Consider the following 288,358-nt stretch of genomic DNA (forward strand, 5'->3'; position numbering starts at 1 on the left):
GTAGTTGAGACACTTTTTATTTATTTATTTACATATGTTCTCACTATCCCTTAATCCCTCCCTATTCTAGCTTGTACTATCCTGAACGATGGCTGACACTTTGTAGCACTTCTTGTGTTTATGGCCTGTTTATGCCTCTTTAGGTTAATCGCTTGTTGTATTCCTCAATTCTAAGTCGCTTTGAATAAAAGCATCTGCTAAATGAATACATTTAAACATAGATGATACAGTATGTTTTAATGGTGCATTCAAGTCATCCTGAGAAGTGCAGGGAATTAGCTTATTTTGTTGTAAATAAAAAAATCCTGACAATATCACTGCTAAATACCTATATTGTGGAATAGCCATGTTTCTCACTGACACGCCCCTAAACTCGTAAAGATCGGTGCTTAAAGAAAATTCCAAGCTTCCCACTCATATTTACAATCCCAAGCTTCCCACTCATATTTACGACTTTAGTGGTGTCCGTGTGTGTTTAACTTGTAAATACCATCGTTTTGTCATGACTTTAATGACATAATATTCAATATAAACTCAAAAAACAACCCCCCTCCCCCCCCCCCCCCCCCCCCCTCCTCTTGTTCAGTTTAAAGGTGGGGTATGTAATTCTGTTTTTTGGCCATTTTTTCAAAATCACTTAAAATCCTATTCCTAACCCACTTACAGCCACTGAGTTAGAAGCACTGAAATAAAAAATTAAGCAATTTAATCAGGACTCAAAAAACTCCAGCCAATCATTTCCAAGACCACCTAGAATCATTGGACAGTAAGTGCGTCAATCAATCGGTCGTACCATCACCCCCTCCCCCCATCCATGTCCATGTTCTTTGAATGGGTGGAGTCAAAGGAAAGAAGGTAGGACCATTTGAGTTGTGTATTTTCAAAATCTGCCAGCCGTTTTGCAAATCACATACCCCACCTTTAATTAATTAAAATAAGCTAAAGTAAAAATTTTTTTTTTACATTTTGTCCCAACTGAATTAAAATGTGTTCAATCAACCAAATATATTTAAGACTGAAGGTAACTTACCCTAACAACATTTTCTCTATTATGCATGGCAAAACTTTATCTAGTAGGAATGTAATTTTTTTTGAATGAATGACACAGAATTTAAGTTCATACAACAGGATTACAACAAATCATTTCAAACAAATTTGATTTTGTTGAAAAAATGTAATTCGATTTTGAGGAAAAGGTTTCCTTAATCTACTTAAAAAAAAATTTTGTAGTGTACTTTCAACAAAATATATCATTAACATCTACAAGACTCTCAAAAACATATTCATAAAGTTTATTGAGCTATACAATATGCTAAACTACATGGCTCTAAACTAAATTAAAGTGATCACACAAGCAACAGTCAAAACTACTTGCAGACAGTGTAAATATTATTGAGCACTCACTGTTCTACTTGCTTGTTCAGAATCCATTGTGAACAAAGGGATTCAAGACCACACATCCACTTAAACATCTCCTTCACCTTTATTCATACAGTGCTTTTTACAATACAGATTGTTTCAAAGCAGCTTTACAGTGATAAGAGGAAAATAATGCAACCGAGTTTGTTTCTGCTGTACAGCAGATCTAGAAGAAAAAAGTGTCATAGTCCAGCTTAAGTAAGTTCAGTGAGGGTTAATTTATGTTGTAAAAAAGTTATGAATTTAGTTAATTTATATAAATAGCCGCTCTGGAGAAAATAGTTATGTCATCGTCCAGGTCAGTTCAGTTCTCATATAATGGTGTCATTGCAGGTAGATCAATAATATTGTTGAATATTAAATGTCCTTGAGAGTAGTTGGTTAAAGGTAGGTTAAGGATTTTTTTTTTTTAAACAGTTTTTATTCTTGTTGAAACTCTCTTCAGACCCTGATAGCGATCAATAATATAAGTGGTCTAAATAAAATGTAATGAAACATTTTTTTTTTTGCATAATGCTGCCCAAATGCATATGCAAAGAAAGAAGGTGTGGCTTCCCAAAGGAAGAATATATTGCTAGAGTGGTTGCTTTTCCTAAGCTCATGAGACTTAGTTGTGATTCTCATATACCTCTCATTTTAGTATCAACAGCATTTCAGATGTTTCTCTGAAAATTCCTTAGAAGAAAAAAAATAGACACAAATGAGAAATATTTGATAGAAAAAAAGTCAAAACCGAGACTCTGTTGGAAGAAACATAGAACATCTATTTACTGTCTTGCTGCAATCTCTTTCAAGACTCCATTATAGGATTATTGTATTGCTCTTTTTAAGGTTAGGAGACTTAGTTGTGATTCTCAAATATCTCTAATTTTAGTATCAACAGTGTCTCAAATGTTTCTCAAATTAAGTTGTTGAGATCTTGTCTGAAACTTTGGACGAAACCATTATGAGACCACCGGGGTCTTTAGTTAAAGAGAGAAATCTTAGCACAGTGTGTTCTGTTTTTGCGATATCTTCTAAATTTTAAAAGAACCAAATATGAGAGCTACAGTTTCTCTAGCTGAGGAAAAAAATCTGAGCACAGTGTGTGATGTTGCTGAGTTCTTGTCTGAAACATTGGAGGAGACAATTGTTACCGATCACGAAAAGTAGGGACACAAGTCGGTTCTGGGGCATTTTGAGTTATTCACAGTTTCTGAAAGTGTAGTCTCCAAGCTTTCCAACGATGTGTAACACATTGATAATATTTGGAGAAGTTGTGGCCATTTGAAGGTAGGCACTCAAAAAAGCTCAGAGTGGAGAAAACGGCCTCTAAGATTGAGTTCTCACCTCTCTCTGCTGCTGATTTACATCTCATTTAGATAAGCCATACCCCCTGTAAATCTCCCCCCTGTAAAGCTGTAAAGCAGGGGGGAGCAAAAAGGTCAGGAAAATGTGCCATCAAAGAAAAAAAAAAAGTTTGCAAACAGGTAATATATAAAAAAAAAAATCTTAGCATACCGATAAAACCGTATAGGCAACTCTATTGTTATCAGATAGAGCCTGCTAGAGCGCTGCATAATAAGTAGCCACGCTGTTCCCTTAGAGGGCAGGGGCAATAACAAAAGAAACAAACGCCGGTGTCACAGTGTCTGGTGGTTCCCTGGGTTTAACACTAGAGGTCTCAGTTTCACGGTGTCTAGGCATTTTCACTACACTTCCCATAATCCTGTCTGTCACTGAGTGTTCATTGTGTTCAGCTGTTTCTCGTCACCTCGTTTAGCACTTGTGTATATATACCCTGTCAGTTTCAGTGTTTGTCACGGAGTCCTTGTTTAATGTCCCCACACTTCCTGTTGTTCGTGTGTTCTTGTGTTCTTTGGATTGTCTTTGTTGGATTTTAACCTTTGCCTGGACTGACTGTGAGTACGGATTACCCTTAATAAAGTATACTGCAATTGGATCATCTCTCTCCTGTGTGTGTTCCGTGACAGAAGGACTCCGTCACAATGCAAGGATCCAGCGGTATGTGTTCCAGCTTCTCTTCCCCAGCCATCGAGCGGGAGAGGAGGGATTGTTTTGAGGGGACCCGCCTGGTTGTTTTTCGTGGGACCCGGGGAGGTCGCAGAGGAGGAGGTGGTCGAGAACAAGGCCAACACCACCCTCCACCTTGGCCCCCCTTCGTCCCTGGACTGGTGAGGGACGGATTAGAGCCACCATCTCGCCATCACGGGCGGAGAAGGGGAAAACGTACGTCCGCCCATCCAGAGACTGTTCACGTCCCGTCTGCCCAGCCAGAGTTTGTTCACGTCCCGGCTGCCCAGTCAGAGACTGTTCACGTCACGTCTGCCCAGTCAGAGACTGTTCACGTCACGACTGCCCAGTCGGAGACTGTTCACGTCCCGTCTGCCCAGTCAGAGACTGTTCACGTCCCGTCTGCCCAGTCAGAGACTGTTCACGTCCCGTCTGCCCAGTCAGACACTGCTCACGTCCCATCTGCTCACGTCCCATCTGCTCAGTTTGAGTCTGGTCTAGAGATGCCCATTTGTGGGGCCGCCAAGGCTATGATGGACTATTTGGAGCGTCTGGCTCGGATCCTGGACATGCCAGTGTCTGCTGTTCCAGAGCCGGAGCCAGTGTCTGCTGTTCCAGAGCCGGAGCCAGTGTCTGCTGTTCCAGAGCCGGAGCCAGTGTCTGCTGTTCCAGAGCCGGAGCCAGTGTCTGCTGTTCCAGAGCCGGAGCCAGTGTCTGCTGTTCCAGAGCCGGAGCCAGTGTCTGCTGTTCCAGAGCCGGAGCCAGTGTCTGCTGTTCCAGAGCCGGAGCCAGTGTCTGCTGTTCCAGAGCCGGAGCCAGTGTCTGCTGTTCCAGAGCCGGAGCCAGTGTCGGCTGTTCCAGAGCCGGAGCCAGTGTCTGCTGTTCCAGAGCCGGAGCCAGTGTCTGCTGTTCCAGAGCCGGAGCCAGTGTCTGCTGTTCCAGAGCCGGAGCCAGTGTCTGCTGTTCCAGAGCCGGAGCCAGTGTCTGCTGTTCCAGAGCCGGAGCCAGTGTCTGCTGTTCCAGAGCCGGAGCCAGTGTCTGCTGTTCCAGAGCCGGAGCTAGTGTCTGCTGTTCCAGAGCCGGAGCCAGTGTCTGCTGTTCCAGAGCCGGAGCCAGTGTCTGCTGTTCCAGAGCCGGAGCCAGTGTCTGCTGTTCCAGAGCCGGAGCCAGTGTCTGCTGTTCCAGAGCCGGAGCCAGTGTCTGCTGTTCCAGAGCCGGAGCCAGTGTCTGCTGTTCCAGAGCCGGAGCCAGTGTCTGCTGTTCCAGAGCCGGAGCCAGTGTCTGCTGTTCCAGAGCCGGAGCCAGTGTCTGCTGTTCCAGAGCCGGAGCCAGTGTCTGCTGTTCCAGAGCCGGAGCCAGTGTCTGCTGTTCCAGAGCCGGAGCCAGTGTCTGCTGTTCCAGAGCCGGAGCCAGTGTCTGCTGTTCCAGAGCCGGAGCCAGTGTCTGCTGTTCCAGAGCCGGAGCCAGTGTCTGCTGTTCCAGAGCCGGAGCCAGTGTCTGCTGTTCCAGAGCCGGAGCCAGTGTCTGCTGTTCCAGAGCCGGAGCCAGTGTCTGCTGTTCCAGAGCCGGAGCCAGTGTCTGCTGTTCCAGAGCCGGAGCCAGTGTCTGCTGTTCCAGAGCCGGAGCCAGTGTCTGCTGTTCCAGAGCCGGAGCCAGTGTCTGCTGTTCCAGAGCCGGAGCCAGTGTCTGCTGTTCCAGAGCCGGAGCCAGTGTCTGCTGTTCCAGAGCCGGAGCCAGTGTCATCTGTTCCTGAGTCGGGTCTGGTGGTTCCGATTCCGGTGGTCCGGAGACGGAAGAGGAGAAGGAGAAGGGCCTCTTCAACGGACCGTCCAGTGGTTCCTAATCCAGAGACCATCCCAGAGGTGACTGCCATCCCTGATGTGCCGGTTAGGCATGCTGCTCTGCCAGCCCCGCCCGAGCTGCTCGCCCTGCCGGCCCCGCCCGAGCTGCTCGCCCTGCCGGCCCCGCCCGAGCTGCTCGCCCTGCCGGCCCCGCCCGAGCTGCTCGCCCTGCCGGCCCCGCCCGAGCTGCTCGCCCTGCCGGCCCCGCCCGAGCTGCTCGCCCTGCCGGCCCCGCCCGAGCTGCTCGCCCTGCCGGCCCCGCCCGAGCTGCTCGCCCTGCCGGCCCCGCCCGAGCTGCTCGCCCTGCCGGCCCCGCCCGAGCTGCTCGCCCTGCCGGCCCCGATCCAGCATCACGTCACGCCCGCCGAGCCTGAGCTTCACGTCACGCCCGCCGAGCCTGAGCCGGTGGTGTCTCTTGCAGCTCCTGAGCCGGTGGTGTCTGTTCCAGTTCCTGAGCCGGTGGTGTCTGTGACTGTTCCTGAGCCGGTGGTGTCTGTTGCAGTTCCTGAGCCGGTGGTGTCTGTTGCAGTTCCTGAGCCGGTGGTGTCTGTTGCAGTTCCTGAGCCGGTGGTGTCTGTTGCAGTTCCTGAGCCGGTGGTGTCTGTTGCAGTTCCTGAGCCGGTGGTGTCTGTTGCAGTTCCTGAGCCGGTGGTGTCTGTTGCAGTTCCTGAGCCGGTGGTGTCTGTTGCAGTTCCTGAGCCGGTGGTGTCTGTTGCAGTTCCTGAGCCGGTGGTGTCTGTTGCAGTTCCTGAGCCGGTGGTGTCTGTTGCAGTTCCTGAGCCGGTGGTGTCTGTTGCAGTTCCTGAGCCGGTGGTGTCTGTTGCAGTTCCTGAGCCGGTGGTGTCTGTTCCAGTTCCTGAGCCGGTGGTGTCTGTGACTGTTCCTGAGCCGGTGGTGTCTGCGACTGTTCCTGAGCCAGGGTCTGTCTCTGTTCCACCTTGGTCTTCACCGCCATGGCCGCCCGAGTGGTCGGCTTCACCCTGGTCGTCTCCGCCATGGCCGCCCGAGTGGTCGTCTTCACCCTGGTCGTCTCCGCCGTGGCCGCCCGAGGGGTCTTCTCCGCCGTGGCCGCCCGAGGGGTCTTCTCCGCCGTGGCCGCCCGAGGGGTCTTCACCGCCGTGGCCGCCCGAGGGGTCTTCACCGCCGTGGCCGCCCGAGGGGTCTTCACCGCCGTGGCCGCCCGAGGGGTCGTCTCCGCCCTGGCCACCCAATGGACTGTCTGCTTCGCCCTGGCCGCCCGATGGATTGTCTGTTTCGCCCTGGCCGCCGCTTAAGCCGTTCCCCCTTGTTCCTGTTCCCCTCCATGGACCTGACCCCCCATCCCACCCCCTGATCCTCCACCTTTCCTCCTCCCGCCTGGACTCTTGTTTTGTTTGTTTCTTGTGGTCTTGGAGCGTCTGGTAGCCGCTCCGTAGAGGGGAGGTTATGTCACAGTGTCTGGTGGTTCCCTGGGTTTAACACTAGAGGTCTCAGTTTCACGGTGTCTAGGCATTTTCACTACACTTCCCATAATCCTGTCTGTCACTGAGTGTTCATTGTGTTCAGCTGTTTCTCGTCACCTCGTTTAGCACTTGTGTATATATACCCTGTCAGTTTCAGTGTTTGTCACAGAGTCCTTGTTTAATGTCCCCACACTTCCTGTTGTTCGTGTGTTCTTGTGTTCTTTGGATTGTCTTTGTTGGATTTTGACCTTTGCCTGGACTGACTGTGAGTACGGATTACCCTTAATAAAGTATACTGCAATTGGATCCTCTCTCTCCTGTGTGTGTTCCGTGACAGCCGGCTTATCCAGTATGGAAATACACACAGACAATGACACACTCCTACTGCATGCTAGAATCTCCGAAAAACAAGCCAATTTCAACCTCAAAATGTACGCTTTTAAATATACCAATACTGCTATCTCAAACATGGAGAGGCTTCTTTGTGATCTCAACTAACAGATTCTGCAAAAAAGCGAAAATCACAAATTTTGAAAAAAACCCCTGCGTTTCGTTCTCATTTTGCTCGAAAATTGTGCTGCCAACTTGTGTCCCTACTTTCCGTGATCGGTCACAATTATGAGACCACCAGGATCTTTAGTTTAAGAGGAAAATCTGAGAAAAGTGTGTGATGTTGCTGAGATCTCTTCTGAGTCTTCAGAGGAGACAAATGTGAGCGATCCAGTGTCTAAGGAGAAAACCCTGAGCACAGTGTGTGATGTTGCGGACATCTCTTCTGAATCTTTAGAGGAGATAAATGTTAGTGATCCATTTTTTTTAGCTAAGGAGAACGATCTGAGCACAATGTGTGATGTTATTGAGATCTCTTGTACATTTTAGAGGAGACAAATGTGAGACCACCAATATATTTAGCTAAGGAGAAAAATATGATGTTGCTGATCTCTTCTAAACTTTAGAAAAGACCATTGTCTCAGGAGATAAGTGTGAGAAGCAGGAAACTTGAGCAAAAGATGTTAAAGTAACCTCATTTTTGTCTAGGAAAAACGTTTGAGATGTTGAAGAGATCTCATTTTTTCTTCTTCTTTCCTCTGGGTTCAGTTATCGTAGTAGTGTTGTCCCTGCCATGTTGTGAGAAGCTGTGTGTTTCTATTTTAAAGCAAGAGCAGCACTTTATTTCCGAAAGTGGATGCAATTAGGAATCAGTCACAAGATTTATTTACAACACTATTTACAACACTCAGTCGATTTTAGCGCGGTTCTTTGTTGCTAGGAAACTTTGTGTTGTTTACTGTGTTTTACTCTGGAAAAACGCACGCGCAACGTGGCATTTGTTTGTGTCGTGACTTTTGAGTTTCGCGTGGCTAAACAGTGGGCGTGGCCATAAGCCAGTTAAGCATTTAAAAACAGCTAGTCAATAGTAGTTGTCAGAAGAAGCAGTTGAACAGCAAGAGAAGACATCTGTGTGCGTGTTTACTTTTCTCAGTCGATTTTAGCGCGGTTCTTTGTTGCTAGGAAACTTTGTGTTGTTTACTGTGTTTTACTCTGGAAAAACGCACGCGCAACGTGGCATTTGTTTGTGTCGTGACTTTTGAGTTTCGCGTGGCTTAACAGTGGGCATGACCAGCTGTATTCAACAATCAGGTATTAGGCGTGTATAAATAGGTTTAGTGCTCCGCGGCAGCGGTCGCGGCGGCGTGAAGCCCTCATCGTGTGAAGACCGAAGAGTGTAAAGACCAACGACTCTACCTGTGCGACTCCACCGAGCAAGGACACCGACAAGGCACTTGAGTATTAATTTCTATCTCTGTTTTATCTTATTGTAATTTCCTCTCTTTTCTACTCACCTGTCAACGGATCTTTCTGTTCGTGAGCTCTTACACCATGTGTTTTATAATCCCTACTATTACTAACATTCGTAAATCCAATGTCACACGTCGGAGGCGGCACAATCCTAACAACCTGCGTACCCTTCCCATGTCTTCTAGTACTATCTTCTCTTTTCCTATTGGTCTCTGGAATTGCCAGTCCGCAGTTAACAAAGCTGATTTCATTACATCTATTTCTAGTCATTCAGGTCTCAGCCTTCTGGCCCTGACTGAGACCTGGATCAGACCTGAGGACACTGCCACAACAGCTGCGCTCTCCACTAACTTCACTTTCTCACACACCCCTCGTCTGACTGGAAGGGGGGGAGGTACCGGTCTGCTCATCTCAAACGATTGGAAATTTAATAATTTACCACCTCTGTGTAACAACAACTCATTTGAATCACATTCTATTACCATCACTAGTCCTATTAAAATTCATTGTGTAGTTGTATATCGTCCCCCAGGTCAGCTTGGTAGTTTCTTAGAGGAGCTTGATGTGCTACTCTCATCCTTCCCCGAGGATGGTACTCCTCTCATAGTTCTTGGAGACTTCAACATCCACCTTGAAAAACCTCAAGCTGCTTATTTCCACACTCTGTTTGCCTCATTCGATCTCAAACGAGTATCGACTCCGGCTACTCACAAATCGGGTAACAAACTTGACCTTATTTACACACGCTACTGCTCCACTGACCATACTCTTGTCACTCCACTGCACACCTCAGATCACTCCCTTCTCACTCTCAATCTCAACCTGCCTCAGAACACAACACACACTCCTCCACAGGTCACCTTTCGGCGTAACCTATGCTCACTCTCACCCTCTCGTCTATCCTTTTTGGTCTCGTCCACACTTCCTCCACCAGACCAGCTCTCAGCACTAGATACTAACAGTGCAACTGATACTCTTTTTTCCACTCTAACATCCTGCTTGGACAGCTTCTGCCCCCTTTCCTCCAGGCCAGCCCGCGCCACTCCCTCTGCCCCCTGGTTATCTGATGTCCTCCGTGAACATCGTGCTAAACTCAGGGGTGCAGAGAGGAAGTGGCGCAAATCCAAAGATCATACTGACCTTGGTCTTTATCAATCCCTCCTTTCTTCCTTCTCTGCTAACATATCTACTGCTAAAATGACTTACTATCACAACAAAATTAACAATTCTTCTGACTCTCGCATGCTTTTCAAAACCTTCTCCTCCCTTCTTAACCCTCCCCCTCCTCCTCCTCCTTCATCAACCCAAACAGCTGATGATTTTACCACATTCTTCATAAACAAAACTACCACCATCAGCGGCCAATTTACTAATCCACAAATTAACACACACATTTTACCAGCTAACACACACATTCTACCCTCTTTCTCCTTGCTTTCAGAGACCGAAGTCTCCAAACTCCTCCTTTCCAATCGCCCTACTACCTGTCCGCTTGATCCTATTCCCACTAACCTACTTCAAGCTATTTCTTCCTCTGTTATACCCACACTCACACACATCATAAACACATCTCTTCACACTGGTACATTTCCCACAGCATTCAAGCAGGCTCGGGTAACCCCACTGCTTAAGAAACCCACTCTAAATCCAGCACATCTGGAGAATTACAGACCGGTATCCCTTCTTCCATTCGTCGCAAAAACACTTTTTTTTTCTGGTTGAAAACGAGTCGTTTTCAACCAGATCTCCTCCTTTGTTACGCAGAACAACCTCTTGGACAACAATCAGTCTGGCTTCAAAAGCGGACACTCAACTGAGACTGCTCTGCTCTCAGTAATTGAAGGTCTGAGATTGGCAAGGGCAGCTTCCAAGTCCTCAGTTCTCATCCTGCTGGATCTGTCTGCTGCCTTTGACACAGTTAACCACCAGATCCTCCTGTCAATCCTAAAAATGAAGGGAATCTCGGGTACTGCACTCCAGTGGTTCAAGTCTTATCTCTCGGGTAGGTCCTTTTGGGTGTCGTGGAGGGGCGAGGTGTCTAAGACCCAACATCTAGCCACTGGTGTGCCTCAGGGCTCAGTTCTTGGACCACTTCTCTTCTCAATCTACATGACATCACTAGGATCTGTGATTCAGAAACATGGCTTTTCCTATCACTGCTACGCTGATGACACACAACTCTACCTCTCATTCCAGCCGGATGATCCGACGGTAGCCGCTCGAATCTCAGCCTGCCTGACAGACATTTCTGGCTGGATGAAGGACCACCACCTTCAACTAAACTTTGCGAAGACAGAGCTACTTGTAATCCCGGCTAACCCAGCACTTAATCACAACTTCACCATCCAGCTAGGCTTGTCATCCATAACTCCATCAAGATCAGCCAGGAACCTTGGAGTGGTAATTGATGACCAATTGAATTTCACAGACCACATCGCTAGCACTGCCCGGTCATGCAGATTTGCCTTGTACAACATCAGAAGGATCAGGCCCTTCCTATCAGAGCATGCTACACAACTCCTTGTTCAGGCGCTTGTTCTATCCAGACTGGACTATTGTAATGCTCTCCTGGCTGGTCTCCCAGCTTGCACTGTCAAACCTCTGCAACTGATCCAGAATGCTGCAGCTAGAGTGGTCTTCAACGAGCCGAAGAGAGCACACGTCACTCCTCTCCTCACGAAATTGCAATGGTTGCCGGTTGCCGCTCGCATCAAATGCAAGTCACTGACGTTTGCCTACAGAACAACCACTGGCACTGCTCCCCTGTACCTGAACTCATTACTTCAGACTTATGTGCCATCCAGAAACTTGCGCTCTGCAAGTGATCGGCGTCTTGTGGTGCCATCTCAAAGAGGCACGAAATCTCTCTCTCGGACCTTTACCATGACTGTTCCCTGCTGGTGGAATGATCTGCCTAACTCAGCCAGAGCTGCTGAGTCTGTAGCCATCTTTAAGAAACTGCTGAAGACGTATCTTTTTCGGCAGCACTTAAGCACTTGATTCAGCACTACTAACACTTTCTTTTCTTATCTATTCTAAAAAAAAAGAAAAAAGAATGCGTTGCATTGTACTGTGAAGGGTCATAGCACTTACATACTGTTGTCCTACTGCTAGTTTAATTGCTTCTATTGTTTCTCATTTGTAAGTCACTTTGGATAAAAGCGTCTGCTAAATGAATAAATGTAATGTAATGTAAATGTTCCAGAACAGTACAACCCAAATGTTCGTGTGTGTGCAGCGCATTTTACGGAGGATGTCCAGACGTGCAGCTGAACCGCGGCTTGTGTACTGCAAATACATATCAGGGTCAGGTTCCAATCGATTGGCTTGGTCATCTGCATTTTTAGAATCTGACTGATATGATAAAACTGATGACATTATAAACTGTCTTTAGAATTGCTTTGGTAGCTGAAGCTCACGATTATGGTGAGCTTCATTTCCGGCACATGCTTGAGGTGTTCGGTCAATCAGAATGCACTAGGTCAGCTGGCCAATCACAGCACACTACTGGGCTTTGTAGAAATTTGATGCATTTTAGACAGACTGGACAACAATAGGAGCTACAACAATTTACATTAGGTGAAAAAAATATGCATTTTTTGAACATTAAAGCATGTTAACATATTCTATTACACCCAATACACAAAATAATGATATTTGAAAAATAGTATCATATGACCCCTTTAATCCTTTGCATAATGTGCTCTGGCTGTGCACGTTCATGAGTTTTGAAAGAGGCTTGACTTTGGAGAGCGTACTGAACAATACTTGCTATTGTTAGAGAGATGACACTCCACTTTTGTTATCTAATGCACTGTTATTCATTATTAGACATTTTTAGTTGTCCAAATACTTTTTGAGCCAATGTAAATCAGATTCAGTCAAATCCATTTTTTCAGACAAATGTTATGTTCAAGAGAAGAACACTGCCCATGGTTAGGAACAAAGCTACTGCCAGCTCTTCTACAAACAAATGTGTCTAACTCCACTCCTGGAGGGCCACTGTCCTGCAGATTGTAGCTCCAACCAGCTCCAAAACACCTGCATGGAGGTTTCTAGTAATCCTGAAGACCTTGACTGGTTCAGGTGTGTTTGGTTGGAGCTAAACTCCCCTGATGATTTTGTAAGTTTGCCCACTTACAAAGAAATTAAGGATCTATAATTGTTTACGTTAGATTTATTTTAACGGATAGAGACAGAATATCAACCAAAAAATTCAGAAAAAAAACATTATTTAAAGGTTATAAATTGATTAGCATTTTATCGAGTGAAATAAGTATTTGATCCCCTAGCAACCAGCAAGAATTCTGCCTCCCACAGATTGGTTATGTGCCCATGTGGAATACAGATTAGTCCTGTCACTTTAAGAAAATACACAGCTTGTTATGTGTATAAAAGACCCCTGTCCACATAATCTGTATCTTCCATTCCAACCTCTCCACCACTATGGGCAAGATTGAAGACCTACACAAGGCTGGAATGGGCTACAAGACCATCAGCAAGAAGCTCGGTGAGAAGGAGACAACTGTTGGTGCCATGAGCAAAACCCCTCCTGAGATGTGTGCAAATCTGGTGACCAACTACAAGAAACGTCTTACCCATAGACAGTATATAAACTGGACACAGCGACCCCATAGGTTTCAACGGAGAGAAATGAAGTAAATTAGAAGCACTCACTTCCTGATCGCAAGGCGAACTGCGCAGGCTCAAACTGAGCTTGACGACGTAGATGTGACGTGAGCAACCTGTAGGTCTTCTAGTAGCTGTGCCGAGAGAAATCTGAATCATTCCCTTCCGAATCTCGCAGAGACGGAGAGCGTGGGTATTTGCTGTCCATGAGCTAGCAACGGGAGCAACTTTATCACTCTCTATGGGCTTCTCCCTTGACTTTATGCCTCCACGTCCTCCCGATTGCTTGCGAGCTTCTCTGCCTGTCCATACGGTAATTTTTCGACTTGTGTGACAGAGTCGCGCGGGTATGACGCAATCGTTAGCCTATTTTTACAAAAACTGCTTCTACGGGGCCATAACGTAAGATACAAGGTAATGGAGCCTTTTATACATTTTCGTGTTTCTTTAGAAATAAACAATGGACAAACGGTGTCTTTAAACGCCTCAGATGTAAAGTTATTCGCTGTCAAAGTGACGCCAAAATGAATGGGAGTCAATGGAATGCTAACAGCAGGTGGGGGTCCGCTAGCCAATGGCGGCGCCCAGGTCGGCTTCAATGTCTTTCGGAACACTGCCCCCCTGGTCTTACCTCTGTGCTTGCCAACAAGGGTTTCTCCACCAAGTACTAAATTATGTTTTGCGTGGGGATAAATACTTATTTCACTCACTGAAATGCAAATCAATTTTAGAACCTATATATAATGTGTTTGTTCTGGATTTTTTGGTTGATATTCTGTCTGGACAAAATATATAAATTATATTAATGGCTTTTAAAAATAATTGCTTTCTGTTGTGTAAATTAACTATGATAATGGTAAATAGCCTACATAAGGCTAATTGCAAGCAGTGAGTTAGGTCTTACTTTCTTTAAACGCACCAGGTTGAGAAAGGCCAGATTAAGAGGGATCCCACACAGGGCATAAAACACACAGAACACCTTCCCCAACATGGTACTGGGGGCCAGGTTTCCATAACCATGTATGATTTCACAAGACAGGATCAGTTTGCTTTTATTACTTTTATTTACCTTTGTTTTATAACAAATATTTGTTATAAAAATATGCATCATTTGAAAGCTAAAACACTCAAGAATCATGTCCTGAACTTGTTTTTGCAATCAGTACACCAGAGAGGAAAGGGTTAAATGAAATCCTGAAGGACTGATCATCGTCTTTCATTTACTATGGTTCAGATCAGTTCAGACGAATACAAGAAACACCAGCATATATTTCAATGTAAGGTTCTACTCTTCAATTTAATTTGTTACATTTATATAGCTCTTTTTCTGAGACCTCAAAGCGCTTCACATATGGAAGGGGGAATCTCCTCAACCACCACCAATGTGCAGCATCACCTGGATGATGCGACGGCAGCCATATTGCGCCAGAACGCCCACCACACACCAGCTTATTGGTGGAGAGGAGACGGTAATGAAGCCAATCAGTATATGGGGATGACTAGGAGGCCATTATGGACAGAGGCCAAGGGGCAATTTTGGCCAGGATGCCGGGGTTACACCCCTACTCTTTTTCGAAAGACATCCTGGGATTTTTAATGACCACAGAGAGTCAGGACCTCAGTTTAACGTCTCATCCGAAGGACGGTGCTCTTTGGCAGTATAGTGTTCCCGTCAAGTTAAGACCCACACAGACCACAGGGTGAGCGCCCCCTGCTGGCCTCACTAATACCTCTTCCAGCAGCAACCTGGATTTCCCAGAAGTCTCCCATCCAGGTACTAACCAGGCTCAGCCCTGCTTAGCTTCAGTGGGCAACCGGTTTTGGGCTACAGGGTGATATGGCTTCAAAATGCATCCCACTTTTTAATCCAAAACAATGAAAAAATAGGGAAAAAATTAAAAACATTTTCGAGATAGAGTTCACATCATGTTCATTTTGAATGAAATATCGATTCTAATCCGTATTCCAACACTCAAAAGCCATATCTCCCCCGTAGTCTTTCGGGTAAATTGAGCCCTCCCTTGTTTCTCTCGTTCAATCACAGGCTTTTTTATTGACTGAAACACAAAGGGAGCGCTTTACAGGCTGCGCAACCTGTCACTCGCGCTTCTCGGTTGGATAAAAGCCTGTATAAAGCCAGCCAATGTCTAGTCAGCAAAGTTTTGATTGATGGGAGTATTAACCAATTAAAATCGATTGCAGTGATAGATGTTTCATGCAAGCAGATTCGTCAAATACAAGTGCGCAAAGTTTTCATTCACATGTGCGCTTTCGCCATTTCACACGCAATAGCGCACACACGCACACACAGAGCGCATTGTTTCGCCCACGGAGCTCGAATAAACGCACGGATTTACTCAAAAGCTTATATCTGAACATCTCTATCTGAACATTGTCGACTGCAGAAGAGTTTGGTGGTGTTATGGAGAGGAGAAGCGACGAAGAGCAGCAGAAAGTTATTAGCCTGACGTGGTCATACTCAGATTCTAGTCAGAATGTGAGTCTGATACTACTCCATTGGGCTGTGATTATGGGCGTGTTTCAACCGAAACAGGAAATAAAAGGCCTCTGCACTCAATTGGATAGACCTAGAACCAATCAGAGCAAGGGAGTACTCAACTGGTGTTTGTTCCGGTTCTTTAATTACATGTTTGATAATAAAAAAATAAAAAATAAAATTGTGCCCCATCTTCTTAGCGACCATCGGGGCCAGCTGATAGATTACACTTTTGCCGAATCCCGTAGGAAGGACGGCAAAAACATCTTTCCCATCGACAAATGCCTTGATTGCGGTTCTCTGTTCCTCTTTTAAACTTAATGCACTGTCTATATCTTCTATAACAGACGCGATAGCAGAATCTACACATCTCAATTCTCCAGCGGCAGCCATGAATTCAACGTGGATGATTACGTTACCGTTGCTCATCTGTCCATCATCGTATAAAGCCCGCCCTGACCATTTGATTGGTCCGAACATTTTTTTGTTCGGGCATAATAGCTCCTCAACGGATCGAGTCCAGACCGAACTTCCCGATCTAAATATTTTGTGGGTGGGGCTAAGTTCGGCTGACATCCAGGCTAGGAAGTAATAGGATATCCATTATAATCAGTTTATTGTAATTTATTTGAGAAAAAAACACTGTTGTAATTGAACATGTTCTAAAACAATTTATATATATATATTTATTTTTCTCAAATAAATTACAATAAACTGATCATATATATATATATATATATATATATATATATATATATATATATATATATATATATATATATATATATATATATATATACATATATATATACATTAGTTGAAAAATTATCACTTCTGGAATGTCTATACATTTAGTGAGAAATGTTTTATTTGACTGTTTTTGCTATTAGAATTGTTCAAAATAAAGAGTATTTTGTTAAAATGTTTTGCTGAATTTTTCTTTTTTTCTTGTGTGGTTTGATTGGCAGAGCAGTTCTGAATTGATACATGTATGTAGTATGTAGTGTTTACTCCTTATGTCATTTGGAGTCTCCAAATGGCCGCTTGGAAAGGACTATACTTTTCAGGAATAAAAGCTTACAGAAACTACATTTTTGGGAGTATCATCCTCAAATTTTAATCAAAACATGGTCCAGACATTAAATTTTTTCTTTATGGTGTTTTCAGGCCTTTAACATAAAAGTCTGATCAATTTTTTCCTAAGTTAAGTTTATTAAAATAAATCGTAAGTCACTTTCATGTAAATTATACCTTGTTTTACTCTGTTCCTATGCTACTTTGTGTTAAAATGACTCTTGGGTAACAAAGTTACCAGAATGTGGACCATAGGGTTTAAGAGCTACATATATTTGTATTTGGGTATGTAATTTTTAGAAAATTCTCAAAAATAGGGGCGCTGGTTAAGGAAACTCCCACTGAAACTGTTTGTTCTCCATCTCTCTCTCCAGCCATTGTAATATGGTGGCTCCCAGCAGTAAGTAACCAAAATGAACAAATATGAAAAGAGCAGTCCACCTAAACCTCAGTCCTGTTAGCGGAGTCATCAGTGTCCACAGCTAGGGTAAGAAGAGGTGGCTGTACATCGGACTGCTCAAATAAACCAGTGTAATGTTCTGACCTTTCTGGCTTGACCCTTAGATGTTATCTTCTAAATATATATATATATATATATATATATATATATATAATTGATTCTGCACAAAATGGTTGTCCTTATTGAAGTAATGATAAATGAACAACTAGATAATTTGATTTACATCAGCAATTAAGTATTCCTAATTCAATTAAAGTCCTACAAGAAATGTGTCATTGAGAGCACTCCATACAGCAATGGATATTCCCCACAGTATAAAAGAAATGTAGAAAGATTCCCCATTGGTCTGAAGTAGATGTTTGCTACCTTGTGTTGTGTGAGTAAACCATTCCTGTTCTTATGACAATGATCTCTCATCTATAGAGTCTCTCCATCACACCTGTCATCAACACAGTGGTTAAAGTGTTTGACCTGTAAAGATCACTCAAGCACAAACATTAAGGCTTTAAAGATCAAAGATCAAACTCTATTAAAATAATAGAGAAGTTTTGAGAGTTAGGAGATATTTACCTGGCTGCTCACTGTTAATCTCAAATGTTACTGCTGACCATTAATGTCATTTGAAAGATATTTGAGACTTGTGTGACTTATTGTCTATATATCCTGAATTGTTATTATTTCTTACAATTAACATATCCTAATATACTAAATTTAAAGCTTATTAATACAATTCTGTTTGATTAATTTGTCTAAAACTTGGGAATTAGTCAGGGGGCCAATTCTGAAAAGGGCTTCCGTTAAGACTTTTGCTGACATGTTTTGGTACAAGCTGACACCCTATTTTTTTAGTTAGAAGACACCCATAGGTAAGATATTAGGGAGGTTGTCAAGCTGATTTTTTTTTTTGTGACTTGTACAAGCAATTTTAGGCCAAGTTTTTTGTTTCCTGCTCAACACGACATGCCAACAGTAAATGTTGAATATCTCCACAACCACAAGGACCATATTCATAAAAATTGTATCAAATAAAAGCTAACACTCATGTGATGTCTGCTGAAGTGTCAGAATGAACATTTATTGTACAATGTAAGAGACAACAGAACTAGAACATGAAAAAAACAATCTCCGCCTAAAGAGAACCAGTTTTCAAAGTGAGTATCAGCTTGGAAACATAACCTAGTATCCCAGAACCTCTATCAATCAGTACCCATATCTATGGGAATGAGTCAAGCCAAATTTAAAGCTTGTAGGGAGAGACAGTGCAATGCTGCACAAGTTATAATACTTTAATGTCAAGGCGGAAATTTAGAACTGTAGATGGTGGTCTATGGTGCTATTTGACTTAATTAGTGTACCAGGTTGTAACACAAATTATTTTTAATTGACATATCACTATAGTATTAATTCCATCCTAACAAAACTGCTCTCTCACTTCTTTGGGGTTAGGGGTTAGTAACTAGTTAGTAGTAATAACTCTGTAATAGTCGTATGGCAAAGGTTTGTTTTTCCCCATCAAAGCAGTGGCTCTCAGGTTGGCAGCCAACAGACCATGTCCATGTGCTCAGTCTGAGTCCTGGTCAGGGACACAAAAGAAGAATTTACTGTTTTGATAATGAATACCACAAAACATGCATGCATGCATTTAAGGGCATAATCTAAATCTAATCTACAAAACTGGAAAAACAATATCATGCCAGATAATCTAAAACAATATAGTTGCATATAATGTGTCAAAGCTCAATAATAATGATGCGAGTACTTGAGTATTCTTGCACCAAGCTGCACAGGCACACCCACATGCCCCACTGCAATATATTCCACTTTTTCGACATCGATACTGCCTGGTACTGCACTGACTTCCACTTTCCTTGCATCCACATATCGTCAGCTCCAAGCACCTGGCCTGTACAGGTTATTTGGTTAAAAGCTGGGGGACAAGCATTCCATCCTTCATGTGCCAACCACAACTGGTTGGTGAGGGCAACTGTGGATGGGTCACTAGTGACTGTTTCCAAACCTTTGTTTGATAGTGGGCCCTCATGAGGTGCAGAGACAAGGCATCCTGAGTTGGTGGTAAAGTATCCACATTGACTTTCACCTTCCGAAACAGGGCACAGCGAACATCATGGATTGAAGTGCTGGTCGTTTTTGGATCATACAGTTTACAGACAAACTGTTCTGCTGAGGATAGAACAGCTGGACTTGGTACTTCATCCTCACCAAAGTTGTGGAGAAGATGAGGGCACTGCTGGAGCACTTTCCACGTTGTCCTTTTTCCTATTCCAGTGAACTGACTGGTAGTGTAACATCCAGTGATGGCATGAAATGCCAACAGACCATCCAGAATCTCATTTGACATTTTAATATCATGCACTTTAATGTAGCGTGGTTTCTTGGTAGTTCCTGCTTTCATCCAAATTTCTGAGCTCAGCAGGTGTGCAAACACAAGAAGCAACAACAGTACATCTGTGTCTCTGCACTGAATGATGGGCCTATCATACCCTTTGGTTGTGGCATCAACAGCATGTAGCAATATGCGGGTATCTGCTTCTTCATGTGCAGCCCGTAGGTGGGAAACATCAATCCCAGCTGCCATTGCCACTTTTTCAGCATCATCAAATCCCCCACTAATTACAATTTCAAGACCATACTGAATGACATGCCTTTCAAGTTCAATTGAAATGAATTGTGTCAGGTTGGCTTTTTTTCGTCCATTTCAATGAAACTATTCCAGTTAGCTGGCATCTTTACATCATTACTTACAACGGTGCGAATTTTTCGCTGTGTGGTGCTGCGTTTTGCTCTTGTTCCACCCTTTATGGAGTTCTGAAGGTACTGATTAAAGACTAGATCCACTCTAGTAATGTTCCCATGTAGATTGCCAGTCACTTTCTGTATGAAAATGTCAGCATAATCCCCAAAGGTTGATGCATTTTGAGGTTTTCCTATTGCTCTTACTAAAGACATCCCATCAATGATAGTGCATGTTCTCACAAGAGATGGACTTAGCCCCGTCTCTTGTGCACCAGCTTGTATTATGGTGGCTAAGTCAGCTTTGCTAGTAGGTCTGAGCACTGACTCTGTTGTGGCAAGTGAAAGGGGACTGCGCACAGTTCTTCTTCAATGTTAACCTCTCTGCCACTGTCCATTGATACAATGATGCAACGGAAAATATCCCTGTCAGGCTTCACACACTTGGATTTGAGTTTTCCAAGTTTGCTGTCTGTTCTGTACAGATTTGAGAATGTTTTGAGTTTTCTCTTAGTGAGGCTGTTATGGAAGTTTGTGTTCATTGTGCTCATTATTTTTTTCACCAGCTCAGTTACCATTTGTTTCCCAGACTCTGCAGCATTTATTAGGTCATTCAGTATATCTTCTGAAGCAACATCACCGGTTGTCAAAGACACCAACTCATACATATTCTCCAGTTGGAAGACATGGTATCTCTGGAGTTGGTCTACAAGTTGAATGACATCATCATTATCCCTTCTGAGTCTTGATGGAAAGCAGTCTTTGTGGTTGTCTTCATCATCTTCTCCATCATGTGTCAGTCCAAACAGGGATCTAGTGTCCTGTGCTAAAGATGCACGTTCATTGTAGGTGATGGACCAACGGTTTCTAGCTGGCTCATTTCGAGTGATCCCTACCAATCCTCCAGCAACCTTTCCGGTTTTGTTGATGTGCTCAAGGCAAAGATCAAATGGCACCTTGTTGAAGCTGTGTTTGGCCTCTTTGGCTACAAAATCACCATCTAGGAAGCCCTGGTAGACCTGGGGTGCCGTCTGTGCCAGATGTTCCATGTCTGCTATGAATACAGCACCCCAGTTTAGCTTACCTGTTTCTGGCAACATTTGATGGTAGAATGGTAGAATCTTGAGGTAAATGTTTAACCAAGTTAATCTGTTGTGTGATTCACTCCTTTATAGAGTTTTGTTCAGACTGTACTGTTGACACCTGCTGTGATCATCTTCTCTGGATCTGCTGCCTTAATCTGCTGCCAAATCACAGTTGTTCTGACACAACAGTGCCCCTTGTGGTGTGATACTCTTGTGGTGTTTGTTGATTATTACTTTTTAATGATCATGCTTGCACATAAGTTGGATTATATTGCACATTTGCCCAAAATTACAGTAGGTAACATGGAAGAAAATGGAAGCACTTTGGAAAAAAATCCGCTTTTACCACTTTTAAGAATATAGTGTTAAAATAGACAAAAAAAACATTTTCTAAGCTGACAACCTGGCTAGAACACATGTTGAGGGGTTAAATATTAATACTGGATAGGTTGTATACTTGTACCAAAAAGTGTCCGACAAAGTTTTAATATCAGTTTTGGCCCCCTGACTAAATGACCTGGCCAGATTTTACATTATATATATATTTTTATCTAAACTATATATCTTGACATGATATCTGTATATTGCTGGCATATTTCAGATAACATAATGGAAGGAAGCAAAGAAAGGCCACATTATGTCTGTTCAATCTGATGAAAAAAAAGTGCTGCTCCCTTATGCAAATGACTGCTCAGAACCTTATTGCACAAACAAATCTATTCATAGTCATGCAAACTATTGCATCATAAAACAAAAGTGACCAGGGCTGCGTTTCCCAAAAGCATCATAAGCCTAAATTGATCATAGAACAATTACCACCAATGGTCTTTATGATCAATTTAGGCTTAATATGCTTTAGGGAAACGCAGCCCAGAATACGGTTGCCAGTAGAAATCAAAGAATACAATTAGGAGTATCTGTAAAACCGAATAGCACTCTTGGTATATTGCTTCTACGAAATATATCGTTTTATGTATTGGATGTGTGCAAAGAACAAGAATCAGCATTTATTTACTGTTAAATAAGAAAACCAGAATTATCTTCACTCCAGTTGCATCTACTGTCAGTAAAAGTAAAAAGGCCAGTTTACCATTGATTGAAAACTAAATCTTTTTACACCTCAAACACCTTTATATCTCAAAGTACAGATATTTCCTGTGAATGAATTAAGCAAAAGAGGTACATGTACAGTTCAACAGCAGAAAACATTTGTCAACAGCGAAATAACCAGAAATATCTGACAGACAGCTTTATTGTTTACAAACTTTACAGTTTATTGTTGCTATGCAACTACACCACCCTTATTTCTAGCTCCTAATTTGCAGTGTTTTCCACTAAAAGACAACAGATATATACAATAGGCAGCAAGGTTTTAAATGGAGATATAAAGTGATTTAGATAGTCAATGTGCACAGCACCTTCTGAGCCACATGAGAGTTTCGACATGTTTAAGAGTCATTAAAATGTCCTTTTATCTGGCCTAGAGGTATGTAAAAATGTGTGATTGGCCGAACATTGCTAGAGTCCTCCATGAAAAAGAACTGTTCTTATTTAGCCTCTCCTGAAACAAAAAAAAACACAAAGAGACATGATAGTTAACAGGTCATCCATATGTCTAATAGAAAAAGCAAACATCCCACAACCAATCATATGTATAAGAATAGACCGCTTGTTGCAATCCATTGACAGCTATTTAATTTACACTTTGAAGGCCCAGAAAGGTAGAAAAGACATTGTTAAAATAGTCCATGTGACTACAGTAGTTCAACCTTAATGTTATGAAGCGACGAGAATACTTTTTGTTCGCCAAAAAAACTAAATAACGACTTTATTCAACAATTTCTTCCCTTCCATATCAGTTTCTGACACGCGTTCACAAGAGCACACGACGCATGCGTGTGGTGAGGACGCAGGAGCTGGCGTTCTGACATATGACCCGGGAACGCAGGGCTGTGTTTACAAGCAGAGGATGCGTTGTGTTGCTCTCGTGAACGCGCGTCGGAGACTGATACGGAATAACTAATAATGCAATTAATTAATGACAGAATTAAAATTTTGGGGTGAACTATCCCTTTAAATATGCCATGGAGGGATATATTCAAGATTTTTTTAAATAAATATGGTGGATACAGACACTGCACAGCTGTTAATTTTTTTTGCGAGGTGTGGACAGTGATTTTTGTATTTCAGAAGAGCTCCTTGATATGAGGAGCCTTAAGGGTACAACAACGCGTGGAGTCAGAAATCAAGCGTTAATTCTGGCGCTAGTCAATTGCATCAGCTGACTCTCAGCTGATCCACGTCTACCATAGGAATACGACGCCTATCACTGTATACATATATAAGCTCCTTCAGTATTACCAGCAGCTATCGCGTTTCTCATGAGCGAATTAAATGGCGAAATTCGGCAGGCAAACCACATCATCTCACAAGGAATCGTGCAATCGGGAATTTAGCGAGAGGAATTTGTTCCCCACAAGGATTTTACCTCAGATTAATTCAAATTTGTGAACTTGAACATGAGAGTCGCTGCATTGATTATAAGCTGCCTGATTTGGAAGTGACCTCAGTCTGCATTGCTGCATTATTGACACAGGACTTGACGTGATTCATTCTCCATTCATCTCTGAAAGTCTTCACAAAGCTAAGTTCCTTTTTAATACTCATTACTGAAAGCTATCGGTGTATTTGGGAACATGCTTGTTGCTAAGGCTATCCGTGTGGCTTGGGCTTATCAAACTTAGTCGTTTTCATTAAAATGCTCTTGCTAGGCTTAAGGCAGGCGTACACGGTGCGAGTTCGGACACTCGTGAGACAGGTCGTGAGATATTGCACACGTTACGAGTCAGTTAAACTGATAATCGCGTCAAAGCAGCTGGTACACGGCACGACTGTCCTCCTGCACGAATTTTATCCCGAGCTGGCGGTTAAACAGCACAGTCTCTGTGAGAGCTTTCAATGTTTCAGGCAATAGCTTCAGATAGAAAAATGACAGAAATGTGTGTGCAAATGCAGATACTGTGACAGTAGCCATTCCGTTCAACAACATGAGAGAGAGAGAGAGAGTGTGTGTGTGTGTGTGTGTGTGTGTGTGTGTGTGTGTGTGACAGCCCAGATAGCAGACCGATGTCGATTCAACGTTGATTTTTAGTTGTAAAGGTTAGTATCAATCATCAATCAAATTTCAACGTTGAATCAACTTAAGAACGTTATTACACCGAAAATAAAACATCGATTCAACATTGAAATGCGGTTGAATGGTGTGTCTGACGTTGATTCAATGTTAAATCAATGAGCAAAACGATGTTGTTTCAATGTCACGAGAAACGTCGTTTCCACATTGATTCGATGTCAGTTTGCTATCTGGGAGTGTATGCGCACGCTGTGTGGTTGCTGCCACTGAGGTATAGCCCCATCGATCTAGCCTGTGAGGCGGTTGTGTATGATTTGGCAATAGGGGACAGATACGCTGGTGAAAATCGGGCCGACTCCCCGAATTTTTTAAACATGTTTAAAAATGATCGGGAGGTCGGGGAGGTGCTCATAACGTGCACGGCTCGTGCTCGGCTCGGCTCGTAATTCCTCTCACACGCTGCGAGCCGCGACCATGCGAGCATCACCGATTTGCACTCGATTTCTCCCGAGTGAAAAAATAATCTGCGAGCTCGTAAAACAGCAAAAAATCGCACCGTGTACGCCCGCCTTTATGCGATCATATTGGCTATGTGCGTTACTATCTGTTGTCATTGGCAACTGATCGCGTTGCACACGCTGGCTTTAGCACTATGCAGCTCAGATCCAAGCAGCTTGCGGTGATAGGAACTAACCATTTATGGTGCAAACTGCAAACAGAACAATTTCTGCTGTGGCACAGCTCTAAAAAAGACAGTAAACAGTCACTATTCAGTTGATTCCCTTCAGCGTAATCGGACCATAGACAGTATATAAGATGGACACAGCGACCCCATAGATTTCAACGGAGAAAAGTGAAGCCCATTTGAAGCACTCACTTCCTGATCGCCAGGCGTACTGCGCAGACTCAAACTGAGCTTGGTGACGTGAGCAACGTGTCTGACAGTTGTCAGTCTTCTAGTGGCTATGCCGAGAGAAATCTAAATCATTCCCTTCCGAATCTCGCAGAGACGGAGAGCGTGAGTATTAGCTGTCAATGAGCTAGCAGCAGGAGCAACTTTATCACTCTCTGTGGGCTACTCCTTTGACTTTATGCCCCAACGTCCCCCCGATTGCTTGCGAGCTTCTCCGCCGGTCTATACGGTAATTTCTCTACAGTGCGACAGAGAGTCGCGTGGTTATGACTCTCATTAGCCTATTAATCATTAGCCTATTTTTTACAAAAACGGCTTCTACGGGGCAATAACGTAAGGTACAAGGTAATGGAGCCTTTTATACATTGTCGAGTTTCTTTAGAAATAAATAATGGACAAATGGAGTCTTTGGACGCCTCAGATGTAAAGTTATTCGCTGTCAAAGTGACGCCAAAATGAATGGGAGTCAATGGAATGCTAACAGCAGGTGAAGTACTGCTACAATGGCGGCTCCCGGGGAGGCTTCAGTTTCCGGCGAATGGATTACCCCCTTGAATCGGACACGCTTGCTCTAACGTTAGTTATTGGAAACAGCGTTCTTAAAGCTATAGTGTATTGTATAACGTACTTGCATTTAAATGCATTGTTATTTAAGGACATGCATTTTTATAGGCTGACATTCAACATGATTGTATATTTAAGCTGTGTATATTTAAAAAGAAATACAATTGTTAAACTGGCTACAGCAACACGCTTTTTTGCAATGTGTCCTTGTTTGCTCCAGCTTGGGGTGATGCTTCCCCCATAAGATTGGATCTATAGTGCTCAACATATGAAGCTAACATCAGGACGTAACCATTCTATCAGTCTCAGTCGTGGTGGAGGTATTGTGTAAAAAATTTAATAAAAAAAAGAATAATATATTTTTTTCTTGGTTTCTACAGAAGAAAAACTACAACCAAGTATAACAAGGTTATGACGTCATTGACAGGTGACAGTGTACGCAGTACACGTCAACAAACCTACATATTTGTGACTAATTATATCCAAGAATTAGCTTCACGCTTGTTGCATTAAACCATCCAGCTGTATTAATGACATGTGTTGCTAATTCTGTATGAACCGGAAGTTTCCACCAGCATTAGTTCAGCATTGTGACTTATTTCCAATTAAAAAGATAATTGAAAAGGAAATCTCCAACTATCCTCTCTAGATCAGTCGTCACTCAAGAAACTGAAACTGGACTGCGGATACAACAAGCAAGCAGCTGATTAATTTTTGGTATCTCAATTTTCACTTCTTCATTTCAGGTGATATGTCATTCATTGCTATATGCATGTTTACTGCTAAGGATTTCGGGTATTGACAACATGCTTGTTGCTATGGCTTATGTGGGTATTGGTAACATACTCATTTAGGTCATCCAGGTAAGGGTATCATACTTGTTGCTTAAGGCTTTCCGATATTGTTGGTAACATGCTGTTGCTCAAGCTTTTCAGGTATTGGCAACATGCTTGTTGCCTTGGCTCACTCAGGTAACTACAAAAGCATCCAGTTTGTGCTGTCAGTTGGGTTTGAGGGACATTGGCATATGGTTTTGTTTTGGGGGGGTTATTGCTGCTCTTCCTGCTCTTCCTGCTCTTATCCATGCTATGCTGCGTGGATGCACCGGGAGTTCTCGTCCAGAACGGAACCATACCGCCAATCCAAAATATATGCTAATTGTCAACCGTATTTGACGATAGTGGTCCTGACAGAAATCAAGCGTAGCATTAGTTCTGGCAGGTCACGTTAGTCAAACTCGCATCAGCTGATCCAAGTCTACCTATAGGAATACGATGCCTATCACTGTATACATGTATAAGCTCCTTCAGTATTATCAGCAGCTATCGCGTTTCTCAGGAGCGAATTACCCTCCTCCATCCCCAGCTCCTCCTCTCGCCCAGTCAGGATTTGGCATTCTGATTCCCCTTGAATCAGAATAAATTCTCGAATTATGTTGTACTTTAAAATCTTGAATTAATGATATCAGCAATACATTCATGTTGGTTCTGTTCTGTTTACCCTAAGGGGGTTATTGCTGCTCTCCCTGCTCTTATCCATGCTAGGCTGCATGGATGCGCAGGGAGTTCTCGCCCAGAACGGAACCATACCGCCAATCCAAACTATATGCTAATTGTCAATCGTATTTGACGATAGTGGTCCTGACAGAAATGGAGAGAAAAAATAAAACTTGGGAGAAACCAGGCTCAGGCAAGGCACCAGTTCTCTGGCCAGACGAACAAACATTGTGTGGTTTAATTCCAGGCTGCATTACAAGTCAAATTGTGGATTGGATCATTCAGAATATTTCATCCTGTTCCTTCTGCTTGAAAATTAGGGTACATCATGCTAGCATTATGGTGGGAGGAGTTGAAGCCAGCCATTGGGTCTGTGCAGAGGACTCGTCTCGTTCTCGTGGTCTTCGCCGATGACTGTCAAGTCAACAAGGTCTTCACAGGGGGGTATGTGTCAGGTCTCATAGTTGTCATGTCCTCCACTATTATTCAGGGCTGTTGCGGTTGTCTTTAGATGCAAGCCAACATTCTGGTTTGGATATGGACCATATCTGTCTGACTACAGTGGATAAGTAAGAGAAAGACAGACTAATATTAGTGTAGATGCCATTTCTCTTACGATGTACTGTAACAAGTACATTGGATGTTATGGGAACTGTTCCCGGTTCCGGTTGACCAAATGTATCCATCCTAACAATCCTTTAGGGGATCTGAATTAATGAAGTGTGATAATGTGTTATGTGTATGCCAGGGTAAAGAGATACTTTTAGTCATTAATCTAGATTTAAACTGACTAGATTGTGTCTGCCTACCGAACAAGGCTAGGAAGACTGTTCCATAGTTTGGGCGCTACATAGGAAAAGGATCACAGTCCAATTTTTAGCAAATATGTGCTCAGAATTACAGTGGATACACAAAAAGATTAAGTAATGAAATAAAACGAGAACGCAGCTTAAATAGGCAAATACAAACAAGCTAATGAACTAATGGTGGGAGAAATCAAATCCTAAAGAGTCCAGGCAATGCATTATGGGTAATGTAGTTCATAATGGGAGAGCAAAGGAGTGGGGAGGAGTGCCCTCAGGTGGAGATCAAGGGCACTCCAACTGGTGGATGTAACAGGGGGTTAGATTAGGGCGGGCATCCTTGCAATTACATACAAACACACCGTAGCAACTGCCTAATGCTAAAGTTTACCCTTCAAAACCACTCACATTTTCTTCAGAAAATTTACATTTCTAGTTCTTGCATTTAAAGGGACACACAAAAACGGCGCCTTTTTGCTCACACCCGGAAAGGGGCAAATTTGACAAATGATCTGGGGGGTATTTTGAGCTGAAATTTCACAGACACATTCTGGGGACAACATAGATTTATATTACATCTTGTGAAAAGGGACATATATGTCACCTTTAAAACCTAAGCAACAAACAATGTTTTACACTAAATTATATATTGACCATAATACATTCATTTATGTCAAGATTGCACATTAGTCACACAGAAATAAAGTGGTATTTACCATTATTTCACAAAAGAAAGAGGATACACATACTTATTCAGTCGCGTCTGTTTCTGTTTATTTGTAGTCACAGGACATTATGTTTATATCACATTTAGAAAAAAAAAATAAAGTTTCTACAAATTTCCACCAAAATTGACCTGAGGAGCTTTAGCACTCTCTCCAGTGACAATCCCAATACATTATATTTTCAGTCAGAGAAACAGAGGAAGCTCCTGAAAAAACGTACTTAGTTAAATATGGATATCAGACAGTCAGGTATAAAGAGACGGGACATACTGACAAATACAATAAATACACTATTGTGATAGCCTATATGATTTGTCTGATTTTTTCAAACGGTCATATTTACCACGTTAACGTTAGCGCATAGCCTTAGCATTCTGCCTTATACAGTGAACAGAATCGATATTGGATCACAAACAGAAGTTATTTCAAACACTGGCTTCTGTCTGAAAGTGAGTTTTGAGCTAAAAGGATTTTAAAAGTATTTAATGCTGATGATAGCTGCTGTCTCCTGACTCAGGTAAACTCCTCTTCTGTTCACGACCAATCCTCAAGCCCGAGCTGGACCAAATATGGACCAAGGTATTCGGCTGGCCAAAAAACCCTGGCCGTTGACCCAAAGGAAGATCAAGCCCAGGGAGTGACAGTGGAAACGACTGGCCCTGGCACGCACTAGCACTGGAAACGTGGCTATTGACATAGAAGAACAGCAGGCAAACCAGATGGCAACACCTTTCCACTTTTTTTTTGCATTGGATCAGGTTTCTGTGGGCAACACAAACAGATGCCAAAAAACAGATGCTCAAGCTAGTTTCTTCCCAAAACAAAGTTACTGTGTTGTCACTTTCCACGTTTTTTTGGGTTGGTAGAAGCACCGGGGACCCGATTATAGCACTTAAACACGGAAAAGGTCAGATTTTCATGATATGTCCCCTGTAAATCTTTAGACAACCAACAAAAATGTTGGTTGTTTTATCTTTTTTCTGATTGGATTTTTGATAAAACTTCCATTTGTTGGTGAAATTATGGGTTTGTGTGACATTGTTCCAGAGAGGCGTGTTAAGGGCGGGTTTTAGTGTAGCGCTGCGGAGCTTCTGGCTCGACGGTGGAAACGCAACGTGGTTCTGGGTTTGGTGCTACAGGACCAAGGCTATTAGCCCAGCCCGGCCCATTGAAAGCCCTGGCCCGACAGTGGAAAAGTGGCTATTAATGCCCAAACCTTTTAAACTTAAAGTTAAGACTTACTTCATCCAATTTTTTTTCTCTTTAATATTTAAAATGTTTCCTTAGGTCTGTGTTTGTGTATGAATAAATGAATAATACCTGTGCAGTTGAGCAGGTTGTGTCTGGCTCTGATGAAAGCCTGTATCTCGGCATCAGTCTGTTTATCTCCAGTTAAAGGAATAGAGGTAAATGAGAGGTCAGCTGAGGGCAAGGCTCTGTAAACACAATAAACAAATTAAGACATGAGGTATTGTTAGGATCGGCTACATAGTTTCTCCATCATTTATCTCATTTAATGTATATGAGTACATTTAACTCGCGGTTATCACACCAGACATGCACATTCTCAGTTTCAGCAATATTGTTATTTTTAAGGACATAAAAATGAAATTAAGATAATGTCTGTACTTTAATGATTACAATTAAATACAATCGTTGCTAAGTCTGCAGTCTGAACACTTTACATTAACTGAATAATTGAGAATCTCACCTAAAAATCCGATAACATCAGCTGATTTCTGTAAATTAATGTAAAACTAAACGTATCTTGCAGCACAGGGTGAAGTCAGTGTGTACATTAACAACGATTTGAGACAAATAAATGTACATTTTGTATAAAACTATGTAAATGGCGCGGCAGGCAGGATTTTGAACAGCGTCCTAAGTCGTAGCTGGGTGCTGCGGACTAATGCCGAATTAAATAAAATCAATTTAAAAATACAAGCGTACAATTAAATATAATCGTTGCTAAGTCTGCAGTCTGAACCATAGTACCGAGGCAGCTCTCCTTTAAGTCACAAATGATTTGCTCTTATCATCCGATCGTGGTTGTATCTCTCTATTAGTATTACTTGATCTTAGTGCTGCATTTGACACCATTGACCACAACATCCTTTTAAATAGACTCGAACATTATGTTGGCATTAGTGGAATTGCACTAGCATGGTTTAAATCATACTTATCTGACCGTTATCAGTTTGTAGCAGTAAATGAAGAGATGTCTTATCGATCACAAGTTCAGTATGGCGTACCACAAGGCTCAGTACTAGGACCGCTGCTGTTCACTCGGTACATGCTACCATTAGGAGATATCATTAGGAAACATGGAATTAGCTTTCACTGTTATTAATTTGCTTTTCACTGACGTTACTCAGCTGTATATTTCTTCAAAACCTAACGAAACCTACCAATTCACAAAATTAACGGAATGCATAGCTGATATAAAAAATTGGATGACTAGTAATTTCCTACTACTAAATTCAGAAAAAACAGAGATTCTAATTATTGGACAAAAAACTTCCACACGTAATAACCTAGAATACTGTCTAACACTTGATGGCTGCTCTGTTAAGTCTTCGTCGTCGGTTAGGAACCTGGGTGTGCTCTCTGATACCAATCTTTCATTTGAAAGTCACGTGTCTAGTATCTGTAAAACCGCATTTTTCCATCTTAAAAATATATCTAAATTACGCCATATGCTCTCATTGACAAATGCGGAATAATTAGTTAATGCGTTCATGACCTCAAGGCTAGATTATTGTAATGCTCTACTGGGTGGTTGCCCTGTACGCTTAACAAACAAACTACAGCTAGTTCAAAACTCAGCAGCTCGAGTTCTTACCAGAACCAGGAAGTATGACCATATTAGCCCCGTTCTGTCAACACTGCATTGGCTGGCTGTTAAACATTGTATACATTTTAAAATATTGCTGATTACTTACAAAGCACTAAATGGTTTAGCTCCGCAGTACTTGAGCGAGTTCTTAACGCATTATAGTCCTTCACGTCTATTGCGATCTCAAAATTCCGGCCAGTTAATAATACCTACAATATCAAAATCGACTGCTGGCGGAAGATCCTTTTCATATTTAGCACCAAAACTTTGGAACAGTCTTCCTACCATTGTCCGGGAAGCAGACACACTCTGTCAGTTCAAAGCTAGAATAAAGACACATCTCTTTGACCTAGCATTCACATAATGCATTATAGACTTCTATAACTCAATGTCAGGCTGCATAGATTAGGTCAGCCGGAACTGGGAACACTTCCCTTAAATCCTGATGTACTCGTTACATCATAAGAAGAATGCCATCTCGCTAATTTTTGTTTTTTGTCTTTGTTTATCCCGAGGTTTTCCCGCAGCCTGCCGGATCCAGGCCGTATCCAGATCTGACGAAGGACCTTCGCTTGGACCCGATGTCAACGCAGTGCTGAAGTGCCAACTAGCCCTTTACCGCTCAACACATTGTGGAAAATTTGCGTATCTACCCCGTAGTGATAAAATAAAATAAAATTCTGTATCAAATATATAGGCAGGACAAGTAGTTTGTTTAGGCTTGGTTTGTAGAGAATTACAAACATGCGCACATATATTCAAACGCACATAACTATATAATTAATTCTTGATGCGCACTTGAGCGCCATCAGTGTTTATCACAGGTTCACGTTTAAAGTCTGTGTAGAGAGAACGGTGTCGTCTTAGCGGCCCCTAATTTAATAACAAATGATAATTGATGTTGATTGACGGAAGTGAATCAATCAAAACTAACTTTAGCTGGAAAATAACATTATTCCAGAACCGCTATAAAAGCCAAAACAATCTGTTACCTTAAATTATACGTTTATCTATGTAAAGCAGCTTTGAAACAATCTACATTGTTAAAAGCGCTATATAAATGAAGATGACTTGACTTGAACACTTTACATTAACTGAAGTAATTGAGAATCTCACCTGAAAATCCGATAACATCAGCTGATTTGTGTAAATTAATGTAAAACTAAATGTATCTTGCAGCACAGGGTGGAGTCAGTGTGTACATTAACGATGTAAAAAACGTTTTTTTTTTTTTTACATTTAGTATAAATGTTGTATAAATGTTGCCGGGGTTACACCCCTACTCTTTTTAAAAAGGACATCCTGGGACTTTTAATGACCACGGAGAGTCAAGACCTCGGTTTAACGTCTCATCTGAAGGACAGTGCTCTTTTGACAGTATAGTGTCCCCGTCACTGTACCCGGGCATTAAGACCCACAAAGACCACAAGGTGAGCACCCCCTGCTGGCCTCACTAATACCTCTTCCAGCAGCAACCTATATAATGTATATAATATATATAATGATGTCAATGCAGGCAGATCAATAAAACTGTTGAATATTAAATGTCCCCAACTAAGCAAGCCAAAGGCGACAGTGGCAAGGAACCAAAACTCCATCAGGTGACAGGTTCACCTTGGAAGAAACCAGGCTCAGTCGGGGGGCCAGTTCTTCTCTGGCCAACTAACGAACAGGGTATGATTTTAATTCAGGCAGCATTACAGGTCAGAAGTCAGGTTGGATCAGAACATTCAGAATATTTATCCAGTTCCATCTGGTTAAAAATCACGCTGGTATGGAGACGGGTTTATTGAGGATCAGTGCCGATGGCTGTCGTGACAATGAGGCCTTCACAGTGGAGCGTCTAGTTGACACAGTTTCTGCTGACACTTCAGGGATGCGTACTATATCTTTTGAGTGTTGATCTTACTCACCCAAACTTGTCATTAAGCAGAGATGGGCACAAATACATAAAAAAGTATTTAATTAAAAATTACAAAAACTTACTCATCAAATGTATTTAAATAAAATACAAAATACTGGAGTGAAAAAAGTATTTAATTCAAATAGGCCTACAAGTTATTTGTAATTTGAAAATACAAAAATACAGACAAAATGTAGTCTTTTGAAGTGGAAGAGTAACTGTGGAGTTAGATACACATAAGAGTATACAATATCGTCCGTTTAGTGCAGAAGATGCACTTTTAACGTACATGTTGCCACATACTGTCATAAAATACATACATTAATTGTAGAATATACAAATCATTTTAGAAATTACAAAATATTTACACATATTGTACAATTAATGTATGTATTTATTATTGGTGGTAATTGATGATGATTATTATTTTATTTTGTCTGTAATAATCATGGGGCCGGAATGTAGGACCATTAATTATTTGATATTTATTATTGGTTATTCACTGTCACTGTCACTGTCAAGAATATTTGTATAGCGCTTTTCACAATACAGATTGTATCAAAGCAGCTTCACAGTATTAAATTAAAATAATAATAAAACGTCCATGTTTGGTAATGCTAATCTATAGTATTATTGATTGATTCATTAAATTGAACATCCCCAACTGAGCAAGCCAAAGGCCACAGTGGCAAGGAAACGAAAAACTCCATCAGGTGACCTAATGGTGACCTAAAACTCCATCAGGTGACCTAATGAAGAAAAAAAAACCATGGGAGAACCCAGGCTCAGTCGGGGGCCAGTTCTCCTCTGGCGGTTATGAACTAGAGGCCGGATTTAACTGTAAGATTAAAAAATGTATATGAATGCCTGGCTGAAGAGATGCGTCTTTAATCTAGTTTTGAACTGGGAGAGCGAGTCTGAGCAACGAACAGTATCAGGAAGGCTATTCCAGAGTTTTGGAGCTAAATGTGAAAATGCTCTCCCACCTTTGGTGGCGATAGAAGATCCGTTAAATAGACTCGAGCTAAGCCGTTTAGGGCTTTATAAGTCAGTAACAATACCTTATAATTAATACGGAACTTTATAGGTAACCAATGTAGTGATGATAAGATCTGTGTTATATGATCATATTTTCTTGATCTAGTAAGAACTCTAGCGGCTGCATTTTGGACTAACTTTAGCTTGTTTATTGAGGATGCAGGACAACCAGCTAATAGAGCATTACAGTAATCTAGTCTCGAGGTCATGAATGCATGAACTAGCTTTTCTGCATCAGAAACTGATAGCATATTACGTAGCTTAGAAATGTTTCTAAGGTGGAAAAAGGCAGTTTTTGTAACATATGAAATATTATTTTTTTTATATGGCTTTTATATCTTTAACACACTCTGTCAATTTTGATAATTTAGCGTTTTCATCCGGCCGTGATGAAATATATATTTGAGTGTCATCAGGCATAACAATGGAAACTAATTCCATGTTTCCTTATAATATTTCCAAGTGGCAGCATATATATTGAGAATAATAGAGGGCCTAGCACAGATCCCTGCGGCACTCCATAATTTACAGAAGTTATGATCGATTTTTCTCCATTTAAATAGACAAAATGGTAGCGGTCAGATAAGTATGATCTAAACCAGCTTAATGCTTGTCCTTGAACGGCAATATAATTTTGTAGTCGATCTAAGAGTATTGTGTGATCTATTGTATAGAACGCAGCACTAAGATCAAGTAAAACTAGTATTGAGATACAGCCTTGGTCCAAAGCTAAAAATAAATCATTAGTGATTTTAACGAGCGCAGTTTCAGTGCTATGGTGTGGCCTGAATCCAGACTGAAACTTTTCAAAGATGTAATTTTCTTGCAAAAAAAAGAGCTCAGTTGAGCAGACAACTTTTTCTAATATTTTAGACATAAATGGAAGATTTGAAATGGGTCTATAATTTGCTAGATTATGTGGGTCTAATTGTGGTTTCTTAATGAGTGGTTTTATAACTGCCAGTTTAAATGTTTTTGGAACGTGACCTAAAGATAGAGACGAGTTAATGATATTGAGGAGAGGCTCTTCCACGTAGGTAACACTTCTTTCAGTAGTTTAGTTGGTATAGGATCTAATAAGCATGTTGTTGTTTTAGATGAAGTGATAAGTTTATTTAACTCTTTTTGTTCTATAGTTGTAAAGCACTGTAATTGTTCTTGCCGGGTGATAATTGAGGCTGAATTATAAGGCACGATTGAAGATTGAAAGTTTACAATTGTGGTTCTGATGCTTTCTATTTTCTCAGTGAAGAAGTTCATGAAATCATTACTGCTAAACTGTAACGGAATATTTTGGTCAGGTGACGTCTGTTTATTTATTAGTCTAGCCACGGTGTTAAATAAAAACCTTGGATTATTTTGGTTGTTTTCTACTAGTTTGCGGAGATGCTCAGCTCTTGCCGCTTTTAGGGCCTTTTTATAACGTGACATACTGTCTTTCCACGCGATTCTAAAGGCTTCTAAATTAGTTTGTTTCCATTTATGCTCTAATTTACGGGTTTCTCTCTTTAGAACATGCGTAGTATTGTTGTACCATGGTGCTTTACTTTTCTCTCTGACCTTTTTTAATCTAATGGGTGCAACAATATCCAATGTTCTAGAGAGAATGGTGCTCATAGTGCTAGTTACTTCCTCTAAATCATCTGTTTGTTTGGGTTCAGGCAGTAACTGAGACAAATCAGATAAGCAATTTGAGAAATTATCTATGGTGGATGGAAGGATTGTTCTGCCTGGTCGGTAACGCGGCGCAGCGTGACATAGTACTGTAGTCCGTAATATACAAGTTACCAGGAAGTGGTCACTGACACCATCACTTTGTGGAATGATATCTATATCGGTTGGATCGGTTCCGTATGATGTAATTAAATCGAGTGTATGATTAAGACGATGAGTTGGTCCGGTGACATTTTGCTTGACCCCAAAGGAGTTTAATAAATCTGTAAACGCAGCCCCTAACGCATCATTTGAATTATCTACGTGTATGTTGAAATCTCCAACAATTAATGCTTTATCGACGTTGACCAATAGATCTGAGAGAAAATCTGCAAACTCTTTTAGGAAATCAGCGTAAGGCCCTGGCGGTCTATATACGGTAGCCAGGGCTAGAGATAGTAGGGATATTTTTCTTACATCTAAGAGCGTAACATTTAATACAAGTACTTCAAACGAATTAAATTTGTCACCTGTTTTCTGAGTTACATTAAGAATATCTCTGTAAATTTTTGCAACACCACCGCCACGACCAATCAGACGGGGCTCATGCTTATAACAGTATCCTGATGGAGTAGACTCATTAAGACCGAAATAATTATTTGGTTTAAGCCAGGTTTCAGTAAGGCAAAGTACATCGATGCTATTATCTGTGAATATTTAATTTACAATAGCTGCTTTAGGCGTGAGTGATCTAATGTTCAGAAGACCTAGCTTTAGAAATGGTTTTTGTTCACTAATAGCGATATTTTCTGTTTTAATAACAATTCGATTTTTCCTAGATCCTACAGTAGATTTATTATTTGATCTCACTAAACGAGGAATAGACACAGTTTCTATTAAATGTTCTACACTAGTATTTATATCAATTAATTTGGTGCAGCAGAGACTGTGATTTGGATTTTTGGTAACTAGTCAAACGGTCTTTAACATCTTGGAGATGTTATCCGACAGAAGATCCGCTCCATTTCTACTTGGGTGTAGGCCATCAGCGCGGAAGAGCCTATGACACTTCCAAAACAGATTCCAATTATTTATAAAGAGCAGTTTCTGCTCATTGCACCATGACATTAACCATTAATTTAGCGCGAATAATCTACTGAACTTTTCATGCCCTTGCCGATACGTGGGAAGCGGCCCAGACACAATGATCGTTATTTCAGGCGATGCGGTGCGTACCGTCTCGATTAGGTTCCTATAATCCTTTTTCTAAACCTCCATTTGCCGCAGCCTGACGTCGTTCACTCCTGCGTGCAACACGACAGCTCCGACGCGCACGTCACCGTTCAAGATCTCGGGTACCCGCGCAGCGATATCAAAAACACGGTCATCTGGAAAGCAGTGGCTACGCACCTTACTTTTACCTGACGTAGCGTGGACGTGCCAAACAATTGAATCGCCGATGATCACAGCATCGCGTTCCGTTTCGTGAAGAGGGGAGAAGCGGTTGTGAGTGGAAATGTCGAAAACCGGGAGGGGCGGAGAGATTCTTCGCGTATTCCGCTGCGAAACCACCCAAGCTTCGTGACGGCGCGTCGGAGCCGGAGTGAATGAAACCATGGCTGATCGTGGCCTTGGCGCACGGGACCAATGCTGAGAGACGCACGGCCTGGACGAAATCGGAGTCTGCGGATTATTAACTGATTTGTGTGCATCGACGCGAGATGTTTCAAGAGCTAAACGCCAGTCTCTTAGCTCGGCTTGTCTCTCTAAAAGGTCGCGGATCTGCTTTTCTACAGCTTCCAGCTCAGACTGCACCGCGTGCAGCTCGAATGTGTCCTCACCTGCACCAAAAGGTAGACAACATACATTTGATATATTTGCCATTTAAACAGATGGACAGTAAGTTAGCAACGACGAAGCATGATTCGTTCTAAGACTAAGGGAAGTAGTTTTGCTACCACTGTTACTGTACCAGGTATGGAAGACGTTAGGAAAACTAATGAAGGAAGTGTATCCTGTCTTTGTTGTGGCAAAGAAAATTTCTTGAATTCCTGTACTGTGCTTTCTAAAAAAAATCCATAAAGAGAAGTTGGACTTTCTGAAGAAGAAATGAATGTCAATTCTTCCAATATGTGTTAAATCTAATAATGGAAACGAAATTGTGGAAACGTATGCCTTTTTAGATCCAGGCAGTTCAGCGAACTTTTGTACAGAAAGTCTTATGAATAAGCTTAATCTTTCTGGCAAAAAAATTATAATAATTCTGCTTAAAACCATGAATCAAGACAAATTGGTTTCCAGTTATGTTCTCAAGGATCTAGAAGTTGCTGGATTGGATCAGACACATTATTGTTCACTTCCTGGAGTGTATTCCCAGAAAAGTATGCCAGTTTCTAAATCCAATATTCCCATGCTGAGCGATATTGTTCGATGGCCTTATTTAAATAGCATACACTTGGCCACAATCGATGCAGGAGTTGAGCTCTTAATTGGAGCAAATGTACCAGAGACACTGGAGCCATGGCAGGTTGTTCGCAGTCAAATGAATGGACCATATGCGGTAAGAACCATACTTGGATGGACAGTGAATGGACCGCTTAAAGGAATGGAAAATAATGGAACTTTCTGTAATGACCAACCTCATGTGACTGTTAACAGGATCTGTGTCTCAAAATTGGATGAGCTTTGGGAACAACAGTTTAAAACCGATTTCCCTGAAAATGCTCTGGATGAACTGGTAGGGATGTCTAAAGAAGATAATCAGTTCATGGATCTCGTATCTCAGTCTGTAAAACTTATAGATGGTCATTACTGCATTGGTTTGCCCCTCAAGAATAAAGATGTGGTCCTACCAAACAATAAAATAGTTGCAGAACAGTGGGCTTTGAGTCTGTAAAGAAAATTCAGAAAAGACTCCGCATTTCAAGCAGATTATACTGCTTTCATGGAAGATGTGATTTCCAAAGGATATGCAGAAAGTGTACCTGTGGAGGAACTTGAGAGGCATGATGGTCGTGTGTGGTACATACCTCTTCATGGGGTTTACCATTCGAAAAAGAAAAAGATCAGGATTGTTTTTGACTGTAGTGCGTCATTTCAGGGAGTGTCATTGAATGGACAACTACTTCAGGGACCAGACCTAACAAGCACTTTAATAAGTGTTCTTACAGGATTCAGAATGGAGTCTGTCGCCTTAATGGCTGACATTAAATCCACGTTTTATCAAGTGAAGGTTCCTGTGGAGGATTCTGACCTTTTGAGATTTCTGTGGTGGTGAAATGGCGACTTGAGTAAAGACTTGGAGGAATTCAGAATGGTTGTACATCTGTTCGGAGCTTCTTCATCCCCAAATTGTTCTAATTATGGAAGTTTGTTTAATTGCAGGACGGCAGAGGTCATACGGAAACACTTCTATGTGGATGATTGTCTTACTTCAGTGCCCATAGAATCTGATGCTATCCAACTATATAAGGAGCTTCATGCAATGTGTGCTAAAGGTGGATTCCATCTGACCAAGTGGATGAGCAACAGTCGGGAGGTGCTGAATTCCATAACAGAAGACGACAGGGTGAAAGAGGTAAAGGACCTTGACTTGAACCATGTTGTGCGTCCAATGGAAAGGGTACTAGGTCTTCAGTGGTATGCTGAATCTGACACCTTCCTATTTTCTTGATGGGTAAAGCTCGAGTAGCACCAGCGAAATCTACCACCATTCAGATAGTGCCAGATTGTTAAAAATCATACACACAACTCAAACATTCTAAAACTCTACGAAACCAGTTGAAACAACTGGATTGAACACTTCAATTTAAATGTTGTGTCAAAAACCTTTAAATACAATAAATAAAACTACAATAGGCTATAGGGCCTACATTTGGACACATCGAAAGATTTATCCTGAAAGCCTTTGCCTGTTCTGTATCAACAGGCTGGCTATCCGACACTCTCCATATGAAAGAAAGGCGATTAACAATCCTGCACCCCCATGTCTATGGATCTGCAGCTTCTTTGATAAGTCATAGTCAGTCCGACCACTACATAACTACAGCCATGACAGCAAAACGCGCGGATACAGGAGCTGAACAAGCAGTAAAAGAAGCAAATTATCAGATGCTGCTAGAGGAAGAAAGGCAAAAGGAATCCATAAGAGAGTTAGAGGAACAACAACGCAAAGCTCTAGAGGCACAAAGGTGTGAGTTGGAGCGATTGCAGGCAGAGAAAGAGATACGGGCAGCTCAAGCCAAGTTGAAGATCTACGATATGGAGACAGAACACAAGGATGCTATCTATGTTAAAAAGGAAAGGAACATGGAAGCAAAGAATGTGCCTGTAACTACAATGCCCCTCACTCAAGTTGCATCGCCCCGTTATACAGACATTCCCTCTCTCGCTCAGATCCTTCAAGACAACATAGTCTTAAATAGGCTTCCTGTTCCTGAGCCATTTGTCTTTAATGGCGATCCCATACAATTCATTGAATGGAAGGCAGCATTCACCTCACTCATTGACCAAAGGGCAATCACACCAGCTGAAAAACTATACTACCTGAAAAAATACATTGGTGGCCCAGCACGTCAGGTTTTAGATGGCAACTTCTACCGAAATGACAATGAAGCCTACCAAGACGTTTGGGACAAACTAAATCGTCGCTTTGGCCAGCCATTCGCCTTTCAGAGAGCATTCAGAGAGAAGCTCACCAACTGGCCGAGAATTCCATCAAAGGATGCTGAAGGACTGGTACGCTTCTCAGATTTTCTGAATGCCTGTCAAGATGCCATGCCTCATGTCAAGGGTCTCGACATATTAAATGACTGTAAAGAAAATCAGAAGCTTGTTCACAAACTAACAGACTGGGCAGCTTTACGCTGGGACCGACAAGTGACTGCAAAGCCTAAATGAAAATAAAGAATTCCCAAGTTTCAAGGAGTTTGCTAGATTCACATCAACTGAAGTTGAGATAGCTTGCAATCCCATTACGTCATTCCATGCCCTTCGTTCATCATATTCTAGCACTGAGAAGAGAAATCTCAGAGAAGTGAAGGAAAAACAAGGCCAGTGTTCTTACCACTCAAACAGTCACTGACAAACAGCACACCCGGGCCCTTAAGAGAGCAGCCAGAAAAATGGAGCGCAACTGGAAGAAAACAAAACTAGAGGTATTTCGGTAGAGCTCGATTGCTTACAGAGAGGCTTTAAAAGAAGAGAATTCAAGCTTCATGCCTGTGTGACTGGGTATTCACTGAGTTACAGTTCATTTTTGGACACTTTTCAGAATGGACTTCACCGACAGAGAGAAGGCAGAACTCGCATCATGTTTGTTTTTCTTTATTTGGCAAAAAGCACAACACTTTGTTTTTATTGCGAGTATACACAACAAAAATAGACACTTATGATGATGTATAACAATTTGTAAGATCAAAATCAACAGAGTATTTTGAGTGTCTTTTTCGCTGATAAGAAAAAAAGCGAGCTGGTATCGCCAGCGCGAACTGCCGACCCCAGGGGGTTAAGTAATAAAGTACAATCACTCAAATACTTAAAGGTGCTGTATGGAGTTTTCAGCGGCATCTAGCGGTGATGTTTCAGATTGCAACCAATACATTTACTAGGGGTGGTTAATCTGTCTGATTTCCCGATTGCGATTATTGAAGTCCCGATTCGATTACAGTCGATTTTCGATTATTAACGATTCTCGATTATTGATTTTCCATTTCACAACAGTAAATTCACTACAGTAAAAATCACAACAATAACAAATTATAACAAACTTCAACATATTCTGAATCTCTATTAACATAAAATACGGATGTCCACGCATCACATGTTACAGCTATCCTACCCGCTTTCTTCAGTGATTCCATGACTTCGGTTTTGGTCTTGTTGTAGAGTGTGGGGATCGCTGTCTGTAAAATATCTCCGAGATGGGACGTTGTATCTCGGCTCCAAAGTGTGCAACATCTTGCAAATGGATGCAAATCCTTGGCAATAAAAGTTGCGATTGATTGTGTAATGCGCTTTGCCCTTTCCGGGCCGGGTGGAAGCTTTGACAATATTGTTTCCACGCTTCAGAGTTCCGTCTTTTGCGTTCCGTCAATATTACGTTATCGATTTTCTTTTTTGAAAATCGATTTTTGGCATTTGTGAATCGATTCAGAATCGTCCACGTCCGCATCGCGATGCATCTAAGAATCTATTTTTTTCCCCACCCCTAACGTTTACATGCGAGTGCTCGTGCGCGTGCTTTCTTTTGTTTTTTATTATTATGTGGAGTTTGTGTTGGAGTCTGTCTTGTGCTAGTCGTTTCCTAGTATTAGCAGACTCCATGTCATAAAGTTGCAGTGTCGTCGCTGTTGAGTGCAAAGTCAGTAGACGAGGCGAGAGGCGAGACGCTTGGGAGCGTGCATGCAGGTCTCAGTCACGTCACTGGATTTCGCGGCAAATCCGACCCGGAGCCTTCACATAAAAATAGGAATACTTGCTTTCAGAGGTAATAGAAAAACCTGCCAAGTGGATCATTTTATTGTGAGATTACAATCCCTTCACACACAGGTAATAAAAAATGGATTCATTTTAGTAGAAACACTCCATACAGCACCTTTAACATCCCTGAATCTTAACTTTTATTTGTTATGCAAAATTATATTTCTTACCTCTGTCTCATATCTCTTTCCCTTTGTCTTCTCTCCTGAGTATCAGTGTCATCACCTTTTGGATTATTGTTCCTGAATGAAAAGGACCCTTGGTAAATGCAAAAAATATTATTGATCACAATAATAATGAAAAAAACTAAAAAACAATATTGGTCAAGGTATGGTTGCAAAGAAACAAATCTTCTTGTTCAAATTGCTTTGCGAAAATAACTGAAGCAACATTATTTTTAAGCATTTTGTCACAAATTAAATTCATTGGTACAGTGGCTCAGTGGGTAGCATTGTCAACGTCCCCGGTTGGAGCCCCGACTGAGCCAGGAGTCCTCTCTGTGTGGATTTTGGATGTTCTCCCAGCATCAGCGTGGGTTTCCCTCACAATCCGAAAAAACTTGCAATATAGGTGAATTGGAAACGCTAAATTGTCCCAAACCATGTAATGGGGTGGGTTGAGGAAAGACCTGGTGACTTACCCTGGAAAAATCATTGCCAAGAAAATTCATGAACTATCTCTCTTGTATGGCAAGATATTATATGTAATATATATATATATATATATATATATATATATATATATATATATATATATATATATAATTATTATTATTTTTTTCTATAACTAATTCTCATTTGTTTGTTTTTTCACTTTCAGCAGCATGGGACCCCATACAAACATGTACATATTCACACGCACGCACACACACACGCACGCACGCACGCACGCACGCACGCACGCACGCACGCACGCACGCACGCACGCACGCACGCACAAAATATATACAACATTGTCACCTGGTTAACATGCAGCTGAGAGGGCTGACGTGACTTAGACTGCTTCCAGTGTTCTCTGCGCTGTGACCCTGATGAAGAATGATACAAATATATATGTTATGCCAATGTAAAAATTCTAGCTTCCCATACACTTTCATAGTCTTTTAAAAACAAATCATAAAGTAAATCAATGAATGGAACCGTACACTGACTGCATACAATTCAGAATTTTGAATATTATAGCACCACCTAGTGACAGCAGTTTTTTTTTACAGCCAAATAGTCTCAACTACTTGATTTACATGGTATCATCAGTTTGATGAGGCAATAATACAAAAATATTTAGCGTAATTTAAATCTTTTCCAAAATAATGACAGACTTCCTGTTTTGCATCTTCACAATCACATTTCTTTGTAACACAACAACAAAATTAAGTGTCTTTGGTGAGGCTTGTTCTGAAAATGGTCTGAGAAGCTAATTTTGGTTAGGAATGGACACACTTTATAGGAGGAGTAAAAAGTAAAAAAGGGTGTTCAGGCAAATATCAAACCTTGGAAAATGTATAATAATATTCTACAAGCTTTTTGAATATCAGAGGTTTGCTCCATGAAACAAGATTAGAATACAAGCCAGGCTTATTTTGGTTAGTCAGACTTATTGTCGGTGGATTCTGTTTCATAAAACAAACTTAAAATAGTTCAAACTCAGTTACCATGGTAACTAATGCTGGGAAACGTACTCGGTTACTAACGTAACCTCGGTTCTCTCTAGAGAGAGGAACGAGTACTGCGTTGTCATAGCAACGCATTGGGAAAAATCCTTTTCCACGAGAATACTGAAGCAAAAATTATCCTTAATTTTGTATCTATGTAAAACGCTTTGCCCCAGCATACAGACCTAGGCGAGACAGCTCGCGCGCCTATTGGCTGCTGTGCGGCAAAATCTTAAGCCAATCGAGCGAGCCCTAGAGTGACGTCACACCCAATGCGTCCCGCCGAAACGGGCGTGGCTTAGGGCTATATATTTCGCTCACAGGCTTATGAACTCTGATTTTTAAAGCGAAACAACCAGAGCGCATACACGGCAGGAAACGCAGTACTCGTTCCTCTCTCTAGAGAGAACCGAAGTTACGTTAGTAACCAAGTACGTTCTCTTACGAGAGATACTCTCGTACTGCGTTGTCGTAGCAACGCATTGGGGAACACCCTGTAAGACGCCGTGTGTGCAGTGATCCGACACCATAGACCCAGAGCACTGAGCTGGGGTTCATATAGTACATAATCACCTGTAGGACTCACAGAGAATCCTGAAAGAGGTGGGCTCTAACCACCATCTCTCACAAAAATGACTGCCTTAGCAGATCAGTATAGAATTGACTGCGCTTAGCAGATCAGTACAGAATAGACTGTGCTTAGCAGATCAGTACAGAGTAGACTGCGCTTAGCAGATCAGTACAGAATTAACTGCGCTTAGCAGTTCAGCATAATAATGCCATAATAGACGACTGAAAAGTCAGTCTAACAAATACGGTTATTTAAACCGACAATATCTTGGCCTGTAAGGCGGGTACCTCGAGGTTATAAAACCTGATAAATGTAGACGGTGAGGCCCAGCCTGCCGCCATACAAATATCCTGTAAGGCAATCCCACTCGACCAAGCCCACTCTAACACCCAAAGGGCACTGAATGCCTTTGGATGCGTACGCTAGAGCTATAGCGTCCACTATCTATCTGGATAGGCTCTGTTTCGAAGTGGCCAGTCCCTTGAGACGCCTACTGAATGAAACGAAAAGCTGCTCTGTCTGTCTGAAAGCGGACGAGCGCGACACATAAGCTCTCAATGCCCTCACTGGGCAGATGAAATTTTCGTCCATATTCTCCCCGATGACCGGAAGGGCAGACAGGGAAATAACCTGCGCCCTAAGCGGTGTGTTTAGGGATTTTGGAACGTAACCATGCTTAGGTTTGAGCACGACTCTGGAGTCATAAAGCCCAAATTCCATGCACGACGCGCTTCAGTGAGCGCGTGCAAGTCCCCAACACGCTTCACTGAAGCGAGAGCCAGGAGAAACACCGTCTTGAGCGACAAGTGTTTCATATCAATCTCCTGAAGAGGCTCGAAAGGAGGACCCTTCATGGCGTCCAGCACCGTGGAAAGGTCCCAAATGGGAACTGTGGGAGGTCTGGGTGGATTAAGTCTCCTAGCTCCTTTAAGGAACCGAATGACTAAATCGTTCCTTCCTATGGACTGGCCGTGTGCGGTTTCAGAAAAAGCCGCTATAGCCGCCACATATACCTTGAGTGTGGAAGGGGATCTCCCGCTATCCAACATCTCTTGTAAGAAGGACAAAACCTCTGTTACTCCGCAATCTGGGGGTGATACGCCACGAGACGTGCACCAGCCAGAAAAAACTGACCATTTGGACGCATAGAGCCGTCGCGTAGACGGAGCTCTAGCCTGTGTGATCGTGTTTATCACTCCCTGAGGGAGGTCAGCGGATACCCGTTGATGGCCCACACATGAAGGGACCATAGCTCCGGGTGAGGATGCCAAATCGAACCATTTGCTTGAGAGAGGAGATCTCTCCTCAGAGGCACTGGCCACGGGGCGGTGCTGGCTAACTGCATCACAGCTGGGAAACAGAGTTGATTCGACCAGAGCGGCGCTACTAGCAGCACTGAGCATCCTTCCTCCCTCTCCACCACTTGGGTCAGGAGGGAGACAGGGGGAAAAGCATAAAGGGGGCGGCATGGCCACTGATGAGCCAGCGCGTCCTTGCTTTTCGAGAAAAATTCTAGACAGTGAGCGTTCTCTGGAGACGCAAAGAGGTCCACTTCCGCTCTGCCGAATTTCTTCCACAACAGTTGTACTGTGTGTGGGTGTAATGACCATTCTCCTGCCGGAACGCGGTTCCTGGACAGTACGTCTGGTCCCACATTCAGGTGCCCCGGCACGTGCGCCGCCCTTAGTGAAAAGAGGTTGCAGCGCACCCATATCAGAAGGCGTTTGGTCAGCCTGTATAACGACAGGGACCTGAGGCCGCCCTGGCGATTTATGTATGACACCACTGACATGCTGTCTGAACGTATCAGTACATGGCAGCCCATAATCAGGGGACGAAAGCGAGTGAGCGCTTTGCACACTGCTAACATCGAGGCAGTTTATGTGGAGGAGCTTTTCCCACTCTGACCAAAGGCCAAACAGCGGTCTGCCCTCGAGCAGCGCTCCCCATCCTGCGTTGGATGCGTCCGTAGACACCACCCTCAGACTCGAGGAAGTCCCTAGGCTTACACCTGACAGGTACCAGTCTTTTGACCTCCATGGTATCAAAGCTGCAACGCAAGCTTGATTGACCTTGAGGCGAAGCCGACCGGTGGCCCATGCTTTGCAGGGCACCCTCCCTTTGAGCCATATCTGCAGCGGGCGCATGCACAGCAGACCCAGCTGCAGTACTGCAGATGCTGAGGCCATCAGACCTAGCATTTTCTGAAATCTCTTTAGAGGGAGAACAGCACCGCAGCGAAATGAGCTGACTGTGCGCTGGATGCGCAGCGCGCGCTGTTGTGACAGCTGCGCTGTCATCGACAGCGAGTTCAGTTCCAGTCCCAGAAAAGAAATATTCTGACTGGGGGAAAGCGAACTCTTTTCCCAGTTTACTGTGAGACCGAGATTCTCGAGGTGACTCAGCAGCAGGGCTCTGTGCGCCACTATCTCTGAATGAGATTGGGCTAGAATGAGCCAATCGTCCAAATAGTTCAGCACTCGAACACCCTGCAGTTTGAGGGGAGCGAGTGCTGCGTCCATGCACTTCGTAAATGTACGGGGTGCTAGAGACAAGCCGAACGGCAGGACTTTGTACTGGTATGCCTGGCCCTCGAAGGCGAATCTCAAAAATCGCCTGTGACGTGACGCAATCTGTATTTGAAAATACACGTCCTTTAGATATACTGACACGAACCAGTCTCCTTGGCGAACGTGCGCGAGGATTTTTCTGGTCGTTAGCATTCTGAACTGGCGTTTCACAAGCGCTCTGTTCAGTTGCCTCAGATCTAGTATGGGTCTGAGACCCCCGTCTTTCTTGGGTACCAGGAAGTATCTGCTGTAAAGCCCCCCTTCGCTCTGAGCCTGAGATAAAGGTTCGATAGCCCTTTTTCTCAGAAGTTTCTGAATTTCGGCTCGAAGTAGATGTGCTACATTCGAATCTACCGAAGTCTCGACGCGCGCCGTGTGGCGGCGAGGGTGTCTGCGAAACTGTAGCGAATAGCCTTCTTTTATGATGTTTATCACCCATTTTGAAACCCTGGGAAGCTTTTCCCATGCATCTGCACGTGTAGCTAGGGGCTGAGTGAAAAGCGCGTTCTGATCGACTCGCGATACAGCGGCTTTCGTGAGCTGCGACAGAAATGTCTCGCTCGCAACATCTGAGGCCGGGGCCGTGCTTATGAAAGCGGGCAGAATGTCCGCGCTCGACCCTTCAACAGCCTTCAGGCGGGAGAGGGAGGGCTGGACGGTCTCCGTAGGAACCGTAATGCTTGTGTGGGAACGCGGGCACTGGGGACCGGGCACGTTTACCACCTTTATAGCATCGCTCGCCGGAGCGGAGCGCCTGCACGCAGGTTTCGTTTTTACAGAAACCGTGCGATGAGCAGGAGGTAGCATTAGTGGGCACTGGGTAGTGGGCACGTGTGCTACTTTTAACGCGCAATCGAACTGAGTCGATTTTATGTGCGCTGGCCCTGTGTGTGGGGCCGTGTTTGTGTGTAGGGATGTGCACATTACAGCGGGCAGATTTACTACACAAGAAACACCATCGGCCGTGGCCGGGACACCAGAAAATACACCGGGTATCGAGGCTGAGGAAGCCGGAGACACAGTTCGCGGGCGCGCCGGCGAACTTTGGCGGCTTGATGGAGGTTCGGGGTTCCGCTGTGCACGGCGCTTTTTACGGCGCGGCACAACAGCGGAGAACACGGGCTCCTGGACGAAGGGCTCCTGGAACGAAGCCAGGCGAGTCCGCAGAGTCGCCAGAGGCAGCAGTTCACAGTGATGGCAGCCGCCATCCGCAAGAGCGATAGCCGCGTGTTCCTCGCCCAGGCAGGAAGCGCAAATCACGTGGCGGTCCCCGTCGCTGAGCGTGGTTTGTTTGCACGAACCGCAAAGAGGCATCTTGAGAAAGACGCCGCTCCCTCAGATACAACAGTTAGAAATAAGTGTGAGTCGCGCCGGCGACCTCACACACACTCAACACAGTGAAAGGATATAATAGGCGCCGGAACGCGCAGCTGGAAGGCGACGTAGGCGGCGGTGCCAGCAGCTTGTCGTGACTTCTCCCGCTGACGTGCTCTCTCGACGGCGCAGCTTCTTCACTCGGATCAGCGATGAGTTGTCTTCGCTGAAGGATAAAAAAACAGAGTTCATAAGCCTGTGAGCGAAATATATAGCCCTAAGCCACGCCCGTTTCGGCGGGACGTGACGCAGGAGGGCGCAAAGCGCCCTCATTGGGTGTGACGTCACTCTAGGGCTCGCTCGATTGGCTTAAGCTTTTGCCGCACAGCAGCCAATAGGCGCGCGAGCTGTCTCGCCTAGGTCTGTATGCTGGGGCAAAGCGTTTTACATAGATACACAATTAAGGATAATTTTTGCTTCAGTATTCTCGTGGAAAAGGATTTTCCCCAATGCGTTGCTACGACAACGCAGTACGAGAGTATCTCTCGTAAGAGAACTAACCTGGTCCAGGGCCGGCTAAGCCTCAGTTGTTACACCGTTCCTCTAACACTGGCCAACAGGAACCACTGACCCTCTCATACCATTATTGGACTTTATTAACCACTATTAGTCCAAAAAAAAAAAAACACCCACAGAAAATCAACTTAAACAGGGCTACAATGATAAATTAGACAATATAGACCTATATGTATATATATTGTGCAGCGATGGGTTTTAATGCGCAATATATAGCCTCTCAAAACCAACCGTCAACCTCACCTGCACGTGGTGCTGCTGCTTTAACTAAGAGGCTCTGGTGACAGCGATTATGGGTGCTGTATAATAAACCCACCAACAATCCAACATGGCCAACTTTTGGGATCATGAATTGTCAAAGACCTGATCATGCTGGATGAAATACAGAAGGGTCTGTGCAGTATCTGTCACCTCGCTGTACCTACACCTTGACGGCTCTACCTAATGCTACGGCGTACCCGGGAGGCGACGCAAATGCTCGTATAAATCTATTCAAAGAGGTACCATTGAATATTAGTGCTTTAAATGTGCAAACTTTATTACAAACTGGACAACAAGCTTTATTAGCTGCTACATCGCTAGGACACATTTCTCAATACTTAGGTCACTTTTTCAAAACTCTTCACACAGTGAGCACAACAGAAGTATATGTGGGCTAAACTGTGGATCATTTATCATTGCTTTGGCACAAAATGTATTCAATGACTACATCTTTCAAATTACATTACAACTCTTTTCTCACTTCGACACAACAACCTCCAAAACTGTTAAACTTAAGTTCAAAACAATAACATAATACAAAACTGTATACGACAGCATTTTGCCATATTTCTACAGTAATATTGTAATGAAATATATTTCGAATTTAAAAATTAAATGGTATTTTAATTTTGGACAACTGGACCAACCACAGCTGATTGTATCTGTATCGGTGGATGGTGTGTAGACACATTTTTGTACTTTGGAATTACTAATTTGAAAAAAAAAGGACATCAAATATAAAAAGTATTGAAGCATACTGCATCATGTCTGATTAATTCTAGTAACATATATTGCAGTGAATTCTAAACAGTAGAGAGGTAGAAGAAAGAAAGCATTTACAGAGGAAAACATTGTATAAAGTTACCTGTTGTTAGTGTTTTTTAGGTCATTGTTTTAAAATGTGGGTGATAAAATGTGTTCCTTTTCAAGGGAACTCGAGCTGCGTCGAAACGCGGTGGGAACACCCTGCGTGATTGCGTCATGAAGCACGTGTATGATCAGTCCAATGGAAAGACAAGACGTCATAGGCGGGTGACGTCATCGACCAGGAAACTATAAAGCACCCCTGAAAACAGACCGCGACAGCTTCTGTGCCTTCAGCAAGCAATCTGTGTATTCTGTCCTTGTCATATTTATTGTTGTCTGTCAAGTTGCAATATATTGCAATATACAGCATTGCGAGAAGCTGTCCATGCTCCGCTCCCGCCGGGCGTTCTTCAAGGAGGACAAGGCAGATGTTTATGAGTTTTCAATAAATAAATAAGTCAGCTCATAACTCTGTTGAATAAAGAGGAGCTTATAAAAGGAGGTTTTATCTAGTGCTGTTGCTAAGTTAAATATTTACTGGCCAGCCGAACATTATGAGAGTGAGAATATAAGGAAAACTCTATATCTCAGCCTCCTCGTCAGGGAATGCCGTTTTTTTCCCCTATCTCCACACCGAGGTGTCGAGATCGTGGAATAAACCGGTTTCTATTTTATGTGTTTAATCCCCAAACTTCTACTATAGTAATGTTATGGGTATTAAGTGTCATGGTATGACAGTGCCTCGGGTTAAAGAGTTTCCCAAACGATCCTCCGAGGAGGGTCATAGAGCAGACAGTTCAGCTTCCCTGCCGGTTCGCCGTTTTGGGGCGCCGAGGTGCCTGCTTTTTCCATTTCTCCGAGGAGGGTCGTAGGAACTAAGCTAGTTAGAGGTAGGCAAGATCTGAGGACTGTCGTAATCTCTAATAAAACTTAGACAAGAAGTCCTGACGCTGAGGCTATCAGGCTTCTGAAGGTTCCTCCGGGGCAGGGACAGTTTTGAGAAATTGTTTTTCCTCGGGACCCTCTGGGGTGCGACTCTGAAGAGGGTCGCAGAGCTGCCAGTTCGGTTGTTCCCTGCCAGTTCGCCGTTCAGGGCACCGAGGCTCTGGTTATGGAGCAGGAAGCTGACACTTCAGCAAAAGGAGCTTCCTCCTCCCAGCAGACAGTCAGGGTTTTACAGCCGTTACTTCATTGTTCCGAAAGAGGATGAAGGGTTGCGTCCTATTCTAGACCTGCGTCAATTAAACAGCAGGTTTCAGAATCTCAAGTTCAAAGTATGCTAAATACGCTAATATGATTGGGTCACAGATTCAGTCAGAGGACTGGTTTGTCACAATAGACTTGAAGGACGCTTATCTATCCATCCTCATCACAGGAGGTTCCTGAGGTTTGCTTTCGGGGGCGAAGCATACCAGTATCGGGTTCTTCCATTCAGCCTAGGTTTATCACCCCGCAACTTTACAATATAAGTGGATGGCAGCTCTGGCTCCTCTGAGACTCCAGGGCATTCCCGTATTATACTATATCAACGATTGATTGATCCTAGCTCAATCTGTGCAGATGGCAGTTCGGCATCAAGATGTTGTTCTGTCTCATTTAAAGATGTTGGGGTTGCAACTCAACGCCAAGAAGAGTGTGCTCCTCCCAGCTCAGAGGACTACTTTTCTAGGTGTATTATGGGATTCGACAACGATTCGCCGTAAATGGGTTAAACTAGGCCAGTCACTCACTGTGGAACAGTTTCAGACTGTTAGGTCTCATGGCAGCTGCGTCCAACGTAATTACTTTTGGCCTTCTGTACATGAGACCCCTCCTGCACTGCTGGCTCAGGACCAAGGGGTTTTCTCCGAGGGGAAATCCGTTTTTGCATGATCAAGGTCACGCGGCTATGCCTACGTACCTTGGTCATGTGGAAGAACCTTGGTTCCTCGCCCAGGCCCAGTGTTGGGGGCGTCTTGTTGACGCATAATGCTATTGGCGGATGCTTACCTCACAAGTGGGGGGTGATCATGAGTGGTCACTTGGCGAAGGGTCTTTGGCAGGACCATCTTCCTTTTGGCACATAATTGGCTAGAAGTGATGGCGGTATTCCAAGAATCTTAATACTTCCTGTCAAGTCAAGTCAAGTCATCTTCATTTATATAGTGCTTTTAACAATGTAGATTGTTTCAAAGCAGCTATACAGAGATAAACGTATAATTTAAGGTAACAGATTGTTTTGGCTTTATAGCGGTTCTTGAATAATGTTATTTTCCAGCTAAAGTTAGTTTTGATTGATTCACTTCCGGGGAAAGGATAATTTGTTATTATATTAGGGGCCACTAAGACGACACCGTTCTCTCTACACAGACTTTAAACGCGAACCTGTGATAAATACTGATGCCGCTCACGTGCACATCAAGGATTAATTCTATAGTTATGTGCGTTTGAATATATGTGCACATGTTTGTAATCCTCTACAAACCAAGCCTTAAACTACTTGTCCTGCCTATAAATTTGATACAGAATTTAATTTAATTTTATCACTACGGGGAGATACGCAAAATTGTCAGAGAGGTCACCATGTGAGGTCACCCGAGAGGTCACCATGTGCCTGTCCTTCCGGACAACACAGTGATGGTCTCGTATATTAGAGCAGATATCCTGTTGAGGCAGGGGCTGAGGCCCGGGGAATGGAGACTTCACCCTGAGGTGGTGGAGCTTCTTTGGGAAAACTTTGGTCAAAAATCAAGTCAACCTTTTGCATCGTTTTATACAATACCCTATGTGGTTCTCCCTGACGCATCCAGCTCCGCTTGGACTGGATGCGTTGTATTAGGTGTGGTTGAGGCTACACCTGTACGCATTTCCCGATATCTTTGCACCCGGGAGTTACCCTCATCCGGAGTTATGGATACTGTGGGCTCGGCCTCTGAGGGGGCCCAGCTCATAGATTCAGGTCTCTCGACTGAGGTCATGGAGACTATACTCCAGTCTAGAGCTCCCTCCGAGAGAAGACTGCATATGCATTGCAATGGAAACTGTTCTCTGCCTGGTGCGGAGAACGCCTTCTGAATCTTGCTATCTGCCCTATGGTACAGTACTTGATTTCAGCAATGAATGTTTTTTTGCTGGGTTATCTCTGAGGACAGATCCTTATTTCGTCTTCTCCGTGGTACGAGGCTGAGGCCTGCACGTACCTGGATTTGCACCTGGTATGGTGATAGTCTTTCTTAACCCCAGGCCGGGTTGTATTCCTAGGTCCCTACTAAATTTGTGGGTCTTTTGTGCTTGCAGGCCTTCTGTCCTCCACCTTAATACCCCATATCAGGAAAACTTAATCTGTTATGCCCTGTCCGGGCTTTGGATGCTCACGTCCACAGAGCTGCCCTGTGGCGTATATAAGAGCAATTATTTGTCTGCTTCGGGTTACCTAATACAGGTTGCCCTGCATCTAAACAGATAATGAGCAAGTGAGTAGTTGAGGCTATCTTATGAAGCGGCCGGATAGCCTTCACCTTTGGCTGTCCGGGCCCATCCTACCATGAGTATGGCTGCCTCTAAGGCTTTATTATCAATAAAGGTTTCCCTCCATGACATCTGTGATACGGCAGGCTGGTCCTCACCCCATACATTTGTTAGATTTAATGACTTGGATCTTGGCTTCACTCCAGGGTCTAGGGTGCTTGCTTCTTAGTGTGCGCATTGACTTCGTCGTTGGTATAGGGTTCCCACCACGTCTAGACGTAGCTCGAGTTCCCTTGAAAGGGAACGTCTCAGGTTACGTATGTAACCCTGGTTCCCTGTGAGGGAAAGAGACGCTGCGTCGCGTCGCCTTGCCATCCTCCCTGCATGCCTGTGATCGACTTGCTTGCTTTTCAGAAGCTGTCGCGGTCTGTTTTCAGGGGTGCTTTATAGCTTCCTGGTCGATGACGTCACCCACCTATGACATCTCGTCTTTCCATTGGAATGATTATACACGTGCTTCACGACGCAATCACGCAGGGCATTCCCACCACATCTCGACGCAGTGTCTCGTTCCCTGTCAGGGAACCAGGGTTACATACGTAACCTGAGACGTTTGTTGGCTGTCAACCTTTGCTAGTGTTCTGGAACAATATGTTGATTTGAGACATGTATGAAGTGATTTTGTAGTTTTAGTGCATTTTGAATGTGAAATTAACTGCTGTGCCGAGCTGAAAGTTGGTTAGGAGACTGTGTGAAGAGTTTTGAAAAAGTGACTTAAGTATTGAGAAATGTGTCCTGCGACTGTGTAGCCTGCTCCCTGAATCGTCACGCTTATTATTCATTTGTGGATGTTAACTGAATCTGTAAGTAACCTATGCCGTTTACTTCTGAATATTATATTTAATTTTGGTGCGCTTAACATTATCGCTACTGTGTAATAGTAGCCTATGCTATTCACCAACTAAACATATCCTATTCAATGCATTAACAGTCTCTTTCACAGCCGTCATTTATAGTAGCCTATTCACAAACTGTTTGCTCAAGCATAGCGTTTTCTCTGAGTTCACTGTGTGCTTTCTACCATGCACAAATAAAAATGTCACTGAACTTTTGCTGTGTAATTGTAACAATGAGCACTCAAACACACCAACAATTACTAAAATCACACACAAAACTGATTTTGCACGGGCACTGCAGTAGTAAGATGTATGAATGTACATTTAAATAGTTTATTAATCATTTACTTACACTTTCTAAGTGATCTTATGAACCACTGACAACTCCTAGATAACTGGTCTGTAAATAATATAATACTTCATTTAGAAATGATAAATTGATCATTAATAAAGTATGAAAATACAATTATTAAACACATTATAGATATGCTTTTAAATCAAGAATAAAGCATTTATAGCTGTATTTATAAACTGCTTATCAATGTCTATTAATGCTTTATAAATTAACAGTTTACTAATGATGAACTAATGATTAATAGCGTGCAGTTATTATAAAGTGTTACCAATTAGGTAATAATTCCCTTTGAGCTAAATTGACCTGTTTTCCTTACACTGACTTCTTCGTCATTTTATTGGAACTGTTTACACTAGAGCCCAAAAACCCACGACAAAGAATTCAGCACGCCACCATGCAGCCAGCTCAACCAACGCCAATTGCGGAGCTTGTCAAGTAAATCGCCGGTCTTCACCAGACTCAACAAGGGAATTTATAGTATTAATAATACTAATTAATACTAATTAGCAAGTTCATGAATGGCTTGAATCAGAGCACTCACAGCTTACGTGGACTACACGCCCCTGATGGTTTCTATTCTTTGGAAGTTTGTAAAAATATATATTGCTTGGACTTGACAGAGAGACAAAGCACATTCACACTAGTCAAGGGCTATACAGCTTAGACCACATGACAGTCAAAGTCAAGAATGACCACAAACTGTCACATGTAATCACCCAGCAATTGAGCTAGTGACATATTGTTAATCATTGCATTTCAGAGAAATCTGGACTGAACTGTAAAGTTACTAACTAGCAAAATATCAAGGAGTAACAGAGCATGCTGCTATATATGAACAATAAAACCTGTAGTCTAGCACCCTCCTGGATCCACCAGTTCTCAAAGTCCCTTTGGAGTTTCACTTTTGACTTTTCACGCAACAGCTGTAGATGCTCAATCTCTGTCCTCAACCCTTTTAAACATCCAGATGTGATCGTGTAACTATAAAGAAAAAAAAAACAATGTGAGTAATGCATAAAATACATATTTCATAAAGTTCATAACACTCAAAAAAATAAATAAAACACTTTTTAAACTGTTACTTATAGATTGTCAGATGAAATAAGGTTTGCAGAGTGAATTACAGATAATTTAGTAGTAAAATGAGACACACTTTTTCTTCTGCTCCTCTATCTGGTTAAGGATTCTCTCCTCAACAGAGTCTGACTCTGATTCTGTTTGGTTTCCTGTTAAGACTAAAGAGAAGAGAACAATACAATAAGACGTGACATAATCCAGAACTATTTGACAATGCTTGCTTGACAACAACAAGTTTGACAAATTTTCCAGTACTCAAAATACTCTGAAATTCTTATGGAAAGCATGGCTAGGTCCTCCAGAAATTCTGTAGTGGTAAATATTCACAGTAACACATATTAAAAAAAGGCATGTACTTATTGGGTTTGTTGTTTGTAGAGGCCAACTGATATTGGTTTTACTGATTTATTGAGACCGATAGTTTCTTTAAGTAACAAACAGTTCGGACTCCGAACAAACGGACTCCGGTTGGTACCCATCATTTTCATTTAGTTTATTCGTTTTAGAAACCATCAACTGATAAAGTGGTTATCAGCCAGATTTTTGTTAGCAGCAAAATCCAATATCTAATTGTTTGGTCAGATTCTGGTTGCAGGACGCCAGGCAAATTCATGTTCCTATCCATTTGCAGAGCTTTTATTAAACACACAGGGCCCTATCTTGCACCCAGTGCAAATGACTTTGTACGCGACGCATGCGTCTGTGGAGGGAAAAGTCCGCTGTGCGTCGGGTGCAAAATATGAATGCTCTTTCGGACTTTTCCCTCCACAGACGCACGTCTATAAATTAGGGAATGAACTTGCGCTCGGGCGGTTCAGTGAAAAGAGGAGGCGTATTCCGGCACAAACGTTCCCTGGTGCTATTTTGCAGTTTGAGAAAACAATTCTGCCACAGACCAGGAAAAACCTAGTCTAAAGTCAGTGTCGCGTTATTCAGATGCTATTTTAAGGGTGCATGCTTGGCCATAATGTAGCGTGTGCACGCGCAATGCCATTTGTTTCTCTCATCTACACAGACATAGCAGTTCATATTTTTGCAAACCATACATAATTACAAGAAAAAATATTTCCACACGAGGGAGATCATTGTGGTGTCCATGAAGTTGTGAAAAAATAGGCATAAATCTAGCTTACACATTTACCCAAATTTTTCAGGCTAATTGTAGTAATGACGGATCAAACCTGTTTGATTAATAGTGGCAAGCCACATGGGTAAGGGCATCTGACAAAGTGAGTTGTCCATCAAGAACCAGGAAACAAAATTCTGAAGACTGCTAAATCACCTTTACCATTAAGTAAGTTGCATGCGCCTGGCAAATCCGCCGTTATAATATCAATCCGCCATGGAACAAGCGCGCCTGGTCTTAAAGGGAATGTGAGATGACGTTCTGATTGGTTTATTGCACGTTACGCCCAAATCACACCTATGAGTAATGTAGCTACTTCAGACCAACCCCTTTTAGATTTGCGTCAGGCGCAAAAGTCATTTATCCCGCTGGTAAAATAGCAACAGCGCCCGAGATACGTCCACAAAGTTACTTGTGTTTCGCATTTGATACTTGCGTTTCAGATCATTAAAATAGGGCCCACAATGGTAAATGGCTGACTTAATCAGTCACAAAGAGTACATTCACATCTAGTTGAACAGGCAGGGTCAAAACAAGAATAATCAGTCCAAATAAACTATGAGGCAAAAATACCGAAGGGTAGACAAGCAAGATAAAAGGTAAATTGCACCAGGGGAGAACCGCTTAGAGTTGTTACCTATTGTAAGAGCCATAAGTCACATTTCTTTATATAGATGTGGAATAAATAATTGTCTGCATTAAAAAATCAGTAAATAATTAGGAGTAAATAATTGTATATGTGTAATATAATATTTTGTATTGACGATGAGGTAATTTCTGGCAATGACAGTTAGTTTTTTGTGATGCAATATTGGAGCGATACAGTTTTTTGACCATGTAACATTTTTCCAGTTAATTTTGTTATCAAACTTTGCTTAAAAGATGATTCGTACGTTATTCGAGTAAATCACGCTCACCCAAAGATGAAGAAGCAACAAAGATGAAAATTTTGACGGATTGCTATCACACCTATGGTAAACAAAACTTCACACTGAGCACCCGGCACTCCGTTGTTAAATAGTCTGACACCGTGTCCTAACCAGACACGATGCGATAAGATCACTGATCTATATAATGACTGGATAGCTCATGACGTTCTAAACTGCCAGCAGGCAGTGAAGCCACCGGAAGTGTTCGAGCGGCCATCTTACGATTCCCTACCAGCAGAGGGCTCCAATTGGTGTTATACAGAGATTGGTAGCTCCGACGGCACTTTTAAGATGACCCGCTGTGCAGCATACAAGTTTAAAACGACGTTCACAAAAGGATGTAGAAAATTGGCAACAGGTTGTAATACAAGCCCTATAAGTAGTAATTTATATGCACAATTGTCGCTATTCCAGTGTTGTTTTCTCAGAGGCAAGAGTAATGCTAAAAACAACAACGATAAAACAGTTAACAGTAGCCTATAAGAAACCTCAGAGCAGCAATAATCACAATTAAGTGTCCAATAGCAACACCATTTGACAGCTTCAAAAGAGATTTGTGCATAGTCCTTTACCGTTACTTACATTAACCCATACAATTTGTATTATACCTTTTACTATCGTATATTGATATGCGCAAGGGAGAGAGAGAGAGAGAGCATACAGTGCTCGTGGTGTTTGAAGATGGCGCGCGCGGCCGGGGCTCTCTCTCTGCTCGTTCTTATATGCGCCCAGTCCACTGATCTAAATAATTAGTTGTTACGACGACTTATTTGTTCCTTTTGCAAATAAATTGCCGTTTTAGTTAACGTTTTGGGGTTTTAAATAGCTATACCACTGATCTTAAGCTGGAAGTCCCATAAGTGAATAACGAACACTGGACACTTAACAATTAAATATTACATTTTAAACATGCATTTTAACGAAGAGGTAAGCTTCTTATTTTCCTTTCAAACAGCAAATCACAAAATAAAACACTTTATTACTGCCACCTGCTGTAGCCTACAGACACTCTCCAAGCTCATCTGCCCAGCTTTTAAAAGCAATTTTTAATAAGCAGGAAAATTTTCAGACTATAAACAAATACCCATTTAAATGCTTAGGATGTTTGTGTTATAAGAATGTACAGGAGACTTTAGATTTAAAAACGGTGTCTCCTTAGGCAATGTTTTCTCAGTCCAATCATAAAAAATCCTATTGATTCAATAGAACGCGTGAGCTCACTAGGGAATACCAATATGTCAGCGCGGTGGCTTCACTGTTTATGACGTCAGGAGCTATCCAGTCATTATATAGACCAGTGGATAAGATCCAGCACCAAATAATGTGTCTGTCTACACTAGACACGACTGCGAAATGCGTACAAATCAATCAAAACCTACAGCCAATCAGAACAGCGTGTAGGCGGGCTCTCGCTGCAAGTGCACACCACCAGAGAGTAGCCTAATCTTGACGGCAATCGCAAGAAAATGGATAAGTAGGCTGTAGGCTACATAATCAAATTCACAAATATTACACCATTTAAACCGTATTAAAATACATAGGCTACTGTTACTAAACAATATTTGTCAAATAATACATTTGTTTCTTTACAGTTTGAACATTCTTGTTTCCATTTGTTTCATTTCAAGATCTGAGGTGAATTACCCATTGTTGCTTTTACAGCTACAAAGCTGGGACACTCAAGGCTAGCAACCCTCAAGGCTAACCCTGTTTGCAGCACTCGTAAGAGGGCACCACTTTTGCTACGAATGAACAAAATGAGCAATACCCCCAGAGTCTCCCGAGGGGGGGTGGGGGGGGGGGGGGGAATGAGAGACTCAACAGGACGAATATTTTGATTACGGCCAGGACAGGAATAAAGACAACGAGAAAGCTAAAGCAAACAACGCTGACCGAAGAGGAATACGTGACAAAGTGCCATTGTGGGAAGGCATGCAAAGGCACCAGAGGGCTTAAGATACATCAGAGCAGGTCTTCTTGTGGAAGGTCGGTGACCCAAGTGCAGCGCACGGACGCAGTGTCCGGTGAGACGAAGGAGAGCTCCAGCCAGGTAGCACCCCACAGTGCTGAAGATCTCTACGCACTTGAGCCGCATAGAGCCAGAGGATAGATCGAGCGAGTTCCCCTTCGGTTACCCCAATCCAATCGTCAAGAAGAGAGAGGATCAAGTGGCCCACATCGTCTGACAGCATTGCATGGACGCAGTTTGATGATGACCTCAATGGTATCCTGGAAGCCACTCTGGGTGGTCCTGTGCACAAGAAGATCGATTCCCTCACAGCCATAACGTACAATCTGGCCGAGGAGAGATTTGGCCTCATAGAGCAGAGAAGTCAGCCCCAGGCACCACGGCATCCAAACAGGAGGGAAAGAGAGATTCGTCGCTTAAGAAGCGAAATAAAGATCCTTCAAATCGGGTCACCGGCGGAAAGAGAGGGTATTAAGGACATAACAACCAAGTTGCGGGATCAGATGTGCAAACTTCGGAGGGCAGAATATCTACGGCAACAGAGGAAAAAGAAAGCAAAGAGGTGAATGAAAGGAAAGAAACTCTCAAGGACCCGTTCAGCTTCACTAGGACTCTTCTTGGTCAACTAAAATCTGGCACACTATCCAGCTCAAAATCAGAGGTAGAGGAGTTTCTGAGAGAGGCACACAGTGACCCCTTCAGGGGCGGGGGTCTCGGACAAAACCATAGCATCAGGAAGCCTGAAGAACCATCAGTGGAGCTAAATACGAAGGAGCCAAACTGGCAGGAAATGCAGGATATTATCCAGAAAGCCAAGGCTTCAGCAGCCCCAGGTCCGAGTGGCATACCATACAAGGTATACAAGCAATGTCCACAACTTCTCAAAAGGTTGTGGAGGATCCTGAGGAAGATCTGGGCAAAAGGTTCAGTCCCACCAAGCTGGAAGTTAGCAGAGGGCTGTTTTGTTCCTAAGGAAGAGGGTTCCTCCTCAATCGCCCAATTTAGGACAATCTCTTTACTGAGTGTGGAATGCAAGATATTCTTCTTTGTGCTTGCAAAAAGACTGACCTCCTATATGATTCAGAATCATTACATCAATACTTCCATACAGAAAGGAGGTGTTCCAGGCTTTTCAGGGTGCCTGGAGCACACTTCAATGATCAGCCAACTGATCCGAGAGGCAAAGCAGAAGAAAAGTGACCTGACAGTCATCTGATTAGATCTTGCAAATGCCTACGGATCAGTTCCACATGACCTCATTCAAGAAGGACTGGACCACTATCATATCCCGATGGCTATCTGTGACATGATTTCCAGCTACCTTGGAGGGATTAAGCTTAGATTTACAGCAGGGCAGTTTACAACCAACTGGCAAGATCTTCAAAAGGGGATTCCTACTGGGTGCACCATCTCCCCTATCTTGTTTGTCATGGGCATGAACCTTCTGGTTGCAGCAGCAGAAGGAGTAACCCGCGGTCCCACGCTAGAGTCAGGCATCTTCCAGCCAGTGCTTTGTGCGTTCATGGACGATATCACAATAACAACTGGTACACACGTCCAAGCAAGATGGGTTTTGGAAACCCTTGGCGCGTAGCTACATGGGCAGGGATGTCTTTCAAGGCCAGTAAGTCCAGGAGTCTGGTAATCAGGAAGGGCAAGCCCACAGGGAGGTTCAGTCTTCATGTTCAGGGTGAGGCCATTCCATCAATTGAAGAGAATCCAGTGAAGTGTTTGGGAAAGTGGTTTGACGTGTCCCTCTCAGATCGGGCCAATGCAAAAAACACGGTGGAGCAGACCGAGGAATGGCTAAAGAAGATCGACAAGTCCAGACTCCCTGGTAAATTCAAGACCTGGCTGTACCAGCATGGTCTTCTGCCCAGGCTTCTTTGGCTCTTTACTATCTATGAGTTCCCCATGATGGCTGTGGAGGGGATAGAGAGGAAGACTAACAAGCACCTGCGAAGGTGGTTGGGGATTCCCCCAAGTTTTTCCTCAGTGGGCCTCTACATACGCTCAGGACAACTGCAACTCCCCTTGTCCTCCGTCGTAGAAGAGTTTAACCTGTTGGCCTGCAGCGCCACTTTTGAAAAATCCCCAGAAAAGGCATACCCAAACTAAAACAGATAGTGTTTATGGACCCTTTGTACTAAAAGCACAAGTATGGTCTCATTTGAAAGCTGACACCTGGCACTTTATTGGAAGTGTAGAATTAATTATTGTCATAATGAAAAAAAAAAAGTATGAATAGCTTCAAAGTTGTGTAAGTTATTAGAAATTTATTTTTATGAAACATCTTCATGAAAATTAAATTGAAGTTGGCACTGGAGCAATCTAGAATTGCACTCCAGCTAAAGCCACATGTCTGACCATGTTATATTTAAAATTTGAAGGTGATAAGTCTAAAACTCTGCATTTAGTTAAATGTTTTTCAAGATCATGTCATATGACTTTAATTTGATTAGAATTTAAAATGCAAACTTGTGTTTATTGTCATCTATAAGCATCTATTCAGTCTATTGTCTCTGTTGCTTTGTGGTGCAAACGAGCCCCATTCAGTGTCAGTCTCTCCTGCTCACATTCACACATCTCCAGCCTGGTTATGGCCCTGGTTATGGCCCTGGTAATATGCATTTCTTTTGTTTGCATTATAATGGCTAACGACTGGCTATTCACGCTGTTTCACCCCCTTATTTGTTGTATCAAAGTTCTCACTTCACATTGAAACTGTATCAAATGCCTTTCTTGAATAAAGAAACAGTTCAGTAAGCATTCCTATTTAGAAAAAATCATAAAAATAACAGCTAACGTTAGATGGCAGGTGCACATGAGCTAGCTAACGTTAGCATGTTAGCTTAGCACACCATCAATACACAACATTTATGAGATTAAAACCATGTTTGTGCTCCAAACTTACTTTATAGCTCAAGTCGAGTGTTTTAAATAACCTTCTGCGAGCTTATTTGGCTTCAGATAAAAAAATCAGACAGAAAATGTATTATTTTATTAGTATTATTAGTATTCTGCACGAAGATAAAGTCTATATCGATTAGCATTACATTATAAATATAATCTATTATTATAAAAATACCTGACATGGCTCGAAGAACACAGGTAAATCAAATATCATTGTCTGCATGTTACAGCGATCTCTGTTAGCTCTGTTTATGTGAGTGACGTCCTGGAATGTGCATCATTGGTTCTTCTTCGTGTGCTCCCATATTTGGACAAAAAACATGTGCATAGAGCGCCCTCCGGCTGCTGGTATGGATTGAAAACACAGTACATCAGAGAATCCAGCGCTCTTTATGTTTACATCGACGCATTTTGATATAAATTCAATAAATATTATTCCTGTCTATATAAATCTGATGTAAACCTATGAGAATCTATCAATATTTCTCCAAATCTGCACATTTTTGAGCCAAAAGCCCTGAGGGACGTTGTTTTGTCAAGCGTTCTCATGACAACAGCACGGGAGTTTTTTTATGAATGGACGCGGCTGACGCTCATAATTCATATTAAAGGTATCGACTAATTTTTTCATTACATAAATCCTGACACAAATTAAGACATAACTGTCACTATAAGTTTCTCAGAATACAATAGTGGTCAAATACTGAAACGTGAGACTTATATCTTTTTAATGATGTATAGTTTGTCAAGGTAATAACATTAAATCTGATTTGAACTTTTAAAAAAAAAAAAACGCTTCAGTGCGTCCTCGCTCTGGCAACGGTTACCAGGTTAAAGTGGCAAAGTGTAGAGTCCTTCTTAGCCCCAGAGACTCCAAAGACGAAGTGGTGAGGCAAGTAGGGGTCATGACCAGGTCTGGACGCAAATGGGCAGCCAGCACAGCTGTAGAGCAGGCGGAGAGTGCTCTGAGGATGCGAGATATCCTTGGAAGCCCTTGCGTCGGACGGAGAGGACTCGGCTCTGCACATTTCCAGCAATGGAGAAGCGCAGGTGTAAAGAGCAGGCAGGAGATGGTTCAGGCTGAGGTGCGGGCCCGTGAGGAGGAAAGGCGGATGGCAAGGGCAGTGGAACAAGGATCCCAGGGCGCATGGACAAAATGGGACCTTCCCAAGCGCAAGATCACCTGGCAAGAGTTGTGGCGACTGGAGCTCTACCGAATTTCCTTCTTACTGCGATCTGTCTTTGACACCTTTCCTACTCCAGCACACTTACATGTATGGGGGCTGAGGGAAGATCCTAACTGCAAGCTCTGTGGGCAAAAGGGAACACTGGCACATATACTATCAGGGTGCTCTCACCCAAGGTCGGTATTGATGGCGTCATGACAAAGTGTTACTGGCCCTTGCTGACATATTGGAGCAGGAGAGATGCAGAAAGAGGCCTGCCGGTATGAGCTTGAAGAGGGCGATCACCTTTATTAAGGAGGGAGAAAGGCCGTTTTCAACCAAATCATTAAAACCCAATCTCCTTCAAAACGCCAGGTCCTGGGAGATGAGGGTGGAAGTGGGATAAAGGCTGCAATTCCCAGAGGTGGTGCTCACAGCCCTCTGTCCAGACATTGTCTTGTTGTCAAAGGAGAGCAAGAAAATAATTCTAGTTGAGCTGACGGTGCCTTGGGAGGAGGGATGTGAGGTTGCCCACGAGAGGAAGGCCTTGAAGGACCAGTCCCTTCTTCAGGACTGCAAGGACAAGGGATGGCAGGTGTGGCTGTTCCCGGTGGAGGTCGGCTGCAGAGGTTTCCCTGCCAAATCAACCTGGCGGTTACTATCAGCTCTGGGGATGGACGAGAGGAGAAAGAAACAAGCAGCACGTCGGATGGGGGAGGAGGCAGAACGTGCCTCCTGCTGGATATGGAACAGGAGGGAGGAGGAAAGCTGGAAGCCAGGAGCAGATGGGCAGTGACTTGGCCATCACTGCCGGCCCACCAACTGGAGGGTGTTGTGGTTGAGGGCCGAAACACCCAGTGAAGGTTGTGTACCACCTGACGACATCTGCTCCTGGCAGAAGGCTACAGTTACCTTCAAGGTAACTGAAGAATGCACCCACAAAGTGTATGTCACAAGGAGCACTATATATTCAAAGTCACATGACACGCTTTTAATATTAAATAAAGCACATAAACAGTACCTGAGATTATCATTGCCATACTTTGTGTTTGTTGTTCCAGCGCGACGTAAATAGAAACCATTTTTAAAATAGAATCGTCGCTTGTCGCGGCTGGTTAGGACAAAAACTCTGATTAACATGGAAAAGATACCTTTTATCGGGGGCCGCGGCGTCGCGCTGCATGTAGTTAGGACACAGTGTGAGGTGATTGGGAGATAGTCAAGTCAAGTCACCTTTATTTATATAGCGCTTTTTACAATACAGATTGTATCAAAGCAGCTTCACAGTGATAACATGAAAATAATACAAAAAACAATTTCATCATTGTCCACCTTTAAGGCAGATCTATAATATTGTTGAATATTAAATGTCCCCAACTAAGCAAGCCAGAAGGTAAGGCAACAGCGGCAAAGAACCAAAACTCCATCAGGTGACAGAATGGAGAAAAAAACCTTGGGAGAACCCAGGCTCAGTCGGGGGCCAGTTCTCCTCTGGCCATTGAGATAGAAAACAGGTGCGACTATGAGAGAGAGAGAGTCCTCTCCATGATGGCGCTAGGGTATTATCCCGAGACGGGAGTGTAAAACGGGTGTACAATATAAAATATAAAATTGTTATTCATAGAGTCAAATGAGAATTATTACATAATGTACTTATATGAAACAAACAACGATTTTGTATTTAAATGATTCACTAACACAGAGTAGAGACAGAACCTCAATTTGCTTTATATTTTAATTCAAATAATGGGTGAATAGTTCCATTATTTTGTGCTGCTTTATTACGTTTTGTATTTCTTTCCTTTTTGTCTTTAGGAGACATTTCTCATTACTTGGGTCAATAAGTAATATTGATAAATGTGTAACTTAGGTCACTTTTTGAAAACTCAAATTTTGAAAAAAGTTTTCTTTACCAACTTTCAGCTTGGCACAGCAGTACATTACTTTATCAAAATGCACTAAAAATGACAAAACAGTTCATACACATACATTACTGTCATAAAGGAGGAGACAACACAGGTAAGTAGCGAAACACTGGTGTTTTTTTTTGTTGGCCAAATATTGTTGGAGAAATGTATGTCTACCTCTGATTTAACGTTTGATCTGTTCACGGTAGAGAAAGCTGCTACACAGGGAAAGTAACCGTGAGGACATTGAATTAAAGCAAGTCAAGTCAAGTCAAGTCAAGTCATCTTCATTTATATAGCGCTTTTAACAATGTAGATTGTTTCAAAGCAGCTTTACAGAGATAAATGTATAATTTAAGGTATAACAGAGATTGTCAATGTCAATTTTATTTATATAGCACCATTAATTCCAACCGATGGGATTTGAAATGCCTGGGTCTCAATATCAATGTAACCTAGAGCAAACTGAACCCCAGCCAGAGCGTGGTCTTTTTGGGAACAGTTATCGACTCTATAACAATGACAGCGCGGCTTACAAGAGAGCGCGCGCTCTCGGTGCGAACGATGGCAGCCTCATTCAAGGCTGGAGAGCGCGCACCTCTGAAATTTTTTTCAGAAACTTCTCAGTCTCCTGGCAGCAGCATCTTCAGTACTCCGTATGGGATTACTGCGCATGCACCCGCTCCAGCACTGGCTCAAACGCTGAGTGCCGACCCCTACATGGCAGTCAGGCAGCCTGCGCATCATGGTTAATCATGGCTGTCTACGGACCCTGATTCCCTGGCGGGCTAAGGACTGGTACCAAGAGGGTGTGACCATGGTTTCCAGGAGGGAAAGGTTGGGGTGCGCTGCACGAGGGCAAGCCTGCTTCCGGCCTTTGGATGAGCATGGAGCAGAGCTTACATATCAACTGTCTGGTAATAAAAGCAATTTGTTTGGCCCTCAAAGCTTTTCTGTCAAACTTCAGGGGGCACCACGTCTTAGTCCGCACGGAAAACACGTCAGTGGTGGCCTATATAAATCGACAGGGCGGCATCAGGTTGGGCAACCTGTACGCCATAGCGAGAGACCTCCTCTTGTGGGCACAGACCAATCTGAGTTCTCTGAGAGCGGTGCATATCCCCGCCATTCAGAATCTGGGTGCGGATATGATCTCACGGGGCAACACTCCCCTAGGCGAGTGGTCCCTGAACTCACAGACGATCAGTCTGATAAGCAGTGTGTTCGGCGAGGCCGAAGTCGACCTTTTCGCCACAAAAACCAACACTCACTGCACAGCGTTCTTCTCGAAGAGCAGGGATGTGTTGGCCCATCTCTGGCCCAGCCGTCCCCTTTGTGCATTTCCCCCCCGTTTCCATGATCCCCCAGGTCATAGAACGGGTCAGGGAGAGCGGATGGCCCAGTCCTTCTGGTGGCCCCACTCTGGGAATCCAGACCGTGGTTTCCAGAGCTGGTTCAGTTATCGGACAGAGTCCCCTGGCCTGTTCCGCTGAGGAAAGATCTCCTCACACAGGCAAAAGGGACGATATGGCATCCCCGACCCGACTTATTCATGACATTTAAACAAATATCAAAATCTAAACAAAAATGGGTCACTGAGCACAAAACCAAGATCTGCAATGGCCATCCCAGTCCCTGGCCTGAACCCTATAGAAAATGAGTGGGCTGAACTGAAGAGAAGAAGCACCAACATGGATCTGGGAATCTGCAGGTTCTGGAGAGATTCTGTACGGAGGAATGGTCTCTGATCTCTTGTCAGGTGTTCTCCAAACTCATCCGGCATTATAGGAGAAAACTCAGAGCTGATATCTTGACAAAAGGAGGTTGCAAAAAGTATTTAATAAAAGGGTGTCAATAATTATGGCCAACATGTTTTGGAGAAAAACATTTATTTCATAATGTGATTTAGCCCCACTTTCAATTCTCTTGCTTCAATGAAAGGTTAGAATTTTGGCAATTTTTTGAATGAAAGATCAAAAGGATAAACAATGCAGATTTATTTTTTACAGCCAGTTTTGATCATATTCACCAGGGGTGCCAACAATTTTGGCCATGACTGTATATATATTACTAGACCCGACGGTGTCTGGTCTGGTTATTATATGTTGTGGGTTCTGGCTTGTTCTGTGAGCTCAGGGGTCCTGAGCTGCAGCAGCCAACCATGCTACTTATAGTGCAGCATTTTACATGGCGTCCCCACTGCGTATAGCTACGCAATACGAAATGACCGTTTGAAAGGGAACTACCCGGTTACTATCGTAACCTCAGTTCCCTGAGAGTAGGGAACGAGTATTGTGTAGCCAGCCGCACTATAGTAACCTGGCAAGTTGTCGCTTCAGTCGTTTAAACCTGCTAAAATGGCGTTTTTCGGGGACTAATATAGGCTAAGGTCACGCCTGTGACGTGGTTTGGCGCGATGTTCGCTCATTGGCGCACACGCCATTGGATGTGCAGTTGCCGCAGCCAGTGTTGGGGAAAGTTACTTTTAAAAGTAATGCATTACAATATTGCGTTACTCCCTTAAAAAGTAACTAATTGCATTACTTAGTTACTTTTTTAGAAAAGTAATGAGTTACGTTACTTTTGCGTTACTTTTTCCCCCACCTGGGCTGGGCTTGTTTTTTTATAACACAAAGTTATATTTTTGGGCAAATGTAAAGACCCTTTCACACTAAAAGTGAAATAATAATCCTCAGGCTGAAGGAAATGTGCAAACAAGCAAACCTTTCTATCTATCTTAAGTCATTTTTGCTTATTTAACTGAATCATCGAAGGTCAGAAGCAAGTACGTTGGTCAATAAAGTGAGATTAAATGCATAAAAATTATGTTTTATTTAACATATTTAGTTATTTGGAGGTTTGCGTAGTATTCTGATTCTGCAATTCACTGCTTTTATTAATTTTGAGGAATATTGAATATTTTTTTTGTGCAAGTGAGATGAGTAAATGCTCACATTTAGTCTAGAACTACAATAAACATCATGTTCACACACACACACACACACACACACACACACACACACACACACACACACACACACACACACACCTCTGCACTTTGATTTGTCTCAACATGAGGACAGGAGAGCTGTCAGTCAATAAATGGGAAAACAAAGTAACTTGCGTTACTTATTTGAAAAAGTAACTCAGATATTTTGTTGTAAATTTTAAAAGTAATGCGTTACTTTACTAGTTACTTGAAAAAGTAATCCAATTACGTAACTCAAATTACTTGTAATGCATTTCCCCCAATACTGGCCGCAGCACAGCCAATGAGTGAGCCAGACACTCACTGTGATAGCTGTGCAGCTGCAAAATGCATTTTACATTTTTAGCTTCAGTAAATCGAGGAAAAGGAGTTTTCCCACTGTGTATAGCTACGCAATACTTGTTCCCTACTCTCAGGGAACTGAGGTTATGATAGTAATCGAGTAGTTTCCAAAATCGTTTTAGTGGTTCATTAAGTTGTAACAGGGTGAAATGCACTTATGCCTCCGCTTTGCGGTCCTTTATCTGCTATAACCCCACTATGTAAGATTGCCAGATCGGGTCGTGTTTCTGTAGTTATAATGAGACATAAGAAAAACTACAAATTTGACTTGCTTTACGTTAAGCGTTACAATAGTCATTATTTTGTTTTTCTTAGTTTCTGATATCGCAATACATCATACTTTCATAAAATCATGCATCATACTCTACCTTGTCTGTGAAACATCGTTCAGTCCAAAGCCGGTGCTAGATAAACAAATAGTGTGCGTGCGACAGTAGGCTGCGGTAGGCTAAATTATTTATGACACCGGTAATGGACAATTCCACTTCGAACCTGTAGGGCGACCCCAGAGGAAAAGTTCCTCCGTGTTGCTTTAAACATAAACTTAGCTTTTGTCTTTATCATCTTTTTCGCATATATATTGTCCCTGATAATCATCACATAGACTTACTGCTTTCTCCATTTCTGAAAATCCGTTTTAACATATGAATGTCTTTCTCTACCCGTTGCCCTGGACTTCGTCAACATACGCTTGCACCACTTGCTGGTGAGATCGACTAACAGCAGATAGAGATTATGCATCGGCAATCTACTGCTTTTCCTGCAGTTTCCGGATGTGAAACGTAGAATTTTCTGTCGAATTTGAACCACTTCATTTGTGGAAGCGAATTTGTAAAGCGGGATAAAATTGACTGAAAATTGCAGGTTGTATGTCTTTTGCAGGTCTATTATAGGTTGTATTTTTAAACATAATTAATATTTTGGAAGTGAAATCTGAAAGGTGAATATGGATTATTGATTTTTTAAATATTTTTTTATATAAAAATGTGTGTAAAATGTTTTAACCTGATCAAAAAGCCAAGACAGTTGCTGCAAAGACCCATGGCAAAAACTGACCCATCTTTGACTGAAGAGGATGAGGATGTGGTAAGAAAAAAGAATTTAATACTTAATGACTAGAGGACTTATTCTGAAAGTCACCAACCTTGGGCTGCCATTTGCTTTCGTCTAATTTTCAACTGGGTCTTCAGCTCATCTGGAAGTGAGGGAAATATGTGAAGGAGATAAAGAAAGATAAATTTGAAAATGATATGCACTGTTGATCTCTTCAATTTAAAGTTATTATGAAACATGTGAAATCCTTTGAATGGTCATCATGCACCAGTATGCCATCAACAGTATGTTGTATGCAGTATGCAGTATGCTTCCCTTTCTAGTCAGCAGACATTGATAGAGGCCACACATATTCAGGCAGCACAACCCTCTCTGACACGTGCCTCACTTCATTCCACAGTCCACATTAATGAACTTAAACTGTTTGTAAAAAGAAATCAGATGTGTTCCAATGTATTGGGTCCTTGCAGGTCTTAAAGGGCTTTTAGTGCTTTTAACAATATAGATTGTTTCATAGCAGCTTTACAGTGATAATAGGAAATTAAAGTAACAGCGATAGTTATGGCTTTACAGCAGCTCTAGATTAAATTAATTGTCCAGCTAAAGTTAGTTTTCGAACTAATGAACTAACGATCATTAGTTATTCAATTTCGGGGCCGCTAACACGACACTGTTCTAACCGAAAATCCTTAATGCGATCCGGCCGCTCATTTGCACAAAACAGTGCCTGGTGTCTCAAGAATGCAAACCATGAACTAAGTTCCAAGGTACTAGCCTTGAAAAAAGTATATTACAGATTTTTTTTATTGCTTCCGCATAGACACGTAAACCGGAATTATCCCGACAACGTTTTATCTGTACAGAGGTAAAGGGAAGGGAGGGAGGCTTTCACAGGGGAGAGACTAGTTCAGTTCAATTTTATTTATATAGCACATTTAAAAACAATCGTAATTGACCAAAGTGCTTAACAAGATCCATCAAAGACTTTAGAACAAATTATCATACAGACAATAACACACAAAGTACAAATAAAATAACCCACAGTTTAAGATGTCAAAGCTCAACTAGAATTGAAAGCCAAAACATAATAATGCGTCTTAAGCAAAGACTTGAATGTTTCGATAGTCTGAGCTTTCCTTACGTAAATGGGTAGACTATTCCAGATGTTCGGAGCAGCCACTGAAAACGCTCGGTCACCTTTATTTTTTAGCCTAGATCTGGGCACATCGAGGAACATCTGATCGGAAGACCTGAGTACTTTGGCAGGTGTGTGGACATGTATAAGCTCCGTTAAATATGGAGGTGATAACCCATTTAAGATTTTAAAAACAATTAATGCTATTTTAAATTTAATTCTAAAACAAACAGGAAGCCAGTGAAGTGAGGCCAATACCGGTGTAATGTGGTCACGTTTTTTAGTCTTGGTTAAAAGTCGAGACTAGTTGACACTTCAGGACTGCGGTTGTCGTCGGGTCCAGGCGCAGGTCCTTCATCAGATCTGGATACGGCCTATATCCGGTGGATTGTGGTATACCTCGGGATAAACAGAGAGACTAATATTAGCGTAGACAGCAACCTTCTTATGATGTACCAAGTACATCAGGATTTATGGGAAGTGTTCCCGGTTCCGGCTGATCTAAACTATGCAGCCTAACATTGAATTATAGAAGTCTATAATGTGTTGTGTACGATAGGCCAAAGAGATCTTTTTAGTCTATATTTGACCTGACAGAGTGTGTCTGCTTCCCGGACAATGTTAGTGTGGCAGAATTAGGTAAGTGACTGACAGTCCTGGTGTCCTATCAGGAAAGAGTACGGTCTATTTAACGCTGGTTGGCTGTACTCTGAGATGCGTCATGTCTTGTCCTCCCCCTCCTGCGTCATCCGCTTTCGCCTCAGGTATGTGCTGGTAGCGTGTGGTTTAAATCGAGTGTTTAGAAAGCCACTGATATGTTATCTTTTTAATTGTAGCGTTTCATTTAAGCGCTTGTCCGACGGTGCATTTTCATCAGCTCAGAATAGGTGTTTGCCCACCCTTCAGGTATGTAAACTGTCCCTGTATTGAGTGGTGATTATGATGGCATGTGGTATACTGAGTCGCTATGTCACTGTTAATGCGTTGCTTCCTGTACCCCAGTTAATCGGTGGTTGTGATGATCGCGGTAAACAGTAGCCTGTGGGGATTACATGTGGGGTAATGTCGTCTTTTGGTAAGTGTCATGTAAGATGTTTGGAAGGTTGTAGTGGAAAGAGGCACTAACATCCCGCTGCTTCTCTTTAAGGCGTTCATGAGGCGCAGGTCCTCCCTTTCGTCCTCAGGACCATTGTGCTGGTTCTCTGCACAGTCTCCCTCTCGTTCTTCCGTGTTCCTATGAACTTGAGTCCACCTGGATAACCACGGTGATTGCGCTGCCCTCCGTGTCGCGCTGATCGTGCCGGCGGGAATTCATAAGGGCACAGGATTTATACCGTCTACTTCCTTTTATTTTTAGTGTGCTAGAAAAGTTATGATTAATAATAATTGACCGTTATTTGTACGAGAACCAGTGCGTGTGTGTGCACACGCGCGTGTATGTGTGTGTGTGCTGCACCAGCTCTATCTGCTGTGATTCTTTTCTGTTTCTTTAGTTCAGCTGTGTTTATTTTGTTTAGATTTTGTTTCTGTAACTACTGTTGTGTGTTGTTGTGGACCTTGATTATTATATTTTATTTTTGGGTTTTACAAATTCAGCTGTTTATCTTGTTTTCTACCAGGAACTGAGGTGACCAGGCGGGAGGACCTTCGAGTGCATTTGTGCACGGTGACGTGTGTGTGTGTGAGTAGAATTATGCTTTTGGAAAAGCCATTAAGTGGTCCTTCCGCCGGTAAGCTCAGCCTGGTTGTTTTGTTTAATTTTTGTTTGACAAACTCCTCCTACCCTCGTGGGTAGAGGACTATGTCGGTGTGTGCCACTCATATTGCCCCCTTGTGAGCACCTGTTTTTGTGCCTTGACATTTGTGCATTGAGCGCTGTGCGCCTTTGTTTTAAAAGAAGATACTGTTTTTAACTATTTTTGTATGTCAATAAAAGACCTTTTTGTAATTATGTTGTACTCTTGTCTCTAACCTCCCTGACACACACGAACCTGTGTGACCTAATGCTAACTGCTGGGTTATTTAGATATTCCCTGATTTATTCAGGGTGGCGTAGTCGACAATTATCACAATAATTAAAGTAACTTATTGAAATCCTTTACCGCTCCGTCACATTAGGAAGATTGTTCCAAAGTTTTGGCGCTAAATAGGAAAAGGACCTACCGCCAGCAGTCGATTTTGATATTCTAGGTATTATCAACTGGCGGGAATTTTGAGATCGCAATAGACATGAAGGACTATAATGCGTTAAGAGCTCGCTCAAGTACTGGGGAGCTAAACCATTTAGTGCTTTGTAAGTAATCAGCTTTCAACGTTGAAAAACTGAAAGACTCAGAATTGAAAAACGCATTCAATGTTGAGGTTTGGAATCGATTTGAAGTACTCTTCGATGAAACAGCATGCCTAGATTCACCGGAATCCATAAAACAGCGAACCAACGCATTAGACTCTGCTCTTATCGGAGCCTGTGAGAAAATTCTGGGTTTAACCCTCTGGGGTCTAAGGTGTTTTTGGGTTTAACCCTCTGGGGTCTAAGGTGCCCATGTTGGTGGAAGGGTACAAGGTGAGAGGACGCTGGCGCGTTTTGGCTGCCGCTTCTGCCTTCGTGAAATTAAACCTCTAACGAACAGAAACTGCCTCAGCACTTACCTGGACATTCTGCCTGCACGTCTTTGACACTGAGGGACCCGAACCAGTTGGTTCGGCTGCGTTTTTGGATTACGGACTGTAAAGCTGGCAACGCTGCTGGATCGATCGGGCTAACACACCCGCACTTTCGAGCGGTTACGCTAACTTCTCCTGCCAAAGACGACTCAATCTTCCCACTCGGACGATGCAGTGCCTGGTCCAAGTTCTCTTTCTGCTCTCCATTCTGCACTCCTGGTTGCAAATCTCCACTAACAACTTCATGGCTCTCCGGTACTCAGCTGAACAGCTACTCCAGCTAAATCGCTATCCATCGGCTACTCCGGAGCTCACTGTTAAAATAAAAACTTTCGGACTACTTCAACGCCATCGCTACATCCACAGAAGCTCCCGAAGAAATTTAATACATATTACCACCGGGAATGACAGCCTTGGCACAACATCTCCTCATCGTTTCACCTCTGCGTTCCGGCATCAAAACAAAAATGCTCAGCGTCATCAGAGCCAACGTCACGTGAACTATTTCAACCTCCGGTCAGTATCCATTTCCGCTTCACCCCCTTCAAAACAAGAGTCCCTCAAGCTCGGACTATTAAACATAAGATCTTTAAATAATAAAAGCACCATCCTCAACGAATTCATCCTGGACTCAAAATTGGACCTAATCTGTTTAACTGAAACCTGGCAAACACCTCATGACTATTTTTCCCTCAACCTAGCCACCCCCACTGGATTTTCATATATTGACAAACCTCGCCCGGAAGGCAGGGGTGGTGGTATTGCTGCCATCCACAGAAAAAAACTCAAGATCTGCCCTCTCCACATCCCATCCGTTCCATCTTTTGAACACCTCTCATTCAAACTCCTAGGCCACACTCCGCTGACCATTTCAACAATTTATCGCCCTCCCAAACCAAATCCTTCCTTCCTGTCAGATTTTGCAGAATTTATAACTCAACTCTGCACAACTTCATCAACCATATTACTTGTAGGTGATTTCAATTTCCACATCGACTGTTTCACCTCCAAACCCACCATGGATTTTTTGGACATTATACACAGTTTTAATTTCATACAACATGTTGATTTCCCCACCCACACCCGTGGACACACTTTGGACCTTGTCTGCTCTACTGGACTCAATATTGATACTCTCTCACACACAGACCTGGCTATATCTGATCACCTCGCTATAACATTTCACATTAATTTCCCCAACCCCCATTTCAAACAGAGACGCACCATATCATACCGAAATCTAAAGTCCCTATGTCTCACTTCCTTTTCTTCTCATATCGCTAACAAAATATCCATACCGAGCATCCGTGAAAACCCAAGCACTGCCGATCTAGTAAATCATTACAATTCTATACTCACATCCAGCCTAAATACTCTTGCCCCGGAGAAAACTGCAACCGTTACATTCTCCCGCTCAGCTCCTTGGTTCACCCCTGAACTGCATAAACTCAAAAAAGAACGCAGACAACTGGAACGCCGTCATTTGAAAACTGGACTCACTGTACATCTACAAGCCTACAAGGACCACAGTCATCACTATAGATCAGCACTTACATCAGCTCGCACAGCTTATTATTCTAGAATCATTCACTCTGGGTCCTCCAACCCCCGGACACTGTTTACCACTGTAAATAAGCTACTCAAACCCATTGACAACATCACTCAGTCATTCACCATGGACAAATGTAATAATTTCATTAATTTCTTCAAAAGCAAAATTGACAGCATTCACCAAGAACTCTCTGTGAATATTTCTTCCAGCACAGACCCTCAACCTGACGCACCCCTTCCATTCCACATTACTCTCTCCTCCCTATCAGTAATTACAGAAGCTGATCTCACTAATCATCTCAACAAAATCCACCTTACAACCTGCCCACTGGACCCCATTCCATCTGCACTGGTCAAGCACTGCCTCCCCTGCATCAGTTCACTTATCATGGAAATCATAAACTCTTCTCTCACCTCTGGAACAGTTCCCTCTTCCCTCAAAGCTGCCACTATCACACCAATACTTAAAAAACCTGGCTTGGATCCTGATAATCCAAACAACACCTCGGCATCGCTGGTTCAGCTCTCTCATGGTTCACCTCCTACCTCACTAACAGATCTCAATTCATATCCATTAACAACTGTACATCTCACACCACACCGGTCAAACATGGAGTCCCTCAGGGCTCAGTGCTGGGCCCCCTTCTGTTTATCCTCTACATGCTTCCCCTCGGACTCATTATTCAAAATCATGGACTAAAATTTCACAGTTATGCTGATGACACTCAATTATACCTCAGCACCAGATCCATCACTCCTTCTACAGTTTTAACCATCACAAACTGCCTCTCTGCAATAAAAACTTGGATGAATGCAAACTTCCTTAAACTCAACGGCAATAAATCGGAAATCATCATCATTGGCCCCAAATCATTACTACCCGCCTCCCAAGACTTCACTCTTTCCGTTGATGGCCACACAGTTACCACTTCTCCTCAGATCCGAAACCTTGGTGTTATTCTTGATCCCTCACTCACCTTCAAGCCTCACATCCGTCATATTACCAAAACTGCCTTTTTCCACTTACGAAATATTGCCCGCCTACGCCCCGCCCTCACCTCATCTGCTGCTGAAACCCTCATCCATGCATTCATCACATCAAGACTTGATTACTGCAATAGCCTCTTATATGGTCTCCCTTCCTCTGTTTTACAAAAACTCCAATACGTTCAAAATTCAGCTGCTCGCCTCCTCACTCACACCCGTTCAAGACACCACATCACCCCTGTCCTTCAACAACTTCACTGGCTCCCCGTACAACAACGCATCCACTACAAAGTTCTGCTCATCACCTTCAAAGCCCTCAATAACTTGGCACCACCATACCTCACAGACCTCTTACAGCACCATCGACCCTCCCGACGCCTCCGCTCTGCTGACTTGAACCTTCTCAAACCCATCACCAAACCAACGCACCGAACTTTGGGGGATCGAGCATTCGCCATCGCTGCCCCCACCCTCTGGAACTCACTTCCCATCCATATCAGAAACTCTGACTCACTGACCACCTACAAAAAACTGCTCAAGACCCATCTGTTTCAACTAGCCTACAACTCATAAAAACTACACTCTCCCATTTTTATTTATTTATTTTTGTTCCTTGATTATTTGTAAAGCGTCTTTGAGTTTCCCTGTAAAGCGCTATATAAAACCTATGTATTATTATTATTATTATTTGGGGTCCTTGAGATGTTTTGACATGACCTGATATTTGTATTTTTTTCAGTTGCTTATAAACATATTAATGGCAAAGGTGTAATTACACTCTATTTAGCACGAACATGGCTATCATAATATGTGAGCAACATGTATGTACATGTTTGCATTTTTGAGAGAATATTATTTATGCGTGGTTATTCAAAAAACTCAAACTTAAATTGTCTGATATAAGACCACAAACGACCAACTTCACATATTCCCACAATACTTTTGACTAATGGATGTTGTCGGCTAGAGTTTTTACTTCAAAATGATCTGAAAATCATCCGGGCTAATCGTTCACATTAAACAATAGATTGATTTAAATTTTGTAAGACACTTTTTGTTTGGAAATGCAATATGCAGGTGGGCGTGAATGATCCAACAAGGTCATGAATAATGTCCTCATTCACACCTGAAGACAAAGTGAAGTGTATATACATACACACACACATATATAAATATACACACACACACATACACATACATACATACATACATACATACATACATACATACATACATACATACATACATACATACATACATACATACATACATACATACATACATACATACATACATACATACATACAATATCTATATTTAACTACAGAATTGGTTCAGAGTTGGAAACATCTTGAAAAAAGTGTATTTTTCCACAAACTGTGTATGCTTGCAAATTGTATAATATCCAAGGTAAACATTTCTAGTAATTGTGCAGTTAATTCTCATTCGTATTTTCAGAAAGTTTTGGATGTAGGCTATCCTCTCCCCAAATTTGTCACTAATAAAACACAAAAATAATTTAAAGAGAAGGCTTATATTGATCTTTTAAGATTTTGTTTGCACCTTGTAAATTAGGTTTTGATGTGGCAGTAAAAACTTTATAATCTATCCAAAACTAAATGTTGTCTTTCATATTTCGTCTGTAACATATTGTCTTTTATAGGCTAATGTATATTAGCCTAGGGCATAAATGTTAATTTGCAGTTTAATATGTTGCTTATACAAAGACATTTTATTTCAACGTATTCAGTCGATTTTTACTCATCTCAGTAGGCAATATAGATAGTTTGCTAAAAGCGATATTCATTATATAGATAGTTTCATTCACACACAGACACGCGCGAGCTGTAGTAGCTGCTAGCTAAACAACAACATGCGTCTGTGCCGTTCGTTCATTCATTCAAACACAGAAACGCGATTCAAATTTAAACAGTCTTTTGCGGTTTACAGACACCATTTCATATCGCGATTAGAACAAAGCACTTACTGATCATCTGCAGCTGGATCCGTTGTTAGGCTACTCCAGCACGTTTGAGGTAAAATTTCCAGGATTATCACGATATTATTATTCCTCACAGCGAGTGTGTTATCCAGCTGTTGTGGGCGTTGACTGGTTTGCATGTGTTGCTTCAGATCTGCGTCTGAATAGCACGCGGCGCGCTCTCGATGGGCGTGTCACATTAGCAGAGTAATGAGATGCCAGAACTATAATGAGAACGGCTGATCTCTCGCTCTTTATATATAGATTACATAAACAGAGAATATTTATTTTAGTTTTGAATTAGATAATTTAAAACTACACACTTAAATGATTATAGAGATATATAGCTCATGTCTGAGTGAATAGTATTCGCTGAGTTTTGTTTAAGTTTAGAGACGTGCTTCAGAAAAAAGTTCACGGAGACGGAGAGGCAGAAAGCACTCCCTGTTTACTTTCTTTATTTTACAAAAGCACAATGTTTTATTTCAATTGTAAGTGGACACATAAAAAAGTAGACATTTAACAGCTTATTTTTTCATATTTCTTAAGGCTGTATAACCAAAACTGACGGAGTATTTTAGGTCTATTTTGCTGCTATGTAAAAAAAAACCGAGCAAAACGCGCCCGCGCGTTTGCCGACCTCAGAGGGTTAAAGGCCGAAATCCAAACAACCAAGCTGGATTAGCCCCAACACCATCAAGCTAATCAACGAAGAAGGAGATCTCAATGCAAGATACAAGCGCACACAAAATTTAACCCTCAGGGGTCCGAGGTGTTTTCTGGGTCCTGGAGGTGTTCTGACATGCTCTAACATTTGTGCTTATTTCTGTTACTTGTGACATTTTCATGACTAAAGTATTATTACACTGCATTCAGCACAAACTCTGCTACAATAATATGTCAGCAGCATGTATGTAAAAGTTTGTAGTTTTGAGATAATAACATTTATGCGTGGTTTGTGAAAATGACCAAAAAAAAAGTCACTGAAATAATGTCATGAAAGACAAACTAATTATTTTGTCGCAAGGCTTTTGAAAATTGTATCACGTAGCCTAGAATATTTGCTCCAAAACTATGTGAAAATCATCCTGAATACTCATTCAGATAAGACAATATATTGATTTAAAATTTGTATGACATGTTTTGTGTAAGAAAGCTTTATGCGAGGAGGCGTTAACCACCATGAATATTGAGTGTTTCACACCTGAGAGAGACAAAGAGCCTCCCATAATGGCCCTATTAGGAGCTCTCAGGCACTATCATTACATTACCTTGCACAAAGAATGAGGAGATTTAAAAAAAAATGGCTTTTTGATTGTTTGAATTTATTTACAACACAACATCATCCAAAGATACACAACAAATGGCAAAAAGCACATTATTTAACACACTGAACTAAAGACAGAGACTTAACCAGTCACACACCTTTCCTTTCCTGAAACATAGTGCATACCTGTCATTTCCAAGGTGTTTGATTTTTCACTTTACCTCCTCATGCTCATGTTGAAGTCAGCAGGACGGGTAGCTACCTAAAAAATATATATATATATAAAAAAGCTGTGAGCATGCTGATATCAAGAAGAAACCAGGGCTGCATGATTGTGGGAATACATTTTAGATTTCTGGTGAAAATTCCTTTTTAAAATTTACAAAATACACACACACACACACACACACACATATATATATATATATATATATACATATATATATATATTTGTTGTGCCTTGTAGGCATATACCTGCACTGCAAAAAATGATTTTCTTACTTAGTATTTTTGTTTTGTTTCCAGTCCAAATATCTAAAAATTATTAAATCAAGAAGCATTTACTAGAGAAGTAAAATGACATAAGAAATTCTATTTTGTTTTAAGATAAAAATAAAGTCATTTAAGTAATTTTTGCTTAAAACGAGCAAAATTATCTGCCAATGGGGTAAGCAAAAAAATCTGAATTCGAATAGAAAACAAGAAAAAAAATCTTAATTCAAATGGAAACCAAGAATTTTTTGCTTACCCCATTGGCAGATAATTTTGCTCGTTTTAAGCAAAAATTACTTAAATTACTTTCTTTTTATCTTAAAACAAAATAGAATTTCTTATGTCATTTTACTTCTCTAGTAAACACTTCTTGGTTTAAGAATTTTTAGATATTTGGACTGGAAACAAAACAAAAATACTAACTAAGAAAGTATTTTTTGCAGCAGGGCTGAATCAAATAATAAGAACAGTATAGCAGGCATAGTTAAAAAGGAACACTTCAGTAACACTACACTAGAGAAAAACATATTGATTATGATATGTTACTTCAAATGTTTACATCGATATGACGTTATGAAATGAGATTGGAGTAAAATCATGGTTTGCTTTTCAAACGCACGTCGCGCGACTGCGTTTTCAAACTCTCACAGCGCGTGCAGGGGACATTCACTGAAGCATCGAGCAACAGTTCAATGGCAATATGAAGTTTATGCAACAATAACACTAACTAATATAATTCAGGATTATTTCTTACCTTAAAATCGTTCTTGTCTTCAAATCGCGATCTTCTTCTTCAGATGTAAACCCAATAATCTCACAGCATGTCTTCCAAACTCGACGACTGAAGAGGACTGATAAAGTTTGCCGCTTTGTTGTTGAGGTAATGGGGGCGTTCGCGCGACACATGGACGATTTGCATCTCTATATGTTTTGCGCGTGTGGGTGTGGTCACATTAAAACTAATGAGGAAGGGTTAGAGAAACTGAATATCTTGTTGGTTTTATACAAATTACTTAAACAGAGAATATTTGTTTTCGTTTTGAATCAGATAATTTAAAACTACACACTTAAATGATTATAAATATATAGAGCTCACAAATGTGTGACAAGTATTCGCTGAGTTTTTTAAATGTTTAGAGACGTGCTCAAGAAAAAAAAGTTCACGAGACGGAGAGGCAGAAAGCACACCCTGTTTAATTTCTTTATTTTACAAAAGCACAACGTTTTGTTTTGATTGTAAGTGGACACATACAAAAGTAGACATCTCACAGATTCTTTTTTCATTTTTATTAAGTCTGTATGACCACAAATGACGGAGTATTTTAAGTTTATTCAGCTGCTATGTGAAAAAAAACGCGCAAATCACGCCGGCGTGATTGCCGACCCCAGGGGGTTAAAAGACAAAGAGGAATGGCGCAAAAAGAGGTTTCGAAAGCATTCGACATGGACAACGAGGCACATATCATCTCTAAACTCGATGCCCTAGAGCGAGCAGTCAACAAACACGAACATCACAAAGTTTGGAAACTTATCCATGAAATCAGTGAAAAGCCCAAAGATACTTCCTCTACCAAAGTCAGAAGGGCGACATCCCAAGTTCGAACGAAGATCTTTTAAAAGAATGGGCCAACTACTTCTCAACACTCCTGAACAACAAGAGTTCCAAAATTAACCCGAACAACCGCCCACTTCCAACAGCAGACATCCCAGGTATAAAATTGGGTAAAATAACAAGAACAGAAGTTGAAGACGCCATCACTACACTCAATTGTAACAAAGCACCCGGTCCAGATTATGCCATGACAGCTGAAGTACTAAAAGACAGAGGTGAATTCGTGGTCCATCAACTTCACAACATCTGTCAGTTGGTCTACGAACATCTCACAGCACCAACACAATGGACATCAAGCTTGATAAAGCCAAAACCGAAGAAAGGTAACCCACAGCTCATGACCAATAATCAAGGAATCAGCCTAATGTCCATAGCAGCCAAAGTCTACAACAGAGTAATTCTCAATCGCATAAGAGGCCCGGTCGATAAACTGCTCAGAAGCAACCAAGCAGGTTTCAGAACAGGCCGGGGATGTGCTTAACAGATGCACATCCTCCGTAGGACCATGCATGGAGCGTGCGCACAAGACATCCCAATGTATACTACCTTTATCGACTACAAGAAAGCGTTTGACTCATTTGACAGAGAGATGATGTTTTCCATCCTACGTCATTACGGAATTCCATCGGAAATTGTAAACGCAATCAGAATCATGTATGACAAGTCGACAAGCCAAGTATACGTTGGAGGAGAGCGTTCAAAGTCCTTTGCAAATCACAACAGGAGTTCTACAGGGAGATGTCCTTGCACCGTACCTATTCATAATTGTCATCGACTATGTTTCAAAGCAATCAGCAGGCGATTTCGGTTACCTGACACACAAGGGTACCCCAGCACGATCGGAAAACGCACGGCCACAACGATCTTGTGCTAAAAAAGGGAGAAAAGAGACAACAACCGAACGTGAACTCAACGACCTCGCATTCGCAGACGACATAGCGCTTCTTGAGAACGATCCAACCCGAGCACAACAGCAGCTAACAGTAATGCAGCAAAATGCCTCTGCTGTCGGTCTTGAGATAAGCAATGAAAAAAACGTTTAAAGTCTAACTAAACAATAAATCCCAAATAAAGACCAATCTGTCAATTGATGGAAAGCTGATTGCAATTGCGGGCGAGTTTAAGTACTTGGGATCATACATAGTGTCGACCAAAAAAGATGTCAAAAACCGTATAGCTTTACCTTGGGTCGCATTCACAAAACTCAAGACCATTTTGAGATCACCCAAACCGCAATGAAAAGTTCAAGATGCATCAATTCAATGCATCGTGCATATCAGTGCTTCTTTACGGATGCAAATAATGGTCACTCACTCAATCCCTTGAAGAAAAGCTAAACATCTTTGCTAGAAAGTGCTACCGAATCATGTTGGGAATCAACCAAGCAGAGTCTCACAGGACAAATTAACAACTATACAACACAACAGGTCAACAGCCAATTAGTGATATCATCAGGAGAAGGCAGCACCAGTTCATCGGACACTGTCTTCGCATGGGAAACAATGAACCAGCGCAGATATATGTTCTTTACGAGTCGGAAGTCGCATCGAACCGGCGGGGTAGACCAAGAATATCATACAGGGACTACGTTTATCGACACTACGAACATCTAGACCTAGATAAGGAACGGCTGCACGGAGAGCTGACCAGCATGTCAAAAGAAAGAGTACTGTGGAGAAATATCGTCACGCCTAAAAAGCCCGCCCAATGATGAAGTAATCAGCAATGCAGAGTTGACAGAACCAGGCTAATATGGTCATACTTCCTGGTTCTAGTAAGAACTCGAGCTACTGCATTTTAATAATCTAGCCTTGATGTCATGAACACATGAACTAATTGTTCTGCATTTTTCATTGAGAGCATATGACGTAATTTAGATATATTTTTAAGATGGAAAAAATGCGATTTTACAGATACTAGACACGTGACTTTCAAATGAAAGATTGGTATCAAAGAGCACAACCAGGTTCCTAACCAACAACAAGGACTTGACAGAGCAGCCATCTAGTGTTAGACAGTATTCTAGGTTATTTCGTGAGGAAGTTTTTTGTCCAATAATTAGAATCTCTGTTTTTTCATAATTAAGTAGTAGGAAATTGCTAGTCATCTAGTTTTTTATATCAGCTATGCATTCCATTAATTTAGTGAATTGGTAAGTTTCATCAGGGCGTGAAGAAATATAGAGCTGAGTATCATCAGCATAACAGTGATCCTTGAGCCTTGTGGTACACCATACTGAACTTTTGATCGATAAGACATCTCTTCATTTACTGCTACAAACTGATAACGGTCAGATAAGTTTGATTTAAACCATGCTAGTGCATTTCCACTAATGCCTACATAATTTTCGATTCTATTCAAAAGAATGTTGTGGTCAGTGATCAAATGCAGCACTAAGATCCAGTAACACTAATAGAGAGATACAACCAAGATCGGATGATAAGAGCAAATCATTTGTGACTCTAATGAGAGCTGTCTCAGTATTATGGTATGGTCTAAATTCTGATTGAAAATCCTCGCAGATATTATTTCTTGCTAAAAAGGAACATAGTTGAGAAGATACTGCCTTTTCTAGTATCTTTGACAGAAAAGGTAGATTCGAGATCAGCCTGTAATTAACTAATTCTGTGGGATCAAGTTGCGTTTTTTTAACAAGTGGTTTAATCATAGCCAGCTCGTTTTTGGTACGTATCCTATTGACAAAGATGAATTAATGATATTAAGAAGAGGATCTAAGACCTCTGGAAGCATCTATTTCAGTAGCTTAGTCGGTATAGGGTCTAACATACATGTTGTCGATTTAGATGATTTAACAAGTTTAGAAAATTCTTCCTCTTCTATAGCAATTAATGAAAAATTTTCATCAGGAAGATTACAATGCACTGCCTGATGTGATACTGTAGTAGAAAGTTGCACAGTTATAATTTTATCATATATATTATACTCCCTAATATACCCTAATATTATGTTTCAAATAAATTCCAAGGGGTAGGGTTGTAAAATAAGCAGATCTAGCAGCTTTTAAGGCCTCTCTGTATGCAATCGTGCTCTCTTTCCATGAAATGCGAAATACCTCTAGTTTTGTTTTATTCCAGTTGCGCTTCATTTTTCTGGCTGCTCTCTTAAGGGCCTGAGTGTGCACATTGTACCATGGCGTCGGACTATTTTCTTTAATCTTCTTTAAAACTGACATCAAAGCAAATTTAAAAGTGCTGGCTAATGCTAAACGTAAATTCTCTAAGATTATTATTCACGTCGGCACTAATGATGTTCGACTCCGCCAGTCAGAGATCACCAAAATTAATATTAAAGAGGTGTGTGAATTTGAAAGTACGATGTCAAGCACTGTAATTTGCTCTGGCCCCCTTCCTGTTCGCAGGAGGGATGAGATAGTTAGTAGATTGTGTTCACTCAATGGCTGGCTGTCTGGGTGGTGTCCGCGAAATAATATAGAATTCACAATTGGAAAAGTTTTTGGGGCAAACCTGACCTGTTGAAAAGAGATGGTATTCATCCCTCCTGGGATGGTGCTGCTCTTCTCTCTAGTAATTTGGCTCATATTCTTAGAGCTAAAAGATGACAATCTGGGGCTCAGGTCAGGAAGCAGGCAGACTGGCTTAACCGACCGTCTGCTAGCGGCCTCACGTCACCAAGGTCAGATAAATCCCATCACATAGAGACTCTTTCACCTAGATATTATCATATAGAGACTGTGTCTGTTCCCCGAATTTGGAAATCCAAAAAACGTTCAAACCCATCTAAGGTTAAAAATTTAATTGATGTTCAACAAATAAAAAACAGATATAATATGGATGAGCAAATGATAAAGCTTGGGTTGCTGAATATTCGATCTCTTACTTTAAAAGCGCTAATAGTTAATGATTTGATTTCAGATTATAACCTAGATGTGCTGTGTTTGACTGAAACCTTGCTAAAACCAAACGATTACATTGCTTTAAATGAGTCAACCCCACAAGATTACGGTTATAAACATGAACCTCGTCTGAAACGCAAAGGAGGAGGTGTTGCTGTAATTTATAGTAATATTTTCAAAACCACTAAGACATCTAGCTTTAAATATAATTATTTTGAAATGCTGGTGCTTAATTTAAAAATATATAGTGTAAACGATAAATCATGTTTGAAAATTCTGCTGGCTACTGTATACAGGCCACCAGGGTACCATATAGACTTTATCAAATAATTTGCAGACTTTCTATCATAACTAGTATTGGCTGCAGATAAAGTACTAATTGTTGGTGATTTTAATATACACATAGATAATGAAAAAGATGCATTGGGATTGGCATTTAAAGACATTGTAAACTCAATTGGAGTTAGACAACACGTGTCAGGACCTACTCATTGCCGTAATCATACTCTAGATCTAATACTATCACATGGAACAGATGTTGATGCCGTTGAAATACTGCAGCAGAGCGATGACATCTCAGATCATTATCTAGTCTCATGTAAATTACATTTAGCCAAGGCTGCAAAGCCGACTCCGTGTTATAAATATGTTAGACCTATAACTTCTGCCACTAAAGATTGCTTTATCAATAATCTTCCTAATCAGTTTCATCATCTCAGCATCCCGGATAGCTTAGAAGAACTTGACATTGCAACAGAAACTTTTAACTCTCTCTCTTTCCAGCACTTTAGACACAGTTGCTCCGCTGCGCTTAAAGAAGATTAAAGAACATAGTCCAACGCCGTGGCACAACGAGCACACTCAGGCCCTTAAGAGATGGCCAGAAAAATGGAGAACGAAGTCCTAAGAACGAAACCTACTAATTCACAAAATTAACGGAATGCATAGCTGACATAAAACATTGGATGACTAGTAATTTCCTACAACTAAATTCTGAAAAAACAGAGATTCTAATTATTGGACAAAAAACTTCCACACGTAATAACCTAGAGTACTGTCTAACACTTGATGGCTGCTCTGTTAAGTCTTCGTCGTCAGTTAGGAACCTGGGTGAGCTCTTTGATACCAATCTTTAATTGGAAAGTCACGCATCTAGTATCTGTAAAACCGCATTTTTCCATCTTAAAAATATATCTAAATTACGCCATATGCTCTCATTGACAAATGCGGAACAATTAGTTCATGCGTTCATGACCTCAATGCTAGATTATTGTAATGCTCTACTGGGTGGTTGCCCTGCACGCTTAAACAAACTACAGCTAGTTAAAAACGCAGCAGCTCGAGTTCTTACCAGAACCAGGAAGTATGACCATATTAGCCCCGTTCTGTCAACACTGCATTGGCTTCCTATTAAACATTGTATACATTTCAAAATTTTGCGGATTAATTACAAAGCACTAAATGGTTTAGCTCCGCAGTACTTGAGTGAGCTCTTAATGCATTATAGTCCTTCACGTCTATTGCATTCTCAAAATTCCGGCCAGTTAATAATACTTAGAATATCAAAATTGACTGCTGGCGGTAGATCCAGTGGCGATTCTAGGGGGTGGCCTGGGGTGGCCGGCTCATTGGCCACCCCTGTGGCCACCCCAGATCTGATAGGTAGTTGCATGTTCATCAACACAAGAAACAAGAGATGCTGTCAATGACAGCTGATCAACTGATTTAGGGCCAGTACAATGTTCAAAAGTTACATTTTAAAGAAGCACCTTAATCCTTAAATTATATTTGGTCTGTTGGCATAGGGGTGGAACGGTAGATGTATTCGTATTGAACTGAAACGGTTCGGTGCATGAATTTACACGGATAATACATGGTATAAAAATAAATAAAACTTAACTGCGCGCGCGCTTCCCCAAATGGACGAGGCATTTACTTCGCGCTCGCCGGTGTACTATTCTTTGAAACGACAGGGTGACTCGGTGTAATTGCCTTCTAAATCATGAGGAATCAGCGGCGAGAAGTAGTAAGGTACATTCGTGAATGTTTATTTAAGTACAACACTTTAGTAGACCAAAACCACACTACAAAAGAATCGTGTAAAGCAGTAAACCAGATTATTCCGTGACATTAAAGGGATAGTTCACTTTAAAATTTAAATTCTGTCATCATTTACTCACCCTCAAGTTGTTTCAAACCTGTATTAATTTATTTCTTCTGCTGAACACAAAGAAAGATATTTTGAAGAATGTCAGTAACCAAACAGTAGTCTGTACCCATTGACTTCCATAGTATTTTTTTTTCCTACTATGGAAGTCAATGGGTACAGACTACTGTTTGGTTACTGACATTCTTCAAAATATCTTTCTTTGTGTTCAGCAGAAGAAATAAATTAATACAGGTTTGAAACAACTTGAGGGTGAGTAAATGATGACAGAATTTAAATTTTAAAGTGAACTATCCCTTTAAAGAGAAAAAATGGATATGAGAACGTAACCTACAACTAAATTAACGTTACATATTTTCTAAACATTTTTATTTAGTTTTGTGAACCTTTTTATAAAACATGGCCATTTATTTTTATTTAAAGGGCTTATGTCTGCTATTGTAGGCTCATTTTGTTAATGTAAGCAACTCATTTAGACGCAAGGTTAGGATTAGGGGTGGGGTTAAGATTAGGCAATCAGCACATAAATAAGAGATGCTCTATTTTCAGTTTTATGGCTGATTGTCTTATTTTGTTTACAAGTTACAAATGGAGTCAGGAGATAATGTGGCATACTTATTGTTTACTGTTTACATCTTACTTTACACACTTCAGGGCCAGCTGTTGCAGCTGCTCATGGGACTGTATGACACTAGGTGGTACAGACTGAGACATGCACGATAAAATAAAAATGCCTTCTGCATTTTTGTTTTGCTTTTCCCTCCATGTTACCGAATTCGTACAGAACCGTGATGTCTGAACCGAACCGTGACTTCTGTGTACCATTCCACCAGTTGGCATTATTGGACTTTAAGTCTTGTCTTGTGGTCTTTTGGCCTATGTGAAAGCATTTTGTAGCAGGAGAATCAGCAAAAGCAAGAGCTACCTCTATTGCACTTTGTTACTATTATTAGAATCCTCTATTGTTCATGCGAGTTTGAAGGTTTGCATACGATTACTTTATAGTAGATATGGCCACCCCACACTAGCTTTGTGTCCCATCTTGGCCACCCCAGTAAAAATGTCCTGGATACGCCAATGGGTAGATCCTTTTGCTATTTAGCACCACAACTTTGGAACAGTCTTCCTACCATTGTCCGGGAAGCAGACACACTCTGTCAGTTCAAAGCTAGATTAAAGACACATCTCTTTGACCTAGCATTCACATAATACATTATAGACTTCTATAATTCAATGTTAGGCTGCATAGATTAGGTCAGACGGAACTGGGAACACTTCCCTTAAATCCTGATGTACTCGTTACATTATAAGAAGAATGGCATCTACGCTAATTTTAGTGTCTTTGTTTATCCCAAGGTTTTCACGCAGCCTGCCGGATCCAGGCCGTATCCAGATCTGACGAAGGCCCTTCGCCTGGAGGATCCCTTTACCACTCTACAGATAAAGTGTTGTGGGATCATTCGTTTCGCGTACCTACCCCGAAGTGATAAAATAAAATTATGTATCAAAATCTATAGGCAGGACAAGTAGTTTGTATAGGCTTGGTTTGTAGGGAATTACAAACCTGCGCACATATATTCAAATGCACATAACTATAGAATCAATTCTTGATGCGCACGTGAGCGCCATCAGCGTTTATCACAGATTTGCATTTAAAGTCTGTGTAGAGAGAACGGTGTCGTCTTAGCGGCCCCTAATTTAATAACAAATGATCATTTTGACTGAAGTGAATCAATCAAAACTAACTTTAGCTGGAAAATAACATTATTCAAGAACCGCTATAAAGCCAAAACAATCTCTGTTACCTTAAATTATATGTTTATCTCTGTAAAGCAGCTTTGAAACACATTGTTAAAAGCATTATATAAATGAAGATGACTTGACTTGACTATAAAAAGGTGTAGAGTTTACTTACTGACTCTGATCCTGGTCTGGTTAACTTGCTCACCAAGTGTCTTAGCTTCAACAAACCTGCAAAATGAAATGGCCAATGTGAATATCCTTGTATGTATGCAAAACATCAATGAATACTGATCAAGGAGAACATTATTAAATACTGACTGATTGTCAAATTGTCAAAAAGTGCCCTATTTTTTTTCCAGAAAGAGCAATGTTGCATTTGAAAATCCTTGTATGTACAGGTGAAACTTAGAATATTGTGCAAAAGTTAATTTATTTCAGTAATTCAGTAACTCAAAAGGTGAAACTAATATATTATATAGACTCATTACATGTGAGATATGTCAAGTCTTTATTTGTTATAATTTTGATGATTATGTCTTACAGCTTATGAAAACCCCAAATTCAAAATTAGAATATTGTTGTTACGAACTACTCCGAGACACGAAGGTTGAGATCCAAATGCAGCTTTATTTAAGGGGCAATCCTGACACGTGATCCATTATACAGACAATAGGTCAAACCACAGGTAGGCAATCCAAACAAACAAACAAAACAGGCAGGTGTGAGAGGCAAACGAGTAATCCACGGAACAGTAGGGATGGCTGACGCGAAACACTCGTTCCGAAGCTATGCGAGATCCCGAAGCGCAGATGTTTCGAAACACTGATCCGAAGCGTGATTCAAAACACCCATGTCACGTGACTATGGCCAAACGAAGCCTCGAAGTGTTTCACTAAGTGTTTCATCAGGTGTGATCCGCAGAATCAGCGTTTGATTGACACGGTCGGGAACAGACCACACAATCGCACATCTGTATAAAAGTGAAATCAACGCATATTGACCTCGTGGGTTTTTGTGAGAGGAGTTTGATATTGAGATAGCCGATTTTTGGTGATATAACGACATTTATAGTGCGATTTGTTTAGTTATATTTAGGCTTACATTTAAATTTACACAACACATTGACTGATAGGCTAGAGACACAGAGTATACATATAGTGACACATTAATAGATACATATATATATAAATATATATAGACAGCTAGATTAATAGATAGATAGATTAAAGATAGGGATAGAAATGTCAACATCAGACCCATCAACATCATCAACATCAACACCAGTAGAAACACAGGACAGTTTATGGGAACTTTTTGATACTCGTATCCATCAAACCCAGATGATACACAATGCTACAGCTGATGCCACAGTGGAAGTGAAAAAATACATCAACGATGCGTATTTGCCCAGAACTCATGATCCACTAACTTACTGGAAAGAGAGAGCAGTAATCTTTCCTCATTTGTATGCCATGGCTAAAAAATATCTTTGCTTTCCAGCAACAAGTGTCACTTGTGAGAGGATTTTTTCAAAGGCTGGAGAAATTATCTGTAAAAAAAAGAAGTAGGCTAGTCCTTCCACAGCAGAGAAATTAATATTTTTGAATAAAAATATCTAAAAAAGTGAGACATTGTGGCTTGATTTATTTTATTAATATTCATTTTGCAGGACCAAAATAACATTATGCACAGTGATGAGCCTATATGTTACAAGATTCACATATTAGAAAAGTACAATAATAAAAAAACAACAACAATTTTAATGGCTCGTCAAGGTTGTTTCAGATCAACACCTGCAAGTGACCACTAGGTGTCACCATTGAGACGGGTGTCGGATTGATTCGAAGCCTCGAAACAATATGGACCATTTGGTTCAACTGTTTCATTGCTTCACGAAGCCTCGATCTGCCCATCACTACGGAACAGGCAAGAAATCCAAAAACCAAGAGACATGAAGCCAGGGAAAATGCTCGGAAATGCAGTGCAACAACATACAAAACTTCGCAGTGAGTGAATGAGTGACCATGGTATAAATAGGCTGAGACTAACAGGTTAATGAGACACAGGTGAATGCAATCAGTGATTATGAGTCCAGGCAGTGAGTTATGGGAAATGTAGTTTGTGAGGGAGTGATAATAGTCTGATGTGGAGTGCCCTCTGGTGGCTCTCAAAGTCTTACAATTGTGAAAAGGTTTTCATAAGCTGTAAGCCATAATCATTAAAATTATAACAAATAAAGGCTTGAAATATCTCACTTTGCATGTAATGAGTCTATATCATATATTAGTTTCACCCTTTAAGTTGAATTACTGACATAAATTAACTTTTGCACGATATTAAAATGTTTCAAATTTCACCTGTATATAGAACATCAATGAACACTGATCAAGGATTCCAGTTGAGCTGATTAGGCATGGTGCATATTCTGCAGCAAAGATTGAAGGAGATCTAATACAGTCCAGGGCCAGGCCAAGTTGCAGAAGGACTGGGGCACAGGACACAGAAACGGCAGGCATAAACAGACACGAAAAGACATGACCACCTACAGTAGACAGGGTAAACATCCACAGCAATCTGGCACAAAACAGAGCACACAGGCAGAATAAATAGAGATAGGAATACGAGTGTAATAAAGGATCCATGGCAAGACTGGCTTGGACGGCCTCCTCAGCCATGACAGGACTGACAGGGACAGCCTCCTCTGTCATGAAAGGGAGAGTGGACCACCAGACTTGGACATGTATCCAATGTACTCACTGTGTTTAATCAGTACCCTCCACCAAAAAAAAAAAAAAAAAAACTGAATTTGCAGTACTTGTCTGTCATGCTTAATCTGGTCCCAAGATAGTTTTAATTCTGCTAACCAGCAAGTTTGAACCATTGCCAGTCACTACACCAATAGGGGGTGTTTTCTTTTACTCTTGGTACTCCACAGCAACCTGGCAAGTGCCTCTCACTTCGATCTGTTGTCCCGTATAGGTTTCCAGTTTCATTCCAGTCTGTCTTAGTTTTTTCCCACTTTTTCCTCAATTCCTTGAATGTATCCTCATTTAAAACAGTAAGACTACATCCAGAATCTATTTCTAGGTTCATTTTGTGCCTGTCACTTTGCATGTTCATGGGTTGTATTCAACCCAGTGTGAATGTATTAAAATACTAATTGCTGTCACTTTCTATGCAATGACGTCGTCCAGGGCTCGTTCATGTCTGATTTCTCTCTCTTTCCCTCTAATGGCCGTTCTACCCTTATTTCTACAAGCTGATGATATGTGACTAATTTTACCACATGCATGACATTTCTCTGTTTTGAATCTACAATCAGGAGTGATTTATTTTCTTGCATGTATAACAGGACTTAAATGCTGCACTGGCTTGCATTCCTTCTTCACAGCTCACACTGCTGTCTGCTTTGCTGCACAGCTTGTGACATGCTGCTGCCATGCTTTTAATAGAGAGTGCTATTTTCATTGCATTATCAAAAGGTCAGATTTTGCTTGATTATCTTCTTTGGACTAACTTCACACACAAGTCTGTCTCTCATCATCTGTTGCAGTATATCACCATAATTACAATCCTGTATGAGTTTGCGTCCCTCAGCCACAAAGTTAGTTATTGTCTCATCAGGCCTCCTTGAGCGCGAGTCAAACTTGAAACGTTGAACTATTTTGCTCGGCTTTGGGTAGGAATGTTCTTTAACAAATTCTCCAACTGAGAATAGCTCTTTGCTTCACAGCATTGTCAATGCTATTTGATTTAAAAGGAATTATCCACATCTCACAGTATTCTTCCCATGACTGTTTTCTCATCAAACGCCGCTACAATCCTAACAGTTGCAATGTTTCACTTAGCCGGCCACTTTTCTCCTCCATCACACAACTCTGTCTGCTTACCAACAGTCAAAAAGGCACATGACAGACAAAAATAAAGAGTCATATTCTCAGGCACAAAACAAACTCAGACACACTAAACACAAGCACAATTCAGAAAACAAGACAGTCAGGGTAGGATCCTGACACTGTAGCACACACCGACCTTTGTTGCAAGACAGCCCTGTTATCTTCAATTGTTAAACGGTCTTCATGGTCCCTCAGAAAGACTTCAAATGCTGTCTGCTTACCAACAGATAATTCTGACACTGAAAGAGAAGAGTGCATAGTTAGTTAAAGTTATGAGACTGTAATCTACTAAGATCATGCAAATATGGTCTCTAATAAGGTCCTGTGAACATATCATTATATATAATAAAATGGTTTTCTCATTACCCTCAAAATGTTATTCCCTATTTATTCTCCTTGTGTGCCAGATTGGTGTGGTTGGTTTGCTGTGTAGATGGTCCCGTTAACCCTGCAAAATCCAACGATGTCTGTGCATGTCTGGACTGTTTTTCTGCCCTCAGGGCAGTTTATATATCTCTTTAGATTTATTTTTTAACTCAATTAAAAGCTTCTGCACTTTGTGATTGAGACATTGCACTTTCCTAAACCAAGCACCAGACAAGAACAAAAAACACTACCCCAAGCAAAGCCCTAGCATCCTAACCCTGGGAGACCATGTAGCATATCACTCTATGACAGTGTTTCCCAACCTTTTTTTTTTTTTTTTTTGACACAGCAGTTCCCTTTCGAGGGTACTCGAACTGCGTTGACTACCGACACTTTAGGGAACGCCCTTAGCGTAAACGTATCTGAAGTATGAATGAAAATAATCCAATCCTGATTGGTGTTCCGTCATGACGTAACATGTGACAGCATACACGGAAGCTACAAAAGGACGCTGGCACAAAACAGAGTTAGCTTTTTGCTCTTCAGCAAGTGCCCTGTGTCAAACTGTCTGTCCTATTTGGTGTTGTTTGTCCTATAAGAATTGTCCCAAATAAAGGTCTACATTGCAATATGGAATCTAGTGGCTCGAATCTCGCGTTTGCCGAGGCAGCACGTAGATTAAGAGTCTACTCTGCTATATAAAGATTCTGTGGCTGGGATCTTGCGTTTGCCGAGGCAGCGTGTGGATTTAAGGTCTGCATTGCAATACAGAATCTAGAGTGGCTTGGATCTCGCGTTTTCCGAGGCAGGACCTATGTTACGAGTCTACTGTGCAATAAAGATTCTGTGGCTGGAATCTCGTTTTGCCAAGGCATTTGCCAAGGTAGGTTTAAGGTCTGCATTGCAATACAGAATCTAGTGGCTCGGAGCTCGTGTTTGCCGAGGCAACGCGTAGTTTACGAGTCTACTCTGAAATAAAGATTCTGTGTGGGTGCGAGGCATGCACAGTCAGCTCTTGAGGGTGCTGGCTGTGTTCATTGAGAAATATCTCGACGCGCACAGCCGTGCGTCGTGTGTTTCAGCCTCGCGCCCGTTGACTTTCTTATATTGTAAACGACTCGAATCTCGCGTTTGCAGAGGCAGCACGTAGATTATGGGTCTGCAATAAAAGGGACACACGCGATCTGTGAAATAATACTGTTTGGGTGAGAGGCACACAGACAATGTGTCGGTGGTCTCTGACTTGATTCATCAGAGGGTTCTGAGATCGGGCCATGTTTCCAGATTGGCGCATCAGATCCCCCTGTGGTCCCTTGGGAAACTGTTATCTCTCAGAGTAATGCACGTCCCAGGGAGCAGACATTCTGTTGAGGCAGGGGCTGAGGCCAGGGGAATGGAGACTTCCCACCGAGGTGGTGAAGCCGCTATGCGAGAGGTTCGGCCCAGTGGAAGTGGATTTGTTCGCGTCTCGAGGGACATCCCACTGTCCACTGTGGTTTTCTCTCACCCATCCAGCCCCATCGGGGTCCATCGAGAAGGGATCAGCCTATTTCTAGTAGCCCCGTACTGGCCGGCCTGAGTATGGTTTTCAGACATCATAGCACTCCTGGCAGGCCAGCCTTGGCAGATCCACCCTCGATCAGGCCTGTGGGAAATTTGGGCCTGGGCCCTGAGGGGGCTCAGTACCTAGAAGCTGGCCTGTCGGCTGGAGTGGTCGAGACTATACTCAGTTCCAGAACTCCTTCCATGAGGAGATTGTACGGCCTAAAGTGGAATGTGTTTTCACTTGGTGTAGAGAGCGTGAGGTGGACCCAGTTAACTGCCCGTTTGGCTTCAGTGCTGAAGCTCCTCCAAGATCGGCAGGTCTTACCACGTCCACACTCAAGGTGTACGTGGCTGTCATTGCGGCTTTCCACTCTCCTCTGGGTGATGGGCCTCTGGAGAGTCATCAGCTGGCCGTACTTTTCCTCCGTGTGGCTCGGAGGATGAGAACTGCGGCTCGGACCAGAGTTCCCACATGGGACCTGGCAGTGGTTTTCGAAGGGCTGGTCGAGGCCCCCTTCGAACCTCTGGAGTCGGCTGAGGCCAAGAACCTTCCCTCAATGTAGCTTTTTTATTAGCCATTACTTCTCTGAGGAGAGTAGGAGATCTTCAGGTGCTCTCTATATCTCATGGGTGCCTGGAGTTTGCTCCAGGCGACATCAAGGCTATTTTGCATCCCAGGTGCCTGTTTGATGTTGTTGTTGATGATAAAACAAATTTACATATCGTCGCTGTCAGGCGGAAACCTCATATTTAATTAAACATTGTCGTTGAAGTTGGTATAGTGGCTTTATATAGCTATGGTTATGAAAATCAAGATCAAATGAAGTTCCAAGTTTTTTGATCAGCAAATGACTGGAACAGTCGCATCGAGGCAAAGCATTAAATTTTCATCAACTTACAGGATATAAAGTTTATTGTAGCAATATGGGCGCTCGGTTTTCTTGTTGTTGAAATCTAATGATACAAATGATGAAGCGTTATGCACAGGATATTTAAAACAGTACATGTGCTTTAACTAGATGGCAAAGACTAAGACTATTCTCCACTCTTCAAAAAAAAAAAAAAAAAATGTTAGCCTTTATGGATATAGGGCCCTATTTTAACGATCTGAAACGTAGGTATCAAACGCGAAACGCAAGTAACTTTGTGGGTGGATCCTGGCGCAAATCTAAAATGGGTTGGTCTGAAGTAGCTTCATTATTCATAGGTGTGGTTTGGGCGTAACGTAAAAATAAACCAATCAGAGCGTCTTCTCACATTCCCTTTAAGAGCAGGCGCGCTTGTTCCATGGCCGATTGCTATTATAACGGCGAATTTGCCAGCGCACGCCAGGAGCGGTTCACAGCCGAGTAGACCGACGTTCTCGTCATGGCCGTAAAAGACAGAGAAGTGACAATGTATGGGGATGGGAGAAACCCAGCCAAATAAGCTTCGGTTAAACAGGCGTATAATAATTTGGGTAAATGTGTAAGCTAGATTTATGCCTATTTTTTCACATCTTCATGGACACAACAATGATTTCCCTCGTGTGTTAATATATTTCCTTTTAATAATGTAAGATTTGCAAAAATGAAAACTGCTGCGTCTGTTTAGATTAGAGAATCAAAGTGTATGCGCATTGTTCACACGCTACATAATGGCCAAGCATGCGCCCTTAAAATAGCATATGACTATCGCCCAAAACTGTCACTGCCACTGTCTTTAGACTCGGTTTTTTCTGGTCAGTGGTGGAATTGTTTTTTAAACTCCAAAATAGCACCAGGGAGCGTTTGCATCGGAACACGCCACCTCTTTTCGCTAAAGCCTGACTAATTTCATTTTTAACAGCTGCATTATCCAGTTGAGTAAGTGGCAGTGAATCTGCACATTTTGTTTGAGTGGTTAGGCAATTGAAAGCATGCAATATGTAGTGTCATGTAATATATGGCTATAAATATCTGGTTTGTGGTAACTCACCCCTTTTTCTGGTAATAAAATGATGAGCATGTGTGTAATCAAGAGAGGTGTCACATTTTTCACTCTCCTCCGCCTGTAGGGCTGTGGGTGACCGTGATGAACTGCAGGTTGATGGGTTTTGATTGTGTAACTGTGCCAGCTGGGAAGTAACATCTTGAACTTTCCTCTTTTCTCTCTTGAGCATGCTCACTAATATACCTGAGAAGCTTAAATTAAGGATAATGATTTGTTTCGGCCTAGAGATCTGTGTGTTACAATGATAATTAAATGCAAAACAGTCAATCAATTGAAAAACGGTGTGAGTTTCTGAAGATTCAAAATCATGACTTTACATTTTTGACCAGTTGTTACAGGAATGCTAGTGCAGGGCTCCGCAAATCCGGCCCTGGAGTTCAGCTATGGCCTAAAAAGGAAATCCCTGATTTTTTCACAAAAAAACAAATCATCGATCCCCTGTACACAACCATCACATAATGATAAAAATCCATCCAGTGTTTTTTTTATTTATCTCCTTATATGTTTTCCCCTGTCTCAAATCGAGCCGCCTGACCGTGTGACGTCACAAGCCCCTCCCACGATTGTTAATTGACAGCAGCGTTTCAACACAGACCCGCCCTGAGCGAGCTGTCATCATAGTCCACCATTGTGGATACGCTGGACCAGAATGGCGTCTAAGCGATTGTGGTGTTCTGTTCTTGGGTGTAATAAAGAAAAAAGCAGTAATTTTGATGCTCCTAAATCCAAACCGCTGAAGACGTAGTGGCTGAGTTTTGTTTTCGAAGGGAATATTCCCCACGATCAACGTCGTGAGATATTCAAAATGTCTGCAAAAACATCCTTCAGTTATTCTGCACAATCCTTTTGAAGCACTTTAAAACATGGCAGCGCAACCAATGTTTGCGGCGACCTCTCCTAGTGACAGTGTAGTGCTATTGTACGTTCATGAAGCAGTGTGAATGAGGAACGTGTGTATGAGCGACAACAATTGATGGACATTCGTAAAACAAAGTCTTCTGTTACGAAGAACATTTTATGAGTGTGCTGGGTGAGATTGGACTCATACACTGTGCAGGCCTAAGGAAATCTACGGCCATGCCGGGTGCAACAGCTGATAGGATGCGGAAGCGTGGCAAAAGCGGAGTATGTGCTAGGCTAACCGCTAATCCACACAAGCCGGCCATACCTACACTCATGCTGGCAAATGTTTGTTCCCTCGACAACAAGTTGGATTATATCAGACTGTGAAGAGCTTCGCAATGCAGAGTGAGGGACTGTGGTGTCTATGTTTTCACTGAGATGTGGACAGAGAGCGGACAGAATAACCTCGCTAGCCAGAAAGCTAAGGGGAGGCCTGGCAGTGTACGTCAACAAATTGTGGTGTTAAAATGCCGTGGTGGTTTCTACTTATTGCTCTCTCCATGTAGAGCTAATGACTGTAAAATGCCAACCCTTCTGCATGCCGCGGGAGCTGACATAACGTGACGGCAACATAACGGCTGTTTATGTACCACCGAGTGCTAACATGAAGGAGGCAATGTCAGAGTTTTACAATAACATCAGTAAGCAGCAGATGCTTTCTTCATTGCAGCTGGAGATTTCAACCAGGCATGTCTTAGGCTACGTTTACACGTGGACAGCTTTTTTCATAAACGGACATTTCACCCCTCTCCGTTTTCAAAAATAAACGTGCACACCTGTCAGTTTTCAGAAAAGTGTTTGTTACACGAACCCGTGTATATGCCGTCTAGAGCATGCCAAACCTGTAGTGGCAGTGTAACACGAAGCTCAAGTCCACGTTAGCAAATCAGAATCCCGAAATTAGTCACATACTGTGACGTCGGCTGCCTAAAACTCAGTTTTTCTCAGTTTACATGCAAACGTGCAAACAAAGTTTTCCAAAATCTCCACTCTGGCTGGAGTTTTTAGAAAGAATCGTTTCCAGAGGAGAATTCTCCGTTTGCGTGTAAACGAAGGGCACAAACGAAGGGAAATGCCTTAAATCTGTTCTGCCTTAAATTCATTATCAGCATGTGAATAACGCAACCAGGGGGAAGAGCACACTAGATCCGATGTAGCTATGCAAACATTAAGGACTCATGTAAAGCAGCCCCCCTCCATCATATTGGCAACTCTGACCACCTGGTTGTTATGCTGAGACAGGCCAAGCTGGCGGTCAGAAAATTAGAATGTGGCCACAGGAAGCCACTTTAGTACTATTTTGAAACCATAAAATAACCACCATCCGTATCTATTTAACTTATTTGAAATATGTAAAGTGAGCAGTTGCAGTACAGAAGTGGCAGTATTTCACATTTCAACATAAATCTCATGCAAAACCTACAATGATTTTTAATTTTTAAAGGGTGACATTGTTTTGCATGCAAAATCAGAGCTGCGTGTCTGATTACATCACATTGCTAAGAATATTAATCAGAAAAAAAAACATGAATTGGTAAGTGGATAATGACAATGACAACTATCTAATGACAATTAATTTTAAAACTATTTGCTCAGGTGGTTGCCTGGGGTTATCTCTATTCTATATTCTTTTTACATATACATATAGGGCCCTATTTTAACGATCTGAAACGCAAGTATCAAATGCGAAACACAAGTAACTTTGTGGGCGGATCCCGGGCGCTGTTGCTATTATACCGGCGGGATAAATAACTCTTGCTGTCATGATCCTGGTTCTTTCCTTCTCTGTTTTCTTCCCTCTGCCTCCCTCTGCTGGTCATATTACGTCATACCTTCTCTTTCCTTACATTCTCACGCACACACCCTTTGCCTCTTCTTCTCATTACCATCAGCTGGCTCTCATGCTCATCTCATCAGCACACCTGTTCTCTATTTTCCCCTTATGTCCACGCTATATCTTGTTCTCTCTTTCTTGTCTGTATTGTCGGATTATTGTTTGACCTTCATGCACGTTTTTGACTGCTACCGTTACTTCTCTGAAGTTATCCCCTGTCCTGTCCTGTCACCGTTACTTCTCTGAAGTTATCCCCTGTCCTGTCCTGTCCTGTCCTGTCTTAATTGTCTGTAAGCGTCACCGTTATCTACTGCTGTGTGTACCGCTTCGGTGCTGTGACCAGTCTTCTCCCTGGAGTATAGCAGTGGGTTCCTCGTCTCACCTCGCCGCTCAAGAGCCATCCGGGTCTCCGGCTAAGATCATCTGTACTCGTTTGAAAGAGCAGCGGAACACCGTTCAATTACCTTTTGTGAAGAGACTTTCTGTTTATTTAGCCTGAGTGGCGTTGCCTAATTTATCCATTAAAGGATATTACCTGCTTTTGTCTCTGGACCCCTCTGTTCCCTGATACTTGTGCCCGGCGCAAATCTAAAATGGGTTGGTCTGAAGTAGCTTCATTATTCATAGGTGTGGTTTGGGCGTAACGTGAAATAAACCAATCAGAGCGTCCTCTCACATTCCCTTTAAGAGCAGGCGCGCTTGTTCCATGGCGGATTGCTATTATAACGGCGGGTTTGCCAGCGCACGCCAGGAGCGGTTTATAGCCGAGGAGACCGACGTTCTCGTCAGAGCTGTAAAACACAGAGAAGTGACATTGTATGGGGATGATTGGAGAAACCCACCCAAATTAGCTTCGGTTAAACAGGCGTATAATAATTTGGGTAAATGTGTAAGCTAGATTTATGCCTATTTTTTTCACATCTTTACGGACACAACAATGATTTCCCTCACGTGTTAATATTTTTCCTTGTAATAATGTATGATTTGCAAAAATGAAAACTGCTGTGTCCGTTTAGATTAGAGAATCAAAGTGTATGCGCGTTGTTCACACACTACATTATGGCCAAGCAAGCGCGCTTAAAATAGCATATGACTAACGCGCAACGCGCCACTGTTCATTCCCTAATTTACCGACGTGCGTCTGTGGAAGGAAAAGTCCGCTGTGCGTGGGTGCAAAATAGGAATGATCCATGCGTCGGTGTACGAAGTCAATTGCGCTGGGTGCAAGATAGGGCCCATAGTGTTTCTAACAAGTTAAGTTTGAGCTATATTGCTCAGGCACACATAGAGGTCATTACTTAAAAAAACCTAAGGCTATGGCACCCAGGTTCACATTGCAAAGCCACTAGATATTTTGCCTGGGCTTTACTAGCCCAGATACACATAAGTCAAGTCACTAGTAGTCTGGTCAAGCGACCAGGTACACACTGCAATAGTCCACTAGTGTTACGCCATTAGTCAAAGCAGGTCCAGGCACACAAAGATAGCAAACTTGCAGTTCTTATGGCTCTCCGGAGCAGCAGCAGTACATACAGTATGTCATGGCGATTGATCTGCTTGTTTTAGGGGGCGGTATCATTTATCTTGTCTCCTGCTATATTATCATATAGCAGCAGTGTGTTCAACATTCTAAAGCAGCAAATGCACATTTTGGCTTGTCTTGTTAATTTTCTTAGTTTTCAGCTGTGTTGGAGGCAATTTTATACATGCTATTTGTGTTACATGCCACAGCAGTTTTTGTATAGTGTTTGTATAGCAGTGTTTGTATAGGCAGTAGCAAGCCCATGTACTTGCTCTTGCAGCAGCAGCAATAATTACAACTACAGCAGCAATATCTGCAGCAGCAGCGTAGCAGATCTATTCCGCCAAGACCAAATAGATTAACATTGTCATATTCACTACCATGCTAAAATCTTTAGAGAGTTATCATGATATAAATAATATTACGATTAAAACATATAAACAAACTATATAAAACTTCCAGTTATTAGATTTTTGGGATTTTATTTGCATACGTTTGAATAACATTTTTCATTATTCATAATATACATTAACCAGACTGTTATACTTTATTGGAAATCAATTTAAGTGTACCTACTTTTTTCGGGCTGAGAATAAAGCAATAAGAGATCATTAGACTGTTTTAGCACCTCAGATGCATCATATTTAAATTAGACCTAGTGAGACACAAAATCTGAGGTTTATAAAATAACTATAATATTATTAAGTTGAGTAAAGGATACTGATCTCGTTATCACGGTGGGTCACGGTGTCCCGCAGCTTTTGGAGTTCATCATGTGGTTTTCTGTCCTCTCCATCACACATGCCCTTTAAAGGAGGACTGCTGCCATTACTCACGCCATTTTGAGCAGAGTGTCTCTCTCGCACTTTCACCTGAAGAGAAAGGAAACTTGTTTGATATGCAATACTTTTAAATGTTGGAGAATTACTTCCATGCAACTAGAATGTGGTCTCCTTGTATTTGAGACAAGAAATTTTTCATTACGCCTGCTGCACCCATGGTACGGCCGCACAGTTCCTTGATTCTTACGCCGGAATGAGAGTAGTTCCTAGCCATATAGGCTTGGAAAATCGCAACTTTTAATTTTCCGTCGATCTTAGTACACGGTTTAACTACAGAAGAGTCGAGTTTTAAATAGGAAAAATATTGAAACTCGTTGGTCATTTTGAAAGAAATGCTACTGGACTCATCAGAATCAATGATCCATGCTAAGCTATGCTAAAAGTGGTACCATCAGACCCGGAGTTCGGCTGAATGGATTCGAAAACGGTAAAACTCAACTGTATAACTCTGGGTGAGTTGTAAAATGAGCCTATTTCCAAAAAAAGTGGAGTATCCCTTTAACATGTAGGCCTAAAATTACTGTAGAATATGACCAAACACAATTTTACCATGGCAGGCTCATCACTTTTTATTTGCCTATATGAATAAAATATGTATTAATAATAGGGCTGTAACGATTAATCGCGATTAATCGAAATCCAAAATAAAAGTTTGTGTTTACATAATAAATGTGTGTGTATTGTGTATAATTATTTTGTATATATAAATACACACACATGCATGTATATATTTAATAAAAATATGTTATTTATATATAAAATAGTTATATTTATATATCATATAAATCATATAAAAATATATATGCAGTATATAAATGCAAATATTTCTCAAATATATACATGCATGTGTGTGTATTTATATATACAAAATAGTTATAGACAATACACACACATTTATTATGTAAACACAAACTTTTATTTTGGATTTCGATAAATCGCGATTAATCGTTACAGCCCTAATTAATAATAATAAAAAATAGTGTACTGAAGCAATTCAAAATATGCTAGTGCACTTTCTTTTATAAATTTGAATTCTGGAAAAAGTGGCTGGTAAAAGATATAAGTGGCTGGTAAAATTGGGCATCAAAAAATTAATTTCCCACCCTGGCAATGATTATTTATAATAATTTTGTATGATTTAGGCATGAAGTTGACAAAGAGGAGTTGGAGTTGACAAAGAAAGATTGATGATCAGCGTTGTGGTACCAACAAAGCCTGATTGGATTGGTTTTGTCAACTCAAAACTAATCCTGTAACCCTTCAACTACCATCATGGTATGGGCCCCTGGCTTCAGTGTAAGCCAAAACAAATTAAGTGAATATTGTTTCTCTGTGCTCTGCATACCTTGGAAGTAAAACTTGTGGGAAAATCTATTATTCGAACCATGCTTTTGCTTAAAGTTTAGTGAACAGAAACTTAATTTTGACAGTTTTCATAGAAAAAAGCCAATATTAAATAATAATGTGGAGAAAAGACTTGAAGACTGCAAGACTAAGGAGAACACACACACACACACACACACACACACACACACACACACACACACACACACACACACACACACACACACACACACACACACACACACACACACACACACACACACACACACACACACACACACACACACACACACACACACACACACACACACACACACACACACACACACACACACACACACACACACACACACACACACACACACACACACACACACACACACACACACACACACACACACACACAATATCGGAAAGAGCTTGTACCTTTAGCAGAAAGAAACAGAAGTGGATTTTCCTCATATCAGGCCCCAGGTCTAATGTTACTTCATTGTCAGGGTCTTCCAGATACACATTTACCTGCTCTTCCAACCTACAAAACAGTAAAAATACTCATGTCTCCTACTGTAAAACACTAAAATGCATTAACACATAAAGAAAGCAAACTGCAACAACAAAACAATATGAATTGGCCGTTTAAGGTGGCATGAGCAACAACTACCATTGGCTGTGTGGCTTGAGTATATTCCAGCGATAAAGAAATGTAAAGAAAATGTAAAAGCGACATTTTTATTTTTTTGCTGTCAAACTGTATCCGTTTGTAGTTGCTCATTGTTCTAGTATTTTCTGTTCCGTGCGGGTTAGATCCACAGCTCAACTCCTTTCCTCTTTCCAGCAACCATAACAACTAGCCAATGTCAATTATTTAGTCTTCTGTATTTATGTATTTCTGTATTTATTTAACTGCTGAGACTAAATTAACCCAAATCGTGATCAAATCGTTCAGTCTGATCTATTATCTTGCATGCTCATAAACAGTGCCACCAGTAATCTCAATTCATTATTAGTTTATGTTTTGACAGATTGAGAATTGAGGAATGAATGGGTACATACTGCTGGATCTCTTCTTGGTTTAACTTGTCACTTCTTTGTTCTCCAGTCACTAGAGCCAGCTCTTCCTTCAAAGACTGAATCTCCTTCTTCAAACGGACAATCAGCTTCCAGACAAACAACAAACATTTCAGCACCATAAATAGCGGGCGAGTCACACATTAAATAAATCGTTGTCAAAATAATTCCAGTTCACACGTGGAAGCGATAAAAAATAAATTCTGTATTATAAATTTTTAAGGCCAGGCAAGTAATTTGTTGAGGTCAATTTGTAAAGAAAGACTACACACCTGCCCACATATGCGGAGATAACTGTTTAAAAAAATGTTTCAAGGCTTGCACCTTGGAACCCATTTCAAGGTTTGCGTTCTCGAGCCACCAGGCACTGTTGTTGTGCGAATGAGCGGGCCGGAGCATGTTAAGGGTTTTCCGTTAGAATGGTGTCGTGTAAGCGGCCCCTAAGTTAATAACTAATGATGTTTGCAACGGAAGTGAATCAATAAAAACTTTAGCTGGACAATAACTTTATTCTAGAGCTGCTAAAGCCAAAACAATCTCTGTTACTGTAATTTCCAATTATCACTCTGAAGCTGCTTTGAAACAATGTGTTAAAAGCGCTATATAAATAAAGGTGACTTGACTTGTCATTAGCTGAATTCAGAACCGCATACTATCATGTTACTCTTACAATCTTTCTATGGCAGAAATAGTATAAGTAGTTTGTGGTTAAATTTTTCAAAGTCGGTTCGAATTCAGCACTTATTTCTAAAATGAATTCTAATATTCTGGCAGCAGTGCAAGTAAACGCAACAGATAAAAGTGAGATCACTTGTTTTTCAGACAATGAAAGCCTTGATTAATTTGACAAATACCAGCAAGAATTTTCACTATTGATTATAACTAATTATTACATATATTTAGTAGAGTCCCTTGCTTTGACCAGTGAGTTTGTGACTAAGAGGATAAAGGATAAGGGAATAAAATTGGATAAACCGTGGCTAATGACTGAGCTATTTCTATGACTGGAGGCCAAGTGGCATCAGGAATACACTTATGATGCTTTTGCGTTCTTTTTGAATCTTAGTCATTGTTATGTTGACTGGATTAAGTGTTTTAGGTTTCTTACTTGGGACTCTAATTTTGAAAATTACCTGAGAGCAGCCATTTTAGTTCAGGTTGCTCAGCACTCTCATGCATTAAGCTCCATGTGACTGCCGTTCCAGTTTTCTTTAATGTTCATGCCTTCGAAAGCATTGTCAGTAAGTAATTATAGTTAAATGTGTAAATTGAGAATATTTTCTTTATTTCCTATGCTATATTGGTAATAATTAAGTGTTGTTTTATACACCAATTGCTCAACTGGTAACTCTGCTCTGTCAGCCTTTATATTGTGTATATATTTTGTATTCCTTTTACTAAAAGCAATTTATTTGTGTATTGTTTTTGATAGTTTAGCTCTCCTTTGAAGCATATTGGAGTAAACATCAGGAGTTTTTTGAAAACTGCACCCTGACTCCAGTCTTTATTTGAAGGGAGTTTGGCTTGCTGCTAAATTGTGTTCACACATATGGAAACACACAAGGAGAGCAGTACAGTCATTGTATGCTTTTGTTTGAAAAAAGAAGAATGCCATAAAGGTTTGGAACGACATGAGGATGAGTAAACATTGACAGAGCATTTAAGTATTCCATTAAATGCTAGTATTTGCTAGGAGAAAAGTGAAAACATCTTCCAATTCTTCTTTGGAATGAATTAAAACCTATGAGAGATTTAGAATAATTAACTTGCACTTTTTTAAGATTTTAGGTCTAGAATAAGAGATTTGGTCTTCCTATCAAAAAACAAACAAACAGACAGACATTTTGCTTGCTCAGATCTGTTTTTTTGTTTTGTTTTTTTTGTCTCTCTTTTTGAAACTCTCCTGTGGATTCCTATTGAAATGACTGGAATTTGCCTGCAACATTTTGGAGAACAATGGTAAATATGACTGCACCTCAACACCCATACACTTTTATGGCAGAAAAAAAGGAGAAGAGTAATATCAGTACACTACAAACACAATAGGGTTCCAGCAATTCCAGGAATTTAACCTACGAATGTCTATATTTATATTTACCCCTGCCCATTATACTGGGATTCAAGAAAATACTCTAACATGTGTAAAATTACACTACCTTTTAAAGAAATAAAATAAGGTCAAATGATAATGCAAGACTCACCAGAGCAGGATCCAGTTCTTCATTAAGCAAAGCATCATTCTTAATCAAAGCCACTCTCTGAGCAAAACGACAGGTGGACATAGACTCCTGAGAGAGAAGGAGGAAGGGTAGGAAGGGAATGATGTGCATGAGTGATGTGAAGATTAAAAAATAATAATATTCCCTTCCATGCTAATTATTTTTTTTAAATTGAGGTTAAGAGATGTACAGCAATGTTCCTCTTCTCCACAGACACAGTAGCGATCATGGTAGTCATGCAGTTACCACCCAAACTGTCTCTAAGCACAGAGGTCATCATGGAGTTGCGGTAGGGGATGTGGGACCTATTCTTCTCTGACAGGGCTATGATGACCTAAACCAGAAAGCAAAATGAGCCCACCAAATTTCTATAATATGACTCAAACTCCTTTTAAAACACAGAAAGGTCATGTCAGTATAAAGTGTATTCACAATAATAATATTTTTCAAGTCATAATTTGTGGTTAAGTGTACCCCATGGAAAATTCAGGTAAAAATTAACAAAATTGTATTATTGAGTAAATGCATGAAGTATTAAAAACGGTGTTTTGCCCCAATTCTCTAAGCTAAGGTAAGCTTAGAATATTGATTTACTGTATATTTTGAGTTGTTAGGTCGGATTTGACCAATTTTATGTTTACGGTTCACGCTGTCTTATGCGTTTGCGTTATGTCTGTGAACCAGTGGCGAGGCCAGAAATCTCCAAGTGGGTGGACATTTTTTATTTCGCATTTACATTTTACATTTTTAGGTGGGTGTGTTTTTATTTTGCGCTGGTATACTCGGCTTTCCAAATTATATATAAGCTACATTACATATATTATTTTGCAGTTTGGTTTTATTTCCAGACCAGATGAATGCAGATCTATTCAGATATAGAAATCACAGGCATCTAATCTCAAACCATTAAATTCATCGCAAAAGAGCTGAATGCACAACATGAAACATAAAACAATTATCCAAGTAACTTGCGATTCTATGCTTCGAACAGAGGTTGTGTTGGAGAGACCAAAATTCCCTAGTGCACCGTAAAAAAAAACATTTGTAACAAAGAAAGTCCTCCTACCTGCTCCAAGTAGTGCAGAGAGAGGTTAATATATTTAGCTTCTGTTAGGATTTGACCTCCCACACCTGTCTTTCCCACTCTTTCAGACCCAGCCAGGTCCACCAGGTGCAGCTTCGAGCACCGTACCGTGGCTGAGCCCAGCTCTTTGCTGCACAGGTGAATGGTAAAGATGCAGTGAGACCGTGTAGAAGCCTCGTTCATGGGAGTCTACAAAAAGATGGAAAAAGTGCAAGGAGTCTTTATCCTTTTCCTCAGATGTTGCAAAAAGAGAAAAAACCCCCCCTAAAAAACACAGATCATCTGAGCAAGCAAAATCTTTGTTTGTTTGTTTGTTTGTTTGTTTTTTGATTGGAAGACCAACTGTATCTCTTCTTCAAAACCTAAAAAAAGGTGCAAGTTAATTATTCTAAATCTCTCATAGGTTTTAATTCATTCCAAGCATATGGTGACTTTTTTGAGTAATTTATTTTCTGAAGATTAAAATAACACACTGTGATGGAGAGAGAGTGAAACATGGAATAACTCATCAATACTGATATAAAGCTAAAGACCTCAATCTCTTACACTAAGAAAATGTTACAGTACATATTATAATGCTGTCAAGCTTCCAGGCTTTCCAAACTGCTCATCTCACACTTCAGGCCAGCACCCTACTCTCTGTAACCATTCATTTGCTGGCTCAGACCTCATCCTCGGCCATCCCTGGCTCATCGAACATTCTCCTGTGCTGTCCTGGTTCACAAACGAGATCTGTGCCTGGGTAAATCAATGTTTCCATAGCTGTCTACAGTTCGCACAACACCTTCCTCCCTCTCAGGTGGTGACGAGCTCTCTCCAACCTTCACCTCAGAACCACTACCGTTGAGAGTCCTTTTATTAAGTAATCCATCTCTATTCCACAATAGTACCGTTAGTTCCACAATGTGTTTAGCCCCAAGTGGACCTCTCAACTTCCTCCTCATGGCCCTTGTGACTGACTGAACCATTGACTGGCTTCCAAGTGCTTCCTTGTCAGATGGGAGAGTTTATCTCCTGTCTTCGCCTGAACAATGAGCAATGAAAGAGTATATCAGTGAGGCATTAAAGCAAGGCTATATTTATCCATTCAAGTCACCTGCTGTATCTAGCTTCGTCATTGTGTCCAAGAAGCCTCTGTGGTTCCTCCTGCTAATCACCAGATGGCTCCCTCACCTGAGTATTGGCTTTCTCCCTCAACTCCCTTTCCCATAACCCCAAATCTGGTACTGATTGCCTGCACACCTGATCCTCATTCCCTGGACTATTTATTCAGCTTTTTCTCATGCATTCTTTGCAAAGTCTTGTCCTGCTTTGACAATTCTGAGTGGTCTCCTAGTTATCTGTTTGTTTTATGTTTGACCCTGGACTGTTTCGACTCTTCACTGCCTGCCCTTGTAATTTTGCTATACTCTGTATTGTTTGCTGTCTGCCCTGACCCTGTACCTGCCTCCTGTTTTGCCTTGGATATATATCGGTTGCTGACGATTGACCCTTGACTCTTTGTACCACTATTACTTTGTTTAATAAAACTACACATGGATACCAACGCCGCTGACTCATCGTTACAGATACCAACAGAGAGCTGAATAAAATTTTACATTCAAACTGATGTCCTCAAAGCAACAGTTATATTAATGCACAGTTCAGTCGTGGAAATGAATGACACCAGCAAAACCTTTTGCAGGATGACTAGTTTTCCATCTATTTTTTATTGTAACTTTATTCCTCTTTTTTGTTAACTTCAGAGTACAAGAGTAGTAGTGTATATGGGGCACCTTGTGTCAAAATATGATTTATGACCCTGATTTATGGCTTTATGACAGGAAATGTCCATATTTGGGGGTTTTATGACCAACAGGTGGGTATGTGACCTTTGACCATGTGTGGTTCCGGAATGTTTATGGCTGTTTGTTTATGATAGTGATCTGCTTGTGCGACAAGGTGGTGAATGTTTTTCGGGGTGTGTTTTTATTACAGGGGGGATTATGTATTAATATATATTTTATTATAACAGGATAATTTTCACAGAACGTTGAAATTATGAACATGAAGAGATATGTCATGGATTTGATTTTCAGATGGCACAGCATCGCCCGTAATGCCTGTGGGAGAGAATGAAAATAAGTTTAAAGAAATAGCATTGATGCCAAATAAAGCATATAAAATAACAGATATATGAAATAATAATATACAATTATCAAGTATAAGTATTTTAAAGTAAGTAAGTTAAAGTACTGGTTAAAGTCACAAATCCTTAAATCTTTCAGAGCAGATGAAATGTCACAAATTAATTTTTAAGACATAAAAACCATTGAGGTTAAATAAAACACATAAAATAATGAATTAATGAAATAAGATGTTAATTTTATTAAGTATTTGAATCTAATACATCTGCGATATATGATCATCATGTGGACACCACAATATACTGGCTTACGCATAAATAAAACATAAAATAGTGAATAATAGTTCATATTATTTGAAATAAGATGTTCAATTATCAAGTCTAAGTATTTTAATCTAATACATCAGTGATAGGGTCATCATGTGGACACCACAATATACTGTCTTACACAGATAAATAAAACATAAAATAGTAAATACTAGTTCATATTATTTGAAATAAGATGTTAAATTATCAAGTATAAGTATTTTAATCTAATACACCACAATATACTGGCTTACACAGATAAATAAAACATAAAATAGTAAATACTAGTTCATATTATTTGAAATCAGATGTTAAATTATCAAGTATAAGTATTTTAATCTAATACACCACAATAAACTGGCTTACACAGATAAATAAAACATATAAAATAGTGAATAATAGTTCATATTATTTGAAATAAGATGTTAAATGATAAAGTATAAGTATTTGAATCTAATACACCACAATAAACTGTCTTACACAGATAAATAAAACATAAAATAGTAAATACTAGTTCATATTATTTGAAATAAGATGTTAAATTATCAAGTATAAGTATTTTAATCTAATACACCACAATAAACTGTCTTACACAGATAAATAAAACATATAAAATAGTGAATAATAGTTCATATTATTTGAAATAAGATGTTAAATGATAAAGTATAAGTATTTGAATCTGATACACCTCAATAAACTGTCTTACACAGATAAATAAAACATATAAAATAGTGAATAATAGTTCATATTATTTGAAATAAGATGTTAAATGATAAAGTATAAGTATTTGAATCTGATACACCTCAATAAACTGTCTTACACAGATAAATAAAACATATAAAATAGTAAATACTAGTTCATATTATTTTAAATAAGATGTTAAATTATCAAGTATAAGTATTTTAATCTAATACACCACAATAAACTGTCTTACACAGATAAATAAAACATATAAAATAGTGAATAATAGTTCATATTATTTGAAATAAGATGTTAAATGATCAAGTATAAGCATTTGAATCTGATACACCTCAAACTGTCTTACACATATAAATAAAACATAAAATTAACGAAATAAGTATTTTAATCGAATACATCAGTGATATCATCATGGGGACACCACAATATACTGACTTACACAGATAAATAAAACATAAAATAGTGAATAATAGTTCATATTATTTGAAATAAGATGTTAAATTATCAAGTATTTTAAAGTTAGTTTTAAACATGTGTCGAAGTTAACTTACAATCGGTGAAATTAGGAGGTCTTTTTGTCTCTGGTTAAAATCACAGATCCTTGAATTTCTGAGCAGAAGAGATGTTGGCGCTCCGTTTGCTAAATTGAAAATGAAGATTGTTTCCATCATAGCACTGACACCGGCCCTCCCCTTCCTCTATGTGTAGTTGCTATGTATTAGCTTTTGCAGTTTGTTTCAGGAAACACCAGACAATTAAAAGATAGGCCGGTCACCTGGTGTTTTACATTCAAAGACCACAACTGTCTCCTATCATAAAATCTCCTTATCTGAAGCCTTACTGTCTGGCGACCCCAAAATGTGACCATTTTGCCACTTCACACGGACCATGCTGTAAGATCAATCGTCCTTCCTCCCTGGGGGATCGGTACCCTATCCTGTTTTTCTTGGAGAAAGCGTGAATACAATAGGCACCCCAAACATCAATTCTGACACCTTTTGAAGATCAGATTTCTTTTTCTACCATTTAAACTTGTGTACATTTATTTAAAGACTGCATGTAGGCCTACCATTTTGACGCTTGTGTTACCTTACGTCTTTGGCAATATTAAAGGTTTTCTAACTTTTTTTTCAGCACATGTATAGTTACAGAAAATAATAATAGTGCAACAAACAAGGAGATTATGTTTTATTTCTTTTAATCAGGTTTGTTAAAAGTATGTTTGAATGATGTTAGTTCATCTGCGCTACCATGTATTTGCTATAACAATAAAATTAAAAGTTAAAATCCAGTAACGATGCAATCCTTTAAATATTAACTTTGAGTGCATCAGAAATAAATGGATGTAAAATTATTATCATGTCACATGTGACATTTATTTAACATGACAGAAAAGACAGTAACACCAATGACACACAAAAAGGCCAAATATTCTTCAACCATAATTAAGTAGATGAGACTAAATTGTTACATTTGGCATACAATCTAAATGAATAGCTTTGAATGAAGTTTATCTGTAAATGGGAGTCACCGGTGTTTACAAAATGGATACTACGAGGTATCAAACCACAGCTTGTCAATCATGGTATACTAACTAAATTAAGTAGTGCAATACATAATTATTCTAGTTTTTATTTATTTATTTATTTACTACAAATCCCTAACAATAAAGTAGGTCAAACCAGTGAGTTCAACTAAAGCTTCATATGAAATCACGAGATAAATGAGAACATTTCTGATAACTGAAAAGAGACATACAGTGCTGTGGATATACCATAGATATTCATGAATTTGAAAGAAGGAAAGTCGAGTGATCAGATTTTTATGTCAAAATATTAGATATTTAGATGTTTAACGGTAACACCATGTGACAGAACTCCAGGGGTCTACTACTTTCATTAAAAATTATTTTATAATATTTATGCAGCATTTTTTTTTTAATATCATTTACATAATATATTTGATTGTTATGTATACATTATTGTATTTTATATCGGGGATAAACTTGTCATTGATATCAAATTAAAGCATTTTCCCTCTGTACATGACTGTGGGGACGAGCACATCTGGTACTTGGAATTCTATATAATTAATTAAAAATCAAATATTGCCACATTGATAGCTCAAGAAGGTGTAATTGTACAAATACATTTTACATATATATATATATATATATATATATATATATAAATGTAAAGAAATTGTAACCCTAAAGTGTTTTTCAAGTGTGATATTTCTGTAAAGGCTAGGGACAGAAAATGTAAATTTCCATAGAATGACCCAGAAATAAATCTTATTTATACAAAGATATTCAAGCAGTATTTCGTCCACCGACACACACCAGCAATCTGTATTCATGTTACCGTAACTCTTTAGCCGTCTGCACTATCAAAACATTGCAAATTGCTGTATTTCGGCAATATACGTCTTATTACGGTAATTTCAGGCTTTCTGTCAGCAAATGACAGCAGCTTTCTGGCAGAGCGGATCGGAAAGATTTGAACAGGGATACCATAAAATAATAAAAGAGAAAACGAACAAAAACATGGCGATTCAAGCGGTAGCCATCAGAAGAGTCGATTAGGAATATTTTTGATGAAACATGGGAGGTGGATGGCCGAATACTCTTTCACGTATCTTAGCATGTGGGGTCGTGCGTATGTAGCGTTATGTATGTATTTGTGTGCGTGTATGAAACTATCCTAAATAAAAACAACCCCGTGTCACAAAAAAAAAAGACTTTTATTTTAGGTTCGTTTTTTTTCCCCCAACTTTAAAGTGATCGTTTCTTTTATTTGTGATTTTTTAAAGATTTTTTTTTCTAAATAAAAATCAGTAAATTTATTCACGGTTCTATTATTTTTGTCTATTTAAATTCTATTTACAAACTCACCATACACACTAATGGCCAATAACGGTAATTTATTGAACGTCATCTTTTCTCAAAAGATAATACCTAGCACATGAAGATAGCGCATTGTTTTACAATTTTACAGTCCAAAACTAAATATGTGAAAATCACCTATTTTAGCTTCAGATTCTAAAGGGTTGAGTTGTGTCTTTTAGAAAATCAGCACACATTTTTAGAGACGAGATGTGCCTCTGTGGTCCATGACGCAACAAAAGTAAAGTTTGTCTTGAGTGAATATTTCATTTTACTCGTGTTAAGGTCTTCAGAAGTCATAACTTCAGGGGTCAATGGGGCTCCTGAGAATATTTAATTTCCCTTAAAAACCAAAGATTAAGCTAAATGACTATAGTTTCCAGTGTTCACTCCCAAAATCAAATATACAATTTGTATTACACTATTTTCAAAGGATAATCTAGCTTTAAAGTTAGAATAAAAAAGTTAAAACCAATCATATCTTCATACCTGGTGGGTTCTGACACAAAGCCATTCACCGGTTATTTTTGTGTTATAAATGTACTTATCTACAAATTTCAAACAGATAAATATAGTAAATACACAATGAAACAAGAGAATAATGCTATCAAATACGTCTGACACTATGTTTTGAGAAAAAGCAGTGTTTTAAAATTCAGAGGATTTTTCTTTTGACAAACATACATTTTAAATATATCCCATGGTGTTTAACATCCAAGAAGTAGTTCTTTACGGAATGGCTAATTAACTAAAAAAAACAACAGCAATACAAATAGTTTAAGTCGACATAAAACACCACCAGACCCCCTCCATAGTTGTAGTAAACATTTACAATATGTAAATATATTCTGTCAGATTTGTTAGAGTGTCTGTACCACATTATTGTAAGGCAATCACATTTGAGGACTAACGTTACCTGTCCCTTGTAAAGGTTATGGATAAAATTCAAGCATAATCTTTATGCAACAATCACGTAGGCACAATTTACTACAAAAGTGTGTACGGTGTATAAGAAAAGAGCCATTTAGCTGTAATGAATACATAATACAGAAACCCTCTCTTCCGATCTATTGTAGAAGTTTGTAACCATGATTGTAAAAAAAAAAAAAAAGATTTTCCCACCAGCGGATGAAACTATTTTTATCTTGTTTCTTTGTACAGTTTTAGACGAAGACTACTCTTTGAGCACTGTCAAACTTGTTCATATAGGAATTAATGAACAAATACAGCATAAGCAAATTACAAACATTTTATTTGTAATTTATATCACAGATTTAAACTGTGATATTCTTTTAGGTCTGTCTATGAAGCGGTCACAAAACACATAATAGGCCCTACCTCAACATGCAATCTTGATGTTTTTCTGTTACATATACGACTGTTACACTTAAAACAAACCTAGCGAATATTTACACATTACAAGTCAAGGTGCCACAGACACACAATTAGTCATGTTTGTCTTCACATGTTTTTGTCCCTCATCAGTGACTAGCAAATTGTTTAACATAGCTCAATCTCCCAAATATTTACAATTGTGAAAAATTTATTAAATGTTTCTTTGATTTTGTTCAAATTTTTCTAAAACAAACTGTTTGAAACTGTTTACCACGGTTTTCATTTTTAACATCGCCATTCTTATTGTATTGTCGGGTGTGATTGTAATGTTTGTGGGGGGTTTTCTTTACACTTTCCCCCTGGATATCTGTTTTCTACAGTTATCAGCAATGCACTCTAGGTGTTCTCGTCTTCTCTTTGTTCATTTACGACAGCATCCCCATGAATTGGCTTGATTTAATAAAATGGCGGTTTAAACCATCATCTTCACTTGAGACACGTTTACATTATATTATCAAACTCTACTCTATGGCATTTTTGCCCGCCTCAAAGAATCTGTATGTTACAGACGTAATAATGGTTTATTCAGAATGTAGATTACTGTTTAAAAGTAGATGTGTAGGGTTATATACAATATTACAATGCTTTTTAATTTTACTCTAGACAATTTAATAAAGGGACTGAACTTTAACATTTTAATCTTTGGTAATTGTTAACTTAAAGTACGCACAAAAGAAATGCCATCCTATCTACTTTCTAAATGCGTGTTATGGATCTATTGTGAACAATTGTTCGCACATGCATATGTTTTTGACCTTGTAATGTTTAAATCAAAATTTTGTTGGAAAATCTCAAATATATGTTGGATTTACTTAACTTTTTATGTCAACAGGTTGTAACTGGGTTAAGTTGCATTTAATAAAACATTGTTTATTTCAGTAAACTTAAGTTTATTACATTAGGTTAATTCAATGCCATTTAGTTGAATCAGGTTAACATTCTTAATTTTGTCCAAACTATTAAGTTCAATTATCCTAAAATTAATTTCAAACAAAAATTAAAACAAATGTATAATTGATTCATTTATTTAGTGATTGTGTTCAACAATTTTTACAACCTTTACAAATGTTATATAATAAGATAACCTTTTACAAAAGCTTGACTCCGTAAAGACTCTTAATGTTAGGCATTTGCTAGAAGACGGTTTTGTTACGTCCAATGCATGCCCAAAGTAGTTGTTTTTATTATAATTAAAACCAGTTTAATTGTTGTTAGTACGTCATTACCCCAAGCACATGGTCTACACTTCACCACAATAGTAACCACCAAAACACTAACATATCAGAAACTCTTTTAAATATAAACATAAAAGAACATTACCAAGTCATCAATTTGTTTTATCTTGATGAAAAAACACTTAAAATAACATTTTATTTCAAATGTACACCCCTACCCAGCCGTGTGCAATGCATGATGGGAAGGGGAAATCCTGTTCCTAATTTCTATAATGCCATTTTAACACAACTGAATTCATTTATGTACTCTCAACTCAAATGGATTAAGTAAAGTGTTTGAAAAGAATCGTGTTGGATTAACTTCATTTACTTAAGTAAATAGAACAAGCATCAAATATTATTTTGGTCTACTTAACTATATTAATATTTTCATGTTCTTGCAACATGAAAATATTGAGTTAAGCCAAAACGCAACTGTTTCAAGTCAGTGTAACGCAATGCAACTGTGTTTGAATGAGAACGCTAATGGTGTTCAATGAAAATTATTTTTTAAATAAACTGAACGGTATAGTAAAATCATTTTTGAGTGAATTCTCTCTGGTGGCATGGGATCTCTGAAATGTTTCATCTTTTAATTAATGTAGTATTTTTTAAAATGCAGCAAAACAAAGAATGAAGATCAATAAGTTATCAATTTGTAAGAATCAAGATGCATATTACCATTTTTTAACTAGCTCAGACACGGTCGTATAAAAAACAATAAGTGATTCAACCTTTTATTTCAACAATATTTTTCTTTACAAAAAATTACATACATAAAGTAAAACAATACTTTATTTACATGTGTTCGAGCCAGAATAGGAAATCGCGACATGCTATCATATTTTGGTCAAGGGTATAGCTGACCAGACTTTCAACTATTTCATCAACGTCAGTTTTTGCATTTTTTGACACCAGTGACACACAGAGATCTGTTACAAATGTACACATACATAGTATTTCGGTGACTCCAAATTCGTCACTACATTCACACAGCACATCCAGAACTTTTCTGAGGATTACCCCGATTGGTTCTTTTCTGTTAAAAAACACGGGTGTAATATTTGTCCATGAGCCAACCAACTCTCTTATAGAGCACATTTCTTTCTTGAGATTTGTTTCACGTTTGGTATCCCCCGCCCAATCGTTATTCATATCACACGCAGCATCGATAGTCCTGTGCATCAAGCCAGCCATCTGGCCTCTAAAATGATCTTTAAACATACAGTCTATCGTAGTTCTTAAACGACACTCATTGCCCCGTAGCGCATTCACACACCTCCGGCTGGATTTGCCCAGCATCGCCAGAACTCAATGGGTTTCGTTCTTCCATTTCGGAAGTTTCTAGATTTTCGAATGGGGCCCTATTCGATGATGAAAGATTTGGTTAGGTCCTGGAATCTCCCGTGAGTCCTTGCAGCACAATTGTCCAGGCCTTGTACGTTAACGCTCTGAAGTTTGGGTTTTGGGTCAGAAGTCAAAGAACCTTAGCTTGCGTCAGACTCAAATAAACAGGAATGTTGAAGTGGTCTTTGGGCAGTCCATGTAACAAGCAGACATTGGTCCTTCAATTTCTAATCAATGAGATGTTGCAGTAGCTCAGCCGTCCGCAGCTAGAAGAGCTAGATCCTTCAGTTAGGAAAACCGGGATTGTGTGCGATAACTGAGGCTGAGCTCTGTGTAGAGTTTATCAGGACAGCTATTGGTGTCCGCCCTAGCCCCTGCTGTGTGTACTGGGGGTTGTCATCAGAAGGCCATAAATAACTATGTAAATTACATTCACTATGGTACAGAAGTCGCAACAAGCCCTGCATGCCACCAGAGAGAATTCACTCAAAAATGATTTTACTATACCGTTCAGTTTATTTAAAAAATAATTTTCATTGAACACCATTAGCGTTCTCATTCAAACACAGTTGCATTGCGTTACACTGACTTGAAACAGTTGCGTTTTGGCTTAACTCAATATTTTCATGTTGCAAGAACATGAAAATATTAATATAGTTAAGTAGACCAAAATAATATTTGATGCTTGTTCTATTTACTTAAGTAAATGAAGTTAATCCAACACGATTCTTTTCAAACACTTTACTTAATCCATTTGAGTTGAGAGTACATAAATGAATTCAGTTGTGTTAAAATGGCATTATAGAAATTAGGAACAGGATTTCCCCTTCCCATCATGCATTGCACACGGCTGGGTAGGGGTGTACATTTGAAATAAAATGTTATTTTAAGTGTTTTTTCATCAAGATAAAACAAATTGATGACTTGGTAATGTTCTTTTATGTTTATATTTAAAAGAGTTTCTGATATGTTAGTGTTTTGGTGGTTACTATTGTGGTGAAGTGTAGACCATGTGCTTGGGGTAATGACGTACTAACAACAATTAAACTGGTTTTAATTATAATAAAAACAACTACTTTGGGCATGCATTGGACGTAACAAAACCGTCTTCTAGCAAATGCCTAACATTAAGAGTCTTTACGGAGTCAAGCTTTTGTAAAAGGTTATCTTATTATATAACATTTGTAAAGGTTGTAAAAATTGTTGAACACAATCACTAAATAAATGAATCAATTATACATTTGTTTTAATTTTTGTTTGAAATTAATTTTAGGATAATTGAACTTAATAGTTTGGACAAAATTAAGAATGTTAACCTGATTCAACTAAATGGCATTGAATTAACCTAATGTAATAAACTTAAGTTTACTGAAATAAACAATGTTTTATTAAATGCAACTTAACCCAGTTACAACCTGTTGACATAAAAAGTTAAGTAAATCCAACATATATTTTAGATTTTCCAACAAAATTTTGATTTAAACATTACAAGGTCAAAAACATATGCATGTGCGAACAATTGTTCACAATAGATCCATAACACGCATTTAGAAAGTAGATAGGATGGCATTTCTTTTGTGCGTACTTTAAGTTAACAATTACCAAAGATTAAAATGTTAAAGTTCAGTCCCTTTATTAAATTGTCTAGAGTAAAATTAAAAAGCATTGTAATATTGTATATAACCCTACACATCTACTTTTAAACAGTAATCTACATTCTGAATAAACCATTATTACGTCTGTAACATACAGATTCTTTGAGGCGGGCAAAAATGCCATAGAGTAGAGTTTGATAATATAATGTAAACGTGTCTCAAGTGAAGATGATGGTTTAAACCGCCATTTTATTAAATCAAGCCAATTCATGGGGATGCTGTCGTAAATGAACAAAGAGAAGACGAGAACACCTAGAGTGCATTGCTGATAACTGTAGAAAACAGATATCCAGGGGGAAAGTGTAAAGAAAACCCCCCACAAACATTACAATCACACCCGACAATACAATAAGAATGGCGATGTTAAAAATGAAAACCGTGGTAAACAGTTTCAAACAGTTTGTTTTAGAAAAATTTGAACAAAATCAAAGAAACATTTAATAAATTTTTCACAATTGTAAATATTTGGGAGATTGAGCTATGTTAAACAATTTGCTAGTCACTGATGAGGGACAAAAACATGTGAAGACAAACATGACTAATTGTGTGTCTGTGGCACCTTGACTTGTAATGTGTAAATATTCGCTAGGTTTGTTTTAAGTGTAACAGTCGTATATGTAACAGAAAAACATCAAGATTGCATGTTGAGGTAGGGCCTATTATGTGTTTTGTGACCGCTTCATAGACAGACCTAAAAGAATATCACAGTTTAAATCTGTGATATAAATTACAAATAAAATGTTTGTAATTTGCTTATGCTGTATTTGTTCATTAATTCCTATATGAACAAGTTTGACAGTGCTCAAAGAGTAGTCTTCGTCTAAAACTGTACAAAGAAACAAGATAAAAATAGTTTCATCCGCTGGTGGGAAAATCTTTTTTTTTTTTTTTACAATCATGGTTACAAACTTCTACAATAGATCGGAAGAGAGGGTTTCTGTATTATGTATTCATTACAGCTAAATGGCTCTTTTCTTATACACCGTACACACTTTTGTAGTAAATTGTGCCTACGTGATTGTTGCATAAAGATTATGCTTGAATTTTGTCCATAACCTTTACAAGGGACAGGTAACGTTAGTCCTCAAATGTGATTGCCTTACAATAATGTGGTACAGACACTCTAACAAATCTGACAGAATATATTTACATATTGTAAATGTTTACTACAACTATGGAGGGGGTCTGGTGGTGTTTTATGTCGACTTAAACTATTTGTATTGCTGTTGTTTTTTTTAGTTAATTAGCCATTCCGTAAAGAACTACTTCTTGGATGTTAAACACCATGGGATATATTTAAAATGTATGTTTGTCAAAAGAAAAATCCTCTGAATTTTAAAACACTGCTTTTTCTCAAAACATAGTGTCAGACGTATTTGATAGCATTATTCTCTTGTTTCATTGTGTATTTACTATATTTATCTGTTTGAAATTTGTAGATAAGTACATTTATAACACAAAAATAACCGGTGAATGGCTTTGTGTCAGAACCCACCAGGTATGAAGATATGATTGGTTTTAACTTTTTTATTCTAACTTTAAAGCTAGATTATCCTTTGAAAATAGTGTAATACAAATTGTATATTTGATTTTGGGAGTGAACACTGGAAACTATAGTCATTTAGCTTAATCTTTGGTTTTTAAGGGAAATTAAATATTCTCAGGAGCCCCATTGACCCCTGAAGTTATGACTTCTGAAGACCTTAACACGAGTAAAATGAAATATTCACTCAAGACAAACTTTACTTTTGTTGCGTCATGGACCACAGAGGCACATCTCGTCTCTAAAAATGTGTGCTGATTTTCTAAAAGACACAACTCAACCCTTTAGAATCTGAAGCTAAAATAGGTGATTTTCACATATTTAGTTTTGGACTGTAAAATTGTAAAACAATGCGCTATCTTCATGTGCTAGGTATTATCTTTTGAGAAAAGATGACGTTCAATAAATTACCGTTATTGGCCATTAGTGTGTATGGTGAGTTTGTAAATAGAATTTAAATAGACAAAAATAATAGAACCGTGAATAAATTTACTGATTTTTATTTAGAAAAAAAAATCTTTAAAAAATCACAAATAAAAGAAACGATCACTTTAAAGTTGGGGGAAAAAAAACGAACCTAAAATAAAAGTCTTTTTTTTTTGTGACACGGGGTTGTTTTTATTTAGGATAGTTTCATACACGCACACAAATACATACATAACGCTACATACGCACGACCCCACATGCTAAGATACGTGAAAGAGTATTCGGCCATCCACCTCCCATGTTTCATCAAAAATATTCCTAATCGACTCTTCTGATGGCTACCGCTTGAATCGCCATGTTTTTGTTCGTTTTCTCTTTTATTATTTTATGGTATCCCTGTTCAAATCTTTCCGATCCGCTCTGCCAGAAAGCTGCTGTCATTTGCTGACAGAAAGCCTGAAATTACCGTAATAAGACGTATATTGCCGAAATACAGCAATTTGCAATGTTTTGATAGTGCAGACGGCTAAAGAGTTACGGTAACATGAATACAGATTGCTGGTGTGTGTCGGTGGACGAAATACTGCTTGAATATCTTTGTATAAATAAGATTTATTTCTGGGTCATTCTATGGAAATTTACATTTTCTGTCCCTAGCCTTTACAGAAATATCACACTTGAAAAACACTTTAGGGTTACAATTTCTTTACATTTATATATATATATATATATATATTAGGGCTGTCCGTTAAACGCGTTATTAACGGCGTTAACGCAAACCCATTTTAACGGCGTCAATTTTTTTATCGCGAGATTAACGCCTAGCAAACTTTGTAGTTTTTTTCACATGCTTTTGCAACAACTAGTAACGTTATTAAAACTACAACACCACACCGGATCTAGCTAGACCAGAAACAAAACAACAGGCACGCCGCACACACTTGTTTGGGCTTGCGATGCGAACCGGCCAAAGAGAGGACGAGAAGCACAGCGCTGAGCCGCGTCTAGGACAACTGAGCGCGTCTAGCACATCGGACGCGCACTTTCTCAGTTTATGGCCAGCAATAAAAACGCTGAATGGCGCCGCCGGTGTGTGTACACTCATATAATAATGTGTTCGAATTTTAAATACGAGCCGCTGCGCGACGCGGCGGTTCTCGTCTGAACGTTACGTTTTGAGTGGATGAATGATGAGCGCGAGACGCCGAAATGGAGGCCAATAAGATTCTGAATGGAAAGTTTACTTTTAAAAAGTTGCCAAATGGTTCAATTGACAAGACCAAAGTGATCTGTGTGTTGTGTCGTTGTGAACTGAGCTATCATCGCAGCACGTCCAGGCTAAATACCACTTGATAGTCAAGCGCGCACACACACACACACACACACTCAGCTGATGCGTTTCTACGGCCACTCGTCAATATTAGTAACGTTACCTCGTCAGTATTTCTTTCACTCTTTTATTGATGGACAGTGTCACATTGTGTGAGAGATTATTTGCTCCAAGTGAGAATGTTAGTGTGAAATTGAACACAGTATGCCAATGTTGTTTAAAAAAACAACAACAACATTTGCACAAAGCAAGCCGATCCACTTTTCCATGTTGATAAGAGCATTAAAATGAGAAAAAAATAATGGGACAAAAAGAAATCAAGAGACATTTAGAATAGATAAAAATGTGCGATTAATCGCGAGTTAACTATGACATTAATGCGATTAATCGCGATTAAATATTTTAATCGTTTGACAGCCCTAATATATATATATATATATATATATGTAAAATGTATTTGTACAATTACACCTTCTTGAGCTATCAATGTGGCAATATTTGATTTTTAATTAATTATATAGAATTCCAAGTACCAGATGTGCTCGTCCCCACAGTCATGTACAGAGGGAAAATGCTTTAATTTGATATCAATGACAAGTTTATCCCCGATATAAAATACAATAATGTATACATAACAATCAAATATATTATGTAAATGATATTAAAAAAAAAATGCTGCATAAATATTATAAAATAATTTTTAATGAAAGTAGTAGACCCCTGGAGTTCTGTCACATGGTGTTACCGTTAAACATCTAAATATCTAATATTTTGACATAAAAATCTGATCACTCGACTTTCCTTCTTTCAAATTCATGAATATCTATGGTATATCCACAGCACTGTATGTCTCTTTTCAGTTATCAGAAATGTTCTCATTTATCTCGTGATTTCATATGAAGCTTTAGTTGAACTCACTGGTTTGACCTACTTTATTGTTAGGGATTTGTAGTAAATAAATAAATAAATAAAAACTAGAATAATTATGTATTGCACTACTTAATTTAGTTAGTATACCATGATTGACAAGCTGTGGTTTGATACCTCGTAGTATCCATTTTGTAAACACCGGTGACTCCCATTTACAGATAAACTTCATTCAAAGCTATTCATTTAGATTGTATGCCAAATGTAACAATTTAGTCTCATCTACTTAATTATGGTTGAAGAATATTTGGCCTTTTTGTGTGTCATTGGTGTTACTGTCTTTTCTGTCATGTTAAATAAATGTCACATGTGACATGATAATAATTTTACATCCATTTATTTCTGATGCACTCAAAGTTAATATTTAAAGGATTGCATCGTTACTGGATTTTAACTTTTAATTTTATTGTTATAGCAAATACATGGTAGCGCAGATGAACTAACATCATTCAAACATACTTTTAACAAACCTGATTAAAAGAAATAAAACATAATCTCCTTGTTTGTTGCACTATTATTATTTTCTGTAACTATACATGTGCTGAAAAAAAAGTTAGAAAACCTTTAATATTGCCAAAGACGTAAGGTAACACAAGCGTCAAAATGGTAGGCCTACATGCAGTCTTTAAATAAATGTACACAAGTTTAAATGGTAGAAAAAGAAATCTGATCTTCAAAAGGTGTCAGAATTGATGTTTGGGGTGCCTATTGTATTCACGCTTTCTCCAAGAAAAACAGGATAGGGTACCGATCCCCCAGGGAGGAAGGACGATTGATCTTACAGCATGGTCCGTGTGAAGTGGCAAAATGGTCACATTTTGGGGTCGCCAGACAGTAAGGCTTCAGATAAGGAGATTTTATGATAGGAGACAGTTGTGGTCTTTGAATGTAAAACACCAGGTGACCGGCCTATCTTTTAATTGTCTGGTGTTTCCTGAAACAAACTGCAAAAGCTAATACATAGCAACTACACATAGAGGAAGGGGAGGGCCGGTGTCAGTGCTATGATGGAAACAATCTTCATTTTCAATTTAGCAAACGGAGCGCCAACATCTCTTCTGCTCAGAAATTCAAGGATCTGTGATTTTAACCAGAGACAAAAAGACCTCCTAATTTCACCGATTGTAAGTTAACTTCGACACATGTTTAAAACTAACTTTAAAATACTTGATAATTTAACATCTTATTTCAAATAATATGAACTATTATTCACTATTTTATGTTTTATTTATCTGTGTAAGTCAGTATATTGTGGTGTCCCCATGATGATATCACTGATGTATTCGATTAAAATACTTATTTCGTTAATTTTATGTTTTATTTATATGTGTAAGACAGTTTGAGGTGTATCAGATTCAAATGCTTATACTTGATCATTTAACATCTTATTTCAAATAATATGAACTATTATTCACTATTTTATATGTTTTATTTATCTGTGTAAGACAGTTTATTGTGGTGTATTAGATTAAAATACTTATACTTGATAATTTAACATCTTATTTAAAATAATATGAACTAGTATTTACTATTTTATATGTTTTATTTATCTGTGTAAGACAGTTTATTGAGGTGTATCAGATTCAAATACTTATACTTTATCATTTAACATCTTATTTCAAATAATATGAACTATTATTCACTATTTTATATGTTTTATTTATCTGTGTAAGACAGTTTATTGAGGTGTATCAGATTCAAATACTTATACTTTATCATTTAACATCTTATTTCAAATAATATGAACTATTATTCACTATTTTATATGTTTTATTTATCTGTGTAAGACAGTTTATTGTGGTGTATTAGATTAAAATACTTATACTTGATAATTTAACATCTTATTTCAAATAATATGAACTAGTATTTACTATTTTATGTTTTATTTATCTGTGTAAGACAGTTTATTGTGGTGTATTAGATTCAAATACTTATACTTTATCATTTAACATCTTATTTCAAATAATATGAACTATTATTCACTATTTTATATGTTTTATTTATCTGTGTAAGCCAGTTTATTGTGGTGTATTAGATTAAAATACTTATACTTGATAATTTAACATCTGATTTCAAATAATATGAACTAGTATTTACTATTTTATGTTTTATTTATCTGTGTAAGCCAGTATATTGTGGTGTATTAGATTAAAATACTTATACTTGATAATTTAACATCTTATTTCAAATAATATGAACTAGTATTTACTATTTTATGTTTTATTTATCTGTGTAAGACAGTATATTGTGGTGTCCACATGATGACCCTATCACTGATGTATTAGATTAAAATACTTAGACTTGATAATTGAACATCTTATTTCAAATAATATGAACTATTATTCACTATTTTATGTTTTATTTATGCGTAAGCCAGTATATTGTGGTGTCCACATGATGATCATATATCGCAGATGTATTAGATTCAAATACTTAATAAAATTAACATCTTATTTCATTAATTCATTATTTTATGTGTTTTATTTAACCTCAATGGTTTTTATGTCTTAAAAATTAATTTGTGACATTTCATCTGCTCTGAAAGATTTAAGGATTTGTGACTTTAACCAGTACTTTAACTTACTTACTTTAAAATACTTATACTTGATAATTGTATATTATTATTTCATATATCTGTTATTTTATATGCTTTATTTGGCATCAATGCTATTTCTTTAAACTTATTTTCATTCTCTCCCACAGGCATTACGGGCGATGCTGTGCCATCTGAAAATCAAATCCATGACATATCTCTTCATGTTCATAATTTCAACGTTCTGTGAAAATTATCCTGTTATAATAAAATATATATTAATACATAATCCCCCCTGTAATAAAAACACACCCCGAAAAACATTCACCACCTTGTCGCACAAGCAGATCACTATCATAAACAAACAGCCATAAACATTCCGGAACCACACATGGTCAAAGGTCACATACCCACCTGTTGGTCATAAAACCCCCAAATATGGACATTTCCTGTCATAAAGCCATAAATCAGGGTCATAAATCATATTTTGACACAAGGTGCCCCATATACACTACTGTTGTTGTTGTTGTTTTACTTTTTTTCTTGTTATCTGAGATCCCAGCCCATGTTTTTTTTTGTATAAGTGATGTCAAAAATAACGTGTTAATTTGTGATTAATATTTTCTGTTTAATGTCTTAAAATGCAAGTAACGTAGTTACAACATGTGATTATTACACTATTTGTGCTCCGCTCACCAAGCTCCATGAGAGAGCAAGTGAGCAATAATGCAAAAAAACAATCATTTTGATACTGGCCTGTGAAGCGGCTCTCTGTGTACACATACCCTGTGTGTGTTTACAAGACTGCTGTTATTACCCTACATAAAGGCAGTTTGGAGAATGGGTGGATGGGTGGATTTCTGCTATTGGTTTGGAGATATCTAATAAGTAAAATGTGCCAAATGTAAAGACATTTTGTTCACACTTAAAATGATTAGAAAATATAAAAAATGTTTTTTTGTTTTTAAAAAATGTCTTACAAAAACAGTTGTCAATCCTAAACAATGACTACATGAACTAAACATGGCCAAAGAGTATGATGCCTATAGAGAGCTGAATCAACATTTACATACAAACTGATGTCCTCACCTCTGCAATCATACGATTTGTGTCTCCTAAAAAAAGCAAATCCAAAGCTTCCTCTTCATTGGCTGATTGTAGCAACGACAGGTTCTTGAGGTGAATGTTCTGGTCTGAGTCTTCCATTATTGTCACCCTCCTAAATCAATGACAAAAAATTAAGAAGATAAGCAAACAGAGTATAATGCAAGTGTGGGAAGTAGGTATTCATCAAATCATTAACCTCAGCCGTGTAGACAGCAGGGCCAGAGATATACTCAACACACTCGCATGCACAATTAATCATTTAATCGGAGGACATATAATGTGAAAAATATGGGCATGCATTTTCAGCAGGACTACTCAATGCAATGCACCTTTGCTTTTTTGGCATAATTGCTGTGGGTGGACAGGAAATTCCTTTTTCAGGCATCCTTGCACTCATATTAACATTATTGGGTTTACTGTCTTTACATGTTAATATAATAGAAGTTTTAAGCTCAACATCTGTGGTATTCTGTCAACAATGCTTAAAACTTAAAAACTGAAGCTCGAACATTCATGAGAGTGTGGAGTGAGAACAGAGTGAGAGTGAGAACAGAACCAGAAGGAAGGGTTGAGCTTAATAACTAATAATCTAAAATTATGTATTTCTTTTTTTGTAGAAGTGTCAGCATTACAACAAAAACTAAGTCATCAGGCTAAGTGATAAACTAAACAACATGGAAAAGTATTCAAGTCTATTGAAAAATAAAAATAATTCAATATTCAAGGTCTGTTAGTTTGTTAATCACTGAATACAAAAACAGATCAGAGATGGATACCAACCAAATCAATCAATATATTTGAACTTTTTCCTTTTCTTTTTGACACTAACATGAAATCAATAAAACATTGCTCAGTTAGCCGGTTGGACGTTTTAATTTATACGTTTTCTTCTGAACTGCACAGAAATAGAAATATGAACAAAGATATGGATGAATAAACAGAGAGGTAACAGCAAAAATAGAGAGAAAAAGTGAGAAGCAATACTGCTAGTAACAGTGACAGTGGATTTAAAGTGCCATTACTTCTTTAAAGTTCAGCTTGTGTGCTAAGGAATTGGACATTGTCTATTTTCAAAGTAGTTTGACCAATATCACGATAGATCAGGGGCCGTATTCACAAAGAATTTTAAGGCTAAAAGTAGCTCCTAACAGGCGAATTTAGGAGCAACTCCTAAAAATAATGGGCGTGTCACTCCTAACTTTAGGACTCCTAATTTTTTTCACTAAGAGTAATTCACGAAGCATTTTAGCCCTAAAAGTAGCACCTAAGTCTGGGACAGCTTAAAAGAAGTCGAGAGGACTCCTAACTCACTAAGACCTATTCACAAAGGATCTTAAAGCTGCAGTCCGTCGTTTTTCCTCTTTGTCGCCATCTCTGTTCGAAATCTGCAATTGCAGTTATTCGCGGAATTATTAACTGTGCGTGGGTAGTAAATCGGCATGAAACAGCGCGGATGAACACAATGTATTGAGGAGAACCTGTCGCGTCGCTGTGGATACTGTACTGTCATCAGCAATCTCAAAGTATACTTTTTGAAAGTGTCAACATTAGAATTTTCATCGGTAAATGTCATCTGAACAAGTAAGTAACATTCACTTTTGTTCTGACCAAATTCGGGGGGTGGGGGCAGCATTGCAGGAGCTATATCATGCTGATTAAATCTAACGATTACGATTGCTTATATCACGTCAAAACGTGAAAGTCCAAAGTCTTTGTGTTTTACAACTGGTGAATCTCCAGTTGTCACTGGTGATTGTCGCTTTAAACTTTCGGGATCCGCCATACCAAGTGCTAAGCTAAATCTCCACCTCCATCATACACACACGCTAGCCGGGGACTCCTTCTCTATGTGTAAAGAAGTGACGTAATGACGCAAAGACATGCTCGAAATTCCCGCGGAAATCCACCAGTACCACTGGAATTAAAATCATTATTACAAGCTTACCGTTTTTAATCGAGGTAAGGCAAGCAGATCGTTTTGAACACTGGCTGGTTACGTTTTTTTCCAAAAATGTATTTTTTGATATTTTTAAACCCAAAAAAGTGCCGGACTGCAGCTTTAAAATCGCCGCGCGACACAGTGTGTTGGAGACACTCAATGACACGGAGTTATTACAAAGATACCGCCTTAATCGTGAGGGAATACTGATTGTTGTGGATATTGTGAGGCATGCAATAACAGCGCCAACTAATCGCAACAACCAAATCAGTGCCGAATTGAAATGTTTGATAACACTTCGTTACCTGGCAACGGGGAAAATGCAATTGTGTAATGACGATCTAGCGATATTCCAGCCATCGGTAAGCAGATCCATCCACCAAACCATCAATGCACTCTGTAGACCCCATATTATTCGACAGTTCATAAGTTTTCCTTTGGACATTCGCCAACTCCAAAGAAACAAAGCCAGCTTTATGGATATTGCCGGTGTGCCCGGAGTGGTCGGTGCATATTAAAATAATTGCACCACGCCAGGATGAGGACGTGTTTGTGAATAGAAAGAAAACCCACTCAATCAATACCCAGATTGTGTTCGATGCAAACTTCACAATTCTCGATGTTGTATCCCAGTGCCGAATTTCCCTTTTATTATGTTTTTTTCTTTTTCAGCACCAACTGGGCCAGCAGCAGTAACTGATCCTGCGTCCAGTTGGGCTTTCTTTTCCGTTTTGGCGAGTTCATAATCCACCGTCATTCAACTATTACATTACTTTAATAGGAGCAACATTTCCTTGCTTTAAGTAGTCTATTTAGGCTAATAGGATGTCAATTAACCAAGCAAGTGTTAATGCAAGTGTCATTTTTCATTATTAGTCAAGTGGCGGTTTTCATTAGGGTATTAGGCTACCTTGATTTAATTTAATTTAATTCACAACTTTTCTCTCTCTCTCTCTCTGCCTTTTTAGAATTACACTTCACTGGGGCCTGCACAAACATGTCATTAGGCTATATATGCATTTCAATGACATTATTATTATTATTTTGTGTAGGACACAGACATATTTAGATGTCGTAATTCCATGATTTGGTGCGTCTGTGTTATGTTTCGCATGATGGCCCTGTCATCTAACAACCAATCACCGTGATCATTGCGAGGAAGCTCGTGCATGAGAATTGACGTCATCCATAGCAACGAAGACTCACTCTTAGTTTAGGAGTTGTCATTTTTCCTTACTAAGAGTAGGTCTGAAAGGCGTTGCGAATAACTTTTAAGAGAACACTCCTAGCTAAAATCTTTTAGTGCGATTTAGGAGTACTCCTAGTGGTAAGATAAAATTCTTTGTGAATACGGCCCCAGATCTGATATAATGAAGAGTTATGTTAATCTACAATTATGAGAATTGAAAATGAACAAGGGTCAAAAACAGAGACTGACGGTAAGTCCTCCAGACGATATGCTTCATGTTGGGGATTCAGCAGATCATAGCCGGCCTCATTGTAGATTTCCAGGTAAGAAATGTGGGTTGTATAGACCATACTGCTGTCCTGCAAACAGATATACAACTATTTTAATAAATACATCAAAACAGACCAATTATTAACTAAAAACTAAAATATTACTACCAGTTGGAATAACAGAATGCTTTGCATTAATATTTGCCAGCCTTCACCATCTAAATCCATGGTTCCAGCATGATACATGAAAATGTCTACTGACCTTGCTGATATGATGATAAAGGTAAGAAAGAGTTCTGGGAATGATCCCTCTGTCATTATAATGCTCTGCACCTCCAGTGATTGTAAAGGTCTTCCCACTTCCGGTCTGGCCATAGGCAAAGATGGTGCCATTATAACCTGCCAGCACACTATCAAAAGATGCAAGGTTCTCATGACAAGTTTCTAAAAAATAGCTACAAAACCTATTAAAGGTGTGACATTCTCAAGAAAATATTGCTAACTGTGCTATGTGTGTGTGTTATGTGTCACTACGAATAAGTGTAATACAAAAGAGCTCCTTAAATGGTTTTAATTTGCATGTCATATTTTTGAATATGAAAGCCTTAGGCTTTCATATTCATCACAATTACATTTTAATCGTTTTATGGAATATTTTTTTTATCAATTTTGTATTTTCACGTTTCAATATTTTTTCTGAAATACTTTGGCTCATAAAGCATTTTGCCATTTAACTTATATATGAAAAAAAATTAAGAACTAGAATAATGCAGTGTGGTGTGGCCAATATTATTTGCTAGTTAAGGACATTTTTGCACTGATTCTCAACACTGTAACATTTAAACCACAAAACATTTTGCAAACGTCATCCTTTAATAATTTTCTTTTTTAATTATAGATTGTGATAAAGAAACAACAAAACAGAGTGATACTACCAGAGTTTACTACTTCCATTATTGTACTCCAACAATGTACACCCCTCGTACTTTGACCTTAAAATTATGGGATCTGAATACTTTTCATCTTTGTGTTTTGGGCACGCATGACATTATTTTTGGGTAAAATTACACAGTACATTGGTGGAAAGACCATATGACCATGAGTCATATTCACATTTCTATAATTCACATCCATGTAAATGATAGTTAGGCTGCATATATTATTGTATATATATACAATATATATATATATATATATATATATATATATAAAACATCTAAAATCTCTTTAACATCTCAAATGTTTCTCCTAGACAGATGAGGTTACTTTAACATTAAATTGAGACTTGTCTCCTGAGACAAAACCTCCAAAACTCTCACAATAGCCTCCTTTAAAGTTTTAGAAGAAGTTGCTGATAAATATATAAGCCTCATCTGCTGGGGTAGCAGCGCTCTGTTCAGTGGTAAGGGAACAAGACATGTAACAGCTATAACAGCTTAGCTTCATTAATCATTTTCATCTCAACTCCACTTGTCTTGTGTACTTTTGTCATTTCCTGTCTTGTGCTAAGTTTAGTCCTATGTAGTTTTTCATGTTGATTCGTCTGACGTCTCCCCAGGTGTATCTTGTTTCCTCATTATCTAGTTAAGCTTGTTTGCCCCTGTGTATTTATAGCCATTGTGTTTCACTTGTTACTTTGTCAGTTGTTGTACTGTACATGTATGGTTGCTTTTAGCTCGGTCCTTCTCGTGGTTTTGTTTCTTTGTCCCTCGTGTTCTTTATTATTTGTTCTATGTGTTAATTCTTAAAACCCTGCAGATAGATCCTCGCCTTCGCCTGCTTTCTCCAGCACATTAAACTGTCACTGTGTGGTCCACAATCAGGCCAAACAATTATCATACCTCAGAGGTCATTGTGGGTTGGGTTTAAACTTAAAAGGGAGCTTATAATTAAAGTTTATGTGCGACATCAGAGAGACACTATGTTTACTGATTGAAATGGAGGATGTTCTAACTTGAAATTATATCATGATTTTACAGTGCATATGATTTCTAATTTAGAAAGTTCTAACTATGTAGGTCTCACTAGACGGCTGAAGTACATCAGGCCTCTAAATGATTTTATGTCGGTATCTTAAAATGGCCACAAAAAGACACTCGAGCTACACATACAAGCTTTATTGTAACAACATATATGTAAGTGATCCTTAATTTATTCAAAAGTTATTTTTACTAGATGTATATAGGTGTCCTAAAGATGTAGTTCAGTACATTACCTACTGGCATATCTCATCACATTTGTGTCCAAAAACTTTTTATACATTTTTTAATAGTATACATGATGTATATTGATTACTCATTTAAAAAGAAACATGTTTGTGAATTGTTATGCTTTAAAAGCATGCTTCATCAAAAAAAAAAGAAAAAAAAAAGAAGTCAACTCACTTATCAGCAACAGGCTTTGCAATGGTCTCAAAGATTTCCTCTTGATTAGCTGTTTGGTCAAAAACCTTCTGAAACCTAAAAAAATGGTAAATGTGGTTGTGGAAATGGGTTGTTAAAAAAAATAATGAATCAAAAATGTGCTTTTAATTTAAGTATATTCACGGTATGGGTGGGCGATATAGCCTCAAAATTATATCACAATATTTCAAGAATATTTGCCATAATGATATTTATGACGATTTAGAAAAAAAATGTGGACAATTTTTTTTATTACATTTATCTCACCTAAATGTTTTACTTCAATCTTTGAATTAAATTGAAAAAAGCAGCAAACATTTAAAATAATAAAGATGTAAACATGTACACAAAAAGATAAATAAAGAGAAGAGTTTTTGGGTAGGTCTAACACTACTATTCAGAAAAAAATTAAAATAACAGTCTTTTGAGGCCCAATTGTGTGTGTGTGTGTGTGTGTGTGTGTGTGTGTGTGTGTGTGTGTGTGTGTGTGAGAGAGAGAGAGAGAGAGAGAGAGAGAGAGAGAGAGAGAGAGAGAGAGAGAGAGAGAGAGAGAGAGAGACTTGACTTTAAGGGTCTCTTTAATACAAAAATTAAAAAATTACATGAACATTATAAAAGAAAAAAAAAGATTAAGGGAAAACTCACACAATTATTAGTATTGTTTTACAAGAGAAGAATGCTCAAATATAAATTAGCAAACCTTCATCAGAGTCAACTTCACAAATACACCGATTAACTTCCCATCTATATTTGAACATCTTCAGATCATTTATCAACTTATAATAACTGTACTCTATGTTGATACGGGATTTTATTAATCCCTTTAACACTGAAATAACATCAGTTGAACCCTTGTCACTCAATTTACTTTTTCTTGTCAACCATATAGCCAACTTTGCTTGTCCAAATAAATAATTTAATAAAACATGATTCTCCCTTTTATTTCTGCTATATTTAGGCCCATAAACAAATCTTTCAGGTGAAAAATCTTCCCCCAGGGTTTGACACCACTCTTCCATTTTCAACAATAAATGTTGTAATCTCACACAATTAAGGAATAAATGGAAGACTGTTTCTTGTACTCCACAAAAAGGACATCCCTCCCCAACCTGTGGATCAAGGTGTGCTCTGTGTCTGTTCGTAGCTATTATACCATGCACAACCCTCCATTGCAGGTCCCCAGTTCTTTTCTCAATGGGGGGTTTGTACAGGGTCCTCCAGCAGCCTTTAGGGGAAGCGCCTGGCCCAAAGATCTCATGCCATTTAGTCTCTCTCACACTCTGCAACTGCAGGAGATGTATCACCTTTACACACAGCCCATACATCGTTTTCTTTCCAGCATTACTAAAAAGTCCAAGTTCAGGTGTTTTAAAGGAGAGCAGACCATTCTCCATTTCTTGCCAAGTTCTGATGTCAGGTGAGAAAAGCAACTCTGGAAAGACAGGAGTCTCCTCTTCTCCAACAGGTGTCTCTAAAGAGTCTCTATAATCTTTGGGTAAAAACTCATAGATTTGAGTCAACAGTCTCTCTGCCACACGAACTGACCGTAAACCCATTTTTGAAGCCAGGTTCTCAGCAGAAATCCATCCTGCTTCAGAAACAAAGTGTCCAATTTTGGTGAAACCTGCATTCCACATCGCTTTAATGAGGGACCCAGAATTAAAACCATCTAAATCCAGTGCAGGATTAAAAAACAGTGGTTCTTCTCTCACCCACAGGCCTTTCACACCATTTTGTTGCCGAGAGAAACTGAAAAGTGTCCATGTTTTTAACACTGATCTATAAAAAGATGTCATTCCGCTCAGATCTGTTTTCTCAATGTCCATAAGAAATAAGTGGCGGTCAAATCCCATGTTGCCCGCTCTCTTCAGGAGGGTGCAGGCTATTCCAGCCCAGCTTACATCTTCCCCATGTAACAGTCTCTGAGCCGTCTGGAGTCTAAAAGCTCTGACTCTGGCTCCAATGTCGACCAGCCCCTGTCCTCCTTCCTGTAGTGGCAGATAGAGCACTGGTGCCTTCAGCCAGTGCTGTCCTGACCAGAAGAAGTCCACTAGGCACCGTTGAATTCGTTTTACCAGCTCTTCTGGAGGCTCTAGGATCGTCATTTTGTGCCACAGAGATGATGCAACCAGGTTGTTACAGACCAGGACTCTCCCCCTGTAGGACAGCTGGGGCAGCAACCATTTCCAGTGAGACAACCGAGCACACACTTTCTCCACTAGGCCCTCCCAATTTTTATTCCTATATTCCTCTGTCCCTAAAAAAACTCCTAAGTATTTGAAACCTGCCTTCCCCCACAACAAACCACCAGGAAGTGAAGGACTACTCGAGTCCTGACCACACCACACAGCATTACTTTTTTGCCAATTAACTTTGGCTGAAGATGCTTTCCCATAACATTCCAAAGCCATTTTCAAACACTGAACATCACTATGATTTTTAATTAAAACAGTGACATCGTCTGCATATGCAGAGAGTTGAATAAGACTCTTAAACTCCAGTGTATTTACTTGTAGACCTGTAAGATGTTCTCGTAATTTACATAGTAAGGGCTCAATGGCTATACTATAAAGTTGACCTGAAATAGGACAACCTTGTCTAATGCCTCTGTTAACTTTTACAGGAATACTAAGGCCACCAGCTATTTTAATCATGCATTGTGCTCCAGCATACAACAGTCTTATTTTGGAAATAAAACTCTCCCCGAATCCAAAAGCTTTTAAAGTATCAAAAAGAAAAGTGTGATCAACTCTGTCAAAGGCCTTTTCTTGGTCCAATGACAGAAAACCCAAATTGGCATTATTGAAAGAAGCATAATCAAAAATGTCACGTACCAAATGCAAATTATCTATTATAGACCTATTTTTTACACAATAAGATTGATCTTTGTGAATAATCGTATATAGTATACTATTTACCCTGCTGGCCAGACATTTTGAAAAAATTTTGTAATCAGAGCCGAGAATTGCTATAGGTCTCCAGTTCTTTAAAAGAGTTAGGTCACCTTTTTTTGGGAGTAGCGTTAAGACAGCCCTCTGAGAACTCAAAGGAAGAATTCCTTCATTGATGCATTTTTGTATCACCTCAAAATAATCATAACCAATGATATTCCAAAAAAAACTTATAAAATTCAGCGGGTAACCCATCCAGTCCTGGGGTACGTCCTGAGGAAAGTCCCATAACAGCAGCAGTGACCTCTTCAAAGGTGAGTTCAGTCTCTAAAAAGTCCTTATGTTCTGATGTTAAGACAGGAAGATCTTGTAGTAGTTGGTTTCTGCACAGTTCATCTGAATTTTCAGCAGCATATAAATTAGAATAAAAATCCACAGCAAGTTTGCGCATCACTACCGGGTCTGAAGTGTTATGTCCATTATTGTCCTTTAAAACGTGCATCAGTTTTTCTTGCCCTTTTTTCCTCTCCAAGTTAAAGAAATAAGAAGAAGGTCCATCCATGTCTCTTTTTGTTAAGAACCGACTTCTTACAAGAGCTCCTTTAACCTTTTCATTTAAAACGAAGCTCAACTGATTTTTCCTTTCAGTCCACAGTGTTTGTAGATCTCTATCATCATTGTCATGCATACTCTTTTCAATGTCCATGATCTCTTTTTCCAACAGTACTAGTGTCTTTTTCAAAATTAAAGAGGTATGAGAAGCATACTGCTGACAAAACCCTCTTATGTGCGCTTTGCCAACTTCCCACCACTGAATAACATTTTCATAAAGACATTTTTCATTTTTCCAGTTTTCCCAAAAAAAAGTAAAATTCTCACAAAAAATTTTATCTTCCAAAAGTTTAACATTGAAGTGCCAGTAATAACTAGTATGCTTCCTTTCAGTCAGAATACACTCAAATGTAATAAGTTTATGATCAGAAAGGGCCGTAGGGATGATATTTGTGTTAACAATCTTATTTCTCATGTTTTGTGATGTATAAAAACGGTCCAAACGTGCTCCAGAAACGCTGCCATTGCCAACTTTCATCCATGTATACTGCCGTACTAATAAATTATGCTCTCTCCATACATCTGAGTATTTTAGATTTTTAATTATATTAGCTAAACAAGTAGCTGACTGTGAATGGGGTTCTTCCCCATTCCGGTCTCGTACAAAGTCTAGAGTGCAGTTCCAATCTCCCCCCAACACAATAAGATCACCATCCTGCTTTTCTTTTAAGATCTGTTCTAATTTAGTAAAGAGCAGTACTCTGTCTGCTCCTATATTAGGGGCATAGATGTTTACAAACAAGAAATTAAAGTTCATAATTTCAGCCCTTACAGTCAAAAATCTCCCTGGTACCACTTCATCTTTGGATAAAATATTTATTTTGAGAGCAGGGGAAAAAAGTACAGCTACTCCAGCACTTACATTAGTCCCATGACTTAGAATGCTATCTCCTTCCCACCACAAGCCCCAATCAATCTCATTGTCTTCACTGCTATGGGTTTCTTGCAAAAAAACAACACTCAAATCTTTCAATCGAATAATTTCTGATAATAACCCTTTCTTTCTCCTGTCCCTCAATCCATTTATATTAATTGATCCCACCCGCAAGATCTCCATGAACAAGGGGAAAAGAAAGAGAAAAAAACAGAATGAAAAAGTATAAGCCATTAAGATTATTTAGTTTTCCCCCTCGCTTTCTCCAACCTTTTACCTCGTCTGAGAACAGTAATATGCTTCTTAAGACGAAACCGCTTCTGTTGCGAAAGGTCATCATAGTTGCTCATTTTTCTAGCCCGTAAAACAGAAGCAATAAACTTGTCAATATCAGGGAAATAATTAGTTACTTCAACACCAGCTTTTCCTTTTGTATTATCAAGAAATGCATTAATTTGTTCAACAGTATACAGATCTTTATCAGTTCCTCCTAAGCTCTCTGACCACTGATCATCATCTCCATCATCAGTACACTGGGAATAACTATCCATCTCATCTGCCATATTTTCCTCTGCGTCTTCAGCCTGTACTACATCATCAACTTCACCCACAAAGTCCACACTACTCTGAGCCTCACTCTTATCAACAGTGTCTAATACATTTCTAGATTTACCAGAAACATAGCTGCACCCAGGTTGCTCCACACTCTTAGCATTGACATTAATCTCACTCACCTCCTCCATCTTGTCCTGCTCTGTGGCTCCTTCACCCTGCTCTGTTCATCACTTTCGCTCGTTTGCTGGTCGGTAGGCCTAATCTCAGTGTTGTTTACATCACCACTGATCGCGTCAGATGTGGACGCGCGCTGATCATCTTTGTGTGGACAAGCGAAGCGTTTGTGCCCCAACTCACCACATTCAAAACACTTTAGGCTCTCGGAGCTGGCATAAACCATGTACGAATTCTCCATATGGTTGACGCGGAAAGAGACTTCTAAGTTACGATCCTGTGAACTCAAAAACATTAAGACTTGACGCCTGAAAGAAAGAACATGTTTTAGCGCGCTGTTTCGACATCCAAGGGGAATCATTCTAACGGGGCTTGCAATCTTTCCGAACCTCTGCAGTTCTTTCGTTAAGATCTCGTTAGGTATAAAAGGTGGGACGTTCGAGATTATGATTTTCGTTGCTGGAGCGGACAATGGGGTTATCGAAACGAACTTTTCTTTCACCCACATTCCGCTCACAGTCAACTGATTGACCAAGGAGTCTGATTTCAAAAATATGACGACAGCTTTATTCATCCGTGAGGCTGAAATGATATTCTCGAAACCAACCTGCTCTCCTATAACCACCAGCAGCTCTTCCACTGTCACTCCGGGTTCAGGTACACACTTGCAGCCATTACGGAGCGACAAGGTTGACATTCCTTGCACGGAAACAGACGCCATACCGGCGTCTGAAAACCGCGCAAGCTAATTTACAAGGAAACAATAAGGTTTTTGGGCGAGGGGGAAAAAAAGAAAAAGGAGAAAGAAGAAAAGTAAAAGAGAAGAAAAGAAAAGAAAAGGAAAGAGAGAAATTGGAAACGAGAAAGTCGCAATCGCTCTCACAAACGCGCGCTCGACTCCCACACACTCCCAACACTCGCACCGAGAGAGAGAGAGAGAGAGAGAGAGAGAGAGAGAGAGAGAGAGAGAGAGAGAGAGAGAGAGAGAGAGAGAGAGAGACGTTTAACCACTTTTATTTTTCTATCATGTTATTAAATGATCATCACATTTTCATAATTGTAACAATACTTAACAACGAGTAATAAATAACATTTTAAATACAATATTAATTCCTTCACATTTCAACAATACCACTGAAACACTAATTTTTCATCATCATTCAAAAAAATAAAATTTGCATTTATACACCACTTTCTTTTAAAAGTAAGCATATCATTGTTCATTTTATAAAATTCATACTCTATTTTAACTCTAGATTCCACCATCTTTAAACAATTCTACTATATTAATTCTTTTATCTTCATTTTCGATTTTATAAGCTTTCCAAATAGTTAGCTTCGCTTGACCAATTAGAAAATTGGAGAAGGTGCAGAACTCACTCTGAGACTTAATATATTTAAACCCAAAAATGAATACTGTTTTTGAAAAGTTCCAACCAAAGCCTTCAAATATATTTTCTAAGAGATTCAGAAGAGGTATGATTCTGTAACATTCGAAAAAGATGTGAAACACAGTATCTAATACATTACAAAATTTACAAACTGAAGATGTACTAAAGTTGCACTTGAACAAAAATGTTTTTGTTGCTAATGCACAGTGCAGGATACGCCACTGTAGATCTCCTGATCGTTTGGGCAATGGACTTTTATAAAACGCATGCCATGAAGGTGATTGAACATCAGGGACAGATAGATAACTCCTCCATTTTGTATCCGTCTTATTTTTAAAATGTTCACAGAATCTTGCCTTCACACAAGCTATATACAAAAGTCGCTTACTGCTTTCTGAAAATGACATATGTTGAAGTTCTTGTAAGGAAAAGAGTTGTCTCATATCTCCATTATCCTGCCAATTTTGTGGCGTAACAAATAACTCGGGAAAAAAACTTTGATTTAAACCATTAACAAAAAAATCTTCAAGAAACTTGTTAAATAATACCGGAAACAATGATTTTAACTTGCTTAGAACATTCTTCACTATCCTTTCTGACTTCCTGCCCATTTGTTTAGTTATTGCTTGTGCACAAAACCACGTATTATGTTCTGTGTCAACTAGATCTGCCACTTTCAAAACACCAGATGAAATAAAAGTGTTGATTTCAATACTTGGCAAGTTAGACGGATGACATAGCCATGAATTATGAAAAAGTGGTTCCTCAAGACCAAAATGATCCTCTCTTTCCATCTTAAATATACTCCATGCTCTTACAGTTTTTTTCAGTCGCTAACAAGCGTTTGTCCAGCCAGTTGTCACATTTTCAAAACTCTAAACACAATTAGCACAGCATCGGTCTTTTGTGGCCATACCATTCACACATTTCATGTCGTTTTCACACAATATGCAGTCAGTGAACACATTTCCACAATGCTTACATTTTCTTAACAGACAAGCTATATACCTCCCAACAAAACTATGGATTGTTTTTGTAGTATTTACGAATGTTAACACACAACATCCCACAATAGCAAAAACAATATTCCAAACCTTAGATACAGTATAAAAACCTCTGCTTCTGCAATGATCAGTTCAAAGACAATATATCTCAGCTGATAATAAACAAACAATTGAATAATTGACACAGAGCTGATTTATGTTGGGTAAATTGTGCCAACCACAGCTGATTCCAGTCTGGCTTAGAGTGGCAGGGGATATTTTTTTCTATTACATTGACACTTATTCAGTAAAAGGAGGAGAAGGGAGAAGAGCAGGCCCAGTGAGAGATGCAGTGAGCCAGTGGACCCTATAATGTCGAGCGCATCCTTGCCTTTCTCAATGATCTCCACCAGCGCCTGGTTCTAGAGCAGCGCCTGGTTCTCATGAAAACATGAGGACCTTTGTAATTACCTGGGACAATGTGGCTTTCCATCATTCTCAAGCAATAACAACATGGTTTGAAGTCCACACAAGACTGGTAAGTCTCTTCCTTCCACCCTATTCACCTTTCCTCAACCCCATAGAGGAGTTTGTTTCTGCATGGAGGTGGACGGTTTATGACCATCAGCCACATGACCAGATGTCCCTCCTTGAAGCCATGGATGCTGGTGCAGGGACATCACAGTTCTTGATTGCATCGTCTTGGATACAGTTTTTTACAATCGCTATGACAGTTTTTTCAATACATTTAACAAGTTTCCTAAACTCTTAACACAGTTAGCATAACATCAGTCTTTGTAGGCTATACAATTAACACATTTATTGTTGCTTTGACACAAAATGCATACAGTTAACTCAAATTTAAAATACTTGAACTTCTTTTACACACAATCTCAACCAATACCAAAACAATGTAATTTTACTGCCAAATTTACAAATGCTTTCACACTGTATGTCAGAACAGATAACATCTTGTTCTAAACATAACTTATAGGCTAAAGTCAAAGTCAACAGCTGTTCATATTGTGAATTGAAACACAAATATATTCCCTGTATTTTATTCCATTGCTACTGAGAAACAGCTTATTGAAGTTTTGCAAATATATAAATTACAGCTGATATCCAATGAATTACACTCAGGTGTTGAGTTTACGTATTTCAATCGCATCGCATGACCATATGTTATAATGTAAAAGAGGACTCTTTGGACTGATCTTGTGTGGAAGAGGAACAATATCAACAGAAAGAAAGAAAGAAAGAAAGAAAGAAAGAAAGAAAGAAAGAAAGAAAGAAAGAAAGAAAGAAAGAAAGAAAGAAAGAAAGAAAGAAAAATGCCTACACGAGGGAGAGGAAGATGAGTACCAGGACAAGGGAGAGGAGTGGGGCAAGGACCAGGACAAGGGAGAGGTATATCTTGCAGTAATGTTCTTTGGCAAATAAAGTCTTTACTTCAGACAATTCTGTGTCTGTCTTTTTTTTTTTTTTTCATAAACTGTACATAAAGCTACTCTGAGATGGTCATAATTTTTTTGTATTGAATTTCTGCAGAAAAAGAAAAGAAATGTATGCATTTACTAAACTCAACAAAACAAAAATATAGAGAAAATTGTATATTCAATATACTGTCTATTGTATAAGGGCAGACCTGACACATAACATAATACAGTTTCTGTAATTTCAGCTAATGTTAGTGTTTTTTTTTGTCATTGTGTTATGATTGACTAAATGTTCCTGTTGGAAGAGAACATGTGTTAGTGTTTTGAATAATTATTTGATTTTGAAACATGTTTGCAGTGTTTTGTTAGATATTGTGTTAGTGTATTATTGTATTTTGAAAATTAGTTTTGGAGTTTAGTTTACAATGTGTGATTTTGAGCATGAAATTAACTGTTTTGCCAATTGTGTGTTTTAGGTGTGTTGGTGTGTTAAGAGTTTAGGAAAATTGTTAAATGTATTGAAAAAACTGTCATAGCGATTGTAAAAAACTGTAATACAGACTGATAAAATCCATTAATACCCAAACTTTTGGTTACATTGTTAGAAATCAGGAATAAATGTCTATCAAGTCCCATTTTACTAACAGCTCGTAATACTGCTAAACCATACATAATCCATGGTTGTGGATCAGTGTTATACAGCAGTTTTTGAGCCGATTGTAATCTCATGGCTTTCCATTTAGAGGTTAGATCAATGAGACCTTGCCCGCCCTCAAACACAGGTAAGCTTAGTATGCCTGGATGAAGCCAATGATGTCCTCCCCAGAAAAAGTTCACAAAGTGTTTCTGGAGTAGCTGTAAAAGTCCAGCTGGAGGGTCTAGAACAGTCAGTCGATGCCACAACATTGAAGCGGCTAAATTGTTTATCACTAAGACTCTGCCTCTATATGATAGCTGTGGCTGAATCCAACTCCATCTCTTCAATCGTCCCAAAATCTTTTCAACCACTCCATCCCAGTTTCTTGTCATATATTGTTGAGTGCCAAAAAAGATTCCGAGGATCTTCAACCCCTCTGTGTTCCAGCGGCACTGCTGCGGAAGATGAGGTGGGACTTCTTCCTGCCACTGACCACAAAGTAATGCTTCTGTTTTGTTCCAGTTTACCTTTGCTGAAGATGCTTTCTGAAACCAGTCCAGACACTTGTTCAATTGAAGAATATCTTCTTGAGATCTTATTATGACCGTAACATCATCAGCGTAGGCAATAAGCCTTACTGTAGTGGTTTCGGATATATTGGGATTGAGAACTGAAATACCTTGTAGCTTTTCTCTTAGAACTCTTAATAAAGGTTCGATGGATATTGCATATAAGAGTCCCGAGAGGCTGCATCCTTGTCTTACACCTCTACGCACAGGAAAAGTTCTTGTTAATGTCCCGTTTATCTTCAGCATACTAAACACATCTGTGTAAAGTAGCTTGATCCATGAGATGAACTGTTCTCCAAATCCAAAGGATGACAAGGCATTAAAAAGGTATTCGTGGTCGACTCTGTCGAATGCCTTTTCCTGGTCGAGTGATAGCAGGCCCACGTCAAGTCCATAAATCTCTGTGAAATGCAATAAATCTCGTACAAGAAAAAGGTTATCAAAAATAGAACGTGTTGGAATACAATAAGACTGGTCCTTATAAATGATTGAAGCCATAACATTTTTCAAGCGGTTTGTTAATGCCTTTGAAAGTATTTTATAATCTATCCCTAAAAGGGAGATAGGGCGCCAGTTCTTTACAAGTCCTAGATCTCCTTTCTTCGGCAATAGCGTAATTACTGCTCTTCTGCAGCTGAGAGGAAGAATTCTTGATTTCTCACATTCAAGAAACACAGCATGTAGATCTGGTCCAATCAATGACCACAAAGCCTTGTAGAACTCGGAGGTCAGTCCGTCCAGTCCCGGAGACCGTCCCGCAGACTGCTGTTTAGCAGCCTCACTCAGCTCTTCGAGTGAAAGTGGCTTTTCTAGTTGTGTCTTCTCATTTTCGTTCAGCTTTGGAGTTCCAGTAAGAAACAAGTCTGTTGCTTCAGAATCACAAGGTTCAGCACTATACAGTTCTTCATAAAAACACAAAACTTGTGAAGTAATTTCTCTCTTATCTGTTGTCTCTCTTCCATCAGACAATTTAAGATGATTAATTGACTTCCTTTCTCGAACCTTTTTCTCCAGAGAAAAAAAGAAAGATGTTGAAGAGTCCATGCTGTTAAGCTGAGTGAATCTTTTTTGTACTATTGTCCCTTGATCTCTTTCTTCGTGCAAGTTTTTCAGGAGGAAATTATATTGTTCAAGCAAATCCACACTTGTTCCACCGCTTTCACTTATGGAACTATTCGATCTCATAATTTCTTGTTCCAGCAGTTCGATTTTCTTCTGAATTTCTTTTGTATTATTTCTTACATACTGCTGGCAAAAAGACTGAATGTGGATTTTACCAATGTCCCACCACTGACTTAGGGATTTAAACTCTGTCTTTCTCTCTCTCCAAGCTCTCCAAAAGAAAGCGAATAAATGTACAAACGTACAATCTCGCAACAAAAGGTTATTAAAATGCCAATAAGATTTAAAAGTAGTACTCGATGTTGTAATTGTAACAGAGACATAGAAATGGTCAGAAATTGGTGTAGGAACAATTTTACTATCAAAAATTGCTCCTCTCCGACATTTCTGAACATATATTCTGTCTAGTCTAGCAACCGATATCTTATTGGAGTTCACTTTTAACCATGTGTACTGCCTAATTTTGGGGAAAGATTCTCTCCACACATCTACAAGAGAATAAAAAGTTATTACTTTCTTAAGAGCATCGGCGGAGTTAGGATGCGGTTCGTCATGATTCCGATCGACTGCATGATCAAGTGTACAATTAAAATCTCCAGCCACAATAATCAAGTTATCACGAGGAATACTAATCATAGCATCCTGTAATTTCTTAAAGAATAAAACTCGTTCGTACCCAACATTAGGAGCATATACATTAATAAAAGAAAAAGACAAACCTTGCAAAATAATATCTACCCGCTGCATTCTCCCAGGAATAATTTCTATCATATTGGAAGCATTACCCTGAACGCCTTCCGATATGAGAACAGCAACTCCAGCACTTACACTGGAACCATGGCTGAGAAAACCCTGTCCTTTCCATTCGCTCAGCCATTCTGCCTGGTTAGATGCATCTGTGTGTGTTTCTTGCAAAAATATCACACTTGACTTTTTAAAAGCCAAAAATTTGAAAAGTGCACTTCTCTTTTCTTTATTACGACACCCATTTACGTTTAAAGATCCAGTATTTATGGATGTCATAATATCTTAATGCAGCAGGTGATATCTACACAAGGCTGTCTCCTTCCAAACTCTTAGCGGCTACTCTTTTCCATATCTTGATGAATCATCTTCTTTACTTTGGTCATTATTTTTTTAAGACGATACCGTTTTTGTCTACTAAACTCCTCAACTGTTGTATTTATCATCACCTCTCTACAAGACACTAAAAATCTTCTCAAATCTGGAAAAAACATATCAAATTGTGGATTCCGTACACCTTTAGTTTCGTCAAGGAAGGCACTAATCTCTTTTGTAGAATAAACTTTTGTTTCACAGCCACTCAATTCTGATGTGCCTGTTTGAGAATTAATGTCTCCCATTTCGAAAAAACTCCCTTCACTCTCACATTCATCATCTGACTCACTATCAGACCTGGCGACACTAGAGCCGGCTGTAAACGACTGACTACAGTTTGCATTTACTTCATCTGATTTATCATCATTTTTGTCATTAGTTTCTACATACTCCATCACTACATCTTCCTCTCTGTCTTTAGACTGAGAAGGTAGACTTATTTGTTGTGCTTCTGTACTTTCATTTTCTTTGTCCACAGCTTTAGCACATGCAGCGCCATCTACTGGCTGGTCATCTCCAGTGTTTACATTATTTATCTCTACAGTTCTCTCAACAGCTTCATCTCTTACTTCTTGAACGGCAGTTTTACTCTCTTGAACAGCTGCATTATTTTCTTGAACGGGAGTTTTATTCTCTTTAACAACTGCATTGTTTTCTTGAATGGTATTTTTTTTCCCCTTGAACGGCTGTATTATTTTCTAGTAGGCCTACCGCAGTTTTATTCCCCTGAACGGTCGCATTCTTTTCCTGAACGGCCGCATTATTCTCCTGAACATTGTTTTTGGGAGTTGTTTGTGAACCTGCCGAAATGTTTACGCTCTCTTGTTTGGGACATGTCTGTTTCTGATGTCCATGTTCACCACACGAAAAACACCGCATATAATCTGAAGTGATAAAGATTGTATAATCTTTACCCTCTACTGCTATTTTTAGCACCAGATTAAGCGGCTCATTTTGCGCATTTGGAATCATGTACGTGAAACGTCGGAAAGACATGACATGTTTAAAGTTTGGATTTTTAAGACCCAAAGGAATCATCTTGATCGGAGCAGTTAATGTTCCGTACCTTTCAAGAATTTCTTTCAAAGTTGCTTCTTTTATGAACGGTGGTACATTTGAAAGTACAACTTTCTTGGAAGGATTTGATAAAGGCAGTACCGGTAAAAAAGTATCATTCACAACAAGTCCTTTCACTAACAGTTCATCAACCATTGAAACTTCTCTAAGAAAAATAACGAGTGCTCTGTTCATTCTTGAGGCAGATTTAATGTTTAAACCACCGACCTGTTCGCTGATCGCTATCAGTACGTCCTCAATTGACATAGAATCGTCCGGTGTACACTTGCAACCATGGTCGAGGGTCAACCGTGAGAAATCGCTTCCCAGCTCCATACCCGCGCGCGATTTTGCGCTGACCGTAGTCAGCGCTCCGAAGTTAAACAGACAATTTTACAAGGCAATTTATAATATTAAGAAGAAAAGAAAAAACAGAGAACGCCGCAGAACAACAACGTGCTCTGATCCAAACACTCTCGCCGCTACCCACAATCCTCAGAGAGAGAGAGAGAGAGAGAGAGAGAGAGAGACGTTTAACCACTTTTATTTTTCTATCATGTTATTAAATGATCATCATTTTTAGAATATTGTCTTTGAAGAGAGAGAGAGAGGGGCTCAAAACCATTAATTTATAACAAATATTAAAAATGCTATTTTACATTATTTGTTCAGGGAGAAAAAAAAGAAAAAGAAACCCCCCCCCCCCCAGAAAACATCTAGAATAAATAAATAAATAAACAAATAAAGAAAAAAATTAAAATAAAATAAGCTTAAATATACAAGTGCAAACAGTCATCATCAATATCACAAATACACTGATTCACAGCCCATCTATGTTTAAACTTCTCCATGTTATTTACAAGTTTATGATATGTGAACTCAATTTTAATTCGAGATTTTACTAGTCCTTTTAAAATGGACACAATATCATCTGACCCAGCCCCGTTCAAACGATATTTTCTTGATAGCCAAATTGCCAGTTTGGCTTTTCCAAAAAGAAAATTAATTAACACATGCACTTCCCTCTTCCTTCTACTGTATTTTGGACCATAAAAAAAAAAAAAAACTGGTGTAAAGATCTCTCCTAATTTATGAGACCACTCTTCCAAAATACAAAGAACTAAACACTTTAAAAACAAATGAAAAACTGTCTCCTGTTCCCCACAGAAAGGACATCCCTCCCCTACCTGTGGATCAAGGTGTGCTATGTGCCTGTTTGTAGCTATTATCCCGTGTACTATTCTCCACTGCAGGTCTCCAGACCTCTTCTCAGTGGGCGGTTTGTACAGGGCCCTCCAGCTGGCTTTAGGGGAGGCGCCTGGCCCAAAAAACTCTTGCCATTTAGACTCGCTAACAGTCTCTAGTGCTTTAAGATGCCATGATTTCACACACATAGTGTATATGTCCGTCTTATCAGCATTGCAAAGGTACTTTGGCTGATGAGTCTTAAAGAACAGCAGACAACCTTCTTTCTCTTGCCATGTACCATTCCATTCAGGAAAACTACATTGATCAGTCTCTTTTTCAAAACTTTCCATTGCCAGTTTGTAATCCTGAGGCAGGGTCTCAATTATCTTAGTCAGCACATTCTTTATCAGTCTGATAGATTTAATTCTCAATTTTTCAGCTAAATTCTCTGGGTTAATCCATTCTTTATTGACTCGTAGATGTCCAATCTTTAAGATGTTTGCTGCCCACATGGCTTTTCTCAGAGTATCCGATTTAAGAACATCCACATCCAGAGCAGAGTTAAAGAAAAGCGGCTCTTCATTCAGCCTCAAGTTCTGATTGTCACTTCCATCCCGTGAGATCTTAAAAAGTGCCCATGATTTAAAGAGTGATCTGTAAAAGAGACTCAGTCCAGACAAATCCAGTTTGTTAAAATCCATCAGAAACAGGTGACGGTCTAGTCCCATGTTTCCTACTCTTCTCAGGAGAGCACATGCGATCTCAGCCCAGCTTACGTCCACACCATATATTAATCTCCTTGCTGTCTGGATTCGAAAAGCCTTTAGTCTCGATTTGATGTCAATCAGCCCCTGGCCTCCTTCTTGCCTTGGTAAGTATAGCACAGCAGCCTTCAGCCAATGCTGTCCCGACCAGAAGAAGTCTACTATCCGCTGCTGTATTTCTTTCACCAGCTTTTCAGGGGGTTCTAGTATCATCATTTTGTGCCACAATGAAGAAGCAACCAGATTATTACATACCAGAACCCTCCCCCTATAGGACAGCTGGGGTAGCAACCAGTTCCAGCGAGACAACCTGGCACACACTTTCTCCACAAGGCCCTCACAATTTGTATTCTTATACTCTATTCCTATAAAAAACCCTAAATACTTAAAACCTGTTCTCCCCCACTGTAACCCACCAGGAAGTAGGCCTATTGGACCTTTAGAAACCCTTCCACACCACAAAGCATCACTTTTGCTCCAATTGACTACAGCGGACGAGGCTTTACAATAACACTCTAAAGCAGCAGCAATAACAATAATAATAACAACTTTATAGCAACTTTATAGCACCTTTAAAAACACAGGTTAGCAAAGTAATTCACAAAATAATTAATCAGAGACACAAATGCCATAAAACCGTAAGAGGTGGACCGCCCAATACAAGAACCCAACAACAAATCCAGAGCAGGAGAACTAAAATGAAGTGCAGGATGCAGTTAAAATAAAATAAAAAGGGGCAGACATGACAAAAATAAATAAAATCAGATACAATACGATAAGAAAAAGATGCATGTTAAAAAATGCACCAGAGATAAGCAGGAATGTTTTTCCATAGGCTATAGTACTTGTTTTCATCCGTGCCATTATGCGCATGCACACACACCCACATACACATACACATACATACACCCACACCCACACACACAAACAATAATCCGCAACGATAGAGGGAGAAAGATCTACATGCGCGCATGCACAAGCCGGGGGTATTATCCATATTATTAGGGATATTAATAGTATTAATTATTAATTAATTATTAATATAATTATTATTATAGGTAGATCTGACTATATATACCTACATCCAAAAAAAAAGGGGAATGATATTGCATGCGCTTCATGAGGCACACGCGCGCGGTCTCTTGCTCTCTCTCCCTCTCTGCCGTGCACGCGCTACGTGGTTTGGAGCACAGTCTATGTCTCGCGGGCGCGCTCGCTCTAGATTCCGGGAGATTTTAACTAATTCGCGGGCATCAGTGAGCCACTATCAATATGCGGGAGACTCCCGGGAGACTTGGGATGTCTGCATTTCTATACTCAAATGGTGGGAGAGGCGGCGCTGTCCTATAACGTTAGTTGTCACGCTGACATAACAGTGCGTAGAATTTGCCTATAATGTAAATGACTTGTTATTTTATTCGAGCTTTCTATCTATTTGCTAAAAAAATAGGGTGAAATAGGCATTCATTAGTAGTAGGCTAAATAGCAGCATGTTGAAATGATGTGCCAAAATGCGTTTTCTATTAGGCTACGGTCTGATACACAACATGGAAAAATGTTACACTCCATTAATATTATTTTCTGTACGCTTGATATAGAGCCGGTCAAGTCTAGCTGCACTAATCCTGTTTGCAGGAGTGATGAGAAAGTTAGTAGATTGTGTTCACTCAATGGCTGGCTGTCTGGGTGGTGTCCGCAGAATAATATAGAATTCATAGACAATTGGAAAAGTTTTTGGGGCAAACCTGACCTGTTAAAAAGAGATGGTATTCATCCCTCCTGGGATGGTGCTGCTCTTCTCTCTAGTAATTTGGCTCATAGTCTTAGAGATAAAACATGACAATCTGGGGCTCAGGTCAGGAAGCAGACAGACTGGCTTAACCGACCGTCTGCTAGCGGCCTCACGTCACCAAGGTCAGATAAATCCCATCACATAGAGACTCTTTCACCTAGATATCATCATATAGAGACTGTGTCTGTTCCCCGAACTTGGAAATCCAAAAACCGTTCAAACCCATCTAAGGTTAAAAATGTAATTGATGTTCAACAAATAAAAAACAGATATAATACGGATGAGCAAATGATAAAGCTTGGGTTGCTGAATATTCGATCTCTTACTTCAAAAGCGCTAATAGTTAATGATATGATTACAGATTATAACCTAGATGTGCTGTTTAATCGTTTAACGATTACATTGCTTTAAATGAGTCAAACCCACAAGATTACGGTTATAAACATGAACCTCGTCTGAAACGCAAAGGAGGAGGTGTTGCTGTAATTTATAGTAATATTTTCAAAACCACTAAGAAATCTAGTTGTAAATATAATTCTTTTGAAGTGTTGGTGCTTAATGTAAAAATATCTAGTGTAAACGATAAATCACGTTTGAAAATTCTGCTGGCTACTGTATACAGGCCACCAGGGTACCATACAGACTTTATCAAAGAATTTGATGACTTTCTATCAGAATTAGTATTGGCTGCAGATAAAGTACTAATTGTTGGTGACTTTAATATACACATAGATAATGAAAAAGATGCATTGGGATTGGCATTTAAAGACATTATAAACTCAATTGGAGTTAGACAACACGTGTCAGGACCTACTCATTGTCGTAATCATACTCTAGATCTAATACTATCACATGGAATAGATGTTGATGCCGTTGAAATACTGCAGCAGAGCGATGACATCTCAGATCACTATCTAGTCTCGAGTAAATTACATTTAGCCAAGGCTGCAAAGCCGACTCCGTGTTATAAATATGTTAGACCGATCACTTCTACCACTAAAGATTGCTTTATCAATAATCTTCCTAATCAGTTTCATCATCTCAACATCCTGGATAGCTTAGAAGAACTTGATATTGCAACAGAAACTTTTAACTCTCTCTTTTCCAGCACTTTAGACACAGTTGCTCCGCTGCGCTTAAAGAAGATTAAAGAACATAGTCCAACGCCGTGGCACAACGAGCACACTCAGGCCCTTAAGAGAGCAGCCAGAAAAATGGAGCGCAACTGGAAGAAAACAAAACTAGAGGTGTTTCGGATTTCATGGAAGGAGAGCTCGATTGCTTACAGAGAGGCTTTAAAAGCTGCTAGATCTGCTTATTTTTCAACCCTATTAGAAGAAAATAAACATAATTCTAGGTATTTATTTGAAACAGTGGCTAAACTAACGAAAAAGAAAGCTTCAAGTTTCCAAGCAACACAGCAGTAATGACTTTATGAACTTCTTCACTTATAAGATCGATAATATCAGGGACAAAATTATAACTATGCAACCGTCTAATACAGTATCGCATCAGGAAGTGCATTGTAGTCTCCCTGAGGGAAAATTTGATTCATTCATTGCTATAGGAGAGGAAGAATTTTGCAAACTCGTCAAATCATCTAAATCGACAACGTGCATGTTAGACCCTATACCAACTAAGCTGCTGAAAGAGATGCTTCCAGATGTCATAGATCCTCTTCTTAATATCATTAATTCATCTTTGTCTCTAGGATACGTACCAAAAACCTTTAAGCTAGCTATGATTAAACCGCTTGTTAAAAAACAGCAACTTGATCCTACAAAACTAGTCAATTACAGGCCGATCTCTAATCTGCCATTTCTGTCAAAGATATTAGAAAAAGCAGTATCCTCACAACTGTGTTCCTTTCTTGAAAGAAATGATATCTGCGAGGATTTTCAGTCCGGATTTAGACCGTACCATAGTACCGAGACAACTCTCGTTAGAGTCACAAATGATTTGCTCTTATCATCCGATCGTGGTTGTATCTCTATATTAGTATTACTTGATCTTAGTGCTGCATTTGACACCATTGACCACAACATCCTTTTAAATAGACTCGAACATTATGTTGGCATTAGTGGAATTGCACTAGCATGGTTTAAATCATACTTATCTGACCGTTATCAGTTTGTAGCAGTAAATTAAGAGATGTCTTATCAATCACAAGTTCAGTATGGCGTACCACAAGGCTCAGTACTAGGACCGCTGCTGTTCACTCTGTATATGCTACCATTAGGAGATATCATTAGGAAACATGGAATTAGCTTTCACTGTTATGCCGACGATACTCAGCTGTATATTTCTTCAAAACCTAACGAAACCTACCAATTCACAAAATTAACGGAATGCATAGCTGATATAAAAAATTGGATGACTATTAATTTCCTACTACTAAATTCAGAAAAAACAGAGATTCTAATTATTGGACAAAAAACTTCCACACGTAATAACCTAGAGTACTGTCTAACACTTGATGGCTGCTCTGTTAAGTCTTCGCCGTCGGTTAGGAACCTGGGTGTGCTCTTTGATACCAATCTTTCATTTGAAAGTCATGTGTCTAGTATCTGTAAAACCGCTTTCTTCCATCTTAAAAATATATCTAAATTACGTCATATGCTCTCAATGAATAATGCAGAACAATTAGTTCATGCGTTTATGACCTCAAGGCTAGATTATTGTAATGCTCTACTGGGTGGTTGCCCTGCACGCTTAATAAACAAACTACAGCTAGTTCAAAACGCAGCAGCTCGAGTTCTTACTAGAACCAGGAAGTATGACCATATTAGCCCCGTTCTGTCAACACTGCATTGGCTGCCTATTAAACATCGTATAAATTTTAAAATATTGCTGATCACTTACAAAGCACTAAATGGTTTAGCTCCGCAGTACTTGAGCGAACTCTTAACGCATTATAGTCCTTCACGTCTACTGCGATCTCAAAATTCCGGCCAGTTAATAATACCTAGAATATCAAAATCGACTGCTGGCAGTAGATCCTTTTCCTACTTAGCACCAAAACTTTGGAACAGTCTTCCTACCATTGTCCGGGAAGCAGACACACTCTGTCAGTTCAAATCTAGACTAAAAACACATCTCTTCGGCCTAGCATACACATAACACATTATAGACTTATATAATTCAATGTTAGGCTGCATAGTTTAGAACAGCCGGGACCGGGAACACTTCCCGTAAATCCTGATGTACTTGGTACATCATAAGAAGGATGGCGTCTACGCTAATATTAGTCTCTCTGTCTATCCCGAGGTTTACCAGGCCGTATCCAGATCTGATGAAGGACCAGCGCCAGGACACGACGACGCCGCTGACCTGAAGTGTCAACCAGTCTCTCCTCCTCTCCACTCCGACTTCAACCAACCGGTACTGGACAAATACTCTGATTCATTCTGAACTTCATACACTGTTCACTCATTGGCCAGAGGAGAACTGGCCCCCGACTGAGCCTGGGTTCTCCCAAGGTTTTTTTTCTCCATTCTGTCACCTGATGGAGTTTTGGTTCCTTGCCTCTGTTGCCTTGCCTTCTGGCTTGCTTAGTTGGGGACATTTAATATTCAACAATATTAGAGATCTGCCTTAAAGGTGGACGATGATAAAATTGTTTTTTGTATTATTTTCATGTTATCACTGTAAAGCTGCTTTGATACAATCTGTATTGTAAAAAGCGCTATATAAATAAAGGTGACTTGACTTGAGTAGACTCCCTTGTGAAACTCTTGTCCATGTACAGTATATTGTTTTGCAACATAATTTTTTCTCTCCACACATCTATAAAATCATGTTGAACAATAATACGTTAAGAAAGAAGCTGATACAGAATCTGGTTCCTCATTATTTCGGTCTAAAAGAAAATTAAGAGTACAGTTCCAATCACCACCGACAACTATAAATTCATCCAGGGTAAAACTTTTTAAAATATTTCCCAACTTTCTGAATAACAAAGTTCTTTCTGTGCCTCTATTTGGAGCATAAATATTTATGAAAACAAATACTTGACTATGAATTTCAGCTTTCACAATCAAAAGACGTCCTTTCTCCAATTCTATTTTTGATAAAATATTAACATCAAGATTAGCGGAGAATAGGATAGCTACTCCAGCACTGATATTTGTGCAATGGCTTAAACAATTTTTCCCTTCCCACTACAAATTCAACTCAGATTCATTATTTGAGTCACTATGCGTTTCTTGTAAACATATTACATTATTGTCTTTAAAGGGATACTCCACTTTTTTTGGAAATAGGCTCATTTTACAACTCCCCCAGAGTTAAACAGTTGAGTTTTACCGTTTTCGAATCCATTCAGCCGAACTCCGGTTCTGACGGTACCACTTTTAGCATAGCTTAGCATAGATCATTGATTCTGATGGGACCATTAGCATTTCTTTCCAAACGACCAACGAGTTTCAATATTTTTCCTATTTAAAACTTGACTCTTCTGTAGTTAAACCGTGTACTAAGATCGACGGAAAATGAAACGTTGCGATTTTCCAAGCCTATATGGCTAGGAACTACTCTCATCCCGGTAAGAATCAAGGAACTGTGTGGCCGTACCATGGGTGCAGCAGGCGTAATGATATGACGAAGCACCTGAAAATAGTCCCCAGCTCGGTAACTTCCAACATGACCGGGACTAAGTTTGTGTAGTTTTTAGGTGGCAAATTAGGTTTCCTGTGCGATTAGCCATGGTTCTGTGCGTAGTAAAGGGCTGTGATAGTAAGGCGAAGGTATATTCTACCGTAATGTTACACCGAATACCAACGAACAAAAAGAAACTAAAAAATCAATGGTTGACTGCTCTGAACATTGATCTAAAAACGCCGATAGAATCTATCAAAAAATGGCGTGTTTGCTGAAAGCATTTTGGACCAGATGACTATAAAGAAAACACGGACAGTAACGTTACGGTACAGCGTCTAAAGGATACAGCCATCCCAACAATCTTCAATGTACAGACAGGTCCAAGTGCATCATCATCATCACCCATGGCTGTAAGTAGCCTACCAGTGATGCGCGGGTCAATGTATAAACAACCCGCACCCGACCGACGTTTTCAACTAACCCGCCCGCAACTCGGACCGCAAAATAAATAAATAAAATATTGTACCCGACCCGCGTTTTTTTAAAAAGTAACTTAGCTAGTAAATGCTCATCGTAGCGTCATGGGCCATAGACGGAGGGGTGCACATTTTTCTGAATGCTGTATGATATCGCCTAGTGTTTTTTAATAAAGGCTTGATTTATTAATTTATTTCGTTTCATTTTCTTAACAATTAAGATGCTGCATGTGTTTATCTAGTCTAATCGAAGTGTGCGTCTCTCCCCGGACTTTCCCAACAAAAACCCCGCCCCCTCTCAGCAAATACATAAAACTGACATTACTGAGCTATATGCGTTTAAAAGTAGCCTATTAAAATGGCACAATGGCATTGCTCAGTTCAACGCGTTGGGAAATCGGGCATTTTGTCCAGCGTCAGCTTTTATTCAAAAGTTAATAACGCGCTCAACATTAAAAAGGTAAATAAGGATTTCCCACTGTCATCTCTGACTGAGCTCGTGCGTCATCCTCGCGCAGTTATTCACCCAATAAAGTGTACACCTATGTATTTCATAGAACATTGAGTCTAGTACTATATAAATTACAAAGGTTTAATTGGCATCTTTATTTCAAACGACCCGACCGGCCGCGACCCGAATATCATTAAAAATATTTTTGGATGACTCGTAACCGCGGGTAACCACAGGCACCCGCTAATTTTGGATCAACCCGCGCATCACTGGAAGTACTGAATAACAATTTTACTTTTTGTAAAAGCACTGCCGTTGTTATCTTCCTGTGAAATGCAATCAGTGAGTGCTATAGGTTTCCTCGATCATTCGTCTTGTACAGTATAACGTTAGTAGTTTTGTTGTAGAGTTCTGGTGAGGTAGCGTATAACCCTTGTATGGTGTTCGGGTCTGTTTAGATGTTATCTAAATCGTCTCTCACAAATGTCTCCATGCTACAAGGCACGCTCGTCCCTGTGCAAGCAGGTTGTCACGTTGGTTTGTTGACGGCAAGTGCTTCGTCATATCATTACGCTGCTGCACCCATGGTACGGCCGCACAGTTCTTTGATTCTTACGCCGGAATGAGAGTAGTTCCTAGCCATATAGGCTTGGAAAATCGCAACTTTTCATTTTCCGTCGATCTTAGTACACCATAAACTGTCCTGTGTTTCTACTGGTGTTGATGGTGATGGTGATGATGGGGTCTGATGTTGACATTTCTGGCTCTAAATAAAAATGAAAACAGCAATTAATAACTGTTAGAAATATCTGTTTTATATATCCCTGCATGCTCTCAGAACTGCATATATGCAGCAGCATTCCTTTATGTTAATGTAATGGTCAACATCTGTTATGCATTAAGCTGGCCCCCTCTGTTCAAGTGGAGAAGCTGGTTTGAGGGTCTCCACTCTTTTGCATTGGAGGGTCCCGTTCGGATACACATGTCTTTGTGGAGCTTTGACAGGAAACTGACCATATTTAGGATGTGTTATATAACTATGCTATATGATGTAATGTATGGTTTTATTGGTTGAAGGGGTAATACTCCCCTTATACTCCTTCTATATATTGTGCTAAGCCATTGTCTGAGTTTAGAGAATCTTCTCTCCGCCAGCGCTGGACGAATTGTTTATTCATTTGCCTGAATAAAGACAGAGACTGGGGGGACACTTTTGTTGGAGTCAATTCATTTCTAACAACTTGGGGGCTTGTTCCGGGATATCTCCAGATGGTAGGAATTTAAATTTTTTCTAAAGAGAAGGTTGATTCTTACTATCTGTTGAGAAAATATTTTTGATAATTATAGTGCCGTGATTTTTGCCATATTTGGTAAACTCAGGTATCCTCGTGTTTTTAATTAAACACGGGAAGAACGCAAAAAGAGATTTGATCTCCTCTTTTTGGTTACCTCGTAATCATTACGGGATGGCTATCCTCGCATTCTGAATAAATGTGGGAAGAGCGTGTAGGGAAATTGATCACTTTCCTCCGTTTGGTGAAATCCCTACGACGGGGACGTAAGAAGAAAATAGATTTGGAGCTGAGACTTTTTTTCTCTCTCTCGCAAAGCCTATTTCAATGTGAAGTCTCTGTCTTTTGGGCTATGAATGAATAATACTTTTAATTTTTTTTCTCTCTTTTCTCTGTCTCTTTATCTCTCTCCTTTTTGTCTAATGTACTAACACAATTAATCTGCAAAATCCAGATTTGTTTTCTTTGTTTTCTATTTGGCTATTTTGAAAGTTGTTTTAGTTTAATTGATTTAGAAGAGAAATCTTTGTGTGTTAACAATGGGGAATAAAATTAGTCCACCATTATTCGATGAATCGCCAAAAGATTTTATGATTAGAAATAATCAAGCGTTCTTCACAGAACCATATTTGTCAAATTTAGTGGGTTGGACGGCTGGCAAGTCACAATTGTCTCCGTTCCCCAGTGAGGGTTCATTTAAAGATGACGATTTGCGCGCAGCAAAAGATATGGTCTGTGGAAATTGGGGAGATCCAAATTGGGATTACGAATATATGAAACATTCTTATAAAATTTGGAATGACATGAAATCATATTGGAACCGTGGTCCAGCCAGGAATATTGAAGGAAAACTTTCTGCTTCTCCGGCTGCACGGTGTGAGACAGAGCAGATTGTCTCGTCCGCTGTGCACCCGGCTAAGCGAGAGGAAAAAAAGGCAGAACAGCCTTCTGTGACTATGCCGCTCCCTCCCCAATACGAGAGCATACAGACTGCTGCAGTCTCTAAACCTGTAAAGAATAAGTTGTATCCAGATTTAAAGACGGCGACTGCTTTTCCCTTCGTGGAAACATCAGATGGATTTAAAGTCCACGCTCTTAACATCACCGAAGTGATGGCAATTTGCAAAGAATTACCAGACCCTGCTCGATCTCCGCATCACTATGTGTCGGTATTGAAACGTTTAACAGCATACAGTCAATTGACTGGTCGAGATTACCGCTTCATTCTGACTAAAACTTTGCCTGCCGAAATTACAGAAGAGGAGCTAATTGACGGAGTGGAACTGTTAAACCCGCAAAATGACGCACCGCCTGCTCGCAACATTGTGATAAAAGATTCAGAACCGATTGATTTGTCTAGACCTTATCGCGAATTGAGATTGGTAGATGATGAAGATGATGAATTCTTCAATGAATGGGCGTGGGCCAGTCCGGGTAAGCTCAAACTTTTTTTCAAACAATTAACTGCATTTTTGCTGAAGTTGTCGTCTGCTAAACAAGACATTTCACATGCAGCTAATACTAAACAAAGAGCTGGCGAGAGTCCAGTTGCTTTCTTTAATCGATTTAAGCGTGCCTGGATCGAAGAGTCTGCCATTCCTGTTGATGACGATAATTGTCTGTTGTTTGTGAACACGTTCCTAAATAACATGCACAATGAAACTGCACAATTGATTAGAATTACAACAACGAACATTTCTAATATGAATATAGATGATCTGGGTAGGAGACTTCGGGAACTTTCCTCTGCCGGAGCTTTTGATTCCTCCAGAGGAAAACTTCCAGCAATGCTTCAGGTTAACGCCGTTCAAAACCGTCCGTTAGCGAATAATAAAAACCCTATAAAGTGTTATTGCTGTGGCCGTTCTGGGCACATCGCCAGGTTCTGTAGGAGCAAAGCTGAGATGCAGCAGCCTAATAGGAACCAGATGTTCCGGCGCTCGGATGGCTATGGGCCAAAAGCCCCCACCTTGCGCTCTTCTGGCCAGCAGTTTGCCACAGAATGGATGAAACAATGACGCTATCCACAGATCACCGAGCCTGAGTTCTCAATGATTTCCATGAGTTATCCTAACAGAACAAATGTTTTGCCATTTATTGAATTAAACGTTGATCATAAACCATATGTCTTTTTGATCGATTCAGGTGCTTCTATATCTTCAATCTCATCTGTTAGGTACTCGGGCTCCATCACGGGGAAGAAAATCAACTCTGTGGGAATCGATAACGTCCCCGTGAAATGTGAAATGACACCAACTTTGCCGGTTACTTCTAATGACATACCGTCATTGTTCAAAATGCATGATTTTGCAATAATTCCAAATTCTCCTTTTTGCCTGCTAGGTAGAGATCTGATGCATAAATTGGGTATTACACTTGAATTTGACGCTGATTCTCTGACTCTTATGTTTCCTGCAGCCTTTTCCATTTTGACTGACACAGGAAGTGCTCTCCTCAACGATCTGCCTGCAACTGTGCTGACACAGGAAATACCTGATGTTAATCCCAAATTGTGGGCGGGACACAAGGATGACGTAGGCCTCATTGATGTACCACCTTACAAGGCCAATTTGACAACGAATAGGCCTGTGTTTCAAAAGCAATATCCGCTTTCAAAGGAAAAAGAGGAGGGAATTAAACCCCTCATTGATCAATTACTGGCTCAAGGCATTCTGGTCCGCACTCATTCACCTTATAACACACCAATTAATCCAATCAGGAAGGCAAATGGTTCTTGGCGTTTAACGCAAGACCTGAGAAAAATTAATGATTTGATAAAACCACTTGCTCCTATTGTGCCAGATGTACAAACTATAATTAATTCTATCCCTTCGGAGCATACATTCTTTTCTGTCATTGATTTAAGCTCCGCCTTTTTCAGTGTTCCTGTTGATCGTGAGGCTCAGCCACTGTTTGCATTTTGTTTTCAGAATTGTCAATACATGTGGACGAGATTGCCTCAGGGGTTAAAGGACGCGCCAGCCGTTTTTTCCGCGATCGTGCACGCGACTCTGAAAGATGCCAAGCTACCTCCTGACACCTGTCTTCTCCTGTACGCTGACGATATATTAGTCACTGGTGCCTCGGAGGACATGTGTGCTGCTGCCTCCACAATTGTCTGCAACATTCTAGCTGAGGCTGGTTTCAAGGCATCTAAAGAGAAACTCCAGTGGGTGAAAAGAAAAGTCACCTACCTGGGCCATGAACTGTCACAAGGCAAAGTCTGTCTGTCTGCGGACAGGGTCAAAGACATTGCTGCCTTCAAGCATCCATCGACACGGAAGCAAATGCAAAGCTTTCTGGGACTGGTCAATTACTGTCGAGGATGGGTGCCTAATTGCTCCATGTATGACAAAATCCTGCGAGAAGCTACGCTGGGTGATAAAGAGGACATTACATGGACAACTGAGATGGATCAAGCATTCAGACATTTGAAATCCTCCCTTTTGAGGCCTCCTGCCCTTGGCCTCCCATGCTACACAAAAGACTTCCATCTGTACGTGCACGAGGGTGGGGGAACGGCCGCCGCAATCCTGGCCCAAGACCATGGGGGTACATTTCGTCCTATAGCTTATCTATCTAAAACCCTTGATTCTGTGGCTAAGGGACTCCCTGCCTGTTTGCGTGCAGTGGCTGCGACTGCGATCATGGTACAGGACGCTGAAAGGGTTGTTTTATCACATCCACTCACAGTACACACTTCTCATCAGGTGGGAGCCATTATGCATAACATTTCAACTCAACACATGACTGCCCAACGCCGCTCAGGCTATGAGGCTATATTGTTAGCTACTGCTAATTTAACTTTGAAAGTAACTTCTGTTATTCATGGCCCTACTGTACATTTGCACAGGTTGCTGACACAGGGTGAATTTCAGAGTGACGACCACGACTGCCTGTCCAGAATCCAAACCTCGACTGCCTGCAGGCCAGATGTGTCTACATCTGTCCTGGAGGAGGGGAGACATTGGTACATCGATGGATCCTGCTTCAAGCCAAATGACAATTTATACTTGTGTGGTTACGCTATTGTTGAATTACCTGATCGTGTAATCGAGGCGTATTCTTTGCCATACAAATCAGCACAAGTAGCAGAGTTGATAGCTTTAACGAGAGCTTGTCAATTGACAAAAGGTCAGTGCATCAATATATACACTGACTCCAAATATGCGTACGGCGTAGTCCATGATTTTGCTAAATTATGGGAGGAAAGAAACTTCAAAACCTCCGATGGAAAACCAATTTCACACCATAATATTGTTTCCGAGCTCATTAGTGCAGCACAGCAACCATCGAAACTTGCTGTCATTAAAGTAGCTGGTCACGCAACCGGTGAATCGAATGAGGCTAGAGGAAACAGATTGGCAGATGAAGTAGCGAAATGGGCCGCAAAAGATGTAATACTTAGTCCGCATGTAAAAGAAGAAAGCACCGTAGTGCCGATGATGAATTCATCACTGATCAATGATTTGGACATTAAAGTACTACAAGCTAATCCTACACAAGCTGATTTGACGCATTGGGCTGCCAATGAAGTAAAACCAGATCAATCTGGCATTTTACGAGATAAACAAGGTAGAATCGCACTACCAGCATCCGCCGTTGTAATGCTGTGCAGACATTATCACGGTGTATCACATGTGTCAAAAGAAAAAGTGATACAAAATTTGAATCAATCATACTGCATAGCAAATGTTCGAAGGAATACTTTGTTGATATTGGATGCTTGTCTGGTGTGCGCACAAACAAACAGGCACAAGGCAACCAGACATGACGCTCTTCCGCATCCTGAACTTCCTTTCCAATACTTGCAGATCGATTTTACACACATGCCACCATGTGGGAATCACAAATACTTGCTCGTGATTATTGATCGATTTACTAAGTGGCCTGAAGCTTTTCCGTGCGGTAAAGAAAATGCGCAGACGGTAGTAAAGGTTCTTGCAAAAGAAATTATACCGCGATTCGGCATTCCATCCGTTATAGCAAGTGATAATGGAACTCCGTTTGCATCAAAAGTCACACAATTACTAGCCAAAGAGCTTAATATTAATTGGCACTTCCATATTCCCTACGCTCCGCAGTCTTCGGGCAACATAGAGAGGACCCATAAAACGATAAAAGAACGTCTTAATAAGGCGTGTCTAGATACGGGTCGAAATTGGGTTGATTTGTTGCCGGCCGTATTAACAGAAATAAGGATGTCCCCATCAGCAACCACAAAAATGTCTCCATTTGAAATTCTTATGGGTAGACCTTTCCCGACCCCTTGGGTCAGAGGTCGCGCTGGCAATCTTTCCACAGGTGACACGGAGGTGATCATCGCGGATTACGTGGATTCCCTAGTTAGAACTTTGAATGGCATAAATGGTGATGTTTCTCTCTCTCTCCCTCTTCCATCAGAAAAGCCGACTCATCCTTTCGTTCCAGGACAACCAGTGTTGATCAGGTGTCTGAAACCCACGAAACTCGGGGAACCAAATTATCTGGGGCCTGCCACGGTGATTGCTGTGACGAGGACCGGTGTGCTGACTGATTTCCAGCCGCAGTGGATCCATGCTAGCAGAGTGAAGGCAGCTCCATCCCTGGGGAACGCATAAGCCTATGCAGAGTGGACATCCAGCACTGAGCGGAAGGACCAAGAAACGTGGAAGAAGACGAGGAAAAGAAATTGCTAATTAAGAATCAGCAATAATTATCATTGAATCCAGTCAGCCATGCCTGCAAAATTGATCTTGTACCTGTTCGTGCTGATAAATGTACTTATACACACACAAGCCCTTATTAGCAGTGGTAATGAAACTTGGCTGAAGTACGAAGAAGAGCCACATGCGTTTGCAACTAATATGTGGTGGAGATTAGCTAACTTCACTGCTAAAGCCGGAGGAAAAAAAGGTGACTGTTATGTGTGCACAAAAATGCCACAAAGTGCTTCTGGACCACACGTAAGTGTTAGATCACCAACAACGAATGAAGAATTGGAATGTCCTTTATTCGTTAGTATAACTGGATTGATTGCACCCAAAAACTCATCTGCAGTATGGAGTTGTGGTGGTAACAGGACAATGACTGTTGCAGTACAAGTACATGTTAAAGTGGCAACTGTAGGTTCAATTCCTGACTCATTGATATGTCTTGAAAGAAGAGTAGGAACTATGAAAATGGGTTTAATTCCTGAGAGTAAATGTAATCGAACATATTATCATTGTGAAATACGAAACAAACCCTGTTGTATGAGTTGTATTTCGGGAAAAGGACAATTTAACTCGGAAGAATGTATGAAACAATCTCCTGCCCCTCTATCCACTATGACTGCTTATGGATGGGCAACTCCCGAAGTTCAAGAACTGTAAAGTGTTAATGCTTTGAAAGAAATGTTTGAAGGATGTTCATTGTATAAGAATAAGCATGCAGAAACTGATATGATATGATAATTCTCTTATATGATAATTCTCTATCAAAGGGGCCATTGTTAGAAATATCTGTTTTATATATCCCTGCATGCTCTCAGAACTGCATATATGCAGCAGCATTCCTTTATGTTAATGTAATGGTCAACATCTGTTATGCATTAAGCTGGCCCCCTCTGTTCAAGTGGAGAAGCTGGTTTGAGGGTCTCCACTCTTTTGCATTGGAGGGTCCCGTTCGGATACACATGTCTTTGTGGAGCTTTGACAGGAAACTGACCATATTTAGGATGTGTTATATAACTATGCTATATGATGTAATGTATGGTTTTATTGGTTGAAGGGGTAATACTCCCCTTATACTCCTTCTATATATTGTGCTAAGCCATTGTCTGAGTTTAGAGAATCTTCTCTCCGCCAGCGCTGGACGAATTGTTTATTCATTTGCCTGAATAAAGACAGAGACTGGGGGGACACTTTTGTTGGAGTCAATTCATTTCTAACAATAACAAATCCTAAACTGATGGCATATGAAGTATATATTACATGATTCAGATTACATAACATAACACAGACTGAAACTGCTATTAATGTGTCACTATATGTAGGCTGTACTCTGTCTGTATCTAGCCTATCAGTCAATGTGTTGTGTAAATTGAAATGTAAGCCTAAATAGCCTATAACTAATCAAATCGCACTATGTCACTATATCACCAAAAATCCGCTGTCTCAAAATCAAACTCCTCTCACACAAACCCACGAGGGATTTTTTACCAACTTACCAAATCGACTAAGTTCTTTGCTAATTTCTTCATTAGAAATGAAAGGAGGCACGTTTGAGATCGTCACTTTAGTAGCAGGTGCGCACAACGGCGTTACCTGCACCAAAGTATCGAACACAACAATTCCGTTTTCAACAAGCCTGTTCACTAGATTTTCCTCTTTCAGAAAAACCACGACGGCCTTGTTCATTCTAGAGGCCGAGACAATTTTTCCATGTCCTACCATTTCTCCCATTGCTAGTAGAACATCTTCTACCGTAAACACTTGATCCGAAGCAACTCTACATCCATTCTTGATTGAGAAACCAGATGTTTTGTCCAGAAGTTTTGAAACATTATATTTATTCATAAAAATAAATCATGAGAACATGAACTTCATCACTGCAGGAATTGTAAAATCTTTTTTCTTATTAACTGAAGTAGCCTAACGCAATATTTTTACTCTAATAGCTTATCTTTCCCCACACATATGAACTGTGATCATGCCATAACGTTAACTTTACATCGCGATGCTGAGCTACAGTGAAATGATAGAAAAGACATTATCTGTGATAGCAATTCGCCTCATTCGCGCAAACTGGAGTAGAATGAGGCTCGCGTCTACAAAACATAATGCACACAAACGTGTCGCTGCTTGATATACAACCACTGATAAACGCTAAACACCGCGCCGCGAGACCTCTAGATGCGCATAAATGCAACAATGTCTTTACATTGAAATCACTCCCGCCAGACGCTCAAAGATGAGTGAGTAATCATTTTAAAATAAAATTGACTTTAATCAAACCACGGATCCGTGATAAGTTTTGTGATCCGTCTCGCCACTATGTAGTAGCACTATGATCACTTTGAGGGGAGGATAAATTTATCCCCACCGGGGATAAAAAAAGAATTAAGCAGAGGCAGGGATACATTGACCAGAAAGGGGGAAATCCCACGCATTTTACGTTCTATTTTTGACTTTTTTGGCGACAATGTTTTCTTCTCCTGTGGCTTGGCATATGTATGGTCCATAATAACAGTCTTTTAAACTTTCCAGACTTTTAAACTTGCCGGTGCAGTTTCAAGCGCCTCTCACTGCTGGTTTCAAGCACTGCAGTTTCAAGCACCTGTGTTTCTGCTGGTTTCGGCTGGCTCTGAACGAAAACGCGTTGTGGAAACGCGTTGGCTCAGTACTTTTTGTCCCTCTCTGCTATTATAGTTTTGCAAGATGGCGGAACTACATGGAAGCCTCCGTGGACCTACCCGTCCCATGTATATAAAGATAATAAATTCTTCATTTATAAGGATAAGTCAGATAATTGGCCGAGGTATTAGTACACCATTGAGGACATATTTATGAATAAAAATATTGATTTTAGATAATAAAATACCTAAAAAGATACTTAGTGTCCCTTTAAAGATATAAAATTGATAACGAAAAAGAAAAAAACACCCACCATAAAGAAAAAGAAAACGGGAAAATTGAAACTAATTCAAGCGCACCGCTCTCACACGAATGCCGCACTCTCGCTTCCCAGCATGCAACACACACGAGAGAGAGAGAGAGAGAGAGAGAGAGAGAGAGAGAGAGAGAGAGAGAGAGTAGAGGGTAGACTTTAACAAAAAAAAGAGCAACTAATCGAATAGATCTAGTGCCTAAAAATTCAGCTACTTTTATAGCATTGTCCAATTTCTCTCCAGCTATATGTCCAGCAATTGCCTTAAAATAATCACTTTTGATTATTTAAGCTTAAAACCACAATTTAAAAAACTGTTATTGTCATTTACATCCAACCGGGCCCCAAGAATTAAAGGTTCCTCCAGAAGCCAGTAAAGTAAGTCCATTTTTAAAGGGTTTAGTAGAAACAGATGTTTGTTTAGTCCGAGACCTCCAAAGTTTTGCAAAACAATATGGGCCATTGCCCTCCAGCTGACATCCGATGCACCGTCTAAAAGTCTCTGCAGAAACTGCAAACGAAAAGCGGCAGTTCTGCTCTGTAAATGAATCAGTCCTTGTCCTCCTTCTTCTTTCGGTAGATAAAGAACACTCTGTCGAATCCAGTGTAGTTTATCCCCAAAAAAATCTACAAGAATCGCTTGTATTTTCATCAGCAGTTGAGGAGGAGGATCAATACACGCCAACTTATGCCACAGTGAAGACGCAACCAGGTTGTTGATAACAAGAATGTGTCCTCTATATGACATTTTAGGGAGCAGCCACTTCCATTTTTACAAACGTCCTTTAATTTTTTCAACAACTCCTTCCCAATTATTTTGTTGAGTCGTGTCATCACGTAAAAAAACTCCCAAATATTTTAAACCACCTTTACCCTAGGGATGGCTGACGTGAAACACTCGTTCCGAAGCTTTGCGAGATCCCGAAGCGCAGATGTTTCGAAACACTGATCCGAAGCGTGATTCAAAACACCCATGTCACGTGACTATGGCCAAACGAAGCCTCGAAGTGTTTCACAAGTGTTTCATCAGGTGTGATCCGCCGAATCAGCGTTTGATTGACACGGGCGGGAACAGACCATACAATCGGACATCTGTATAAAAGTCAAGTCAACGCATAATGACCTCGTGGGTTTGTGTGAGAGGAGTTTGATTTTGAGACAGCGGATTTTTGGTGATATAGTGACATAGTGCGATTTGATTAGTTATAGGCTATTTAGGCTTACATTTCAATTTACACAACACATTGACTGATAGGCTAGAGACAGACAGAGTACAGCCTACATATAGTGACACATTAATAGCAGTTTCAGTCTGTGTTATGTTATGTAATCTGAATCATGTAATATATACTTCATATGCCATCAGTTTAGGATTTGTTATTAATTGCTGTTTTCATTTTTATTCAGAGCCAGAAATTTCAACATCAGACCCCATCATCACCATCACCATCAACACCAGTAGAAACACAGGACAGTTTATGGGAACTTTCTGATACTCGTATCCATCATACCCAGATGATACACAATGCTACAGCTGATGCCACAGTGGAAGTGAAAAAATACATCAACGATACGGATTTGCCCAGAACTCATGATCCACTAATTCACAGCAGAGAAATTAATATTTTTGAATAAAAATCTCTAAAAATTAGGCTCGATTTATTTTATTAATATTAATTTTGCAGGACCAAAATAACAGCTTACAATATAAAGCTTCACATATTAGAAAAATACAATAATAAAAAAACAACACATTTTTTTATGGCAGATCAACACCTGCAAGTGACCACTAGGTGTCACCGTTGAGACGGGTGTCGGATTGATTCGAAGCCTCGAAACAATATGGCCCATTTGGTTCAACTGTTTCATTGCTTCACGAAGCCTCGATCTGCCCAACACTACTTTACCCCAGACCAAACCTTCAGGTATTTTTGGTTTACCATCTTTCCATTTACCAACCAAAAGTGTTTCACATTTCTTCCAATTCACTTTTGCCAAAGATACTGTCAGGATTCCATTACCATCTCCCTCCACTCATTCCCTCACTCCGCCCACTCAGTCATTCACACGCTCATTGTCACCTGATTACTAATCACCGTCACCTGGACCTCATTATCAGTTCACCCTTATATACCTGCTACAAACATTCAGTCATTGTCTGAGAGAGGTTTACAAAACTTTATTTAAAACAATACTTCATAATCTTCAACAATTCACATTATATATATGCAAATAGAATAACAAAAAAATCAATAAAAAAATTACATTTCCAAAACCAGATGTCCATCAGAAACAACACACAAAACATCATTAACACACCACAGATCATTAAAACCAATCTCATTATTTACCAGACTATAGTATGCAAATTCTATCTTTAGTCTACCAGCTACAAATTTCGTAAACATCACTTCAACATTGATACTATTAAGCTGTAGTCCTTGATTTTTCCTGGTTTACATATTGCCAATTTCGCAGTTCCTATTAAATAATTTAACAGACACATCTTCTTTCTTTAAAAAAAATTATAGCCTATTTCACACCCCCTATAAAAACTTCCATTGAGAATTCTTCACCAAAAGCTTGAAACAATCTATTAAGAACATCAAAAAGACCTTCCAATCTTCTACATTTTAAAAACAAATGTTCTAAATTCTCTTCCTCCCCACAAAAGCTACACCCCACCCCTACTGCTGCTGGGTTCAGGTGCGCCACATGTTTGTCTGTGGCTATTGCACCATGAAGAATTCTCCATTGAAGATCCGCTGTTCTTTTCTTGACTGGAGGTTTACAGAGTTCTCCATCTATCTCTTACAAGAAATTCTGGCTTCAACAAGACTGGCCACCTTGAGATCTTTTGTCCTCGGAGTGAAACTTGATGCAAAACTTTAACTGCAGTGTTATATATGGCTTTCTTTGATGTCGTTTCAAACAAGTCCAGCTGTGGAGTTTTAAAAGACAAAATTGAACCTGCAGATTCATCTTCTTGTCTCTCGCCGACGACAGCAGCAACTCTTATTTTTGGAAAGCTCAGCTCATTACTTATGTCTGACGGAAAACCTTGTCCAATGTTGTTTTTCCTATAGCCACTTGGTAATGCGTTGACAATTTCCTCCACCAGCTTTTCCGTCAAGCGCGAAGACTTTAATCCTGTCACTTCATTCAAGATTTCCACGGATTCCCATCGGTCATTATTTAAAAGTTGCCCCAGCTTGACAATGCCATGTCTTTGTAAACATGCACGCACGCTCACAGATGACAAAAGTCTTGTCTGAATCATCGAGTTGAAAAACAAACATTCCTCCCGTATCCAACTCCCAGATTCATCAATATCTCTTTCCACTTTAAAAACAGTTCACCAAGAGTGCAACATTGACCGGTAAAAGGATGTAACCTCAGACAAGTTCACTTTATCCAGTTCCATTAAAAACAGATGTCGATCTAATTTAAGACCACCTGCCTTTTGTAGAATTGTTTTTGCAGTCTCAGTCCAAGTTAAGTCCTTATAATACAGGAATCTCTGTGCTGCTTGTATTCTGAAAGCACAGATCTTACTCCGCACATCCACCAGACCTTGACCTCCCTCGCAGACGGGAAGGTAGACTGCTGCTGCTCTAATCCAATGCTCTCCACTCCAAAAAAAAATTCACAAATGTCCTCTGTATTTTGCAAATCAAATCTTCAGGTGGTTCCATTACAATGAGTCTATGCCATAAAGTTGAGGCAGCCAGATTATTCACAACCAGTATTCTTCCTCTGTATGACATCAGTGGTAATAGCGATTTCCATTTAAACAATCGGACAGACACCTTTTCCAGCATTCCCTCCCAATTTTTAGTCTGAAATTGTTTATTTCCCAAAAAAAACCCTAGCATTTTCATCCCATCTCTTTCCCACAACAATCCACCGGGTAATTTTGGAGGTCCTTGCCTACTTTTACACTGACCAATAATAAGTCCCTCACTCTTTCCCCAATTTACCCTTGCTGATGATGCCTTTCCATAATTTTTCATTGTTTCAGTTAAAATATTCACATCATTTTTGATTTGAAATAAAAACAGTAACATCATCAGCATAAGCTGATATCGAGATTCTATGCATGACATTAATTCCATTGAGATCCCTTCTTAGCCTGCACAGCAATGGCCCAATAACAAGGATATATAATTGTCCAGACAGTGGACAGCCTTGCCGAATCCCTTTTAACACAGGTATTGGTGCACTCAATCCTCCACCAGCTTTCACAATCACAAAAACTTCAGAATATAACAGTTGAATATATGATATAAAATTCTTCCCGAACCCAAAACTTTTTAAAACCTCGAAAAGATATGTATGATTGACTCTATCAAAAGCTTTCTCTTGGTCTAACGAAAGCACACCCAGGTTAACATTATTGAATTGATTAAGATCAATGACATCTCTTAACAAAAAAAGATTATCCATAATTGACCTATTAGGAATACAATATGTTTGATCTCTGTGAACTAAAACTTCCAAAACATGTTTCAACCTATTTGCTAAACATTTTGAAAGTATTTTATAGTCCATGCACAGTAAAGAGACAGGTCTCCAGTTCTTTAGAAGGCACAAATCTCCTTTTTTAGGGAGCAAAGAAAGGACTGCTCTTCGACAACTCACAGGAAGTAGCTTATTCCTTATACTTTCCAATAAGTCACTTCCAAGTACATTACAAAATGTCTGATACAACTCTGCCGGCAAACCATCAATTCCTGGAGAATGGCCATGTGATAACTGTCTCATAGCCTCAGTGATCTCCTGAAAAGTAATCTGTCCAGCCAAAGAGTATTTCTGTTCGTTTGACAGCTTCGGTAGATCACTCAGCAAATCAGAAACACATTCAAGATCACAAGTCTCAACATCATACAAGTCCGTATAGAAATTAACTGCCAGCTTCCTTATTTCCAATGGGTCAGAGGTTATGGTTATGACCCCGTCAGGCCTCCGAAGATGAAAAATTTGCTTTTGTTGGACACCCTTCTTTTCAAGATTAAAAAAATATGAGGAAGGGGCATCCATGTCCTTAATAGAGCAAATTCCTGCTCTTATTAATGCTCCCTTCACTTGTTCTTGTAATAATGTACCAAGTTCTTTCTTTTTATTCAAATGTTCATTTAGTATATTTCCATCATTATTTATCACAAGAATAGCCTTATACCCCTTTGAAGTTTTTGTATCGCTGCTTTCATCGTAGAAGTAGAATGTGAACTATAATTTTGACAAAAGGTTCTTATGTTTGCTTTACCAACCTCCCCACCACATAAGCACATTTTCAAAATAAACCTTTTTTAACTTCCAGTCATTCCAAAATAATTTAAAATTCTCACAAAATAAAGCATCCTGCAAAAGTTTAGTATTGAAATGTCAAAAATAATTTGGTTTTGTAGTTCTTTTCATATTCAAAACAAATAATATCAAATGGTGATCTGAAAACCCAACGGGTAAAATAGAAACATCCGTAATTGTATTGTTCCATTCTCTACCTATATAAAATTTGTCTAATCTAGCTCCACTAACCCTATTGTTAGATGCTTTGAGCCAAGTATACTGTCTGATTCTTGTGTTTCTTCTTCTCCAAATATCTATTAATTCAAACTCTTTTAAAAAATTTGACAATACAACACTTGATTCATGATGGGGTTCTTCTCCATTTCTATCAATAATAAAATTGATAGTACAATTCCAGTCACCTCCAATAATAGTACAAACATTGTTATCAATTTTCTGAATAGCACTCCTTAACTTAAAAAAATACCTCACACGCTCAGGTCCATTATTGGGTGCATACACATTTATCAGTACAAACACAGATCCTTCATATTCCATTTTTAACAGCAATATTCTTCCTTTTACAATTTCTTTAACAACCAAAATATTAACATTCATTCCTTTAGAAAATAAAATTGCTATCCCAGCACTTGTATTTGTCCCATGACTTAAAACACTTTTTCCTTCCCACCATCTACTCCATTCAGATTCATTATCTACACTCGTGTGTGTTTCTTGTAAGAAAGCTACATTTATTTTTTTAATACTAAATAACTCTGAAACCATTGCTAATTTATTACTATCCATACCCCCATTTATATTTAAAGATCCCACCCTCAACAGCTCCATAGAGGAAAGAAAATATAAAGAGGATAGAAAAAGAACAAAAAAGCAAAGAGAAAAATTCACACTGTGTGACTTAAACATTTGATCTGTTTTGCGAAGCATTCACTTTATCTCTTCTTAACTTTGTTAACATCTTCTCCAACCTGAACCTTTTTTGTTTACTTAAAGCCTCATAGCTAGCATTTCTATGCAACAGTTTCACTGAATGAATGAATTTATTCTCATCAGGAAAAAAATCTTTAACTTCAACAGTTCTACCAAAGGTCCCATCCAGGAAGTTATTTATATCTTGCAATGTATACACATCGTCCACACTTCCATACTGTGATCCAATGTCAGATACATCAGAGAAAGCATCATCATCTCTCATCACCAAATCAGCATCACTACTCATTTCACCAGAATTGGGCATTTCAGAATTTCCATTAGAAACCCTTTCAACACTAACCTTAGCTGCATCATCATTAGTTACACTAGCGTCCTCCAGTTCAGAAACATCATGATTTCTACCAGATTCAACCATTTCATGATCATTCTCAGTATGACTTTCAATCAATCCATCACTGTCAATGTTGCTCTGTGATCCAGCTTGAGGCTGCACATCCTCAGAAACTGACTTACTACTCTCACCAGCTGTAGAAGTACTAGGCCTAACTTCCACTTCACTAACCAGGGCCTTGTGTGGACATGCTTTCCCTTCATGCATGACTCTGAACGAAATGTCCAACTCCGGTTCATTTAAGAACATAAACACCTGCTGCCTGAAGAGCGTTTTAGAGCGGCGTTTTTTACACCCTAGCGGAATCATCTTAATCTCACTGGCCATTTTTCCATATCGCGTCAAAGCTTTCTCAATTTCAACATTTCGAATAAAAAGCGGCACATTGGATATCGTAACTCTAGTTGTCGGAGCAACAAGCGGTGAGATAATAAGAAAATCGCCATTTACCACAACTCCGTCGCTAATCAACTGATTTACTGTCTTCCTTCTCGACAAAAACCACCACTGCTTTATTCATCCTTGATGCTGTAGTAATGTTTTCATACCCAACTTTTTCCCCGATTGCCAGCAACACATTTTTAGAAAACAGAAGGAGAAAAAAGAAAACCTGAAATCAACCGTCCTCTCCTCGTAAGCACCCTCACACGCACCCCAACACTCCCAGCATGCACCGAGAGAGAGAGAGAGAGAGAGAGAGAGAGAGAGAGAGAGAGAGAGAGAGACTTGGTTAAACTTCAGTTAAGCATTCATCTGATATACAACTTACTGGTTAATCACCTGTTTCGCTGTACCGATCCATTCTGCAAATTAAAGGCATTAACTTACCATTCTGTCTGCTTCGTCTATGCCAAACCTGACAGAAGATCAGACCACCATGCAGAATCCATCGGAATCCGCGGTGAATTAACCTGTCAATCCGACCACCATTCATCAACCCAAATCTTCAGCCTCACTTCATCAAGCGCCTGTTGCTTTGTTCACTGCCTCAGCGTGTCCCATGGCCCGACCAGCCACATTCTCCGGTGAGGCGGAGGACTGCAGTGGGTTTCTTCTTCAGGTATCTTTGTATTTCTCCATGCAAGAACATCAATTCATTAACGATTCAGCTCGTGTGGCTTTCATCATTTCACTATTATCTGGGCAAGCACTTCAGTGGGCACAGTCTCTGTGCAATTCGAATTCGGAAGCCGTCAAATCACTCTCCGGGTTCACTCAACACTTCAAAGAAGTTTTCGGTTAACCAGCTGCCGATCTTTCAGTACATGATCAACTCTACAATCTTCGTCAAGGTCAATCTTCTGTGAGTACTTTCTCCTTACGATTCCGCACCTTAGCGGCATCCAGTGGATGGAATGAGGCAGCATTGATCACAGCTTTTTGTCATGGTTTGAATCCTAACACTCGTCAGTTGATGGTGGTTTACGACGACAGTCTGGGAATTGAGAAATTAATTCAAAAATCCATCCGAATTTCGCAAAGACTATCAGCCTGTGATTCTCCGACTCCCACTGTATGTTCTCCGCCCTCGATTCCATCAGTCACTCCTCCAGCACCAGAGCCTATGGATCTTGGCTCCGCCCATCTTCCAGCTTCAGAGCGTCAACGACGAATTCTTCATAAACTCAGTCTCTATTGTGCTTCTGATAATCATCTTCTCAGCACTTGTCCTGTTCGACCTCCAGTCGCAGCGGTAAGCACAATTCAGGTCTCACCTAAAATTGAAGCGTTAAATCGCACCACAGTATATGTATTAACCTCTCGCATTTGTGTCGCAGCGCAATCCCTTATTGACTCTGGTTTGGCGGGGAATTTCATCTCCACTCAGCTTCTCCAAAAATTGAACATCCGTAAACATCGCAGTTCTCAAGACCTCCATATACAAACCATCCAGGGAAAACCGCTGGGTCGAGGTTGAATTCGTTACTGTTCACCTACTCTGACGCTGCACGTGGGTTGTCTTCATTCAGAGAAGATTTTTTTTATGGTGCTGGAGGTGTCCACCGCTGAGCTCATCCTGGGACGCCCCTGGTTAGTGCATCGATTATCGTCATCTTAACTCTCACACCATCAAATACAGTTATCCCCTTCCTCTGGTCCCAGCTGCCTTGGAGCAGGTGCGTGGGGCTCGCGTATTTTCTGAACTAGACCTTCGGAGTGCATACAACTTGATCCGTATACGGCATTGAGATGAGTGGAAGACAGTGTTCGTCACCCCGTCTGGCCATTATGAATATCAGGTTATGCCCTTCGGGCTGTCAAACGCTCCAGCGGTCTTCCAGGGGTACATGAACGAAGTGTTCTGTGAGTACCTCAACCGCTTTGTGATTGTCTACATTGACGATATCCTTATTTATTCATCCTCAATTGCTGAACACCATCGTCATGTCATTCAAGTACTAGAGAAACTGAGAGAACACAAGCTTTACCTGAAATTGGAGAAGTGTGAGTTCCATATCACCTCTGTTCAGTTCCTGGGTTATATAATTGATCAGCATAGTGGAAGGTGGAAACAATCCAAGACTGGCCATTACCCACATCTGTTAAAGAACTTCAAAGATTCCTTGGTTTTGCAAATTTCTACAGAAGATTCATCAAGAACTACAGTCTCATCAGTGCTCCGCTCACATCTTCATTAAAGAATCGTCCCAAGTCTCTGTCCTTGACTCCCACCGCTATCCAAGCCTTCCATCGCCTCAAAGAAGTCTTCACGACAGCACCAATCCTCATCCATCCTAATCCTGAACTTCCCTTCATCGTTGAGGTTGATGCGTCTTCTACAGGGGTTGGAGCGGTGCTGTCACAGCGGCAGGGTGAGCATCCCAGACTCCATCCATGTGCCTTCTTTTCCAAAAAGCTGTCCCCGGCGGAGCAAAACTAAGACATCGGCAACCAGGAACTGCTAGCCATAAAACTGGCTTTAGAAGAATGGAGACATTGGCTGGAGGGAGCAAATCACCAGTTTGAAGTAATTACAGATCATCGCAACTTGGAATATCTTCGTGAGGCAAGAAGATTGAATCCTCGCCAGGCCCGCTGGGCACTCTTCACTCGATTCAACTTCGTTGTTACTTACCGTCCAGGAAGTAAGAATTACAAGGCAGACGCTCTCTCCAGACTCCATCATTCATCTTCAGAGGACCTCAGTACTGAAACCATCCTTCCTCCAGCCTTAATCCTCAGTCCCATTCTCTGGGACATCGACCAGTAAATCTCTCAGGAAAATTCTCACCATCCTGCTCCGCCGGGAGGTCCAGAAGGGCGTACTTTCGTACCTCAACATCTTCGGGGCTCTGGACATCCAGGTAACAAGCGTACCCTCTCGCTCCTTCGTCAGCGGTACTGGTGGCCGAAGATGTCGCCAGATTCGTCCGCGGCTGCTCAGTCTGCGCCATCTCCAACACGCCCAGAAAACTACCTGAGGGTAAACTTGTGCCACTACCCATACCCAGACGACCTTGGTCACACATCGGAGTGGACTTCATGACTGACCTTCCTAGATCCGGTGGATTTACCTGTGTGCTTGTCATTGTGGATAGATTTTCCAAAGGCTGCAAGTTGATACCTTTACCTGGTATACCCACGGCTTTAGAAACAGCTGAAGCGTTGTTTCATCACGCATTCAGAAATGTCGGCATTCCAGAAGACATCGTTTCGGACAGGGGACCCCAATTCATCTCCCGGGTGTGGCACGCCTTCTTCAAGCTCCTCGGGGTCACTGTCAGCCTCTCATCAGGATATCATCCGCAGACTAGCGGCCAGACTGAGCGGAAGATTCAGGAGATTGGACGTTACCTGCGAACTTATTGCCACCAGTACCAAGACAGCTGGAACCGATACCTCCCCTGGGCGGAATACGCCCAAAATTCCCTCACTCAGCGTATCACCGGGCTCACTCCCTTTCAGTCCTTCCTTGGATACCAGCCACCTCTCTTCCTCTTCTGGCGCAATATGGCTGCCGTGGCATCATCCAGGTGGATGCTGCACATTGGTGGTGGTTGAGGAGATTTCCCCCTTGTATGTAAACACTTTGAGTGTCCAGAAAAGCGCTATATAAATGTGATGAATTATTATTATTATTATTATTCCCTTGGTCGGGTGAGCCCTCGGAGGTTCCAGCTGTCGACTTTTGGTTCCATCAGAGCGAGGGGGTATGGGACTCAGCTCATGTGCATCTACAACAGGCAGTGCGGAGGCACAAGGACCAAGCGGATCGTCTACGAGCCGATACACCCCAATATCAGCCTGGTCAGAAGGTGTGGTTATCGACGAGGGACATTCGCCTCCGCCTGCCTTGCCGTAAGCTGAGTCCTTGATTCATTGGACCTTTCACCATCCAGAGGCAGTTGAACGAAGTAACCTACAGACTCAACCTTCCACCGCAGTACAAGATCTCTCCTTCCTTCCATGTCTCTCTCCTCAAACCCTTCACTGACCCAGTCTCTTCTGTTCCCTCAGATTCCACCTCGGATGACGTGCCTCCTCCTCCCGTTCCTGTGGAAGAAGGATTCCATCACCATCTCCCTCCACTCATTCCCCACTCTGCCCACTCATTCATTCACACGCTCATTGTCACCTGATTACTAATCACCGTCACCTGGACCTCATTATCAGTTCACCCTTATATACCTGCTACAAACATTCAGTCATTGTCTGATCTCGTCTACACATGATACAGACTCTCTGCCATACTTGCCTGCATTCCTACCTACGATCTCAATCTTCTCCGCCAGTCATTCCGTCTAAGGAACTCCTTCATCTGCAAGAGAGAAAGAGAGAGAGAGAGAGACTTGGTTACACTTCAATTAAGTATTCATCTGATATACAACTTACTGGTTACTCACCTGTTTCGCTGTACCGATCCATTCTGCAAATTAAAGGCATTAACTTACCATTCTGTCTGCTTCGTCTATGCCAAACCTGACAGATACAAGAGTAAAATCATTAATTAAATTAAATAAACTTTGCACATCTTTTTGTCCACTTACAAACACCATTACATCATCAGCATAAGCAGATAAACATATATTTTTTGTACAGTTAGGCAAATGTAATCCATCAATTCTTTCCTTTATTTTTTGTAATAAAGGCTCAATGGCCAACATTCCAGATAGAGAGCACCCTTGTCTTACACCTCTTTTAACCTGAAATGGAGCACATAAACCACCATTAATCTTCAATACACTTTCAATCTCACTAGAGTACCTGGACCATCATACTAAAATCTTTTTTTAAACCAAATGCTGCTAAAGTTTTCCACAAATAGGGGTGCTCAACCCTATCAAAAGCTTTCTCCTGGTCCAGTGGAATCAATCCAAAATCCAAATCAAGCTATTTTGACACCTCTAAACCATCCCGAACTAAAGAGATGTTGTCAACAATGGATCTGCGAGGAATATAGTAGGACTGGTCTGGATGTATTAGGCTACTTGCCTTATTACTTCAGCCAATCTGTTTGCCAAAACCTTAGAGAGCAGTTTGTAATCACAACAAAGAAGCGATACAGGGCGCCAATTCTTTATGTCTGTCAAATCTCCTTTCTTTGGTATTAGCATTATCACTGCCCTCCTCAACGGCAACATACCTTTTGACAGGCTATCACTCAGCACTTGTAACAAGTCCGCTCCCAACTCTGTCCAGAAAGTCAATTGGGAGGCCGTCAATCCCAGGAGCTTTTCCTGATTCCATGTCATGAAGGACCTTATATAACTCTCCCAGACTTAGCCCACCTGAAAGAGCCACATTACCTTCTTCTGACATCTTTGGAAGGGAATTCAAAAAAGTATTGTCCTCATCACCCTCCGTTACATACTCACTTCTATACAGATTTTTGTAAAAACCAACTGCTCTCTTTCGAATATCACTGGGGTTCAGCAAAACTTGACCCTCTTCTGACCGCAAGGCTTTAATCAATCTCTTCTGCCCATTTTTTTTCTCTAAACAGAATTTTTTTTCGACGGTGCATCTATATGATTTATATTTTGAAATCTTGATCTGACCAATGTGCCCTGTGTTCTGTATTCTAGCAGATTCGTTAACTGAGCTTTCTTTTTGAAAAATATTTCAAAATGATTACTTGTCCCAGTTGATTCAGCTATTTTTTGACACTCACTTAATTTATTCTCCAAAGTTTCCAAAGATTTTTTAAACTCTATAGTGATGTTGCAAGTGTATTGTTGACAAAACTTTGCCAACAATACACTACTGTATTGATCTAAAATTAGTCTTTGATTTTCTATAATTCTGCCAAAAATATTTAAAAGAGTCTCTAAAAAAACTATCACTCAATAAAGAAATATTGAAATGTCAATAAGCGCTACTAGGTTTATTTGAAATTAAAATAAAATTATATTGTAACAAGCACAGCCAGAGAGCAGAGCAAAACAAAACGCTTCCTACGCTATGTTCTACGTCATACGCCGGCAACCATCTCCCGTGAACGCGCGTCGACCGTTGCCGGAAGCCAGTTATTTTCATTTTTAAAGTTTTAAATATGTATATTTTTATGACAAAATCGCACGGATTACCCTCAGAAGGCCTTTATTTATCCCCCAGGAGCTGGATGGATTACTTTTGTGAAGGATGCATGCACATTTTTGGGACTTGAAGGAGGTGGACCCCATAACTTGACATTATAACCACTGAAAGATCTAAGACATTTTCTAAAATAACTGAAAATGTGTTCATCTGAAAAATGATTGACATATGCATCTCGAACGGCTTGAGGGTGAGTAAATCATAGGTTTAATATAATTTTTGGTCGAACTATCCCTTTAAGTTCCTGTCAGTCAAGACAACGCTCCTGGTTGCATTGGCCTCCATCAAGAGGGTAGGGGACCTGCACGCATTCTCTGTAGACGAAGCGTGCCTGGAACTCGGGCCGGCCTATTCTCACGGGATCCTGAGACCCCGGCCTTGATATGTGCCCAAGGTTCCCACCACTCGCTTCCGGGACCAGGTGGTGAACCTGCAAGCGCTGCCCCTGGAGGAGGCAGACCAAGCCGTGGCACTGCTCTGTCCAGTACGCGCCCTCCATGCTTATGTAGACAGAACGCAGTGTTTCAGGACCTCAGACCAACTCTTTGTCTGTTATGGTAGGAAGCTGAAGGGAAAGGCTCTCTCCAAACAAAGGTTGTCCCACTGGATAGTGGACGCCATTGCTTTGGCATACCAGCAGCAAGGTCGACCGTGCCCCCTTGGTGTGACGGCCCACTCCACCCGGAGTGTGGCCTTCTCTTGGGCTCTAGCGCATGGCGCCTCGCTAACAGACATCTGCAGAGCTGCAGGCTGGGCGACACCCAATACATTCGCCAGATTCTACAATCTCCGAGTGGAGCCAGTGACCTCACGTGTACTCGCTTCAACCAGCCGGTACTAGGACCCGCTCAGGTGTCTTCGCTTGCTCGCCATTCCACTCCACGGACTGGATACCTGCAATATTCTCCTCAGGTGAGCCTCAAAAGCCCTGAGTTCCTCCAGCGCTGTTGACGTCAACGCCAGAGTTATGCCTCCGGCAGCTTTTGCGATTGGCTAGGTGACGCCATGTGCATGTCTACACAAATCAAACAATGCCAGAGAGTGGAGGCAGCCAAATTGTTAATTATCAATATTCGCCCCTTATAAGAAATTTTTGGGAGTAAAAACTTCCACTTATTTAAGCTCCCTTTTACCTTTTCAATAACATCTTAGATTTTTTTCTTAATAACATTCTCATTTACCAAAAACACTCCCAAGTATTTAAAACCATCTCTGGTCCATTTCAGACCAGCTGGAAGAATGGGCTCACCACGTAACCAACTCCCAACACTTATGGCTTCACTTTTTTGCCAATTCACTTTTGCAGAAGAAACACTTTTAAACTCTTCCAATAATCGCAACATCATGTTCACATCATTTTTATCTTTAATTAGTACCACCACATCATCAGTGTAAGCTGATAATTTAACAGTATGGGTGGAATTTGGCATGACCACACCTGACATCTCTGCTCTTAACTTATTCAAAAGAGGTTCTAAGGCTAACGTATAAAGCATGCCAGATAGTGCACAGCCTTGTCTAACCCCTCTTAAAACCTTAAAAGGAGAGCATAAGTCACCATTTATTTTCAACATACTCTCAACGTCACAATACAAAGCTTTAATCATCAATATAAAACTAGGACTAAAACCGAAAGCTTCAAAAACACTCCACAAGTAACTGCTCGACTCTAACAAAAGCTTTTTCTTGATCGACTGAAATAAAACCAAAATCTGAAAAAGTCTTACCATTATCCAAAATATCTCTTATAAAAAAAAATGTTAACAAAGATTTTCCTACCAGAAAACGTGATCTAATTATACCCTGTGTAGATAAATCGAACAATTCCGTCAAATAAGCTTCTTTTTTTTTAAAGACTCTAAATGAGTTCCATTTTTTGTCAACTCAAAGACTTCTTGGAGTTTAACTAAATCTTCTTCTAACTTTCTTATGGATCCAATTCTATCTTGTGTGACGTTGAGAGTATATTGTTGACAGAGTTGTTTAATTTGGGCCTTTACAAACTCCCACCACTGCTGTAAGGTTTGGAAAGAAGACTTCATGGATTGTGCATTAACCCAAATTTTTTTTTAAAACATCAATAAAATGTTTATCACATAGCAATGTACTATTAAAATGCCAATAGGCGCTTTTCGGTTTTACACAATCGACAAACATCTCACATTTTACCAAGCTGTGATCAGAAAATCCAACTGGACATATTGAACAATCTCTAAAAAAATTACATTTATGCTTGAAACCATAAAATCGATCTAATCTTGCCAATGATAACTTATTTTCATATGCATGTACCCAAGTATATTGTCTTTGTGTATAATAAAAATTTCTCCAGATATCAGTAATATCATGAGATTTCATTAACTGAACTAACCTCCTACGTGACTGCATATGTGGCTCAACATGACTCCTGTCTAAAACATTTTCAGTGCAATTCAAATCTCTCCCCAATAATAACCAACTCTCTGGATCACAATCACTTAAAACTTTGCACAGTGTTTAAAAAAAGCATTCTTTCAATTGCAGCGTTTGGAAAATAAATACAAATTAATGCAAAAGAAAAATTGTTTTCATAAAAAAAAACTTATTATTTCATCAACTTTATAAGATGCAGGTATAAAACTTTTCGAAAACAAAATAGCAACCCAATCCGCTCACCGAGGAAAAATTACTTAAAACTGATTGCCCATCAAACTCCATTGCCCAATCTGAAACATTTGATAAATCACTAGGCTATGTGTTTCTTGCGTGAATAAAACATCAATCTTCTTCTGTGTCATTAACTCAAACAACTGTGCTCTTTTCCTACTTTCTCTTGCTCCATTAATATTTAAGGAGGCAAAATTTACAACTCCCATGAATATATATCTGGAAAAAACTCTTCAATTTGAACTTTCCTTGCATTTTTTGTCACTTTTAAACAGTTTGATGACGTCTACACTATACAGTATACTCGACCAGAAAATCCACACTGAGGTAAGCTATCTGAAATACTACATTCAGAGACCTCACTGTCACTTTCTGTATCAGTATGGCTCACCTCCCGAACATCAAGTCCTTTAATCGGTTTATTAACATAGCGTTCCTTTAATTTTCTTTTTTGCTGTGTTTTAAAAGAATAATCCTCCAATTCACACACAGAACCCTCAATATTATCCACATTCATTGTGTTCTGTTCGCAAGATTCAACCGCACTGTTGTCATCATCTTCCGACTCAATCGTTCGACCTGTTGTTGTCTGACCACTCTCGAGATTTTCATTCTCTTTGTCTTCAAAGACTGCTAATTTTGCACTTTCAACTGGTTTGACTGTTGTTGTCTCATTTTTATTTTTTCCCGCATCTATTAATGCAGCGGTTAAACAAGCTGCACTTGCACTTGTTCCTGGCCTTTCCGCATCTATAGTTACGTTCTGCAATTCTCTAGCAATTGTACTCGTAGCGGTTGCATCATAAATTGTCTCAGCACTTTTCTTATTTGTTTTATCCACTTTCCTAGGGCAATCACGTACAAGATGTCCGTTTTCTCCACAACCAAAACATGTCATTGTGTTCGTTGTGGCGAAAATCACATAATTAAAATCTTTGTTATGAAAATTTAGAGGTAAGTCCAATTCTTCAACGTTATCTTTTAGAATCATATAGACATACCGTCTAAACGACACCACATATTTTAGTAGAGAAGACTTTCCCCCAAATGGGATCATCTTTATTGTTGACACCATTTGACCATATCTGGAAAGCATCTCTACCAAAACCTCATTCTTAATATTATTAGATAACGTTACCCTTTTTGAGGGTGTAGAAAGAGGAAGCACCTGCGCAAAAATGCCACGAATATCAACACCAGTCTCCACCAGTTGATTCGTCAATTCAATTGAAAACAACATCAGCACCATTCATCTGCGATGCTGACAAGATACAGTATTCTCGCAACCAATTAAAAGCTAAACTACATTCTTCAACACAAATGACAACACAAAAAGAGAGAGAGAGAGAGAGAGAGAGAGAGAGAGAGAGAGAGAGAGAGAGAGAGAGAGAGAGAGAGAGAGAGAGAGAGAGAGAGAGAGAGAGAGAGACATTTTTAGAATATTGTCTTTGAACTTCCGTGTTTGCGGTTGCTCTATATCTCTATGGCATTGCTGTCCAGAAGTAATTAGCTTTTGAAGAGGATTTATTTATTGTAAAGTTAACGAAAATTATCATGATGAGGATTGTAATGTTTAAAGCAGTCTTAAAAAATGTCAGTAGACCGGGAATATTTAAAAATGAGCCGTTCATTCATAAATATGCAAGATCACTGTGAAAATACAGACCGGAAGACAAAAGACAACGAGCGCAGCGTTGAAAAGGGGCGGGGCTACATAAGGTCTATAACCTGTGTGGATTAATTTAGGTTACTCATAAAATCTACATGATAAAGTATATCACCAAAGTATATGACCAACGAATAGTAATCTCGCTAGAAAGGCCAATCTACTCTGAACAAAATTATAAACACAACACTTTCGTTTTTGCCCCATTTTTCATGAGCTGAACTCAAAGATCTAAGATTTGTTCTATGTACACAAAAGGCCTATTTCTCTCAAATCTTTTTTTTTTTTTTTTTTTTTTTTTTTTTTGCATTTATGCATTTGGCAGACGCTTTTATCCAAAGCGACTTACATTGCATTATCCTATACATTTATACATAGGTATGTGCAATCCCTGGGATCAAACCCACAACCTCACGTTGTTAACGCAATGCTCTTACCACTGAGCTACAGGAAAACTTAAGATCTGTTCGCAGGTGCATCACATCTTGAGGTTTTCGCTGAGGAGCCAAGCCGGTGACCCGGCCAGGCGGTGACCCGGCCAGGCGGTGACCCGGCCAGGCGGCCACCCAGCAGTGGTACAGCAGTTGTGGCGACGGGACGTGAAAGCGAAAAGCTGAAGATGCGATTTTCAAAATCCTACTGTTTTACTGGTGCAATAAATGGAAATGAAGTAGACAAAACTTATGGATGTTTGCAAATAATTGAAATAACAATAAAAAAATAAAGTTTCAGAGAGAGAAAAAAACTTTCATATTTCAATCCTAGTGGGCACAGAAAATATGCCCTTCATGAGGAAAATTAAACTTTATTATGCTTGCAAGGATATTAGGATCATGACAGATCATGTTTGTGAAATCAACACTATAATTCCATAAAATGAAATCTCTCTACACATCACCTGAAATTGTAGTTTTCCCTCTTATTGTTGATAAAACCATCCGCCAAGTCTCTGGGAACCACAAACTCCAAACTACTGCCTTGCTCCTCACAGTCCACAAAGTACCCCTGAAAAGCGGATGCTTAAGCATGAGTTCACATAATCTAGACTGGCTGGTACAGACATATTTTATGATTTATATATTCTGCAAGCATGACTTTATCAGTAAGACAAAATTATAATCATATTACAGACATGCTAATTATAATCATATTACAGGCATGCTAAGATGATAAATGAATATATACAGTATATATATATATTATATACGAGGAGGCGAGGAACGGGAAGGCTTTCTTGTCGAGAAACCTGACTGACAAATAAATTCTCCTCCCCCTTCATATCTGTCACAATAATTTTAAGCTTTACCTTTGCAGTTTAGATAAATCATATATATTACACATATATCAACAGGGCATCTTGCTTTATCTTTATTATTTATTAAAGCTGCAGTCCGTCGTTTTTCCTCTTTGTCGCCATCTCTGTTAGAAATCTGCAATTGCAGTTATTCGCGGAATTATTAACTGTGCGTGGGTAGTAAATCGGCATGAAACAGCGCGGATGAACACAATGTATTGAGGAGAACCTGTCGCGTCGCTGTGGATACTGTACTGTCATCAGCAATGTCAGAGTATACCTTTTGAAAGTGTCAACATTAGAATTTTCATCGGTAAATGTCATCTGAACAAGTAAGTAACATTCACTTTTGTTCTGACCAAATTCGGGGGGTGGGGGGAAGCATTGCAGTAGCTATATCATGCTGATTAAATCTAACGATTGCTTATATCACGTCAAAACGTGAAAAATATATTTTTTTCTGTAGCCACTCTGAAGTCCGAAGTCTTTGGGTTTTACAACTGGTGAATCTCCAGTTGTCACTGGTGATTGTCGCTTTAAACTTTCGGGATCCGCCATACCAAGTGGATAAATCTCCACCTCCATCATCCACACACGCTAGCCGGGGACTCCTTCTCTATGTGTACAGAAGTGACGTAATGACGCAAAGACATGCTCGAAATTCCCGCGGAAATCCACCAGTACCACTGGAATTAAAATCATTATTACAAGATTACCGTTTTGAATCGAGGTAAGGCAAGCAGATCGTTTTGAACACTGGCTGGTTACGTTTTTTTTCAAAAATGTCTTTTTTGATATTTTTAAACCCAAAAAAGTGCCGGACTGCAGCTTTAAATAACCAAACTTGAACAACATAACGGCAGATCCTTTGAGCAAAGCTGATGACGCTTTGAAGTAACGCTCGAGTGATCAAGAATATTCCAATATAAAAATAAGCTTTCCTTCAATTCCTCCGTCCTCATTTTCTTTCCTTGCAGAAAGGAAACGAGGATGCAGAAATAAGAAAGCACCCAAGGGGAAGTAAAGACAGGAATGACAGTAGGAGTGTAACAATATATCGTGGGTCACAATATATCGCAATACAAAAATGAAACAATATATGTACCGTGGATAGTGACAATCTGTATTGTATGTAGTTTACCTCTAAAAAAAAAAAGTGTTATATATATAGTAAAACCTACTATATATAGGCCCTAATGTTGAATATAATAATGCAATGGAAGAATATTTTTGGGTCCTGATAATGTCAAATGTCTTATGTTACCAGTAAAAAGTGGCCTACATAATTTTAAACATATCTACCGGTAGTCAGTGACATATTCAAGCATATTCATATTCAAGCAAGCATATTCGTCTAAAATAATTCTTTATTTTCAGCTTCAGAATCCTGAATATTTTTATTCTGGTGTCACCATTGTTCGGTGCATTGGGTTACTAGCACCAAGTCCAAGCCTATTAATTTCCATCCACAATGTAATTTAGTATTTGAATCAACAGTACATTTTTTGTAACCTTTTACCATATGTCTTAGAGAATCACAATAATATTGTATCCTGAGTTCAGTATTGTGATATGTATCGAATCGTGACATGAGTGTATCGTTACACCCCTAAAAAAATGGTTTAAATCATCTCATCTTAACTGTTGGGGCATATCTGCATTTTTCTCTTATTACTAACTCTTAATAAGGTTTGAATTCAGGTTGATTGGGACACTTTTTGCTATTGAGATGACTGGGAAAAAGTGTCCCCCAATCAACCTGAATTCACCCTTATGTAAAATGTAAATAACACAGGCCATAAACAGACAGAAGTGCTATTAGTTGCCGTACAGAAATCAGAGATCTTGAGGGTTTGTGCTCACAGATGCTTTTGTTTTTAAGTAATGTTAGCCGAATAATACCCAGGTAAATGAAACCCATTTCGTATTTATTTACTTCTGTAGGAAATGACTATATAATAATAAAACAAATATTATTGGACTAAAATGATTATTGCTCTACGTTTTACAAGAAAATATATAATTTTAGTCTTTCTACTTCAAAATTTCAAGTTAATTCAATGTGGACTTGCAGTTTGTTTATAAATATTTAAAAAAATGACTAGCAATTTCTGAGTGTAAATTGTTTTATAGTAAATCCTACACCACTTTAGTTTATCAGTGTAACGTTAGACATTAGACACTGAAGCACCAACATTCTAAAAGAAAACACGTGCGTTTAACTCTTATTAAACCTTTAGATAGATAGGCCTATTGAAATCAAAATGTAAATAACATGACTAGGCTACGTATATGCAGACAGACGTGCTATAAGAATTGCATAATAGTTGATGCACAGATGTTGAGATTATATGTGCAAAACCGACTAACTTAGGTGTCCAATACAAAGTACACACGCAAAATACTCACCGAGGTGGGTTTCTTCGTCGGTTTCACACGTACAAAGATTTGAATCGTTTGCTTAACCATTGTTTCATATGGTAATTATTAGTATTTCATTATTATTCATCGCCCGTTTAGCTTCACACATTTAATTCACTCCTTACTTTTGTATACTTCTGTGTACAGAGGTTGCTACGCGACCAGTGACGCATGAAACATGCGTGAGTAGGCGGCTGCAGTGAGCATGCCAGTGAGGGGAGGAGTGAAAAAAGTGCAGGCATCTCTCTTCTCTCAGTGGATCAGACCAGAGCCGATCAGACACCTACGAGATCAAATGCGGATATCGCGGGATTCACGCTCGTGCACGGTGTTGCTAATGAACTGGATCTAATTTAAATTCTGTATATTACAATAAATATAATGAACAAGACAGTGAAAGTTATGGTTATTTAATTACACACCAAAGAGACGTGTTTACTTTAACTACAGACATGTTTTATAAATATTCTTTTAATAAATATGACAACAATTAAATTACCCATATAGAGAGCACACTGTCAGAGAGTTCGGTAATAACTCTATGAGTTCGGGAAACATTTATACACATAAAAACACGAAATCAGAGTTTTAAATTCAAACATTTTAAAAGAGAACAATACATCACGGTTGTTTAAACCAATGAGCATTAAGCTGTGTCGTCAGCAAGTCGTATCCCATCATGCTCTTGATCAGCGCAGTCGGTGGAGAGCAACTTCGCTCGACTGGGCATTTCAAGATGGCGGAGTGAGTCATAGCCACTGATCTATAGCTATAATAGGCTTGTTTGAGATGAGCAAAATCTGCGCAGAACCGACCACCGGTGATTACCGTGAGATGCATACCAGTTAGAAACAGGGCCGTGCACAGACATTTTGAGGGGCAGTGGCTTAAACCGAAAAAGGGGGCACTAAGGAGTTTGACTGAGGCAGTAGTCAAGTCAAGTCACCTTTATTTATATAGCTCTTTTTACAATACAGATTGTGTCAAAGCAGCTTCACAGTGATAACATGAAAATAATACAAAAAACAATTTCATCATCGTCCACCTTTAAGGCAGATCTATAATATTGTTGAATATTAAATGTCCCCAACTAAGCAAGCCAGAAGGTAAGGCAACAGCGGCAAGGAACCAAAACTCCATCAGGTGACAGAATGGAGAAAAAAACCTTGGGAGAACCCAGGCTCAGTCGGGGGCCAGTTCTCCGTCGGGGGCCAGTTCTCCTCTGGCCAATGAGTGAACAGTGGATGATTATGATTCATGAGAATTACAGGTCAGAATGAATCAGAGTATTAGTGTCAGTGTGTACTGTTAGGGAGGTGCAGAGACAACAGGGACCCAAGAGCAGATCAATTGAAAATGGAATTTATTGTCCAAAAGATTGAAGCAAAACAAAACAAAATAATTGGTAGCCGAGCCACCAAGTAAGAGGGCGAGGCCGAGTCGAAATCCAATGGACAGGCTGGGGTCAAAGACAGTAGCGAACCAAACTTTAAGGAAAATCCAAGGCAATAGTCCAGGACAGGCAGGGGGTCAAAAACCAGGAGAGCAAGCTGAGTCAAGATAGGGAACAGGAACTAGGCAACTAAACAACAAAACAGGGTTAAATAATCAGACAAGGTTTAGCAGCAAACAAGACTTTCAGGCAAGGGGACAGTGGTGAAACAGATGGAAACCAAGACACACTGACAGAGAACAAAAGAAAGAGAGAAGCATAAGTAGTGGAGAAAATCAGTGCAGAAATGGGAAACAGGTGTGTGAGTAATGAGAGTGAGAGCACTAATTTTATTTTATTTAACCTTTATTTAACCAGGAAAAAAAAAAAAAGTCCCATTGAGTTACAATAACTCTTCTCCCAGGGAGTCCTGGCCAAGATAGGCAGCCAAACAAAGTTGCAAAATAAAAAAAAGAAACAGGACAAAACATGTCATACTACACAACAAATATCTATATATAGACTATACATATACAAACAAAACATTTTGTTTTACTTAAGTAAATACAAGCATATAATTTACAAAGGGTACCTAGTTTAAAAACAATTACACCGTTCAGTCAAAGTTGACTTTAAAAGGTTTCTAAAAATATGAATAGATGGAAGTGATTCTAAATTTAAGGTGTTTTGGAGTTCATTCCAGAGATTTGGTGCATATGATGAAAAAGCTTTTTTACCAAATTCTGTTTTTGTTGATGGAATAATTAATAATATTTTTTTTTGACGACCTTGTTCTGTAAACACTGTTTTGGTAAGTAAGTAAATTTGAAATGTAAATGGGTAATTTCCCCATTAATGCTTTGGCAATAAAAATCAATAGATGGAATTTTCTTCTGAGAGAAAGGGAGGGCCATTTTACAGTTTCATACAGAGTGCAGTGGTGAGTTCTAGCTGTTGCATCGGTAATGAAACGTAAGGCAGAATGATATAATACATTTAGTTTTTTTAATACAACTGAGGTAGAGTGCATATAAATTAAATCACCATAATCCAAAACTGTTAAGAATGAACTCTGCACTAACCTTTTCCTTGCTGAATAAGGAAAACACCTCTTTAATCTAAAATAAAAACCTAACTTAGGTCTGAGTTTTTTCAAAAGGCTCTCAATATGAACCCCAAAAGACAATTTATCATCAATACAAATACCTAGGTATTTGTAAGAAGTCACTCTCTCTATTGGAGTACCACTTTGTGTTAAAATAGTGAAATCCACAGGAGAATGTGAACGTGTAAAGACCATTAATTTAGTTTTTTAGCATTTAATACCAACTTTAATCCTATCAGAGATTTTTGTACCTGACTAAAGGCAGACTGTAAATGATAAATTGCTTCCTTCAATGATGTAGCAGAGGTGTACAGAATAGTGTCATCTGCGTAAAAATGAGCCTTTGTTTGATTCAGATCTACACCTAAATTATTTATATAAATAGAAAATAAAATAGGACCCAAAACTGATCCTTGGGGGACACCCATTTTTACTTCTAGCAATGATGAGGTACAGTTATCTAATGTCACACACTGTGTTCTACCACTCAGGTAATCAGAAAACCAGTTTAACACAGTGCTACTAAAACCTATGGTTTGCAATCTTTGCAGAAGAAGATTATGGTCAACAGTGTCAAAAGCTTTAGATAGGTCAATAAATATAGCAGCACAAGACTTTTTGCCATCTAAAGCATTAACAATATCATTTGTAACAGAGGTTACAGCCGTAATTGTACTGTGTCCTTTCCGGAACCCAGACTGAGTGGAACTTAAAATACAGTTATCAGCTAAAAAATGTTTTAGTAGCTCATTTATAAGAGACTCGAATAGTTTAGACAAAACAGATAATCTGGAAATTGGCCGATAATTATCTAAGGCCGACGGGTCTCCACTTTTTAATAGTGGGAGGACAAATGCAGATTTCCATGATTTGGGAATAGAACCACTGTATAAACTAAGATTAAAAATGGAAGAGATGGGTTTAGCAATCAAATTTGCAGCAGTTTTAAGAAAAAATGGCTCAATCTGGTCTGGCCCAGCAGACTTTTTACAGTCCAGGTCCAACAGAGCCTTTTGCACTTCAGAGACAGATATTGAAGTAAAGTTAAAATTATTCACATTTACATTTACATTAGACAAGTCTCTGATAGAAATTACACTATCTGTGGGGTTGGTTGGGAGTGTTGACTGAGTATCTATTCCTGCATTAATAAAATGCTTGTTGAATATATCTACTATATTTTGTTTACCCCTTACTTCACCCTGATTGGCTATCATAACTTCTGGGATAGTTGGAGGGGGTACGTCTCCCGAAGAAGATTTAATTACTTTCCAAAAATGTTTGGGGTCATTAAGGTTTTCATTTAATAAATTCAGATAATATTCACTTTTTGTACTTTTTATTAGTCTTGTGCATTTGTTTCTTAATACCCTATAATTTACCCAGCATTTATCATTATTATTTACTTTTGCTTTAATCCATGCTTTGTTCCGTTCTCTAATAGCTGTTGCAATAGAGTCATTGAACCAAGGATTGTCTCTACCCCTCACTCTGTATCTTCTAATAGGAGCATGTTTTTCAACTATGGCTAAAAAGGTCTTTTTAAAATAATTCCAGGCCAGCTCAACATCATCCATATCACAAACTATGTTTAAATCACTCTGATAGATTTCATGAAGAAAAGCTTGCTCATTAAAACATTTATAATTTCGTTTAAAAATGTACCGTGGCTTAGTTTTAGTCAATTTGCAGTTTCTAACACACACAACCATACAGTGATCACTGATATCATTACAGAACACTCCAGTAGCCGAATACTTATGTGGAGCATTAGACAGAATTACGTCAATTAATGTCGATTTGTCCATTCTTTTCTGATTTAGATGTGTAGGTGACTGTACTAGTTGCGTCAAATGTAAAGCATCACATATGTCTCTTAACGTTGATGAAGGTGATAGCCAGTCCTAGTTCAGATCTCCTAGGAGAATATACTCATTGGACAGTTTATGCAAAAAGTCAGACAGTAAAGAAGTTGCTCCAGCTGCAGCCGAAGGTGGGCGGTAACATCCTACCACAGTCAGAAAAGCGCCATTGGGGAGATTTAATTTAATGGCACATAGTTCGAATAATTTTGGCTTTGTTATTGATTCAATGGAACAACATTCCAACGATGCCTTAACATAGATAGCTACTCCCCCTCCTTTACCCATACGATCCGTCCTAAAGAGATTATACCCTTCAATGTGAATCATATTGCTCGTGATTGATGGTTTGAGCCATGTTTCTGACAAGACGATTATGTCACTTTCTGTCAGTTTAGCCCACAGACGAATAGCATCGATTTTATTAATCAGGCTGCGCACGTTGACATGAATAAAACGCAAGCCACTGCTATCTTTTAAATCGTCAGGGCTCAGAAGCTCAATCAGTTTTGGGCCTGGGTTTGGATGGACATTACCTGAAAGGAACAGGAGTAGAATCATCCAAACTGCTCTTGCCGGGCGGCTGTTGCCGACTCGATGATTGCGCCTGCAGGAGTTAAACTGGAACCGCCGTACTTCTGCCCAATTGAAAAGTCCATACCCATGCAGGGTGCAGACCGATGAAGCCATAAGGACTGATGTAAAGTCATCGGCATCAAACAGCATAGTCACAGAATTTGGGAGAACAATCCGGGAAGAAGCAAACAATCCATCGCCAGATGATCCCAGAGTATTTACAGTCCGTGAGCTCAGCACACAAGCGAGCACTGCGAGCAACAGGTAAACTGGTAGCCTCATATTGTTGTTGCAGCCAGACCAGCTTGTTTTCGTTGGAGAAGTGGGCTATATTATTGTTTACTCTTTACGATAAAGTTTGTAAACACAGTTCTGAGACACGCGATGAAAGTTATTCCAAATCAGGTAACCCCGTTTTAACAAAAAAAACAAAAGAGAACGAAAACAGTGATACAAACACAAGGAAACTACGCAGACAAACGTGTGAACACTGGCGCCGCCATCTTGGATATTGGTTGGATATATAATTAGAATGGGATTCAGCTGTGATGGTAGAGTGAGGTGAACTGACAATCAAGACACAAGACAAACAGCAGAAAGGCTGAAGATCAAACCAGAGTCCTGACAGTTAGGAAGATTGTTCCAAAGTTTTGGTGCTAAATAGGAAAAGGATCTACCGCCAGCAGTCGATTTTGATATTCTAGGTATTATTAACTGGCCGGAATTTTGAGATCGCAATAGACGTGAAGGACTATAATGCGTTAAGAGCTCGCTCAAGTACTGCGGAGCTAAACCATTTAGTGCTTTGTAAGTGATCAGCAATATTTTAAAATTTATACGATGTTTAATAGGCAGCCAATACAGAACGGGGCTAATATGGTCATACTTACAGTAGAGCATTACAACAATCTAGCCTTGAGGTCATGAACGCATGAACTAATTGTTCCGCATTTGTCAATGAGAGCATATGGCGTAATTTAGATATATTTTTAAGATGGAAAAATGCGGTTTTACAGATACTAAACACGTGACTTTCAAATGAAAGATTTGTATCAAAGAGCACAACCAGGTTCCTAACCGACGACGAAGACTTAACAGAGCAGCCATCAAGTGATTAAAGTTGATTAAACCCATGCTAAAGTTGATTAAAAAGAGGAATAAAAAAATAATCTTTTGGAAAATGATCTTAATGCCTTAATTAAAAAAAAATATGGAAAAAGTCAGGACACTCCTATGTTAAATTCCCATAGAGAGAACCCTAACCCTAACCCTAACCCAGGCAGGCATATTTTTAAAGGCCAGTTCTACCAGAAAGACTCTGAGAATAGATACTCGATAATTATGCATTTATTAACAGCCCAGCAAGCCATATGCAATAAGTTATTTGGCGTAGGCCCCGTCCGTAACTCGCAATCCGAGGGTACGGATTCAGCTTTTCCCGCCTGAAGATGGCGGGGGCGCAGCCGATATCCAGTGCGGTATTGGAAGGGACCATCCTGGTGGTGGTGGGGAGGTTGAAGGGGAAATACTATGGTGATAGGGAGGATGGACGGAGGAACCCATCTTGTTGGTGGAGGGAAGAAATCATCTTGGTGGTGGTGGGGTGGATGGAGGTGAGTGAAGCGTCAGTAGATATAGATGCAAGTGTAAGTACGGGTCTTTTATACTTCTAGTATTAAAACGTGATTGGATAGATGAGAAGATAATAAGTGACGCAACAATTGAGTCTTCCCGGCAGAACTTACGCTAAAGCTTTCATTTCTTTCATGGATCCAGGATACTATGGATCCTGATAAAGTTCCCTTGGCTTTTGGAATTAAAAAAGCCACACATCATCACATACCCTTCACCATAGAGATTGGCACGTGGTACTTTAATTTTCACTTTTCTCTTTACATAAAATCATCTCTCAATGCAAATCAAACCAGCTAGGCTAACTGAAATAAAACCATGCCAATCTCTAGGTATGGTGAAGGGTATGCGATGATGTGGGGCTATTTTAATTCCAAAAAACAAGGGAACTTTATCAGGATGTATAAACCTGAATGAAACAATATCTAAAATATCTATCTTGAACTCTGTCATGGAAATAGCATGTATAAACCTTAATATAAATAGGATATATATATATATATATATATATATATATATATATATATATATATATATATATATATATATATATTGTGTTGCCACTGTCATGTACATTTTTTAGTGTACAATCAACCAACGAAAAATGAAAGAGGTATGTTTGAGTAAAACAGTGACTGGTTTCAGTTCTTAAAGTTCTTCAGTTTTTATAAAGCCCATGGCAATGTGAACCTGAACAAAAAATGTTCTCCTACATTTGCACATCATCCACCAGTAGATGTCAGTCATGTATTGAATGTGAATCTGAGGCGCTGCCAGAAGAGAAATCAATATCCAACTTTTACTGTACTGTAAATACATACTGAAGATTCATCAAGGCTGTGTTGATATGCTGTGTAATGCATGAAATAAACAGATAAAAAAAGCAAACTAATCACATTCTTGTAAACATTTAATATACTGTTTAATAATATACCACATATTTTTATATACAACATTCCCTCCCTAGTTTAAACTGTCACATACATTGGCTGTGAGTACACTTGACCGTTCCAAGTTCTTTTGACAGATCTTTTTTTTTAACATTGTGATAATTTTTGGTTACATTTTACATGTACTGTATGAATTAGAGAAAATATACTTTTAGATGTTGAAACTTGTCACCATTCAGTGCATACATTTAATGAAATGATTACAATGTTTAAAAAAAATACAAAAAGACCCTTATGTAATAGGCTATAAAGGACTGCAAGAATAATAAAAGGAATATAATACTACAAAAATCAGATCCTAAAAGCTTTTAAATGCTGATAACATACATGTGTAAATATATTTAAAATTAATTATTATATTATATCATTATATTATATAAACTCAGCAAAATGAAACGTGTAAACGTTAAAACTTGACATGTGTAAATTAAATACTAGAATGAACATAAAAAATTCAACAACGAGACATAAACTGAACAGTTTCACAGACATTTGACGAACAGAAGTGAAATGAAATGGATTGAGTAAAAATAAATTAAACAAATAAATAAATATATATATATATATATATATATATATATTAAAATCTGTAAACTTTAATTACTCATACTGAGTGCATTTAATATATCATAGTTTGTATCATAATTTACTAAGCATTGCCTATAGGCTACTATTTTATTTTATTTTTTACAATAAATTGATGCGCTGGCATTACAAACTGAACTTTCATCTTTGCTGTTGAAACTTGATGCACCTGCACCTTCTCTCTCTCGACAGGTGGCGCTGTGTGTTTAGTAATAATAGAGTTAAAGGGGAGGAGTAGAGACGTTACACACACATACACACACGCTCGCGCGCGTACCACAGGCCGTCGGTTCGCGCTGACTCTCCAGTCTCCAAACACGCGCTGAATAACCCAGCATCATCCTCCTCCTCATCATATTCCCATCAGCGTGTGCACGAGCTGCATCACTGACAGCAGCGCGAGGAATTCTGTGATACAATGAAACAAACGCGCGCAGATTCATCCTAAGGTAAGACAGCTGGAGTTCAGAACATTATCATATTGGCTTTACAAACTACCGCTACTGGAATTAACAAGCGATACATGAGTGTGATTTCTGCATGTGTGTGTTTCATTAAGATAAACTAATGTAACGGCAGCAAAGACTGCTTTATTTTCCTCTACAGTCGCTATAGAATCTATAGTATGCTCTACGCTGCTTATGCCCTCCTGAATTTAAGAAAAGAGTCACTGGAGACGCCAGTTTTCACTTTTCTGAACAGTTACAGGTGTGGAACCATTGAAACTGCATTAATAATTGTTGCTATCAATATTTGATACTGAATTGCTGTGTTTTTTTTATGTTAATACATGAGTTACTGCTGATTAAATGACAGTTATTGTCATCGTTTGCACATGGTAATATTAAGGTTTTAATGTGACATGGAATCTAAATTATTTATTTAAACAGTTTAGTCTCTAGCTGATGGTTTTGATTGTTTGCAATATCATTGAGTTGATGGATTTATGTTACAGTTTTTCTGAATTGCTAAAACACATTTCTCGAAACCATCACCAACTTTCTTAAAACCTTGAACAGAAAACCAAATCTTCAAACATTTAGAAAACATCTGACTCTTCTGGCAAAATCAGACAATCACCTCGGAACCATTTTATCTGTGCTCGAAATCAAATAATGCTTTCAGATCATACACACAGCGATTAAATATTATAAACACTACAGATTTGACACTACATACATTTTTTTTTAGAACACAGAATCCAAAACATGCAGTTACAGAAATAAATATTGCAACTAAGTAAACAATTGTGCAATTAAAAAAAAGTATAGTAATCACATCTTGCAGTATACATTGAATACTGTATGCACTGCTGCAGGTATAATATTGTACTGAATATTGAATAGGAGGCCCATTGAATGTCTGTATATTCAGCACTTGCATACTGTAAGCATACAGTAACCAAACTGCAAAAGCCAAACTGGTTTAAAAAAGACTAAATGAACGGGGTGTAACACTGCATGTTACAGTACACTCAAAAGAGTTGTGAAACTGAAAAATCAAGGTCAATGAGAGATTGATTCTGCCTCAGCATCACGTCTTCATGTTGGGTCCAGCCTGAGGACCTTGTCCACATCACTGGCAATGTCATCTCTGCAGGAAAAGGGAAAAACCTTCTAGTCTTCCTAGATCGAGCCTTGTCAACATTCTCCACACCAAGCTCTTCCTCATCCTCTTCCTCCTCGTCCACCACTTCTAACTCATACTCTTCCTCATCTCACACATACCCTTCCTTCTCTCCCTCTTGTATTGTCTCCATCCATTGTTGGTATCAACGATCAGTGCAACATTCTGTCAATTTTGGCACTCTGAGCTGACTTGTATTATTATAGTTGGTCAACAGTTTTGTTGTTGAGTTGTTGTGTGTAAATGATGACAACTGTGTTGTAGTTGTGTTTAACTTTTATCTGCTTGTGTTTAGCGTTTTGAAACATAAATGCATCACAGTGCAAAATGTGTTTTAGTGAGTGAGAATGAGATTTGGAAACAGTGTCTAACTGCTCGAACTTGTTTAATGTTTTACAGAAAGAGTGATTTATTTGACAAATTGGTTTAGGCTATTGAGAATTTGGTTCTGATTGGAGTTTGGTGATTTAGCAACTCAGACAAACTGTAATTGAGGTTACTGTATAATGTGTTTGCATATGCATTTTTTTCCCCCTAAGTTTTTTATTTGACTTCAAAAAGTACCTTGCATGAGCAAGTATATGTTTGACAGATATTATATGCACAGTTAGTAATAAATGTGATAGATGTCCATGCTAAACATTATATTATAGCTCCAAAGTGCTTTATATAAGGTGCAGAACACGTATAACAGTAGTACAATATTTAAAACAAATTTGAATAAAAATATAACGTGTAAATAAAACTTAAAATGTCATGCATGTAATATAATACAATTTCACCTTAAAGCAAACATATAGATGTATGTCTTCAGTGTGTTTAAGTCGTGATCTGTGTTGATTTGAGGAGGATGGAGTCTTTCTGTTCTCACTGACTTTCTTTTTCGGATTTGTTGTATTTGTGTAGATATACAAACCTCTGGTAAAATGACATCTGCTGATTCTGATAGAGTCGATATTAAACATTTCGATCTGTTATTGGAAACTAAATGTATTTTCAGTAGATGGTTGACTTCTTTCCTGATGTGTTTCATGCTTGTCAAAGTCTTTGAATGAAGTCTTTAAATGATGAGTTGGGCTGTTTGACATTGAATTGTGGATGCACGTAATGCAGTATTATCGATTTGCTACTTTGCTAATAATTTAACAAATAGCCCTATACATTTTTCTTTTTACTTGTCTTTGATTGACGTCTTTAAATTATGAGTTTCATGTTGGGCGGTTTGGCATTGAATTATAGATGCATGTCATTCATTTTTGGTGTTTTAAATGAGCTGATCAATGTTGATTTGAAGAAGATGGAGTCTCTCAGCATTTCTGTCTGTTAAATCAAGCTGCTTTCTTTCCTCGCAAGCAATCAAGACAATATTAATTGTGTGTAGCAGTGCTTATCTGATTCATTATGTGGAAATCTATTAGTTGATTTGTCCAGGTGATAAGCTCTGATTTACCTGGTTAGTTAATGTCTGTCAGGTGCTGTGATGAATTATTGATGCTGTAGACACACAGTTCAGTTCAGTAGTGAGTGTTTGACTGAGTTTAGATAATGATTGACAGATCTGTGACCTTTGTGGTCGTTCAGGTCAGTTTATGTCCTAAATCATTTGAACATAGAAGTAAAAAAAAAAAAAAGACTTTATGCTCCATTACTAATTGCCTCTTAATGAATTAAAAGCTTGTTCATCTAACTCTGTCAATCATGTCGCTTTCACTCCTGATATTTAGAGTCAAAAGTCAATTACACAGATGAGTTTGGCTTTTATGACAAAACTTTGGCAGCATAATGTATTCAAGAGCAAATTTACATATTCCAAAATGAGCTTACTTATTTAGACGTTTGTAAAATCACACAGATGGTTCAAATTGCTGCCAGACCATCAGCTCTGTTGCGACTACACAGGCAGGCAGAAGAATGGGAAGAATTAAATGGAGATCTGTCTTGGAAAGGACATTAATTGAGCATGTCTTCATGTTGATACTGGTCTTTAGGTCTTTAGGCTTCAGAAAGTGTTGGAGATCTTCAGATCCAGCCCAGATTTCACACCAAAAACAGAACAGAACTTCTGCACACTCGTCTGAAGCAGTCTGTGTTTGAGTTCAGATGAGATGAGTGAATCTAACAAAACCATCTGAGAACATGTTTGAGGCATATTTCACAACAAAATCACCAACAAATGCTATAAATAATAAAGCCTATTTGCTTTCCATTATTTATTATATGTATATACTAATATATATATATATATATATATATGTATAATGCATTGTGACATTTTCTCACGATTAATCACATCCAAAATAACAGTTTGTGTTTACATAATAAATGTGCGTGTACTGTGTATAATTATTTTATATATATATAAATACACACACGTGCATGTATATATTTAAGAAAAATGTGTTGTTTATTATATATAAATATTTTATATATAAAGATCTATATACATGCAAATATTTCTTAAATATATACAAGCATGTGTGTGTATTTATATATACAAAATAATTATGCACACAGTACACGCACATTTATTATATTTAGGAAAAATGTGTATGCCATGTATATGCCGTCAAGAACATGCCAAACCTGTTGGTGGCAGTGTAACGAGAAGCTCAAGCCCACGGTAGCCAATCAGAATCCCGAAAACAGCAACAACATCAACGAATCACATCATCTTTCTCTTTAAACCATACGTCATGTGACGTCGGCTGCCTAAAACTCTGTTTTTCTCAGTTTACATGCAAGCGTGCAAACAAAGTTTTCCAAAATCTCCACTCTGGCCGGAGTTTTTAGAAAGAAACCTTTTCAGAGGCGAATTCTCCGTCTGCACAAACAAAGGGAAATGTCTGGCCATGTAAGAACTGGGATGTTTTCAGCTTCCAGGAATTGTGTACAGATCCTTGCCAGATGGGGCCGTGCATTATCATGCTGCAACATAAGGAGATGGTCGTGGATGAATGGCACAACAATGGGCCTCAGGATCTCGTCACAGTATCTCTGTGCATTCAAAATGCCATCAATAAAATTCACCTGTGTTCGTTGTCCATGACATACGCCTGCCCATAACCCCAACGCCACCATGGGCCACTCAATCCAAAATGTTGACATCAGCAAACCGCTCACCCACACGACGCCATACACGCTTGTCTGCCATCTGCCCTGTACAGTGAAAACCGGGATTCATCCGTGAAGAGAATACCTCTCCAAAGTGCCAGATGCCATCAAATGTGAGCATTTGCCTACTCAAGTCGGTTACGACGACGAACTGCAGTCAGGTCGAGACCCCGATGAGGACCACGAGCATGCAGATGAGCTTCCCTTAGACGGTTTCTGACAGTTTTTGCAGAAATACTTTGGATATGCAAACCGATTGTTTCAGAAGCTGTCTGGGTGGCTGGTCTCAGACGATCTTGGAGGTGAAGATGCTGGATGTGGAGGTCCTGAGCTGGTGTGGTTACACGCGGTCTGCGGTTGTGAGGCTGGTTGGATGTACTGCCAAATTCTCTGAAACACCTTTGGAGACGGCTTATGGGAGAGAAATTAACATACAATTCACGGGCAACAGCTCTGGAGGACATTCCTGCAGTCAGCATGCCAATTGCACGCTTCCTCAAAACTTTAGACGTGGCATTTGGCTGTGTGATAAAAATGCACATTTTAGAGTGGCCTTTTCTTGTGACCAGCCTAAGGCACACCTGTGCATTAATCATGCTGTCTAATCAGCATCTTGATATGCCACACCTGTGAGGTGGATGGATTATCTCGGCAAAGGAGAAGCACTAACACAGATTTAGACAGATTTGTGAACAATGTTTGAGAGAAATAGGCATTTTGTGTACATAGAAAAAGTCTTAGATCTTTGAGTTCAGCTCATGAAAAATGGGGGCAAAAACAAAAGTGTTGCATTTATAATTTTGTTCAGTGTGTATTAGGGATGGGCATTTTTGTCATTTGCTCATTTCGATCATCAACAGGTCTCAAAAACGAGTACTCGAGTAATCAGGGGGGCGGGGCTTGTCCGTCATGAAAATGTTTGGAAATGTTAGAGACTGTTACGAAAATTAATGTTGACAAATAAAACTATGACATTAAACATGAAAACATGAACGTATGACTAGAAAAAAAAACACTATGATGCATCAATGTTTTCGAAAAAGAAACATCTAAAAGGAATAGCTGCTTGAGGTAAAGCTAAAGAGTAAATGATCTCTAGTAAACTGAAGCACGTTCTACGACAACCTATGAGATTAATAATCAGATATCCTAGATAAACGTAACATTACAACTTACATGAACAAAAGGACGCGAATGTGCATGTGAACTAGTTTTTTACAGTCAGTGGTTTGATAGGGAATTTTTGGATGCGCTATTCCCTCAACAGCGCGCTGATACACGAGCAACTAAAGCACAGATAATTTACAACATTCTATCACAATCCTGTTCTCATTATAATGCTGAATATCTTGTGTATATTGGCGCTGCACATCTTGCACTTCATTTTATTTTGCATGATAGAAAGTGATTACAGTCATCACTGTGCGTTTTCAAAACCATAGAAACAACCATCTTCCATCTTGCAATGGAGCTGAGACTGTGAATGTACGGTCGGTAAACTGCAGTTTTTTTGCTAGCTGGTTATTAAACTAAATTAAACACGTCTTGTATCTGTGATTAATCAGATATAGACAACATAAAGAGGGAAAAGTCCGCTGTGCGCGGGTGCAAAATAGGATTGATACATGCAAGATAGAGCCCATAGTGTTTTTACACCAAAGTGGCTCTTTTTCCATTATTAATGTGTAAGGTAGAGTTGAGTAGTTATTCAAACAAAGAGAAATACTTTACAATTCACTTACTTTATTATTATTTTTTACCTTTAATGTTAACAGGAAACTTAGGCAACGGATTTCACCCTGGGAAAATGTATGATATTAAACATTTTTGAAAAAATTGGTTGACAAATATGTAGGCTACAACATCTTTTTAAACAATAAAATTGGATTTAAGAGAATCCGAGCCAATTTCTTTGGCAGTTTATATTGTTTGATGTAATCACACCAAGACACAGGGCTGTATGCAACGTTTTGATTTTCCTGATTTCGACATGTGAATTTTAAGGTGTTTTGAAGGCCAAAAAAAAGGACAACAGTAGCTTTAAAAATAGCCTGACTTTTTTTTTTACTGCCACCTGGTGTTCCGGCGTCAACTTGTCAGTGCTGCTACTCGGCACACTTGTTGAACTGATAGCGAGAGGATTAATAAAGATGCCGAAGGCAAAACGCTCCAAGGTTTGGCTGCATGTCACGTGGTGTAATGCAGACTCTGCGACATGCAACAAATGCCATAAAGCAATATCATGCAAGCGAGGTAAGACTTCGAATTTAATGAAATATCTGACGAGACATGGAGTGCATAGGTGTAATTTGCGGGTGGGACGGGTGGGTCCCCACCACTTTTTTCCAGGGTCGATATTGTCCCCACCACTTTTTAAAACATCTCGTGGCACGAATGTTCGAATACATATAAATAAAACATCTCCAGTTAACCAGCAGAGCATTCATTTCGTTCGTTTGTTAAATAAGAGACGATCTAGCGCTGAAATGTGTTTTTTAAATGAAGTGATCAAAGTGCTCGTTGCCGTTGCGATCAGTGGCGCGGATACAGTGTCTTTTCTTGTGGCTCGCGCACACCGCACTGTCTTCACTCGGACGCGCGCTTCAATCCGTTGCGGTGAAATCACAAAATATAATGCACACAAACGTGTCCCTGTTTGATATACAACCACTGATGAGCATAATCGGTTTTGATGAGAAAAAAAAAAAAAAAACTGTACGAATGCGGATTAGAACCCAGAACCTCTGACATGCTTGACGAAAGTTCAAGTTTAGCAGGTTGCCAGTGTGGTGGTGGACATCACAGCATAACATAACAGCAGCCGTTCCTCTTCGGGTAAATCTAGTAATTTAATGCCAACTGCAAATCTTGCATATCAAGTTAGTAGGCTAGCAAACAGTGTGACAACGTGTCCAAAAGGTTTTAACAAAGTTCCAACACTTCTTTATACGAGGCTATGCTGTGTGTGTTAAATATTTCTGCTCAGTGTCAGATATTTCACTGCTTAAAGTAAAATATACTATACTTAAAATAAAATATACTTAAAGTCATAATATGTGAAGACAAAATGTTGATCTTAACTTAAGTGTTTTACATCAGTATTAAACGGCGCAATTTTTCATTTAATCAGAAATCAGAACATCTTTAAAGATTTAAGTTAATATTGTGTCCAGTTTGGCCCTTTAAATAAAAGGGTATTATTTTTTGGTTTCGTTTTCTTAAGTACTGGTTCAAGAACCGTTCAAGCACCGTGACCGTTTAAAAAATACAGAGTAGGTACTGATATCGGATAAAAAACTACTGATACCCCACCCTATAGGTCAGAGAACAATGCATGGCCAAACTGATTTGAGCTGATAGAAAGACAAAAGAAACTCAAATAAGCACTCGTTACAACCGAGGTCTGCACAAGAGCATCTCTTGACATGTTAAAACCTGAGGCAGATGGGCTACAGCAGCAGAAGACACACCGGTGTCACTCCTGTCAGCTGAGAACAGCAAACTGAGGCCACAATTCACACAGGTTCACCAAAATTGGACATTAGAAGATTGGATCCATCCAGCCTTGTATCAACAATTCAGGCTGCTGGTGTTGGGGGTATTTTCTGGCACACTTTAGGCCCCTTAGTTCCAATTGAGCAACGTTTAAATGCTACAGCCTACCTGAGTATAAATGCTGAGTATTGACTTCCAGCAGGATAACGCACCATGTCACAAAGCTCAAATATTCTCAAACTGGTTTCTTGAACATGAGTTGACTATACTCAAATGGCCTCCGCAGTCACCGGATCTCAATCCAATAGAGCACCTTTGGGATGTGATGGAACGAGAGATTCGCTTCGTGGATGTGCAGCTGACAAATCTGAAGCAACTGCGTGATGCTGTCATGTCAATATGGACCAAAATCTCTGAGGAATGTTTCCAGCACCTTGTCAAATCTATGCCACAAAGAATTAAGGCAGTTCTAAAGGCAAAAGAGGGTCCAACCCAGTATTAGCATTAATAGTAATGTATTAAAGTATACATTTTGTTAGTATTTGTTGTATATAATGCTAAAACTGTTAGTATTTTATAATGGTTTTTATTAATACCTTAAGTTTTTGTTTTACCTTTACAGTAATTAAAATTTGGGGCAATATCATTTTAAATTATTTGTCTTTTGTTTTGTGGTAAATTATAGCACAAATGTTTTTTTCTGAGATTCACTTGAACATTGTTTATTTCATCAATATTTAATGTTTATTAAATGTTTTTATTAAATTTAATGATGCTGCTTTTCTGCAAATGATTAGAAAGCTGATTTATTGTCGTAGAGGTCGTAAAAAAACAGGCTCACTGTGTCGTGACTTTAACAACCATGTTTAAGTGTCCCTGTGTCCTCTAAGAAACCGCTCTCTAAAATCATCTGATAATGACTTATTTATGATGGACGTTTCTCATTTCTTTAACAGGTGCTGTGCAACTTTCCTATATGATGTGCATCGACCAGAGACGCTGTTTGGTGAGTAGTTTTGAAATTCAGCAAGTTTCATCTTGTATCGGTGCTGAAGCAGATTTCGTGTTGAAGATTTCTATGATTATGAATCAAACAGAGGGAGTAGTTGAATTTATTTTCTGTGCAGAGGATGTCCACACATCTTAAGTTGTTTAAACTGGAACATTCCTTTAATTAGTCATTTGTGGTTTTGTGCTCTTTATGAAGATGATGGATGTGTTTCTTTGAGGATGGATTGTGTGTGAAGGTGTTGAGGCTGAGATCTCACACTGGAATCCCAGCTGTGTGACTATCTCAGAGGAGACAACTTAATTGGCGTATGTCAGGATGTATAGACGGAGATTACAGGAAAAACTCAGATGGGTGTGCACTGGAAAAGCGTGAGAGCTGCACTTTCACCAGTCCATCGTAATCTGAAAATTAGTTTGTCGCTACAAAATTAAGAATTCTTATACAATATTAATGCCTGTTTATCATGGTGTTAGTAATATTAGGCTATATATTGTGGTACTGGTCTTGATGTTGTAATTTTTGCTATAGAATCAGTAGTTTTTTAAACAATAAATAACCACATGATTTATATAATCCAGAGGATGATGCACTTTGCTGATGAAAAATTGCGTAATCTTCTCATTTGCAACCCTGGCTTATTGTAAATATGTGCATGTGGTAACATTTCTGCACAATGATATGACAGTGCCTTGGTCATTACGTTTCACAACACTATCAAAGTGAAATGTTCAGTGAGTTGTGCTAAAAGCGCATTCAGATTTTAAATGAAAGAGATTAATGTGAATCTGGCAACGCTTTATTATGTTGATTTGTTGTTTGTATTGAGGCAGTTTGGAAATTAAATGTCTGTTGAGTGGGTAATGCATTTGAAAATTACGTACCACCTACACGAAACCGGACCCTAAACCTAACCAGTAATGCTAACAAAAACAAATGTTAGATAAAAATGCATTTGCTGGAGCAACCATGCCATTTTACCAGTACCAGGTGAGCTACCAAACACCTGGTACTACACCAGAAAAGCCAAAGATATGGAGCTGGTTATGTGATGCAAACAAATCCACTATGATAAAATTAGTTTTTTTTGTGTGTGTAATATAAGTCTTCATTAATCAATAATCTACACCTGTAATCATGCAAGTTGTGTGAACAGGCAAAACAGTTGTTGGTTACGATTTACGATTTCCTCAGTTGATGTTTGATCCTTTTTTAAATTTGAACCCAGGATCCTTGAGTTACCAGGTCAAGGTTATGAATCACTGTCCTAATAACACTCCATTCATATGCTAATTATGATAAGATCACAAATTAATTAGGTGTTAATGGTAAAATGAATTAATATTGATATCCAGTTTCTATTTCATGTCTTTTCTATTATGACGGTTCTTGCATCATCAAGTTTTTGAGTGATTTGGATTGAAACATTCAATATCGTACCTATTTTTACTTAAACCTTAACATTACATTACATCTCAGTGTTAATCAGTATTTTGTGGACACTTGCTGTTTCAGTTTTTAAAGAGCTTATGTTGATTTAGTAAGTCTCCTGTTTAACCTCCAGTAACCTTGTTCATCTCCTGTAAAGGTGAAGACCCAACTTTATGCATGTTTTGTAAAATTCCCTTATCTGTAAAACATATTTTATTGGATTGTCCTGGACTTTATACAAGCAGAAGGCTCTTTTATGAAGTTACTTCACTTAACGACATATTTAATGAGATTATGCCTGAAAAGGTTTTAGATTTTTTATCATATGTTAATTTAAAAAAATCTTGTATAATGACTTGTTGTTTGTTCTGTTTTTATTATATTTATATGATATTTGTATTTTTGTAATTGAAATTTTGCCATGAAAATAGCTTTGAATGCTGCCATGGCATTAAATAAAATAATCTGAATCTGTTCATCTCCTGAGATATTTTTTGATATGTTAAAATAACACACGTGTGCAAGCTGTTATTTTTACATTTGGGAAATATGAATTACTGTGATATGGCTGGCCCAATCCAGCTCCCGTGGAAATCTTTCCTGCGAAGATTCAGGCCTCTAAAAAAGTGAACCTGCAGAGCTTGATTATCTGGTTCTGTTGTTTCATATATATATCAAAACTGAAATCTGAAAGAACATGCCATAAAGTCGATGCAGGATTATTGTATTTATGATATGAACCGCATTGCAAAAGGTTACATTTGTATGCTTTAAAATAATATTTTGGTAGTTGCTCTGTGTAAAGTAAACCAGCCTACACTGTTAGACATTTCTGTAATTTGTAGTTATTTACTATATAACACCCAGTACAATATTGTAAATTCTCTTTACAGCAAATAACTGTGATTCCCTTTACGTTATGGGAATTTTCTGTGACATCAAACACCACATACAGATTTTTACTGTATTTAAAACAAAATGCTGTTTATTACTGTATTTGCTGGAACATCAACTTTTGGTGACATTCCATCGTTGTTTTTTTTTTCTTCTAATTTTTATATTTGGATTGACATGAATTATAGCCATGCACTGTAAACAATGCTGCAATAGCTTGACGCTGTCTACAAAGCGACCATTGCAAAATGCAGATGCATTTGTCCTTCGTGTCAGAAATAGTGTGAGCACGTGGAGTACTGTACGTCAGAAATATAACAGGGCATCGGTTAACTCATGTCGTGCTGAGCCGCATCCAGTGTCACAGTATCACTTATTATAATGGGCTCTATTGTCTTTTGTCACATCTCGCCACTCGCATCAGGGGTAGACATGGAATCAGCACGATATCAAATCAAATCAGGTTTTGCTCAGGAGTGGAAGAGTTCCGGAGACCACCTGAGTTGTGTATCAATGCACCTTATGAAGACTGTTATCCCTAAAATAATAAGACCAGCAAGCAAGGTAAGGTTTGTGCACCCCAGTTTAACTTAGGTTAACATTTACTCGTCAACATGGCGGTAACATGTTGCCATGATAAACTGCGCTAACGTTTAATTTTACAAACAAGTTTGTTAGCTTATTGAATAGCCTAATTAAAATTATTTTAACGAGTAACGCTTAGCTTACATTAACATTAAGTTAATTCCATACCAGTCTGTTTGAAACGATCAGACATTTTTTGGGCCCTTCTGCTGCACTAGTCCATCTAAGGCTGGCGTAGACCTCTTGCTATTAACTCAGATTTTGAATTAAAATCAAGCTTGGAAAAATGTCTTAACTCTGTGATATCGGCCGGTGCTGTCATTTTGACTTTGAATTTGGCGGGGATTAGGCATGTAGGCTAGCTGTGGTGTAATGATGGATTTTAATTGGTCCATGTCTGATATGTAACGCACATTTGTGCTTTTTGCCGTACATGTTGAAGAATACAGGATCGAAGTGCGCATGCGCAACATGGGTTTTCTGCTTGTCGTCTGCAATGAATGGACAGTAAAAGCACTACTTATTCTACCATTTGTTTGTTATTTGATTATGCGTAACTGCTACATTTGTCATCATAATGTCTAAACAATTAGCCTGGGAAAACCCAGACCACTCTCAGTTGTAACTGAGTTAGGGTCTGGCAAAGCTCCATAGACAAATCATTTCCACAGGGGCGTCACCAACGGATGTCGCTTAAATGGCTCTGGGCGCAATTGGATAGATCTAAAACCAATCAGAGCGATGAATGACATGACGTATGCAGAGCGACGGAGAAACATCTGAGACTCTCAGCAATTCTCTGTTTGTGTTAATGAAAATGACAATTTTTAAATCGCTTGAAACAGACGCGATAGCTGATTCGAACGAGTGATGTTGTGATGTTCCACGGCGGCATCCATCTCTGTAATGTACAAAATCTGCGTCACCGTCTCTGCTCTGTCGTCATCGTGTAAAGCCCGCCCCAACGTTTCTGATTGGTTGAGCGTGTGCACCACAACTATAAAAAGCCATTATCAATGGAGCGCAGATATTATGAGTCATCATGGCAACAGCGCCAGACACAAAGAGGAATTACTGTTATACAGTGTTGGGTGTAATTAATTACCAAGTAATCTAAATATTGTAATTTAATTAAAGGGATTACTCTTAATTCTTATGTAATTTAAAATAAAATATGATGTAATTACATTAAATAGGCTACTGCATAGACTATAGAACAATTCTGTATAAAACAATAGTGGATTTAACATACATTTTTAAAAGGTATATTTTGAATGTAACCTTCTCCCTCTACAAACTTTGGTCAATTCAAGAATAATTCATGCAATTGTATATTGTTCATTTTGAAAGCATTTAAAAGTGCAGTTTCTTGTCTCTCCTCATTGTATTGTTTAAGTGGTTGAGGTTGATATGGGACTTAGTAATTAATAATAAGTACTTTCTAAAGATAGTAATTATTACATTAATCTAATTACACTGTTGAAGATGTCATTTGTAGTTAGTAATTAATAACTATTTTAGAGTAACTGTTATAATATCAGAGGTGAAACTGGAAGAACAGTTATTCAACCTCATTTTAATTTTCATGAAGCTATAGGTGCAATCCTGCAGGCATTAAAAGAACGTGGCAGCAGCTGAAAATAAAAATAAAATAAAAACATAATTCAATCAGGTAAGGCTTGAGCATATAATGGGTGTAGGCTATCTGACTTTACAAACATTTGACATATTACATAACTAAATAGCATCCAGTGTCTAGCAGTGCAGCAGCATTTTTGGCTGAGGGAATTCCTTCATCAGAGCCAGTCACTCCCGGAGATCCAAGGGCCTTCATAAAATGTAAGAGGTCTGTGTTATTTTTTTTATAGGGTATTTTTGATATTTCCATTTATTTTACTTTGTGTTGGGTTTTTCGTTGGTCCCAATAGATTCTGATATCTATTGGGACTAATATCTATCTAGAGACTAATATCTGTCTTTTGGAGCCTCCTGTCCCAACAGAACCCCAGACAGTTGTAAGTTGCCTACTCAATACACCAGAAACTATGACAAATAGTGTTATAAAGTGTACAAATGCTCATCTTCACAGGATGATGGGTATGAAGAAACAGTTTCTGCGCCACAGAGAGGCCTACAGGGTAATGTTAATATTATGTGTCTACACATCAGACAATCTACACATTCACAGTTGTATGTGGCGTAGCCTATAATCGAAGTTTATATCTAAGTATAAACGGACATTCTTATCCCCCAAGTGATTTTCAGTAAATGCCACAGTTTAATTCTGTAGAATTTGTTTAGAACTACATGATGTAACTCTAATGTACTGTATTTTCAGTTGCCAGTTAAGGAGTTATATATACTTCATCTTACGCTATTAATTTATTTTTTAAAACAGCGGAAAAACAGCAATAAATAAATGTACAGAAAGAATGAATGAAGTGTTTAAACAACGCTTCCTCTTTAAAAAGGGGCAGGAGACCGCAAGAAACTCTGGGTTTACCGAAAGAAAACCTGCTCTCGACCAGGTTAGGTTCACAGAGTAAGTTGCCATGGTAACTGACTCTGAGTATAAGTTACCCCTCTTTCAGAAATGGGCTTGACTTAAGCCCCTTTCACACAGAGATTCCGGAAAATACACGGATAAAGTGACCCGGGATTTGACCCGGGTTCGTTTGAAAATGGTTCATTCACACTGACAGTGATTTGCCGGAATCAGAGAGCGCGTTCACACACAACCCGGGTATGTCCCGGATAGACGCGTGACGTTATGATGTGACGTATAAGGTGGCGAACGAACGATCTCAGCTTCGGCGCGGATTGCAAGGAGCTCTCGGGTCTCTGCTTCAGTCCAGTTTGCAGACATCTTTTCGTTCTTTCTTGTATCGATGACGAACACAAACTTTCTTCTAACAGAGTAACAGAGTGGCACGATAACTACCACATTGCGAAGGCTCGTGCATCATCACTACGACACACCCCTTACGGCATTTGTCCTGGCTTTTGTTCACACAGCGCGCGTTCCGGGTCTGAACACGGCAATGTTACTAGGTCCCCAACCCGGCATCGATCCCGGCATTAAACCCGGGTCGTGTTTGCGTTCACACAGAAGGCGTTCCGGCAATTTGCCGGCAATTTGCCGGGTTCAAAGTGCTGTGTGAATGGGGCTTTACTCTGCTTTCTCGGGTTTGATATACCTCCCATTCTGAAACGGAAAACCCAGAGTTTCCCTCATTTCAGGGTTAACATACTCATAAAGAGTTTTCACTTAACCTCCTTTCTGAAACAGGCCCCAGCATAAACACCTTAGACTGGTTTATTATAATATTTTTTTTCATTTTTGAGAATATAGAGTGGTGTTCTCCCAGAGAAGAAACATAGTGAGGCTACAGTACATTGTCTCAAAGAGTTTATAGATGAGTGTATGCGTTCTAGGTCAGAAACTTGGACGCTTGTCTATTATAGTGTATGTAATCATTGTGCATAAAAGAACATATTTGCACCCTGTTCACTTTAAGGAGCTGCCGGCTAAAGGTTAATTGCTTTTGCTAATGTTATCGAGGCACCCTTCTAGAACTGGGTCATGTGCACTCCTTACAAGATGGCCTTTGAGTAAGGAGTCATTTCTAACTTTATTCCTCAGAAGATTGAATAGAAAGTATCTTACTCAGGGTGCTGTTTTCTATAGATTCACTTTATAAAGGAATAGTTTTTTTTTTTTTTTTTTTCTGTCTTCATTCTGAAGACCGAGCCGGTTCTCGTTTCCATCCACTACTAAACCAAGAAAAACTCAGAAAGATGCCAAAAAGTTGCAGAAGTAGCATAAATTTGAGTAAACAAAGCTATCATATGAAATGTAATGCACAAGTCATGGACCACTTTTATAGTGCTTTTGCATCCTTTTTTTGTACTTTGAAAGTTTTCCGAAATATTTTCTTTTGTGTCCCACATATGAAAAAAAGGCTCTACATGTTTGGAACAGTGTGAATAAATGATTATTATTATTTTAGATTGATCGATTCCAATTGTTTAAAGGAACACTTCACCTCTGGAAAGATGAATGTGTATTTAAAATGGGTCATTTATGTAGAAGAAATGTGAAATTATTTTTGAATTTGGAGCCTTCTAGACTGAGAAAAGCCAGAAAATGTATTTTTGGCTTATGGGGATGAAAGACAACAACTCCCAGAATGCACTTGCTTCGCTGCCCTAGGAGGCCACGCCTACCGGTAAGAGATCGCAGTAAACAACACGGCTATGCTACTAGTGAGTCTCCGTGAGTCTGCCCAGTATTTTGATGTCGCCCAAAATGTCCAGGATTCGGCTTTTGCGTTCTTCAGTCGCCATTCCTCATGTTTACTGTGACGAGCAGGAACGAGACTGACGGCCGCGGAGAACGATGCGAGCCCGGTGGCGTGATTACTGATGAGTGGCGCCGGCGCCTGTAAGACGCACCGGTCTCGTATCTCTCACGGAGGAGCGGGAATTTTCCTAGCAATGTTAAAACGCACATCAAACGATCACTTGTTTAGCGTTCATGTAAACACTACATTCAGATTCACCAATCGGAATGAATTCAGTTAGATTGAAACAAAAGGTGTGCATGTAAACTATGAATGCGACTGCAGAAAGCAAAAGCCGAATCCTGGACATTTTGGACGATCTCGACGGCCGGACATGTCCGGGAAAAAGAGGATGGTCACCGCTACTACTCAGCTTTCTCCACAGAATAAGAAACTTTTAGCTTAGCTTCCAAATAAAGAATGGCTGACACTATATGTACATTCTGTGAGTGAGATCCCTCTATGGGCGGGTTGAAAACATGCGGAACAGCGCCTTCTACTGGATAAATGATGAGCTAGTGTTTGTAGTCTTACCCTTATTCAAAGAAATTTGACTTCCTGCTTTTTATGACGCAAATTGACGATTTTTGCGTCATAAAAAGCAGGAAGTGGAACACTTAAATCCTTATTTCTCCCATCTCAGGGGAAAATAAGGGAATAAACCATGACCATTCGAAAATGTGACTGGGTTTCTAAAGATACAAAGTCTAATGCAAATGGGTGAAGTGTTCCTTTAAAGCCAAATATTGCAGTATTTTGTTTATGGCATTGCATTGAACAGACCAGCATCTTGAACTCATTTATAGGTTGCTGACAGCTTTAGTCTGGACTTTAGTGTGCATGGCTGCAGCGTTGTGTTAAATAGGCCAGTTGTGAATGAAAATCGATGGTGGCGGTTGTGCTTTTGTTTACTCATCTGAAAATGAAGGACTCAAGTTGGCTTACAGACCTAATTTACTTCCAGATCTTGTGCAGCATGCAGATTAATTTAATTTGTCTGAATATTCGGCCACAACAGAGACCAGGCCACACCAGACACATCTGATAATTGAAATAAGCAAATGTAGTGATCCATCGATATTCTTATATTGTTGCATATGCATAACAAAGCCATTTTATATACTTTGCAAAGCCATGATGCATGTGAGGTGGAAATAAAATAAGTGAATAAACAAGTAAGTATTTTTCTCGCCTGGTGCCTCATGTGGATTTTTCAGAAATGCATATTTTTTTCCCCCATTAAAAACATGATTCACATTTGTTAGTGTCAACTTACTGTACTGAGAACAGTTCTAGAATAGGGTTATTACATCCAAAAATGATGAATGAATTATTTAACCAATGAGGTTCATTTTCGTGTTCACTTCATTCAGTCATGCATTTAGTTGCATTTGCCTCACCAATTGTGAAAAAATAATGAATTAATCAATAAATAATTTCTTTGCATTGTTTCTCATAGTGTTGCTGCCTTCAACAAACCTAAAATGACCCTCAGAAAAATAAAACCTTTTCAAAAATTTCTTTGATATTAGTAATGAGGTTCAAAGTTCCAAGAAGTTCCAAAGTTAGAATTTTGCTAATATACAGTATATATATATATATATATATATATATATAATATTATTATTATTATTATTATATTTTTTGTTGATATTTCTAAATATAATTATTTATGTAAACAGGGGCATATCTAAATTGAGTGTCTGATGCTTGTGTTTATTTCACAAAGCACATCTGTGCTTATGGTCACCCATCTGGACGACTGCTTCATGTGTGCGAGTCGTGCATATGCGTGTCTGGCTCGTCTGAATCATTGCTCTGCATCCATGAACATTTCTCCATAACATTCATGCGGTGTTGGGAACATTACTTTAGTAAACTGTGAATAAATTCGTAGCTAAAGAGCGCTGAAAGCACTAGGGATGGCGAAAACTAAAAAAATTCTTGACCGACCACCGAGCCTCATTAGCCGGTTGAAACCGGTTAACCGATTAGTTTAAAATATGCTACAGACAACAGACCCGGGAGAGAATACAATGCTGAATAAAGTCTTATTTTGTGTTATTTTTGGACCAAACAGTATTTTCGATGCATCAAAAACTTCTAACTAACCCACTGATGTCACATGGACTACTTTGATGATGTTTTTATTACCTTTATAGACATGGACAGTATAGTGTATATACAGTTTCAATGGACGGACAGAAAGCTCTCGGACTAAATCTAAAATATCTTAAACTGTGTTCCGAAGATGAACGGAGGTCTTACGGGCTTAGAACGACATGAGGGTGAGTCATTAATGACATTTATTTTCATTTTTGGGTGAACTAACCCTTTAAGTGCAAGTTTATTCTTTTGGACCAGAAAAGCGTTATTGTTCAGTAGTATGTGCTAGTTGTCGGTGGTGAAAGGGTTACGTGAAGTGCCCCGTCAGTGAACTGGGCTCATAACCTCTCGCTGCTCTGCACTCTGTCTGACCTCTGCACGAGTCGAGACCGCTAACCATGCATGAAGCAACATGGATTCCTAATGAAATATTTAAAACGGTTTGGGAAATCTTCTGGCTAAGTGCTTGAAAGTGTTCTTGCTCTGTCTCTCTCCTTCTCACACTGTGGAACGAGAGATTGTTTTTGCCTTGAATATAAAGATGCTGCTGTATAGCTAACACAATCTTTTTTTGACAAGATTCTATGTATAGCTCTATAATTTTGATGACTTTGATGAGAGGGATTCTCAATTTTTTTTTAAATTTTTTTTTGTCATCTGAACCTCTTTGACCTAAAAATTAGCTTGAAGTCCACCTAGAATTTCAAGTTAATGTTTCAATAATTAATTAACAACACCTTTGATATCAGTTAATTGCAAAATGTATCTAAAAAAAAAAAAAAAAAAATTCTTTCGATTTTTTTAATTTTTTTATTAAGTATATGTTTATTTAATTTTAATCGAACATTTTTATGATTGAATTAATTATTAGCTCTTCAAACCCCCAGTTTGGAAACCCTGATTTAGAGGAACCCTAATTTCCATAATGTTTTATGCAAGGTAAATTACAGGAAGTCTAGTTAAAGAAAATCAAGGAATTACCATAAAACTAGTCTATGACATGATCTTTGGCCAGATAAAAATGATGCATTAAAAGCATCACAATGTTTTATACACAATTTTATATCGCCAGCAAAAGCATCTGTAATGTTTCATGATTATTCAATACAGTATATCGCCAAGCCCATGTAAGCACACGTTTTATAGGTCTGTTTTGAAAGTGTAATTAAAATTAAGCAATTTGTGTAATGCATTAAGTCAATTAGTAGAATGTAGATAGCATTTTTAAAACTCATCTCCATAAATTCAAATGAGTCCATCTTCAATATTAGATGATGAATATTTAACATGTATTCTTTGACTAGACTATAAAGTCAGCTTATATTAAAATCACACGTGAATGAGATGTTCGATGCAGTTAGATGAGTGCCGGTGATGCAGTAAAGGTGTGTTAAGGGTGGTTAGACAGGAATGCAGTGAGACATGTCCGTCCTGTCGTCTCTCGTTACCACCCGTGTGTTTAAACGCCTGTGGCAGGGCAGCTGGAAGGCTGGCATCATTTCAATAGATCTTCCAGCAGATGAGGTTTGAATAGACGAGTGTGTGTGTGTGTGTGTGGTCATATAAATGTCTCAAACATCAATACATCCTTCTACAACCTGACAGAACTTTGATAGCAAGATATATTTTAGCATAATTTTCAGTCTTAAACTAGTGTATTGAGTGCATAACTTATCTTGATTGTGTACTTAAAACGACTGCCTTCTGAGTTCAGTTCTAGTGAAGCATTCCTGCATTTTTCAGCACATTAAAACCACAGCAGGCTAATGTGAGACTGTGATGTGACGTTACTCTGTGCAGACCGGCTGTATGCAATCAAATAAGACTTAAAGGTAGGGTAGGCAATTTCGGAGAGGCTAGCAATAGAAAGCTAGCTTTGAAAGCAAGAAATCCCACCCTTTCTTCAGAGCGTCTTCAAAGCCACTGCTCCTTCAAAACACATGAGTCTGTACAACAAAGTATCACGAGACGATAGACGCCGCTAAATTACCTCGTCTCAAAGCACAAAACATTGACAATATTATGAACAACTTACAGAGCTTTTACTTGTAACTGCTGCAGATTCATTTCAGCAATATTCGGACGGGACTAGTTTTCTAAACAACGTTTGAGTTACAATTTTTTTCACTCGATATCTGTTATTTCATATACCGATTTAGATGGGACTAACATCTCTGTGTTTAATACAGAGAGTGGGAGTGTGTGTTTTCTATACGTGGGCGTTACAGAAGGTCATGAGCTGTGTTTGCGTGGATCACATATGGCATGTCTTTTAATTTATTATTTGGCGATATCATTTTAATTTATTATAAAGACACTATTTAAGTAAACTTTACGAGTTTTAAGCAGTAGCTGTTTATAATAAAATTGCATAAATTAACAGAAAAATCTACACAAGATTTAACTGACACTGATATTAAAATGGGCAGTCTTTCGCAGTTTCCGCAATTTTGCTCTATTTATTAATTTTATAATGCTATTTTTTTTGTTGGAAAGCTCAGGTTGGTCAAAAAACACATGAGGAGAAGCGTCAGGATATTTCAACATCTGCATTCTCAGACATTCGCATTCGGATGGGATTAGATTTCTCAGAGGACCATTGAGTTTGCAGAAAAACTGTAGGTCATCTGCACCGGAATTTTTACTGAGGTTGTGTGAGAAAAACACTGACATGGCAGACTCGGACGGGATTAAAATCTCAAAGTACGTCTGTGAAACATGAATTTCTCTAACATTCCCCTGGAAAACTAGTCCAGCACGAATAGGACTATAGAAACGCAGAATTTCAAATCTTAAAAATATGATTAAAAAAAAAGAAGAGAGAGTATAATCAATGTTATTACTGCCCTGACTAATTTGCATAACAGATTATCAAGCATCTGTGACTGTTGTATATGAGTTTCTCAGTTGTCAAAGTGATGAAGCTGTATCTCCACATAAAAGCAACTGTGGTTGAGAACAACTTAAATGTGCTTATCATGCTGGGAAATCGTGTTGGATTTTTACTTTTAACTCCTGCACAACTCAGTCTTTGATGCTCGAAGAAGAAACATACTAGTATGTGAACTTTGCAAACTTCTTTTAAAAATTTATGTCATTTTAGTATTTATTTTGTCATCTGGAATGCATGTAAATATCTGCTATGCAGCTTCTTCAGGACAGTAATATCAATATTAAATAGTGATGCTCCGATTGATCGGCCGCCGATCATGATCGGCCGATATTGGCTAAAAATAGCTTGATCGGCGAACCCCAAAAGCGTCGATCAAAAAAGCAGATCACGTGACGTAAATTACTCGCGCGACTTTTTTCCCACCTGCATGCGCGGCGCACGGGCACACAACAGCAGACCGGAGCTTGCCAGTGGCAACATGAGTTCTCCTTCTCCCGTCTGGAAGTTTTTTTTAAAGTCATTTCCAGAAACGCTGGCTACAGAAAGTCATTACAAAGTAGCAAAAAAGTAGTCGTAGCCTACAAAGCGGAGCTCTGTGCATGGTTGCATAGCAACGACAGACGCCACGGAAAAATCGGACCGAATTTTACTATTAATAATAAAAGATAAGCTAATGTGCATTGTAAATTTCTGTAATTTATCTTTTTTTTGAATCATTCTTTTTATAAGAAAATTATTTAAAGGCTCAAATATGAGGTTTATCTTTTTATAAAACCTGTTTTGTCACAACTTTATTTGCACTTGTACATGTTAGTAGATAACATGTTGCAAGACACTCTTTTAAAATCTAGCCATAATTGATTTTATTATTTTAATGCTTATGTAAACAAAAAGTGCATATTGATGCTAATTTTATTTGTTATTTGCTGGTTAATGCGTCGTGTAGGTCTTAAATTTCAATCTTTATGATCTTAAAATGTCTTAAAACGGTCTTAAATTTGACTTGGCCTACAAAAGTTCTTTCATGAATTTTTGTCTGATAGGCCTAAACAACCTACTGGTTTTTGAGTGTTTTTCATAATTGGTTGTTCCAGAAAAAAATGGTTCTTGCCACCTCATAGTTACCGGTAGTTTCGTTTCTACAAATGGTGCAAACTCTGCTAGATTATAGATAAAAGATTCCTATTCCTTTGCCATTCTGCGATCGGCAGTGATCGGCAATCGGCAGATCATGATTTTGGTGATCGGTAATCGGTGTTCGGCCCCAAAAATACTGATCGGAGCATCTCTAATATTAAATATTATATTAAAAAAATTATATAATTATTTTAACAGCACAACTGTTTACATTGATAAAAATAAATGTTTATTGAGCTGCAAATCATAATATTAGAATGATTTCTGAAGGATCATGTGACTGAAGAGTTATGATGCTGAAAATCCAGCTTTTGCCATCACAGAAATAAATTACATTTTAAAATATATTCGAATCAAAAAACATTATTTTAAATTGTAATAATATTTCACAATATTTTTAATCAAATAAATGCAGCCTTGGTGAGCATTAGAGACTCTATTTTTTTATCTCTGTTAGCTCTAAGACTAATCACAACATCGTAAACTTTAATTCAGTTTATTTATTTGCACTGAATCAAAGCTTTCAGTTTGTGATTCATCTCACAGCTGGCTGCTGTTTTTATATATATATATATATATATATATATATATATATATATATATATATATATATATATATATATATATTTTTTTTTTTAATTTATGTATATGTAGAAAATGCATGGTAAAAAACAAAAACAGCGTCCGTTCACTGTTGCACTAATATTGCATGAGTTACTGTATGTGTCCGTGTGTTTCAGTGGTCAGTGGGCTGATCAGGACGCCACACTCCTACACAACTGCAGCGCTGCACAATCTCACTGCTGACTACAATGTTGATTAAAGCTGACATTGTAATAATACTGCTTTACCGGGCAGCCAGCGGTGCAGGTGCTGCTGACGGTAGCCTGCCGGCCAGGAAGCCAAATCATGCTTTTTTTCTTTCCTTCCCTGCTGCTGTCCTGCATCATTTTCCTACTCACTCCTAAATACTAAAAGAGACAGAGAATATATTAGACCTGGGTGGGGACGACTGTATACAGACTGTATGGAACCAGTACGGTTTCTTTTGAAAACACAAAAACATTTGTATGGCTATCAGTGACCTGACGTCAGTCTTTTCAGTGAGAGTTGGCCATGGTGAAGCGACAAAGTTGTGAAATACTTCACTAATTTTAATAACTAATTTCAATGTGAAATTAGTTAATTTTATCTATAAAGCTGCTCTGCAGAAAACAGTGATGTCATCATCTACCTAAGTTGAGTGACAGTGCAGTCAAATCGGTAATAATGCTTAATCTTAAAGGTGGGGTATGTGATTTGCAAAACGGCCGGTAGATTTTGAAAATACACAACTCAAATGGTCCTAGCTTCTTTCCTTTGACTCCACCCATTCAAAGAACATGGACCAATCAATGGTACGACCGATTGATTGACACACTTACTGTCCAATGATTCTAGGTGGTCTTGGAAATGATTGGCTGGTGTTTTTTGAGTCCTGCCTGATTAAATTGCTTAATTTTTATTTCAGTGCTTCTAACTCAGTGGCTGTAAGTGGGTTAGGAATAGGATTTTAAGTGATTTTGAAAAAATGGCCAAAAAAGAGGATTACATACCCCACCTTTAAGTGTCCCTAATATTTGCACTGATAATTGTTCATCTTATTCATAATATGAAGCACATCATTTTCTGGAAATACAGATCACATTTTTTAATAATCTGAAACACGCTGCAACTTTTATTACAAAGCGACTTGTATGTTATATATTATAATGTAATTAAAGTCAAGCACGCAAAATATACACAAAGTGCATACATTTGGATTGGTGCTGAATAAGAGTTTATTTGTATAGAATATATATTCCCACACACATGTAGTTTTAGTTTTGCTTTAAATATATTAGTTTAGGCTTTGCGTTTATCGTAAATGTCCATAGTAAAAAAAAATGTGTTGGTTTAAACTTAAAGGTACACTGTGTAGTTTTTTAAGTATTTTATCAGCTAAAATCAATGTGTTTATTCATAAATATGCCCTCATTGGTGTAAAATGACCTCTGCCAATGATGACTTATACTCATAGGCGAAGCATTGCTTATCTTTATTTACTTTGGACAGGTATGTCCATGGAGGTTTCCATGTCGTTCCGCCATTTTGAAAAACTATAATAGCAGAGAGGGACAAAAAGCACTAGCCTACCTCAACACATTTCTACAACGTGATTTCGTTCAGAGCCAGCATCACGTGACTGAAACCAGCAGAAGCGGACAAGGAGATCAGTGAGAGTCACTGTCACTGCCCCGGCAAATTTGAAAGGCTGCACTGCACGGTACTTCATAATGAAGGATCATACTTATGCCGAGACACGGAAGAAGGAATCCTCGTCGCCAAAACATGTAGTTTAAAAGGAAACGTGACCGGCGAATTAAAAAAACGAGGGTAAATATCGGGACAGCTTTTCCCAGGTGGAAAGAGCTTTGAAAAAAAGTGAGGCACTAGAGAGTAGGGCTGTAAACAGTTAATCGCGATTAATCACATCCAAAATAAAAGTTTGTGTTTACATAATAAATGTGTGTGTGCTGTGTATAATTATTTTATATATAAAAATACACAAACATGCTTGTATATATATATATAAGAAATATTTGCATGTATATACTGTATATATATTTATATATAATTTATATTATATATAAATATTTTATATATAAATAACACATTTTTCTTAAATGTATACATGAACGTGTGTGTATTTATATATACAAAATAATTGTACACACACATTTATTATGTTAACACAAACTTTTATTTTGGATGCGATTAATCGTTTACAGCCCTACTAGAGAGCACTATTCGTTTGAATGCAAAATACAATTTCACCGCTAGATGGGAGACATTCCTACACAGTGTACCTTTAAAGTTACCAGGTTGCCTTAAATGTTTTATACAAAGAAACATTTTGTTCTCTCTCTTTCTTTGCATTAACTCAAATTTCAATCAACTAAAAATGTTAAGGCAACTCGGTAACTTACTTTTTTAAGATAAGCTAAACCAAGAAATCATTTTTCTTTTTTGTTCTGAATAACATTACATTTTAAAGGATTTGTTGTGGAATAGTGTAGGCTATATCATGTTCATAATGTTTGTAAACGTTTCTTTTTATTTACAAGTATTTCACATAATTTCTGAATGTATAATAAAAGGCGACCGATGCAACTTATCTGTTTTTTTTCTCTCTTTCTCAACAGTGGAATTTTGACCCAGTGCATTTTTTTCTCTCTAGAAAATATTGTATTAAACAAGACTTTCTGCAGCAGGGTGTTCATTGTTAGAACTGATATGCGGTTAGCGTGACATTAGATTCTGGTTGTATATGTATCCCTAGGGTAAATGTGTCACCTCTCGGTTGTCAAGCGTTGTTGTTGTTTTACTAAACATCATGCATATGTTGCATTAATATTTTAATTTGTGCTCCTTATGGTTCATAATGACTCATACTTTACTTTGGTAGACACTGTACTGTGAGTTAGTGTATGGTATTTGTCAAATTAGTGTTTCAGACTCGTTTGATAAGGGCTCCTGTGGGGTGTCCATTCCAGTAGGAGATTGTGGAGTGTGACGGTTATTCTTATTTGCACAAAGCCTTTTTCCAAGACTCCATCAGAGGGAATGAGACACTAACTTAACATTAAGTTTGACTAATTATAAGGTCCTTTTTTGATTTACTTGGGTGTGTGGCTCCGTGACATTTTTATTTTGAGAAAAGTATTATGTGTAAAATTTGTTCTATTATGCAAATGCATTTTGTTTTCCATATCCAACAAACAAAAGTGAATCATGTATCAAACGATATATAAATATAACATGAGCTTGAATGGATGCACACGAAAAAACATATTTGCACTCCTTCAAGTATATGATTTGCATATTTGCGTTCCTGATTTCCCACGTAGCCTTATGCCAAAGAGTCTTCTACTGAATTGTTTTTTTGCAGATGAAAACGTGGCTCTGAAATATTTAGTAGAGTGCATTCATATGAAGCTAATCCATAATGCAGGTTTCTCCTGTCTATATCTTCTGCTCTGAAAGTGTTTGTTATTACCAGCACTGAAATGCATTATTCAGCATCCAAATCACAAATTATTAGCCACATGTACATCTTTTTTGAATGGTAAACACCCAATTTACTTGCAGCCGGTTTCTTTGCTTGAAGGAAACGGTGGAAAGAAATACAGTAGCGAATCTGCACATCTTAGAAAACACACTAATTTCACCCTTGGCTTTACTCGCACTAGTCCAGTGCGGTAGATTGGTGGCTCTGTTGATTAAAAATGGAATTAAATTTGATAAAATGTCTAGAGGATGCACAGCATGGAGATGAATATAAATGTAAATCAAGGTTTAGAGGTGTTTATGCAAATATGAGTCACCACACATGTTTAGAAGTATGGAAACCAGTGCTTAAAGGAACAGTACACCTAAAAATACATATTCTGTGTCACTGACTCACCATAATGTCATTTAAAAAGCAGTTCATAAGGATTATCTTACAGCATTTCTGCAGGTTATGGGAAGGTAAATTTAAGACTTTTTAAGAAAATGTAGGGAACAAATTTATTTTACAAAAATAGTAGCTTGAATCCCTCTACTAGAAAATATATATATAGAGAGAGATAATATATATATATATATATATATATATATATATATATATATATATATATTATATTATATATAATTATTATATATATTTTTTTTTTAAATGTATGCACTGTCCCTTTAATTTACACACTGAAACGGAAAGTGTAACTTCTCAGTATGCCATTTTTATCCTCCTCCAGTGCGACCATGAAAATAAAAGCAAAACAAAACTCAACAGATGGACATAATTGATGTGGCACAGGCAGAAGTCTCACTCCGAGATGCTCAGAGGGAATGTTTGGGATGATGTGAGATCCGAGGTCAACCGAAGTGCAGCAAGAATGTCTCTGTCTTCTGGGACTCTTCTGCTAGTAGTTCCTGTTTGCGGTCATGTGGCAGTCACGCATTACTAGTGAAGCATAGCTAAAGACAGGAGAGCAATGCCGCCCACCGCAGATAAAGCGGTGTGGCGCTGTCTCTTACACTTTTGTGATGGAGCTCTTTACAGCGTGAAACAGCGGGAGTTGTGTTTTAGCAAAGAGGCTTAACCCTTATGAATACATTTTCAGCTTGTTTCCCCATTACTGGGGGCATCATAAGCCCGTCACACACCCCTGATCGCATTTCAGCACAGCTGAACTTCAAACCATGTGTTCTGCCTGGCTTTAGTTTTCTATGGGATTTGTGCATTGTTAGTTTTTTTGTGTGCCTTTGGGTGTCAGAGGTGACAGATAAGAGGAAAAGTAATGGCTATGAAATGATTTGTGTTTGCATTGCGAGATTTCCTGGATCATTTTGGTTCTGCAGCGTCTATTGAACTCTCTAATGTTTATGAATATGCTTGTGTTGGAAATATTAAGGAAGTATTTGTGTTAAATGGTGAAGCAGGGTTATTATTGTTAACTTAAGCTAAACCATGAATACATTTTTGTTACATGAAATACAATAACGTTCAGGCAACAATTCTCATGTTTGTTTAGTTTAACTTGAAGTACTAAAATAACTAAAACTAAAACTGAAATAAAAATGTATATATAAACCTAACACAAATGCACAATCTAAGCACAACATTTTTTTTTTAAATAAAAAAACTATATAATAGTGTAACAGTGATGCTAAAAAAGATGTACAATAAAAAATGTAACAGCTTGATACTGTACATTCTATATGCTAATGAGCTCTGTTATAATTGGCTAAGCTCTGTGTACTGGTATATATCATTGTCAGGTCAAGGTGCTGATTTACTGTATGTGTTGATGAATACTTTATATTTGTTTTAAACGTGGGTAGTTATATGTTAATGAGATTGTGATGTATCATGATGATTTCTAAATTAGCCATTTTGCAGTTTCCATTCATTATCTAGGTCCCTTACCGCCCCCATCAAATAAAATGTAGTCAAATTGTATTCCCTAAATATTCATTTTGATAATTATTCTGTATTCATCATAATTATGTAAGCCTATTATTATACACTACCATTCAAATGTTTGGAGTCAGTAGAATAAAACAAATTAAAAAACACTGATACTTACATTCAGAAAAGATCCATTAAATTGATTTAACAATAAATTGATTTACACAATTTACACAGTATTTTTTTGTGATATTTCAGTGCTGTAGCCTTTGGTGATGTTGAGATGTCTTTAAAATTCTGTCTGACATACCTTTATCATTAGTATTAGTTTTTAAAGGTGCAAAAAGCCATGCGAATTGAAATTATATTTCATTGATACTTTAATTACATTGATTATCACAAACTGCTACCAATCAGCAAACAAGTTTTTTTTTTCCAACGGAAAACAAGAAGACAAAAAAGCATATCTACACCGAACGCATACAGCACAACTCGCCGCATCAAATCACATAGAACCCATTATAATCAGTGATTCTGTCTACACAGTCACCGACAGAAAACGGATGGCCCGTTCTAGTTCTGATGCACTCCACATGTGCTTGTGCTACCGGACACAAACAGGACACAATGTTTGGAACTGTTGCATTGATGTGTCCAAGGATGCTCCAATGTTAGGAGACCATATTATTTAGCAAGTTACGAGTTTCATCTTCTAAATATTGTGGCTTATACTGCACACGTTTTAAACAAATGCCCCCGAGAACACCTCAACGCCCTCTTTCTAAAATATTGCTTCCAGCACCCCCCCCCCCCCCCCCCAATGCCCTCTGATCGCCCCCACCCCATTGAGAAACGCTTTAGGGTTTAGTGTAGCTGATATGTTATTTTCAAACACGTTAAAACATTATTCTTACATCAACACTCACCTGACATTTAATTTTCTAACTGCTGCGATACATACAACAACCAATGCAATAAAACTTTGCCAGAATCACGTTTATTCGTTTCGTATAAAACTGAATGCACTTTTAGTGCCACTCACTGAATAATTCACTTTGAATGTGCATGAAGCAACGTCATATCATTTTGCAAAACAATTCTCCACATGCACATTTTTCCACATTTTCCTGGGTTTATCACTGGTTTTTATCTGAGCCCTGAAATCCCATCTCATTTCTTTACTCTAATATTGTAATTAATGCATACAAATTTTTATGAGGTTTTTAACAGATAATTAAACTGCCACTCTCCTTTATTTGTGATCTTTTATGCACATTTTCCTTCCATAAAATGAGATTTATGGGGAAACATGCTCAAGCTCTATGATACGATTGAAAGTGGCATTTAGCCTTGTAAATCATACTGCTGTGATGCTGTAATTGATTTGACATTTTCTCCCAGTATTTGCTAGTCCTCTGGGTGGTTTATCGCTGTCTCAAATGAAAAAGTGTCCAGTTGCAAGTGTCAATAATTGTGTTTTTACCACCACACAACCGTTACAGTTTGCTGTTGCGAGTGATTCTCATCCCAAGTCATTGTTCAGTTCAGAGATAGAAAACTGAGGGTCCAAATGCATCTGCAACTTGCTGGTGTTGGTGCGCAGGAGCTCATGTTGGCATATTGCTCTCGCTGCATTGTTCACACATGACAGGATCTTGTCTTAAGTGGCAGAGTGAATTAATTGATCTGTGAGGTGCGTACAGGAGAGTTTGAATCTAGATCATAAATGGAAAGTGTATCAGAGCGTGGTTTTATGAGGACAAGAATCAGAAATAAAAGCTGAAATGCAGATTACTGACTGTAACTGTCCACCCCCCCCCATTTCCCCCCGCATAGACATGGAAATCACTATCCAAACTTAAATGGTTGGTTCAAGAATGCTTTGGAATATAGACTTTGGTTGGTCTTGTTTTAAAGAAGACATTTGACAGATTATTGTAGATGATTATTTCAGACCTTTTTTTTTCTCATAAAATTGAATTGGTGTTATATTTTGAACTCTTGGCATGAAAACAAACAAAGGTTTCTACCAATCTTTCATAATTTTTCACGTTCATCGCTATTTCAAAATAAAGGCCTGAACACGTCTAATGAGTATGGAATATTATTGTTGCAAATTAATACATTTATTTTAACAGTCGCCAAATATGACAACTAGAGATTGTAAGCTTTCAAATGATATATAGTTTGTCAATATTACTTTAGGTTTTTACTAAGATATTATTGTTTTAAATATATAATGGTAAACGTCCTACCTCTGGGACGTGACATTTAAACTATGCAACACATAGTTGTAGCTCTAAAGTCTGATTGGATGAGACACATTATAAGTTGGTTTAACTAATAATGTAGGATTTTTTAAAATCTGTTTTTCGTAAACTTAGCTAAGCATAGAAACTTTTTCATTTTATGATTCGGTAATGCCAAAATATAATAAAATGCTTGCAGTTTTCTCTCTCTCTTTTCTTGATAGATTTGGAATGAATAGCTCATGAGGCATCTTTAGATGAGGTTTGACTGAAGTAGAGAACAGAATGATCAGCATGGTGTATTTAATTATATACTTTGTTTTGCTAACATAGTGTTTAGACACAGAACATGCTGCAGCTACTGTATATGCTTTAAACCCATCCTCTTCATTATATCAAAGCCATTTGTGCATCAGTGGTTTTTTTTTTTTTTTAGCCCACATTGATACTATAATTTGCATATCTCACATTATTAGAGCTTGGGTACAACATACAAATTAAATGACTCCTACGGTTTTTCTTTTCCTGCTTATTTTTTAACCACATGTCAGAGATAAGATCAACCATATCAGTTTTATTCCAGCCGTTTGAACTGTTGGATCCATTCTGCAGCTTTAGTTTAAAGCAACTGTTGAGAAAAACATGCCTTGTGGAATTCCCATGGATTTGATTCCGTGTCACATACAGTTTTTCCTTTTTTCCATCATTATTATTTCATTATTTCATTAAATATGCATAATTTTGCATATATTTTTGGTAGATACATCTGAAAATATGATAAAGCCAGGTGCAAAATTATTTTATCATTTTGTTTACACACAAGATGAAAAAAGAATTTCAGAGGGATTTCAGGATGTATGCTTTCATTACCTAGGAAATCAAAATATACTGTCCATAGCCTTAAAAAGAAAAATTTTGCCATACTTTTTTTTAATTAAAATGTCACATAAATCAGGCCACGCCCGCCAGAATGGGCGTGGCTTATGCCTTATAAGCCAGATCCCAAAAGGATGCACTTTGGTTTTTCATCGACTGAAGCTAAACCAGATCGTAGCACAAGCAAGGCAGGGTTACACAACACTCGTTCCCTCTTCTAGAGAGAACTGAGGTTACGCAAGTAACCGAGACGTTCTCTTACGAGCAGAGGTGGAAAGTCCAGGGGTCAGAAAGTAAAAGTCCTGCCATATGTTTATTCCACCCATGAACTCAGTCAGCTGATTTCACTAATTAGTTCTATCTCCTGGCTGAAAAACTGTGCTAATTAGCAAATCCAGGTGATTGGAACAAAATACTGAGGAGGACTTTTACTTTCTGAACCTGGACTTTCCACCTCTGCTTACGAGAGTACTCTCATGTTGCGTAAGCTGGCTTATGCAGCGGGAACCCAATGTAAAACGCTGTGCGTGCTAAGAATCGTCCACAACATTGTCCCAAGGGCATGTGCCCGGGGCTCATATGATAGGTGGGTAATATCACGGCCGACGAGAGGTGGGCCTAATGAGAATAACAGAAGGCAACATAGTCGCCTAATGAATGAATAGGTGCTTAACACAGTATAACAGTCAGGATAGACCTTAGTCAGCCTGAACTGTTGAATGACAGCTGGACTGAGCACAGTCCACTCTGTACAAGAACGCTAAAAGCATAATACGCAGTCTGGTCGGAACAGTCGGGGAGAACTGCAGATACTTTGTTTAGACTGATAACAATTTAGCCTGTAGTGCAGGAACTTCTAGGTTGTAAATCCTTATAAATGTAGACGGTAGATGTATAAAGCCTGCCGCCATACAAATATCTTGAAGTGAAACCCCACTGGAAGAGGCCCACGAAGAGGCCATGCCTCTGGTGGAATGAGCTCTAACGCCCAAAGGACAACGAAGGCCTTTGGATGTACAAGCCAACGCGATAGCATCAACTATCATCCTGGAAAGGCTCTGTTTCGAGGTAGCTAGCCCTTTAGCGCGGCAACCAAAATAAACAAAGAGCTGTTCTGACTGTCTGAAGGCAGCAGAACATTCAACGTAAATTATCAGCGCCCTGACCGGGCAAAGGAGATTCACGTCATTCTCGCTGTCAGACCCAGGGAGAGTTGACGGGGAAATAACTTGCGCTCTGAAAGGAGTGGCAAGCACCTTGGGGACATAACCATGTCTTGGTTTGAGGATGACTTTGGAGTCATTAGGCCCAAACGCAAGGCATGTAGCACTCATGTGCAGGTCACCCACCCGTTTGACCGAGGCGAGAGCCATCAGGAAAACGGTTTTAAGCGAGAGATACTTTAGTTCCAAAGACTGTAGGGGTTCAAAGGGGTTACCTTTCATGGCCTCTAGGACTGTGAAAAGGTCCCATACAGGAATCGAAGGGGGTCGAGGAGGGTTTAACCTCCTAGCTCCTTTAAGGAAGCGGACGATAAGGTCGTTCCTACCCAGTGACTGGCCATGCGTTGTTTTTATAAACGCAGCTATGGCCGATACGTACACTTTGAGCGTAGAGGGGGACCTGCCCTCATCCAAAAGCTCTTGTAGGAAGGAGAGAACCTCCGTCACCCCATAGTATTGTTGATCCAAGTTTCGAGCTGAGCACCAGCCGGAGAACACTGACCACTTGGAAGCATATAGTCGTCTAGTAGAGGGCACTTTAGCCTGCATAATCGTGTTTAACACTCCTACCGGGAGGTCAACGTTTATCCGTTGATAGCCCATACGTGCAGGGCCCAAAGCTTGGGGCGTGGAAGCGCAGGTTGTGCTGAGACCACACGAGGAGGCGTTCTGCCAATACGTGAAGGTTCCATGATGTGAGACCGAGATCTGATCTGAAGGCAGTGAGAAGACGGCCGGCTTCCTCAGACACTTAGGCTCTGCGATGCAGATGGCTCGTCCCGCTGCAGTGCCTTTTCGACGGCGCAGGCTTCTTCCAGAGATCCAGCAATGTGTACACTTCGCAAGAGATGAAAAATCAAAGTGCATCCTATCGGGATCTGGCTTATAAGGTATAAGCCACGCCCATTCTGGCGGGCCGTGACGACTGAGGGCGCTCATTTGTGCTTACGTCACGGGCAGCCTTTCGATAGGTTGCAGCAAGTTGCCGCATAGCAGCCAATAGGTGCGCAAGCTGCCTCGCCTAGGTCTGCTCGCTGCAGCAAAATGCGTTTTAAAATAATAAAAAATTAAGGATAATTTTTGGCTTCAGTATTCTCGGGAAAAGCTTACGCAACACGAGAGTACTCTCGTAAGAGAACTCAATTTGAGAAAACACCAAAGATTTGTAATGTAAAAAATCATACTTTTTTTAGTGGAAACAACTATTTACAGACACAATATCTTATCAAATCATTAGCAACAACAATAAACACAACCTAAATCACATCAAAACTTGATCACACAGCATTTATGGCCTTCAACTGATCAGAAAAACAGTCAAAAACACACATCTAAATGTCAGAGCACATCACGTGATGCATCTGAAAGAATCATGTTGTGAGAAATTGACATCAGCCAATGAGATTTCGCTTTTAGAGTTAAATGCCCATTGTACTTTCACGATTGGTTTCTGATAAAAAGGAAATGACCATATTTGGATCCGACAACATTGGGGAGAGAGAGCTTTTCAACGGCGTATGTGATGACAGGGTGCAGACAGCGATCGCGGAGCAGCGTGTTGATTTAGAACGCCAACTTTTGTAGAATGTGTATTTTGGACTTTTTTTCACCACAGGTCTGAAAGAAGACATGTTATTGAAGACAAATGGCCCAAAATCTCAAAATTGACCAGTGAAAAAAAACCCTATGTTTTTGCCTGCCGTGTCTCACCTTAAGTTGCTAAAGCAAGTGACAAAACATCTTGGGTTACAACTCTAACCTTTGTTCCCTGAGAAGGGAAAGAGACGCTGCGCACGAAGCGTCTGAAGCACATGTAACTCTAGATCAGTGTTTCCCAACCCTGTTCCTGGAGTCACACCAACACTACACATTTTCCAACTCTTTCTAATCAATCACACCTGAATCAACTCGTCAGCTCATTAGTAGAGACTCCAAGACAAGAAATATATGGGTTATATAAGGGAGACATCAAAAATGTGTAGTGTTTGTGTGCTTCCAGAAGCAGGTTTGGGAAACACTGCACTAGACCAATCTTGATTGGCGCTGCGTCATGACATAACAAGCACTGGCGGAATGTGGAAGTTATTAAAGGATGCTGGCACACAAAGAGAGTAGCTTCTAAAAGATCGAAGCAAGTCGGTCTCAGGCATACAGAGGCGTGGCAAGGAGGCGCAGCGTTTTAATGCAGCGGTACAGTCGTAACCTAAGACGTCCCTTTCGAAGGAACTCGCGCTACGTCGTATGAATACCCACTAGGCCACAACGACCAGAGCCTGACCTAGTGTGAACTGTCTAGGCACAGCTAGGGGGAGAGCACCTACACACCCGACGTAGAAAGAAAGGTGCAGACTTATCACCCTGTAGCCCAAGACTGGTTGCCCACTGAAGCTAAGCAGGGTTGAGCCTGCTTAGTACCTGGATGGGAGACCTTCTGGGAAAACCATATTGCTGCTGGAAGAGGTGTTAGTGAGGCCAGCAGGGGGCGCTCACCCTGTGGTCTGTGTGGGCCCTAACGCCCCAGTGTAGTGACGGGGACACTATATTGTCAAAGAGCGCCGTCCTTCGGATGAGACGTTAAACCGTTAAGTCCTGACTCTCTGTGGTCACAAAAAATCCCAGGATGTCCTTCGAAAAAAAGTAGGGGTGTAACCCCGGCATCCTGGCCAAATTTGCCCCTTGGCCTCTGTCCACAATGGCCTCCTAGTCATCCCCATATACTGAATGGCTTCATCACTGTCTCCTCTCCACCAGTAAGCTGGTGTGTGGTGGGCGTTCTGGCGCAATATGGCTGCCGTCGCATCATCCAAGTGAATTATTCACATTGGTGGTGGTTGAAGAGATTCCTCCCCTTCCATATGTGAAGTGCTTTGAGGACCTAGAAAAGCGCTATATAAATGTTACAAATTATTATTATTATTATTATTAGACTATAAAACCTCATAAAGATATGCGGGGTAGCCCAACCCACAGCATCGCATACCTCCTGCAGGGAAACCCCGGAGAGAAGTGCCTTAGAAGACGCCACGCTTCTAGTGGAGTGAGCCCTTATGGCCAGAGGTGAAGGCATATTGCAAGAGAGATAGCCTGAACAATTCAGTTACCGATAGTACCGACAGGGGATCCTTTCCTGGGCGCCCCAAAGCACACCAGTAGTTGGTCTGACTTCCTAGTCTACACACCCTGACGAAGGCATGCAAAGCCGCAACTCGTAGGTGGATCTGTCACCATTTTTAATGTTTTGAGCCATCCATGAAATAAAGGCTTTTTAACTTTTTTTCTACTTATTTCGAGTGCCTTGGAGTTCCTATTTTAATTTATTATGCTCCGCAATGGTGTTGACTTATGAATTTGCACATGGGTTGCTGCATTTATTTGATCCAAAATACAGCAAAAACAGTAATATTGTGAAATATTTTTACTATTAGAAATAACTGGTTTCTATTTTAATATATTTTAAAATGCAATTTATTACTTTCTTGGCAAAGGAAATTTCACATCTTCAGTGTCACAGATCCTTCGGAAATCATTCTAATATGCTGATTTGCTGCTCAAGAAACATTTATTATTATTATCAAGGTTAAAAATAGTTGCATTATTACATTAATGCACAGAATAAATTGCATTTTAAAATATATTAGAAATACAAAAATTTAATTTAAAAATAAAAAAAAGTTATTTTAAATTGTAACAATATTTCACAATATTACTGTGTGGCAAGCAGGACGAGGGCCGTGGGAGAACGGCGCGAGGCCGGTGGCGTGATTAATAAGGAGCGACACCTGCGCAACACACTGGCCTTGTATCTCTCATGGAGGAGTGTAAGCATAAAAGGAGGAGCAACGATCGTGAAGATCGAGAGAGGACCAGGCCTGGACTGTTTTATTTGATGTTTTGTTTTATTATGTGTGGCGTCGGTCGTCCGTGAGGGGCTGCTGTCTTTACTTTCATTTTGCGTTTATTTATTTATTAAAGTCTTTTAAATGTTCGCCGGTTCCCGCCTCCTTCTTCCCATAACAACGAACTACGTTACAAATAAATGATCAAAAAAATGGAGCAAATAAATCCAGCCTTTGTGAACAGAAGACTTTGTACTTTAAAAACTTTATAAATATTACACCGTTCTAAAACCTATGAATATGTATATGTGTGTGTGTTACATGTTCACGTTAAGACAAATTGTATTTAGCCTATATAAAATTAAATGATTTGAAACTTGTACCTTCAATGTAAAAATAACAATCTATGCAATATCTCTGAAAACCAAAGTGACATTTTAGATAAAAAATATATATTATTCTTATACCCATGTCTGTTTATATTCACAAAGTTACACATTCACCAAACATGTTCATTTATTTGTCTCTGTTATCAGCATCAGGGTGTTTCTTTTGTACTTCTGTCACACGTCATGACTGGACTGATCTGTAAAGCGCTTGCTATCTATAACTCTCTAGACATTCAGACAACATGTGACCTCTTATCTTTTGTCTTGAATTCAAAGGCAGAATCATAAAGAATGAATCATGCAACAATGGAGATGCTGACCAGACACTCAATTCGTATGTCTGCATTAGTTCATTGCTTTTAATGGTTCCAGCCAGCTGTAAATTCTGATGAAAGGCTGCCAAATTGTATGTGTTAACTTATAATAAGATTAATTAAATATGTTTAACACCTTCCGAATGAAGTAACAGATTTATGTAATTTAACATTAAAGCTGTGTGATTCTAAAGACGAGCTGCAATCATCATTATGATGGAGAAAGTCCTTCTTAACAGTTAATTTATTTATAAATCAAATCAACTGGTTATTTGCAGTATTTGCATGGTGACAATTATCACTGAAACAAAAAGTATTAAACATAATGTAGACACACATACTGATGTTATTGTTCTTAAGCATACATTATAATGTATCCGATGTTTAAATACTTTAAAATTTCGACAGATTCTAAATAAATGATGAATTGCTATTTAATTACTATAAAAAAAACAGATGATTAATTCTCATTGAGTATTTTAATTAGAGCTGTCAATTGAATAATTTTAACTTGATTAATTATAGGATGTGGTGTAACAATTAATCACTATAATCATAGTTAATTGCATTGATATTGGTAAAAAAAACACGCAAAAAGTGTCTTTAAATGGCAATATATATATAATCTTTTTTTCCTGTATAATTGATCATAAACTGATCGTTGATCTACTCTCTAGCAATCCATTATACAACACTCATTAGAAATACTTGACTCTGGCTACATTTCTGCAAAAACTACAATTTGCTGCACTTTTCAGGTGACATGTCCACAAGAGGGGCTATACGTGATATCATTTATTTCTCCATTGCAGATGCATGAAAAAAAAAAAAAAAAAAAAAACTTCTGTTGGTCATTTGCAAAATGATGTTGCTTTGCTTTTCGCGTTTCGAAGTGAAATAGCACCTTCGGTTTTCTGCGGAACAGTTAAACGTGACTGTAGCAACAGATTTAATATAAAGTGGGACCAAACGTTTATTTACAATGCTTATATACTTATTTGCATTTGTTTCTTTCTTTCTCTATATTTGCATTTAGCAATGTCTTGGTTGACTTTGAAGGAGTGTTATTTTTGTATCATTGAGATACTATTAGAGTTTGGTTAGAGGAGCTGGTTATACAAACGGTTGATACAAACATCATAATATATTAGTTTACAAATCATGCACTATGATAGTGTTTTTTGGTCATAACATAGTGTGGCATCGTGAGAGGTAGGGTATCACCAAAGTGTGGGTTGCTTCACAAATCGAGTCCAGGCAGAGATTAAGTCACTGGTTTCTTTTTTATTATCAACTCAAAACTCCAAAACGTTTTAACCAAAACACTCTTCCAGCTTCTCTTTATGCTCTCTAACAAAAAACAGCCAGTCTCTCTGTCCTCAGCTCATTAACAGCATTTCTCCTTCACTCGCAACAGCTGTGTCCCCATCGCTGAGGAACCTGGTAACTGTAGTCCGGGACCAGGTGGCCATCTTGGTTTGTAGGCCCCCTTGCTGCAACCACCTAGATGGCACATACCTTGCCTCTATGACATACCCTCTCACGATGCCACAATAGTATTGAATCTACAGTATGTATGTATAGGTATGTTTTTGTAAAAATGTAATTTCCAATGAGCCTAGGTTTCCATTTTGCCGATCCTTCCTTATAGTGATCTTTATTTTTGGTGTTTATTTATAAAAGTAACGTTCGTTTTTTGAGATGTTAATATGTTTCTTCTTCTCCATTAGGTTTTCTCCAGCTCCCCGTGAACAGAAGTATCTCTCGTTCTCCTGATCCGCTTTGTCATGATGTCACGGTACCATCAGCGCTTTGAGCGGGATTTCCGTGGCGTGTGGGAGCGGAGGGAGCGTTGCATCACCAACAGCAGCTGCGGCGGGACTGTTAACGGCTGTGTCTCCACGTCTGCCTCTTCCGGCCCCAACAGCGGCAACAACCGTCCCGGCCTCCTCCCCCTGCCCGTCATCCCCTCGCTGCTGCCCACCCCGGTCACCGGGACAACCAGCACGTCCAATAGCGAGCTGACCTGCAAGCGATTAGCTCCCACCTGCACGACCTCCACAACTAAGGTAGGACTGAACGCACCTGTAGCCGCTGCCTCGTGCTGCGTTTACTGCCCTCGTGTCATTCCAAACTGGGATAATTTTCTTTTCTTTTTTTGAAACACAATAGAGAAATGTTCAGGCTTCAATGGTAATTCACACTGCCAAGGACTAAAACTGCCCATGAAAGTGTCCATATGACTATTATAGTTTTTCATTATAGTTTTTCATTATAATTGTTGGTGAAGTTTTAGTAATTTTGTTGTGTTTTTGCCATTTTTGTTACATTTATATTTTTGTTTTAAAAAGGTCTATTTAGTTTTTATTCAGGTTTAGTCTTAGTACATCAAGTTAAACTAAATACAAATGAGAAATGTTGCCTTGGTAACTAGCTGAAATTAAATAAATATAAAAGTTTTGTTTTTATATTTTATTTTATTTCAAGTAGTTTAAAAAAAAAATGGTTTTACTTTTAGTTAACTATAATAACCCTGCTTTTCGAAACAAATTTTGCTTCCAATCTGACATATTTCTGTGTGTAATAGGAAGGGAAATGTATAGGTAAGGGGGACGCCATATGACCAAATTCTCATTTCACAATATGAGAAATGTTATTTCACGATAATGATATCACAATATAGTTTTTTTGTGTATTATTTTATCTAATTCCTGTTATGACAAAAGCTAAGGTAACACTTTACTTGAGGGGGTGTGCATAAGACTGACATGACACCTTCATAATCATGACATGACATATGTCATGAATATGAAGGAGGTTTTATGCATGTTTATGACAACTGTCATTGTGTCATTCGCTGAATTATGACATTTTTTATGCAAATATGACATTGATTGAGATGTCTTTGTTATGGCAACTTGACATAAACCAATACATCATAACCTGTCAGTGTCATAACAACTTGACAATACCAAGACAACATAAATTGTCATAAATATGTCAGAAACATGGCATAGCAGATTAATGATCAAACTTAAGAAACCACTTAGCTTTATGGGTTAACATTACATTAAACTGTCGTGTGGTTGGTTTTGACATTGGCTGTCATGAGGCCATTATAACTGTGTCAGGAATATTTTTCTTGACCTCAACTACAGTGGTACAAATTTAATTTGTCATTAAAATTTCATTAAGTGTTAATACTCTGTCAAATTGTTTTATAACTGTGTCATGAATATTTGTCTTGACCTCAACTACAGTGGTACAAATTGAATTCGTCATTAAAATGTCATTTTAATGACAAATTCAATCCATAAAACTAAGTAGTTTCTTAAGTTTGATAATTAATCTGCTATGTCAAGTTTATGACATATTTATGACAGGCTATGTTGTCCTGGAAATGTCAAGTTGTCATAAACATGCATAAAACCTCCTTCATATTCATGACATGTGTCGTGAAACAGAGAGAAGTAGCTCCAACTACAATGTTCTTCCTTAAGACTCATGTAGTTTTTTGAATTAACCGTTAGAGCGCCAAAAGTTATGGACTTCAGCTTTAACATGTACTTAGAACTAGTATATAATAATCAAATTAAATAAAATACTGCATATTCTTCCCTGTATGAATTAAAGTAAAATGTATTCTTATTAAAGCTAAAAAAAGTTATTCAGTCAATAGCAGTGATTCACATTAATGACAGGCAGGCCAGGTATATTAGGCTACTGTCACTTTAAGATTAAACACATGGATTATTATACTGCTACACATCCGGTTCACACCCAACAGTTTTATTTTCAGTTTCAAACTTAGTTTACTTGAGACATAACCGGCTGTGTTTACATGAATATTCCAGACGATGGGCATTTTGACATGATTGCGTTTGTAATGACCATTCAAGTACACAATAAGAAATGAAAGAGAACTGAATTCACGATTGTATGATGAGAGATGTGGCTTTCTGTGCATGCTCTTATGCTGTTTGTCAGTCACCGTGTGCACCACATTGAGTTATTTTTCACCGCTTGTTGTGCTTAATAACAATTTTCAAAATCAAAACCGAACTTTGGCACTTTGCCAGTATGCACGGGTACCACACAGAGTTCCTTAGTTTTCATAATATATTATGCTTATGTACTGCGCTTCATGTACTTCATCACTCTGAAGTGTCAATACTTATATATATTTATAAACCGCGATATACACAATATCAATACCTCTAACAATAGACATTTTATGTAACGATATATATATATCGTCATACCGCCCAGCCCTATAGGGTGGGATTTGCATTAAGTTTAGTTTTTCCTTGTGTATGGATGGATCCCTTCAAAAGCAACTGTTGATGGTCACATCAAGTTTGAGAGCTTTGCGGCATCATTACGTGCCACATGTGTTTGTTGTCTCCACTCTCAGTGAAAAAAAGAGATTAAAGTATGTGCAGTGGCTGATCTTAGGGTCAATTTTTCTGTCATCCATCATGAAAGCCCTGCAGCCACCCCCACCACCGGATCTCTACAAGCCGTCTCTGATAACGAATAGCAAGGCTGCTTATTGATCTGTGTCAAGAAGAAACTCCTGCTACCTGCTTTCATATTGCTGGCAGGGTGGGGGAAAGAATAAAGCAATCTTAGATTTACAAACGTCTACACTGGGGAAAATGTGGGGTCAAAAGCAATATGCCTGTGCATCTTTCATTCCACATTCAAAGGCTTCTTTATGTCAAAAGCTGGACATTTTATTATTATAAGTATCGGCATATTGGCTTCACACGTTTGTATTCAGAGTTCAGCAGTGTTGTGAGCAGCAAATAATTGAGTGTGCGCTGAAGTAATTTGTTTGCATATTAAGTTACGTATCTCAATGAGAAGATTGGCGTTGTGGCCTTTTCGTCTTGATCCTGCGAAGAGATTCGCTTCTCTTGTGAGGCAGATCAATTCTGTCAAATGATTCAAAAGGATAAATTTGTCGCATTCAGGCTCATTAAAATGCAAAACGTGTTGGTGAAACTACGTTGCAATATAATTAGCTTGTAGCAAAATTTCAAAGAAGTTAATACAGTATGGCTTTTTTTGTAGATTAAAGTATCTAACATACTACTAATACAAAGCTATTTAATGGAGCAGTATCTTTAAAAAAAAATACTATGTATTAGACGGTATAATATTGTATAATCAGAGAAGCATTTTTTTTCGTTCGTTCATTCATTCATGTATTTGTTTTTATTCATTTTTTAATCATGTTACATAATAAAAATGAATAAAAACAAGTACATGAATGAATGAGATTTTAATAATTAAATAAAAAACTGCATTATACAAAATAAAGGCATAATACATACTTTATGTATTATGCATTTATTTTGTATGATGCAGTTTTTTATTTAATTATAAAAAAATATATTATCTCAAATATGGTGATACCATTGCTGAATTAATTACCAATGAAACTAGAAAACAACAATTTACATTTACTAGTGTAAATAAATAAGCATAACTGAAGCATAAGCTGTTTTCTTGTTTATTTGTGGTATTTAGTTCACCAGTGGCATCTGTTTTAATGTGGTTATTAATTTCTAGCTCAAAGACAAGTTGAAATGGTTATGGTTATGGTGGGGGTTAGACTTGCAATCTAGAAATTGCTATCTACAAGCAGTTGCACAAATAAATACAATAGAATAAAGATACAAATAAGTTCCCTTTCGGTCGGTCACATTCAACGTTACATGGGAACTGACCAACGAATTGGGGATCGCTTTGAGTGTAACTTAACGAGCCAATGAACATTGGCATGCGAGATTTGCATCTGACACACCTACAGAAGCGGATGCATCGCTTAATGGCATTTCTCTTCAGAGCCGAGTGGTTCTGCTCTGCAAATCTTCTGACAGTGTGTTCTACGAGAGCCATTGTTCTTCAGGGAAGAGGACATCACACAAGATGGAGTCCCTTCGCCTATTCCCCGATCTAGTTCCTCTTCTGTTGGCCACCAGAAAAAGGCTACTTTGGCTAATATGGCCTACTAAGGGCTACTCCTCGGACCCCTCACTCCTCTAGCATACCGCAAGCCATGGGAGACCTTCTCATGGGGTACCAGTAGTTTCCTTTGGGGCTCAGCTGGATGACCAGATGTCAATCACTTCATCGAAGAGTGAGCTTGAGTCCTCCGGGGATAAAGGGATGGTAGCGTTGCCCAGATCAGACCCAGAGCCGACGGCTATGCCTTCCCGGGCAGCCGCGAGCGACGGGCTCGAGTGGAGACCTCCATCGAGACCCGCATGCCATGACGTTCCTGTAGGTCTACCAGACCAAATCACTTAAAGCCTTCTGAAGTGCCTTGGAACGCCATCCATTTTTGGATTATGTGTTGACATAATTCCCACTGAAACAGGAAGCTAAGGCAGGACATATTGAATGGGTCCTCCCCCTTTTAGCCAATAGTGTTTAGTTTACCTCACAAGACCAAGTCGTACTTGACAGCACCATGAAAGCGAATCCGAGCGCTGATTATACGTTGGATTCAATGATAGAGGTGTAAATAAATTACAGCCATGTCATTCCTACAGTTGGAAAACAGAATAAAACTTGGGCAACTCAATCTCCAACCAGTGGCATAATTGTGTTTTAAAAAGTGGATGGGACAGGTGTGGGATGGAGAAGATTGCTATACAATGCTAAATCAAATATGTGTACAATATTTGTACAATAACAATTTTCGGGAAAAAAACATTACAATGTCGAGAAATAAATTTCAAAAGTACATTGGGTTTAATTTGTCATTTAACGCTATGCCTTGCTCTATGCCTTGCTGTCATCCCCCTTTATTATCGCCAGGCCGAACTTAAGGACGCTTACTTTCATGTCTCGATTCTCCCTCGACCGTTCCTACGTTTTACGTTCCAGGGACGGGCATATCAGTTCAAAGTCCTACCCTTTCCCTGTCCCTGTCATCTCACGTCTTCACGAAGGTTGCAGAGGCAGCCATTGTTCCCCTGAGAGAACATGGCGTTCACATCCTCAACTATCTCAACGACTGGCTCATACTGGCCCTGTCACGAGAGCAGTTGTGCGAACACAGGGACCTGGTGCTCAGTCATCTCAGCCAGTTGGGACTTCAGCCCTGAGCAGAGGATCACTTTTCTCGGTATGGAAACTGTCCTCTGGACAAATGCGCTGTGCACAAGCAACCTTTTGGGTTGTACTAGGAACAAATATATGAATAAATCTTAATCTCTGATTTCTAGTTTGATCTGTTTTCGGAAAGCTGAAAAAATAAACTTTGCTTTTGCACAAACAGCAAAAGCTGCAAAAACAGCAAAAGCTCCGCGACATGACGACAAAACTACAATTCACTGAAGCCTTGTCTTCTTTCTTTGCATATGCCTTCGGCCGGACAATATTCTAAAATTTCACATTGTGACATAGGCGTTGGAGGAAATCATATCTGGACTTTAATTAAGGCGTTTTAGGCAGGACTGTTCTCTGTTAAGGCCCTTTCACACTGGACGCGATTTTGACGCACAAATAATTTGCGCAATGGTTTTATTTTTTGATCAGCTGTTTATGTAATGAGTGCTTTCACACCGAACGCGATTGTGCTGCGGCGAAAAAACAACTTTATTTTTTTTCGCTTCAATGTCGATTTTTTTTTACTTTTGCGGCGACAGAAAAGGCTTCAGCCAATCACATACAGTGGATTGTTTATTTGATTAAATGTTAACATAGTCCTGATGATTTTAAGAGGACAGCTCACCTCAGCAGACTGCCAGACGCTGCTCCGGACCGATTGGTTCCTTTAAGTTTGTGGTTTGTCTCGTCAGATGCGGTGCCACTGTCTGAAGGAGCTCCTCAAATTGTCCCATAGACATCCGAAAGTAAGTGCGCAACCAGCTATGATAAAGTTTTAGCTCCTGTGCAAGATTAGCATAGCTACTCCCCTTCAGACTCTCTGTTCTTTAAGATTTGGTGCACCCAAAACCTTTTCTGTCTTTTAAAGAAAATGAAAAGCTCGTCTTCACTGGATGATGATGATGAAGTATCCATGTTTTCTCAGCTGTCGGCGCGCGAAAGTTTTGTAATGTTGAAGCTCTGAACGTCGCAAATTCGCGTTGCGGCTGATGTGAATGGTTTTGACACGAACTTATTCGCACTCAAACTATTCGCTTTTTCGTTTCGCTTTTTCGTTACGCGTCCGGTGTGAAAGTGCCTTTAGATAGACTAAATTATTTTTGTGTGAGACTATGAGCTTTGTAACTTTGCAGATCGTATACATACACAAACATACATGACAGACTAAAGGAAATGGAAAACTTCATATAAAGCATCATATGACCCATTTAATGACACAGACAGAAGCAGGTTTATATGGTTGCCTTCATTTTTATAAGTGTATATGGATCAAATATACTAATACACTTGTTGTCTTTCTCACTGTCTAAGTTCATCTAAGACATGCTTTAGATGTGCACAGAAAACCGTCTCTCAGAGTGTGCAAGTACAGAGTAGGTTAAAATTCCTTTTTATGATTAAATTGGGAAGATTTAAAAAGACGTGCAAATTATAAACTTTTGTGAAGATGGAATTGGGCAAGTGACAATTCTGGATTTGTTTTGGACCCTGGTGCATTTCTCTCCATGCAGGGTTTTTTGTGTGGCAAGTATTAACAGCGATGAATTGTCATCAACATTAACAAGTGTCATGTACTGAGTTTTTACAATCAGCATTTTTTTTCTTTTTTTTTTTCGTTCATTTGAGTTTCCCAGTAGAGTTACAGCGAGAATCTGACGGTGCAAGGGTCATTTCTACCATCATTTCAAACACACATTCACATGCTTCTCCCATTTAATTTCCCCCCTAATCATCGCTGTCTTGTGTTTCTAGACTCAGGCTCTCAAGACGCCCCTGAAAGCTTATTGAGTATTTCAGCTGCTATCTGTAGCATGACCTTTTTCAACAGCTCCGCTCCGCTGAAGGTTTCATTTTGTCAGCTAAGAGCTCTCTCATTTAGATTTAGTGAAACTGCATTATGCAAAACGGGCAGTCAGAACATGCCAAAACATGCAGGACTCCTTGAACTTTGCAGTCGCTCACGGAGAGAGAAATGAAAATGAAGAGCCTGCAAAGGAAATATGCTTGTTATTATGCTTTTGTATTGTTCAACTTCATATTTATATTACAGATAATGACAACGGGTCTGCCACGCTGCTGTTAACAACTCATAAGATGGTATAATTCAGTTCTATTTGGGCGGAATTCAGAATATTAGGATTAAACAATAGAAATTGTATTAGTCCAGTAGAAAAAAATTATGTTTAATTTAAGTAATTATTCAAATTTATTCTCTGATTAGGAAAAAAAAAAAACTATTTGGAAGGCTTTAGTAAAATAGACCAGTCAACTGGTTTTGCTTCAGGACACAGATTTTACATTGGACATCAAACCTGTGTTTTTTTTTACTGTGCAAAAGTAAACAAAAATTGACATTAAAGCAACACCAAGTAGCTTTTGCTCTCGGGGTACAGTTGGGAAACAGTATTGTCTTCTTCTACTGTCGTAAAATATGTCATGGTTACACCAGGGGATACACGTGCGTTTGTTGACAAGCCGATACCCCCGAACTCTGCAGAAGGAGTTCTCACGTCTTGGGCAGACTGCCTGCGTTGCATGTGAAATGTCTTCATCCCAGGTACAGTGTGTTGTGACACAAATTCATTAAACAAACATCACTGCGTAAGAGACACTGAGGGTCAAATTATAATTAAGCTGTATTTATTCTTGCAAGAATAGGAGCAGTCTAATACACAGTTGTTACCCTGTGCAGAAGAGTTACACACCCCCAGACAGACTGAACCACCTTTTTATCCTAGTTCTTCCTAGGTCTATCCCCCAGAGCCTTCCTCCCAGTAGTTTTCCATAGACAAAGGAACCATATCTAGTTTAGATTCGTCACTAGTTGGCCCACTAAGCCCCCCTTCACCAAATGGCCTTTTGACACCTAGGTCAGAGGTCCTTGTTCGTCTGTTTTCTGGAGTGTCTCCCCCTTCTGCCTCCCCAGGTACATAAACACATAAATCTGAGAGCCGTTCCCTGTTCTCACACCGTACTGCAAATGGCAAAAACACATGACATTTCTTTGCAATCTACTAAAAGTCAATGAAAGCTAAAAACTGCCATTACAAGTGTCAGCATGTCATATGCATATCATTTCTTGGGTTTTATTTTTTTCAAACACCAAAAGATCGCGTAGCTCACGTTTACAAACCAGCATCATTATAGTAGCATATTGGCTACTGTTTTGCATAATGGATATGCTAATCCAATTCAATGTTTGTGTGGTAGGTAATAGCCATATATCGTCAATATTATAATATCAAGCTACCATAGATGAATCTGCAAATTTGAAAAATCGATTTGCATTATAGCCTGAGGCAAGACACTTTCACCAGAAAAAATAAATAAAGTCAAGTCATCTTAATTTATTTGGATTGCCATTCATTATTTATAGATTGTTTCAAAGCTGCTTTACAGAGATAAACGTATATGTTGCGGCAAACGTCCGCTGTCACGCCGCTCGTTACACGGGAATGAATGCCAGGTGAAGCTGGTTTCAAACAGTGTGGCGCGCACCTTATGCTTTGAAATAGTGCGTGTGCTGCTCATTTCATTGTGTACTGTGAGCAGTGTGGACGCAGTGGAAATGTTGTGTCAAAGTCAAAGACTGATTTCAACTGCACAGGATCTCTTTGATTCTGAAGAGACTACCGGTTTTTCACTGTCAAGTGTTTTAATCTGCACGGGTCCCACACTTGAAAGGGGTTCCTTACTACTGAGATTCTACAATAAGTTGAGAAAAGGCAACTTAAGTCTCATTCTTGTGAGTGGAACCCAGTGTTCAATTCAGGAGTAAGGAACCCCTTTCAAGGTAACAGATTGTTTTGGCTTTATAGCGGTTCTTGAATAATGTTATTTTCCAGCTAAAGTTAGTTTTGATTGATTCACTTCCGTCAAAAGGATAATTTGTTATTAAATTAGGGGCCGCTAAGACGACACCGTTCTCTCTACACAGACTTTAAACGCGAACCTGTGAGAAACGCTGATGGCGCTCACGTGCACATCAAGGATTAATTCTATAGTTATGTGCATTTGAATATATGTGCGCATGTTTGTAATTCTCTACAAACCAAGCCTAAACAAACTACTTGTCCTGCCTATAAATTTGATACAGAATTTTATTTTATTTTATCACTACGGGGGAGATACGCAAATTTTCCACAATGCTTTATCTGTAGAGTGGTTAAGGGATCCTCCATAGGGAGAGGCTAGTTGGCACTTCAGCACTGCGTTGACATCGGCCTGGATCTGGCAGGCTGCGGGAAAACCTCGGGATAAACAAAGACACTAAAATTAGCGTAGATGCCATTATTCTTATGATGTAGCGAGTACATCAGGATTTAAGGGAAGTGTTCCCAGTTAAACAAACAAACATGACTATCAGCCTGCAGTCATTAGGATAGTTATCCTAAAAGATGATTTTGTCCATCTAATCATGTAGCTATTACTACTAGTCCGACAGCATGACAGCCAAGTCAGCATCGGTCGGGCACCCTTCCTCCTCCTTTAGCTCACACCAGCGAGCGAACGCTGGACCAATATTGATCCTCGTCCGGCCTTTGATTTTATCACTCTCCCTTTTTATCTTCCTAGTCTCCTCCGACAAAACCTTTGCCTCTTTCGGATTAGTTGCTGCTTCGGCCATGACAACAACATACAGACGCTACCAGCCGGCAAACAAACGCTAGTTGGGCTCTTACGTCCGAATTTGAGGAAGTAGGGGGTGGTGGGGGAAGTGAGGTATGCCGTAAAGCAGTCGAATATTGTAGTTATTTTTGTGCTCGGGTTACTACTATACGCATAGTACTAGTAAAAGCGACACAGACCCTGTCAGACTATGGCAGACGTGTCATTCAACTTATTGTAAGTCGATGTACCATCACAAGGGTCTTGGAAATATATTATGAAGGTTGAAAAACTACATGGTGTTGCTTTAAGGTTAACTAGTTAACATTAGTTAATGTACTAACTAAGATGAACTAACAATGAACAATACATTTGTTACAGTATGTATTAATCTTTGTTAATGTTAGTTAATAAAAATATGCTGTTCATTGTTTCTTCATGTTAATTCACACCATAGACTGTAAAAAAAGATGGACGACGACCCTTCGCTCTCTTCCATTGGTGAGAACTGAAGCCGCCACTGTCCTGATTTGGCGCTGACATCTTGGGACTTGAGTCTGCGCCGTAGCGATCTCGGGGGACCAGACCTGCGCAGTAGCGATCTCGGGACCAGACCTGCGCAGTAGCGATCTCTGGACCAGACCTGCGCAGTAGCGATCTCGGGACCAGATCTGCGCAGTAGCGATCTCGGGACCAGACCTGCGCAGTAGCGATTTCGGGACCAGACCTGCACAGTAGCGATCTCGGGACCAGACCTGCGCAGTAGCGATCTCGGGACCAGACCTGCGCAGTAGCGATCTCGGGACCAGACCTGCGCAGTAGCGATCTCGGGACCAGACCTGCGCAGTAGCGATCTCGGGACCAGACCTGCGCAGTAGTGAGCAGGAAATAAAGCCGCAAAATCAACACCCCGCCCCCACTCTCGCAGAATGCACTCTCCCTGCACTTTTCAAGTGTCCCATGTTTAATTCGATCCCGAAAAAAAGTTTGTTGGTGCTTCAGTGACTACTTCGCTCAGAGAACCTGTCAATCACAGCTGTCAATCATGACGTTACACCACCATTTTTATAGCATCACGTAACTAACTAAAAACAAACTTATTTTAAAAACAGACACTTGAACTTATATCAAAAACTTTTATCGTGTTAAAAAAAAACGACAGCAAATGACAGAAAAAACCTTTAAAAAAAAGATATTTAAAGTGTAATTTAATTGTTTAGTTGGTCTCACTTCCATTGAATAACATGGGGAGGCGGTTTATGACCTATACTAGGACCAGCCACCAGGTGGCGATTGAGACGTTTTGGCTTCACTTTTCAGGGCTTGTACGGCACGCTTGGTTCACACACATTAACTAAGTGCATTAACTAATGTTAACAAATGCAACCTTTGAGTTTAAATAACATATTAGTAAATGTTGAAATTAATATCAACTAAGATTAATAAATGCTTTAGAAGTATTGTTCAGTCTTAGTTCATGTTAACTAAGGTAGTTAACTAATTTTAACTAATGAAACTTATTTCTAAATTGTTTTCCCAAAATGTATATATACATTCTATGTACATATACAAAATAATCAACACACTGATGACTGTTTTGTTGTGTATGTATATTAACCAATGTTGCCCTCATTTAGCTGCTTCAATTCAACAATTCTAGTATTGATTTGAAGGCATTTTCAGTTCAGTTCTGAATCGCACACAGCCCTGCTCTTTTCTGGATAAAGCCAGACATCAGAGAACAGGGATGTTGACTTTGTGACCTGTGTATTTCTCCCTGTCATTCATAGATATAGCGGTGTCCCTCACAGGTCTGAAGAGCATTGACCCTTTTAAAAGCCATATCTCCTTGCTGTTGAAAATCATCTGCAGCCGCACGCACACAGAATTCATCTCAAAGTAAAGCCGCTCCAGCCTGAAGCTTTTTCAAGGCTGCTTCTTGGAGGCCAAAGGCACAAACTAAAGGCCAAAAGTTCCTCCTTTGAACCATCAACAAGAGAAAGATGTTCCTTCTTTTAAAGAAATGGCCTCTGTTCCCATCAGCGGGAGGCCACCAAAGATTCCCGTCTCCGAGGATGTTTTTAAAGATGCCGCAAGCCGTAAGGAATAGCAAACCTACTTCACAAAGCGACGGTCCTGACAAATGATGGATCATCGGTTCCTGGCGCCGTGGGAGCGAACACTTCTGCTGGGTGAGGAAGAGCCTTCTGTGTTGACAGCTGAGATAGGAATAGCAAATAAGAGCATGACAGTGTGGATGCTGTATTTGGCTTTGTGAGAGGCGGAGAGCGATGCTGCCCAACGCCTGGCGGATTAGGATCGTGGAGGACAGCCATCCGCTCAAATGGAGACGGCTTATTTGACTGCGGGAAGTGATCCTGTGCGCACACCACCGGATGGAGGGTGAGCAGAAGCATGCTGTCATTGTTTGACAGGCCCTCGTACAGTTACGAACACTTGCCATTTAAAGAGACCTCGCTCTGATGATACGACTTCGTAACGTTTTCACATGACACCGTTTATAAAGTAAAACAATTTGCTGGCTGCGTTCTGCAATGCAACATCCACTTTTCACAATCCAGTCAGTTTTCCAAGGATAAAAATCAAGCACTGCCCTGTTTTTTTGTTTTGTTTTATTAGACTATACTACTGTTCAAATTTTTAGTGTTGATAAGCTTTTTTATGTTTTTGAAGTCTCTTCTGCTCAAGACATTTATTTGATCAAAAAAATATGGTAAAAACTGTAATATTTTGAAATATTATAACAATTTAAAAAAAATGTTTTCTATTTGAATACATTGTAAAATGTAATTTATTCCAGTGATTAAAGCTGAATTAAATTTTCAGCATAATTAATCCAGTCTTCAGTGTCACACGGTCCTTTAAAAAAAAATCATTCTATGTCGATTTGCTACTCAAGAAACATTTATTATTATTATTATCAATGTTGAAAAGAGTTGTGCTGCTTATTTTTGTGTGTGGAAACCCTGATTAATTTTTTCAAGGATTATTTGATGAACAGAAAGTAAAAAAAAATTTATTTGAAATATAAACATTTTGTACCATTATAAATATATTTACCGATCAATTTAATGCATCCTTGCTGAATAAAAGTGTTCATTTATTTTCCCCCCAAAAAAGTTTAATGAGCCCAAACTTTTGAACAGGTTTCATTGAAAATGTACGTCTGTGTTTTAGTTTGTGGGCATTCAGTGAGCAAGCTGTTACAGTTTATGTACAGCTGCTTTACACGAATATTGTGTGTTTCATAGTCAATTTCTGCAAACAGCTGAAATTATCAGCTTTTTCTTTCTCTTTTTTTTTATTCTGGTAGTGTATTCGCAAATTCTGACCTTGAAAATGAGATGTGGCATGCAGTGTTTCCTTGCGGATACTTTTCGTGCACAAACCAATACAGACATGGAAGTATTTTAGTAAGTCAGCTAAAATGAACCGAGAAATGTAATATTTGCCATTTGGCTTCCCCTGCAGGCGCAGGGAAAGCTCTTTTTAAGCGCATGCAGGATGGCTGCAAATGAGCACATGTGAACTCCACAGCCAGTTCTATTATAATTCCACTTGCTCTCCTGGTGTGGTTTGAAAACTTCTGCGGGTCACTTTCAGTAAATGAACCACCTACTTCTTGGGAAGTTATAAAGTGTCGCTCTTGCCTGGGGACAGAACGAAAAGCTGTTTCCGGACTTATTCGTACATAATCATTACATGAGTGCTATGTTGTCCGCATTTAAATTGCAAAGAGGTGTGTGTTACACCGCAGGTTTTTGACGTGGCACACTTGGGAAATTATAATTGGTAATGCTAGTTTTATTTTTTCCACAGGTAACGTTTTGACAACAGCTCTAGACTGATACCATTTCACACACTGCTATGAGGACTCTATTATAGCCACTGGCTGTCCGCCATTGGTGAAGTGGGTCAAATATGTCATTTTGGGGTTAACGTAAGGGATTACGTACGGTCAGCTGGTCACAAAAATAAACTCTGGTTTGACGTGACACCATGAAGCCGACTGCTGCATGGGTGTATTTTGGGAGATGATTCTGCCAGTGTTATTAGGAAGTAAATTATGTGCTTGTATTTTCCGCTGTCTTCATCATAGTGCTCATTAAATAAGCTTTTCAATATCACAAACCACATTAGGTGCATACGGGACACATCTCCCATTCTGTGCGTCATTGCAGAAAATGCAAACATAAAAAAAATGGGTGGATTTATCTATTTAAACGTCCATCCGTCCATCCGTCCGTCCATCCGTCCGTCCATCCGTCCGTCCATCGCATCCATCCATCCATCCGTCCGTCCATCCATCCGTCCGTCCATCCATCCGACCATCCGACCCAGCAGTGTTGTCCAAATGTAAGGAGAAAATAGACTTGACATACTTCAGCTCCATGATGCTATATTTATTCAGTGTTCTCACATGGAATATTCCAGATGCAACTTTTGACAAGTTTTAGTGAATGCAGGGGAATTTCATTACTGCTAGCTCTCCTGTCAGCGATACGATCACGCATCTCTATTCTGAGAAAGAACAGCCGATAGGGGATGTTTTCGATTTCTGCTCCGTCAATTATTTTTTTAATGGCATTTATCTGACAAATAATACTAATATATTAATACTGCAGTGTGTGACCATTGATAAAGTATTTATTAGTGTGTAATAGTGGTCTGCAGGACGTTTTCTTCTTCGTTCTTTCATCTCATGCCATTTGTCCTGCGCACCTGCTCTTAAACAGCTTGTTTGTGTGTTTTTAGAGGTTTATTTGCTTCTTTGTAAAGGCTTTGAAATTATTTGTTTTCAGGGCTAGCCTGCATAGCATCTACCATCTGAATTCCACAGAAAGAGCTGGAATGCCTTTATTCATAAAATTCAAAGTCCTTGCTTGTTTATTTGTTTTCCTCAATTTAATATGGCATTGAATAAATGCTAGTTAAAGAAAAGGTCAAATTAAAACCAGACATGTGAAAATGCAGCTGTAACAGACAGAAACTGTATCTTTGTACTGTCACAGACATGTGAAGTTTGTTTCTGACTTGTACAGTATGTGTTCTTATGCCTGCCCTGTTTAGCGTTTAAAGTGATTTACACTTTTGCTAATTTTGATACTGAACTTTGGATGAAATTTAAAACATTTTAGCAACGGCTTGAGGAATGTGGATAATTCAGTCTTGCTCTGTTGAAGAAATCTCTAAATAATTCTTTTACATTTTAAAGAATTATTTTTTCAGCCTTGGCAATGAAAAACACATTGACAAACTCAACGCTCACACTCGACGCTAAGAGGCATCTTTTTATGTTTTCTTCTTTTTATTTACAGTTTTGAAAAGCACATGAAATAAAAAGTGGCATAAAATCAAGAAGACATTTAGGACTTTTTTTTTTCAGCCAATTTTTATTTTCTCCAACTTGGAAGAGTTAGTTCTGACAGTGGCATAATAAGATCCATCCTTTTAAAGACACAAAAGATGAATATGAATTAAAGACTCAACAAAAAAAGTGTCTAGTTCCTGGCACATACAAATAGTGTGCAAAATGTAATGTAATATATATGTATATATATATACAGTATATAAGCGACAGTTCTGCGTGTCCATTTCCATTCAACTTTAGTACCTATTTTCAGCGAAGTGATTAAAAGTCCCCCTCGATTCCACAAAACTTCTTACCTTCCCTTTGATTTACAGTCAATGCGAGGCAGATAAGAATTAATTAGTAAAATGTTCTCTATATAGATCTCACTTTCTTGCACCCAGTCAAATTGCTGGGGGCCGACCTTGGATTTTCCTGCATTATTGATGGCTCTAATCTAGAACAGCGGCGTAATTAAAAGAGCGAATGGAATGGAATATTAACAAAGCAAAATGATGTACCAGTGTCTGGCAAATGGGCTGTAATTGGAAACGTAGACATAGTAATTAAAGGCTGGTCTGTTTACCCGAGACGTTCTTCTCGTTGAAACAGGTCTCTGGGCACCCGTTGGCAGACACGCAGACTCAGGGCCAGGTCCTGGCTAATAGCGTCCTGTGGGGACAAACACCCATTAACCAGTCCACGCCCTGGGACACGGACGAGCCACCTGCAAAACAGATGAGGGAGAAAGATATCGCAGGTAAAAAGCTGAAAGCAAAGGCACCAGCTCTACAATAACACCTCTTGTTCATTGTCTTTTCATGCATGGATGGATTGATTGCTCGAACTGGCTTCAAAGGGGTAAGTGATATGGCAAAAATATCATATGATTTTTTTTTTCAGGCACAATCCATGATCTTATCACTTTTTTTTTTTTTTTTGGCAGGTTAGTTTTTCAGAGTCAGAATGAGCTTTATTCACCAACTGTGCAATTCCACACAAGGAATTTTTTTTTTTTTTTTTTCAGGAGCTCTTGGTACATACATACATACATACATACATACATACATGCATACATACATACATACATACATACATACATACATACATGCTAACAAAAATACAAAGAAAATAATAATAATAAAGTTGTATACATCTGGAACAGAAGACTTATGTACAGATGTGTTCATTATGTACTGTATATACATATTAAATATGTAATTTTGGTGATGATCAAATATGAGTTTTAAGGGATAAAATTATTGACTACAGGGGGACGTATAACTGCTATGTTACGTGAGTGTAACCACGATAGAGATGATAATCAAAAACGGTAACAATAAAAAAACAACAATTGAACTGCAACTGATAGTGATCATGGTGACATTTTAATGTTTCACAATCTAATATGCTCATATCGCATACCCCTACTTTAAATGGATGTTGTTTCGTTCTCTGCAGCTCCTCTATGGCCGCCACAAGTTGCTGCCACTGTCAGCCAGGCTGGACTCTTGGCGCACACGTACGCCCTGCAGCAGGCACCAGCTTACAGCCAGTGTGCGACTATCCAAGCGCCCATTATCGGCGTGACCCCAGCGCTCCACACTCCTCACCCTCAGTTACCCGCACACTACCAGCTCCCACAGCAGCCTTCACAGCCGATGGCCAGCATGGTCCTCAACGTCCATAGCCAATCCCTCGCTGTCGGTGGCCTGCCCCCAATGCCCAGCGTCTGCCAGGTCGCCCATCCCGTGCACACGGTGGTGGGCAACGGTCACCTGACCAACCCCATGGTGCAATCCGCCGCCATGACCTCCTCCACGCTGCCCACCAACGGACCTCTGACGAATGGCCAGCAGGAGAACACCAACAATGGCCTGCAGATGCTGAGAACGGTCGGACTGGGCAAATATGAATTTACAGACCCCTGGCATCCCAAAGGTAAATTATGTTTTGGTTCGGTTTTCTAGACGTTATTATGATGTCAAGTCAAATTTATTTGTTTAGTGCTTTTCACATTACTTCAAACCAGCTTTATAGAAAATCATGATATTGATGTTTATAATATCTTAGGTTATAGCTGGGCAATAAAATAGCTTATATTTTGCAATTATACAAGCAATCAAGCAGTATGGATTTGCTATGTAGAATATATTGTTTTACGTGAGTGTACTGTGAGTATGCGGATAAAGTTGGGTGTAATAAATATCCAACTTTATATACAGAGCTGTGCGATAATACTGTTTACAATTTGTGATGATATAAAAAACATGCAGCTTGAGATTTGCTATAATATTACTTTTTGTGAGTATACTGTAACCATGCAAGTAGGATGTAATATATATATATATATATATATATATAAACATTTTAAGATATTGCTGGCTGATAATATAGTTTACATTTTGACACAATATAACAATCAAGCAGTTGAGATTTGCTATTTAGTATGTTTTATATTTTGTTGCTCTGTGGTCATGTCAGGCACTCATTTAGTTTCCAAAAAAATCACTTGCAATCTTTGAACTGCACAACTTGATGATCTTGAATATATTTATTACTTTCCCGCTTTTCACTTTCATCATCACCTAAAAGATGAGAAGAGTTGGGGTGGATTGCTTTTGTTTTCCTTTAGCTTTTCCTTCCTACCTTGCCAGTGGAATTTTATAATGATTTTATGAATTTCAAGGATTATAGTTCTTCTGATGTTCGGCAACATCCAGGAACGGTTGTGATGATCAAATAGATTTACTGGGGAGTGGATGCTTCTACAAAATTGTTGGTAGGTCTAAAATATCCAAAATAATTTCCATATAAATGGAAACCTTATGTAAATATAGTGTAAATTAATTTCAGTTCATATATCAACATTGTTGAGACAGGCAAGTTTAATGTACCATAGCTAATTTCTTAGGAATGATTTATTAGGGGAAATAAACTTGTGCTGTTTGATGTAACTCGAGTAAATCTTAACTTTTCTTTTTGGTGTCTCGTTCTGTAGATTAGATTTGTATGATTATTCAAAAGAAACCAGTGTATGGTTATTGTGTTATATTGTGTCCTAAAGCTCTGAAATCGGCCTGATTTTCTAGCCAGCCACAGGCAGAAATATATTTTTCTTTCTCCCTGTATTGAATGTCATGTTGAATCTCATGAGGTATTCATCTTCTGAAGAGGATAGAACATGAGGCGAGTTTGCTGACCATTTATCTGCTTGCATGATGATAGGAAATCAGATGCCAAAGACTAGTTCATTAAATATTGATAGTTTCTATTGAAATTTACAGATTCAGTAGAACTAGACATTAGTGTCAACAGAAATGGCATTACAACCCATTTTACTTTCATTGGTTTGTGTAAAGTGGGTGTTTTATACCAGAATCTGGCCTGAATGTTAGTTTGCTTTATTGCCACAGTTTTAGAAAGACTGAAGAACTTTAAAGTAGAGTTTGCAACTAACAACTGTTTTGTGGACATTAATGGGTTTAGGTAATAATTTTGAGACGGTAGCATCAGAAATGTAGACATGAGTCTGATTTACAATTAAAGTCAAGTTCACTTAAAAACATCTGTTGTAGAATTTACTTAGAAAAATTTTTTGCTCAGAAATTATTTTTAAAAATCACAAAGAATTACAAAGAAATGACAGGTCAAATTAAATTAAACGTTACATTTTTAAGTAGAAAGACTGAAATAGTATTTTCTTGCAAAACATACTCGAATAATCTTTACAGTGAAGCAATGGTGGATTTTGTTCAAGGAGATTAGTGAAAACAGAACATGTGACAAGTTTGATGCTCTGATTCAGACCTTGACATTTGAGTAATCCTGTGAAATGGAAAGATGCATAGATTTATCTCGAATTTTGGCTGTTCTACAGACAAAGATTTAGACTTTGCACAATGCATTTAAGAGCGTATGTAATCTGATACAATGTAGGAGATGATTGCAAACTAATGGTTGTTCAGAACAGGACAAGCTAGACATGTTAGCAACCAAGGGACATGTGCAGTTGTAGGAAATGGGGTAGATTGGTACACATATATTTTCCAGATGAAAGTGTAGATATGGCCAGAACAGATCTAAAGGAAGGATAATGTGTTGTAAGATGGGTTGGTAGTGTTTTTTACATTCACATTTTTGCATTTGGGAGACTTTTATCAAAAGCATTGCATTCATGGTTTTCATTTTACTATGCATTTCCTGGGAATCAAAACCCATGACCTTGGCATTACTAGCACTTTGCTTTGAGCTACAGAATAGGGTGTGGAGTAACATTCTTACTGATAATGTTGGTGCAATTGGACTCAAGTCCAGCTGACTCTCTCTTTAAAACCAAACCATATGTGTGTTTAATTAATCTAGAGTTCTCATGTCTCTGTTAGTGTCAAGTTCAGTCTTAATTTATAACCTCCATTTCTGTTTATCAAACCCCTTGTGCTGCTATGTGAAAGCGTATCTCTGACAGGCTGGGTTTAGGATGAATTATCACGGCTTTATCTGTCTAAATAGTAAAAGCTGCTCCACGCAGCTTGATCTGCCCCTCCGATCCTCCAAGAACACCAGAGACGCTCATCAGAATCTGACTTGATCCTACTGATTAGTGCCTTGACTTAGATTAGTTGCATTGATTTTTAGTAGTGTTTGCCAAGTCGAGCTTTACTATCATTTCTAGCTTATATTTAGAGTTAGTGATTGAATACAGAGTTGACCTGTTTCCCCCCAGCTACTGTATTTGAGTTACACGTTCAACACAGTGCATTGCATTCCTGTAAGTGAATATAATTAATGGTAAATGGACTGCATTTATATAGAGCTTTAACAGACCCATGGCCACCAAAGTGTTTTACATATTGCACTTTACCTCACATTCACTCATTCATTCACTCATTGATACACCGACGGCAGTGTCAGCCATGCAAGGCAAGGTTCATGTAGACAACCTACATGAACCACTGAGCCACTGCCACCCCAATGAAATGAAATCTAAAGTGAAATATTGAGGTTGAAATGTGTCTCCTTATAGATGTTAATTGCTTTAAAAACATTCTTAACTCTATTGGAGTTAGACAACACGTGTCAGGGCCTACTCGTTGTAATCATACTCTAGAGATCTAATATTATCACATGGAATAAATGTTGATGCCGTTGAAATTCTGCAGTAGAGCGATGACATCTCAGATCATTATCTAGTCTCGTGTAAACTTCATTTAGCCAAGGCTGCAAAGCCGACTCTGTGTTATAAATATGTTAGACCTATCACTTCTGCCACTAAAGATTGCTTCATTAATAATCTTCCTGATCAGTTTCATCATCTCAGTATCCCAGATAGCATAGAATAACTCGATTTTGCAACAGAAACTTTTAACTCTCTCTTTTCCAGTACTTTTGACACAATTGCTCTTTTGCGCTTAAAGAAGATTAAAGAAAATAGTCCAACGCCGTGGCACAACGAGCACACTCAGGCCCTTAAGAGAGCAGCCAGAAAAATGGAGCGCAACTGGAAGAAAACAAAACTAGAGGTATTTCACATTTCATGGAAAGAGAGCACAATTGCATACAGAGAGGCCTTAAAATCTGCTAGATCTGCTTATTTTTCAACCATATTAGAAGAAAATAAACAAAACCCTGGGTATTTTTTGGAAACAGTGGCTAAACTAACGAAAAATAAAGCTTCAAGCCCAGACGTTTTCAAGCAGCACAGCAGTAATGACTTTATTAACTTCTTTACTTAGAAGATTGATAATATTAGGGTGAAAATTATAACTATGCAACTATCTACTACAGTATTGCATCAGGCAGTGCATTGTAGTCTCCCTGAGGACATTTTTTATTCATTCATTCATTGCTATAGGAGAGGAAGATTTTTCTAAACTCGTTAAATCGTCTAAATCGACAACAGACCCTATACCGACTAAGCTACTGAAAGAGATGCTTCCAGAGGTCATAGATCCTCTTCTTAATATCATTAATTCATCTTTGTCATTAGGATATGTACCAAAAACATTTAAGCTGGCTATGATTAAACCTTATGAAGAAAAACAAATCGAGGACGTGACGTCGCCCGGTATGGCGCAGCCGGGGCCCCACCCTGGGCTCAACCCGAAGGAGCGACATGGGGCCGCCTTCCCGTGGGCTCACCACCTGCAGGAGGGGCCGTAAGGGGCCGGTGCTTAGAGGATCGGGCGGCAGTCGAAGGCGGGGGCCTCGACAACCCGATCCCTGGACACGGAAACTAGCTCTAGGGACGTGGAACGTCACCTCGCTGGCGGGGAAGAAGCCTGAGATTGTGCGTGAGGTTGAGAGGTTCCAACTAGAGATAGTTGGAATCACCTCTACGCACGGCTTGGGCTCTGGAACCACACTCCTTGAGAGAGGATGGACTCTTCACCACTCTGGAGTTGCCCATGGTGAGAGGCGGCGGGCTGGTGTGGGTTTGCTCATAGCCCCCCAACTCAGCCGCCATGTGTTGGAGTTTACCCCGGTGAACGAGAGGGTCGTTTCCCTGCGCCTACGGGTTGGGGATAGGTCTCTCACTGTCGTGTGTGCCTACGGGCCAAACGGCAGTGCAGAGTACCCGGCCTTCTTGGAGTCTCTGGGAGGGGTGCTGGAAAGTGCTCCGACTGGAGACTCCGTCGTTCTACTGGGGGACTTCAACGCCCACGTGGGCAACGACAGTGTTACCTGGAGGGGCGTGATTGGGATGAACGGCCCCCCTGATCTGAACCCGAGCGGTGTTCAGTTATTGGACTTCTGTGCTAGTTACAGTTTGTCCATAACGAACACCATGTTCAAGCATAAGGGTGTCCATCAGTACACGTGGCACCAGGACACCCTAGGCCGTAGGTCGATGATCGACTTTGTGGTCGTTTCATCTGACCTGCGGCCGTATGTCTTGGACACTCGGGTAAAGAGAGGGGCGGAGATGTCAACTGATCATCACCTGGTGGTGAGTTGGATCCGATGGCGGAAGAGGAAGCTGGACAGACTCGGCAGACCCAAGCGTACTGTAAGGGTCTGCTGGGAACGTTTGGCCGAGTCTCCTGTCAGAGAGATCTTCAACTCCCACCTCCGGCGGAGCTTCGACCGAATCCCGAGGGAGGCTGGAGATATTGAGTCCGAGTGGACCATGTTCTCCACCTCCATTGTCGAAGCGGCCGCTTGGAGCTGTGGCCGTAAGGTCTCCGGTGCCTGTCGAGGCGGCAATCCTCGAACCCGGTGGTGGACACCGGAAGTAAAGGATGCCGTTAAGCTGAAGAAGGAGTCCTATCGGGCCTGGTTGGATTGTGGGACTCCTGAGGCAGCTGACGGGTACCGGCAGGCCAAGCGAACTGCAGCCCGGGTGGTTGTGGAGGCAAAAACTTGGGCCTGGGAGGAGTTAGGTGAGGCCATGGAAAAGGACTATCGGCTGGCCTCGAAGAGATTCTGGCAAACCGTCCAGCGACTCAGGAGAGGGAAGCAGTGCCCTACCAATGCTGTTTACAGTGGAGGTGGGCAGCTGTTGACCTCAACTGGGGATGTTGTCGGACGGTGGAAGGAATACTTCGAGGATCTCCTCAATCCCGCCGTCACGTCTTCCATGGAGGAAGCAGAGGCTGAGGTCTCAGAGGTGGACTCGTCCATCACCCAAGCTGAAGTCACCGGGGTAGTCAAAAAACTCCTCGGTGGCAAGGCACCGGGGGTGGATGAGATCCTGAGTACAGGGACGGATGAGATGATGAGACCCTGAGTACCTCAAGTCTCTGGATGTTCTGGGGCTGTCTTGGCTGACACGCCTCTGCAGCATCGCGTGGCAGTCGGGGACAGTGCCTCTGGGATGGCAGACCGGGGTGGTGGTCCCTCTTTTTAAGAAGGGGGACCGGAGGGTGTGTTCCAACTACAGGGGGATCACACTTCTCAGCCTCCCCGGGAAAGTCTATGCCAGGGTACTGGAGAGGAGAATACGGCCGATAGTAGAACCTCAGATTCAGGAGGAACAGTGCGGTTTTTGTCCGGGCCGTGGAACACTGGACCAGCTCTATACCCTCTACAGGGTGCTGGAGGGTTCATGGGAGTTTGCCCAACCAATCTACATGTGCTTTGTGGATTTGGAGAAGGCATTCGACTGTGTCCCTCGTGGCGGCCTGTGGAGGGTGGGGTCCGGGGTCCTTTGCTAAGGGCTGTCCGGTCCCTGTACGATCGAAGCAGGAGCTTGGTTCGCATTGCCGGCAGTAAGTCAGACTTCTTCCCGGTGCATGTTGGACTCCGGCAGGGCTGCCCTTTGTCGCCGGTTCTGTTCATAATTTTTATGGACAGAATTTCTAGGCGCAGCCAGGGGCCGGAGGGTGTCTGGTTTGGGTACAACACGATTTCGTCTCTGCTCTTTGCAGATGATGTTGTCGTGTTGGCCCCATCAGACCAGGACCTTCAGCATGCACTGGGACGGTTTGCAGCCGAGTGTGAAGCGGCTGGGATGAGAATCAGCACCTCCAAATCCGAGGCCATGGTCCTCAGTCGGAAAAAGGTGGCTTGCCTACTTCAGGTTGGTGGAGAGTTCCTGCCTCAAGTGGAGGAGTTCAAGTATCTTGGGGTCTTGTTCACGAGTGAGGGAAGGATGGAACAGGAGATTGACAGACGGATCGGTGCAGCTTCCGCAGTAATGCGGTCGATGTACCGGTCTGTCGTGGTGAGATTTACTGGTCAATCTACGTTCCTACTCTCACCTATGGTCATGAGCTTTGGGTCATGACCGAAAGGACAAGATCCCGGATACAGGCGGCCGAAATGAGCTTTCTCCGCAGGGTGGCTGGGCGATCCCTTAGAGATAGGGTGAGGAGCTCGGTCACTCGGGAGGAGCTCAGAGTAGAGCCGCTGCTCCTCCACATCGAGAGGGGTCAGCTGAGGTGGCTCGGGCATTTGTTCCGGATGCCTCCTGGACGCCTTCCCGGGAAGGTGTTCCAGGCACGTCCCACCGGGAGGAGACCCCGGGGAAGACCTAGGACACGCTGGAGAGACTATGTCTCTCGGCTGGCCTGGGAACGCCTCGGTGTCCCCCCGGAAGAGCTAGAGGAAGTGGCTAGGGAAAGGGAAGTCTGGGCATCTCTGCTTAGACTGCTGCCCCCGCGACCCGGCCTCGGATAAGCGGAAGAAGATGGATGGATGGATGGATGATTAAACCGCTTGTTAAAAACCGCAACTTGATCATATAGAATTATTCAATTGCAGGCCGATCTCGAATCTAGCTTTTCTGTCAAAGATACTAGAAAAGGCAGTATCTTCACAACTAGGTTCCTTTTTAGCAAGAAATTATATCTACGAGGATTTTCAATCAGGATTTAGACCGTACCATAGTACTGAGACAGCTCTCATTAGAGTCACAAATGATTTGCTCTTATCATCTGATAGTGGTTGTATCTCTCTATTATTGTTACTGGATCTTAGTGCTGCATTTTATTCCATCGACCACAACATTCTTTTGAATAGACTCAAAATGATGTTGGCATTAGTGGAATTGCACTAGCATGGTTTAAATCATACTTATCTGACCGTTAATGAAGCAGTAAATGAATAGCAGTAAATTAAGAGATGTCTTATCGATTAAAATTTCAGTATGGCGTACCACAAGGCTTAGTACTAGGACTATTGCTGTTCAATCTGTACATGCTACCCTTAGGAGATATAATTTGGAAGCATGGCATTAGTTTTCACTGTTTTGCTGATGATACTCCGCTCTATATTTCTTCACGCCCTGACAAAACTTACCAATTTACAAAATGAACGGAATGCATAGCTGATATAAAAAACTGGATGACTAGCAATTTCCTACTACTCAATTCTGAAATAACAGAGATTCTAATTATTGGACACAAAACTTCCTCAAGTAATAACCTAGATTACTGTTTAACATTTGATGGCTGCTCTGTCAAGTCCTCGTTGTCGGTTAGTAACCTGGGGGTGTTCTTTGAGAACAATCTTTCATTTGAAATTCATGTGTCTTGTGTCTATAAAACCGCATTTTTTCATCTTAAAAATGTATCTAAATTACATCATATGCTCCAATTAAAAATGCAGAACAATTCGTTCATGCGTTCATGACATCAAGGCTAGATTATTGTAATGCTCTACTGGGTGGTTGCCCTGCACGCTTAATAAATAAACTACAGCAAGTCCAAAATGCAGCGGCTCGTGTTCTTACCAGAACCAGGAGGTATCACCATATTAGCCCGGTTCTGTCAACTCTGCATTGGCTCCCTATTAAATATCATATACATTTTTAAATATTGCTGATTACTTACAAAGCACTAAATGGTTTAGCTCCCCAGTACTTGAGTGAGCTCTTAACGCATTATAGTCCCTCACGTCTATTGCGATCTCAAAATTCCGGCCAGTTGATAATACTTAGAATATCAAAATCGACTGCTGGCGGTAGATCCTTTTGCTATTTAGCACCAAAACTTTGGAACATCTGATCGTATCGGATCTGATGAAGGACCTGCGCCTGGACACGATGACAACGCAGTCCTGAAGTGTCAACTAGTCTCTCCCCTGTGAAGGCCTCCCTCCCTGCCCTTTACCTCTGTACAGATAAAACGTTGCCACGATAATTCCAGATCACGTGGATATGCGGAAGCGATCGAAAATTCTGTATTATACATTTTTCAAGGCTTGTACCTTGGAAGCTATTTCATGGTTTGCGGTCTCGAGCCACCAGGCACTGTTTTGTGCAAATGAGCGGCCGGATCGCATTAAGGGTTTTCGCATTAACGGTGTCGTGTTAGCGAACTTTAGCTGGACAACACAAGCCAAAACAATCTATTTTACAATCATTTCCTATTATCACTGTAAAGCTGCTTTGAAACAATCTGTATGGCTAAAAGCGCTATATAAATGAAGATGACTTGACTTTACTTGACTTCACACTGATGACATCTGTTTATTTATGTTAGGGGTGTGCAATATCACAATTTTGGACCATTAAAATGTCTCCATGATCTTCCTTTGAAGAGAGATCATAGTATCTTCCTACTGGGCACATTGTATCATTTCACTTTTGATTTTGTCCTTCAGCAATTGATTGGGTCGCAGGAAGTCAGTTTGCAGTCAGTTATGGAGGATATAGCCTCACCCTCCTCCGAGACACACTTCATGAAGAGAACAGACATTTTGAGGTGGAGGAGAGGTTGATATTTTTGATTAAAGATGGCAATGGCATATGCATTAATCTTTTATTTATTTATTTGTATTCATTGAGCATGTCCTCTGTATCTGTCATGATTATGGACTTTCAGTTTGTTTTCATCAGTTTCCTTTGTTCTTAGTTCGTCTGTCTTGACCTGGTTTCTCAGTTTGTTTGATTAGATTCGTTCGTTGATTGCATTCACCTGTTGCCATTTAATTAGCTAATTTCCCTGGAGTATTATTACTTCCTGTTTGGTTCAGTTCAATGTTGGTCATCGTCAGTGTTAAGTTGGTTGTGTTAGTTTTCCTATTGTATTTCTGCGAGTTTCTAATTAAAGACTGTTTCTGAGTTACCTATGTCGTGAGCTATTCACTTCAGCCGACCGTGACAGGATCAGTGATTTCCAAAAATAAACGTAGCGGTATTAGACTCATTCTGGAAAAAGTGGTATCGGTGCATACAGTAAAAACAGTAATATTGTTTAATTTATGAATTTAAAATAACTTTTTTCTATATTTAAAAATGTAATTAATTCCTGTGATGCAATGCTGGATTTTCAGATGTCACATGATCCTTCAGAAATCTAATATGCTAGTTTTCTGCTCAAGAAACAGATTATATGTATTTCTTATTTGAAACAGAATTTTTTTGTAACATTGTAAATTACTTGATGGTCAAATTTAATCTGTTCTTGCTGAATACAATTATTAATTGTATTAATTCCCTCAAACTTTTGAATGGTAGCAGCTCACTAGGTTTTAGAACAGAACTAGTGTATATAATGTAGCTGGATACATTATGATTCAAAAATGAGACTTCTGCAGTTATGTGTGTTTTGGTAATTTAGAGTTTGTGAGTGTTAATGCTTCTAGCCAGAGAAGCTCAATTTCATGCATTGCTGCTTGCCGGATTGTGTCAGAACACAATTCCTAATACAACGCGACTACAAGTCACATTCTGAGCTCTGCCACAAGGGACAGTAGCGATCATTAGCATAAACTGCCTTCCTCCACTGTCGGTTTTCTCTTTTAGGCAAACTACTGTCATGGCAGAGCAGGGATTTGAAGAGAATCTTTAGGAGGTTTGTTAAAGTTACTGTTGACATGCAAATAGCAGCTAGCTGAATAATATTACATCTGTTTTAATGTCATTTAAAGTCAGGGAATATTGCTCCCTTGAGTACTAAGGTTTGTTTACACACAAATATTTGCATCTGCGTATGTGCATACAACACAGTTTTGAGTGCCATTGCTGCAGTGGACTGAAATTCATCATGTACTGACGCAAGTTCCCTTCCCTTTCAAACCAATGTGATGGTACCAATTTTTTTTGGCACATTTGATACAGTGAAATTCTAGTCACATTGTTGTGTTGTCATCTACCGTTGCTGCAAAGCGCTCATAAGTATAAGAATCTTGATGTAGGCTGGCAGAGCGAGCTGTAATATTTCCTAGGAATGTACTAAGTCAAACGTTTTGAATAATATGCACTGATGAATTGTGTACAATAAGATCAGGAACATTTCATTTACTAAGAAAGTAAATAGTGTGAAATGAAAGAAAAATTTCAGAAAAGTAACAAATACTTGCTATAGTTTCTCCTTTTACATGTCAAGAGCGGCATTATTGAGTTAATCTGAGAAAAAAAGAGATTGTACAATAGTCTCATTCAGACAGCTATGGTTTATATGCATGTATTCTGACCTTCGCGGTGTGTGTGGCCGCACACCCCAGATCTTCTCATCTCATATCTATAGCTCCATTGTTATCGATTCACAGCTCTTTTGTTCTGGAAGGACACATTTCACAAGCTTCGAGCATTCTTTCCAGTTCCGCAGAGAGAGGAAAGTGCTCTTGCAGGATCAGCAGACGGAATCAGATGAATGCTTTTCTTCTCAACGTTACACTTTTGAGCCATTCAAAAGTGTCTTTATGCATTTTAAAGCACACAAATGTAAACACAAAGGAAATGCAGTGCTTTAGAACATTATCTGGAGGATAATGTTATGTACACTACAGTGGAGTTGTTTTGACCCTTTAATGTTGATTTCATGTCAGATGATGATCATGATTTGAGAGCATCTTGTGCTTCGGAAGGAGCAAGAAAGTCACAAATGTGCTTATTATTATCTTATTAACGTACTATCAATTGTGCAAAACCTTCAATATTTATTTTTCATTTTGATTCTTCGCTTTTCTTTGTCTTTAGTTTTTCAAATTTCAACATTTTTGTTAATTTACAGAATAAAATGGAACAGTCCCAGATACTATTGTACCCCACTGTATAGTGTTTTTGCACTGGCTAAAACAAATGATTCATACACAAATGTTAATAACAATTACAAATGTGTTAATTTTCCTTTAAAATGTTCCTTACTGGTCCCAGTAGATTGTCCTGTGCTATTTTATGATTATGGTCTTCTCCCGAGAACACTGACCCAGTTAAATAGAGAATAATTTCCTGCCATCCATTCTATCCCTGGCTCAAATTAATAGGGAACATTTTAGGCGGATAATCACATCACCTTTCCCTTATTAGTTTGTCAGACGTCTGCGGAACAGCTGTCAGAGGCATGTGACGTATTGCTCTAATGATGCTGAGATTCTTATACCAGCCAATTATTCAAATTATTGCATGGAAAGCAAGCACATGAAATGCAGAAGTGACTTTGAAAGTTTATTTTCAGAATCGCTATATGCTTTGTTGCACAGAACTGGGTCTCCTCGTGCATCGGCTGTTGTTTGTGGTCTGTTCTTATTAGTCATGAATACCTGTCGCGATCACGGCGTCCTGCTGTTTAAGGGGCTTTGGGAGTTGCTGAAGTTATTCCAGCACATAAAGTTATTTTGCATTGGGTTCAGAGATGATTAATTATACATTAAGCATGTCAGATATGACTCATGCACATACTCACCATTGAATTATTATTTGATGAGCATAATTACCTGGACATGAGGAAGTTTTGGATTAATCTTGGACTTAAAAAGACCATGTTGTAATGTTTACCCAGAAGTGTTTTATCACATATATATATTATATATATATATATATATATATATATATATATATATTAGGGCTGTGAAACGATTAAATTATTTAATCACGATTAATCGCATTAATGTCATAATTAATTCGCGATTAATCACAAATTTTTATCTATTCTAAATGTCTCTTGATTTATTTTTGTCCCATCATTTTTTTTCTCATTTTAATGCTGTTATTAACATGGAAAAGTGGATCGGCTTGCTTTGTGCAAATGTTTTTTTATTGAAAACAACATTGGCATACTGTGTTCAATTTCACACTAACATTCTCACTTGGTGCAAATAATCTCTCACACAATGTAACACTGTCCATCAATAAAAGGGTGAAAGAAATACTGACGAGGTAACGTTACTGATATTGACGAGTGGGCGTAGAAACACATCAGCGGTGTGTGTGCTTGGCCATCAAGTGGTATTTCAGACTGGACGTGCTGAGATGATAGCTCAGTTCACAATGACAAAACACACAGATCACTTTGGTCTTGTCAATTGAACCATTTGGCAGCTTTTTAAAAGTAAACTTTCCATTCAGAATCTTATTGGCATCCATTCCGGCGTCTCGCGCTCATCATTCATCCACTCAAAGCGTAACGTTAAAGGGGATGGCACACCGGACGAGAAGCGCAGCACCTCGTAATTAACATTCGAAAACATTATTCTCTACGAGTGTACACACACCGCCATTCAGAGTTTTTATTGCTGGCCATAAACGGAGAAAGTGCGCGTCCGATGTGCGACATGAGTTGTCCTAGACGCGGCTTGGCGCTGCGCTTCTCGTCCACTCTTTGGCCGGTTCGCAAGCCCAAACAAGTGTGTGCGGCGTGCCTGTTGTTTTGTTTCTGGTCTAGCTAGATCCGGTGTGGTGTTGTAGTTTTAATAACGTTACTAGTTGTTGCAAAAGCATGTGAAAAAAACTACAAAGTTTGCTAGGCGTTAATCTCTCGATAAAAATGGGTTTGCGTTAACACCGTTAATAACGTGTTTAACGGACAGCCCTAATATATATATATATATATATATATATATATATATATATATATATATATATATATAGTCAAACCAAAATGTATTCAGACACCTTGCTATCCTAACTTACATAAATACACTATTCTCAGAATGTTTTCTTTATAACATCCAGTAAATGCTGTCTGTGTTTAGAAGCTTCTCTCACCTCTCTACTGCAATATTGGCCCGTTCCTCACTTGAAAAAAAGCTTCCAGATTACTCATAATCTTTGGTTTTCATGTTGTCCACTGCTTGCTTCAAATTCCACCAAATGTTTTCAATGAGATTTAAATCTGAAGACTGTACACACTACATGCCACTCAAGAACACGACTGATCCATGTATCAAGCTTAAGTAGATTATACTTTGGGATGGCTGAGGAAGTCCATTGATTATCAAGCTTCAGGCTCTGCACCAAAGGCATCCCATCATCTTTGCAATGGCTTGATACTTCAAAGAATTCATGATGTCCTTCATACAGGCAAGATTTCCTCTTCCCGCAACAGCAAAGCTCCCCCATAACACGACTGGACCTCCTCCATGTTTGACCATGGAGATGGTGTTATTCTGCTCAGAAGTTTTGCCTTTTTTGCACCAGAAATACCGCTGGGTCCAAAAAGTCCAGTTTTGTCACATCACTCCATAAAACATTCTTCCAGAACTCCACACGTCTATCCAAATTAATTTCAGCATATTCAAGTTGTCCTTTTATGTTCTTCTTCGTCAAGACTGGCATTTGGCAAGATGTCCCAACATGAAGGTCGTGCCTGGGTAGTGTTCTTCTTATATTCAGCATTGAGATGTTCCTTCCTTCTTTCATGAGGTCATCTTGCAAGTATTTGGCAGTATGCATATTTGTAATATGCTTGTTGCGCATCATTTGCACGAAAATGTTTTGTCAGACAACCTGCTATTACCATAAGCTATTTTCTCTGTAGTTAAAACATTAAAACACAGCATGCCACAGGAAAAGTGTTCAAAAGCATCGCATCCACTACAAATATTTATTAAATATGATTTAATGTAATTTAAGTGTTTAACTCCATTATTGAGAATGGCATTTATATTTATTGTACAGTAAATGTTTATATCAGGAGTAAAACATAGTTTAAATCATTATTTTATTTATTTAAACTTTTATTTTGAACATGCACTGCTTCATCTGCCGTTAGATATATTTGCGTCAGTTTCACTAAACTAGATAACGCGGTCGCTGCCATGGACATTTGAGAAGGGATGGGTATTTGCTTCAAAGTGGTAGGCTTGGTGAGTGAAATTATATTTGTATTATCTTTCTGTTTATGTATATTTTTTATATGCCTGATAAAGGTCGTGAGACCGAAACGTTGCTAATAAAAGTTTTTTTTTATATTAATTTGCAAGTACCGATAGTGTGCGGGAGTTCCAAATTTGCAGATTTGTCGACCTACCTATTTGGTCTCCTTTTCCTACGTACCTATCACCTGCAGCTGTGTGATGGTGTTTGTTAATTGTATAATTTTCTTAAAATGTTCTGTCTAAAAGTGACCAAAAAGACATTTAACTCCTGATCACCATCGGTGTGGCCAAACTGCTACGTCTCCAAAATGTTCATACGCATGGGTCAGAGTTTGCGTGCAGGTGCGCAACTTTTCCCGTCAAGTTTGTTTTTATAAATCACAGCTTGTGCGTCGGAAGCGGACACCTTTCAGGGCCTGGTTTGTGCGTACGGAACGGTTATAAACGAGGCCCCTGGTTTGTGACGTCAGCCACTTCTGATGTCTCGTTCCACCTTAGGACTGATTTCACACGTGCTTCACGACACAGTCATGCAGTGCGTTCCCAGAGTGTCAATCGACGCAGCGTCTCCTTCTCTCTTCAGGGAACCACAGTTACAGTCATGACGAGAGGTTTTCTCGTCCTCACAGTGTCTGTTGTCATTTAGAGGTGGTGTTGCTTTAAAAGTTGTTATTTTGTGACGTCAGCCACTTCTGATGTCTCGTTCCACCTTAGGACTGATTTCACACGTGCTTCACGACACAGTCATGCAGTGCGTTCCCAGAGTGTCAATCGACGCAGCGTCTCCTTCTCTCTTCAGGGAACCACAGTTACAGTCATGACGAGAGGTTTTCTCGTCCTCACAGTGTCTGTTGTCATTTAGAGGTGGTGTTGCTTTAAAAGTTGTTATTTTGTGACGTCAGCCACTTCTGATGTCTCGTTCCACCTTAGGACTGATTTCACACGTGCTTCACGACACAGTCATGCAGTGCGTTCCCAGAGTGTCAATCGACGCAGCGTCTCCTTCTCTCTTCAGGGAACCACAGTTACAGTCATGACGAGAGGTTTTCTCGTCCTCAGTGTCTGTTGTCATTTAGAGGTGGTGTTGCTTTAAAAGTTGTTATTTTAGGTCGGCTGGTTATAGAGACACTTTATCAGCGTCTTGGCTTTTTTCCCCATTCATTTTCTCCATGGGAATTTCAAAATATTATTTGTTAAAGCAAAGCAACCACATTCTAGATAAATCACTGCATGAGCACAAAAGTAAAATAATGCAATGCTTTTTAGGTTAAAAAATTAACTGCTTGTTCCATGAAGCATTGTAAATGATGATGTAATAGAATTGTATCAAAATTGAGTACAGATATTATGCATTTGAAGTTGTTAATTTTGTTCTCTAAATGTATACAAATGTCCATGTTGTTGAGTGTGCATGGTCGCATAATTCCTAATACTTTCTGGGAGTGGACAGTCACTGTTCTCTTTTTCTTCTCTTTTTGATGGGTGGGTCTCTTTTTAGGATTGCAGGTAGTGCTGTCCGTCACCAGAAATTCAGCAGTTAAACATGAGTTTGTTTATTTTTGCATTTATTTATAAATTATTATAAATAAACAAATGCATGTAAATAATTATTTGTATTTGTTTTTTAATATTAATTAATTAATATTTATTTGTTTTGTGATTTAAAAAAAAAAAAAAAATTTTTAATGAAAACATTGCCTTTGCATATCAGTCAGTAGCCTCTGGGCTGAAGTTAATTCTGTTTATACATTACGGTTGAAAATGTAATTCTCTAAGGAGAACATGAATTTTTTTATTTTTTTATTTTCAGATCCTGACTGTTAGCGCTCCATTGTCTGTGAATGGAAAAGTTCGCCCAAAAAATTACATTTTTGAAAAGAACTGAAAGAAAGCCACGCATATTTGGAATGATGACAGCGATTTCATTTTTAGTTGAAATATTCCTTTAAAATGTTAGTTGTAGACATGCACATCTTACTGACAAAGTTCAGTATTTCTTTCACAATGAAAGGACTGACCTTTTGCTTTTCACGTTTGTTGTTGTTTTTCCTTCATGCTTGATGGTTTTATCCCTCTACTCTAAATCTTTTCCAGCCCTTTACTTGCACAAACAAATCATTTCCTGTTTTTCTTCAAACAATGATTGGTTGTGTCATCATATGCTGTGTGCTTCGATCTCAGAAAATACAAAAATCACTGTTTCTCTTCTTTCTCTTGTTCTACAGAAATGTTGAAGGAATTGAACCAGCAGCGGAGAGAGAAAGAGTTTACAGACCTGAAAATAATTGTTGAAGGCAAAGAGTTTGAAGTCCATCAAAATGTTCTAGCTTCCTGCAGCTTGTATTTCAAGGACATGGTGAAAAGGTTTGCTTTCCTCCCGTCCTTGATCTATTCTGTTCTTTTCGTAGGGTGCATTTGTGTCGCCTCCTTTTCCCTCCCCATCTCTTGCAGGTCTGAAGACACCGGTTCCTGTCACAGGGCCAGTAGCCATTCTGTCTGTTCCACCAAGGAATGCATTTCTCTGCTGAAAAAGGTCAAGGCGTGGACCAATCTGACACTTTCACCTCCATTTATTAAGTGCGCCAATTTGCATTTTAATGGGCAAAGAAGTTCCATGACTGGGGGTTTTCGTTTGAAATGCTTTGTAAATGTCAAAACAAATGAAAGGCAGATTTTAGGAGTACGTTTGGCATATGGCATCAGCGCTGCGCTCCGGCTATCTATGTCAAGTGCTTAGACGGGATGTTTTAGTCGTCCCTCTTCACCTTTTTCCTGCTGTGACTCGCTCCGTATCTGCGTGGAAATTCACACAGCGCTTTGAGCGTGCCGTCGGGATTAAGCCAACCTGCAAACTGCACGGATCTCGTTTATGCTTCTGGAAATTCTGTTTCTTGCCGTCTCATATTGATGCTGATCTCAGCAGTCGGGTGTCCCAGAGCCGTGTGACTGACTGGATGTTGTTTATGAGTACAAACTGATACAGAATCATGTTTACAGGCAAAGAAATGTACAATCTCAGAAACTTTTTTACATCAGGAGCCCTTCTGGTAAAGCTCTCGAGGAGGATTTTGCTACACATTTACTGCAAATTCATGTTTTCACATGAATTTGTTATGAACGATTGTAGCAAACCTTTAAAACTGTTTATTTAAATATGACACATTTTGTTTGGTGCTTTTATTAGCCAGCAGAATTTTTTTTTGTAAATATGAACATAACATCTACATTAATCCCACAGTGATTGGGAAAATGTTTCCCAATGTAAATAGTTTCTCATATTTTTGTTGATAAAAAGTAAGATTAATCTCTGATAGCTTGTAATGTACATCAGTGATATATGTATAACAGTATAACAAACTACTTGTTGTCACTATATCTCTCAATAATATGTTATAGTAAGATTATATTTAAATGCTTAGTATTATGATCTAAATGTTGTAGCTTTAAAGCTACAGTATGCTGTACAATACAATGGTGATTGAGAGATGAATATTAAACTTTAAAAGCCTGATGGATCATATTTGATTCTTACATTTTAATTTATTGTATTATCTATGGATAATTAAGTAAACCTAAGTTGCTTCAGTCCAGTAAGTGTTCATCAAATATAACTAACAATATAAAACTTATTCTTACATTTACTTAATAATTATTTTTTTTTTTTTGTAGATTTCACAACAAAAAGACACAATCTGAAAGGGGACGTTTTTACAATTATACCACAGCTTTTTACTTGCTAGAAAAAGTCTAAGCTATCATTCAGACAACAGAAGGCATGTATTAGATTGTGTGCAATATATTTTTCTGCAATTTTCATATCAAACATTATACAGTAGGTTTTATATGGTCAATATGTTTATGAATCAAAGTGCACAAAAGTACAAGCCATTGAAAGCACTGCACATCTATCCCTATCAGCCTTTTTTCAGTCGCATCAAAACAATCACGAGAACCAGGGCATTGACTGGCTTGTGTAATTGCTGTAATGCTTTCAAATTCCCGTATAAAATATGTCATGATACATGTACTCCAGCTTGTCGAGTCGAGCTATCTCACGAGCAGAACTTAACTTAAAAGTGTTGTTCTCGTGATTCCCAAAATGTGCTGATACACCTCGCAAAGTGATTTGAGTTTCACTGCTCGGGACTGAAGGCACTGAAACTAGGGCCTTTGGATGGAGAATTTCACACTCTCATCGATGTCTAGATTGCCCTCCTTAGAATGCAGAGGAAACGAGAACGTTTCTGTTCTAGAACCTAGTGAGCTATCAAGATAGCATTCTAAATAAAATCAACTTTCATACACATGGAACTCATAGCTGATTATAATTGACTGATGAACACTTCACAATTATTAATTTGTTCATTCATTAATGAATTTATTCGTTTATGCATTAATTTATTCATTTTTTGCATTTACGAAATGTGTTTATGCATATGCATTTATATTCATTACTATGCATATACATTTTTTTCACCGAGCTTGTTGCAATGCATTCTACAATTCTGCCTTGGAATAGATCCAAAAGAAGGCATTATATAAACCAGCATAATCATGCACATATGATGGCTGTAGGCATTGGGTTACACAGTAGTATCACCATTCAGTTGAAAAATACATTAGCTCGGTGTGTTTCTTTTTTTTCACAAAGTAGAAAATATGTAACCCTGTCAACAGTTATTAAGGGAATATAATGCATATGAATTTATAGCTTAATCCAGTTCCACCTCAAAGAGTTCAGCTGGAAAGTTCAATCTGAAGTTAAAATCAATGGCGAGCCGTGATTTGTAAAGCTTTCGGCATACTAAAACATTCTGAAAACATTCGTGCATTATTTATTTATCATGCATTTCTAGTGGGAAAAGTGTGAGTGGTCTTACACTATTTCAGTCTGATTATTTGCTTGTTTACACTTTAGAAGAGCTGACTTTAATCTGTGAACTTTTAGAGAGAGAAAAAAAACCTATATGATGAATATCAAATCTAAACGAAACATTGATCTTTGCAAACGATACATGCATTGAGCTGTAATCTGAGTTTAATATCAGAGATGTCTCTCGGCCCTTTAATGGGCGAATCTGGCTGAGACTGAAGTCGTTATCAGGGTGTCCGTCATTTATATCAGTTAAACGAACCGGGTTTATCTAATCGTCTATAAAGAACACCTGCTGTATTTGTCGTTCTCAGAGAAAACGTGCATTAAAAAGTGATTCATCCATTTAGCAAATCATGCACTAAGTGGATCTACGTTTGAATGTAATATGTAGCCATTAGCACTTCCTCGTTCACATTGATAGAAGGCAGCGCCGCTTATGAATTTCACAATATCTCCAGAGATTCAGCCTGTCTGATGGATTTTATTGAATATTTGTGCTTTGTTTCTGGCAGTGCATCCATCATATTGCCACTTGCTGAGTGTTTCCACGTATATATTAGCATAGACACTACGTTATTAGTCTGAGACGGATAGCTGGCGTTGAAGAGCCCACTTTAGTTTGGCAGCTCTTGATTTGTTTTGTTCCATCTAAAAGTACGCTTAAGTTAGAAGTTCTAGTGGTCTGATATCTACTTGGCTGCTTTTGTTTTGATTGTTTTGTCATTTTTCAGTATAGGCATAAGTTTAAACGGTTTAAAGCAATGGGTTCAAAACTTGCAATCCACATTAAGCTGGATGTCCTGCCCAGCTAAAGAAGTAAACTATACATAAAGCAGGGCTAGAAAAGTAGTTCCACCTAAAAAAAAAAGAAGACGCTTTTCAGTTGAAATAACATGTTTGCTCTGCATAATTCATGAAAGCAATCAGAGCTCAGGTGTTTAATCAGGTATAATGTTGTCCAACAGTATGCTCGTAATGTCAGCAAACTCAAAAATAAAGAAAGCACTCACATTTATAGATTTTTCAGACCGCTTTTCTCTCAAGAACGTAGGCAAATGAATGTGCTAGAAATTTCCTGGAAAATGGGAAAAATTGAAATTGTGTCAATTTTAGAGACCCCTCTCTTTCTTAAAAGCACCCCCCCCCCCTCACCCCCCTTGAGTGCCATATTTTCATCACTGTATTTTTCCAGTCTAATAATCAATATAATAGTTATAGTCCGTGAACAAAAAAGAACGAGTTGTATAACCATGTAATGAAAACTGTCAGGGGAGGCATGTTTCAAACTTGAGAATTAAATTATGGCCAAAAAAAACTATTTTTACTAAGTATTTTTATATTTTAATTTGATGCTGTCATTTATTTTTATTTCATTTATTTGTTTATGCATTTATTTGTGTATTAATTATTTATTTATAAAATTATGCATCTATTTTTAATAAAAAAATAAATAAAAAAAATATTTTTTCCACTGAGCTTATCTCAATGCATTCTGGGATCTCTACAAATGATACATGCTATGCTGCCTAAGAATATATCCTAAAGACAGCGGTTTAGAAACCAGCATAATGATGCACATATTAGGCTTTTTTCCCACTTTGAGGGCCATACTGTATTTTCACAGTCTAATCAATATAACAGTCGTAGACCGTGGATGAAAAGAACGATTTTGATAACCATATAGATTTTTTTTTCAGGGCAAACGTTCATACTTGAGAATAAAATGATGGCTACAAAGCTCTTTTCTGAGCGGAAGTGTTTATGGAAGTAGTGCAAGTGTGGATTTAGATTTCTCTAATTGATCTCAGGGAAAGAGAGAGCGCTGGATTTCTATTTTCTTTTTTCTTTCCCACCTCTTAATGGTCGACTTTTTTTGTTTTGTTGCCTTTTTGTTTCTTAATATTTCTCCTCCTCCACTTACACCTGACAGCAATAAACTTTGCATTTTTGTTTTTCTTTTCAGGAGTAACATTTCTTGATTTTTCAGCCAGCGCCAGAGACACCCACCTCACCTCATACTCTGCCTTTTGCCTCCCTCCAAGTCAAACCTCTTATAACGTCTAATATCACCGTTCGTACGCAGGCCGTGTTGAACTCTGTTTTGGCAGGTGTTTGAAAGTAAATCTACGTCCCAGTCATGGAATGGTCCCTTTCCCTGTAGGATGGCTGCTGGTTCCCTGTGGCAGAACTGATTTTCTACCCCCTCCTTTCCTTCCCTGCTTACATCACGCTGTCTGTCTGTCTGTCTGTCTGTCATATGTAGCGTGTATTTGTCTTTGCATAGGTTCTAAATATACCTAGACTTCAAGTGTCTTCATAAAGTCTCACGAAAACGCATGCTGTGAATTGTTTAAAGTTTTTTGATGCTAAAATACTTGATTCTTTCTCAGTTTTGGTGCAACATGAAAGTGCATTCAAAGCCCATTTTACTTTGAAAATGTGATGCATTTCCAAATACAACTTGATTTTATCCATCAGTGAAAAGTGCTTGTCTCCCTGAAATACGGGCAAAATCCCTTTTTTTCACACATTGTCTTGCCGTAATGTAAAATATGTACAGTTTGATGCTGATATTGATTTAGAAATTACACACTTCACCTTTAAAGTATGTGTTCAAATAGAATAGGAACCGTGATCTGAGGCAGAAGAGAGGATATTATTATTATTATTATTATTTTCACCTCACTGCCATGTCTAACCACCCACTGTCCATTAATGGAACGTCATTATGAGCTTTTGTTTCTCGAGACATCTCACGTCTTTTTGCAGCATCTCTAATAATTGAGGTTTATAGGTTTAATGGGTTCTATAACGCGCACCCAAACAATGGAAAAAAAACGAAGTCAATCAGCCCAGTGCAGATACGCTAAGCCAATGCCCCTCTTCTAGACGGAGTGCAGCTCATCTCAGGAGCCAGACAATCTGCACTCCCCATATGCCTTTAAATATGTATTATGCATGGAAATGCATAGCAGCTCACTCAAGTTTTCCCTCAAGCGCCGCTGTAGAGAAACTCACAGGCTGACTTTGAGTCACACTCGCTGAACAGCTTTAGTGGATGCTCTTCCAAATGAGTCCATCCCACTTTGCAATGCTTGATAGGTTTTTAATTGTTTCTTAGTTCCCTTAAAAGCAAACCATTATTTAATGTACCTCATGTCATTTAGTATTTTTACAGTATAAAATTATTGTAGAATTTTTCTGCAATGATGTATCAGTGACCATGACAAGCTCCGAATTGAATTGAATTGAATGTTAGTTAGTAAAAATACAGTCATTCGTTGTTAGTTCGTGTTAATTCACAGTGCATTAAGTAACGTTAACAAATACAATTTTTGACTTGAATCATGCATTAGTAAATTATGAAATTAACATGAACTAAGATTAATAAATTCTGCAGAAGTATTGTTCATTCTTCATTCATGTTAACTAAAGTTGTTAACTAATGAAACTGTATTGTAAAGTGTTTCCTTTTTTATTTTATTAAATTTTAGTATTTCAACATTTCAAATTTTCATTTTTTTCTAATAATGTTATTTTAAATTGAACTTTTTCCTCTAATATTTATATTTTATTATATTTCAGCTTTATTTCAATTGTACCTAACAATAGTAAAAAGGTTCAGAAGTCAAATAGCTTTTGGAACAGACCAAAAGTTGTTGTTGTACACTGTTGTACACTATATATATATTTGGACCTCTCTACTGGTTGTTGCAGTTGAGACACCACCGGGTCTGTGGTTTAACGTTCTTCAATCTGTGTCCAGGTTATCGGGCGAGAACAGAAACGGTGAGAAGATGCAGTTGACGATGAGCAACATCAGTTCAGACGTTCTGGAGCTTCTCCTGGAGTTTGTTTATACCGGTTCCCTCATTATCGACTCGGTCAACGCCAAGACCTTACTGGAGGCAGCCAACAAGTTTCAGTTCAACACTTTCTGCAAAGTCTGTGTCTCCTTCCTCGGTAAGAAATGTTTCCATAGATGTTTCCTTTTTTACCAAAGCTGTGTTCCTAAAGCAACTAATGCGGTAACACTTTACAATAAGGTTCATTAGTTAACATTAGTTAATGTATCATGAACTAACCATGAACAATCCATTTGTTTCTGTATTTGTTAATATTTTTTAACGTTAGTTAATAAAAATACAGCTGTTCATGTTAGTTCACAGTGCATTAACAGGGCATTTTACTATTATGTAATTGTTATCAATTAATACGATTTTAATAAAGTATTAGTAAATGTTGAAATTAACATTAACAAAGATTAAAAATTATGTATACGTGCAGTTCATTATTAGTTCATGTTAACTAATGTAGTTAACTAATGTTAACCTTATGGTAAAGTGTTACGACTAATTCTTTGCTGTTATGAACTGTAAATTGCATGTACTTCTTACAACAGCCGGATTTGCACCTGTTTTACTTTCAGACAAATTGGTCAGAGAAACTTGTCGCATCACGTCTGGTCAGTGAGATGGTGAAAAAAAGTCATGAAAAACAAAAGCACGACTGTTTTTGGTGCAAGTAACCTTGTCTAACATTGAAAGAGGACCTCAGGAAATAAAGGCTGAAATAAATGCAGAACATAATTGTAGTTTTCAATCTCTCATGGACAAATTATGATAATAGGCTTTCTAATGAGTTTGTTTTTGTAGGTACTCTAAAATCTTGGAGTAATTTACAGTAACTTCATGGCGAAGCCGTGAGGGAATACGCTCATTATTCATTCTGTCCGTGTCTCACATTCTCTTTTTGGATTCTGTTTCCCCCCTCAGAGCTGAAGGCTTGTGTTATGTTGATTGACAGACGAGCACAACACACACACACACACACACACACACACACACACACACACACACACACACACACACACACACACACACACACACACACACACACACACACACACACACACACACACACACACACTCTCTCTCTCTCTACTGTGGACTGAAGTGAATCAGAAATACTGATGCTCATTACAGCACTCGTAATGGCTTTTACGCTGCATGCGATCAGATGTCTTGACAATGATATACACTAATATCTAGTAATCAGAATACTTTTCATTATATTTCAGTCTGATATTACACTACACGCCAGACTCCGAGGAGACAATCCATACATATTCTAGCATGTCGATCCTGTCGGGTGGCTGTGGCCGGCGATCTGCACCATTCACAACTGAATTGAGAATGCAGTGGAGTCTATTGAGTTTCAGAATTTGCATTGAGATGCAAGCAGAATGCAGGGTTAGAGTTTGAATTTGATCTTAAGTACAAATTAAATAGATTGACATTCTAATAAATTCATGCTAAAAGTGTAGTTTCGGGTTTTAATAAAAATGACACTGAATGACCTGTAAACATGTTGTCATGCAACGTATGACATATTTACAGAAAAAAAAAAAAAAAAAAAAAAAAAAATATATATATATATATATATATATATATATATATATATATATATATATATATATATATATATATATATATATATTATAAAATTACCTGTTTATATTTATATTGTGTGCCTGTATAAATAATAAATAGCAATAATTAGTCAAAATTTATGATAATTATTGTACAAAGCAGAATTGAAATAGAACAATTTGCTAATAAATTAATGTTGTAGGGTTAGTTTATTTTTGTAGTTTTAATTTAAATGACATAAAATTATTTATACAAATATTTATAACATAGTTGTTTACCATTTATTTCTAGTATAGTAGGCTATAGTATTATTTATTAGTATTATTTTATTACTATGTGTATATAATATGTATTTATAAAATATTTATGTAAATATTTGTTCATTTGGTATTAGTTTTTCACTTAGCTTTATTTATGTATTTATTTATTTATTATGTCTGTGTAAAAGATAATACATTTGTGAGGAGTGAATTTAGTTGTAGAATGTGGTTGTCACTCTTGTAAATCGTTAGAGCTTTGAGTAACTAGTGGCGAAGTGACGTTTTTTTCACCATTTTTGACGTTACCAAACTGAATTGAGTAATCGTAACGCTTTTTAACACGCATGAATTATGCCCTTTTTAGATTTGTGTTGATAAGGCAGGTGCGAGGAATGTGAATAATGAGTTTAGCTTCGGAATCAAAAAGTCAATGTCGGTAGCTTTGACAGCTCTGGTTTGTACTTCTCTTCTCATGAACCCCTGGGATCTGGAGCTTATTAATCTATCAGCACCTCAACGGCTATGAAATGACATTCTCTCCTGGTGGGATTTGCTGGAGTGCTCCATCTACTTCAGTATACACAAAAGTTATAGAAGAAAAATCGAAATGTGCAAGACTGACTTTAAAACTTCTTGTTAGCGTGACTGCTTCAGATAAGCGACATGACACTTGAATGCGTATGAAAAGTGAACACTCGCTGAAGAAGATTCATCTTGCGGGCAGTCAAGGTTTCATCAGCTGGAAAGAATTCTGAGTTCTTATAAGATGGTGCATTGAAGTATTTAGTGATAGAAATCAAAGGTATTTATGGTTTTATAACCTTGTGTGCTTTCATTACATAGCTGTGTTTTAAGTGCTACGACGAGTGGTTTCTTTACGCCTTTATCCAGAGCTCTTCATATATGCTTGATTTAAATCGCATCTGCAATTTCACCCAATTAAAGCCAACCGTTATTTACTGGTGTAGATAATGCAGCCTTTCTAAAATCTTGCAAAAAATGTATGCGTTTTTTTAAAATTGTAATAGTGGTTACAGCAATAATATCAAATAATCATAGATTTATTCTGAAATTAAATGCACACAGCATCACTAAACTGTTGTAAATTATTATTATTAGTCAAAATTATTGTACAAAACAAAATTAAAATAGAATGCTGCAATTTCTAATTGTAATTTTTTTAAATAATAAAATGTCACTTTTAAGCGTGAATTAGCCATAAACATGTCATACAACATATGACATATTTACAGAAACATTATTTGATAGTAGAAATTTGAGTTTGAAATGCCACCCATAAAGAGTTGTTAAGCATTTGTTTTACATTATTTCTAAAATATAGTAATTTGTTTAAAATTTTGGTCTGCTTGTCATTTTTATTTATTTATTATTGGTATGCTTGTGTTAACGAGAATACATCGGTGTTATTGGTCATTAGTGATTTTTAGGAGTGAATTTGGTTGTAGAATGTGGCTATCACTCTTGTAAATAATTGAACCAAATGGACGAAGTGATGTTTTTTCCACTGTATTTGACGGTCCTAACTTGAATGGGTGATCGAATTTACAATCAATGCATCACATAATGGAATTCAAATAAATAATATACAGGTTTAAGCCAAAACTGCTGTTTTAGTTGTGCATTATGAAGAATGAGCAGGTTTTACAGTGGTTTTGTTGACCTTTCATGCGGTTAAAAAGGTCTGTGTCTGTCTGGGCTTGTCAAAGTCCCCGGTGAGCCTCCTGTCCAATCGATTCCCATGCTTAGGTGTTTTTCCCACTAGCTGCTTGCGATATTATACTCACAGCAACACACTTGGATAAATGTAATCTTCCAAACACCTCTCACTGTTAATGCGTTCAGGGTTTGTTTCCCTGCCTCATGCGTGTGTGTGTATTCCTCTCGCAGAGAAACAGCTGACGGCCAGTAACTGTCTGGGAGTGTTGGCCATGGCCGAGGCGATGCAGTGCACTGAGCTCCACAACATGGCAAAGGCCTTCGCCCTGCAGAACTTCCCTGATGTGGCCGGTCAAGATGAAATCCCGAACATTTCCAAAGAAGACCTGGTTAGTTACATGTCCAACGACAGCCTGAACACGAAAGCTGAGGAGCTGGTCTATGAGACGGTCATCAAATGGATTAAAAAGGATCCCAGCAGCAGAGTCCAGGTAGGCAACCAGAGCTGGCTCATGTCTACATCAACCCTGGTTAGTGATGTAAATCACGCTGTTTTCATTGGTGGCATGCACTGCATACATACGCTAGAGCTGCTTGGTATTGATCCTCGAGATCTGTTTTCCGGCATAATGTCCCACGATGGAGAAGTTGTTCATCAAATGCGATACATAGGAATTTGGTACCACCCAGTTTAACTAATATAGTTTTACCACAGTCTTCCATGTTTTATTTGTTTACTGCGTGCATTCAGAGTATTTCAGACATCCTATCTAGTGGAGAAGTACAATACCCCAAAAGTTTGGGGTCAGTCTGTGTGTGTATATATGTACGCATTAAATTGATCCATCATGCAATCCTGAAAAACAATGCATCACGGTTTCGACAAAAATATTAATCAACATTGATTGCCATTTTCAACATTGATACTGTAGTTATAAAATAAATGTTTCTTGATCCCCAAACTATCAACCACTATATATTATATAAATGGCAAGCAGAATGGGAAGATAGTCATAATCTCATAATAACAAATAATAAGTTATTTGAGATAAATCCTGTGGTGAGAGAAATTTGCATCTACACTTTTAAATCCAGATATGACCAAGTTGGGTATACAAGATGTTGTATAGGCCATACTAGACTGACTCATGAGCATTTATGATTTCTGAAGAATCATGTGACACTGAAGACTGGAGGAATGATGCTGGAAATTCAGCTTTGATCACAGGAATAAATTGCATTTTAGAACAGTTTCAAGTGGAAAACATTTTAACCTCGGCTAGTCTTCCTGACGTTTGCCGCTGGTAAACGAGAAATTTTTAAATTCACAATCTATAGCTCCGGTTCTATTATATGAAACATATAAGTTAAAAAACATTAATGACTCGTTATAACGTAGGTCAAACGACTTCTTTAATTAACGTTCATCTCATTCAGAAATGTAGCCTACGACTGCAAGTGTTCAGTGTCGTGTCATATTCAAAGTTAACATCTGAACAATGTCATTCCTTCTTTCACGCGGGCATTTAGTCATTACAAAATAATTTATTGAGGCCAAACATTTAAAATGACTTTATAATCTGAAAATTGGGCCTTCCCCCGTTTATCACGTCACTTCACCACGTGACAGCAGCAAGCAAGCTCCGATTGGTTAACGCGCCGCGAATTGACGCAAAAGTTCAGATTTTTCAACTCGGGCGGCAGACGCGAATTCGCGTCAAACGCGTGAATGCACAGAAAGCTATTCGCCATCAGAGACTTAAAAATAAAAAAACACTTAAAAAAACTTTTGACCATTAGTTTGAATTGGCGGATTCATCTTTGTTTGATTACATTTGAAACTAAATTTACAGGAATGTTGATATCAAAGATTGAGCTCAAATATATGTATAACCAGCTCTCGTTCCCAGAATAAGAGAATGAAATGTAAACCAATGCCTCACCTGAATGTGTGCTGAAGGAATACTTCATCCTCGGAGCTTGTGTGTGGATCTTCTGTGGCCAGAAGAGTTTCAGAGCAGGTCTGATCCTGCCGGATTCGGAAATTGACGAAAAGCTGAAAATGAGTCAAAACATCACGTTCTTTGTTGCCTGTTTGACAGAATTGCAAGATTAAATCACTGGTGTGCGTAGAAAGTAATCAATTTCTGGAAATGTGCTATCCTTATTGAGAAATGGTCTTTTATTTTCTTCCTTTGAGGTGCAGTAGACTTTACTGATGTTCGTATCTGTGTGAGCGTTCAGAGACGGTCTGAAAAGAGTCCCAGTAATACGGAAATGAAACATTCATGATTTCGTGCTCATGCTGAGCTTTTGAGGAGATTATCATCTTGAGAACGTGCCGTTATGTCCTTACATTAAATATACTAAAAGCCACTTGATTACATGCTGTTCTGTGGCAGAAAAGAGAGGAACTGACTGAACTGGAAGTGTGTCATCCCACTCCGGCTGGACATCAGAGCTTCAGGCCAAGATGTCATGGTTCCTTACAAAAGTTTAATGTTTACTGTTTAGACCAATAATCACAAAGGACCTGTTTCAAGACTACCTTGGCTCCTTTCCAAAAACCTAGTGAGCTTTTTTATGGATGAAGTGTGTTTCTGCACTGAAAAATAAATCAATTCTGACTCTGTATTTTTGACTTGTTTTCCAGTTCAAATATCTGTACATTCTTAGATTCAGATATATTTACTTGATATGAAGTCTTCATCAAAATGATCACTCACCCGGAGCAGTGGGTCCCCTACCTACATTTCCTGCCGGTACTGAGACTCGAACCCGCGACCTTCGGGTTTCAAGTCCGACTCAGAGTAGGCCACGACTTTCCTTTGCAGTGTGGCATGAAGGCTGTGCCAAAAATACCCATAATTAATTCAATATCGAAAGTATTGCTAATAAAGTTCAGCCATCTAATTAAATGTAAAGAGTTTTATGTATTTTTTGTATGTTCTATGTATATTTGTGCATATTAGAGTATCACTGCAACAGCTCACTATGTTTTGAAACAGAGCCCATGCCCGAAGGTCTACAAGTTTCATAAATGGCAGGTTTTCTCCAGTGTAATAACTTGTAACTTGTTTCCGTGGGCTAAGAGACATACACGTTACGTAAGCGTACTGCTAAAGGGTTTATTTGAAGTTTCTAAACAGTCAGCAGTAGTTACAAACATGTGCAAAGCTAATTAAGATTAGCATTGGTTGCATTATTTAAATGTCACCAGATGAAGCTGTCCTTTTAGAAGTTCATGTCAAACTTGATTGGAATTGTTTGAATTTGCAGTGTTGGGAGAGCTATTTTGACATTAGCTCGTCAAGCTAAAATATACTAATACATAAAGATACTGTACATAAATTGCAGTCAAGATACTCAAGTTAACTTTTTAGGGCAAGCTACAGTACACGTTAAGAACATATTCTATATGTATATTTCTCGGCTGGATAAAGCGAACCAACTTCACGCAGATAAAGTTTTGATGGATGCGAATTTTAAAACGTAAACAAGCTCTAAACAAGCTCATTGCTGTTTCACTGTATAATATTGTACACTGAATTCTTTTTTTTTTTTTTTTTTGGTGTGCATAAATGTATTACTTATCTGGACTCCTTATATCATTTAGTTATTAGGTGTCCTTTTGGAGTTTCCAAGTGTCCTTTTTTGGAAAAATACCTAAATTTACCTTGATAAAGCATGCAGATTTGTTGTTGTTGTTGTGAGGATCATCTTTCAATCTGATAGTTTACTTTGCTGGATAAAGAAAATTATGAAAAAATAAACACGTTTAACAAGATAAATTATGTATGCGTAATTTCACAGTAATTATGCAATTAATCTCTCTCTCTCTCTCTCTCTCTCTCTCTCTCTCTCTCTCTCTCTCTCTCTCTCTCTCTCTCTCTCTCTCTCTCTCTCTCTCTCTCTCTCTCTCTCTCTCTCTCTCTCTCTCTCTCTCTCTCCTATACACACACACACACACACACACACACACATATATATATATATATATATATATATATATATATTAGAGCTGTCAATAGATATATATTTTTTAATCATGGTTAATCGCATCCTTTTGCATTAAAGAAAAATGGAAAAATGATAAATACATACATATATATATATATATATATATATATATATATATACAGTTGTAACCGATATGATTCAACCCCCTTGGCAAATCAGGTTTATTGGCAAATTTGACAGGCTTTCAGCTGTTTGCAATGAACAAATCAAACAAAGTAGCCTAATTGAAATAGCTCAACACAACACGTTTCAAGTGGTTTCCCCAAATTTAACTGAAATTCCGCAGTCTCAAAATTATTCCACTCCCTCACAACAGCACAAATCTGCAAAACAGGTGTTGTCTCGAGCTAACTAATCAAGGGCTTCATTAGTTGCACTAGGTGTGCTTGAGCTAGAACACATTAAATATCTGAACTGTCCAGGCTTGTTGAGTGTCACGTTTGACTGCATGTTAGAAATATTCTAAAGAATGGTCCAAAAAGTTAAGAGGAGATATCATCGCCCTTCACAAACAAGGGTCAGGATACAAAAAGATAGTGAAGGCACTAAATGTTCTTTGAGACACCATTAGAAGCATAGTCAGCAAGTTCAAAGTTAGAAGGGGCAGGGGCAGAAGAAGGAAGCTATCAACGACAGCAATATCTAATTTCTGAGAAGGCAGGTTCAGAAAAACCCTTGAATGACTGCAAAAGACCTGCAGCAAGACTTGGTGGCAACAGGCACTGAGGTTTCAGCTTGCACAGTAAGGCACGTTCTAAACTACTCATGCCATAACTCCGAGACGTACACCACTACTGACCCAAAAGCACAAGAAAATACTCAAAATCATATAACTAAGCCAAATATTTTGATTCTGTTCTGTGGAGCGATGAAACAAAACTGGACATTTTGGGCCCTATGGATAAGCAGTATGTCTGGAGGAAGAAGAATGAAGCATATGCTGAAAAGAACACTACATTTAAGCATGGTGATGCTCTGGGACTTCTTTGCATTCTCTGGCACTGGAAACCTGCAGCGTGTGGAAGGCAAGATGGATTCCTTGAAGCAGAAAACATCATGCTGTCAGTGAGGAAGCTGAAGCTTGTGATGAACTGAGGAAGAGGAAGCTGAAGCTTTATGTTCAAACACCATGTACAAGTGAATTTTGCATTAAGTTAAGTCATCCAAAGTTGTATTTTCAGTTGAATTTGGGGAAACCTCTTGAAACATTTTTTGTGTTGAGCTATTTCAATTACTTTAGTTTGAATTGCTCATTGCAAACAGTTGAAAGTCTGTACATTTTGCCAATAAACCTGATTTGCAGTTGGGGTTGAATGATTTTGATTACAACTGTATGTACATATACCGTGTGTGTGTGTGTGTGTGTGTGTGTGTGTGTGTATATATATATAACATATATACATTTATATATAGAAATATACATATATACATTTATATACACATGTTTTATGTAATTGTAATTTGATATGTAATTTTCTTTAATTAATACCATCACATTTTTTTTATTGTAAATAAATAATAAATGATTTCCAAATGTTTTAATACATTTTATGAATTGTTTTCTTCCCTCATACATTTTTCATTCATTTTCATTTAGTCAATTTAAATGGACTGTTATCTGTTAGATGATTTAACATGAGTTTAAGATAGTTTTATTTGTTTGTTTGTTTGCAGCCAATATTTATTTATTGCAGCAATATAATATTAGGCTAATCCAAACACAGAAGTTACTCCACAACAGGCTGACTACACTCCATCTGCATCTGCCTATTAAATACATTAGCTTTTTACCAGTTGAGCACACTGTTTGGAGTGCGTTAAGCGTCGCTGTGAAACTGGATCAGATGGCATGAGAAGGAAACAGCAGAGATTGATGCAGTGACCTTATGTTTATTTGGCCCTGCACTGCCTCCATTGAGAAGGAGCTGGATAGGAAATCAATCTGAGTTCAGGCTGAAATGAGTTCCTCTACTTCACGCTGTTCCCCAGGGGTTTAGCCTATGAAATCACAAATCCAGCATGGCACTGAAGCAGAACTTGGGGGGAAAAAAACATTTCTTCTTTATTTACAGTCTTTTGCACTCTCTCTCTCTCTCTCTCTCTCGGTCTCTGTCTCTTTTTTTCCCTTTTCTTTTATTCTGTGTATTCTCCCCAGTTTGGCAGACAAGTATATAAATCACACTCTGTAACTTTATGGGCTTTTCTTCTGTGCCTCGTTTGGCTGGTCTAAATATGGAAATATCGTGCCGCTGAATGCTGTTGGATTATAATGTAGGTGGATGGAAAATGAAAAGTGTTTTATGCTCTTAACGCTTGATAATTTTTAAAGAGCCTCTGGGTGTTGGATAAGATACCGTATCTGAACACAATCAAAACAATTATGTTTTTTTACGAATATTGGCTTCTGTGACCCAAAGCTAATTGTTCTTTTATAAGCATCTTTGTTCTTTGTATCCCATAATTAACTTCTTTGAGCAGGTTCACATAATTCAGCATTGGTTTGAAATACGCAGTCTGGAATTAAATCAGCCTAAAAGAGCTGACCTAATGAATATCCAGACAACACATCTTTTTGTATAAATTTAGATTCTGTAAAATTATCCAACAGCCTTGAAATCATGTCAATCAATGCACCATTTTCACCATAAAACAGACGTTAGACATTAACAAACCATTTCATGTTAGGACGTTTTTTCTCTCTTTATGTCAGGCTGTTTTTAAGTGGTGATATAAAGCTGTTTTTGTTGTGGTTTGAGGTCACTCAGCTCTGTCGGGTCAGTTGTTTTAATGATGGTCTCTCAGGTCTCAGGTGTTCTCCAGCGTTGTCTCAGTAGATTGGCTCACAGCAGGACGTCTGTCTCAGTCTTTCATCTCACAGCACTCAGCACACAGAGAGCTGGTGAACTTTGCTGCTGTGTTGATCTCCCTCTGATTTTGATTGTCAGCTTTACTGAGGTTGAGTCCAGTGTTGAACCGTACGCTATGGATTAGATGGTGTGTGTCTTGTGCTGAAAGCGGTTCTCTTGTCCATGTATGCAAACCAATTTAAAAAGGGGTTGTGATACGAGAAATCAAATTTGCCTTGATCTTTTGACTTATAAGAGGTATTTTACCATTAAAACATCCTGGAAGTTTCCTAGTTTAAAACAACATCCCTATTATAAACAAAGCATGTATTTAATCAAGCTCAAAAAACAGCTCGTTTTGAACTTATAGGGTCTGTGTTATTTTTTTGTTATTTAAAGGCCGTAAATTAGTAATATGCGCGTTGTGGACCCTATAGGCGGGTCCACAACGCGCGTGCACTTTACTTATAACACAAACAGGGATGAGCAGCAGCACACAAAATAAGCCAAATATAAAAAATAAAAGGATTACAAGGTAAAAGATTATTATTGTGCACATAAATATATGGTGGATATGGCTTGTCTCATTGATGGTTGCTTTAACCTTGCGCAAGGGCAGATCCGTTTCCTCGCTAGAGAAGTGTTAATTTTTTCGCTTTGAAATTCCGTCATGTAAATAGCGAATCCGCCATGGCGCGAGTGCAACTGGCTTTTAAAGGGAATGGGGGATGAGACTGACTCTGATTGGTTTATTGCACGTTACGGCCAAAACACACCCATTACTCATTAAAGGTGCCATGTGTAAAAATTGAAGTAAAAATATCCAAAAAATGAGCTACACGCATCAAAAGAATGAGAAGAAATAAGGGCGATGATGTCATTAAAAAAATGTCAAGTTATAGTGCTGCAGAGATATCAACCTTAATTAGCATTAGCATTACTAGCCACGGCCCGACAGGTGTCGTAATACCAGTTTCGGCCATGGGAGGCGGTATGCGGGGCACATAACCACCAGCCAACCTGCAATACACGAATAACTCGCACGGCTTGTGGGCGTACTTGAACCATAGACTTGAACCTGATGTCTATCGTGTGGAAAGTACAGCCCACTACTTCATTTCAATTCAGGGAAGAGAGCGGAAGGATGGCTGAAGCCTTTGGCAAGAGAACCCTACAACCACCGCGCTCTGAAGCAGAAATCAGATCAGATAAGAAAAGGACCGCTCGTCAGGGTCCGGGCTCGAAAGCGCGGGGGACGGCGAGCGAACTGCAGCGCATAGCCCTGTTTTACAACGTTCAGCACCCATTCTGACACGCCCGGGATCGCTCCCCATGCTTTCGCACGCATAGCTAGGGGCAGAATGGTCTCCGTGTTCTGACCGCCGCACTGCGCGGGTTCGAGAAACTGAAACGGAGGTATCAACACGGCGCGCGCGCCCTCGTTGTCTGAAGAGTGCTGCTCGCTGACGACAGCAGCCGCTGTTTCACATTCAATGACTCGGTCGCTAAGGACGGAGAACAATTTGTGGCGCGAACAGGTCATTTGTAGCCTACTGTATCTTTCAACAGTTTTCGTGTTTTTTTTTACTATAGTAGAGATGATCGGTTCACGTGCGCTGTCTGATGTTTACTGCATCACTCGACATGGAGAGGTTGGGTAAAGTAATAATTACAAGAGCTTCACGGACACGGTTATCAGATACAAGCATTCAACGGCCCTGTAGTATATATATATATAAATATAGGTTATTTGTGTTTGCGCACGTGATATCAGGAAGCAATGTAATAACGTTACTTGTAATACACACATGATGGCGATGCGCAAATCGAGTGTGTGTGTGTGTGTCACAAATCATTATTGTTTCTTCAACTTATTAAAATATATTACTTTACTGCAACTATCTGTTTCTGCTTCTTTATCATATTTATAGTGTGTGATTTATAAAATACCATATCCTACATCACATATTTTGATATGTGAGGTATACTGCCCCCATCTGGTATGGAATGTGGAGTATGACTTGATTTTTTTTGCCAGACAATTACACATGGCACCTTTAAGAGAATAGAGACAACACTTTTAGACCATGCGACGGGCGCGCTGACCATTTTTCACGGCGTTAAACTAGCAAAAGTAGATTCAGAAACACCCGTGCACTTGCGCCATGTGAATTAGACCATGCGCTTTCTTTCTGCATTTCTTTTGTATTTCTTACTTACTCTCTGCATTTCTTCTGCATTTCTTTCAGTATTTCTGCATTTATTTTTTTACATTTCTGTATGCATTTCTTTTTTTATTTATGCATGTCTTTTTTTATTTATTAATTTATGCATTTATTTACTTTTCGATTTATTTTAGAAGTGAATGTGCACCAAAAACATATGTG

The 288,358-nt window shown here is 39.3% G+C and overlaps 3 protein-coding genes and 1 long non-coding RNA gene across 12 annotated transcripts in view; 3 read left to right on the forward strand and 1 right to left on the reverse strand.

The window, feature by feature from the left end:
• Positions 1 to 22,237: 22,237 nt before the first annotated feature.
• kif6 (kinesin family member 6) lies at positions 22,238 to 187,801 on the reverse strand. Of its 7 annotated transcripts, XR_013799900.1 has the most exons (23): positions 187,627 to 187,801; positions 184,822 to 184,928; positions 133,814 to 133,888; positions 131,692 to 131,839; positions 131,410 to 131,519; positions 128,015 to 128,144; positions 108,524 to 108,730; positions 107,648 to 107,791; positions 107,440 to 107,526; positions 105,224 to 105,327; positions 104,597 to 104,702; positions 102,706 to 102,856; positions 97,711 to 97,908; positions 93,980 to 94,082; positions 90,120 to 90,175; positions 71,868 to 72,008; positions 70,566 to 70,616; positions 56,157 to 56,238; positions 55,849 to 55,984; positions 43,515 to 43,582; positions 42,726 to 42,797; positions 29,966 to 30,081; positions 22,248 to 22,572 (listed from the first exon to the last, which is right to left on the reverse strand). XR_013799900.1 is itself a non-coding variant. In XM_079631891.1 (22 exons), the coding sequence occupies exons 1-22, from the start codon at positions 187,684 to 187,686 to the stop codon at positions 22,559 to 22,561; spliced, it is 2,325 nt and encodes a 774-aa protein (XP_079488017.1). In that variant the 5' UTR covers positions 187,687 to 187,801; the 3' UTR covers positions 22,238 to 22,558. The 7 variants fall into 7 exon arrangements, 5 of the variants coding, with proteins under 5 accessions (XP_079488017.1, XP_079488019.1, XP_079488016.1 ...); XM_079631891.1 differs by lacking the exon at positions 71,868 to 72,008 and having other exon boundaries at positions 22,238 to 22,572; XM_079631889.1 differs by lacking the exons at positions 22,248 to 22,572; positions 71,868 to 72,008 and adding an exon at positions 28,727 to 29,332.
• Positions 72,072 to 77,500, forward strand: LOC307008763. The gene is made up of 2 exons (XR_013799902.1): positions 72,072 to 72,446; positions 72,757 to 77,500. It is a non-coding gene; the product is annotated as an uncharacterized lncRNA (long non-coding RNA).
• LOC307009488 (uncharacterized protein) lies at positions 158,616 to 162,925 on the forward strand (the record flags this gene model as incomplete). Its single annotated transcript, XM_079633280.1, has 4 exons — positions 158,616 to 159,246; positions 159,958 to 160,155; positions 160,231 to 162,801; positions 162,897 to 162,925. 4 exons carry the CDS (start codon positions 158,616 to 158,618, stop codon positions 162,923 to 162,925), a joined length of 3,429 nt encoding a protein of 1,142 aa, XP_079489406.1.
• Positions 187,802 to 194,172: 6,371 nt separating the features above from the next.
• The window catches only part of LOC307008764 (kelch-like protein 29), a 163,419-nt gene continuing 69,233 nt past the window's right edge, over positions 194,173 to 288,358 (forward strand). The window contains exons 1-9 of one of the 3 annotated variants that reach the window (XM_079631895.1): positions 194,173 to 194,226; positions 195,973 to 196,229; positions 204,969 to 205,018; positions 235,002 to 235,340; positions 250,988 to 251,135; positions 251,837 to 252,316; positions 269,086 to 269,224; positions 275,503 to 275,699; positions 279,337 to 279,596. In XM_079631895.1, coding sequence (XP_079488021.1) covers positions 235,059 to 235,340; positions 250,988 to 251,135; positions 251,837 to 252,316; positions 269,086 to 269,224; positions 275,503 to 275,699; positions 279,337 to 279,596 — 1,506 coding nt within the window. In that variant the 5' untranslated portion in view covers positions 194,173 to 194,226; positions 195,973 to 196,229; positions 204,969 to 205,018; positions 235,002 to 235,058. Of the gene's footprint in view, positions 194,227 to 195,972; positions 196,230 to 204,968; positions 205,019 to 214,481; positions 214,563 to 235,001; positions 235,341 to 247,232; positions 247,408 to 250,987; positions 251,136 to 251,836; positions 252,317 to 269,085; positions 269,225 to 275,502; positions 275,700 to 279,336; positions 279,597 to 288,358 lie in introns of those variants that run through there. The other 2 variants (XM_079631896.1, XM_079631897.1) reach the window with 2 other exon arrangements.

This window comes from Phoxinus phoxinus (assembly GCF_949152265.1).
Source record: "Phoxinus phoxinus genome assembly, chromosome: 13".
Classification (NCBI taxonomy): Eukaryota; Metazoa; Chordata; class Actinopteri; order Cypriniformes; family Leuciscidae; genus Phoxinus; species Phoxinus phoxinus.

What these genes read in the sequence shown, in the direction of transcription:
- kif6 (XM_079631889.1), bottom strand. Translation starts at nt 187,686, where the DNA reads ATGGTTAAGCAAACGATTCAAATCTTTGTACGTGTGAAACCGACGAAG. An exon ending in TTTATCATCATATCAGCAAG is followed by an intron (nt 131,520 to 131,691) that starts GTCAGTAGACAT and finishes ATCTGTTTGCAG; the next exon opens with GACAGCAGTATGGTCTATAC. An exon ending in GAAAGAGATATGAGACAGAG is followed by an intron (nt 30,082 to 42,725) that starts GTAAGAAATATA and finishes TTGTGTTTACAG; the next exon opens with AGCCTTGCCCTCAGCTGACC.